General features: G+C 40.4%; 8 protein-coding genes and 1 pseudogene across 11 annotated transcripts; 7 read left to right on the top strand and 2 right to left on the bottom strand.

Moving 5' to 3' along the window:
- Positions 1-11,604: 11,604 nt before the first annotated feature.
- Positions 11,605-77,532, bottom strand: LOC139477775 (protein split ends-like). Of its 4 annotated transcripts, none has more exons than XM_071260190.1 (18): positions 77,362-77,532; positions 61,387-61,656; positions 40,078-40,224; positions 36,132-36,398; positions 35,769-35,944; positions 35,242-35,442; positions 34,241-34,389; positions 33,665-33,790; positions 33,167-33,394; positions 32,604-32,749; positions 32,173-32,322; positions 21,699-31,636; positions 19,578-21,358; positions 19,133-19,253; positions 17,486-18,279; positions 16,977-17,180; positions 16,459-16,617; positions 11,605-16,057 (listed from the first exon to the last, which is right to left on the bottom strand). In XM_071260190.1, exons 1-18 carry the CDS (start codon positions 77,442-77,444, stop codon positions 15,926-15,928), a joined length of 15,072 nt encoding a protein of 5,023 aa, XP_071116291.1. In that variant the 5' UTR covers positions 77,445-77,532; the 3' UTR covers positions 11,605-15,925. The 4 variants fall into 4 exon arrangements, with proteins under 4 accessions (XP_071116291.1, XP_071116290.1, XP_071116289.1 ...); XM_071260189.1 differs by having other exon boundaries at positions 19,587-21,358; positions 34,241-34,425; XM_071260188.1 differs by having other exon boundaries at positions 34,241-34,425.
- Positions 77,533-81,657: 4,125 nt separating this feature from the next.
- Positions 81,658-97,384, top strand: LOC139477728 (deacetylase Atu3266-like). Its single transcript, XM_071260125.1, has 6 exons — positions 81,658-82,062; positions 89,475-89,591; positions 90,708-90,858; positions 93,319-93,404; positions 95,622-96,010; positions 97,090-97,384. The coding sequence occupies exons 1-6, from the start codon at positions 81,771-81,773 to the stop codon at positions 97,327-97,329; spliced, it is 1,275 nt and encodes a 424-aa protein (XP_071116226.1). The 5' UTR covers positions 81,658-81,770; the 3' UTR covers positions 97,330-97,384.
- Positions 97,385-109,543: 12,159 nt separating this feature from the next.
- Positions 109,544-166,752, bottom strand: LOC139477727 (uncharacterized). The gene is made up of 5 exons (XM_071260124.1): positions 166,502-166,752; positions 158,956-159,141; positions 147,047-147,202; positions 115,697-115,792; positions 109,544-112,351 (listed from the first exon to the last, which is right to left on the bottom strand). Exons 1-5 carry the CDS (start codon positions 166,671-166,673, stop codon positions 111,171-111,173), a joined length of 1,791 nt encoding a protein of 596 aa, XP_071116225.1. The 5' UTR covers positions 166,674-166,752; the 3' UTR covers positions 109,544-111,170.
- Positions 166,753-170,582: 3,830 nt separating this feature from the next.
- On the top strand, positions 170,583-207,787 carry LOC139477759 (CTD nuclear envelope phosphatase 1-like). The gene is made up of 7 exons (XM_071260168.1): positions 170,583-170,804; positions 195,902-195,968; positions 198,570-198,688; positions 199,779-199,850; positions 201,229-201,345; positions 206,313-206,424; positions 207,208-207,787. Exons 1-7 carry the CDS (start codon positions 170,706-170,708, stop codon positions 207,351-207,353), a joined length of 732 nt encoding a protein of 243 aa, XP_071116269.1. The 5' UTR covers positions 170,583-170,705; the 3' UTR covers positions 207,354-207,787.
- A 19,576-nt stretch (positions 207,788-227,363) lies between these two features.
- Positions 227,364-230,883, top strand: LOC139477722 (toll-like receptor 4). Its single transcript, XM_071260119.1, has 3 exons — positions 227,364-227,400; positions 229,177-230,316; positions 230,870-230,883. The coding sequence occupies exons 1-3, from the start codon at positions 227,364-227,366 to the stop codon at positions 230,881-230,883; spliced, it is 1,191 nt and encodes a 396-aa protein (XP_071116220.1).
- A 23-nt stretch (positions 230,884-230,906) lies between these two features.
- Positions 230,907-231,830, top strand: LOC139477754 (toll-like receptor 4). The gene has a single exon (XM_071260161.1). It carries the CDS (start codon positions 230,907-230,909, stop codon positions 231,828-231,830), a length of 924 nt encoding a protein of 307 aa, XP_071116262.1.
- Positions 231,831-238,142: 6,312 nt separating this feature from the next.
- LOC139477753 (toll-like receptor 4) lies at positions 238,143-251,034 on the top strand. Its single transcript, XM_071260160.1, has 2 exons — positions 238,143-238,196; positions 248,303-251,034. Exons 1-2 carry the CDS (start codon positions 238,184-238,186, stop codon positions 251,032-251,034), a joined length of 2,745 nt encoding a protein of 914 aa, XP_071116261.1. The 5' UTR covers positions 238,143-238,183.
- LOC139477773 (uncharacterized) lies at positions 245,712-247,271 on the top strand (annotated as a pseudogene).
- Positions 251,035-257,749: 6,715 nt separating the features above from the next.
- On the top strand, positions 257,750-261,877 carry LOC139477723 (toll-like receptor 4). Its single transcript, XM_071260120.1, has 2 exons — positions 257,750-258,182; positions 259,143-261,877. The coding sequence occupies exons 1-2, from the start codon at positions 257,750-257,752 to the stop codon at positions 261,875-261,877; spliced, it is 3,168 nt and encodes a 1,055-aa protein (XP_071116221.1).
- Positions 261,878-288,358: the final 26,481 nt, after the last annotated feature.

The following is a 288,358-nucleotide window of genomic DNA, read 5'->3' on the forward strand; positions in this document are numbered from 1 at the left end:
AGGAAGAATGTGAGGTGGTGGAGTTGATGGTGAGAGGAAGAATGTGAGGTGGTGGAGTTGATGGTTAGAGGAAGAATGTGAGGTGGTGGAGTTGATGGTGAGAGGAAGAATGTGAGGTGGTCCAGTTGATGGTGACAGGAAGAATGTGAAGTGGTGGAGTTGATGGTGAGAGGAAGAATGTGAGGTGGTGGAGTTGATGGTTAGAGGAAGAACATTGAGTACGTGTAAAAGATGTTTCACGTCTTTCCTCTGACTCGAAACCCTATAACAATCATAAATTATGAATAAGAGAAAGAAAAAAGGAATGTTCAAGAGTTAATTATCAGAATCTTGGTTGGAAGATATAGATTCAGGAAACAGAGTAAGGCCTTTCGTGTATTCATGGCCTCAAGCACTTCTCCCAAAGGTCTTGTCAAACAGACTCCTTACAACAAAATTATAATACACCCTACAAAGGCAAGGTAACGAATCTCATTAAATCTTTTCAACCCACCAGGTTATGGTATTAACTTATAGTTTGTACCAAAGAGGACATTGTTATTACAAGGCATTGGGGTTTGAAGTCATGTTTAAGATTATTGAACTTATATTTGCATGTGTGGTGACTTGTAATGGTCCAGACAAAAGCCGATTTTATAGTGCTAGCCCACTGAGATACCGTGCTGCAGTTTAACATGAATACCCCACTCAGACACAGTATACGGACATCGCCTGCTTGTTTATCCACTTAAAGCATAGTGTCAGGCAGGGTAACAACAAGTACCATATTTTAACATCTTTTGGTACGACACAGACAGGGTTCTAATCATTGACCTTCGGCCCTCTTGTACTTTGTGTCTCCTGGACTTTGTTGTTTTGGTAGTCCCCTTGTTGTGTTATCAGTCCCCCAGTGAACATTCGAGTTAGAATTGGTCTTCAGCAACCCATGCTTGTCGTAAGAGGCGACTAACAGGATCGGGTGGTCAGGCTCGCTGACTTGGTCAATGTATGTCATTATATCCCAATTGCGTTGATCGATGCTCATGATGTCAACCCTGGATTGTATTGTCCAGGCTCGATCGTCTACAAGCATGGACTGCCTCTACATCTTCTAACCTTGCAATGTATCTGCTTGGGCTTAAATGATGCACTGGGTCACTACATGAAGCAATATATGAATCATCAATGGAAATAACTGATGGCCAAAGCACACTATGTACCTGAGTGTCAAACTATTCAGTAGCTGGGCATATATCATCCATATTGTGTTTTGCAGTTCACTGACATATCTATAATGTGCTGTGTATGTATATATACTACTCAAAAGAAGTTAAGGATCACCTGATTCTTTCATATTACTATAGTTAATCTCTCATGTCATGACAGATTAACTTTACCATTATGAAAGAATCGGTTGATCCTTAACTTCTTTTGAGTAGTATATGTTTAATTATTGTTGGTACTTCACTGTTTGATTTATCATCTATGTGGCGTTTTGGTGAGAGTGGAGTTGCCTCCCTTGTCTATTAGTCTCACAAACTCCTTCCCAGCACGTGACACCTTCGTTACACTCTCGGTAACGTTGCTGCCACCAGTGTGAGCGCGGCCATTACAAGAATCTTAAAATTTGCCCTCTAACCCCAAATGTTGTAACATTTATACTTTTATTTTTGTCTTTTGGAATGCCAATACAGTTATTTTTGAAAAGGTTTACGACTGACCATATTTCCCAGATGAATTTAACATTCTTACTATACCAATAACATGATAGTTGAAATGAAATAGGAATTCAAATAGTCGAAGAAAGGAAATAATTTAGTAAGGCCAAGAGTATTCGGCGTCTTGGCTGTCATCGCTTGTTTGTAAGCATAACGGTCTGTCTGTTGTGTGTTCAACTCTAAACATGGCTGCGACCACATATGACAGTGGGGAGTTTTGACTGGTGGCAGCGATAGTATAGAGAGCTCCGCGAATGAGCCATCGCTGTGAGGAATTTGTTAGTCTCTCAGGGCAGGAAACGTTGACGCTGCCTTCAGTCTTGCTTTGATGCGAGTCCTCTAACGTCCTTTGACATGTGTGGACCTGAAAGCCACTTCCAGCTCATATCACTTTTACACAAATCCAGGTTGGGCGGCATCTACTCAATGTCAAATCCGTCTGCTCAATAAGTTGTAATGTAGATAATGGTGGCAGATGAAACTTGATGTGTGATAATGATGTGTGATAATGATGTGTGATAATGATGTGAGATAATGATGTGTGATAATGATCTGTGATAATGATGTGTGATAATGATGTGAGATAATGATGTGAGATAATGATGTGATAATGATGTGAGATAATGATGTGAGATAATGATGTGTGATAATGATGTGAGATAATGATGTGTGATAATGATGTGTGATAATGATGTGAGATAATGATCTGTGATAATGATGTGTGAAAATGATGTGTGATAATGATGTGAGATAATGATGTGTGATAATGATGTGAGATAATGATGTGTGATAATGATGTGAGATAATGATGTGTGATAATGATGTGTGATAATGATGTGAGATAATGATGTGTGATAATGATGTGAGATAATGATGTCTGATAATGATGAAAAGTACTCAAAAATAAATGTAACTGTGATCATATATATAAGCTGACAACTGAAAAGTAATCATAATTTTGATGAAACTGAGACTTAGATATTCAAAGAAACAGAAGATAGACTTTAAAATAATGATGAATAATGATGTGATCATAGTTACCATGGTTACGTTTGTATTTGACTTTTAAGCTAAAGCCATGTCTGTGCAGGGTCTGCTTGTATGCTCTGATACGTGAATGTAAATAAAGCCAGAGACTCACGTGTGTTGTAGCAAATGAATACAACAATTTTCTTTCATTGTTGTTTCGTCCGACAGACCCATAGAACAAATGTACTTATATAATGTACACATATATATTTTTGTTTTATATTTCCATGGATATTTACACACCCATATTACAAGCATAATATTGTTTTCTTATTATTTATTAAACAAATAGATTTTGTCAATCTCATTTAAATCAGATCTAAGTCCTCGTTGCCGCTAAACAAAGATCTGAGGACATCCCATTATGGGTCACGTCAGAACGACTTTTCGCGAACTTTGACCGACCACTGAAACGACTAACACAAAGTCGACATCAGTCAATTAGAAAGCAGCTTTCTCGAGCTTTACGGTACTCGTTTCAACCTGACGACTTCCATTTTGACTATGCTTAAAAAATATGTTGACACAGTACTCATTTAAAATTTTGAAAACTGAACAAACGAACATTCCGGAATGTCTAAAATATGGTGGCAATTGTATGGCAGTGCTTCCCACGTTCTGTGCAACGTCTCCTCCGTTCAAATGTTTATCCCACGGGAGCGAGAGATAGACGATAATTTTGACGGAATCAGTCGTACAGGCCGTAACTGTCATTCGGAATACCCCGTTTTAACGTTTTCGAGATTGCATGATTAGAAAACACATTCCGACTGTCACTTTCATGACCTGGTAAGTGACGCTTTGATTGGTCGGACGTAAGGTCGTTCTGACGACAGCGAGAACTAAGATCTGATTTTAATGAGATTGAGATTTTGTTGACAAAGGTACTGCTTTCATGTTGGAATGTTGATGTTTACTGATATTATTTTAATATGTCCCTGTTTTGTTTCTACTTGATGTGGTTATTGCTACACCTGATGAATGGAAACAAGTGTATTATTCCAAAAGGACCTCCTTAAATAGTTATTTTTTATTCTGTTGCAGTGGGTCTTCCGTTATATATTTTTTATTATCATGCATGTTACGAATTGAGATATGTTTGTTTTCAATCATTCTGGGTATTTTGTTTTTTTGTTTTCTACTTTGGATCTGAAGAAATCACTGAGGATTGGGATCTACAAACCTGATTTTCAATGTGAAATAAAGTAGCACACAAGTCTGATGCATTAACAGCTGATTGATTAGTAAAATGTGTTATAGGTGTTCGGGCAACTAGACCCATTTACACCTTGCCCATAATAAAGGTTTGCTAAGTACCTAGATATTTTATAAAGTATCAAAACTGCCACACGCTTTAATATAAGCGAGAATGACATTCTGAACATCATGGTGAACAATATTCCTAGAAGATAGCTGTAAACACTGGTGGAGTTACCTCCCTTGTATCACTGGTGGAGTTACCTCCCTTGTATCACTGATGAAGTTACCTCCCTTCTATCACTCATCAGTTTGTGGTTAGAATTTTGACAGGTTGTACGTTCATTTTTCATGTAAAAAATTAATCACTTTCCCGTTGTCTGCACTATTTCCTTTCATGTAAGTCAGGATGTATGGATGTTTCAGGCACAATGTACAGCCTCCAAGCTGACCAGTCCTTGTTTTATCCCATTTATGCCTAAACACCCCAATGTGTCCCTGGTAGTCGCTAAACTTTCAATCTCATTAAAATCAGATCTTAGTTCTCGCTACCGCTAAACAAAGATCTGAGGATCCCATTATGGGATGTCTTTAGCTCTTTGTTTAGCGGTAGCGAGAACTAAGATCTGATTTTAATGAGATTGCTAAACTTTCAACATAAAGTATTCCTCATTCAAAGAGTGAAACTTACTGTGAACGTATTAATAGCATCCATCATGTTAATAGCAAATAACAAATTAATTTAGTGGATTTGTGTGGGAGGGCCATTATCTTTGTGTTTCCAAAGCTCTGGCTCATACAAATTATATGTTATTGTTGTCATTGTAACCAGACATTTCACATGGTGGTAACGACTAACATCTTCTATTTTACCTGTGAATATCTGGGTTAGAATAGGTCTTCAGGAACCCATGCAAGCTGTAAAAAGTGACAGTGCTTGTCAAAAGAGGCGACTAACGGGATCGGGTGGTCATCATGGCCCAGTTGATGTAGATCGATGATAATGATGCCAATCACTGGATTGTCTGGTCCAAATTTGATGATTTACAGACAGCTGTCACATAGCTGCAATAATGTTGAGTGCAGCATTAAACAACAAGCAAACAAACTTTTTTCTACTTAAATGAGTCAACAAGGTCAATGGCATATTTTCATCCCCTGCAATGTATGTTTTTGCCATGTTATTAGTTTTACGTGAGTGAGTGAGTGTGTGAATGAGTTGGGTTTAACACCGCTTTTAACAGTATTCCAGTCATATCACGGCGTGTCAGCTTAATGTGGGAGGAAAGCCCGAAGTGATGCAGGTCTCAGATGTTTACCAGTTCAGTTAAAACCCACGAGCATGGGTATGATGCTGACAAACCTAGAAACATAATCGGGGCAAACCGGGATTCGAACCCACAATCATAGGTTTCTGGCATGCCCAAGGGACGCAACTCTGCACAGCGAATCGCAGTGCCCTAGACGACTGGGCCACCCGTGCCCCCAGTTTTACGTGACATATGATGGTTTATTTGCTACTTACATGATCCTTGCTCAATATTTTCATGAAAGGATAGCCGTGTTGTGTTCAACAAAATGACTTGGATTATCTCCCTTTGATCAGTAGTGAGTGTAAAACTAACCTGTCCCAGTGTCATCTCATGTGAAAAAGGATTAATTGTTTGTAAAGATCGCTAAGATCTTCAAGTTAGTCTACTTTGAACCTGCTGTAACACATCTTCCCGAGGCAAGAGAGTTAACTGACTATCAAAGTCCAGTTTCTACCCTTGCCGAACTAGGCTGGTATTATGGAGTTACATTTTGGCTGGACTAACGAGTCTATGCATAGTCCAATCAAAATCGTGCAATGAAATCAAAATCTGGTTCATAAACAGTCGTGCAGATTTCGGTCGATAGCAGGATTTGCAAAGCATATGTACCGCCAACTCGTTGTCAACAGATATTTTACAAATCTTTTCATGTTTATAATCAAGGTGCTCAAGTGATTTGATGCACTTCGATGTAAGACCCGTTTTATCACAAAATAGATCTTGAGCAAATGCAAGTGAGACGAGAGGTGGAATTTGAATGGTCCATAGGAGAGGCTTAAAAGGGACATAACTCGTAATAACCACTGGTGGCACTACAATTGAGCCCAGGAATACCAGCCTTGTTCGGCAAGGGTGGGAACTGGACTTTGATAGTCAGTTAACTCTCTTGCCTCGGGAAGATGGCTGTAACATTACCAAACAATTTTTTGTTATAATATTGATGAATCAAATACTTCTACATACCTCATTTCAAATGTTATTTATCTATTTCTTTTAATAAATTGTTCTGAATATCTTTGGCTTGTTTGTCGTATTTGGACAAAGAAGAACAACCACATTTTAACAGCAATTCTTTCAGCTGCGTTTCTTATACCCATATGACAAGAACACCCATCTTCCTGTGTGTCTGTATACTTATGTGGCCTAGATGTATGTGAACATGTAATCTCATTCAAATTAGGTCTTTCACTCTGGACACGTGAAGATTCCGGTGTAGAATAGGTCTTCAGCAACCCATGCTTGCTGTAAAAGGTGACTATGCTTGTCAGTAAAGGCGACTAACGGGATCGGGTGGTCAGGCTCGCTGACTTGGTTGATGCTTGTCATCGATCCCAATTGCGTGGATCGATTCTCATGATATTAATCACTGGATTGTCTGGTCCAGACTCGATTATTTTACAGACCGCCGTCATATAGCTGGAATATTGCTGAGTGCGGCGCTAGACAACAAACCAACCAACCAATCTTTCACTCTGATACAATGCCTCTCTGTATGAAGATGTGACACCTCCACAGATCGCAATCAGGAGCAAACTTTGACCTCCCAATCTGAAATTGATGAACAAAGGCTGAAATCTGATGCCAGCATTTTGGCTTCATTTCTTCACAACCTCGATTCATAAATTGTTCACAATAGAAAACCAACACTGAACACAAGAATTCCTCCAATGGAACTCCCGTTTGGGTGCTCAGAAATAACAAGGTGTATAAAATATCAACAGCAGTATAATCGTGGTCTTAATTATTTACATTCGGAACTGGTTGGTTTTTTTCAAGTTACAGAAATTAGATATGCTGGGCTGACTTGTACCAAGAATTTAGTAGCCTTGATGCTGATTGGATGACTAATAAGTTCACCTGATGGGAGTTACGACTGAGGTGTCATCCGATTTTAACGATGTGTACACATGTACCCTTCTACTCTACATGCCCTGTTATGTTGTTGTACGGTTTTGTCACTGCCCACACAATGGCGGATTCATGCTTAATAATAATAATTCTACCATCAGGACTGTGTAATGGTAAATACTCGATTCTGATTGACTGATCAGAGGTTTCAAATCACAATAACAGCCAATATTATGAGAAAAGTATTTCTTTCTCCATTGGTGTCTGTGCATATCATGAAAATAATGATATTTTGCATGTACAATAATAGGTTTTATAGAAATCAAGTAAAAGGATATACCATAATCAACGCCCAGGGCGCTCTCAAAATTAGAAATAGGGGGCTCTTATTAGAATATTATTTTGTTGAAAAATTTATCTTTTTTCGAGAATTTAATTGCCCATAATTAAGGGTGCATATAACACATGAGTGCATATTATACGCAAATAAATAAGTATTGTGTACATTGATCAGTCGGAAAGGGTGCTATGGGATTGTTCACGAGCCAATATATTAGCAAATATTGCTGTGGGCGCATATTAGAGCGGGGCGCTTATTACATCTGGCAAACTGGCATATCGATTTCTTAAATCACCGAGGACAAACAAAATTTTAAATTGGTTTATTAATCTGCCATTCCTAAAAAAATAAGGAAAACAATGATAATGGAAAGGTTTTTTTATTCCGCCGACCAGAAATGTTAAAAAAACCAACTTATTTACAGTCGCCTTCCATAAATATAAATCATTGAAAATACTATACTCACCCCCAAAAGAAACGTGAACTACAGAAGCATATAGGGAAGGATGTAAGTAAAGAGTGAGTAAGTGAGTTTTACGCCGCTTTTAGCAATATTCCAGCAACATCACGACGGGGGGGGACACCAGAAATGAGCTGTTGTAAAGAAGAGATGTTTCAATGTGTACCAATGAATGACAAAACTAACAATCAGGTAAGTTTACCACAGTGTGTCTTTATTCTTATCATATGCTGCATGTGATTTCCAAACATTACACGCTAATCCGGAGTCATGGATCTATGACGTCACATCTGATGCGTTCATGAGCTTTGGTTCACACAACATACCAGTTCGTTTGTTTTAGCACCGAACCAATTTAATATATCTTGAATAGGATTAATTCAACATATACTAACCAACGCGTATGATATTCGCGATTCTTTTGTCGGTGAGTATATAATTAAAACCTGTTGAAAATGTATCTTAAAAACTTCAAAGCACAAAGACTTATGATAATTTGCAAGAGGAAATAAATAATTTATTATATACATATGAATGAAATACTGGAATTTATCAGTGAATCAAAACATTAGAGAGTTATCCATTTTAAACAGGAATGTTTAATTATGACAAACAAGAATACCCACAGAACTTAATACTCGATATGAAATAATATATTTCACATAACATATATTAACAGGGCTAGTTTTATTCACGAACTATATTCTTTACACAAACCCTCTTTATACGGCGGTGGTAAAGGGGCGACAGGGAGAACTTAGTAATTTATCAGACACTGTTTTCGAAAAAATATATAAATGCAAGTTATAAAAATAACACATGTATATAATAAATAGAAAATTCAAAGTGTTTTCTGAAATACCACTTTTATTTCAACTCGTGAATAGGAGAGAGTCTAATATTATTAGACTCTTGAGAAAATATTAGACTCTCCCCACTTCACTCGATGAGATAAAAGTGGTATTTGAGAAAACACATTATATATCCTCTATATATTAGATATTGTATTTGTTATCATGGTGTGTTTTTTCTAGGTTTTTTTCTGACATACCCACCTGCATTTTGGGTCAAAGCTCTGTAAACCCCCCAAAAAGAAAAAAAAAGGTGTGGCCTGATGATCTCGAGTAAAAGATGATGAATAAGATGCCAGAGATCCTGAGTAATTTGCATTACAAAAGCAGAGAGTGTGATCATGAACCTTGCACACGACATTTGAAGATAACCATGACACGTCTTTGTGACAGGTTGTGTTCCTGTTCCAGATTCCCATCACAGATTAAAGAAAATGACCTCAAACTTGTTCCACGCTCTGAAATGAAAGCATTTGCATTGGTCATGTAGAACATTTTAGAATAATAATATTAATTTTATTAATAATAATGATAAAAAAATAATAATAATCAGATGGCAAATATTCAACAGCAGCAAGCCTGACTGTTGCCAGTCAAGATCTATGTAGTTTTAAGTGTTCTATCAATAAAATCAGCATACAATGGTCGGTTGCAATGGACGTCATGACTGAGACAAGCCCCTGATATTAACTCATATCCTGCAACCCAGTGAAACAACACCTTGAGTGGACTGGGTGTTACCATGGTTACACTGCAATACAACAGTATTTCAGTCAACTGATGTGAGAGGAAGGCCCAAGGTGACAATTTTGTGGACATACTGTTGACGTACTGGTAAACCAGTCTTAAGGATGCAAATCTTGCAAACCTAGGATTCAAACCCCAGACCACTGGTACCTGGTTTGACTGTTCCAGGTATAGCCCAGTAAATCAACATTGTGGGGTGAACCTCCACACCAGTAGATGTTCAAGAATGTCTTCTTGTGCCAATTATTGGCCATGAACACAGTATGACACTCCATTCAGGGGATTACTAGAAGGAGTTCCAGAATGTCTTCTTGTGCCAATTATTGGCTAAAAACACAGCATGAAACTCCATTTAGGGGATTACTAGAAGGAGTTCAAGAATGTCTTCTTGTGCCAATTATTGGCTAAAATCATTGCATGACACTCCATTCAGGGGACTACCAGAAGGAGTTCAAGAATGTCTTCTTGTGCCAATTATTGGCTAAAAACACAGCATGAAACTCCATGCAGGGGATTACTAGAAGGAGTTCAAGAATGTCTTCTTGTGCCAATTATTGGCTAAAAACCGACATGAAACTCCATTCAGGGGATTACTAGAAGGAGTTCAAGAATGTCTTCTTGTGCCAATTATTGGCTAAAAACACAGCATGAAACTCCATTCAGGGGATTACTAGAAGGAGTTCAAGAATGTCTTCTTGTGCCAATTATTGGCTAAAAACACAGCATGAAACTCCATTCAGGGGACTACCAGAAGGAGTTCAAGAATGTCTTCTTGTGCCAATTATTGGCTAAAATCATTGCATGACACTCCATTCAGGGGACTACCAGAAGGAGTTCAAGAATGTCTTCTTGTGCCAATTATTGGCTAAAAACACAGCATGAAACTCCATGCAGGGGATTACTAGAAGGAGTTCAAGAATGTCTTCTTGTGCCAATTATTGGCTAAAAACCGACATGAAACTCCATTCAGGGGATTACTAGAAGGAGTTCAAGAATGTCTTCTTGTGCCAATTATTGGCTAAAAACACAGCATGAAACTCCATTTAGGGGATTACTAGAAGGAGTTCAAGAATGTCTTCTTGTGCCAATTATTGGCTAAAAACACAGCATGAAACTCCATTCAGGGGACTACCAGAAGGAGTTCAAGAATGTCTTCTTGTGCCAATTATTGGCTAAAAACATAGCATGAAACTCCATTCAGGGGACTACCAGAAGGAGTTCAAGAATGTCTTCTTGTGCCAATTATTGGCTAAAAACACATCATGAAACTCCATTCAGTGAGTGAGTGAGATGGGTTTAACGCCGCTTTTAACATTATTCCAGTTATATCACGGCGTGTCAGCTTAATGTGGGAGGAAAGCCCCAAGTGATGCAGGTCTCAGACGTTTACCACTTTGGTGAAACCCACGAGCACGGGTATGGTGCTGACAAACCTAGAAACATAATCGGGGTGAACCGGGATTCGAACCCACAATCATAGGTTTCTGGCGTGTCCAGGGGACGCAACTCTGCACAGCGAATCGTGGCGCCTTAGACGACTGGGCCACCCATGCCCCCCAAACTCCATTCAAGGGACTACCAGGAGGAGTTCAAGAATGTCTTCTTGTGCCAATTATTGGCTAAAAACACATCATGAAACTCCATTCAGGGGACTACCAGGAGGAGTTGAAGAATGTCTTCTTGTGCCAATTATTGGCCTTGAACATTGCAAAAAACTCCATTCAGGTGAAATGAGTCATTTTTAAATCATTATGATTCAATTGTTCTTGCCAATGATTCTAAACTCTAGCTTTTCTGAACCTACATTTTGTGCCTGTAAAACAGAAGCAACTATTGGTCATTATGCACCATGAGAGAAATATATCAACCAAAACATGATTTAAGTTGTAGAAATCATTCCCATCAGATTCCAGAATCAACAGAATCTCATGATTTCTCCATCATGTATGGCAGTTCATTGTTCAAAGGCCTTGTTCCACAAAGCAATTGTACCGCTAACTTAAACTCCATACTTTACCATAGACCTATGAACAGTCAAAGCACTATGATTGCTGCTTGCATGTAATGCATGTCAAGGTGCTTGTTTTGTTACCATACAGAAAAAGATAACAGTAAACATTGCTACAGTTCTGTACATTTATTCCATAGAGTTTATCACATCATGCATGGTCAACAGCTATATACAACTTAACACTCTACACCTGAAAATATACAACTAATCGTCTTTTCAAAAATAAATGGTACATTTGTCACGTAAAATGCTGCCAGCTAAATTTGAGAGAAATTCATCATGATCTGTGTCAACACATCCCATGGCTACCACTCAGAAGCTCCTTAATAACAAAAATAGGATTGGCAGACTGTAACCAATTTCACATAAATGAACATGCTGAGTCATCACAAGTTAAATCCACCCCTCCCTTCATCAAATCTATCTTTATCACATCTACATCTACAGCAACCGTATTAGTAAAATATTAGTATCATTTTTATTCCTATGTGACTGTTAACATCCATCCACCCTTTGACTAAAAGGAAACTTACCAACCCATAATGAAAATGAATTGCCCTGTATTTAGTATTAAGTGAAATTGATGACAGTCTCAGCCAATCCCTTAACACAGTGCAATTGAAACAAACGATGATGTACGAGAAAAAAGTGGGATATTTCAAAACCACAGCAGTTTTGAAGAGAAAGTCATGATCCAAACCAAGAAATACACACAATGAAAACCTTATTTCCTTCAAATAAAAATAGCTACCAAGTCCAAAAAAAGCTACAAAATTCAATTCAGGCGAATTTCAAGAGAATCCATTGAGAAGAAATAACAAATACATGTAAGCCAAACAATGACACATCAGAATCAGAATTCCAATATAATTAAGAATATCGTTATTGAAATGCATGTTTCAGCATGTAAAGAAATCTTAGGAAAAAACAACTACACAAAACGCTCTTACATCCCTCTTGAATCCAGCATGTTTCCTATTGTGTGTAACATCTTGCTTTGATAGGCAAAGGAAAGATCTCTTAGAGAAACACGAGAGGGGAAATCAGAAATCTAGTAATCTAGAAAAGGTTTAGAAAGGAAGGAATATCACTTCAAATTTCTCAGGAAATTAAACCGTATTGACAGCGATACTGGCAACTTACTTATGAATGTGATCCACATGAGATACTAGAATTAACTTAGATTGATATTTACACCATTCATATGACAAGGAGCACATGGCTTGCCACAACTACAATCTGTACACACTCATGACAACATTATCAGTAACTCACATAAACATGGTGGAATTCTATCGCGTAGTCATAAGAAACAAAGCAGTGCCAGTCAAGTCCTTTTGAAACATTTCATTAAATATTAAATAGCAAGAGAAATCCAAGCATACATGGTTGCAGTTGTAAAAATAATTTATAGTTGTACCATTACTTGTCTTGCAAACGCAACAGTACATAATTCTTTATTCCTTATGAATAAATCAATTATGCCAGGTAGCAAAAAATAAATTAATTCTACATTTGTCTCATGAGAATATAAATAAATCAACACTGATCTACATCTTTAATATTTTACCTGTCTCAAACATTCCCGACGATAAACACTCAACTCATTTCGCAAGTGCAATGATATGTACTGATTCAGCTATTATTACAATCAGCATATTCGAAAAGGACTTGACAAGCTTCATGGCAGTGGATGGCGGACTTTTGGCAACCATAAACCCAATTCTGTCAATAGTCAACTGTGAAGTGCTACCCAGCAGCCTATTTTCACAAGACAAGTTTTAAACTCTCCTCGCTCTTCACGTCATGATAAATTTCTCACTATACTCTCACAACTGACAGTTATCACTTTGTTTGTACTTCAACAATAGCACTACAAACTATGGCTAAACAATCATGTGCCATTTTCATAAAGTTTCCATCTAACAGCTAATCAGCTGGCGAGAAACTAGTATTAATATATTTCTGTGTTCTTTTCGTCACAAAATCACCCATACAATTTCAAATCAATGTAGCCTAGCCCAACGATGAAATATTGCACACTACTGGGTGGAATGGTATGTCACTTTTCTCTCCATATACACGTTATTATTAAATAGCACAAAGACATAAATACCTTCCAAAATTTTCAAGCCTCAGAACCTAAAATCACAAAGTTATTTCGGCATAATATGCTGCATTCCAATAAATTTCACAGCATATTTGATACAGGTGTTAGCTTACAATTCAAAATCATTGTGAGGAGAAACTCTCCGAGTTATTCTGTTGCGAGCTTAGCTTAAGTACAAGACACAGGTTCTAGGAACCGTAACATAACAAAGACGGACAAACGGATGCAGAAGAGGACGCATTACATGACAGAATGGTATCCCTGATCTGGTGAGAGTAGCCTCCCATTACACGTACATCTACGCGCTGACGACATGAAATGACAACATTTCCATGAGCCAATGACATTATGACATGGGGTGACGTGACTTATAAACATAATGGCTAATGATCAACATGATGATGAAGATGGTGTTAAATACATGAAAATGTGGAAACGAATGACAGCAAATAAGTTCCCAATAGGTGAAAATTGCTGATTTCATACTCAGGGCTGCACACAAGAAACTGAGTTCATCAGATATATTTTGCGCTAAAATAAATACATTGCATCTCAGGTCAAAAAGGTGTTAGATTTCAATTCCAATTAACATTGTAATCAATCACATTTCTATTTCATCTGCAGTTTATGTTACAAATGGCTTGCCAGAGCACACATTGTGATGATCAAAATGAATCTATGAATGAAGTGACTTACAACTGTACACGACAATTTCCTGTACATATATACACGGGGCGCTAAGCCCTCTTGAGCATTCATAGTTAGTGCCATTTTTCCCGACATCAAGCCCACCACAGAACATCTTACAGTCCAATATTCTGTCTTTGGCTTACGTGTTTTGATCTGTGTGTGCGTACGCAAGCTCTATAAAAACAACTGTCTGAATACTATACTGATAGGACAACATAAAATGTACCTTCAAGCCAGCCATGCAAATAGAAGCAAGTCTAAAGAACACAATCTGAGACAGCTAAAATTATCAACTTAAAAAGGAAATTTGGTAAAATTAACCCAGTTGATGGCTCCATATTTAAGGAGTGCTCTGTCTACTGCACACTAGCAATTCCATGAGAAGATATCCTGAGGTCGGCCAGGTGCCGGCGACACTGAAATGAGGTCCTGAGATCGCAATGTACATCCTTAGAAGCACACGGTACCACTGACAGCTCGACAGACGTGACGGACAGACAGACCGATCTGCGCCCTCCTGCACTCTGCCGGCTTGTTTTGTGGTCGTTGCATGCATCATTAAAGCTCTATGATCACCCACCCTCAATGGTGGTCCCCTGTACAATCCGTACAGTAATCCATACAGTGGCTGTACAGTCAGTACATACACTAAACACAAACGAGCAAAACAATTCAAACTCAAAATAGCTGCCTTTTCACATCCAGAACTGAACAGACCCAGTCTTTTTTAGCAGGTCCATGCAATTCCAGACAAATCAGAATAATAATAATAATAATAATCATGATAGTCATATCCGTGTTATGAATAAGCACATAAGCTTGCCACCAGCCACACAGGTGTCCCTGCCTGCAGACAGACAAGCAAAAACCACTACATACGCTACCTCCCTGGCATATTGTTCCCATTAGTAAAGTAAAGTCACAAAATCTAATGATTTTGGCTTGCAAAGAACAACTTTGTTCAGTTTTTAATCCAACACACATGTACACCTGTTTTTTCATAAATAAGCCTTGGGAAATATCAGTGTGACGTTCAAGAAGTCTATTGTCTTCAAAATTCGGTAAAGGTGATAAACCACATTGGACATGGTTCACAGATTACATATCCAGGTTCAATGTATATTCCAGTGTTTGTCGCAATCGGGTTAAACTCTATTCCGGGTATATTCCTATTCCGGGTATATTCCGTAATCGGGTATCTTCAGGCTTGTTACATACCTCATGGCTGTGCTGCCAGAGATAGTCAGAAGATCTGGCTGTATATCAGGTAACGCTTATCGAAGTATATCCATAGGTGAAGCTGCACCCTGGGTATCTATCCACTGGGTATCAGGATACCTAAAGTATCGGCTCATGATACACCTCGCATCCTTGGGTATCCTTGCCATAATCTCCAAATGGTACTCCAAGTAATAGCTTGCTCCAAATAAATACATGTAGTACTCCATTCTTCCTCCAGATATTTGAATGTATTCCTCATAACATAATCTACTCCTGGTGTAGTTCCTGTATTCTGCAAGCATATTCCCAGTAAGCTAATCCAGTCTGTCAATGTTCTCCCAAGCATATTGCAAGCATATTCAAGCTTCCTCCTCCGCGGGGCACTCCAGACTCTTCTGTACGATGCCCTCCTCAGCCCACGGTAGTGATGATGATGAGTGCATGAGCCAAATCCTGAATATGTTCCACCAGACCTGTTGTGTTCCGGGCTACCGAGTCATGCGAGAACTCACAAGGTGGGAAGATGTGCACCACATAGGCAGGCTGGAAATACAAGCAGATCACATCACAATTTGTTGTGTACAAGTAAAACCAAGACATCAAAATGAGCCACACCAACATGAAAACAGCACCATAAAACTTTTTTAAAGCTTACTGACATCAGAAAATTAATGGCTTCATTGTATCAAATTGGGGAATTAAACCGAGCAGTATTACACCGTTATCATGGCAGTCTATAAACATTTGACCAGACAACATCCCTCATTGTCAGTACCAAGTCACCGAGCCTGGCCACCCATTACGAACAAGTTGCCTCTTACAAGTTATAGTGTGCTGGGGATCTATCATAACCAGGGTTCCCATGGGACAGGGTGTCAGATAAACGCTGTCGACTACCACACTGCCCCTCCCATATGAAGGATGTAAGACGAGGGTCTACACACCTGAGTTGACCCTGGCATCGGGATGTTGACGATGCCAGCTGCCTGTTTCAGCAGCAAGTACTCTATGACACCTTTAGACAAGGCCTTGGTCTGCTCCTCCAGGTCCTGGTGGTCCCGGCCAAAGGGGATAGCCATGAGGATGCAGAAATCCTTCTGCAGCTGAAACAGGATATGGAGCAATGCTTACAAGAACAGGATAAACAGGATACAATCACTTAGTGTCAAAGTCACACTCGACAGCACTATAACACAAGGAAGCTAAAGGGTTTCAGAAAGGAAAGTCAATTGAGTTCTCGTGAACCATTTTATCTCACAAGACAAACACTGAACTGAGCACTTCTATAAACATTGTGATATTCAGTGACTTGAATATTGATTGCAAAAACAGGTATGATAGTCATGGATGTAAACATCTATGGAGTATGGAACAATAACCAATAATTTGAGGTCACAGGCTCGATCCATACCTTCATACATATATTTCACATGGACATGAAAACATCAATACTAATGCTAACCTGCATCCTCTTGGAGACACCATCCAGCTGTGAGTGTTCCATCCTCATCCTCTGGGCTATCCTCAGCGGCTGTAGGGCACCCCCTGGGATCTGGGGAGGCAGGGTGACCTTGGGCAGGGTACTGTTACCAGCAACATAGTGCATCTGTACCAGGCTGTTGTCATTCTTCAGCGCCACAGCACCTTGCCACACAACTGGGTATTGCTGGAAGAAAACATTGTACATGTAAAGATGGGAACTCCTAAAATCGTCTGAATGCCTTGGTCCATCTACACAAAATGATCTTCGCATTCCACCCCATACCTTAACATGGTCTAATGATAAGTACATTCACTGTCATTCGGCACTATAACATCCTGATCAGAAATACTTGGTCTCCTAAGTTTTGAGTGTATGAAACCTTCATGGCAGGAACTACACCTTATCTGCCTTCGCAAATTTCCTCACAAAATAGCTGATCTCATTTTACACAATTATTCAAGACGGGTCATATTCCGTGTCAAACTTACTTCCAGTTTTCTCATGTGTTTGTCTCTGGGCATGTCGTACAAGGGACTGCGGGTCTGCATGAGGGACTGCTGGATCAACTCTGGCACCCCAGGACCCGGCATGTGGGCACTCTGGGGCTGGGTAGGGTTCCCAGGCATCATCACCTGGGGTCCACCTTGCTCCTGGCGGGAGGCAGAACGATGAGCCTCCACCTGCTGCTGCTGCTCCATCCTCATCTTGTCTAAAATCTGAGGTGGGAAATGACCTGGTGGTACAACAAGGGACACGTCGCGACCAGGGATGAAGCCTGGCTGGTCGATACCCGGATACATCCGTGGGTCAATGGGCAGTCTGATTCCCTGTGGGAAGAGGTCTGGTCTGTAGAGATGGGGAGGGACTCCTGGAGGCATTTCCGGTCTCTGTCCAACCATCCCTCCTGGTGGAACAAACGCACTGGGTGTCGAGGATGGGATCCGCCCGTCGGCTTGAGACATCATCATCTTGTGATCGTAAGGCAAAGGATAGGCTGGCTGAGGTCCCTTGCTGCTGCGACCCTCCTGTCGGAGTTCAGGGTCGGCCAGGTTGAGGATTGTGGGGGACTGGGAGGGATGAGGATGTTCGGGCATCTTCCTCTCACGTGCAGCTGCTTCCTGGAGCATCATCTGGCGGTGCTGTTGCTGTTGCTGTTGCTGCTGCTGCTGTTGTTGTTGCTGATGTTGTTGCTGCTGCTGCATGAAGTAGATCATCTCTCTGGATGGAGGCCTCATCTCTGGTTGTGATGATGGAGTAGGGGCATTACGAGGACTGTCTGCATCTAAAGCAAACAAGAAACATTGATGTACATTCAAGACATCTATCCATTCTGTGGCTATCTATCCAACAGTGTATGACCCTAAGGGTTCGGGCTCACATATTCACTCAATGTCAAACTGAACTTAAAATAGAAGGGCACCAAGGTTAACTGAGTGACTACACATTGTTTTACACTACACTCAGCAAAGCTCCAATTATATCTCAGGAGGTTTATAGGATAAGCAATAGTCCTTATCATTGGAATATGACCCCTCATTAAGTACTGAGAAACGACCCTCAGACCTTTCCACAAAGTTACTGCCATAATTCTATGCTAAAGTGTCAAAGTAATCATCGTCTAAGATGGCGGCATAAAAAAAGCGTCAAGGACTCTTTGCAGGGGTACTAGTTAATAGGTGAGGTCAAATGGGGTTTAACTTCACATTCAAGATTATTATATAGCGATGTGTGCGAGCGTGCAAGCTTGTACTAGTCCGGACTAATTTCGGACGATTTCATACTCATAGTGCTAGCCCACTGAGATACCATCCTGCAGTTTAGCAGTATACGGCCGACCAGTCTTTCTTTTAGCCCCTTAACAGCGGAATGCTAGACAGGGTAACAAGTACCATCTTATGGTATGGATCGAACCCTGACCTTCCATTCTCCAAGTGGACACCATACCACTAGACCACGGAGTCGGATCTACTAGCTAATAAGACATAGGGATCTAGCAGGCTCTAATGGCAAGCTGAAGTGGCTCCCTATTCTGACCCAGGGAAACAATCATGGGGTACTGTGAAAACACCCTGGGGTGGCAGCTAAAAAGACTGATGTTATCTGGATGTGGATGTCCTTCGGATGAGCCTCCTCACCTTTGTTCTGCCGAAGCTGCTGCTGCTGTTGCTGCTGCTGCTGCATCTGGGCCTCCTGATAGATCATGCGCCCTGGCTGACCCGACACAGGCACATGTGGGTTAGGCAGACGCTCAATCACCTGCAACAGCAGCAAATATTCAGATTGACATACTGATGTCTAGTTTTACCTTCTGGTTTACTGGGCATGCTCCATATCTACTGGATGTTCATTTGGTCATAGGGACAGAATTTGACCTGAATTTATACTGAGGAGCATTAACCAGTCTGGATTATTACAAAAACTGCTGACTTGAACTGTAACATTTATTTGTCTTAATCTGTCATGCATACTGTCCACTTTTAAAGTATATTTGAAATATTATATTTATAATTTTAGAATAAACTGATCTAGTTAAACCATAAATTGAGTTACGCATCAACAACAAAGTAAGCATTGCCCAACCTTGCTCACCTGGCCTACAGGGCTGGCGGTCTTGGGAGAGAGAGAACTCGGGTGGCCGACGACAACTCCAGCGATGAAGGCATTGGCTGCTGATGTTGCAGGTGGAGTTTTGACACAGATGGCAACGTCGGGAGATGGTGCATGCATCCTGGGCTGTGGTCCTGACTGGGGATGACGCCCCTGACGAACCTCGGATTCTATCTTCTGATTCACTATCCTCTGAATGTCTGTTGTCCTTTCCATCCCTCCGTGACGCATGTCAGCAAACCTTTGTTCTGCTCTATGTATCTGTTCCCTTCTCACCAGGTTCTGAGGATCGTCTGTAGATCTGATAATGTGAGGTAAGACTTCACCTTCCCTCTGTCTCTCTCCACTACGGCCCTGATGGATTGCCTCCTGCAGTTGCAGATGCTCTTGCATGTGGTGGATCTCTGGACGATGTCGGATCTGCTCCTCTCGCCTCATCTGTTCTTCCCGCCTCATCTGTTCCTCTAGATGACGTTTCTGCTGCTCAGCAGGTATGATTTGTTCCCCAGCTGCCAGCTGCTGACGGATATGATCAGCTTGGGCCCTCTGTCTCAACTGGTCAGCGGCAACATCAGATACAGAGTGTCGTTTCAGTTCAGCAATTTGTCTCATCTGTTCCACAGGTCCTGGTTGACGGTTCTGATCCCTCTGATGGTGGGCTTGTCGCAAGGCTTCAGATGTTGGCTGTCTGGGCATGTCCCCAACAAAGTGAGGTTGCATCTGTCCCTGACTTGGAGGACGGGACATGTCTCTTGGGTTAATGGCATGAGGGTTTGTCATTGGCTTTCTGAGACCCTCCTTGCTGTGATTCGGGGATTCTCTGGGACTCACTGGTGACATAAGTCTTGGGTCTACATGAGGAATAAAGGGAAAGCCAGGAGGTCCCGGCATCCTCTGACCTGCCTGGATCCCAGGGATCATGAATGGAGGTGCACCCATGTGAGGAGGTGGATATGGTTTTCCCTTGACTTCAGGGCCGGGTTTACCTGGTTCAAGTTTAGGTTCAAGAAGCTGAGACTTGGGAGGCTGGTCTCTTGGCGTTCCTGGCATCACCTGGAACTGGACATGACTGTGTGCACTTGGCGGCCTCTGAATGTTCACAACATCTGCACTGCTGGCTGGTACATGGGTCACAGGTAGCTGCACACTCTGTGGTCTCTGTGGCTGAATCCCAGAGCTTGACATCTGTGGAGGTGGAGGTGTTGTCATTTGTGGAGGAATGCTTTTTGGTTTGGGCTGAGCTGGAGCTGACACAGGAGAAGCCAAAGCTTTGCTAATCAATGCTACAGGGTTCTGCATGATGGTACTGGTTGGTACACTAACCATTGGCTGTGTTACAGGCCCTGCTGTTGATTTACCCACATGATGGCCATGTCTCTGCACATTGTCACTGAACTGAGAAATGTTAGATGGTGAGGAAAGTTTGTTGATCTGATTGTCTTCATGCTTAATAGGTGCCGGCAATGGCATGGTTGTGTTCGGCATCTTTGCTGTAGGCATAGGGCTTGGGGCTTGAAGCATTGGATTTTCGGGCACTGGATGGTGCTTGGAAGAAGTTGGAGACATCCCAGGGTCATTGCGGATCTGTGAAGCTATTGTGACAAGAGCAGGACTAGGCATGCTGACAAATGTTGAGAGTAAACTTCCAGGTTCAGATTGTCGACTGAGTTGGGAATGTTCAGATTTAATTGCATGCTCTTGTTTCAGATTCTGAGTAAGGATGTCATAGATTTTGGAGTTGACACACTTTTCTTCTGAAAAAATAAATGGTTAATGTGGATTAGATTCAACACAAACTCCATACAAAAGGCTTACTTTTATGCGACCCCCAAAGTGTTTAGTAATAATGACCAGTTGCACACATAGCATGTGGTCTTCTGTCATGTCATCATCAGAATAATAACTAAATCTTTCTATTATTGATGTATAATATATATATTGGAATATAGCAGATTCTCAACTTGGAAACATTATCAGAAACAGTTAAAGGGAGCGATAGACATGTTTATTGGGAGTCACAGGTTGGTATTGATAAAAACCTGATTGAAACTAAGAAATAGACGACATGAACTCTACTAAATCCAAATGTCTAACCTGAAGTGGCTGCAACTGGTGGGGTTGGCACTGGCATGGACACAGGCACTGATGTCTCTGGTGGCTTCTCATGCTTCAGAGGTTCTTGCTTCTCTCCACCATCAGTCATACCAAAGATTCCCTTGGACACATCATCAATGATCTTGTCAACATGGCTCATGAAGGAAGAGGAATCATTGGACACAGGATGAGTAGCTAGGGACTGCTCTGCTGCATGTTCTGCTGCAACACTCTGCATGATGTTCTTGATGGCCTGAGCTTGAACTTCAGCTGGTGTCAGATAAGTTGCGCCTGGTGCAGTTGGAGTAGAGAGTGAAGCTGGTGATGAGTAAGGAGGAACAGAGGTTGGCTGAGGTGGAGGAATAGCTGATCTGGTCTGTGGTGCTTGATGCAGTGGTCCAGTCTCAATTTCAGTTTTGACTGGTTCCACATCAGCCGATTTCTTCTTCCTACTTCTGAGTGTGCGGTAGTGTTCAGTCTTCTCCTCTTGATCTTGCTCACTGGTCTCAAAATTGTAGATATTCTCCTTGGAGGTTGGTGGTTTATCTTCTGGAAATGCTGGAAACTTGGGGGATTTCCACTCATCTGATCTACGACCAGACTCTTTCTTTCCACCATCCATCTCCAATTTTTCAAGTTTGACAATAGGAGACCCCAATTCGGCAGCTTTTGGAGAAGCTCTGCCCCTTGGGGATGTTGAATTCTTTGGAGACTGAGCATCGCCTCTCTGAGCACGGGGAGAGGTAGAAGATCTGGTTGGACGTGGGGAGGTTCCCGATACCATTGCCTTGTAATTTGGCAGTTTTCGTTTACGAGTAGATCTTTGAGGAGTACATGGGCTGACATCTTGAGATGGTTTGTCATCTTCTTCAGAAGCAATAACCAAATTGCCCTCTTCTGGCTCTGGAAAACTGTAATTAGTAGAATCCTCTTCCTCCTGGTCATCTGTCTTTGCCATGGCACTCTCACACATCTCCAGGCGTGAACTGAATGGGTATGTTTTACCTGAAAAGCTCTCATCCGAAGTTGAAGACCTTCTTGTTGTCTCCTCACCCCAGACTGGTTTCACTGGCTCAGGATCTGAAATCTCTGCAGCATTTTCTTTGTTGATGTTACACGCTCTGGGTTTCCTCCCAGGCCTTGAGGCTCCTCGTCCACGAGACCTATCTGCCCTTGGAGATCTTAATCTTCTTGGCTGGTCTATCACTGGGGTAACATGCTGAGGAATGTCTTCACTTTCAGATTTATCAAAGTCCCATTTATCACTGTCAGAACTCAAGCCAGATTTATTGAGTGGCTCTGAAGAGGACTGATCCTCTGGATGAATTGGTTCAACAGGTGCCTCAACTTCATCTCGAGATCCCTTGTTCCTGGTCGATCGCCTACCTCTCCTTGGAACTCTCTTGTTGGGAGTTTTGCGAGCAGGTTCAGGTTTGGGTTCAGCAATGACCAATCTGTCATCAAAGAGACTAGAATCCATATCTGGAGAACTAAATATGCTTGTTTCAGGAATAGGCTTATCAGCAATAGTGACAGGAGTTTCAGGTTGAACTTTCTCTGAGGGTTTAGGAATAGGATCAACCTGTTTATCAATTTGTATTCCAGGTACCCCTTCTTTTTCTTCTTCAAGTTGCTGGGGGCCTTCCTGTTTATCAGTTGGAGTAGGTTCAAGATCAACTTTCCCAACATGGTGTGGAGACATATCACTACCTTGGATATGAGCAATTGCTGCTTCTGCCTCTTTCAAATCAGACAATCTGTCCTTCTCATCCAAGACTGGTTCTTCCAGATGTTCATCAGCAGGTTGTAATGAAATGTCAGGGACATCACTCTTGAAAGCATTTGTTGGATCCAGGTCTTCAAACAAGATAGATGCTACTGCTAGAGCTGCTTCATCAGATGCAGCTTGAGCAGCCTTTTCATCATTAGTTATGTCCGTATAAGAGGGATAGGTATCTTCAGGTTCTGGATGTTCTGGGGACACCATTGAAATGGATGATATACTTTGGGAATTTTGCAAGGAGGGAAAGCTTGGAGCATCTGTTGATGCAGTCCTTTCTGCCATTGAGCTTGGAATCTTGGGCAAGGATGCTGTGTTTGGGATTCCAAGGTGGATTGTTAGGTCCTCTTGTGTTTCTGTATCATCCTTTTCTTCTGGGAAATGTATAACAAGTTTCTTTGGATCCATTTCTTCCAGTGATCGTGGAGAGTCATCAGCAGATTTAGCTTCTTCAAATGTTGGTTTGAATCTCTTTGTCCAATCCGGATCCAAACTCTTCTTAGGGAAGGGTTCTGGTGCATCATTACTGTCCTCAAAAGTAAATTCATCATGTTCAACAATGGCCTCCTTCTTTGGAGATTGGAATGAAAAAGGTGATTTCTTCACTTCCACGGGAGGTGATACAGTATCTTCAGATTCCCTTGGAGGGCTTGCTAAGATGTCAAATACTTTCATCATATCTGGAGAAGAATCAATAGCCCTGGGAGACTGGTGTTTAACTATTTCCTTAGTCTTAAGTTCCACTACATCAGGTTTATTTTCAGCTGCAATTTTAGGTTTCAGCTCATCCTCCTTCTTTTCTACGGTCTCAGGAATAGGTTTCTCTATCAGTTTCTCTATCAGATTTTCAGATACATGTTTCTCCTTATCCTTTTTCTTGGTCTTCTTTGGTTTGTCAGTCTTTGGACCTTTGTCCTTTTTGGTTCCCTTTTTGCTTTTCTTCGTTTCAGCCTTGTTGTTAAAACCAATATCAGCTTCTTTACTCTCAGTCTCTGTTGTCACTTGGATTTCAACTGGGACAGGAGTTTCATTGATATCAGGTAAGGGTTCTGGTGACAAAATGACATCAAATTCATGAAACTTAGAATCCATTGATGCATGATCTACTGCAGGCTCTTTGACAGTTGCAGTGACTAAATCTACAACACTTTCTTTAGAACTAATGTCTTTATGAATGTCTTTGGAAACATCTTTGTTGAAATCTTTCAGAATGTCTTTTGACTTGTTATTATCATTATTAGGACTTTTCAGTTTGTTTTTGCTAAACAAGGGACCATCCTTCTTCTTTGATTCTCCAAAAGACTTGCATTCAAACTTCTCAAGGATTGAATCTTGTGAGGCATCAAAGTTATACGTCTTTTTGGCCAACTCTGAAATGTCTGGGCCATCAAGTTTTGAAGATTTCTGTCCAAAGCTTGAACAGAGGGGTTCTCGTTTCTCAGTGTTATTTACTGTTGGATGGTCATCTATTTCCATCTTGCTATCCTTGCCTTTCCCATCCTTCTTTTTCTTCTTCTTCTTTGCTTTCTTTGCTTTTGGAGGTTCAAGGTCTTTATCGGAATCCTCCTCTTGACTAGAGTGTCGATCAAAGGAGGGGAAAGTCTCTGACTGCACTGGTGGCTCAACTTTGGTCTCTTTGTTTCCAAATTCAGATAATTTATGCATTTCAGAAAATATGTTCTTTTCAGGGTCTCTAACAATTGATGTGAATAAGACAGGTGATGGCTTGTTAATTTCAGGTTCAATATCTGAGGGTTCTTTGCTAGGTTTCTTTGTCTTTGCCTTGGACTTCTTCTCCTTTGCATCAATCTTTGGAGGTTTCACTTTAGATTCTTCATCTGAATCAAATTTGAGAGCAGATGTTTTAGGTTCTTCTTCAGCAGATTCACTCTTGGGTTTTTGCTTGTCTTCTTGCTTGGTATCAGGTTTGCTTTTAGTTGCTTTTTCTTCAACCTTTGACTCCGATTTACTCTTTGAACTAGAAGTGTCTGGCTTTAGTTCACACTTGTCTACTTTAACCGTCTTCAGTTCCTCAGGTTTGACTTCAACCTTGTTTTCAGATTTCTTATGTTTTGATGACTTATCCTCAGATTTATTCTTTGACTTCTTCTCTTCTTTACCCTCTGAAATATGGCTATCAGATTTTTCTTCTATCTTCAAGGTCTTGTGCTCTTTAGGAGTCTTCTGTTTTTCAAGCTTACTTTTCTTCTTCTCTTTATCCTCCAATTTCTTTTCCCGTATTTCTTCCAACTTCTTTTCCCGTATTTCTTCCGATTTCTTTTCCCGTGTTTCTTCCAACTTCTTTTCCCGTGCTTCTTCCAATTTCTTTTCCCGTGCTTCTTCCAATTTCTTTTCCCGTGCTTCTTCTAATTTCTTTTCACGTGCTTCTTCCAATTTCTTTTCACGTGCTTCTTCTAATTTCTTTTCCCGTGCTTCTTCCAATTTCTTTTCCCGTGCTTCTTCCAATTTCTTTTCCCGTGCTTCTTCCAATTTCTTTCCCCTTGTTTCTTCCAATTTCTTTTCCCGAATTTCTTCCAATTTCTTTTCCCGCATTTCTTCCAATTTCTTTTCCCGCATTTCTTCCAATTTCTGTTCCCGCATTTCTTCAGTCTTCTTTTCCTTCACCTCATCAACCTTCTCCTCCCTTACTTCCTTCAGTTCATCCATCTTTCTCTCCTTAATCTCCTCTGCCCGCTTTTCCTTCACTTCTTCTGCTTTCTTTGCGTAAGCCTCCATCTGACGAAGTTCTGCCTCTCCTTTCCTTATCAAATCCTCCAGCTGAAATACCTCTTCTTCTTCCTCAATGGTTGGTTTATCAGCATCTTTTTTCTTTGATTTGGATGCAGAGCATGGTTCTTTGTCCTTTGGCTTCTTCTTCTTTGGTTTCTTGGACTTATCATTTTTTCCCAGGTCTATGTTTTTCTTTTCTCCTTCATCCATTGTCTCTGGTTCAGTTATGCTCATTTCAGTTGGGAAAGCATCAACAAAAGATCTGTCCTCTAACCTCTTCTCAACTTTGACTTCTTCAAAGTCATCATTATCATCATCACTCCAATTCTCCCTTGACTTCCTTTTCTTAGAAGGCTTCTTGCTTTCAGATTTAATGATAGGCTCATCATCATTTAGAATATCCATATCATCATCAGAATCCGAGGATGATTCCAGAAACTTTCTTGCCTTTTTCTGCATGACTGTCTTAGATTTCTTCTTCCGTTTCTGTTTGATATATTCTTCAAGTTCATCAGAGGAAGAACTTTCAATAACCTGAGTCTTTTTCTTCCGCACTTTCTCTTTTGGAGGTTCAGGTTCTTCTTCTTCAGAGTTCTGTGTACCTGACATTCCACTCTCATCATCTGAGTTAAAGGAGCTGCAATCACTGTCATCCCCACGGTTTGACTTAGATTTCTTCTTCCGTCTTTTCTGAAACCGGTCAAAGTATTTACGGACATCTTCTGTTTCATTTTCCTTGCTTTTCTCAATAGACCGTCTCTTGACTTTATCATACATTGATACATATGGTTCAAAGTCATTGGCAAGAAACTCAGCTAGCATCTTCCTCTCTGCTATGGCTGCTGCTTTTTTCTCTGCTGCCTTCCTCTCCCTCTCTTTCCTGTCTTCTTTCCTATCTTCTTTTTTCTCTTCCTTTTTCTCTTCCTTCTTCTCCTCTTTCTTCTCAGATTTCTCTTTCGTGCTTCTAGACTCTGATTTGTCTCTGCTTCCTTCAGTCTTTTTTTCACTTTTTGATGAAGTCTTTGAATTTTTTTCCACCTTTTCTCCTTCCTTGGCTTTCTTCTTCTGGTCCTTCTGATCTTTTGAATCTTTAGGCGCCTTGTCTTTGGATGAAGAGGAAGAGGAAGAAGAGGACTTCTTTGACTCCTTGTGATCCTTGTTCCCTTTATCTTGAGATTTGGATGCCGACTTATTTTCACTTTGAGAAGAGGAGCTTTTTGCTTTGTCAGGTTTTGTTTCCTTGCTCTTTACCTTATCTTTCTTCTCTGGTTTCTTCTCGTCAGTCTTCTTTCCTTCATTTTTCTCTTCAATCTTTTTGTCATCCTTCTTTTCTTCTGCCTTCCTCTCTTCTGATTTTTTCTCTTCCTTCTTTTCCTCAGATTTCTTTTCCTCAGCCTTCTTTTCTTCAGCTTTTTTGTCCTTTTCATGCTTCTTGTCCTCGTGACCTTTGTCTTTTGATTTGAATTTCTCAGAAGTGTGATCTTTGTTTTCCTTCTTGCTCTCACTCTCTTTATGTTTGGGTTTGGTCTTCTCCCTACTGGTATTATCAACTTCTTTGTGACTTTTGAGCTTGGCTCCCGAGTCATGGCGTATCTTGTCCTTGTGAGATGAGGATTCATGTTTCTTTTCTTCCCTGTGTTCCTTCTCTTGACTATGGGACTTGGAAACCTTCTTATCTGTTGAAGATGCCTTGTGGTGGTGTTTGTCCTCACCATCTTTCTTTGCATCGGATTTCTCCTTGTGGCTAGAATGCTGGGAGTGACTGTCATGACTTTTATGAACATTTTCCTTCTTCTTATCACTGGATGCTTCAGGCCTCTTCTCTGTCATCTCAAAAGACTTGCTTTGGGATGACAGTTTAGTTGACTTTGATGCTCTCTCATCACTTGACTTTGAACGCATCAAAACAGGTGGGAGTGAATGTTTTGTTTCTTTTTCTTCCTTTGGCTGTAAAGCTTCTTTCTTCAGTGAAGTTGACTGTTGATCAGGATTGAACTTGGCAACACCAGGAGCTTCCTTCTTACTTTCCAGAGGAATTACAACAGGACTAGTAATGGACTGACTACTGGTAGATGAAGATGTAGAGTCCGTTCTGGATGTAGTGGGAGTTCTGGAAGGTGAGGACTGGGTGTCCATGGGTTCTGTGTTATGGTTGGAGGACATGACTGGTGTTTGTAATGAATCAGAGGGTCGTCTTTTCTGCACTGGAGCAACAAGGTGATGCATTTCTTTATTTGCTGTTGGGATTGCTGTTGCTGTTGGAGATACTGACATGGTTCCAGTTGAGCTTGAGACAGGTTCGCTTACACTGTTTGGAGTACTGACAACAACTAAAGGGTGACTTGACTTTTGTTGAGGTTCCACTACAATGCTACCTGCAATAGAAGCAGCACTGGTAGGGATTTGCTTCTGTTGCTGCTTTGGAGTTTCTGGAGGAAAAACACTTGGATGTTTGGGTGACTGGAACCCAGACATGAACCCTGAATGAGACGAGGCCAACATTTGAGATGATGCAGACATTTGGGCATTGATTGGTGGTGACAATTGTTGGGTACTGACAGCTGATGGAGAAAGATGAGGGTGAACTGTTGAGGTAGATACTATCTGCTGCTGTTGCTGATGAGGTGGCTGCACTGGTAATGACGGTACTGTGAAAGATGGTGTAGAATGGTGACTAGTAGATTCTTTTAACTGTGCTGGTGTTTGAGGATGAGGTGCTGGTGACGATGATCCTGGGAACTGCTGCAATGGAGGAGCATGCACTACCTGCTGATGAAGTGAATGGGACATAGAAGAAGGGGGTTGGAATGAACTACTTGAACCATCAAAACTAAAGGAACCCATTATTCCTTGAAGAGCACTCATTGATGTTACTGGCATCTGTTTCACAGCAGCTTTTGTTTGGACCTGATTATAAGTTTTGGGTGGGGAATTGGCAAGTGTCACTGTCACATCTTTTGGTTCATATTTCTCGTTAATCTGCTCAAGACGTTTAGAATCTTGATCAAGAATACTTTTACTCCGTCGGGACATCAACTGCTTCACAATGTCTGAGGGCTCAGGTTTCTTATCCTCTGAACCTTGGCTAAAACCAAGACCAGGGGTAGCATCCTGCTTCTTTCTGATCCTGAATTTAGAATACAGTCCAGTCAGGGGTGAGGTCAGTGAGGAAGCGGACGTACTTGGAGTGAGAAGTGATGTTTCCAGAGGTTTGTTCATTACTGGCATACTCATCTTCTCATCCAGGATTCGTATTCTCTCCTCCAGACTTAACTCTCCAGGAGTCTTGGGTTCCTCTGAACTACTATCCGAGAAAGAATCATCTATTTCAATAGCAGTTTCAATAGCAGCAGAGGAAGGACTTGTTTCCTCCTTAGCTGATATCATCACAGATGTAGAGTCAACAACACCTTCCACTTCTGACAGGCCTTTCTCTTGGATAGATTCCTTAGCAGAAGTCTCTGGCATTTCATAAGGAAATGGTCTAGTCCAGATTTTTGTTGAAAGATTAATATCCTTAGGGCTAAGTTCAGACACATCATCAGCATGGTGACTCACAGATATATCCTCAAAAGCCTTGGGACTTTTCTGGTACTCCGGACTATTACGAATCACAAAAGTCAATTGCTCTTCTTTTGGAGAGTTTGTAGAGCTATCAGCAGGCACAACATGAGGAGAGATCTCCTTGCCAACAGCAGATGATGATATCCTGTCGTCAAAAGCATGTTGATGTCTCTTAATCCGAGGATCTTCTAAAGTGGTATCCGACTCCTCTTTAATAATAATGGGCAGGCTGAGAGACTTCTTTTCATGTCTCTCCACTGGCTCCAGAGGAGTATGAATGTCATGTCGGGGAGATTTGGACAAAGGGAAGTACCCTGAATAACCAACATCCAATTTTGTAAGTCCATCATGTAATTTCACATTCTTACTGTAGGAATCTATTGTTAAATCCTTCTTTTTCAAACCTTTCTCAGTCATTTCATCGTCACTACTGATATATTTATCGTTCCGTCGATATGTACGCACTTTTGAATTTATATCACCATCTTTCACATCAAATTTCCGGCGCTTAGCCTGTTGCCGGAAACTTGAGCCAGTGTCTGTTGGAGAATCAGTATGGTGGTCCTCACCTTCACTCTCATCCAACTTTGTCACTATCACAGGAAGGGCTGACGAAGGTGACTTTTTCCTTCGTGCAATATCATCAGCAGTCACTTTTGTCTCAAGTATCCGTAATTTCTCCATCTGTTTGCGATAACTTTTAGTACTGTCAATTTTCTTAATTTCTTCAGCAAGTTCAAGTTTCTTTTCCTCTAGCTTACCACTCTGAAGACTCTTAATTAGCTGTCCTTTAGTTCCATCGAATCTTCTTGCCACAACATTACGCACATCCTCACTGAGGTTAGGATCAGCATCAGAGGTGTCCTCTAACTGCTGAATCTTTTGCAGTAGTAAAGCCTTTTTACTATGCAGTTCTAATAAGTCAGATTCACCTAATGAACCATTTTCTGATTCTGGGTGGCTGTTGGTTGAACCTGGACTCCCATGAATCTGTCCTTCAATGAATGCTTTTGGTATCAAACGTGTCTTATCACCTTTTTCAAGTCTCATCTTTTCCGCAAGGAAAGCTTTTGTCACACTGATTTTTGAGGCTGTTGATTTTAAAGTCGCACTATGACTTTCACTTCGTTCCAATTTCTTGGAATTTTTGGCGAGGTCTTTGCTTAGCATGGCTTCCTCATAAGAACGTTTCCGAGAAGACATTTTCTCGGGCGGTTTCACAATTTCTGACTGGGGTTTCCCTGTAGTCACTGACACAACACTCCACGGCTGACTTTTAGTAGATACAGAATCATCCATAGACACATGCCGATGAATTGAATTACTCCGTTCTAAACGGGTTTTCCGTGAATAGTCATCAGGATAATATCGGTACATAGGTGGTTCTTCCTCAGTTGGTGTAGGAGGAGTATACGACCGATTTGATAATTCATCATCTTTTCTCCGTGTCGGACTTCTGGTGGGGCTGTGGAATGATACTGGAGACTGACTCCTACTTGGGTCACTATGAAGATCAAAGTCTCTGTGTTTTTCGAGATCAAACCGATCTCTGGAATAACTTTTATCGTCGGACCTACTTCGGTACCGACTTTCTGAGCGGTAAGAGTTCCGATCACTGCCTGGGCTATCACTCCGCCCATAAAGGTCCAATCTATCCTTACTCCTATCATCATAAGAGTCCAGTGATAAGTCCCGAGATGACCGCCGTGACGGTCTCTCATCATAACGTTCATCCGTACGTCTAGGGCTACTGTGGCCACGTTCTCTCTGTCTCTGACTATGGCCATATTCCCTGAGTTCTTGTTCATAGGAATCTTCTGTCTTGAAGTATTCACCACTGCCTTGGGAAAACCCATCAGCTGACCTGAAACAATGGAAATGCATTAGAGACAAGGAAGAAGGTGTTGGACAATAATGGGTATATATGGGTATTTATGAAGGTACAAGTAAGGTTACCATAGCAAGCAATCAACACAACAGCTTTGAGACTGCACATCCATGAGGGTGTATGTAGTGTATTTGAACACTTTAAGTAATGACTTTAGTTACTGAAAATAGAACGGGAATTAAAAGGAAATGGTACGCCAAACAGACCTCTCCATTTGTTGGAACGTTTTTGTAGCTAACACGTGTTTAATCTGCGAGTCTTTTTATAAAAAAATATAAACAAAAATGGACCAAAACAGGCAATGGTGACCAAGGACAAAGTCTGAGGTGAATATTCCTTTTTTTCAGGTCAATAAATACATGCATTAACCTCATTTAGAGACAATATTTGTATCAAATCAGTCCTGCAAACAGCAAATAGGGACACCCAATCACCTAGTTTTTAAAAAGTAAACAATGAAGGACGAAAAAACATATCCAATTTTTCACACACACACACACACACACACACACCTCTGTCTGCGAGAGGCAAACTCTTCCTGGAAGCCCTCAGTGGAGCCTCTCCCTCTATCTCTGTAGGTCGAGGTACTGCCCCTGCTGTTTCTGGCTCCCCGGAAAAAGCCTTTCTTGAACTGTGTAGTGGGGGTGAAAGTTCGAGTCGGCCTGGAGATCAAATTCAAAACCTTTTAGATTGCATGTCTTCAATTTGTTTGCCTCCGTTGCGCCTTCTAGATTATTACATAAAACTCAGACACAACATGAGGAGAGATCTTGACATGATATTCTGCTGTCACAAACACATTTGTGTCTAATAAACACAAACCAAACAAGGCCTTGAAAAAGCTCCAATTCTAAGTACTTTTTTATTTACAAGTAATGATAATAAGCAAAATATTCTAACATCATGCTGAAATTCCAGAGAGAAAAAACAGATATTGACTTACTCTTCCTGGAAAGTTTCAGGGAATTCAAAGTTTCTCCTGAATCGAGTTCCCCCTCGTTCATCTGGCCACTCTCCAGGACGCAGCTGCCCCGTCTTCTCCATCTTGTCAAAGAATTTGTTTTGACACTCACGGCTAGCAAAGTCAATCTGAAAAATATGTCATTTCAAATTGGACTACTTTTTCAAAAAGCTAATTCATGTAGTGAGTGAGTGAGCAAGTAGGGTTTTACGCCGCTTTTAGCAATATTCCAGCAATATCACAGCGGGGAACACCAGAAATGGGCTTCACACATTGCACCTATGTCGGGAATCGAACCCGGGTCTTCGGCGTGACGAGCGAACGCTTTAACCACTAGGCTACCCTACCGCCCCCAATTCATGTATGATCATACAATAAAACTGCACAGGAAACATCAAACATAAAATCAAAACATAAGGCAGGACATCTTCAACTAAAGTATCATCAAATTAAAATTTGAATTTTCTTCATTCAGTTTTTTTCTGTTTCTTTCCATTTTGAGACAACAGCAAAATAACATTTCAAATGTGTATTGATGATCTTACCTGTATTTTCTTGCCTCCCAAACTCCGATTCCTCATCTCATTGACAGCGTACTGGGCATCATCAAGATTGGAGAAATAGATCAAAGCTCTTCCTTTAGTTCTGTCTATCACATCGTGACTAACTTCTCCATAGCGACCGAACACTCGACAGAGATACTTGTCACCAACATTGTCACCTACATTGTCAAGCCATACGCAGTTTGTAGGCATGCTTTTGCCAAAGCCAAGCTGAAAACGAATGAAACTGTGAAAAACACCTAGCAGTTTTAAAAATAGGAATGTGTAAACAGTAAACAGATATCATAACTAACTTCTCAGGGCATTTGAAATGTTCTTTTTTACAAATTAACCTTTCAGTGCTGCTGTTCTTTGAAGATGCTAACATATGATGAATACCATGATAAACACTATCCAGTTTTGTATCAAAATCGAAATCTAAGTATCATTCTAAAAGATTCACAAATCACTTAAATCACACCACATTACACCAACAGATACCTTAATTTTATTGGCTCCTATGTGCTCCCCTTCCATCTGTCGCAACGCCTTCACAACACTGACGATGTCAGCATACTGGACAAACGCATACGCAGAGGCTGCGCCTTGACGCTTGATATCAACATCCTGGGTCAAAACGTACAAAATATAGTAACATATGTCATTGTCTGAGCTCATTGTTTCAAATGATAATCGGACAGAATTGAGAAATACAATTTTTCTGCTGGAGCAATTGGAGCAGAATAGGCCCCCAGCCCCCAATGATTGTCAAAATGGACGATTAAATGAGGTCTGTGTGGTCACATTGAAACCACCCAATTCTCATTTTAGTTGACTCTTCTGACAATCATCGGCAACTGGAAGTGTATTTTGCTCCTTTATTCTCCATGGGGTGAAGCTTCTAAAAGCAAATATAAGACATCAACATGGTGGATCAAGAACACTACTTATATAATAAGAATCTAGATCAAACTATTTTAATATTAAAATTACATACGGTTTGACAGAAAATACTAAATTGACAGTTAGCTTGAGAAGAGTTTTGAATATCAATATCCAATTTTATGTAAAACTCACTATAACTTCTCCATATTCCTTGAATATCTCGACGAGATCCGATACTGTTGTATCCTTTTCCAGATTTCCTACAAATAATGTCCGCGTAGCTTTTGGATGGTACTCATCCAGCTCGGACTCGGAAGGACGGAATTCCGTATCATCTACTTCTGCAAAAAGACGACAGTCCATACTTGTTTGAGAGGCTACAGAGAACAAAGGAAAGCTCTTGGATCCCAATGGACTGGTCACATATGCATGGAAATATACAAAAACATTGGTGAGAAGGTAACGTTTTGTACTGCTTTCTAGCATTTTTGCAGCCATGTCACAGTTGGGACAAATAGTTTCACACACTGAACCCATAAGGGGGAATAGAACCCAGGCTTTGCTTATGACTGGCTAACACACTAACCACTGGGTTCCCCCAACTGTCCCTTAAGAAACAAAAGGCAATGTCAATATTAACATTTTACATTTTAACCAAGATACATGCACATTATCTTGAAAACTTCATTGATATTTATAGTGAAAAGGTCAATATAATTACACTGAATATTTAAGTCAATTTAATAAATGCTATAATTACTGATTGATCTTCCCACTACACCAGCACAAAATATAGTCAACAAATGATAGCGTATTTCAGCTAAAGAGCCAAGTTCAAGGGGTCCAGGGCAGTTTTTGATGATAGTGAAAGATGCGCGTCACAATGACCCGATGCTACACCTGGTGGTTGCATGAGTGAGACACCCATTCCACAGATCGGAATACCCTGTGCCATCTTCGTCACTGGTCACCCTTTCAAGGGTCACTTCCAAGCCATGATGATATGTATTATTTCCTTGCAGTCACGCATCCAATGGTTCACCAAACCCATATGCCCAAGCCTTTTACAACAAAAATGACCACTAACAGCAAAAACTGCGCCTGGACACCTTACAATAGGATAATAACCAAACCATACCAATTCCATATCAAATAATTGGATTTCAAATCAAGCTGAATTTCTGCATACTAACCTACACCCTCGTGCTGGGTAACTTTGATGCGAGTTCCAAAGAACATCTTATCCTGAGATGCTTCTAGAGCCTTGGACGCATCCTCTGGCCTGCGGAAACTGACGACGGCATAGCGCTCGCCTGCATCGCCCACGACCTGCACTGATGTTACCTTGCCGTGCTTCTTATACTCATGGAACAACCCATCACGTAAACTTGTATCTGTAAGGAAAACCAAGTTTCAATGCAACAATAACAACAAAGAAACCCTCACCTCAAACTGACATCACCATAATGGCATTATCACAGGAGAAAACAAAAACTTGACAAAAGCAAACATCATCTGCAATACTAAATAAGCAGCAAATTAGCCAACAAACACTACCTTGAAACATGAAGCTGAATTTACACAAAGAAATAATTCCACCCAAACAAAATGTCATCTTTCAGTTGTCAAACACGGGTAGGAATACATGTGAAATGACCTGAATTGAAAGCTATTTCTGTAATTTCAAAGCAAGTACTCAAATATACGTGCGCACACATACCACTAGAGCGAAGTGGTAACCCTGTCACACAGATGCCAAGAGGTTTCCTCTCAGCATTACTCGACTGGTCATCACTCTTCTGTTTATCGTGTTGAGAGTCCTTGCCATCCAACGATGGAAGCTTGGACCCTGCTGTGACCGACCCTTGTAACCGACTGCCATGACTGCTTCCCTGACTGATAAAAACATGAGAAACTATTTAGACATCCCCACATTTGAACTACATCTTAAAATGTGTTGCTGTTCACTTAATGATGTCCCAACAAAGAACAAAAATTATGTTGAATCGGACAAGTTGAGCATTTCATATTTTGTTCCTGTGTCATCAACTCAACCTCACTTCTCCATTGACGGTGCCCTTACCTCCGTGACCTTGATCTTGACCTGCTGCTGGGAGAAGACCAGCTTCCACTACTGCTTGATCGAGACCTTGACCTTGGTGAGCGGGACCGACTCTGGCTAGGAGACCGGGATATGGAAACAGATTTTATACGTGCTGGCAACTCTGCTGGGCGAGCGATGACTGGTGGATGGGGTGGCGACACTGCTCGTGTTCTGTCATACCCTTCTTTCTCCGGACCATACCCATCAATCGGCGGTCTTCCTGGTCTCCCGGGATAGGTTCCAGTTCTAGAAAGAAAAATGAAAAAGGTAAAGAAGCAATTCAGATGAGCAACCCAATAAATACGAAAGATATGGAAAAATGTGTCACATGCCCCTATTAGCAAGATACAGTCTTTGTCCAACCTTGGAAATGGTAAGTTTAGACATAACCAACCTATCAAGACAGCAGCAGAAATCAATATGCCATGTCTAGGAAGCCTCTCACTCCGTCCATTCAAGACTTAAAAAAAACCCTCTGATTAGGCTCTTTAGGCATTACACACATGTAATGTGCTGTTAGGTACCAATAACCCGAGATGTGGCTTTCTGCTACTTAAACATTCAAGTTAATATATTCCAACCAACTTGCAATATTGCTGATCGGATGGAAAATGTCAACCTCAGCACAAATCAAGTCACATGACCAGTTGAAAGTAGATTCAGTTCCTTTCACAGACAAAACTTTCCTTGTTGCATCATAACATAAAATCTTTGCACTTAGTCAATGGTCACAATTCGGTTCCTACAAGAGCGTTTCTGGCCAATGAGTTTATCATGATGATACCTCTGTCGTCCCATTCATGACTATTTCCCAGCAGGTGTCAGCACAGAAAACAAGTGAGGTAACGTCCAAAACAAAACCTAATACACCTTGTATTTTTTTATACAGTAACACAAGGACTGAAACGAAACTAAGGGTTTCATCTGGGAAGCATGTCTTATTCATGACTGTTGTAACACAAAAATATCCCTCAACAACCCTACTGGCAACGGGATTGACACAAAGCCAAATGAGTTCCTGGGGCATATCTAAAACACCTGGCAGTAGTTCACTTTGACAAAATATCTCCTAATCAATACACCAGCTAGACAAATGTAATACCCTGACACCACAACTACGTATATCTGCAACTGTCACCAAAGTAAAGATATCAGGCAAAGTCAGGAAAACAAAACTATTTACCTCTTCACTTCCACGAGAAACTTCACCTCGCAATAACGTCAATAGAAATGAATAAAACTTGTCAAAGCACCAGCCATTCAGCCGACAAATACCTCATGTGATACGAGGCATGAATGTCCCTCTTTAAATGGGCATAAGTTCACGGGATGATAATGCATCTAGGTCACCAAATGTCACACATTATTTGTCCTTAAAACATCGCCCTGAGTCTGTGTTCTGCACACTAGTCAAACAAACCAGCCTTTAATACAATATTGAGAAGCATGAAGTCGTACAGTACAGCGCAGATATGTTAACCTATAAGGGAGACATAATAACAACTCGAGTACCTGCATCCGGAACACTCCGCCATTATCTATGACACAAGCACATGCAGTGTATCATAATAACAGATTACACTGCATACTCACAAACAGTAAATACCACTGTAAATTTAACACTGTTACAGGATATGATTGATAATGAACGAGCAATAGTTCGAAAGAGGAAGCGAAGTCGAAAATAGCTAACTACCAGGGTCATATCATACTGACCTGCCAACTGACTTTTAACAGTTGAAGCAACACCGGCCGAAGTTCTCATCAAGAGTTTCTAACACACTGCCAACTAATATGATCAGCCGGTAAGGGAGCAAAACGGGCATGTAATGTCGAAAACATATTGATAACGAGCTACAGGAACAATCTCCTCATCACACTAGCAGCCAACAAAGCTGATACAGTGGTTACTGTGTAATTAGTGGTGAAGTTGAGAAGAGCCACTCATCAACCATTCCACACACAGCATCATAAAATTATATGTCACATGACAACAAAAATGAGCCTGGCAACGTGGGCATGTCTATTATTCTCATCTCATGACCTGTGATGACTCAGGCTTTTTACATGTAGCGAAAAAAAATTAAAAAATGGCTGGAATGAGTAAAGATTTATTAACTGGAGTCAGTGTAGCTCAGGATGGTAATTTCCCTCGAGGGTTCATCTATCTGTTTAAATTAAGATCAGATGAGAAATTTCAAAATGGCAGTGTGGTCTACAAATTTCAAATGCCACTGACTATGGCCATACAGCCAGATGTTGAATACCGAATCAACAGGAATTGGATAGAGAATGGTATGTTAAAAGTTGATTTGGCAAAACTGGTTTGTGTGTGCGGAGAAGAGTCATGCAATTTCTGTCTGTCCATAAATGGATTTAAGAGAGTAATTTAACAGCAATATCTTAATACCACAGAATGGTCATTTGAAGAAATCTATTAAATGTGCAATTTTCTGTGTGGTGTGGTGTGGTGTGGTGTGGTGTGGTGGGTGGGGTGTGGTGGGTGGGGTGTGGTGGGTGGGTGGGTGGGTTTGTGCGAGAGAGAGAGAGAGAGAGAGACTGCTTCTTCTCATCTATACTAATGCTGGTTTAGTCTCAACCCACTGAGATACCATGCCGCAGTTTAACACAGTACCCCACTCCACCTGCCCTTACTTCAGCACCTTAGTGCCAAGCGCCAGGCAGGGTAACAGCAAGTATCATCTTTAAACATATTTTGGTATGACATGGCCGGAAATCGAACCATGGACAGACGCTCTATCTATCAGGTCTTATTGAAAATAGAATTTTGGTCCTTTGTATGTTCATCTGTGTTCTGGATCAACACTGTGACAGATGACTTAGAAGACCTATAAGATAACTAGGGCTGTTAACCAAGAATGTGTGGTGTTTGTACAGTGAAGAGGTGGGTATTTATTAATATGTACAGGCTGTGTTTGAGAGAGATTATTGTGTCTGAAGTCAGATTTATAAGCGTCACTCTTTAAGTGCAACAAAATGAACTCCACTGGCATCTGTCCCCGGCAACCTATGCTTGTCTCCATGTGGGGATTCCGGGTTAGAATAGGTCCCCGGCAACCTATGCTTGTATCCATGTGGGGATTCCGGGTTAGAATAGGTCCCCAGCAACCCATGCTTGTCTCCATGTGGGGATTCCGGGTTAGAATAGGTCCCCGGCAACCCGTGCTTGGCATAAGAGTCAACTGAATGAATCAGTTGGTAAAGCTTGGTGACTTGGTTGATGCATGTCATCGTATCTCAATTGCATGAATCGATGCTCATGATGTCAATCGCTGGATTGTCTGGTCTAGGATTAATTATTTACAGGCCTTCATTGATGAAGGCGGTATTTAAAAAATACACACAGTTCCAACACACTCATTGATACCTGTATGAAAGATCCAACATAGTACGAGAACAGCTTAGTAGAGCTAAAACTGCCTTTTAAGTATTCACTTGATCAGCATTTAGTCATAATACACTCAGCATCTTAGTCGTTAGTATCTTATGGTCGTTAAAAACTTAGTACCCTAAATACATGATAACCCACCACACGTACCAGATGATACCACTTGTACATGACCCTGCTTGAAAATTGTGCTAACACAGCACACTCAAAACTGCATGCATTTGGACTAAACATGCTAAATAGGTATTGAGGTACAGTGACTAAGTCAAAATCTTATTTTTGCTATATAAAAAAATCACTGCAGATTATTGAAGCTGCACAACACAAATATTTCCACCTTTCCACATTTTTTGTAAACAAAAAGCTGCCTGAAAACTGACTGAATTTTTTTTCTTCAGCCTAATAGTTTAAGCATACTGTTCTAATTGTGTACTAAGTTCAAGGTGGAATGACCCAAATACATCAGTGAGAAACACGGACAAACAAGCATGCTAAATAGACAGAAAACAAGTTCACCTATCAGTGTGTTTTCCATGGGTGAATTTGCCCACCCCAAATATCCTCTCCCTTGGGCGTCCTCGATACTGTTGATCATTATTAAATACACTAGTTGGCTTTTCAAATGCAGTTGTGTCACTTGGAGGCAGGGTTTCATCTTCAGTTCTGGAAAACATAACATATTCATACAAACTGGTTCATAATGCCAAAATAGAAAGCATGCTGTTAATATCCAAATGTTCATGCACATGTTTAGTACAGGGCTTCGGGCATTGGCTAAAATGATAACAGTGGAATCTGTCAAAACCGGACAATGTCAAATTCAGACGTCAGTGAACAACATACTTTGTCTCCAGTCCCCTCAGTTCCTATATAAATTATCATTACTCAAACAGACCTACAACTCTCTAATTCTGACTTTATACACTTCGGACTTCAGACTACAATTACGTTACCCACGACATCGAACTGGACCAGACCGGAAGTCCTCTCACTTTGAAGATCCTGCATGTAGTCCTGATTTTAACGCTTTGTTGTCCGCTTAGGTACCCAGAATTTACTCACCCGTAATGACAAACTCAGCTTCATTAAATTAACTCAGCATCATGGGTGTGTCAATAAATAACGGTATCCACAGCTTGTCGTTATCAATCGCAATGGCTAAGGGAGCAGCAAGGAAAAAGCTCATTGAACTTACACTTACTGAGAGAGTTGCTTTAATTGAGGAATTTAAGTCAGTGCAGTTCAAAATTTGGCCACTTATTTCACCTCAAAACTGTGACTGAGGACACGATTTTGAAAAAACAATCTTCAGAAACATGAGCAGCCCGTTCTCAATGACTTTTTCAAGCAAAGAATGTTTTAATGTATATTTGACAGATTCCACCGTGTTTCAATTGCAATATTATCAATATCAACATAAGGTAATATCCTTGTCATTCCTTCTTTCAGAGATATTATCTATGTACTGCAATACATGAAAGCCTCAGGAGCATTCACTGGAGTGGAATTAAGCACATTATAACTTCTTGGTTATTATAATACTCATATTGCCTAATGTCCAATTTGGGTAGGAAGGCGTAAATATGGGTTAAACATCAATAACATTAAAATCTAGGCTATGCAATAGCACAGGCCGTAGTTCTTTCAGTCTGTGTTATTGTGTTTTCACTAAAAAGGAAAACCTTCAATTAAACAAAAATTGCATAAGAGGCAGTCGTGCATAAACAACAATAGCACAAAAGCATCTTTCTTGATCCTTCCACGGCATTGAAGTGTAAGCTAGGCCTTGCAACTGACATGAACAATAGGTTATATTGTGGCATTCTGTGGTGTCATGGGGTATGTTGAGCAACATTTCAACACATGCAATTCATTCCCTTCAACAGCAATCCAACTTTCCTGGGGCAGTTTCACTGACGATAATACCAGGGCATCCTCACACTATAATACCAGGGCAATCAGTTCCACTGACGAGAATACCAGGGCATCCTCACACTAAAATACCAGGGCATCCTCACACTATAATACCAGGGCAATCAGTTCCACTGACGAGAATACCAGGGCATCCTCACACTAAAATACCAGGGCATCCTCGCACTATAATACCAGGGCAATCAATTCCACTGACGATAATACCAGGGCATCCTCATACTATAATACCAGGGCAATCAGTTCCACTGACGATAATACCAGGGCGTTCCACTGACGATAATACCAGGGCGTTCCACTGACGATAATACCAGGGCATCCTCACACTATAATACCAGGGCAACAATCAGTTCCACTGACGAGAATACCAGGGCAATCAGTTCCACTGACAAGAATACCAGGGCATCCTCATACTATAATACCAGGGCAACAATCAGTTCCACTGACGAGAATACCAGGGCGTTCCACTGACGATAATACCAGGGCATCCTCATACTATAATACCAGGGCAACAATCAGTTCCACTGACGAGAATACCAGGGCAAACAGTTCCAAAGACAATATTGTGCGAGTAATCAGTTCCACTAACTATTACAACAGCAATCATTTCCACTGAATATATATGGTTGCTAAGAATTCTGGGTTAGAAAAGGGGTGAGGTAAGAGGTCACTAATTGGAATGGAGGCCATTCATTTATTTACAGACTGCTGCAGTGATTTTGCTGTGGAAAATGTCTTCAGGACATTTTGGATGACAATATATTAGAAAATGAACCGATCTGAAACCCTGCACTGTGATAGAGCAGGATTGCAGACGTAGAACAGACAATCCACAGAGCATAATACCAGGGGAATTCGACACAGTACCTCCATCACAAGCTCCACCAACCATAAAACCAGGGTAATCAGTTCCATATAATTCAGCACATATGCACCAGGTTCCACTGACTACAGTACCTATGAACTTGAGAACAGAATAAATGGTTCCTTTGCACTGTAACTACATCCTATTGAAAAAGGTTGTCAATACAGTTTTCTAAAACACTGTGTAAGTATGGATTTGTGAAACACCCATGCATATGTACTGCCTGTTATATAAAGAAACTCACAGATCCATCTCATTTATTGACCACAAAAACTGTGTACATAGGTAGCGTGAACAATATCGTGAGGACAATGGGCCTGACCATTTGATATTGTGGATGAGCCTGGGACAGTTCTGACAATAAGTAATTTATTACGGGGGAATAATAAAAGACATTTTTACACACACAAATAATAGTAACGTTTGGCTCCTCCTATTATTTTCCCTTCTGCTCAGCCCTTATGATAATGCTGTAGTCCTAAATGAAGCAGGATTTTTCTCAGGTTCAGATTCTGAAACAGCCATTTCACTGGGTTTCCTTTTCAATTTAAATGTAGTTGCTTCTTTCTAACAAAATCATATATTTTCAGAGACAACGCCTGAATTCTTGGGTGGCCATGGGACCCATCCATATTACTGGAACAAAAATGTTTTTCTTCCTCACATAAACATGTCATTCCTTAAACAAACTTCTTATGAAACCCAAAATCAACATTTGATATAATACCATAAATGTCATTTGTGTTCCTCCAACCCAAAATGTCTGGTCAAGTCATTAACAGCTGAAAACCAAACAGAGGAGGAGCTTTCAACACCTAAATGTTTGAACAACAACTTCACTGGATGTCTTTCATTCCAACCATATCTGATCAATCTTGAGACATTAAACAAGCCCTTTCCACACCCTTTACTATCTAGCCATGAAGTAAATCTCTCTCTCTCTCTCTCTCTCTCCCTCCCAAGGAACCTCCATGCACTTATGTGTACTTTAAAGCACAAGAAGCCAAAGACTTTTTATTGGGCCATAATCAGGCCTGCGAGTGTGATCTGGATGTCTGTGCCCCTCCCCCCTCCCCAGGGGAAGGATGATGGTGTGGGCAACTGATGGGGGGTCCCCTGATGACCAGGACTTACACAAGGGATTTAGCACAAGGGTCACAGTGTGAATGATGGGAATTCTTCTCTATAGGGGATCTAATAAAGGGCTGTGATATCAACACCAGACTGAACACAGGGTCCATTGGGTGGTATTATTGTCGAATGCTTCAAAAGGTTTGGTGATCAATTGCATTGCCTTGGTGAAGTATCGGAGCAGAAGCAATGCCGACGTCACTAGGCACATAATATGCACTGGATTTGAAGTCGTGATCAAAGCTTCACTATGGATTTACTTTTCAGTTCAGCTGCAGTATTGACATTTTTGAGTCAGCCAAAATAGCAACTTTAATCAAGATGGTTCAGTCATTATTCTGCCATTGGGGGAGATCAAGGGAGTATCACACACCAGGGAGCTTACACAACCACAGTCATTAATCTTTGGAAAGTATTTCTGGAAAACAAGAAGGCAATGACTCTTCTCTGAGGAGGGGGATGGTCTCATGCTATGCTGAACAGTTCCTGGACTGTCTACACTTATTAGCAGGAATAACACTCTCAACTGAACCCTTAAAGTACAGCTCACAAAGGAATGCACAACACAGGATGCTGATGGGCTTTCCATCCTAATCAAACAGGAATGTTGAACAGATCTACATTTTAGAGCTTGATCAGTTTGAGATTGATTGGTGAAGGGTCTTATTTCTCATGCAGTGTTGAGTGTATTGCAGGGTCTTTCGGTCTTCTTCCACCATTGTACTGGTATTCAAATCTAGGGACCTTAAATCTGTCATCTTAAACATTAGGGTCATGATAAGGACTCTTCAAAATTCATGAATCATTTCAAACTCTTCTGTTTAATGCGACCAACAAGTGGCTTGAGAATCAGTTCAACACGACCCCATATTAGAAGTTTCACAAAACAAGATGAGAAGAACAATTCTACTTAATTAGATGACACTACTGACTGCATCTTTGTGTTGCCTGTATGTGTGATGTGCTAATTTTATGTTTTTCTCCAATGTGTAGACTCCTTGGGTGGTCAACAGTTTATACATTGAAAATGCACATATCAAATAGAATTCAAAGGGCACAGAACCTTCATAAATCAAGGCATTGTATTACATCTTTGTCTCGTAATAAACTTCCATCAGCTGGACATGGCAATTTCTCCTTGTGCCAAGATGAAGTGATTAATGTATTTCTGACCAGTTGAAACAGGCCAGGTGCTGTTCCCTCCTGACAATGGCTGCCTCTTAATATGTTTATATGAAAACCAGATTATTGTGTTGAACAGTCAGGCTTAGTCAGACACAAATTTATTATTTATTTTAACTTGCATGTGGTGAAGACAAACATAAGGTTGCATTTTTTAATTACAGATTGCACTGATGCAAGTTGTATATGGTCAAATTGAGCCCTGCTGACCAGACATTACTTGAACCAGAACAATAATAAAGCCGCACAATTCAGTCTTATGTGATGTGCTGTTGTTTACTTCAGATGACAACACCGTGGCCAACATAATTCCACTCCAACATTTATGTGCGCAAAAATGAATAAAACTGACCAGACAATTATTCACTGATAAATTTCAAAAGAACTCATTCAAAAGGACTAACATCAAATATTTTCCTCGACCTATTTCCTATTCGGAAGTGGCCCTTCTGAGCATGTATCCTGATCGGACATGTTTGCCTACTAAACTCAGTTAGACTATCACCCTTGGACAGCAAGGTCAACCGTTGGTCATCTTTCCAATTCGATGTTTAAGTTAAAGCCAATAGCTACTTCAAACAGTTATTCGACCATCTTGATTTGAAGGTTTCATAAGCAAGTTTCTCGTCCGCACCTTCCCTCCGTATCTAAACATGAAGAGTGAAAAGATCCATTAGCCTTTCTGCTTGTCTCATTGTGATCCCAACAGCCAGCAGATGTGGACTGGATCATTACATCATAAGTATTTCATTAAGTTACCTCATCAGACAGACAACCTTCGGGCTGCGGCCTGCAGGCCTTGCTGACCAAAGGTCAAGGCCATGTAACGAGGAATTACAGTACTTCATTGGAGTTATTACCCTTCAGAAGTACTATAAACAGATATTGTCCAGTTGGGGAGTACTGACCAGACAGAAGATGCAGATCAAGTATGCCCCTGGGAAAGATTGTTATTACACACCAACAGCTTAATCCACCGACAACATCTATGTATTTCATGGTCAACCAGACCCACAGGCTTGGATTATTCATTGTCTCAAGTGGTAGACCCACACCAATTCAGCTGCATACCACCGCACATATCAGATATTCAAACCTGCTTTGCTATTTCAGAGTCTGGGGCACCCCAACTCCAGATGTTTTATCTGTCCCTGGAATGGTCATTTGCACCACTCACTCTAAACAATTCTGTCAAGATAATATTTCAGCCAATGCCCCTTTAAAATTTATGGCCAATTAAGGCAAAGCCTTGATGGTATCCTGAACTCTGAACAGCCTCCTTCAACCCAATGGCTGTTGAGGCCAGGTGCGAGTAGCTGGTTTGCAGGACCAGTTTAACCTCATTGGTCAGGTACAATGGGCAATTGCTCCCAGATGGTCTCTGCAGGAGCATTTGATGAAGCCCCTGCAATTGTCTAAGCCTACTGGAATGAGAAGCATGTTTTTAGTTAGTCTTGGTTGTTTAATGGCATGCAGAGCTGTGTGTCTGGCAAAGGCTTCCTCATTCATTATTTGTAACCTCACTCTGCAGTCACAGGGAGGTTGATCAGACCATCACGCAATGTCCATTCCCATTCCACTATTATTAGTTCCAGAGATCGTTCGAAAAGAAGGCAGAATCGTATAGGATCCATTAAGCAGAAAGCCATGGACTCAATGTATTTTTACTCAAGTGCTTGAAAAGAAAATCACCATATGGAACACCAGTTAGCATTCTGAAATGTCAGCATAATGAAGTACAAGAACAAAGGACCTTCTGTAGTACCTCAATACAGCAGTCTACATTATCAACCAATCAGGCAATTTGCACTAAACCAACTAACCACAAGCATTTCAGCTCACAGACTTTGATGTAAATATTCTCCCAACTTTTGTGGGCATTGGCTCTTGGTATCCTCCATGGCATATTGACAATCTTGTTTGGCAGCTGATTCAGTTCTTACTGTGATTGAAATTTACAATTAGTACTCATTAATGATTGATACCAGGGATTTATAAAGTTGGCTGAATAGCCATTCCCATTTTCCTTGAGACTTGCACCAGTTGGTGAAGAAAATATGTCATAGGCACAGTTTTAGTCAGTTCGAATTAATTCAACCTAATCCATGAACTGAATAGATATTTCACTGAAGCAATGTTAGTGCTTAATGCTGTTTGTTCCAACAACCCGTCTCTAGAAAGCTTCTCATTATAGACATGATGATCAAAACCATCCAGGCTCTCAATAGTTGGATCGTGCAGTGTACAGAGAGAATTGATCCAAGGTAGTTACCATGGCAACAGGCCATTAGAGTAATTGAGGATCAAACATACTGGAAGGTGGTTGTCAATAATGTCTGACACTGCCCATGGGGTTGCTATCTGTATTCAGAGTGAAATGAGATTTTTGCCTCCGATAGCTGGGCTATTGACCCCCAACCGTAGGACTGAGGGATATTTGATTCTGTATTCTCTTTCAACTCACCTGTTACTTGATGGAATTTTATTATCACTGTTCTTCATCTACATCTTGATCAGTAACTACAAAGTAGTATTATGCCGATTTCTTTTTCTCTCGACAGGGAATTCCGCTGAATATTAGATGAACATTGATTTGCCGAGAGTAATGGCAATGTCTCCCATGTGACATTAAAGACAATGTTTTCAATATGAAAGAGAAATGTCAAGCCACTGTTGTCATGGAAACACTGCATGTGACATTTCGTCTAATGAAATTAAGCTCATCTAAGATGATTCCTTCTTGTCACAGAAGGATGAGAAGGATGAGAAAAATACACGTCAGTGGTCCATTATTTTTCACGATTCCATTACATAAAGACTTATTTCCAGAGTTTGAACAGCCCTTCTAATGTTGATCATCATTTCAGTTAAACTGTACTTATTTCAAGTTTCTATCATGTTTTCTTTGTGATGCCAATTATTTGCTGGGATCAAAAACAGCATTGTGCCATTTGTGTCAAGCCATCTCCGAGGATTTCATACATAATGCTGGATGTCAGAACCAGCCACCACTCTTCAATTATGAACAACTCACACTAACATTATTAGTGATCCAGAAAGGTCAGCCCTATATTTTACCCTGTTCAAAATCTGCTGGGAACAAAGAGGTCTGCCACTCGGCCAGCTAAGTACAACAGTTGTGAAAGCCTCATATCTCAGAAGCTCAGCGTCCACACCCCTTCAGCAGTCCCTTTGTGCTCCTTGCTTTTGTCTTGTGAAAGGGCTGTCAACCCTGGCCAGTCTCCATTAATATTTGAACTGGGAAACTGAAGACTCCAACAAAACCTGGCGGCCATCTTACCCCCGTCAATTCTGGTGAAGGCTGACATCAGTAAAACTTGACAAAGTTCTCCAACTTTTTCCGATACTGATCATTCAGATATTGTGCAAGAATCATAAACAGATACTTTGTTTTTAAAGGTTTTCCAGCATTTCTGTTGCTATTTTCAGAGGAACAAGAAATCTCTTATTGAATATCATAAAATGGTGATTAATGGTTTGAAATTCAAGAGGATGTCACAATGTCTTGAAACCAAATGTTTTTCTTGACTGCTTCAAAACAAAGTATCAGATATTGAAAAAGACATCATAACCAGTGTCAGAACTCTCTCTATTTTGACAAAATACCTTTCAAAAAACTATTTCCTAGTAAACCATGAATGTCTGTCTGTTAGCCACGTCAAATATCAGCTGGCCACCAATGATATTTTGTCCTCTCTGTATAAGATAATCAATTTGACAAAATGGCTTGCTGTGATCAGGATTATCAATAAATAAGGAGTTATTTACAGACATGTAATGGAATACCGTGAGGCGAAAACAGAGCATTGTGTAATATCCATCAGAACATATAAGGAACAGAAGAAAGAAAGCACAATGTTCGAAACTTAAGACCCAAAATGGTTGTAGACGGGAGAAAACCAAGTCTGCATAAAATGAGTGTATGGACCTTCAATCTACAAAAGGCAGTCTGGGAAATTTCACATTGTTTACATCAGGAATATTCAGTTTGCAAACCATATTATTATTTTGTTCTTTTCGTCAAAAGCATCCATCTAAATTTTGAAATTTTGGTTCAGACAGAGGCCACTGAAATAAGAATGTCAGGGATCTGTGGGGACTTCTATCACAACATAGAAACGGAACCACTTATGATACAGATGGACATGAGAAAAAGCAATGGCATTTGATTCTTTAGTCCTCTCATGTGTATTTTTCTTTATGTAGTTTTCCATCTGCAGCTATTATAGACAAAGCTGATCACGTTCCTTGGAGCTCAATACATTAAATATGCTTTCTCCTCTGCTTTGTCTGCCTCAAAATCAGCTTTCATTAGAGTTGTACACTGGGAGTCAGTGCCAATAACCACAAATCGGTGCCTGATATCGTAACCTTGTGCACATGGCATGTTGGTTGAAAAATGACTGGAAAAGTGCCACACTCAGCAATATTCCAGCCACATGACAGCAGTCTGTAAATAATCGAGACTTGAGTAGACAATCCTGTGATCATGAGCATTGATCTACGTGCCACCTTTAAATCAGTTTAAAATATGTTTAAGTTAATCAATACACTTCATTTCAATGCAATACACAACTCCATAAAGTCATGATACAATACACGATACAATATGCAGTACAATAATTACAAACTGCACTTCACATGTAAAGGGTTCTTTTTATATTTGACCTACCGTTGTGATGGTGATTGCATTGCAAATTGATGCACACCAAATGTCTTGCAACAACAATGCAACATAATAAAAAATTTAAAAAATTTGAACAGGAGTGAAGTCCCTTCAGATGCCACAGTGAAACTAGTTCTGTAGCTTGAGTATAAATTTCATGGAAAAGCTAGCCAGCCATTCAAAATGGTGTGATTACTGGAGGATAAATCACAATGATACTCCATCAGTCATTGTCAGTGTGCATCCTGAAATGAGATCTCGTGCCTCATGTAACCAAATCAGGGTTAGGTCAATCTGACCTGGCCACAGATAATTGTAACCAAATGGAGACAAGCTACTTGTGACCTATGTAACGCTTAACACATCATGTTGACACAACAACCCAATTTGGCTTATTCAATATTCCCTTCACATGAATGAAAGTCAGTTCCATCATAAATCCCAACTGTTTTATACACATAAGTAATCAAGATGGAGAAATCAAACCACATGATATCTCATTACATCTATTTCTGATTACAATCTGATCATGTGTGCCATAATCACCATTACCTGGTTTCATGTTAAAAGGAAAAAACAAAAAACTGGAAGATCGCATTAAAAGTTATTGAAGTGATTACTTCAAGTTTGGGCAATATCTTAAATTCCACAGCTTATCTTTTGACATTAAACAGGTTTCCATGACTAACTCTCAAGAACTGTTTTTATTTCTATCTGAATCAAAGCTGCAAGCTGCTGTGAGGTCTGTGATATCTTCAACTTGAATGTCCTGGGGACAGCAGCACATTCTTCACTTGTGAGCAACTGCCTCAAGTTGCCCTTATCAGAAACGGCACATCTGAAAGGCTGGTTTCTTCAGTTGGCACCAGCTTCAACAACCTCTTTCAAATATGCTCCAACAGATTTCCTCCCCTGTGCCTGTTTGAAATTCAAACCTACAGGCAGAGAACCCACTTGTAGAATCTGCAAATGGGTTTAGGTAGCCAAAGCTGGCAATGGAAGGTCATTCTCGCTTCAACAAGTACGTTGGGAAAAGGAAACTTCCTGGTTCACAGATCAACACTGATGTCATGCTTTTCTCACAGAAGATAGACAATTCCAAATGTCTCTTATACTGCTAGTTCATACTGACATAATGGGAAAATGCAAATTTCCAAAGATTGAGAATGCTTCAAGTGAGTGTTTGCTTGCTATTTGTTCTCTTGGTGTCACATTAAAGTTCTGAAGATACTTGGTGTTCGTAACATAATTCTTCTTCCCATTCCAACAAATTTTGCCATAGTTATGAAATAATTCTGGCTGCACATTATTTGTGATCAACATAAAATGTACTTTTACTCTTGTCCCAGATATTAGAACTTGACTGACTCCAAACCCTGCTTCACACTGTCACTGATAAATGCCTTTAAAATGTCATCAAATGTCTTCATGACATATTCACACAATAATCAACATTCATTTTTCCCAAACAAGTCAAAGATTTACAAAGACAATAAACTATTCCCAACATGTCCAATAAGTAAATGTCCACACATTCACATAAACATAAAAAAACAGATCTAAGACACAAGTTGCTTATCACTGACGATGTGTTTCCCTCACATCATAAATAAACTAGCTGCAAACAAAAGTCATCGCAATATTTAATGATGTAGGACATGTCCAGGTTATCCTAAACGAGATATTCATATTCCTTGCAGCCACAAAGGTCACATTTTAACTCCATAATGATCCAAAATAGCCTATTTGTTCATACAATACTCAACAAAGGTGAACTGGCAACTCTCCAACATTTTGAGTAAAAACAGGCCACCTTTTCCTTCTAAATATATCCTGTTCACTGGCAGATGAAAATCCAGATAAACACAGGGCTAGCAACATTACAATGGCCGATGATTGTAGATACAGTAGAAGTCTGCCCCAATCAAATCGCTGGAATCAAGGGCTGGCCTCAACACCTGTGGCACTTAATGGAAATACACAGGTATCTGCTATGTGAATGTTACACGTTTTCAACTGCTGACGCGGCAGGGCCCTGCCGGGTCCAGATAGCTTCAGCTCTCTCCTTGGTCGACTGTGTACAAGCTGGTGCTCAGTTACACTGGAAAACTAGCCCTGAATAAACAGCATGTGCAACTGAAAGGCAATTTTTGTTTAGGTTATAGTGTGAGAATGTTGATATTTTTGTTTAACATCATCTATTTTCATCATGTTTCTTCCGATACTTCCCTCTTGAAAGTCAGCTACTTCAAATATGAATTTTCAGATGGTCAACTATAAAAACTCATTTTTTATGGCAATCCTCAATATTTCATATTTATGTTAAAAAAATATGAAAAGAGTTTTTCAGAAAAAAACAGCTGTCCTGTCAAACAACAAGTATTTGTGGAAGTAAAAAATGAAAGCATGAATTATTCAACAAAAACTTCAAAAGCCTTACTTAGTCTACTTTAGAATGCTGAAGCGATTACACAGGGGATGTGTAGGCCAGTGAATATGCAGAGAGGCTGTATTCATGTCCTGTTGATCCACATGGGCCTCACCTTCAGCCACACAACTGCTCAGTGATTGCATCCTGTTTTCCTTATGACAAACTGACAGGGAAGCAGATGCCATGGAGATATGTAGAGGCTGTTTCCTGTAGACAGCCTTGAGGTTCAGACTGCTGAGTTGTCACAGCAGATGGCAAGGGGTCATATTTTAAGTGTGGCAATGTGAAATTATTGACCATGATGAGATTACGTTAACATCAAATTCCTCATCGCAAAAATAACCATGATGTTTGCCATCAGTTTTCTATGTCATAATCAAATATTGTTTATTTGACTTTTTATACCCCAGGAAACAGCATTACTCAGTGGAAATAGAAACTAAGATAAAGTACTGGTATTGCAGTGATTTGATAACCTAACGCATAAATGTATCACTTTCCTGTTGTCATTACAAATGAGAAAACCTGGCACATGTTTATTCAAAATGTGTTGGAGGCAGAAGTAACAATGACGCAAGTATGAGAGGAGAGCCACAGCAGTGCTTGAGGGCAACCACAGACTAGTGTTCACTCGTCAGTTTCTGCACAAATTTGAAAATGTCATCACAAAAATACTCCTTCCTTTCACTTCTATGAGTTGGACAACATGACATTTCAATTCTATAATCCAAACTTCATCTCCTTTTGTTCCATCCAGTCTCATTTTCTTTTGTCTACACATTCAATTCTGTCAAGCCCCTCCTCTAAGCATGTGCAAAGGCTGAGCTAGACTCTTGGAGATCCTCATTATGGCACATACATCAAGTCAAGATGGCAAGTGCACGATGTGAGCGCCATCTAAGACTGGCCGCACATGCTGAAGAACTCTGTTTGGTGAGACAACAAAGTCCAGGAGGGAGCCGAGGAAGCCCCAGTTGCAGCTGCCGACTTTGATGACATTCTGTCATTGTCAGATTGGAGGAGCTTCCATATCCGACTGTCTGGTGTAAGAGCTCCTTCAGGATATATATGACACTCCCATGCTTCTAACAGTGACTGTTTGACTAACTTTGAGAATCAGACCTTTGAAATGGATAAGGACCATGTCTAATTAGGTCAATCTTCAAAGTATCCAAGAGCGAAGGCCTTAATTTTCACCTCTGCTCAGACGTCAAGACTAGCATGTGCGTTTGAAGACAACGAATAGTTCCAATCAGTAGCATGTACCTGTACGAGGTCTAACGACCATAGCATGTATTTACAACACAAAAATATCCCCCAAAACTCTTGCTGAAAGTTGAAAACAGTTTTCAGTAAAGTACACTGCCTATAATGTTAGCAACATTATTTATGCAAATGTCAATCCTGGATCTGACATGTTATGCACAAACTCTTACATCTGTCATCCATGATGTCCTGTTTATTCAAGACAAAACAAATCAATAAGGGCAACCCAACACCCAATCCAACACAAAGGGTGAACAGACAAGGTGCAGCAGAAAGCATACAGACTCAACCATGTTTTCCCCCCAAGTTGAATGACATCTGCTCGACACAGCAGACTGTATGACCTTATGAGTCATCTAGCTGACAGCAAATTTTGCATGTTAGACAAATCCCAGTCATTGTTATTTCTGATGTCAACAATGTTTGATGTAACACCAGCCTGGTATCATGTGTGAAGGACGACTGAGAATAACAGTAACCTTTGAACCAAACCCATGACTGTGTACTGCATTTGCAAGATTGGCCCATTTTTAACTCATTACTATGTAAACTAAATTTCAAAACAAATCTTTAATTCCCCACTGCACTGAAGTCAATTATAACATCTCTTTTTTTAAACTCATTTCAGTGCGTCTGGAAATCTAGAATTGACTTTTTGTCTTCAAAAATTTTGCAGCCTTTACAACACTAACCTAGCACAGGAGAACATTCTATAGCTTATGCAATGATATTCCCTTTTTTGAAAATACATCCAAATCACTGGAAAAAATCCAGACCTCTTCCATTTCCCTGAAAATTAAATTCACTGGAGCAGATTCCAATCAACAAGGGAATGATATTGGTAAATCTGAACATGGTCCAAAATCAAAGCCATATAAAATGGAGGCTATTGCATCAGTTGCCGGTTCTCCTTGCCAGCAAATCATCAACAGCTACCTTCATCCAACCAATAAGCACAAAAACAGGCAAAAAGATGGCAGGCAAACTTGATAAAGTAGAAGCCATGCCTGACTGGGGGCCATTCACTGCATCGCCTGATCAATCTGCTCGCTCTATTTTCGTTTGATGTTAGTACTGCCCACACACTTTGGAAGTTTCCTTGGCTTCTAATCGAAGAATAAAAAACTCGCAAATTAGATTTATTCCCCGTAGAACCTAGTCAGTGAAAGAAAATCAATTATTAATCCTGCTCCCTGAGTGGTTGCCATGGCAACCAGACACTGAGCGAAGGCAATCAAATTACCTTGTGGAAAGTCTCGCCTCAAGACATTCTTCATGATTAGTGGCTATGTCGATTCTGAATTTGTTCCTTCCACAATAGTCTCAGTCACACCAAACGGAAACCTCACCACTAGTGAAACAAGGGAGGACCTTTTCAAGTCTCGGATTGTCATCTAACTTCAAAAAGATTGAGAGCAATAAGAGAAACATCTATTTACATATAATAGTTTCAGAATTGGCCATCAACACCACTGGTTGCATATTCATTGATCAAGGATGCCCTCACACCACCTAGTATCATTTACACAAGATTACGGTCAAACTTGGACACGACCAGGTAGGGCTGTAGCAATACACGTCATGTCGATACAATTCATATCGACAGTAAGGTTGCATGTGTAGACTCATAGTCTCTGAAAATATATAATTTTGATAGAATCAATTAAATTGAAAAGGAGCCCCAGGAGGATGGGAGATTCAGACACTATTAACATCTGCATTGGGACGACATGTGCTGGGATCATTATCAATAAAAACAATCCCATTCTACAACCATCAAATGAAGGTCCCCAGGTTTTACAGTATGCCCATATATTGGCCCTCTTGCTGAGGTCTGTCCTCTCCCCATTGAGTGCTGCTGTCATCCCCTCATGTGGCCTAGTCTATTCCGTTATCGTATCTTCTTACAGAGGAAACCTTTTCAATGAAAGTAAAAAGGCCAACAACTGTCTCATACTTTGAAGATGCCCTACACTGAGACAGCACTATACAAACATTGTCTGTACAAAATGAATCGGTTTTGGGACAAAGAGTACCGGTAAGTGAAAAAGTCAATCAGCTGAGATCGTCCTCTAAAGTGAGTGAGTTTGGTTTTACGCCGCTCTTAGCAATGTTCCAGCAATATCACGGCAGGGGACACCAGAAATGGGCTACTGATACACCTTGACTTGCCTGTTGGATACTAACTGGACTGCATACAAGGCATACATATTTCACACACATGGAGCAGGACTCACCCTGTGCTTGTTAATTAAGATGCAAATGTTAGAAAAGATTTCTGACCTCTAGTGATGATGTTGGTTAAGCGAGTGATGATAGTTTCATGTTTACTCTGTATACGGACCTCTGAAGGAGTTCTTGCAGATGATAACAGACTCTGAACCTGAGGGAAATCTACACTTGCTTCATTTGGGGGTTTTGCATTACAGAAAGAGCAAGGCAGAAGAGAAAATAATGGTTGAGGAACTGTGAAACTGTGTGATAGATAGACAACATGACACGTGTTCTGAAAACAAAATGACTGAAACTGTGGCTTGAGCCTCTCTCTATACTTGTATCATCTTGTATTGATACATGACTTTCCAATACAATACTCATATCATTGCACAAGATATTGTATTGTACAAAACACCCTAAAGGGGCAGGTTACAAAATCTATAGTACAAATATAACTATATATAACTCAACATAGCAGGACTTACACATTGCACGCAGTAGACAATATTGGACTAATAACAGCATTTACAAGAGTTGATGTATGAATGGAGACAGATCTTCTGGAGAATGTATCATTAATAATTTTGACGGTGACATTGCTTGGATTTATTATCTGAGCTGGAGAATTGACTTCATCACAGTGTCACAATGCGCTGAGCATTCCGCGATTCTTTACTACCCTAACACCAAGCTAAATGTAGTGGTAAAATTGCAAAATGTGAGTCCTTTGTCATGAAATATCAATCCCCAAATACAACCATGGCAACAAAGCGTAAATATTCCACAGACCATTTCATCAATGGTCATTTCCTCAAGGCCTACACCATAATCAATTTTGAAATGAGTAATAACAAAGGATGCATTAACCACTCTTTCAACCCCTCCAACCAAAACGGCCAAAACTAATAGTGGTATTACCAGAGCTTACCAACCACAAAACAGTCTACATTCATCGAGATTAATCCAAAAGCTGAACCCTTTTAATCGTATAGTAATAGACTTCACAATGTCCACTTATTGTTCTCATGGGCAGACTTCAACGTGTGATTAGGGTCTAACAATGACGTTTTCCACCCTGTGGGGATGAACAGTAAAAGTTTCAGCATCAACAAAGAAGTGAGGTAACACTTGTTACCTAATAGGCTGGATAAGTCCTAGCACTGTGTAATCATGCCAGCTTTGGCACAATGCCAAGTCTATACTTCGCGTGGTAAATAATTAATCAGCCCAGTCATGCTGTCAACGGAACGACATGATCATCATAACCAACCACACCTGCCGTCTCATATTCACATAATCCATTTCAAAGCCGCTTGTACTCCAACTGGTGTGTTATGAAAGAGCAGTATGTGGACTTTCATGACACAAGGTGTTTTGACGAATTGAATTCATGACAACATTTACGAACATTCACTGGATGCATTTTCATTGATGCTCTTAAGCAACAAAATAAATAGCTGATGATGACAAAATAACAGATTTTGTAAGCCTTCCCTTTGCACTTTTAACCTGTGTGCAAGAAAAGAACCAAGAATTTTTGTCAAGTCTAAATGACAATTAAAGGTTGAAACAGTTCCCACAATATACATATGGTATCAATGTCCACTGCTCTGTACAAACAGTTCTCTCTTTTCTAACCTATTCTGCAAGATTCTCATGACAATTTACATCTGACAGGGTTTTACCCTGACTTACAAAACTGTGGCTTCATGGGACCTGCTATAATTAGTTTCATTATTTAAAGGAAATATGAGGTCCTGCAAAGTATTGAAACGGTATACTGTACTTCGAAAGTTGATAATTATTTTAATAACAAGACGTTTAATTTTCTTGTCCAGAATTTGTTACAATGATTATTATTATGTGTCCCTCAAAACGCAACATTAATATTTTCCTGTATCCATTCTATTTGTGCAACACTGAAGGCACATTTCGACGTCGCTGTTGTTGGAAACATTTCAACACTGTGCCTGAGCTCGCAATGCAAAAGCTGACTGACAAGCCTATAAAACAGGTTTTCTTCAACAGCAAAAAAAAAAAGGCACACCTTCCCAGAAACGCTGTGTAGACAACAGGATCTTCTATGAACATCTTATACTACACTGAACACAGAAGATCTAATCGTCACAAGACATATCCAACATGTAAGCAAACCTAATGTGAGGTGGAGCAATATGCAGCACTCTTTTTTCCATTGTGAAGAGTGCAGACAAGACGGGGGCTGTTAAGCAAACATCTTCAGATGTATATCCTCGAGATGGGTGTGTTCCATGTTGAAACGAATGACTGTATAATCTCAAGTTGGAAGGACAGTTGGTTACAAGCTCAACTGTCCATGAACCAACAATTCACTAACCACAGAACCACAAGTCTGCAAGGGATGTTATGATACTGTAACATAATGCATGGAAGCGTCACTCACCAGATACACAAATACTGGGCGCAGTGTCTTATACAGGAAAACCTTTATTTATGCAAGTAAGACGAATATGGCTGTTGGTGGGACGCATAATGTGGTCTGTTTGATGAGAGTGGGTATTATGGCATTGATCAATGTAATATTCTATAAATTTAACAAGAAAACTGGTTTGAAAACATTTGTGGTAAGTGTTATCACATTTGATCTTCAACCCTAGTTCAGTGAAGAGAAAGGTGCCTGTCACAAAAAACGACATCTTGTTACTCTACAGTACACACCATTCACTGTTTTAGATATTTCAGACGTTTACATGTTCCTTTGTAATTTTTTTCCCATTCAAAGAAAATAAAGAATTGTGATTTTAATGCCAGGGTGACGTCCTTGTGCCAAGCACTCAGTTCATATCATAGTGATTGGGGACGAAGTAGATGAGGCTGGACAAAATGCCATGGCATACCGGAAAGCTAAGGTGGGTAAAAAATCACTGATAAAAATCCAAAGAAAATTAATTCCACAAAGGCTTTTGACAAAAGCAAGTCAGAAACAAACAAGTGAGGATTGACAGACAGACAGACCATAGTACTGTCAGATTTACTTAAATGTAAACCCAGCATTACAACAGACAACATAAAACTGTGAAACAAATCTATTTAAATTATCATTTTAGTCACAGAAGGTGAATTTGGCCAAATTACACTGAACAAAATACTTCAATCCATGAGGACTGTGTTCACACTTTTCAAGCCAACCCAATAAGTCCTCAGCCATCACTGTTCCACCTTCAGCGTATGAAAACTTCCATGTGTGTACTGTTGTGTGTGAAAGTGTACAAGGACTATGCACGTGACATATATATATACAGCTGTTTCAGTGAATCTTGCCTGTTTGTACTGATAGAAATGACCTTGACACTCCAGCAAGGTCACCATCTCTCTGCTGCCACCATTCTTCCATTTCCACGGCTCAAACAACAAAACCTTTGTCAATTCATATTTGAAAATGTTTATTTCATAAAATCTCAAACATGTAAATAGTCAAAACATTTCTAAATAGAGCATTAAAAAGCCCTGTAAAAAAGTAACAATCAATAAATTCAACAAATGATTAGTTAGCAATTTTGTGAGGAAAAAATAAACTTCCTGACATTTGCACCTTGAAGTCAATTCTGATTTACAGAAAAGAAAGAAAAACTCACTTCACAGATGAGAACAAGGCCAAACAGAGAGCATTTCCTGTTAGTAGAGCGAAGCCAGGGAAAGCACTTGTGGTTATTTCCAACACATTTTGTGCTTGGTATTCAGAATTCTTGGCCAAAGTCCAGGAGAACCCAGAGGAATCCTGGGCAAGGCGCATCATTTCCTAAATGTCATAGCACAAGGACAGGCACGTAGCAAACTTGCATAAATAACTCGTACAAACAAAGCTGCATTTTCAAAATGGTTGCTAAGCACATCTGAAATTTATTCAAGCTAGTCATCTCGACAAAGCAGTCCATTAAGATCTAAAGGTTGGCTGTTTGAGTGTCAGCCCTGGAACCTCTTTGTGGCGAAGCAACAAGCCAACAGGCTTCACACGTCAAAGAAGCACTTGCAATGCTGGTAATTTCAGAAACATGACTTCATATTTGAACTCCTACATGAAACCAACATAATGAGATTTTTTCTCTCCCTCCCATGGTTCTTTTCCTTGCAATATCCATTTAGTTTTTGGATTATTTTTGGAGTTGAAGTTTTTGTCTCCATCAAACTCTCAAATGAGATTTCTAAAAACGGTTTGATAATTCTATTTTCGTATGATGTAAGAATGTACTTTGAAATGGAACTATTTACTATCAAGAGAAGTTCTCATCCAAATATTCCTTTCTACAATTTCATGCAATTTGTCAACAAAGCTAAGTAGCTGATATCGGATCTTAAAATTGTAACTGTCAAATGGTAAATACTGAAACCAAATCTTTACCAGGAAAGGGCTTTTGTGCTTCTGGACTGAATTAAAGTCTTCAGTCAAAAATAAATACTTGATCTGCAATGTAAGTGTCAAGGCCTGAAAGTTCTGTAAACATATCAGTTCTTAAGTCACATTGCCTCAAGCTTCAAATAAAACATAAAATTGAACAAAATTGCAAAACCAAAAGCACTTTTTCCTTCTTGATGGTGATCTGTGTTGTTCATGATCTGAAGAGGAAGACCTGGCAAACTGCAACCAGCAGACAACAGTTGCCAGAAAAGGAAGCAGACGTCTTTCAGCCAGCTGCTGACATGGGCTACAGCTACATGTCTGGTCGCATCTGTGGACGAAGTGGCTGCAACCATATCCAGTCTTGACCATGGTCATCAGGTATCCATTGGCATCACATACATAGTATCCATCAAAGAACACACAGACAGTACAATCCATTTGGGTATTTAATCCAAGGGGTGGTATCCACAGCAAGTACTCCATCAGTGAGCTTTCCATGCCTACCAAGCATACCTGGCTTTCACCAGGCTACATCAGGCAAACACGGTGTCTGTAGGAAAGTACTCCAAGTAATCCACGTCTGCTAGTATGTCCGTTTGCCTGTCCATCCATGTGTGCATTAATGCAACTGTTGACTGCATAGCAATCCATGAGGTATGTAAAATCCATGTTGAGATCTCCAATAGTGTACTCCACGTAAACAAATCCAAGCGATGGGTAAATATCCGTTTTCCGCTGCTAAACAACGTCAAATGTGTAAATCCAAAATAAAAGAGCGAGAAAAAAGTACAGTTTCAACAACCGCGCACGCAAATATCAATACTCCATACACGACAGTTAACTGCATGGTATTTCTGAAAGTGTGTAAAGACAGTAAAGAGTGATAATCTTAGAGAACGTGATATATCCATCGTTATGATCCAGTGAGCTGTATACTCCAGGGTAGCAACTCCAATTGAGAGCAGGGACTAAAACAAAAATCCATGATGGGCAAGTACACCGGAGGTACTCCAATAGAATATCCAAAAGAGTACAATGTTCCACATAAGAGGGGAGCAAAATAAAAGCTGGTCACGATGTGAAATAGCAACTAAACCACACAATTGAAGTTTTACTTTACACGCACAGCACAAAACAAAACCGACCAAGGCAAAGGCTTATGTAGGTGTAGTGTTCCAAAACAAAATCCAAAATGGCAGTTTGTATTATTAGTCCCAAGTTGACAGGCAATGCTCCAAAGATGGTCAGGGGTTGTGTCCCTGTCTAGCAACGGAAAAGTAACTAAATGCTGAATTGAACTCAAAGTCAAGAAAACAGTCTCAATTTTGTTGCACCTGGAAGTCAGCTCATACTTCTACGGTTTAATTTCTACAACTGCGTGATCACCCAGTTGTATAGATGCAGGTATGAAAGGCATCTAGTTTGGTCACGTGACAATCCCAAAAGACGTGCAGCTACAGTGTCTAGTACTATGTGAACGACTGTTAATGCTTTCTGTGAACACTGCAGAAGATACGCAAGGGGTAAGTCTTGTACTAAGTCATTGTTCTACGTATGGCATTTGGTTTAGTGATGTGTTGGATGTTTGGCAGAAAGAGATAGACTACTACAGTACATGTCAGACGAGCGGACCTGTCACCCGGATTTCTCCCACCGGGAGCTGGACGACAGATTGACGCCATCCCAACGATAGAAACACCACCATCAACCAACATCGGCAGGCAGAAATGTCAACTTACCCCTTTGGCCAAGGGAATGATCCTGATCCACGGGCAGCACTTCCGGTTGGGACATGAAATGTTCCGCGGTCGGGTTCATGAGTCCGAGTGACAATGCTTCCAGTTGTAGATCCCTCGCAGTATTCCGTTCTCAGGGAACAGTTCTCCAGTAAGTTCTCTGCTCCATGGGCCTTGGACGCTGACTTGATGTCCATAAACGCCACTGTGGCCGCTGGGCCGCCATCACTCTCCTTATTCAGGTGGAGTTTTACACTCTGGATTTTACCATATCTGAAATGGGAACAAGGTCAAGGTGAAAAAGACAGAACAAGGAAAACTAAATAAATAAATTATGTTCTATTTGTCTGAAATTCAACAATTGTGGATCTGTAATATTTGATTTACTGGAGGATCTGTATTATTTGTTCCATTCCTGAAACCAGATGTAGAACTTATAAAGGACACACTTGATAAAAACTGGGCTATTACAGCTGAGCTCATCTATTAGTGCTTTCAAATAGTTAAAGTACCAAGAAGGAACTGATTTCAAGGTCTACCCAAGGGGCAGACAATTTGATTTTATGGATGCTGGGATTTTTTGGAAATAAATATTGTTCCTGAAATCAACCCATAAAATAATTTCTCCCCAGGTTTAAACAACATTGAACAACAACATTGTCCTGATACAAATATTGGCTTGGCTCCTCCTTTCACAGATTTTTTTTTTTTAAAGCAGTGACCGAAAACCTTCAATCCAAATCAAATATTAAATGGTTGGTCCTCAACAGAATACATTCCTGGCCTATATTCTTTATAGCACAATGGATTTCCATGAACAAACCATGAACATTTTAGCCAAGTATTACCAACATACTTCCATTGATTTTCTCTAGTTTTAGGACAAATCTATTGATCCTGTACTTCAGCATCCTCCCATAACATGGTGGTATGCATTCAGGCTGTAATATCAATTTCAGAACATGTTGAATGTCAACAGACCTAATGTGTCCGGTGAGTGGTACTGGATTTCAACTTTTGCAGTGCACTACTGAATAAGGTTAGTAATGTATTCCCAAGCACTGCCATGTCTGAAAATCTGTGTGTCAATTTGGCTATGGGAGGTTCAAATAGACAGAGAATACTATCTAATAATTTCCATGTTTCTGTGGGGTCTTAGTTTAACTGTCCCTAGTGATGTGCCACCAGACACACTGTCGGAAACTGAGGCTGCATGAAACACTGACAAGGCTAGACTGGCCAGATATACATGTTATTTTATTGCTCAGGAGAGTAAGGAAGGGCCTTTACAGACAGACTGGTTGTGAGAAATAACATCATGCTATTAACAAGAAAATCTTTTACATCGAACAGGGAGTTATGAACATTTATTATGACCCTGGAACAAAACTTAAATATTTCAAAACTAATCAGTGAGTGAATGAGTATGGTTTTACGCCACTTTTAGCAATATTCCAGCAATATCACAGCGGGGACAAAACCAATCAACTGACATATTAGTCACATTAAGAATAATGACATGAAATTCCATTTTTTGGAACTTGTAAAGATAAAGTCAAGGCAAAACAGTACCAAGAGTCAATTCTATTACACCATATCCACAAATAAACAAGACCTTGTGCAGAAATACATAACTCATAGAGCCAGTGTCTTGTGACTTCCAAATTCAATGAAGGACACAAGCAAGAATGTACTTGCTAACACTCTTATCAGGAAAGATTGTTGCCAATCATATCACCCTAGTGATTACCTCCGGTTGGAGTCTGGGTCTCAATGCCAAAGTCACAGTTAGAAAAAACAAATTCCATTCAGATGAATACTTTCATGAAATGCTGATTCATTTCATACTAGATACTAGATGTTTATACATTACGAGCATCTAAATTACTTCAAAAGTATGGTTTGCTAAAAAATCTGAGATACAAAGTGATATGGCTCTCATCCAACTCTGTTTCATTACAAGAGTGTGTGAAAAGAAAATTGACCCAAAGTATAAGTTCATATTTTTGGCCTTTCCTAATTGATTGCCCACGCATTAATTCAATATGACTTGTAAACAAGCTGGCACTTGGGTACAAGGTCTAATGCCCAGCAAACATCTGTGCCATTGACTCAAACATGCCTATATTGAAATTTGGGTCTGACTGTTGGTTTATCAGCTATGCATATGCTGAGTGACTACATTATACATGTCCTTGATGGGAGGCAAGATACCAACAGCTGCTGCTTGCAACGACCCAACTATCAGAGCATGAAGCTGTCATTGGAAACTGATAACGAACTAGGGAACATTTATCATTAATGTTGCACAACACCTGACATTGTAATGTATGTCTGTCTTCTCTCTTGTACCATGAACTCGGCACCTAAATTGTTTTGCAAATGGCCCTGTTACAAATTCAAGCACTCTGAAACCACATCTGCCTTGAGACAAGCATACAGGAATTTATGCATTTATTCGAGCATGCACATTCTACGAACTCTAATCATGAAGGACATTTCCAAATTCCACGCAATAGTCACACAAAACATGTTTGATGCAATTCCTTATTTCGACTTTTATCATATATGTTTTATCAAGTGAACCACTGACTTCACTTTAACTAAGTATACATAATCCGAGTTCAGACATACTCACAAAAAGAACAAATATGTGTCGGAAAATGAAAATTATGTGTTGCTATTCGTCAAATTTGCACACAAAAGACCAAACAGCTATAAAAACATATTGAGTTTGTACACAAAAGTATTTGCTGTGTCAGTGATGAAACATGCTTTTTCAATATGAAAAAGTGAGTGCTCGTCCATTTCCTGTCTGCTTGATTGTCTCATAACAGACCCAGCAAGTAGTTTTGTGTGTGAACAGGGTGTATGTTTCAGCTGGTCAACAAAACACATTTCTATCTAATTGGACAGATGTTATTTTCCCTCTTTGGGATTCCTGAGCGTTCAGTAATTCGTGTTGCCACATTATGCATTTAGTGTTGTTTATTTTGTGCGTTTTTTGGTCAACTATGGAATCATTTCTCTCACTATCCTCACCCCTTCAAAATCGCTTTTTGGGGGGGGTAACATACTAGTTACTTCTCTCAATTTTTTTCATAGCATTATAGTTAATCTGTCACGCCATGACTTGAAAGACTGGAGTGGTCCTTAACTTCTTTTGAGCAGTATATTATTAATGTCTCCAAAATCCAAAGACTGTTTCTTTTGTATCCTGTCCAGCCATTAACATAATCACTGATAATAACCTCTGTTCACTTCCAATGCAGGGCATGATCATGTGATCAAACCATAGTGCAATTGGTTCAGCCTTCTAGACCTTTCTGCTATCAGCTACACCCCGATCCACCATGACAGCTTGAATTCACATGTGAGATCTCTGCTAACCCACCAGCCTTGCTAGCTGTTCAGCTCAACAACACAACACAGCCAATAGAAGATAGACAGGCTTGACTCGGCAGGAACAGTGAACCTGGCCTAGGTGCACACCTGCTTGTAATTCCCATCTAGATAGTACTCTGAGAAGATACTAGTGCACTTTGCGTGTATCTGTGGCATGCTACTTGCTGGTGAATACCAGCAATATAAACATGTTTACACCAGATATCTACCCTTTGGCTGTGGAAACATGTATATATCTTGTTATGTCTGATTTAGGCTTTCTTAGTTTTCTCTTCTGCGTATTATGTGTCTTGAAGGGGAATGGACTTCTAAATAATAAACTGTTGTGGAAGGAAATGCTGAAGTCATAGCAGATGACTGTTGATTCTTTCTGTAAAGTTGACCAATTTATTTCAAACCAAATTCTTCATCTTCAAATGCCAAACTGTTCCTTTGCAACCTACCACTTTTAACAATTACTTAATTTCAGCTTTTATCACATCCATTAAACTGTATTTTCACTTGAAAGAGGAATATATTCACACAACAATGATTTATTAACATTCAACTATTTAATCGCAAGTAGCTTTATTTGATCCAACAGGACCTATTTACCTCCACCCATATTACATATGAACACAGCCAGGCAATCTCTGTACAAGCACCATTACCCAGTCACCAAACAAGTTGGGTCATAAAAATGTCAATCGTTGACTTTTGAAATCTATCCAAGGACTGTGGACTTTGCCATGATAGATTTGCCTGTACGGGTCACAGCAAACCCCAAACCTGCTCAGCTGGCAAACAGCCAAGCTTTGAGTCACAATTGTCACTTTCCTTGGTGGTAAACACCCCGAGGGGAAGCGACCTGTTTACAGGATACTACCCTGCCCCCCACTGCCCCCCCCCCTCCCCCCACCGTTCTACTTCTACTGCGGCTTCATTAGAGACACCATCAGAATCTCCGCCCAGTGTTATCACTGGGATAGGGCAAAGGTCAACTGGCAGCTAGCCAAGTTTCAAATGACACTCAAGTTCCCAGGGTGTGGGTCTATATCATCAAGCTGAACAACAGTCTACATGCTCTGGTCGCTGTGGAGAGACAGATAATGGACTGAGACTTGTAAAGGGCTGGAGATGGGCCAATTACTGTGCACAGTATTGCTTGCAGTTGAGGCAAACATCCTTAGCCCCAAGTCACATTAAAAATATAGCTTTCAGCATCAAGATAAGATTTTGTTATTTTGGGTGATATTTCATGTTTCTTGAACATGTTGAAAGGAATGTGGTGTCAAATATTTAGACTATTTCCATTTTATCTTGAGAAGCCACAACCAAGGGCTGAGTACATCAGAAATGTACCAAATAGTAGTTTCTGACCAGCCAGTAGTCCAAAGCCTGTGTCAAGAAGTGTTTTGTCTCCTACACTTAGCTGATAACAGTCCACATGTTACAAATCCCCTGAAATGACTCAAAAAGACAAGACTGGGAAAGTGTTTGGCACAGACAAATGCCATAAAATGTTGTGCAATCTTCATGTGAATCATATTAATTTCTCACATGCAAGGATGGGAATAAGCAGTTGCCTCCAAGTCAGGCTGGATTGGATTTTGAAGCAATTTGAGTGAGTGAGTGAGTTAAATCACGTCACATCAGCAATATTTCAGCCATATCGTGACGAGAAGCAATTTGAGAGAACATAGTGTATATACTCATGATTCTGCCTGACTTGATTTTATTGAGTGAGTGAGTTGGGTTTTATGCCATTTTTAGCAATATTCCGTAAATATATCATGGCAGGGACGCCAGAAATGGACAAGACACACTGTACCCATTGTTCCCTACTATCGCTATCGGTTTGTTCCAAGTGGCAGTACAAAGTTGATGTGACAGTATGAAATGTACTCTATGTAAACCCAAAAGCTCCTTTCAAATTCCACAGATAAGCCCGTTAATATCAAATTCCTCATCCACAAACATCAAAACACTTATATTTAGATACAACCCCCAAAATACTGAGGCTAGATGCAGCCAGGCAGGATATCAAAATTCCAAACGTACACTGTAGAACCTAATTTTCAGATCAGCAGCAGAAAATGTTCAGCTCTCACACAAACTACTGAAAAACAAGCGAGTCTAGGAAAGTGACACGAAAATCAATAATGTTTTGTAAGAGAAGCTCTATAGCTTATTTTTATCTTGTTCATAGCAAGACTACTTGTTTCAGTTCTGTCTGGATATACATTTCCCAAGCTTGACCTTTTCCTAGTTGTAGAATCACCTGATCTCTCCACCAGGCACATCTGCCACGTTGCTCACTGACTCTCAACACTGCTATGACTCATCACACTATTATGGGCTATTTGTCATAAGCAACACTCGCTGAGGTCATGCGATCTGTATCTATCTCACAGCTGGTTTCCGAGAAACACTGATTAGATAGCACTGAGAATATGGCATTTGCTACACTTCAGTAATGAAATGTATAGATCCCTATCCTTAATATTCCTTCCAAATTAAAATCTGTCTATGCCACAGTTACGAAATGCAAACACAACCCAAATGATAAGCCAGTAATTAAATGGAGTCGCACTACCTACCAAGGTGTATTGGATTGAGTCTATTGGTGGGTTTCACTACTGTTCAAACAGCTGTTGGGCAATTTCACAGGGTTAGAAATTGGCACTAGTCCTGAAGTCCTTTCCAAACTGCCCAATAGTAAAGGTATCCGGACTAGTAGAAATTGGCCCATTTTAAGTGTTTTTGTATATGTTATCATTATAAGGATTAGTGGACAAAAGCTGTTAGTTTCTAACCCTGTAATTCATCAGCTTGTTAATAACATTTCAATTGTAATTTATTTAATGTCTGCCACAATGTAAAACACCCAAGCTCATATTTTCAAAATATGCTTCTCTCCTTGCCAAAATTAGTCCATCGAGTATATATCCTTCCACTGTACAATGGTCGGTTTCCCAGAAAGACAAGCTTGCCAGTCTGATATTAGAACTTCAGAGTAAGTAAAATTATATCTAGAAAATATTTCTTTGTGACAGAATTCCTTTTCAAACCATGAATTGCGACTTTTCAAAAACAACACTTACAAACTGGAATATATTCTCTGTAAATATTAACCTGAGCAAGTCATCTTTTAAGATTCAATACTTTATGAAATATTTCAGAAATATACTTCTAGTTACAATTCACAACCTAAAGAGTGAAATTTAGATTATTTCAAAAGCCCCCAGAAAATATGTATAACAGCAACATGACAATGCGCTGCACTTCAACGTCAGCTTGTTCGAGTTATAACTCTGTCTTATGCTAAGTCACCATGCTTCCATCACAACACGACATGCTAATGTCAAACTCACAAAGGAAATATCCTGATAAAATCTCTCCTACATTCACTCAGCATGCTTGAGCATTGGTATTCATGTGATTTAAGTTTATTATGGGACTAAAAAAATATGGAAATGCGGAAGAAAGATTGTCAGCATGTCTGACACGAACTTCCAGTGCTATAATGACGATGAATACTATTGTCACCCCAATGTCAATTGAAGGTTGTTACTGAAAGGTGCACACCCAAAACCTAATTTGCTGCCATGGCCTCCTGTTCTGACATGATCTGCTTGCTGGTGGGACATGGGTTCAACGGTCACATTTTCTGAAGAGCTGTAAATTTCGAGGCATTACACAAGGACAGCGTCTTTTAAATTCACAAATATAACATTATGATATTATTTATCAATGAAATATATGAAGCTTGAGAGATGGTGTGAAATAAGAACAATTTGAATGAATTCTGAAAAAACAAAGGTACTTAAATTTAATTTAGTAGGGTACATAAGTACACCTTTTCAACAGATTACGAAAATCATGATTCATTATGACGCTGTTCTTATTTCTGACAGGAAAGAAACTTGGTTCCAACAGTATGGCGACATTTTGAAATTAACATAATTCATTGACAAGAAGTGACATCTAAATCAGAACACATGTATCTGAGACCCACACATTAACATAAATCCATCTCCATGGCACATCAAAACCTCTCCCATATTACAATTAATCCCAAATAAGCCCTGCTCCAAGCTCCCCACAATAGCAAATCAATGTGGCAGGCAGGACCAACCATAGCACAACTCGCCTTGCAATAATAAACTGCGCATATTAGCCGTTCATCCGACACATTTCTGGGCCAAAGGGATATTCAATTTATTGAAATAAACTAGCTTTATATCGGCATATCGATTGTAGCAGAGTCAAAACTGCTGAAAACACACCCAGATTGAGATGTGTTTATTGCATTTTCCCATTCCACAACGGTAGCATAAAAAGAACTCAGGACACAACTGAAAATTGCTGGCTGGCTGCGTGGTTGACTTTCAAAACAGCCTGCGCACTGACCTAGCCATGGAAACTTAGCATGTCTCAACTAGATCCAATGATTTGCTGGGGCAAACACGAGCTGGCCCTCTGCCAACAAAACCCCTGGCAAGATGCCAAAACACTCAAGGCTAGAGATAAAAGCAAGCAAAGATTAATCATGTTGTCATGGCAACCAGCACATAACAGGCTCAAACAGCCCAGTGTTTGTGCGAGCAGGTATCTGGGCTATTTTGGGACCACTATCTCAGCCCTCGCCCGGGCCTGGCTGCAAGCTGAATTTTCAAACCAGACCCACAACGATTTTCCAGCCATTTTTCTGCCCATCAAAGTCTCTCACCAGTGAATATTGTGTGAAAAGGAATATATCAAACCTTTGTGAAATATATGGAATTAATACTGTGCGTGAAAATTCCAACAAATATGAATTAGAGCGGATATATATGCGCTGCCCGGGACCAGGAATAACACAAAGGATTCTAGCTTTCCGCCATACGCTACTTGCTTTAGCAAACTGTTTCAATTAAACTGTATCTTTAATATTACTTTCCAGAATATGAGCTTTCATGAACATATATCAAATTTTAAAGGTTTCATGTCTGTCGGAAAGGCTGCTGTTGATTTTTTATGGTTTGTCAGCACAGCAAGGCCTCATTATGTAAATTTATGTAGGCCATGATATATAGCTGAAAGCATGCTTAGTCAAAGGCTGAAAGCAGAGGCCATTTTGAATGCTTTGATTTACTATTGCATGACAATAAAAAAATGTTCATGTTGTTCTGCTTCGCACAATTAAGTTTGTGTACAGTGAAAGTTATCTCAATGTCGGTTATATTTTGGGTTCCTGATTTGATTGAACTTGTATTAACTCATATCCTAGTCTGTCTTTTTCATGTGGAATCATTTATGTTGGTGGTGTTCACTGAACCCTCTCGGTTGCCTTTACCATGTCTGTTCAGTGTTTACAGCAGAAGCATGGCCATGTATAAGTTAACTGGATTTTGCTTCAGCATTTGATGTCTGGAAACAGTTGACCTACTTAATATATTTTCAATATGGCTTTCTTTCTTTGCAGGAAATGTTCCACATCAGTTTATGATTCATATACTATTGATACAAGATGTTCTGGAAATTAACATTTTAAAAAAAATCCTTTTTGATGTCTAAGATTTTCTTTAAATAATGCTGATTGTAAAATTAACAGTTCTGGTGGTGGCATTCAAGTAGGATTCAACAAGTCAGTTTACTTGAATGAATGTGTTTATCGATATCCCTCAAGATTGAAAAATCATTTCTCTTTTTCACTTTGGAAAATGTTCATGTACTATCAGTGTGTATAACAGAAACATTCTTTTCCATGTAAAATGACATGGAGAAATATATTTACCACTGTCTTCGCCTTTTTCCCCTCAAACATTTTGTAACTGACTGATAAATTATATCTTCTCAACTTCAGCATAATAAGCTTGAATGGGGGGTATTTATCAAGTTATGTAACACTTATGTAATGGCGTACATATGCCATACTCAAAACACCTTTGGTCAACTGTCAAAACCAGTTTTTATGAACAGCTTTAGAAAACAAAATCATTAATTCACTCCCAATCTTCTTATGTTCATTTGATTCAAATTTCATACAAGGAAGATATTCTTCAAAGTGCCATGTCTAGAATTTCATTTTATGGCTGATTTCTTTTATTTAAATCAGATGCTGATGTATCCAGTCCATGTTACCCATGGCTGTTTTGATACATTAGGAGGAAGGAGTCTTAAAAACGTTTGCTTCATGATATTCCTGGCAAATTTCTTTTTACGTCATATCTGTCCTTCATGGTTCAACAGGACTTATCAATGACCTAGATCTATTAAAACCATTTTCTTGATTGCCAAAATCGTGTTCACCATGTCCAAAAACACACACAGCATAAGAAAATCAGGTTCAAAGGAAAATGACAACGCAAATTCCGGTTGACCTTCGGTATCTTCTGCTTGCATTCATTTCAATGCCCTGAACGGAACAAGTGGCTTTCTGAATACATTTTACTGAACATCAAGTGTTACTGGACTTGTGATACCACTTTCACAGCTTATTTCAACAGCCCAACAAATATTTTTCTCACATTGCATCTATGAAAAATATGATTGCAAATGAAGGCTGGAATGCAGAAAAAGAAATCAATCATAACTTGCAAAATATAATTTCAGTGCTGTCCATCTGGATTCGTACTTCATTTGATTGATGATCCCAAGCTGCAGCCTCCAGGCATGTTCTGTGTCAAATGTTGTGGACATTTAAGATGTAAAACGCACTACTTCACAGGATGTTTTAATTGACAGACGAGGAATATAATACCAAATGCCACCTTGCAAAACTCAAACATCATATTGAAAATTCAGTCCAATGATGGCCATGACCTTTCCTATGGCTCACTGGCAACTGCGATATTGGGAATATATGCAAATTTGGTATGAATAATACTGTTCTGGATACAAATATATAGCATATTTAACACCAGAAACATTTACACTACCTTGGAAAATGACATTAATGGCCTACTGATGACTTTGGGATTTGTGTGGTCCATAAACATATGACCATGACCTTTACTGTGCCACGGCTACTGAGTTGCTGACCTGTGAGCATGGTGCGAAGGATTGGAGGGCTACAGGAGACACCAAGGGCATTTACTAACTTCACTGCCACAGGCAACTTCTTCCCTGTCCACAACGTAGCTGCCAAATGTGAAGTAAACAACATACCAAATGATATTACTGAAGCAATCACTGAAAATTTATGATTTTGACATGGCAGCAATAATCCATCTCTGAGGACAAGGGTCATTTAATGTGATTCTAACTTTGTGCTGGAGCTGATAAATCAACTGCGGGACTGGATTTATCAATACCACACACATGACTCAGTTGTTTGGAATGCGCTGTGAACTGGGAACTAGTATACAGTGTATATACAAGCTAATTAGCATTCTGGCTTCTTGCCAAATGTAACAGCTGTCACGAGTCAGAGCAGTTGGAAATGCCACATTCTACAGACAGAGTTGGACACAATACAACTAATTAGTGCATGAGAGGTCTGTGTTTCCAGATCTAAAGCTATTATTTATATCTGGCCTTTGCACCGAATATTATAAAGGTAATTTGTGCAGTAAATCCCTCCTGCTAAACAAATACGTCTATTTCAGCAATGAATAATCAAGATGGAAAGTCCAATTAATTCTGAAATTGCTCTCAAAGGATTAATATTGTGAAACAGGAAACCTTTACAAAACTGCCATCTTGCATCCGTGAGCCAATCAAAATGACTACAAGCAACGTGTGCCATGGCATTTAAAATTAGGGCAGCATTAGCAGCTACTAGTCCTTCAGTTCCAAAGTTAAAATATTCAAAGGATCATTAGAAAAATATAGAATTTCTATCACGAGTGACTATACAGAGAAGATGTGTGTGGCCGAGTTTCAACAGGTACACAATATTTAATATCTGATGTGAACTAATAATATTTCAATATTTATTACACATTATCATATGTTCAACATCTTGGCAATTTGCAACAGAAGCAAAATTTGTATACTAGAATACAACTACCAAATTGAATATAAATAAGATAGTCGGATGTGGTGACTTCTAGATTCATTCTCAACTGTGCCAGAACAGCTATATTAATGTCTGCATTCCCCTTGTATTCCCCTCAGACAAATAATCCTAATGAGGAATATCTTCATTCCTTTAAGAATAAATAACATTTTGCATCAGTGCACCATGTATGCTGTTAACAGTTCAGCAGAAATGTTTTTGTGTTCAATATCCCTTTTGAGACAATATTCATCAGGATGTTTACAAAGCTAGATTGATAATGACAGCATCTGGCACATCACGGAACTGGAAATGTTGAATCAATGGGATCTTTAACAACTTTAGCCCCCGTAAAATGGCAATCAGTGTTTCAATGAAGTGGGGCTTTGAGGCTTGCTTATATATAGTATCTGAACGTACGAACCCCCATAAAACAAACATTTAACATGATGGTGATGACTTTGGTGTTTATATTTTAACAGTCAGCACAAAATGAAAAGTATTGTGATGCTGTTCAAGAGTGTGCCCACTCATCAGGTGTAAAGTATCATGTCTTTCAATCAGGCACGTTCAGTTCAGAATACTTCATATAATAACAATGAAATCTACTGAAAATGCCACAATATTTTTGACAGTGGGCTCAAAAGCTCTTGGCAAAGACTGTACAAAACAATACTGGGATTCTATGGTAACACAAGATACTGTGATACACAGCAAAGACATAGAGTATCTGGTATCTCAGTATCTACTTGTTCAGTACTACTCATTGTATCAAAAAGAAATAGGTGTACATACATTTTGGTCTCTGACAAAAGCATTGGAGTCAACTAGTCCGAACTTGTCTCAAAATCCTTTTCAGTTGAGTTTAGTGTTTGTGCATATGAACTATTATTAGCTGAGCATACCGGACCAAACAGAATTGTAATAGATTCAGACAAGTGGCTCAAGTTGCAGACTCTGTATATATTATGATCATGTTTGACAAAAGTTGAACAGGAGAGACTTGGGTACAGTGTTTGAAGGATGGAAGACAACGGCCCTTTTCACAACACTAATGGTAATGCCTCAATATTTAGCCAGGCTGATGGACTCCCTTCAATTTCTAAAACTGCAGAAGTTAATATAGACATGACAAGTTCATGCCAACAAGCTACACTGCCACCACTGCTAACTTCAGTACAAACAAACAGTTAACCTTACTCAGAAACGAATGACCAGAAGTAGGTGATTTTCCTGATACTAAACATCTAGCTTTGGGACATAAGAAGTACAAAAACAATGCATAATACCAGACCAAATATTCTTCATACACTGGTTTTAGATTCTGGCACAATCAGATATTATATTCATGACTTCTTGTCAAGTCCTACACATCAAGCATAAATGGAATGCCATCTTTGATGATTAATGTTATTCATGCTTAACAGCATTCAAAATATGTTTAACAGCGCATGGAATGGCAGTATTGCTCATGCATACCCAAGTAGTGTTCGTTTTGGATCACTGAAGAGTATATAATGAATTCTGTTCTCCAATGTGTCCAAAGCTTTATCTATCTAGAGCTCTGAACGTACTTGTTCAAACCTGCCAGTTACGCCCATAATTGATATGGTTCGGTTTTTATATTTAAACAAACTGGAAACAGTTACAAAACCAAACAGGTATATGGATTGTTGAATGATGTGATCACATGATACAAAGAAGGAACATGTAGCTGCACAAGGACATTCTCAAACATACCACTTTGTGCAATTTTTACTTACATATTCTGACAAAAAATCAAACAGAATAAGCTATCAAGAGTAAGGCTGCCATTTGATGGCAAGGACAGCCAGAATGCCTGGACAATAGCCTATGAAAACTTGGATTCATCTAGATATGAGCACAATTTAGAGTCATTTCTTGTCTACAGGACATTGATAACGAAATAAAACACAAAATATGTTGATACAAATATGGCTTATAAACATGATAAATAAATATGATTATTTCGGATACAAATTGTATCAAATACACAGGATTTCTGCGTTGTGTGAACCCTGAGAATTGCCTTCACATTTGTCCCCATTGTTGGAAATTAGACCAAGGCCATGAGAAAAGCAAGTGATTGCATGGAACAGAGCTCAATCCAATCAGCAGTTTGCCGAAGACATACAGATCTAAGGCTGATGGTGTCCTTGACTGGCGAAATTTGAACACAGCAGAAGAAACCCATCTCATTTGGTTACTAGCCCTCACAACAATATGATGAGGAGAACCTTCGAGATTATTATAAGTACCATGGCTACTTGAACAACTGAGAACTGACTGAAGGTGCAGTGCCAGTTTCTTACAGACGTTGGAAACTGTCAGATAAACATTGTCACAAGGTTAACACATGAATACAATCCTATATTGAAATGAAGAATTGCAATTAAAAAACGTCGGGCTACCATAACATAAGCTGGAGGTATTGGTTATTGAACAATAATGACTGCTTTAGAAACAACTTCTGATTTGGTTGGTTGGTTGTTTAACGCTGCACTCAGCAATATTCCAGCTATATGACGGCGGTCTGTAACATTTAAAGGTATGGATGGACAAACTAATTTCCCCAAAACAACTTTTAATGCATGCAGTGATTGCTTCTACAGTTTTTGTTAGTTTGTTGTTTAATGAAACTCAGAAATATGATGGAAGCATTAATCAAACCAGGGCCACAAAAACCAGTGATTGATATCATGAGAAACATTTCATGCCACTATTGTATTATGACAAAGAATCATGCAGGTCTCTGAGCCTGTTATTGCTTGGGACCAATTCTAACCTGGACTGGAGCTTTTACACAAATTCTCTGAATTCCCTCCACCAATACCATAATCTCAGATAAATAACATGAACCTGATTAATAACATACTACTGTACATAATGACATACATTATGGTTATAATAATACAATGAAACTCAGTTGATAACACATATTAGTCTGCAATACAGTATCGTGACAAAAATTATCGATATTTCCAGTTTTACGAGAAATGCTCAAGATCTTGCTCATACCATATCAGAACACAATCAATAAGTAATATAAAATATATCCAAGACTGATTCAACAACCACTGCACAATATTCACAATTTCCAAGCAGTGAATCATGAGAGGCACAACCCTTGTATTATGATATGCATTGCAATTTGTATGCATTATATCACCCTTGTATATTGTTATCTTCACACAGCCCTCATGATACATATCTCATCACAATCCTTGTTTTGTTCATACTTCTATTTCATAACACACACGCATTTAATAAAGGATGTGTCTATCTTTTTTGTGTAATTCTACATCAAATAGCATTGCTGATATTTCAAGCATTACCAATGAATACTATGGCTACTGATAACAATAAATGAAACCTAATAAATGTCATTAAATATATATAATATAGTCACATGATAAATTTAACAAAGTTATCCTGTCAAAAACAAATCAACAAAACGGTGAAAATGTCAGTAAAAATACATATATTTCACTACCAAACACAATGAATGTTGAATATGAAGGAGCATATGTTTCACTGGAAACACTGACTTCATACAACAGTTTTTCGTAAGCAAAGCATTTTCTGTCAATCAATATTCAACATTCATATTATCCAGACCAACAGTGAAACTGAGAAATCATCTGGAAGTTAGTGAGAGTTAAATAGGGACAGTCAGTTTTACAGGTCTGTCCATCCAACAATCAAAAGGTCACCAACACAATTATTTCACCAATATACATAGTTACAAACATTGATCACAGAGTAGCACAGATTATCCAAATCAGCACAGACGTAGGTTTTTCATTCAGACGAAGAATGTTAACATGGTTAATGCTTGTCTTACTCTTTTCACAAGTCATGAGTACAACAGCTTGGAGAAGAAATGAGTTGTTGGCTGTTAATATTTTAAAACGAAAAATACTCAAAAACTGACTAACAGGGAGTATTGTTTAGCACAAATTCACGTCAATTTCTGTTAGCTGGGGGAGTGAGAACCGACTGCCCTGCATAATCGATAACATTATGTAATCAATGTTTTGGGCCATATTTCAGAGTAAATATCACTATTTCCGACACTTCACACGATCCACGAGAAATTATAGAAATGACTTTATTCGTTGACAAACCAACCAAAGTTATTCTGTCTTCAACCAACACCATTAACAAATGAACACGTGCTTTGCACATTTTAATACACCTACATCTCTGTCACGGCCACAACATTATTAACGCAAGAAACCACAAAATGTACGCTTGTGCGACTAAGGGAAATCAAATTTGACCCATATTGATAAAGCGAAGCGAGCACATGTCAAGCAACGGTAGGGCTTCGATCACAGACGAACCTTGAATACGCCATGTTTATTGCAAACAGGAGCAGTATGGTCTGTCATAGCCGCCGAACTAAACATTGATCAAAACACCAAAATACTGCAGATATAACATAAAACCATGCATAGTACATGTCAACTGTATGTATCGTTTCTTTTGCGCCAAATGTCAATCATTTCTTATACCCAGACTAGCTCAAAATGGCCGAGGGTACAACCGAACGGCCACAGCCACAAAAATAGTATGAGGTGACTTACCGTTGAAAATGGTTATTCACTGAATCTTCCGTACACTTTTCGGGTAGGTTTCTAACCAACAAATACCGTGTTTCTCGAACCATTTCTTCTTTAACTACATGGTTTAATGAAACAAACGCGTTCCATAAACCTATCCGCCAGCGTGAGTATACATCGTTTCGACGCGCTAGGAATAGCACACAGAGAGAAGTGACGTCATAGCTTTCAGATTCTGTGCCGACCTTTCATCCAGCTATAGCCTGTTTCAATAAATACTCCCCCGAGGCGGCGGCGTTGTATTTGTTCATTGAGCTCTGAAAGAGACGTGCCAGAATATATTATCCTGTTTACCACAGGTTCTCGGTGTTTAAAATACTGTATCTGTTTCTTTCTGCAATATATAATTTGGTAGTGTGCCTTTCTTTCTGTATGTGTTCAGGCTTAGACTACACTTGTACGAAATATGTAATAGATTACAAGAACTCCGCCGACACGAACAATATCCAATACCGTAGATAATCTAATATACGTCAAAATTATCAACTTGAACAAATAATGACAAAATCTTTATTAACGAACCTATTGATTGATGGTACTACTAGTGTACTACTATAAATCAACACGAAACGTTATGATGATAATAATTATGAAAATATTCATTATTAATAATTGAGATTAGCCGATAATACCAACACCCATTGAACTGACAATTCTCAAAATGTGTTGGTGATTATATTTTTCATATGTCAGTTCATTTCTTTAAATGCGACTAGACTCAGGGCTATTGGAAAAACTAGAAAATGAATATTCAAGGCCATGAAACACCACTTTCCGTGTGTGCTTACTCAAAGTTAAACGTGCAATTACCAATCTACAGTTTCATGATTACCCTAATGAAACAGGACAGCATGTCTGTTCCACACATGGTCCTAATAACAGTGTTACACCTTGGCAGAACATGGGCTGAAAAACAATGGAGTGGGCCATGACTACTGACTACTGGTTATCCTACTTCCTGTATGACACAGTGATTATGATTATGGCTGAAAAATATATGATATATGCCTACATTGTGATTGACGTGAAACCCGCTCTCCCCACATCCCGTCTGGTACCACTCACCTCCGACGTGATATTGATGGAATATTTAATTTATGAAAGTTGTAAAAACCTTATTCACTCTTTGATGTACCATTTTAGAATTTACATCAAACGTTTGGATATATGGGGATATGAACGTAAAAAACAGGTGTGCACACAACATGAATCTACGTTCAGTTAGCAAATAACAATAATTACTTCAATCATTGAATAATTAAAACACAGAAATTTAAACAAAACAACGAAATACGTGACAATTGAGGACATTAAGACCCATCCATCCTATTATCAGACAACCAGGAAACCGTGCTTTCTGGAAGCCTAAAGGCTAAACCTTTGCTTGGTTTGCCAATAAAATGTCACGGAATCACTCGCAATTGAGTCATTGTCATCTACATAATGAATATTTTTATGAGTATACACTGGTCACACCACATGAGATTTGAAGCGCACACGCGCACGTGTACTGAATGGTTTAGGGCTGGTGTGGGTAACTCGGGTACCTGGGTCGGGTGGGTACTGAGTAGGACCCGGGTACCCACAGGACAACCGGACCTGTGGTTAGTCACGTGATATATTGTTTAATGGCTAAAATTATCTGGAACTCTATGGTTACACTACAAGTCACGAATGTTCGTTTTTCTTTCTGACTATGCACCCATTTCTTCTGACTTGTCATATGGTTGAATAAAGATATAACTTAAGTCAACTTCAGTGTATGCATGACCAGATTGTTTAATACATGTATCTATATACGTTTTGCCAGGGCTATGCTAAAAAAGTTCCCAATTGGACATTTTGAGACATCTCCTGAGACCTTCAGTGGGTACCCGGGTTGGGTCGGGTAAGAGGGCGGTGGGTTCCCGGGTAGTAAATTTGGACTCGTCCCAGCCCCAGAATGGTTGCTAACCATGTTTAACATATGCTCGAAAAACTGCTGACGCAAAGACGTATAAATCCTCTTGTGTTATCCCTGTTGTTTCCTTTAATTCCGTTCCATGTAACACCTATACAGTTCGTATGTGGCTCTTCGTAGAAATCGAGGATAAAGAATAAAGCGATTAGCTCATTCAAAGACACGTTCAGAAATTACACCCAATCCCGGGGTCTATGATAAAAGTACGTTACGTGTTGGCACGCCTGTTGCGTGGTTAGTCAATGAGACACATGATCTGCGATTTCCCCGTGCCACCATGCACGCATGCGCACATCCGTTCAGTTATTACCGATCACGCATTGAGAAGAAACACATCCCAACGTATTAACCTACATACCAATATGTAATAGTTCTCGACAGCAACTGTGCATGGTCTCCAGCTTCATGTGGGAGGATGGGTGGCACGGCTGTATAAAGCACTCAATTCGTTGTGCAGAATTGTGTCCCTTAGTCAACCCACAATCCGATGACTGTGAGTTCAATCCTAGTGATTCATGGTTCGAACCAGATACCGTCCTCGAAGGTCTTGAGCCTGCTCTTTGTGTGTGTGTGTGTGCATTGGGCTCTTGTGCTTCTTAAACTGACACGTCGTGATGTAACTGAAACATCGTAGACAGCGGCGTTTAACCCGAGTAAGAACACGTCCCCAGTTACCAATGCTGGTCGTAAGAGCGAGTGAATGGAGTGCAAGGTCAGGTTTGATTGCGCGTCACGGTGTGCATTGTTGCTTATGATATCAATCACTTATTGTCAAGACCAGACTCGATAATTGACAGGCCGCAGTCATGATAAAACTGAAATATTGCTAAATGCGGAGTTAAACAACAAACAAACGTTAAAGCGAACCCACTCGACTACCCTGTTTCGATGTTGTGTGTTTGGATAAGAATATTTGTTGCCCTAATAGTTTATGGAGGAAGTAGGAAACACTCCCCCACCCTCCCGCCCCACCCCACCCCACCACCCCCCTGCAGATCTGTCTTCACAAAGAAGACACGTACAACAACGAAAGGGTTCATGTTCATTTTTTTAAATCGCTGAGGTTGTACATTGTGGTTTTTTATCATGCTCTGGCTGTGTACTCACTGTCTTTTATTTAACTTGACATAGATATCCATGTTTTGGGCGGTGGATTTCTTTGGCAATGAAAATTCCCAAAATGGAACCGAGCCCTCTTAATCGTAATCATACATGCCTTAAACTAACGGTTATGGGTATTGGAACATCATAACAGCATTAATATGTCGCATATTAGCGTAAATGAATATTGTTTTACGACACTGCCATCTACACCAAGGCGGCTTGTTAATAATTGAGTCTGGGGCAAGACAAACCAGTGTCTCAAAACAAGAACAACCATTCGGACACGATGACATGCAGTAAGCCAGGTCACAGATCTGACCTTCAGATCCCTTACGACCAACCCAGTTCCGCAAAGCGACCTTAGCGCTAAAACGATCGTGACTCCCATACTTGGACCAAAAGCATGCTGTGACCCTGAATCGCCACAATGTTTGGCTAATAAAGATGACATAAAAATGGATCGGTTTCCGCAATATTCACGATGAGGCAATGTGTGTCGCCGGATCGTGGATTTTGGTTTGGGTCAATTTATTGGTTTGGATATTATTTTGACACATGCAATTTTGTGACGTAAGTAACACAAATCTTGTTTTTCATCACAATACATTAGCTGCTTAATATTTGCTCCTTTTTCTTCTCGGTCGAATGATATTTATTTAAAAAGCCCAATTTTACAGAAAAGATATTTGTAAAATCGTACCTATTATTTTCCGAGATAAAAAATATTATTTACCTTTGTGCATTTTACAATGAGTGTTACGGTAAATTGCGTGTCTGTTCACCGGGTCTCCGTATCAGTCTCAGAACCTCAGCAGGACGCTGTGACCCATTCAAACAACACGGTGTGTCAATGATACTAACTAGACACTCAAAATCTCTTCATAAGGGAAACATACCATTTTAAAATATATATTCCAGCAAACAGCATGGGCAGGGAAGCACGCAGGTAAATTATGATAAAATGATCCACAGAATATGCGTCAGAAACTGACTGTGTTGGAGATGTGTGATAAATACAACATTTTAGTGTAAAAAGACAATTGGAATACGGCAATGAAGTTGCAATAACTGTGACCAATACTTTGTTTGTAGACGAGGAAATGAAAATACGAGCGAGGGAGGTTTTACCTGGCCCATCTCCGATATAATTTGAAACAGGCTATACACCTCGTGATTTCGGACGAGACTGGCCTACTTTCTGTGTCCAACAAACAATACTGCTAAATTAGCTCCCGAGGTTTGGATTATAGCTTTGATTGTGTACAGTAGCTGTTTTATACACAGGTGTACACATAAACTGCTCGAAACAATGGAACAAGTGGATTTCGCCATATGCGGCGGCCGAATCGTTAATCCTGCTACTGGCCTTGATGGAAGGGGGAGTGTAGGTGTACGAAATGGGAAAATTGCAGTGATCGACATGGACTCGTCCGTAACCTTTGACCCTCAGCATGTGGTCTCCGCTGACGGGTATATTGTGATTCCAGGGATGATCGATTGTCACGTGCACGCCTATCAACATGCAACTCCGTTAGGCATAAATATCGATGAGAGTTGTCTTGCACGTGGCGTAACGACTGCTGTCGACGCTGGCTCGGCAGGTGGGTGTGGCCCTTCTCTCACGCTTGTCGATTGCGAGAGATAATTACTTATCTTTGGGGAAGCCTACTTATGTCAAAGAGAATGATGCAAGTTGGAAGAATTATGTGATTTGGGTATTACATTTGTATCGGATATTCGTACAAGACAGGAGATCAATCCAGTGTTCTAACATGCAATAATATTCTCAATGAAAGCAGCTCAAACCAGGTGCTGACAAATGTACCATCATTTCGTAAGCACGTTGGTACATATCACATTTCCGATATTATAAGGTATTATTAGGTGTGATAAGGTATTATTCTTTTATTTAAGCAAAGCAATTTCAGGAGAATACACTATTTCAACACCGCAGAATGTTCCCACCAGTGCTAACTATCACTAACGCGACAACTACGGCTACATCTACTACTACGGTGACTACTTGTACTACCACTGCTACTGCCGCTGACGATGCTAGGTTACACGTGAGCCCAACTGTTGCTTGCTGCAAGTAAATGGCACACTAGCCTTGCTCCAAGTCACGAAGACCATGGATGTGTACTTATTGTGTACTTGTAATGGGCAAGTCTTGATAAGCGGACAGTACACAGCCTTTTTGGTGGACAACTTGTTCTTAATATTTATATTATCTAGGAATTATGATTTAAACTAAGAATCATTTCCTTAGAGACCCCCCCCCCCCCCCCCCACACACACACACACACATACGTACTATTATGTACGTTACGGGCAACAGGCTATGAAATAACTGTTTATCCGTCTTGAGTGATTAAATGTTCAGAATTTCGATTATGCAAGTTGGTTTATATAGTTGAATACTTACCAAGGGAATTTAGTTCAGTTACTAAAGGAAGTCTCACGTCTAAAGGTCAAGATCCTGTAAATAAATTGCAAGTGATTCAGCGACACTTCATTCATTGACGTATTTACATTAATTGAATTCAAAACTCGTGCATGACGCATGAAGGTAAAAAAGGTGTGAACATTGTAATTCCGGTGTCTGCGTCAAAAACCCATAAACGATAAACGCAATTCTTTAAAAGGCCATTGTTTCGCTGATGTTACGCACTATGACGTTATATATTGTGACGTCACACTTTTAACAGAATCCACAGATTATGACGTAACAATTGCTTTTAATATCCTGCCGACAAGGCTGTAAACGAACCAATGAAAGGCCTCAAATTCTGCAATAACCTATCAAACGCGAGTTAAATCGGTCATGTTTATTAGAGTTACAATGGTCCTTTATCATCGTCGCTCTCACCTCGATCTACATTCTTTGTCGGGTTTCCGATTTATATGTGGATTGGGTGGTTAGATTTTATGACACTGCTGATCTCGGGTGATCGCGCCCCGATTCCCTGCATTGCTGTTCCCGTTGTAAATTTCACTTGACCCATTAATACAACACATCGATCATATTAACACCAACTGTTGCGTAGCCAATTTATCAAATGGGTACAGTGTGTGTCATCTGTTGTGCTTTTTTTTTATTTACAGGCATGAATGCGTCGTAAATTACATACTCACTCACTGCCACTAATGTGACAATCTGTTGCTCAAAGCACTCGCTTATCCCGATCCAGACCAAGGTTCAATCACTAACGTAGGTACAGAAACCCCCAAAGCGGCGTAAAGCCTGACTTACTCACGAAAACTAAAATATGTTTGTTAACTAACCCACAATCCTCACGTTTCATGCAAATGATAGAATCTCGTATCTTATTTATGTCATTTCATATCCCAAACCACACTCGGGGTTGCGTTCCATTCGCGACAACAAGTTACAGCGCTTGACGTGGCAGTTTACATGACTAGGAAGATAATGGTCATTATTTGCATTTACCGCACCGCGTGGCTGGAACGGACTACTTACAATACTGCAGCTGTGCCTGCGTGTACAGCATCTGTTGGTGCACCGTGCTCAACCTACATTGCCACATCATCTAATACGTTCGACAAACCGCTTGGCCTGTATCACCAGAGGCGGATCTGTGTGTGTGTGTGCGTGTGTGTGTGCGCGCGCGCGCGCGTGCGTGCGTGCGTGCGTGCGTGCGATATGAATGAATAAATTCACCTATTTTAATTAACTAATTCATCAAATATACATATATATTTTAAAATACAAAATTTAACATTTTAAAGTAATAAAATAAAGTTGTGCGGGTGACATACTTGCCACGAGATGTCCACGTTTGAGAAATAATTGAATAAATAAATACATTTTGAATAAATAATTACGCAAAGACTTTTAAAACAAATAATTACAGACTTATTTTGTTTTAATAATTTCAGTAAAATTGAAGTGGCGAACTAGGATCGTTAATACCTTATAGTAAATGCTCTTTTCAAGAATATAACTATATCAAATGGCCTTACGTGTAGATTTAGAAGCTACAGCAGGCACCATTAAAGCGGCGTCTCCAATTTCTGTCCAATATTTTAAGAAGATAAAGAATAACCGTGCAAGGTTAAAGAAGGTCATGTCATACTACCAGGCATGCCAGCACAGTCTATTTAAGTCATGTTTATATTTAGAGCTTATTCACTTCCCTGACGAAATCCTTTGGTGTATATATATACATCTATCTGAACCATATTTTCCGCAGGATTGTGTACATACTGACTTCGTCAACCAGCTTTTGATCACATATTTTGACATGCACACACTCCTTTTCAAGAAACGGATAGTCACAGTCCATTATGTAAAGTTGACAAAGACAGAAGCTGCGAAGCGCCAGTAAAATACAACCATTATTGCTGACGTGGCTTTGTTTCGCGTTATTTGCTGTTTTGATCGTGTTTGTAGATCGAGGTTTGTAGAATACTAGTATATGTATGGAAAAAATAACTGCTGCTGCTGCTACTACTACTACTACTACTACCACTACTGCTGCTGCTACTACTACTACTACTACTACCACTACTGCTGCTGCTACGCCTACTACTTGTGTTTGTGCTGCCGCGATTAGCAGCAACATTGCTGATGCGGCCTAAAGTAATATTTACTCATTCACCCACAACAACTACTACTACTCTCACAATTACAACTACTACTGATGCTGCTACTACTACTACTACTACTATACCTACGCTCACAATTACAACAACTACTGATGCTGCAACTACTACCGCTACTACCGCTGTTATTATTACTACTACTACAACTACTACTATTAATAATAATAATCATATTGCTGCTCCACAAGTACGAAATCATAAAGTCCATTTATTATCATTATTATTATTATTATTATTATTATTATTACTACCCCGGTCACTGGATCAGTGAGCACTCAACAATCATGAGGCACAAGCTGTCTTGCTGATGAAGTTCAATCACACAAGTCCTAATCCATAGTGAGTTTATCATTATTTCCTTTTGCAGAAACAAGAAAAAAATAATTAACAGCTTCAGTCAAAACGAACAACAAAAATATAACATATCGTTTCAAAATCTCATAAAAACTTTAAACACGCCTCTAAACCACAATTAACAGTCTTACTGTCCGAAATGTGTGATCAGTGTATAGACTGTCTCAAAATACCTTTTGGCGACGTGCGACGATTGCGTAACATGCAGGCAACGTCGCCAGTGACGACTGTCTACGTGCATCAATGGTGACATTATACGCGGGGAATGCGTCCGTGGAAACTGAGCTAAAGCTAAATGTTACACAATATTCTCTGGAGACCGTCATACAATACTCGATGTAAGCACGTGTCGCCACATCCGCAATTACCTGATGTCGACAAAGGTTACGCGGCACCGCGAATGGAGACCGTGTCTGCTTTTCGGGAGTATTTTTCTCGAGGATGTTTGCGATATTTCCTGCCGGGCAACCAACGTGGCAGGGTCTACCACCGAAACTGATAACATATTGTGGAGACAATGTGTTGTTTCATGTTCATATGCTTGACAATATTTTCATAACCACAATCGATCTGTCAAATGTTTCAGAATCGTGTTATGGTGAGTGTAGCGGTGGTCTGGTGGTAGAGCGTCTGCCCGGAGAGCGGAAGGTCGGGGGTTCGAGTTCAATCGTCAAACCAAAAGACGTTAAAAGATGGTACTTGTTGTTACCCTGCCTGGCGCTCGTCATTAAGGGGATAAACAAGAAGTGGTCTGCTCGAAGTCAGTGGACGAGTGAAGATCCGGGTAGAGAATAGGTCTTTACAACCCATGCTTGCCGAAAGAGACCGCCGTCATATAGCTGGAATATTCCTGAGCGCGGCGTTAAACAACAAACAAACAAACAGTATACTGTGTCTGAGTGGGATATTCATGGTATCTCAGTGCATAGGCTAACACACACACACACACACACACACACACACACACACACATGCAGTAATCTTTACGCGACGCTAAACCCCATTTCACCTCTCGGGTGGTCGCTGACGTGGTTGTCTACGTGGCATCGTGACCCAGGCGTGGATCGTTGCTCATGCTTTCACTCACTGATTTGTCTGCTCCCGACTCCATTATTTACAGACGGCAGTGATATAGATGGAATATTACTGAGTGCGGCTTTTAGTGATTTTCACACACCCACAATATGCCCGTGTACAATAGCGTGTACATTTACATACGCAGAATAACACACGGGCGTAGACCGCGTGCTCGCAACTCCGAAAACCTTCTTTTTCTGCAGTCTTTTTCAGGCGTTTTGTTGCCGACGATATATTTAGAGGAGCCTCGTGCTCAAGGTTCTGTGTTCTCTATCATCAGAAAAATAGGTCGTGTTCATATGCTGCACGTGTGACTTGCACGCATGCAAACCCAAATATATGGTCGTGAAGTAACTGCTGATGCTAGATAGCGTTTTTATATATATATATATATATATATATATATATATATATATATATAGGTGGCTGTGAATTGACGTCTGCTGCAATATTACAAGTTGTGCTAGCAATGTGGATGGATGTCACGCAAAGACAAGAGCCTCGAGCGTTTGTCTTATCGCTGGTGTAAACATAATAAGTCCAAGCTAAACTGGAATATTATTCAACGAAATACCTGTATTTTGTAAATTGCCTCCATATTACTGCAACAATGCCATGCTACCCACACTGTCAGTTTCCAGACTGCCGTGAATGAGTGAACGTGTGTGTGTGTGTGTGTGTGTGTGTGAGTGAGTGAGTATGGTTTTACGCCGCTTTTAGCAATATTCCAGCAATATCACGGCGGGGGACACCCGGAATGGGCTTCACACATTGTACCCATGTCGGGAATCGAACCCGGGTCTTCGGCGTGGCGAGCGAACGCTTTAACCACTAGGCTACCCGACCGCCCCTGTGTGTGTGTGTGAGAGAGAGAGAGAGAGAGAGAGAGAGAGAGAGAGAGAGAGAGAGAGAGAGAGAGAGAGAGAGAGACCGTTTATGTGAATGTGTGCGTGTGTCTGTGTGTCTGTGTTTTACAACGCAAATAATCGAGCCAAACTAGTGCTTGATATTATGAATAATGTCGGGGTAAGATGACTCAACTTCAGCCAAGCCATCGAGTCAGAAGACCCATCAATATGCTTGTCGCAAAAGGCGACTAACGGGATCGGGTGGTCAGACTCGCTGACTTGGTTGATGCATGTCATCGATCCCTATTGCGAGGATCGATGCTCATGATGTCAATCACTGGATTGTCTGGTCCAGATTCGATTATTTACAGACCGCCGTCATATAGTTGGAATATTGCTGAGTGCGGCGTTAAACAACAAACCAACCAACCAACAAACCATTTATATTAATCGCCTCTTACGGAATGAAATAATACTTGAGGCTTATTCTAACCCGGACTACCGCGGGTTCTATTGCATGAATTGGGGTGGGTACCCTTCAAAGACCCATATGTGAGAACAGCGTGTGAAGTATATATGATATTGAAATTACTAATTGGTGTAACCCGTGAAGATCAGGGGTAGAACAGGTCTTCAGTTTGCTTGTCGTAAGAAGCGACTAACGGGGTCGGGTGGTCAGCCTTGCTGACTTGGTTGATACGTATCCCGGTTGCGTGGACTGATGCTCATGATATCAATCACTGCAATGTCTGATCCAGACTCGATTATATACAGACCGCCGTCATATAGCTGAAACCTTGCTGTGTGCGGCGTTAAACAACAACAACAAAATAAAATTGGACGTCGTGAATCTGTCATGGCAAAACTATTTCAATGAAATAAAAGGAAACTTCGTTTGTGTAGCACCGTTGTTACAACGAACATAGAGGGGTGGGCGGTTAGCCTAGTGGTTAAAGCGTTCGCTCGTCACGCCGAAGATCCGGGTTCGATTCCCACATGGGTACAATGTATGAAGCCCATTTCTGGTGTCCCCCGCCGTGATATTGCTGGAATATTGCTAAAAGCGGCGTAAAAACATACTCACTCACTCACTTACAAAGGATACACGCTACTGGAGTTGTGGTCGATTCAGTTCATCGATTCGGTTGCTCATGAACAATAAGGAACTGACTTAGACATAGCATCTTGTTTAATACATTATATGGGACTCTGACGCTGCATGATTTCCCAATAAGCATTCCGTTGCCTGGCATGTATGCACTTCGCATTCTGTTGAAATGACTGCGCATGTGTGAAAAAGGGCTTCCCTTTCATCACAGCTGTACGTGCAGAATGATCACGTGGTACGCAACTGCACGTTCAGTGCAAGATTAAAGAGGCAGAGAACTTGATCCACCTCGGCTGATTTGAGCCTGCGTGTACTTGAACAGGTCGCTGCCTGATTGGAGTTCACTGTTTGATATTCTTATGAGATTCGTAGATTTAATTTTCGTACATCACGGATGGCCCAGTCGTCTTACCCAACGTAATTTGCTTTGCAGAGTTGTGTCCCTTGGACACGCCAGAAAGCTATGATCGTGGGTTCGAATCCCGGTTCGCCCCGATTATATTTTTAGGTCTGTCAGCACCATACCCGTGCTCATGGAAAACTTGAAAACTGTTGAAATCGGCGTTAAAACCAACTCACTCACTCTCTAATAAAGTGAATGACATCTAAACGTAATGTAGACGGAATTATACACTTCATATGTAGATGTCATATATACCCATATGATCTAAACAAGGACAGTATTCACATGCAGTTAAGTGCGCTGTCATGGTGGCAGTCAATATGTGGTTGTTCTTAAAGAAAATACGGTTGGCAGATTAATAGACAGGGTTGCGAGGGTGTTTTCAATGAGTGAGTGAGTGAGTATGGTTTTACGCTGCTTTTAGCAATAATCCAGCAATATCACGGCGGGGTACACCAGAAATGGGCTTCACACAGTTTACCCATGTCGGGAATCGAACCCGGGTCTTCGGCGTGACGAGCGAACGCTTTAACCACTAGGCTACCCGACCGCCCCTGTTTTAAATGAAAGGATATCAACTCTACTAATATCCCACAGGTGCGTCTACATTTCCTGGATTAAGGAAGTTCATCGCGGAGAGAAGCGATACCCGGCTTCTCGCGTTCCTTCACATCGCATCCCATGGACTGGCGTCGGCGGGCTGTTCGGCCGGGGGTAGGCCATATTCATTCAAGTAGATGAATAAAAAGACCATTAAAAAGTCTGTTTTGATATATACTCCTGACCTATTCTCAAAAGTAACCTTGATACAAATATATCAAATACAGCCCATGCAAGTCTACAATGTTTGGCAAGTCTTGATTTCTGCAGTATCTCTGGGCTCCTTTTTATTATTTTTTTATTAGGATAAACTAAAGAAATTCTGTGCTGAGTTGAAGATAGGAGCGAGGGAGCTGGTGATGTCACTTCCGAAAGGAAGCTATGGAAGGAATGGGTCAAGGGTATATAGAAATACAACACCCTGGATAATCCTGGAGTCGCATTAATTTCAGTTTACTTTTAGAATCCACCCATTTATATCAGAGGCTGGACCTCCATTCTTTTGGTTTTGGGGCAGTGGGATTGCTTCGTGGTTAAAGCGCTCGCTCGTCACGCAGAAGGGATGTGTTCGAAGCCAGTTAAATTACTTACGATGTAAACGATACTAAATCACGCCTTTGGTGTATATATGTATTGTGGAATTACATTTTAAAGAAGCCATGGTGCCAAACTCTGTATACGTTTGGGGAAAGTTGCCCTATTCCCTTAACAAACCAGGTGAGATGTTAACGGTGGCTGGATCACTGGATTGTCTGGTTCTAACTCGATGATTTACAGACCGCCGTCATATAGCTGGAATTTTGCTGAGTGCGGCTTCAAACAACAAACAAACACACACAATTTAGTTTATGTTGCCATGCCCCCCTCGAGATTGGTGGACAACCTTTTATGCATAATACTATGTAAGACAAAGCCAATTAACGCAACCACGTACACAAGTGTTGGTGGGAACAGAGTTTGTCTTATCTTCTTCGAGCGTGATGGATCAGTTACCTCAGCCAAATATAGAATACGTCAAGCCATTAGAAATGTCCCGATTTCATTTGTGTTCATTATCTTCCCCAAGATGAATTACTGTTCATTCGAAAAATACCAGGACATGATGAAGTATCGAATTCAGCTTTTAACGAACTGGATCTTCGGACTTGAAAGTTCCCGTTGTACCCGAGTATACACCTGTTACGCTTGTTTTGGTGTACCTGTAATTAAGATTTCTCTCCTGTGTGACAGCCTCGGGTGGCGAGTGCGACCATCTGAACCAGGTGGATGTGACCAAGTGTGTTCAGTGTGTCACACAGAACACAGACATGATTGTCGGGGTCAAGGTCAGAGTGTCACAGAGTTGCACAGACAATGGCAGGGCGGAGGAAGAGGTGTACAGGTAGGGGATGTGGTGGGTGTTTGTGGAAGAGGGACACAGGTAGCCTAGGGATAAGTAGGGGTGGTAGAGGCACACAGGTGGTGGTGGTATATGGAAGATGGACACAGGTGGTGGTGGTATATGGAAGATGGACACAGGTAGTGGTGGTATATGGAAGAGGTACACAGGTGGTGGTGGTATATGGAAGAGGGACACAGGTAGTGGTGGTATATGGAAGAGGGACACAGGTAAGGGTGGTATATGGAAGAGGGACACAGGTAGTGGTGGTATATGGAAGAGGGACACAGGTAGTGGTGGTATATGGAAGAGGTACACAGGTGGTGGTGGTATATGGAAGAGGGACACAGGTAGTGGTGGTATATGGAAGAGGTACACAGGTGGTGGTGGTATATGGAAGAGGGACACAGGTAGGGGTGGTATATGGAAGAGGTACAGAGGTAGGGGTGGTATATGGAAGAGGGACACAGGTAGTGGTATGTGGAAGAGGGACACAGGTAGGGGTAGTATATGGAAGAGGGACACAGGTAGTGGTGGTATATGGAAGAGGTACACAGGTAGGGGTGGTATATGGAAGAGGGACACAGGTAGGGGTGGTATATGGAAGAGGGACACAGGTGGTGGTGGTATATGGAAGAGGGACACAGGTAGTGGTATATGGAAAAGGTACACAGGTAGGGGTGGTATATGAAAGAGGGACACAGGTAGTGGTATATGGAAGAGGTAAACAGGTAGTGGTGGTATGTGGAAGAGGGACACAGGTAGGGGTGGTATATGGAAGAGGTACACAGGTAGTGGTGGTATATGGAAGAGGTACACAGGTAGGGGTGGTATATGGAAGAGGGACACAGTTGGTGGTGGTATATGGAAGAGGTACACAGGTGGTGGTGGTATATGGAAGAGGGACACAGTTGGTGGTGGTATATGGAAGAGGTACACAGGTAGGGGTGGTATATGGAAGAGGGACACAGGTAGGGGTGGTATATGGAAGAGGGACACAGGTAGTGGTGGTATATGGAAGAGGGACACAGTTGGTGGTGGTATATGGAAGAGGTACACAGGTAGGGGTGGTATATGGAAGAGGTACACAGGTAGGGGTGGTATATGGAAGAGGGACACAGGTAGTGGTATGTGGAAGAGGGACACAGGTAGGGGTGGTATATGGAAGAGGGACACAGGTGGTGGTGGTATATGGAAGAGGTACACAGGTAGTGGTGGTAAAGGGAAGAGGGACACAGGTAGGGGTGGTATATGGAAGAGGGACACAGGTGGTGGTGGTATATGGAAGAAGAACAGGTAGTGATGGTATATGGAAGAGGGACACAGGTAAGGGTGGTATATGGAAGAGGGACACAGGTAGTGGTGGTATATGGAAGAGGGACACAGGTAGTGGTGGTATATGGAAGAGGGACACAGGTGGTGGTGGTATATGGAAGAGGGACACAGGTGGTGGTATATGGAAGAGGCACACAGGTGGTGTGGTATATGGAAGAGGGACACAGGTAAGGGTGGTATATGGAAGATGGACACAGGTGGTGGTGGTATATGGAAGAGGGACACAGGTAAGGGTGGTATATGTAAGAGGTACACAGGTGGTGGTGGTATATGGAAGAGGAACACAGGTTGGGGTGGTATATGGAAGAGGGACACAGGTAGTGGTGGTATATGGAAGAGGGACACGGGTAGTGGTGGTATATGGAAGAGGGACACAGGTGGTGGTGGTATATGGAAGAGGGACACAGGTGGTGGTGGTATATGGAAGAGGGACACAGGTAGTGGTGGTATATGGAAGAGGGACACAGGTAGTGGTGGTATGTAGAAGAGGGACACAGGTAGTGGTGGTATATGGAAGAGGTACCCAGGTAGGGGTGGTATATGGAAGAGGTACACAGGTAGTGGTGGTATATGGAAGAGGGACACAGGTGGTGGTATATGGAAGAGGCACACAGGTGGTGTGGTATATGGAAGAGGAACACAGGTTTTGGTGGTATATGTAAGAGGTACACAGGTGGTGGTGGTATATGGAAGAGGTACACTGGTAGGGGGGTATATGTAAAAGGTACACAGGTAGTGCTGGTATATGGAAGAGGAACACAGGCTGGGGTTGGTATATGGAAGAGGTTGGGACAGGTCGCGGTGATATATGGAAGAGGGTGACAGGTAAGTGATGGTATATGGAACATTTCTGAACCTTTTCCTGAAGTCTATTCTCTCCTCTCATATCCCATACCTCAACCTTTTGTTGGCTTCACAAACATTTTATGCCTTCAAGACCTTTTATGCGAACTGCAATAAAGAATGAAGCGCAGTAAAATCCTTCGCTACTTATAGGGCTTCAAGAGTTGCTGCCCTTTGATCATTCTGTCACTTTGAACGTGACCACTGAAATAATTTGTATCATGAAAACGCACTGAAACAACCCACTGGAAAGGTTTTTAACTGACAATGATTATGTTTCTCCAGAAGGGCCCTGGCTGCCTCTACCGAGAGTGGTGTTCCACTCATGGTCCACCACTCTATGTCCACAGTCCCAGTCGCTAAGCAAGAAGGTGGGTGGGTTCGATAGTGAGTAAGTGAGTGAGTACGGTTTTACACCGCTTTTAGCAATATTCCAGCAATATCACGGCGGGGACACCAGAAATGGGCTTCACACATTGTACCCATGTCGGGAATCGAACCTGGGTCTTCGGCGTGACGAGCGAACGCTTTAACCACAAGGTTACCCGACCGCCCCTCCATGGGCTCGATAGACAAACCAGTGCTTGACAGCATGAGCATTGATCCACATTGTTGGGTACGATGATACACAGTACTCTCGGGAATGCAAAAGGGAGCAACCATTTGAATTTAAGGTGGTGCGGCGTAGCGGGGATGGATTTTGGCTTCAGAACAGCCTTCTTTTAATGTTTAGGAGCTTAATTATATTTTCATGTAAACATTTGCTCCATTTGTTTTTTAAGATTAACAAAAAATAAACAGTATTCGTTGGACAATTGTCTGTTAGAAGAGGGCACACTATTTATTTTCCTACATTGTGATACATACATACAGTATGTTTAATTAAAACAGGGGCTTGATTAATTTAGACCCCGAAAAACAAATATAATGGTTGCTCCCTTATGAACACCTGACACCCTTGTAAGCTGGTTTGGATACAAGGAACCGTTCACAAGGGGACAGGCAATTTGAGTGTGGAGTAGAAAAACTGATGGAAGAACAATGATGGTGATTTTGATGTCAATTAAGATTAAAATCATTTTAAATAACACAAATTTGGATTCAAGGAACCCGTTCACAAAGGGACAGGCAATTTGAGTATGGTGGAGAAAAACTGATGGAAGAACAATGATGGTGATTTTGATGTCAATTAAGATTAAAATCATTTAAATAATACAAGTAATGCCTCTAACTGCCACAGTACCAGGTAGGGCTGAGACGGGTAACTCGGGCACTCGGGTCGTGTTGGTCCTGAGTAGGACCCGGGTACCCACAAGACTACCCGTACCCGTGGTTAGTCACGTGACACACTGTTTTAAAATAATGACATCAACAATAAAACTCAATGGTTACACTACAAGTATAGCTCATGTTCACATTTCTCTCACTATGCAAGCATTCGTTCTGACCTTTATATGTTCGAGTAAGGATAAAGCGTCTATCAACTGCAGTGTACACATGACCAGATCGTTTTATACATGTATCTAAATAGCGGTAAAAATCAAATATAAAATCAAAATTGCGGTAAAACAATTCCCATTCGGACATTTTGTACCCAACTCTTGGGGCCTATAGCGTATGCCTGGGTAGGGTCGGGTAATGGGGTGTCGGGTACCCGGATAGTAAATTTGGAATCATCCCAGCCCTTGTACCAGGGCCATATAATCTCTGCCTCCATTGGTGCAGTGAATAGACCGTCTGCCTGGTGAGTGGAAGGTCGGTGGTTCAATCCTCCAGTGGCGTCAAACAGTAAAATGTGGTACTTACTGTTACCTTGTCAGGCACTTTGCATAAAAGGGATAAAACAAGGATTTGCCGTCTTGGGTATACTGCGTCTGAGTGGGGCTTGTACAAGCAATTAACCACAAACTTCGCTTTCGGAATGAAATAATCTTGGATCACATTATTAAAACCCCTTTCACCACCACCTTAACACTTATCACCTTTGCATTTCTAAGTAATATCAGACCCTCATGTTCTAAATATGTCCCGTCACTCTTCGATCTCATTCAAATCAGACCTCAGTTCTCGCTACCGCTTAACAAAGATCTGAGGACATCCCATTAGGGGTCACGTCAGAACGACCTTTCATCCGACCAATCAGAGCATCGCTTACCAGAGTATGAAAGTGACAGTTGGAATGTGATTTCTGATCATGCAGCCTCGAAAACTTTAACTCTGAACGATAGTTACGGGTTTAACGACTGTATTCATACAATCTAGACCATCTGTTAGCCATTCCAGAATGTTCTTTTGTTCAGGTTTCAAATTTGTAATCGATAATTTGTCAAAATATGTTTCGAAGCGTAGTCACCAATTCGAAATTAGTGCCGTAAACCACGAGAAAGCTGCCTTCTGATTGGTCATTCCATTGGTCGGTCAAAGTTCGTGCAAGGTCGGTCTGATGTGACCTGTAATGGGATGTCCTCAGATCTTTGTTTAGCGGTAGTGAGAACTAAGATCTGATTTTAATGAGATTGATCACTCTTAATCTCTGTGATCTTTTGTTTAAGATTCACATTTATCATATTCATTTGTTTTTTCTATAGGCAAACTGTGCTGTCCTTCAGACATGAAGCCCGGTGATATCTACACACACGCCTTCATGCCCCATTTGTCACACATCCTTGACCAGGACAAAAAAGCTGTTCACCCAGATGTATGGGAAGCCAAAAATAGAGGGATCTATTTCGACATTGGACATGGTGCTGGTTCTTTCGGCTGGACAGTGGCTGAAATATGTACCAAAGAAGGGTTTTGGCCAGACATTATCAGCACTGACCTCCATTGTGAAAGCGTGGACGGTCCGGCATATGACCTAGCAACGGTCATGACCAAGATGTACGCACTTGGCATGCCTCTCAATGATGTCATTGCCTCTGTGACGTCACAACCTGCAGCCGCCATCAAACGATCTAATTGTCTTGGGTCTCTCCAGGTTTGTTTCAAGAAACGGGCTCGATCCGTCCGTCCGTCCGTAGGGTTCGTTTCCGGAGCATAACTCAGAAACCGTTCAATATTTTTTCCTGAAACTTTGCAGGCCTGTCAGGTACATGCTGAACTGGTGCCTTTTGCTATTTAGAAATTTTAGAAATTTTTATTTTTTACGTTTCCATGGCAACAAGATGGACTTAGGTTCCAAACTCTTCTTTTTTTTACAATTTCTATGACAAGTTCCACCTCGGTTAAAAAAAGTTAGGGTTTGTTTAGATTTAATTATGTCATAGATTCTGCAACAGGTGCGGGGATATAGCCACGTTAGTGGCAAACTCTTGTTTACTTTCAATAGGATTGGGAAAAAGCTCCAGGAGCCTACTTGATCCTTTCTTTTTCAAAAGTACAGAATGGTTAAGTATTATTTACAACAAGCATAATTGGAGACAAAAGCATGGATTAGTTTAAATTTAAAGAAAATATGTACAGCTTTAAAGAGAAATTCACTGACATTGTCATCTGAGTTTGGGTCGCCTTATAGAAAACTATTAATGTCAAATTTTATGCTAAATTTGGAAAACTTATGTAATGGTGACCTAGACCTCACAAGAAGATCTAATCTAATGATGACATTCAAAAAAAATGTGGAGAACACTGTTTAGAGACTCAACAACAATTACATGTATCATTTTCAATAAGATTTACCTTGTCGGCTTAGAGATTACTGCATGTATGCCAAAGTCTTGTATGTAAAATGCTGGCTTACTTGTTACCCTTCAGGGGCGGTTGGGTAGCCTAGAGGTTAAAGCGTTCCCTCGTCACGCCGAAGACCCGAGTTCGATTCCCAGCATGGGTACAATGTGTGAAGCCCATTTCTGGTGTCCCCCGCCGTGATATTGCTGGAATATTGCTAAAAGCGGCGTAAAACCATACTCACTCACTCACTGTTGCCCGTCAAGCAAAAACAAGGCAGAGTGTATTGTTTCGGACATATTTTCTGTTGAAGTACTTATATTGAACTTGATCCTGCTGGTACTGATTGACGTTCATTCCATATATAGCTGCCACCCCTCTTCTCTCCAGGTAGGAAGAGAGGCCGATATCTCCATGTTGAAGATTGAGGAATGTGACATCGATTTGGAGGACTGCTATGGTCAATTTCGGAAGGTGAAGAAACGGTTTATCCCGGTTGGGGTCTGGCGAAATGGCAAGCGATTCGATGTGTCACCTCACCCAAACAATCCAAACATTGACAGTATCAAACGTGGTATAAATGCGTGGGATAGCACCGATGTTCGGGACGCCACTAAACCCTCACTATAGTAGAATAACTGAAATACTGAAACCGACTCATTAAAATCAGATCTTAGTTCTCGCTACCGCTAAACAAAGATCTGAGGACATCCCATTACGGGTCATGTCAGACCGACCTTGCGCGAACGTTGACCGACCAATGGAATGACCAATCAGAAGGCAGCTTTCTCGTGCTTTACGGCATTTTTCAAATTGGCGACTATGCTACGAAACATATTTTGACAAATTCTCGATTACAAATTTGAAACCTGAACAAAAGAACATTCTGGAATGGCTAATAGATGGTGGTCTGGATTGTATGGATAAAGTCGTTAAACCTGTAACTATCGTTCGGATTTAAAGTTTTTGAGGCTGCATGATCAGAAATCACATTCCGACTGTCACTTTCATATTCTGGTAAGCGATGCTCTGATTGGTCGGATGAAAGGTCGTTCTGACGTGACCCGTAATGGGATGTCCTCAGATCTCTGTTTAGCGGTAGCGAAAACTGAGGTCTGATTTTAATGAGATTGAAACCGACTGTATCTACTTGACAGCTTTCCTGTTCATGCCATCTTTACACATGGTTGTGTCTTTCACAATAAAAAAAAAATATTTTGTTGATAATGTTATTAGTTGGAGAGTACTACTGATGGGAATTTCAAATTTTTTTTTGCAAAGTGATTTAATCAGGAAATAAACATCTGTGTTATCTTTGAATATAAGGTTATCTGTAGAATTTACTTAAGTTTTTGTGCAGACAGAAGATTGATTGTTGGGGTGTCCCTGAATATCATGATGTCAATGTAGCAATAATTAATACAAATGTATTAATATCAACACTAAATTAATAATTCATTGCAAAATAAATGTTGACATTTGTTAAGATAGACAGGTGAGTTCATATTTAGCAAGTTGTTTCTTTGCAAGTCTTGATAGTAAATTGTTATTTTACACATACAGAATATCTTATTTTGTGATTAATCAATGTAATGTGATACTTTGATTCGATATATACCTATGCAAAATTTCCAGAAAATGACATCCCTAATGATTATTATTACATATATAGTCAAGAAAGAATGTGCATTACTTGATCTCAGGCAATTACTGCCAAATTTCCAGTCAGTGACATCCCTAATGATTATTATTACATATATAGTCAAGAAAGAATGTGCCATACTTGATCTCAGGCAATTACTGCCAAATTTCCAGTCAGTGACATCCCTAATGATTATTATTACATATATAGTCAAGAAAGAATGTGCATTACTTGGATCTCAGGCAATTACTGCCGAATAGTTGATTTATTTTATGATACAACCGTATTTATATTTTATCAAAGGGAAATAAATTTTTTGCCCAGTTTATATTGTTTTGTGATATTTATAAAAGTGTTAAAGCCAACGTTTAGACATTGCCCCTAATAGATGCAATATTGCTGGTGTGGCATAAAAGTAAAAAACAGTCATTGGTCACATTTTATTGTTGGGGTTCTGTTTTAGCCTTGGTCCTAATTCTGTGTTCACCTTTGACTTTAGAGGTGACCTTATGTAACGGATGGTCAGACTTGGTTGATTGTGTGTCCTCGTACTCCAACAGTGTGGATCATTGCTCATTATATCTTACTATGCTGTCGAATCCAGACACAATATAACTGGAATGTTTTGTTGTGACGTGGTGTCTGAAATATCAGTCAGTGAGTGAGTGAGTTGGGTTTAATGCCGCTTTAACATAACAGTATTCCAGTTATATCGCAGCGAGTCAGCTTAATGTGGGAGTAAAGCCTGAAGTGATGCAGGTCTCAGACGTTTACCCCTTATATGTTATCATCATAAGGACAGGACTAAAACTGTTAGTTTCTACCGCTGGTCAATGCCACGGAAACAAAGAACATCATGCTTATCAACTTTTAAAAGGAAGTCACATTCATGAAGCACTTCCTCTCAGTAGATAAACTCGTGCATTTGTGGGTCCTTGCTGCTTAAAGATGCACTCAGCAATATTCCAACTGCAGCCTGTAAATAATCGAGTATGGACCAGATAATCCAGTGATTGATATTGTAAGCAACGTTCCAGTCTGCAGGGGTACAATGACACGCAATCAGCCAAGTCAACAAACATGTCCGCCTGATCCATTAGTTGCCTCTTCCGACCAGCATAGGTTGTTGGGGAATAATATTAACATGATTAACCAACAATCTCCATGAGGGAAGATGAATAGTGAATGAAACCCACGAGCACGGGTATGGTGTTGACAAACCTTGAAACATAATAGGGGCAAACCAGGATTCGAACCCAAAATCATAGGTTTCTGACGTGCCCAAAGGGACGCAACTCTGCACAGCGAATCGCGGTGCCTTAGACGACTGGGCCACCCATGCCCCCGAAATATCAGTAAAAGTGGTGAATGATTAACATGCAAGTTGATGATGTTTGTGCTCATGCATGTTTTTTGTTATTGGGTTTGGTATTTGAAAATTCAACAATAATTATGACAAAGGTTTTGAGAAGAATTTTTACATGGGTGTTATTGAGATGGCGATAATGCATAAGCCTGGAAAAAGTTGACTTTCTTCAAAGAAAAGTCAGTGCAGGGTTTGTGTAGAGGATTGGGTTTGATGTTTCAAATCAGCTAACACTTAACATGATCATTTGTAGGTTGCTTCATATTGTTTTCATTCACACTTCTGTGAAAATTATGTATAATTGAACCAACACAGACTGACATCTAGTCTTTAAAATGAACAAAAAACAGTTGTTAAATTATCCTAATAAAAATAGAAAAAAAAGGAGCCCAGATACTCTCTTCATTTTCATTACTGCAGTAACCTGGACTTGCGAAACATTATAGACTTGCATGGGCTGTATTGAATATATTTTTATCAGGTCTGTTTGACAGACTAGTGGCACTTTCTGTTGATAATAACCCTGACAATATTGCCTGAAGCTCCTATAAAATACCTTCAGTCAGTCCGCAGGAAGGCATTTGGAATCTATTGGTAAATTATTGATTTCAGTTTAAAGATATTAGCAAATTGTCGAGTACATTGTATATTTTCAGGAAAATAAGGGGTGAAAGTATTTAGACAATATGACAAACTATATTTATAACCATGATTAGATACGACTCAATGTTGTGCTTACACATCCAACCTAAATAACTCTTTTTAAGAATTGACCTTCACTTTGTGCGAGTTCATTGGAGTATGAACCTTCAAAGAGTGAGAGCCAAACTGTATGAACGTCGGAGCTTGCGGGGACAACTTGGCTGTGACAACTTCCTTGTTGTCACAAACTCATTTGGGAGTCCCAAGTATCCAAATTACCGTGTTTGACATAATAAGCGCCCTGGGCGATCTCAAAATTAGAAATAGGGGGCTCTTATTAGAATATTATTTTGGTGAAAAGAATTGAAAGATAAATTTCGTGGTTTATGCTGACAGGTTGAAATATTTATATACGACAGATCTATCTTTCCATAATTTAATTGCCTACAATTAAGGGTGCATATAACACACAAGTGTGTATCATACGCGAATAAATAAATCTTGTGTACATTGATCAATCGGAAGGGGTGCTAATTGGGACTGTTCACTAGCCAATATATTAGCAAATAGCCGTGGGCCATATTAGAGCGGAATGCTTATTACGTCGAATACGGTTAGCATAAAATTCCCCTGATGACTCGAACAGTTCAAAGTAAAATATAACATCCCCACACTCGCCACACCACCCACTTCTCACACAATTGACTACTGTATTAGCAGTAGGGTACCACACATGCATGCAATAATAGTCACAATGAAAATCCAACACAGGAGCAATATGTGATGATTTATTTACGGTAAGTAACATAGTGATCCTAGGAAGAAATTCCATTGTCTTCAGTAGAAAACTATTCAGCAAGAACCTGCTTGCTTATAAGAGTATCTATAACAGCATATATGTAACCATAAACATACTGAACTGTACACTATTAACATTTATACACTTTAAACCATAAGGACTTGTCTCAAGGACTTCTAATGAAATCCAATCAAATGCATAGAGCATGTTAGCAAGGTTTAAATACAAAAATAGATGTATGAAACTCAACATGTTCTTAAGATTTGATTAGGATTGTGTACAAGAGAAATTCACATCTATTTCCAATGAAACATAATATTCTTTCGAATAATTGATACAAAATTCATAAAGCGAGAAGGTTCTGGTACATTTAACTTTGGTGGATCGGCAATATTTCAATGACTGTAAAATGATGGTGTAGAAATATGATTACCATATTCGACGTAATAAGCGCCCATGGCGATATTTGCCAATATATTTGCGAGTGAACAATCCCAATTAGCTCCCCTTTCTATAGATCAATGCACACAAGACATTTATTCGTGTATAATACGCACTCGTATGTATCATTTCAGGCTGTCGGCATAAACCATAAAATTTACGATCTTTCAACTGTTTTTTTCCACCAAAATTATATTCTAATAAGAGCCCCCTATTTCTATTTTTGAGAGTGCCCTTGGTACTTATTACGTCAAATACGGTATACATACGGTACTGCAAACTTTGCTGGGATTTTGCAGGACACAAAAATTAATGGCAAAAGGACATTTTCATAATTTTATCAAACTGTAATTACCTCCCTGTCTATCTGGCCTTTGAAGGGACATTATGCTGCTGTCCTTGTCATTTGACTAGTAGTGCAGAAGACAGTAATCTTTGTTAGATAAATAATCTTATCCGTTGCACTTGTTTTTACACTTATCCATACCATATTTAACAGAGAAATACATATGTCTTGTGACAGTTTAAGTCTGGATTCCTATGAGTAGCTATTAATGACCACCTTTAATGCCAAAGTTTAAAATATGGCCAAAGCTACTTCACCATACACCTTTAAAGGTCATTATTGAGTGCTGTGTTCGCCAGACAATAACTTGCTAAGATGAGTGATCAGGGTTTAACATCAGGAAATTATGTTTCAGCAATAGTCTGTCCTGTGGTCCAAAAGCTGGTTGCAATCATCGAGGAGGATGGAGCACAATCAGCCTGTGACATCTGTGAGTTGGGTTTTCCCTGGTGATCACTCTTGTAACTACATGTACTATTGGATAATCCACAATCAGTAGCCATTGTGGACAACAGATTCTCTGTTAATAAACAGCAAGAATTTAGGAACTGACAAGTATTTCTGGAAATCTGTGAGGACATATTTTTTTTAAATTATCGGAGATTGCATACAGGTATTTCAGGTTCAAAGATGTTAAAATTATCAATTTCCTAGCCTAAAACTAACTCACAGTAACAACTAGTTATCAGGTTATATAAAACTATCATTGGTAACAAATACACATTTACTAGTACATATGTACAAATTAGATAATTAAACATCTTTGTAAATGCAGTAAAGATATTGGAAACCCTTTTCCCCAAATACAACTCTCAATTCTTTCTTATCAAGCAATACTGAGAAACAAATCAATAAAATGGTATCCAAGAAACAATTCCAACCAGTTGACACAGTGATGTAAGTCATGAAATCCCGGGAATGCTATCAGTTGCAGAATCCGATCACCAACAGATCTTTCTGGTTACACGCTAATTTGTCCAGCATCCAAATACAAATGAACAATCAGCTTCCAACACATGTTTGTTTTCTCGGGCTTCATGGCAGAATGTCAAAGTACCACAGTGCCGGAATTTAGCAGGAATCCAGTTACTGGAAAGAAGCATCAGCAGGGATTACAAATCCATTTGAGGATTTTGTCTTGAAATTGATAACATGAAGAGTGATGGATAACAATGCTGAAGGATTTGCCAGTAATTGGTTTTGGTGTTATGCCAAATAAAGACGGCTTTTACTTTCTTCAGGTATCAAATCGGGGTGGGAAAATACCTAACCTTACTTTACTGGTCTGCAGCAGTGCCAAGAAACTGTGTTTCATTGGAATATTCTTAAGAAACCTTTTAGAATGAATATGCATGTTCTGGTATATAAAGTTTCTTTTTAAGTTTTTACTAAAAAGCTGCCCATTTCTTGACGCCGACACACCTGTTTTTCTGGAAAAAGCACTTTTTAAATATTTATTATATATAACAAAAACATGATAATTTTTTGTGTGTGAATGGGTTATCTCCCCTAGTTCAGATCAGCCCAGCTGCCTTGTATAAATGACTGGGCCATAACCCTTCATGCAAGCCATTGTTGACCTGATTTAGTACAGTACATATGAAACATGTATGAGATTCTTACAACAGAACGTAATACACCTCTGTATTTCACTGAATTGTACGATTTCCTTGGGTTGTAAATAGTTGCCATGCAAGTTTCTTAATATAGATAGCACACAACCCCTGTTACAAAAGATGTATGTTTAGAAGTTATGTGTTTGAAACCGTCATGCTTTCATTCATATGATTCACCTATTACAAGATCTATAAAAACATAAAATTGAATTTCAGAAGTGTACGCAGCATTCTGGGTGTGATCTTTCTATACACAATACAGCATGACAATGAACCAAGGTTTAGTTAAACTGGAAATATATATTCCTGACAAATTAAAGGGGACTCAAAATGCAGTTTTTCAGATGGGTTTTGAGATTCCAGCAGGATAGTGTATGAAATAATGGAGTACAACATCTTAATTTTCAGAGAAATTGCTAAATAACGTATACACTGTAAACAATCATAACGATGAGAAACAGAAAATCCTTTGCATTGTCGTTGGATTTATTGATCAGGGCAATGTCCCGTTATTTTCGTTCAATCATTTCAATAGATTCACAGTATTCTGTGGACGTGCTATGTTTACCAAGGTAAACGACAAAGCGTTAAATGTTTTAATGACATTTTCTAGATAACACCATATCAAGCCATTTCTGGTTTTAAATGTGGCAATATGTGAAAAGGTCAACAATATACAGCATGTTTATTTGAATGTCAGTTTACTGGGGGATTTAAAGTCAGGCCAGAACAATTTAATTACTTTTAAGCCTCCCAAATCTGTAATGGGAAATATTCATATTTCATTGAAATTTTGACTTTTGTGTTCTCTTCCCTGCTTCGGCCAAGACTTCACCTTGATACTGTATTTCCCTAATTTAACCCAAACTTCAAAAGAGAGTGGGGGCGGTCAGGTAGCCTAGTGGTTAAGGCGTTTGCTCATCACGCCAAGGACCCGGGTTCGATTCCCGACATGGGTACAATGTGTGAAGCCCATTTCTGGTTTCCCCCGCCTTGATATTGCTGGAATATTGCTAAAAGCAGCGTAAAACTAACTTCACTCACTCATTCACTTAAAAGTCTTATTCTTATATTCATTCTCACCTCTACTACCCTTAAATATTTTTGGGGGACAAATCTGTAAAACTGATCTGGCCGAAATAAGAAATAAATATATCTGGAATATGAGAACATGTTGTCGGTGATTGTGAGTTCATTTCAAGATTTATTAAATACAGTGAAATATCCGGCAAAGAACATATACTCAAAAAGCCATAATACAAATTTCACTTTCGATAGATGAATTACCGTATTCGTCGTAATAAGCGCCCAGGGTGCTCTCAAAATTAGAAATGGGAGGGGGGGGGGGGGAAACAAGCCTTGAAAGATAAATTTCGTGGTTTATGCTGACAGCCTGAAATGTTTATATACGACAGATAGATGTTTCCAGACTTTAATTGCGTATTATACGCAAATAAATAAGTCTTTTGTACATTGATCAATCGGAAGGGGTGCTAATAATTGGGATTGTTCACCGGCAAATATATTAGTAAATATCGCCATGGGCGCTTATTAGAGCAGGGCGCTTATTATGTCGTATACGGTAATTAAAACATCTCACACAAGAGGTTAGCCTTCCGGCATCCGTTGTAACGACATGTTCACTGCTTGTGTGAGACCTGTTTGTCAGGTTATATTTTATCAAACGCCACTGCCACTATCTTTCATCTTTCCTACCTGATATTAGCATTACAAATACATGACTCTCCTCTGTGAGATTATACATCGCCTTTGAGGTATGACCTGAGAGATTCGGTTTCATGTTGGTGGTTGGCCAGCAAGGCTAGGGAGTCGACCTGGATTCTTGCTCCCTTCTATTGGGAGATTAGTTTCTTTCACAGAATGACCTGCCCCATATTGTTCTAACACCCCAACAAAATATTGTGTTTGAAACTATTCTTATTTCCAAACACCTTCATGTTGATAGTATTGTTTAATTTCAATTCAAACAGGCTCTTTCATGAGTGAGTGAGTGAGTGAGTATGGTTTTCACCGCTTTTAGCAATATTCCAGCAATATTACGGCGGGGACACCAGAAATGGGCTTCACACATTGTACCCATGTCGGGAATCGAACCTGGGTTTTCGGCGTGTAGGGTGAATGCTTTAACCACTAGGCTACCTGACCGCCCTTCTCTTTCATGAAAACACCTAGCCTTTATGTAAACTGAGGGTGTGGGGTATTACCGGTACATCGGTATATTGTGGTGCAAATCTTCAGCAATACGTATTGTGATATGTTTGTAAATGTAGCAATTTATATTTTCCCCAATCAATATGGAGATGGAAAATAGTATCTTTCTGATACAACTTGCCTCTGACAATATTTTTATCAATTAGCGTGTACACATCGTGACTATCACCAAAATTTTATTCTAATGAGAGTCCCCTATATCTAATTTTGAGAGCACCCTGGGCGCTAATTACGTCGAATACGGTATATTGCAATACGTATCGCAATACAGGTTTAAGTATGGCAATATATTGCAATACAAAATCCAGGTCAATACACAGGCCTTATGTAAATTGACATTCCTAAAACCACATCCTGAATTCCTTAAATTATTCACTTAAAAGTCAACCTATTTCTGTGTTTCAGACCTTAAGTCAACAATGACTACCACATCCACCGTAAAAAGTACCCTGGGTGCTTAGAAAATTGATAAATGGGGATTGTCATTCAAATAATTTACAACAAGTTAATTTCTTTTTAAGATGATTTTATCAAACTTGGTTCCACAGTCAATGAAACTGAAACATTTTTTATAATAGTAGCTGGGCAATAATATACCACTTCTGCTTTGCTGTTTTCTGTAAAATAGATCTATAAGATACACAAGAGAATATATAAATGTTTTAGCTGCATCTAACAGTTTGTGAGGGGTTAGAGTAGGAAGACCTTCAGATCTGTTCAATTTCTAGAACATTGACTTATTATCATGCAAAACCTCCTGAAGATATGTTTCAAATTTGGTAATCATATAAAAGAATGTGCTGTCAAATGTTGATAAAATATTACCATTTGTCTCTGGCAAAATAATTGGCAGGGTGCTTACTTCAGCAAATTCGGTAATTGTTTAAGTCACAAGTAGAAAAGCTGTACAATGAAGCAGTTTTAGTCTGTAAAAGCCATATTACATCAGGGGGCACCTAGTATGAACCTCACAAGTTGTACCTCTGTGGCAAATCGAACCAGAGTCGATTGCAGTACCCAGTAACATTAGTAGGATCAGGAACTGACAGTTTCTCTATGCTTCCATACTAACTTGATCGAAAGCAAACACATGGTTTGAAACACTGTATCTGGTGATGATGAAGACATAAAGGAATGCATTTTTATATATTAATAATATCAATTTGGTCAAACAAAATATGAATGCTTAATCAAGATCATCTCTTCACCAAAAAAAACATTTATCAAGGTCATATCATCAGAACTGTAGACGTATCAACACGTTGTTGAGGGTGCTTCCATACAATTCAACATTAGTATCAGTAGGAAGAGTAGGAAGTGATCAAAGATGTATACAATACAATAAATTTGAGATAAAGACGTATAAACTCTTCATTCATATATAAATATAGTACTTAACATATATACAACCATCTTCCCGTGGCATTGGCAAGGGCGTTAACTGTAAAAAAGTCCAGTTTCTACCCTTGCCGAACTAGGCTGAAATTTCTGGGCTTGATCGTAGCGCCACCAGTGGCTATTATGAGTTATGTCCCTTCTATGTCCCTCCTATTGACCAATCAGATTCCACCTCTCGTATCACTTACATTTGCTTCAAACAAAATGGCAGCACCCAGCCAAGATGATCCGATAGAAAATCAAAATGTATATTGTAATAAAACGGGTCTTACTTCACGAAATGCATCAAATCACGTGAGCATTTTGATGTAAAACATGAAATGATTTTGAAAATATCTTTTGACGGCGAGCTGGCGGTAGAAGTGCTTTGCAAATCCTGCACCCAACCGAAATCTGTATGACAGTTTACGAACAGGATGTCGATTTAGTAACGCAATCTTGATTGGACTATGCATAGATTCGTTAGTCCGGCCAAAATATAACTCCATAATGCCAGCCTAGTTCAGCAAGGGTGGAAACTGGACTTTTATGGTCAGTTAACTCCTTTGCCTCGGGAAGATGATATACAACTAAAAAGAAGTTAAAGAACACCCGATTCCTTCATATTACTATAGTTAATCTGTCTTTTGGGTAGTATACATTGGATTATGGAGGATGCTTAAATGAGGAAATCCATGAAAAAAGGATAATGAAGGAGAGGCTCCTTATAATGTGTCAGTGCCCACTCAATCAGGTGAACTTAGGGTCGCAGACACTTTGAACAACAGGTCAACTGCTCTACAAGTTCTCCAGTAGTAAGGGTGTGAAGTATTACCGGTATATCGGTAAATTGAGGTTTATTTTCACCATGATACGTATCACAATATTTTGTTCGGTTTTTGCAGGTGATTTCAAATAGTGATTTTTATCATGAGTCTAATGTTATACACTTGCCAAATACCTTTGAAATGTTTCCATAATTACATAATGTAAGTTCGCTTCTTGGAGTTCTTCTGTGGCAGTGATTAACATCAAGTCATCACTGTCCGAGAGCGTGCATCTTTGCGTATTTATTTATTCTTCGTTTGTTTGTTTGTTGTTTTTTGCCGCACTCAGCAATATTCCAGCTATATGACGGCGGTCTGTAAATAATCGAGTCTGGACCAGACAATCCAGTGATTGATATCATGAGCATCGATCCATGCAACTGGATTCGATGGCATGCATCAACCAAGTCAGCGAGCCTGACCACCCGATCCGATTAGTTGCCTTTTACGACAAGCATAGTTACCTTTTACAGCAAGCATGGGTTGCTGAATACCTAATCTTCCCCGGAATCTTCACGCGTATTTATTGAATGAGTAAACATTATGCTGTTCTAGCAACTTGTTTTGTTCTATTTGTGAACTTCAATTCCTGCACTGACGTTTCAAATTGCTTCTGAATTCAAAATGTTGAATTATACAATATATTGTGATACGTATTGCAATATGGTCTTGTGCATTGTAAAAAAATGTGAAACACTTTACACATCCAATACCCTTCCCCATCCAGAAGCAATCTGAAGGGTGATGGTCTTTGCCTGAAAACAATTTACCGGCAGGGATTTCAATCAGGTGGTTAAGTTCCAAGGTATCTGATCCTTGTAAACCAGTGTAAAACAGGCACACAATCATGAGACTGGCACATTGTACACATATACATGACAACGTGTTGTGAAAGACCAGCTGGCTCCGGCATTAATTTGTTAAACATTCAGTCTCCACATAAATATTCATAAGCATTCATAAAATGTAAGATTAACTTTCAACGGCATGTCTTCCTGCTACTATTTTCGTAACAACTTTAAACACATTGGATCAGTTGACTAACTGCATTATACTGTATTAAAAGCCATTTAACAACAAGGCCCTAACACAACAACTTCTTTAACCAACAATATGTAACGCCGAACCTCTTCACTGTAACCATAGGAACAAGTCCTTGTTATACACCAGATATAACTCTGCACTGTCATTTGCCACACAGGACAATAGTACTCAAAGGAGGTATCCATTCAGGCATATTCTAATAACACTTGGTCATCCTTGGCCGTTTAAAGCTCTCGGTGAAAAGATGTATAGGTGTTTATTCTAAACAGGTGTTTATCCTGTACAAAATCCATTTTGGTATCTATTTACTGCATTACTGGAATGGAGTTACCTTACAACGTCACAATCTCGAAATCGAAACCCAAGTCGGATGATATAAGTCTGGATAAGGCACTGAACATGTTTTAGTGTATGTCCTGATTTACAGTGTCCAAATGCTGTGGCTACTGATAGATCACCCTTTTTTTTTTATTTGTTTAAACGAATTTCAAAAGATGTACTACTTTTTATTAGGTTATTTACTTGAGATTGGTGATGAAAATTCTATGCCATTACAAGTTAAATATACTATAACACTCTGCCCAACACAAATGTTTCATTTCTAAACAGGTAAGTCACAGTTTTATCAAAAAGCCTGAAAAATCATCAGTGTTCCCAATGTATTCCTTGAGGCTTTGACAACAGAACAACTCCTCAATATCCAAGTTTTAAATTCAGGATGCTGACCTGGGAACTGTTCCGTGAAGCAATCTTCATGCAAAGATCATTGTAACTCCCATACTTTAACATAAAATTTAACTCAATACTATTGATATCTTCACTAAGTATTCACCTGATGAAGGTGTACCCAAAAACGCCATTTCAAAGAATAAAGAAGTTGTTATCCATAACAGTGTCATGTATTCATGATACTCCAACTTCTACACCTTCTAAGACTTCAGCTCTACATCAGTCGCAGCACTAAGATCGCTTTGTGGAACAGGGTGCCGTTGTACAAAGCAATCTTAGCGCTAAGGTGATCGTAACTCCCATACCTTAACATAGACTTACGACAGTTGTAGCGCTAAGGTTGTTTTGTACAATGGCACCCAGGGCTATGGTCAGAACCCCTTTGACTTAATACCATAAGTTTGAACACGATAATTAGGGTTTCGTTGTAGAACAGCCAAGAGTAAAAAATGTAACTACCGTATTCGACTTAATAAGCGCCCCGCTCTACTAAGCGCCCACGGCAACATTTGCTAAGATATTGGCTAGTGAACAATCCCAATTAGCACCCGTTCCATGTGATCAATGTACACAAGACTTATTTATTCGCGTATAATACTCACTCATGTGTTATATGCACCCTTAATTATGGGCAGTTAATTCTGGAAAAATATATCTGCCGTACATAAACATTTCAGGCTGTCAGCATAAACCACGAAATTTATCTTTCAACTCTTTTTTTTTCACCAAAATACCATTCTAATAAGAGCCCCCTATTTGAATTTTGAGAGCGCCCTGGGTGCTTATTATGTCGAATACGGTATATTCACTCTTCGATGCAATTTGCACACAAAATGAGATTGCATCCAATTGAATCCACAAGAAGACAGGCAGCATCATACATCCAACCAGCCAGCCTGGACACTTTGAGATTCCCACATCCAGGACAGTGGACAAAGACTGACACTTGGTGGCCAGTTCCTGGAAGCTAGCCATTCATTGGATAAGGACAGAGACAATGGTCTCTGCTAAGGCACAACACTTGCTTGTAGACTTTCTATAAGTGCACTTCCTGTAGCTGTTGTATATATGGGTTGGAAGATAACACTACCACATAAATATCTATATCCATAGGAGCTGGTAAATATAGCTGTATATATAGATCCACATCCATACTATATGCACAGGTAACTTGAAAATATCAGTAGCCGTGTCTTCTTCGTGGCTGGCACTGAACGGAAATTCTTGTGTTACTCCCAAAGAATATTTAGTAATATATCCACAAAAAGAATAAGCTGGCACTAGAATATCCACAAACGAACTGAGCTCGTACTAAGCTATCACAGAACCTCGTTGCATATCCACTAAAATGCAACATATCATATCCACATATATTTCACGATGATAAACATATATTCCATGAGGCATCACCTACAATCGAATCATTTCTTCATTCTCAATATCATCCACAACTATTGTCGGAATATATGACCTTGGTTGGTTGACGTCCTTGACCTTTGAGGTTGATTTTCCTTGCATGGCTGCAACGGCCGACTGACTGAGATTAACACCTTTGTAATCCATTTTAGCATCACCGCCATTTTCTGTGTTACTCTCAACGTCATTTGCAATTGGTTCCATTCCGAGCTCAAAATCATCAAAGTCGTAGTAATCCCAGACTGGAGTTTCTGGCCGTGATGGACCTGGAGAAGCAGCAGCTTCCTCTAAATTGACAGGACTGGGGACAGACTTCGGTACATTTTCCATCTCAATCTCCATGTCACCATTGAATTTTGGTGGCTTGATTCTCTTGAGTTTGTGATTTGAGTTTGAACTCTGATCCCCCGAACCCACGTTCACCACACAATCCTTTCCATTCTTTTTCTGACCTTGAACTTTGACCACCTCCAATTGACCTGGCAACACCTGGTCACTGGCAGGAATGTCTATACTACTGAAATCAGGTACAATTTTTCGCTTGACCTTGACCTCATCTAGCTCTGGTTCAAAGTCAAAATCATGTGACCCGTTTTGCATATTAATGGACGTTGAAGGCACTTTCTCTTCATGAATGGTAATTCCATGAAGTTCAATATCACTGGCGGATCTTGGTGTCTGAGGCACAGACAGGGAATCTCCCTTACCAAAGTCTTGCAACATAGGCGAACTATAAAACACTCCAAGACTACTCTCCAATTGCAGTTCACTGGCACTGTAAACTTTCATATTGTTGGGGATTGTATAGTTCATGCATGGAATTAATGGGAACTTTTCTCGTATAAGCTTCTTCACAGCAATCTTGAGCGGCATGTTGATCATCGCAACCAAGAAAATCCTCTTTGTGTACCTTTGTGTCATACAGACTTCGATTTGAACACTTCTCTCGTTGATGATTTCCTTTGTCACGCCGGTGTATTGCAGCGGCATTGCGAAATGAAAATTGGATGGCATGAAGACGTACTGGATTCCTGGATTCTCTGCAGAACGGTTGGTTGCTACGTGGGCCTCACTAGGAGCGACCTTTACCTCTTCGGTCCTCCTGTTGGTCTTCTTGGGCTTGTCTGGGATGAGGTAACTCCGAACAAAGATAGTGTTGATCATTGATGTATGAGCTGAAAAATATACAAACAAATATCAAACTACTATAACTAGGGATGTTATCACATACCGTATTCGACGTAATAAGCGCCCAGGGCGCTCTCAAAATTAGAAATAGGGGTCTCTTCTTAGAATATTATTTTGGTGAAAAAAACAGAGTTGAAAGATGAATTTCGTGGTTTATGCTGACAGCCTGAAATGTTTATGTTTATGCTTTTCTGGCTTCATTACATAACTTTTTCCAGCCAATAGCAGCACCTTAGACCACTGGACTACCCACTTCTGGTAAAAGTCAGTCACTTGCTTTGTAAAAACTGTCTAATTTCTTCATATTGACAGGTGATTGAAAATTCAGGTTTTACAGAGCCTAGGGATAAATATGTGACACGGTATTTACATACAATCTACAGAGCCATCGGCCAGCCTTTACTGACAGCACTGAACATATAGGACATGAGTTCACTGAGGCCTTACAATTGTTTGCTTGGTTCATACATCTGACCTTACTAATTAAAAATACAGAAAAAATAAACCCGAATGACAAGGTTTTTTAATTCAGCCGATGGTAACGATTGCCTTGACAATAAAAATAATCCAAAGCATTTTTATGGGACTAATACAATGTTTTTCCAGCATTTTTTAATACTCAGGAGAACCAAGCCTGGGCCAAGATTATTCTATTTTATCACCAACCAAGCAAAATCAAACTTTAAGATGATTAAAAATATGCTGTACAATGCATCTCATTTTTACTTTTTCAAGACATCCCGACAAAATGTTTCACTTTCAAAACTGTAAACCCCCAAAATGAAGTCTGGCTTAACTGGTTTCAATCAGGCAGTGCTGGAGAAATGTCAGCCATTATAGAGCACTGATTATGCTGAGAATGTCAGCAAGCTCATTAACTGACCGATTACTGCAGGATGATTCATGGTACCGCTTATTAACATTCTTGGACATTATCAGGCTTCTGTTTGCAAGTTTCATCAAGAATACATACCGACATGAATTTTGGATCGAACAGCTTCAGTTATGACTAAATCTCATGAACACATTCGCAAAATTTCATCAGGCTTAAAAATTAACATGCTTGAAGAAATTAAATGTTGGTATTCATTTTCTTCTCACTCAAACTTTTGGCATCTTCTGATAGCATTTCTGAGAGTGATATAGACAAATTATTGTTATGAGGTCTGCGTTTGGATTGTGTTTCTATTTCCGTTTTCTAAACCAATCAGCAATGCAGTTACATTCAGGCATGGAAGAGAAATATGATTGGATACACGCTTGTCACATGGCTTTTCGGACTGTGTTCGTGAGTGACACACAAAACAAACAAAATAAGTTATGCTTGAAGTTAACATTATTTAGATTGAAATAGAATTTCTAGGCATTTCAGGGACGCCATGTAGATTTGATTTTTGCGTCCTGGTATTTTACCTTTGCATATTTTTGTATATGGGACGGCATAAAAGCAAAAACTGTACATAATTAGAGACTGGTCGCTAAACTGTGTTTCCAGTTCTACCACTTTATAACAGATGCATATTGGTTGAACACTGTTCTATGATACTAATCATGTGTCAAGCATCACACAACTCCAGCTTCATGTGAGAGGAAGTCTAAAGTAACTTCGTAGAAATCCACATGTAAAGGTATGATGCTGATTAACCTAGCATCACCTTCCGCAGTTTACCCGTCACTTGTACACAAGACGTTACAAAAGCTTTTGTAAGAAAGTAAATATTAAAAAAATGTACATTCAAAAATTTCGCTGTAAAAAACCCAGCTAATTTTGTCCAAAGGAGGCAAAAAACAAATTTTGTCCAAAATTAGCACAGTTTTCTTCAAAATCTGACCATTTAATATATTTGTTTTACAATTATTTTAATGTCAGGATACTATTAAGTATATTATTGTCAATATAAACTGTAGATAATATTGTATTATTTCTTTGACAAATAAACTTGAGGTGGGGGCCCGTCTCACGTCCATGTTACGTCCATGTAACGTCCATGTTACGTCCATGTAACGTCCATGTTACGTCCATGTTACGTCCATATAACGTCGTCGACTGTTCAGGACAAGCCTAGAATTCAAAGCCTGACCAAGAATTTCATACAGCTAAGGGACACAGCTCTGCAAAGTATCTTCTCCTCCATCAGACTACCAATGTCCTTCATCTCAAAAGATTGAAACTTTACACCCATTAGTCAACAATGGATTGTTTGTTTGTTGTTTAACGCTGCTCTCATCAATCTTCCAGGTGTATGACGGTGGTCTGTACATAATAGAGTCTGGACCTACAATCCAGTGATTGATGTCATGAGCATCGGTCCATGCATTTGGGATCGATGACATGCATCAACCAAGTCAGAAGCCTGACCACCCATTCCCGTAAGTCGCCTCTTGCGACAATCATAGTCGCTTTTACGGCAAGCCAACAATGGGTCAGGTTCATTGACATCAAAGAAATGTCTTGGCCCCTGTTCCATTAAGCAATCTATAACTGTTGAAACTTCCATTGAAACAGAGGCTTTCAAATATCATTTTGCTAAGATTATATTTTGGAAACAGGGCCCTCTTCCTTGAAGTTCTGCAACCACATCAATCAGATCTGATGACGCTCCAGTCCTGACTGGACACAAGTGTGGACAGACTGACCGACAAACTACTTATCTGGTCAGAGGATGTAAAACCACAGCGGACACGACACTAGACAGGACCTAGCAGTCACGCCTTGGGTGGTCCTGTAACTCATACAGACGTACTGCTTGTGTTGGGAGTAGGCAGCGTGACCAGATAATGCAGTGTTGGAAATTAAGCATGAAAGTCAAGGGGTCAAAGTGGTTCAAAGTCAAAATTTGGATGCTCCCAAGATTAACATGCTATAGCAGCACTAAACAGGATCGTAACAATCTCTCATTGTCTGCTATAGTAACTTTCTTTCCTAGCTGATTTTAAAGACAGATGTTTACGTATTGGACACATTTAATGTATCCTTAAACACCTTTAACATTTTTAGGCCACTTGTCCTTATAATGATAACAAATAGCAAAACACTTGAAAATGGCATATTTCTACTTGTCCTTATGATACCTTAACTATTGGGCAGTTTGGCAAGGACTACAGGACTAGTGCCAATTTCTAACCCAGATTAAAGATTGCATTCAATGATCATTACACAATAGAAAACATATAAGTTTGTATGTGTGTACAATTTATCCCCGTTAAAATAATAATTTTATGATAATGTGCAGTGACATTCAGCAAATGATAGCTATTCTCATTATGGATTTCTACTAAAATATGGGCCACAATTGCTATTTGTAAGAGTATGTTATTTCACATGTACTTACGTGGGGGGAGGAGCAGGTCGGAGATTTGCCACACCCTGATCTTGAGTGAGCCCTTGTGGATGTGGTACTCAAACGACAGGTGGAGGTGCCCCATGGCTGCAATGGACAAAAGACAGTCAGTAGTAGAACACCTGTAACATTCCTAGTTACATCTAACATGAAGGAAAACTGGGAAATGAAGAGAATGAAATCTTGAGCAGCTTTTCAGATGTCAATATCATTAGAGCAAGCGAGCGAGTGAGCGTGGGTGCGTGCGTGCGTGAGTGAGTGATGTTTTATGCCACTTTTTGCAATATTCCAGCAATATCACGGCACAGGACATTGGAAAATGTGGGGAATCGAACCCGGGTCTTGGGTGTGACGAGGCAACACTTTAACCACTAGGCTCCCCCATTGCCCCGAAAGAGAGAGAAGATAGATTCCCCAGCATGTCAGCTTCAGATGCAAGGAAAGCGCCACACTCAGCACTATTCAATGATATACCACGCCTGTAATAATAGAGTCTGCGAGAGATAAACCGGTTGTTGATGTTATGAACAATGCACATCGCTGTCAGGCTACAATAACATGCATCAACTATGTCACCGGACCACCCCACGTACCCCCTCTCACAACAGACGAGAGACAATTTCTAACACACTTCAAAACAACGGGTTTTTTTGGCTTTGGTTTGGTTTGTTGTTGAACGCCACACTCAGCAATATTCCAGCTATATGACGGCGGTCTGTAAATAATCAAGTCTGAACCAGACAATCCAGTGATTAATATCATGAGCATCGATCTACGCAATTGGGATCGATCACATGCATCAACCAAGTCAGCGAGCCTGACCACCCGATCCAGTTAGTCGCCTTTTACGACAAGCATAGTCACCTTTTACGGCAACATGGGTTGCTGAAGACCTATTCTACCCCGGAATCTTCACGGGTCTAAAACAATGGTACATTGCTAACTCTTTGTGCCTAGTCTTTCTGGCCCAGTTTTAGTAAAATCTAAATATTTTTACATTTGTAAACTTATCCTGCATTTACAGTTGCCATGACATGAACTATTAAACTCTACTCAGACAAATACAAGCATTTGGTCACGAGTCCATATGACAAATTTTATAGGAAAACATAAATTTGTTCAATACCTAAACCATTATCAATCTGGGTTTGATCATAAGACTACAGCAGTATTTAATTCAAACACAACACATAACGTCCTTCTGTTATAAAGAGCCCTCTTTCAACACAGATTTGTCACAGCTTTGATCATGTTAGCTATAAAATGCCAGTCTGCCCTGTGGGTCACCTAGCCATGTTGTGTACTATCAATTATCACTGGCCTGGAGCCAGTCATTTGTCTTTTCTTACAAGTAAGGGTTAGCCTAGCCTTTCATTGAAGGTAAAATATGCTGTGTGTTGTCTTGTCTGCAGGCTAGTACAAGAGTGCAGAGCCATTTGAACACACACAAAACAAAGTTTATGCCGGAGTTTATTTAAATTGAAATTGTGAAGTATTGGATGGGGTTTGTTTTGTTGGTTGGTTGTTTAACGCCGCACTCAGCAATATTCCAGCTATATGACGGCGGTCTGTAAAATAATCGAGTCTGGACAGACAATCCAGTGATTGACATCATGAGCATCGATACACTCATTTGGGATCGATGACATGTATCAACCAAGTCAGCAAGCCCGACCACCCAATCCCGTTAGTCGCCTTTTACGACAAGCATAGTCGCCTTTTACGGCAAGTATGGGTTGCTGAAGACCTATTCTACCCCGGAATCTTCCCGGGTCTTGGATGAGGGACATACACCATATGAAGCTTAAATCATTTAACATTATTAATATCACAATCTTTCATGGATGTCAGGTTTTCAAGAATGACTACCCTCAAAGCTCATCTTCCAAATACATGGACAAATGCTAAGGGATTCCAGGGGAGATAGGTCCCCAGGACAACATGCTTGGAGTAAAAAGTGACTACAAAGGGATTGGATGGTCACAATCTCACCATGCTGAATGTGTGCCACTGTTCTCTGACACCAGGGTGGTTATCAATGCAGAGTACAAAATTACTCACATAATGTCAAGGAGCCCTTGTCATAACCCTAATGTTTTAGTCTAGAGTAAGGGGTCCCTAGATTGAAATAACACAGAAGACCTCAAGAACCATCCCTTAATTACACATGCTGCTGTGAGACCCTTGAAGATTCTGGGATAGAATAGGTCTTCAGCAACCCATACATTTACCGTAAAAGGTGACTATGCTTGTCGTAAAAGGCGAATAACGGGATCGGGTGGTCAGGCTTGCTGACTTGGTTGATACATGTCATCGATCCCAATTGTATGGATCGGTGCTCATGATGTCAATCACTTGAATGTCTGGTCCAGACTCGATTATTTTACAGACCGCCGTCATATAGCTGGAATATTGCTGAGTGCTGCGTTTAACAACAAACAAACAAACAAACATGCTGCTGTGCCATAAACCACTTCTGTGCTTGGCCCAGATGAATTTGTACAGGCCACAGTTATTTGGCTTTAATTTTGACAACTGTGACATAAAACATCATTCCCTCACTCAGACTATCAACCATGACCATCTCAAGTTTAAAAGAAGGTTCTGTTACAACATATGTGGTTAATGATACCTAGATTGAGAGAGTACACACTGGACTGGATGCTGTGTTCAGGAAGTGAAATAGACACCCCTCTTGACATCTTCAACATTTCTGACAGGTCATGTAGCACAGAAAGCCCTATCTGGGTTAAGGATGACCACAGCAGAGCAAGATGTAATAGCCATTAGGCAGAGCACTAAGTGGGTTCAGTGGCACCTACATGTTGTAAAGGTTTAAAGGTGAAATGGACACCTAAGTACTGAAATTGACATCAGTAAATGTCAAGCATGTGACACATTCTTGACATGTGACATTATGGAAAGATCTTAGGTAAAATAACTTCTAAGAATAACTGGTACAAAAGAGGAAAGGCATTTGACTTCAGCCTGTACAGAAAATGAAACTCATATTCCATGACAGTGTGTGTTGTATTGTGTTGTGTGATGGTGTGGTGTGGTGTGTGGCGTGGCGTGGCGTGGCGTATGGTGTGGTGTGGTGTGGTGTGGTGTGGTGTGGTGTGGTGGTGTGTGGCGTGGCGTGGCGTGGCGTGGCGTGGCGTATGGTGTGGTGTGTGGCGTGGCGTGGCGTGGCGTGGCATGGCGTGGTGTATGGTGTGGATGCCTGTAAATATTCGAGTTTGAACTAAACAATCCAGTGACATTATTAGCAACAATCCACACTGTCAGTGTACGATGGCTAACGTCATCCAGGACCCAAAGTGGCCTGACCACGTGATCCATCATTGCCTCTACCGACCATCACAGGTTGCAAGGAACCTCATTTAACTAGGGATCCATCCACACAGGGTTTCCATGCCAGCCATACAAGGTCAAGAACAGGATCCGATTGTAAATATCACGTTATATCCAATCATCAAATTGTACCAGTCATCCAAATCAACGACCCACATCATATTAATCAGGTGTTCTGGAAACATTCTCCAAATCACAGAGAACATCAAGCCAGTAATCGCATGTGACCAACAGGCTGTGTCACACAGAACAAAGGAAATTAACAATCATGAAATACCTCACAATGTTCATTGACTACAGACATTGCAAGCTGCTATCTGTCCATCACTTCCATGCTCTGTTCATGACTTGCCCATTAGTTTATGAATGTCATTGGTCAGTCATGACCACTGACCATGAAAATACTAACATGAATATACATGTATCATCAATCACCTGTTGGTCATTAGTAACGTACACTGATATTTTGACAGGCTACACCTTGGAATAATTTGTTCTAAATCATTCTTGAATCTCAAATGTCTTCGCTGTGACTTCGACAGAATGTTAACATGCAGTATGGAATGGTGGTTAACAAGCATTTCTTAGTTGGTGCAAAATTGTTGCATTTATCATCTTTCCAAAAAGTTGTGTTTGTCCATTACACAAAATTCTAAATTAACTAAAATTAATTTATATATGATACTTTTTTATGCACAGCAAGTTCTTTTATTCTTTGTATGTTTCAGAGCTACCTCTTGCTTCTTCATCAGGTGAATGCTTAGTAAGTGCATATAGAGTACAATAAAAAGTATATATATATATCATGATGTTTAAACAACACAAGGTGGGATGACATTTTGACAAGACCAGTAATATTTTGACAAGACTAGTAACATTTTGACAAGACCAATAACATTTTGACAAGACTAGTAACATTTTGACAAGACCAGTAACATTTTGACAAGACTAGTATCATTTTGACAAGATTAGTAACATTTTGACAAGACTAGTAACATTTTGACAAGACGGTAACATTTTGACAAGACTAGTAACATTTTGACAAGACCAGTAACATTTTGACAAGACCTAGTAACATTTTGACAAGACAGTAACATTTTGACAAGACCAGAAAACATTTTGACAAGACCAGTAACGTTTTGACAAGACCAGTAACGTTTTGACAAGACCAGTAACATTTTGACAAGACCAGTAACATTTTGACAAGACTAGTAACATTTTGACAAGACCAGTAACATTTTGACAAGACTAGTAACATTTTGACAAGACCAGTAACATTTTGACAAGACCTATTAACATTTTGACAAGACAGTAACATTTTGACAAGATTAGTAACATTTTGACAAGACCAGAAAACATTTTGACAAGACCAGTAACGTTTTGACAAGACCAGTAACATCTTATAGTGACAAGTAACATTTCAATTAAATTAGTAATGTATGAACAATTAACGCCTGGTAACATTTCAACAGGACTAGTAACATTTTATCCAAACACTTCAACAACACTGGTAGTATAGCCTGAATCTCTGAAGAGTTAAACACTTCCATCAAGCATGAAATAACATGTAAAGAAACATCAAACGTGGCAGCCATTTGCAGGAATTATGACTATGATGTAATAGAGGTAGGGTATTCAAAGGTATTATGCACTTACATTAATACTAATCACATTCAATAGTCTTACAAAACATACTTACACCCGATCCTTCAACACAGAACATGAAACTTGTTAAGTACCATAGAAACACTGACACAAGGATATTACCATTAGATCTCCATTACGTATAACATTCTGTCTGAAACATTCATGAGTCAAATGTTTGTTGAGAGGTGGGAAAACTGATTATTCAAGTCTTTACCCCTACAGAACAAGACATGAGCAGGTAGCAGGTCTGCAGGAACACACGGTCTAACATTTACATTTGTTGAACACAACAACACTATGTCCTAATTAACACAAAAGAAAAAACACAAATATAAATCTAAAACGGATAATAAGATGACTTCATGCATGAAATGTGAGTTCTGACTTACATGGATGTTGAAATTGTCCCTTCATACGTGCAGCAAATCTAATCCATGTCCACTACAAGCCACATCTCCCATACAGGCCCAACTAAAGCTACACAGCCCCACTCAAAGACTTAGCATTGGCCTATGAAATCTACACCAACAGGTCATGGGTGACATCAAAGAGGTCGCGGCTATGTACATTTCCCCCTGTCAATTGCATGATGAAAATCTCGCTGTAGCCCGGTTACACAGTGTGTTGTTGATTTCATGATGAAATATACAGATTGATCAACGTTTTGCACATGATAACTTTGAAAGCCATTGTTAGTCATGTAATGTGATTACATCATCAGTGAGTGAGTTGGGTTTAACGCCGCTTTTAAAAGTATTCCAGTTATATCCATTGTGTCAGCTTAATGAGGGAGGAAAGCCCAAAGTGATGCAGGTCAATGGACGTTTACCACTTTGGTGAAACCCACGAGCACGGGTATGGTACTGACAAACCTAGAAACAAACAGGGCGAACGATTACATCATGAATGGAGTGTCTTTGAAAACTGCTGGATCAACATATTTTAATGAATGTGTCAATGTCAACATGATCTATCTAGGTGCTAAAAAGTTAAAGACAGCTCACATGCACAGCAGAAATCACAGTGATTTAGCTTAAGACAAACTGCATTCAGACCTCTTCATAATTTTATGAATTTTTTGTGGGACATTCTTCCATTTCATAACCAAACTTGAAAGTATCATTTTGATGACAAGCAGTCAGCAGCCTCCAAAATGACTTTATCTTAAACCCGATGAGTGAGTGAGTATGGTTTTACGCCGCTTCTAGCAATATTCCACGGCGGGGGACACCAGAAATGGGCTTCACACATTGTAACCATGTCGGGAATTGAACCCGGGTCTTCGGCGTGACGATCGAACGCTTTAACCACTAGGCTACCCGACCGCCCCCTTAAACCCAGAATTACACATGTGATGAAGTGCAGGGATGGAAATTAGCCTGAGTAATTCATCTAATGTTAAGGTTACTTGAGGGCAAGAGTAATTTCATTAAGGGACCGGTCATTTATAACAGGGGTGGGTGGGTCGGAGGGAATCAGGGAGGGTTACCAAAAATATAACATCTCTTGGGGAGGGTCTTGAAAACCATGGACATTATTTTACAGTAAAACATAAAGTGCCTCTACAAGGACTTGGTCCCTTTTTTTCCAGTACATAAGAGCATCCCCAACCCTTAATTAATGACTGGTCCCTCAGAGGGTGTACTCATATATATCACTATTCAGGATGGGAAATGTTTCAGAGCCATTTCTGTAGCCTTGCCCCAAGGCTGTACTGAATGATAAGTCCATGGGTGTAGTGAGTGCGTGAGTGAGTGAGTGAGTGAGTGAGTGAGTGAGTGAGTGAGTGAGTATGGTTTTACGCCGCTTTTAGCAATATTCCTGCAATATCATGGCAGGGGACACCAGAAATGGGCTTCACACAATGTACACATGTCGGGAATCGAACCCGGGCCTTCGGCATGATGAGCGAACGCTTTAACCACTAGGCTACCCGACCGCTCCTCCATGGGTGGATTGTAATTCTATCATAATAGAAAGTCGAGATAAGCGAACAAGGATGCCTAGTCATTTACAACTTTGGTGTAACCCACGATCATGGCAATCCTGAAAGATAAATGACCACATCTGTGTTACAAATCATCCTGAGGCCAAACACTGATGACTTGCACTGTAGAATATGCTATTCTCAGACATTCCTGGCTAAAAAACTTCTAGGGGGATCTTGTTTTGTAATAAAACTGTCAGCAGATCGTTGCCATGTGGTCAGCAGATTGTTGCCATGTGGTCAGTAGAGATTCCAGAGCTCTTCACCCACTGCCAAGCTGGACACACAGCAGTGTTATATAATCACATGTAACACCACAGGTGCCCGGCCAGTATAAGAGTAATTAACTGAGCGTACATCACAGATGTATTACATTCCCTTCACTAATCTCCAATCTTGCTGGCAATGGCTGTAAACAGAACCGAGCTATGTCATGGAAGCCTACTTGATGTATTTCAATGATTCCATTCATGCTCTGTTTTGCAAAATGGTTGATCATTTTTTGTCTCGCTAGAAAATAATCATGGTGTTCAAGGCCCAAGGTCAACCAGCACATTCTTTATAGTTTCAAATGGCCATGGTACACTGTGGATATCTTAGACTGCCATGGTAAATCATAAGGTGAGGTGAAATGGGGTTTAACGTCGCGTCCAAGATTATTGCACTTATATGGCGACGTGCATGTAAGTGTGTGTGTTTCTGTGGCTGCTTGTACTAGTCCGGATGGATGCCGATTTATAGTGCTAGCTCACTGAGATACCATGCTGCAGTTTAACATGAATACCCCACTCAGACACAGTATACTGACTCTGAGCCGACCAGTCCTGGTTTTAGCCCCTTAATGCCGAGCGCCAGACAGGGTAACAACAAGTACCATCTTTTAGCGTCTTTTGGTATGACGCGGTCGGAGATCGAACCCTGGACCTTCAGCTCTCCGGGCGGACGCTGTACCACTAGACCACGGAGGCGGTAAATCATAAGGCTCCCATAGTTCAGCATGGTAAACCACAGATATCTATGACTACCATGGTGTACCATGGAAAAAAATTAGGCTACCACAGCTTTGCATTGTAAATCATAGCGACCATTTCCCCTATGTCTAATTACAGTCAAACATTAGTCCAGCCATAAACTGTCTAAACACACTCACCTGTCCCTGCCTAACATACCCTGTGTCTGTGACTCAACCTCTCTTCCACAGCAAATGGCCCTCTATACATGAAATATCATATTTCTCACTGACCATAGAGAACCAGCTAATATCGCGGCTTGACCCAAGGAACATATAAAAGCCAGGAGACAACAATAATGGGCCCAGGATTTCCACGCTGCTGTGTTCCATGTTTACTTAGAAGACATTTGTTCAAGTGTGTTTATAAGCTATGAATATGATCCTAATGACACATGTATGTTGGTACCATATGGGTGAGTTGTCACTGACAAAATGGATTCATCACTGTCATGCATCTCTCGACACTGTGTAGGTACATTGGAATATTAATACAGATATACACACTGAATATATTTGCTAAACTTCTGCAAACTTTTTTTTACACTTGAAAATTGGATTGACCCCCAAAATACAAACATGCGATAGTTAAGTTCCCAAACAAAACCATGGTACCCATACCAAATACATCACCATCGAACATCGAAACCTCCCCACAGCTAAATACAGATTTTGAAATTAAACATTTCCTTACTGACCAATTGTAACCATATTGTTCTGATGGGAGGATTATTTTATTGTTTTAAACTGTTTTCAGCAATATTCAAGCAGAATCTTGGTTGGGGGACACCAGCAATGGCCTTCACACTTTGTACCGATATGGAGAATCAAACTCGGGCCTTCGTTGTGACAATTGAATACTTTTATCACTCGGCTACCCCTTCTTTTGTTACAAGTTTAAAATGCACACATTATCACTAAAATTATTTTCTGTAACTCATTTAAAACCTCATTCTGGCTGAGTGAGAGTGTGAAAGCTGTAAAATGCCACAGTCAGCAATGTTCCAGGTGTATCAAGCTTCTTGTGAACGATCAAGTCCAGACCAGGCAAACCAGTTCCTGAAAACATGAACAAAGGACCACTCCACTGGCTAAATGACTCAGCCTGATGTCCCGATCTTCATCTTAGTCTGCTCTTGCAACGTGACATACTTGGGACCAGACCCGTGAGGATTCGGATAGGTGAAAAATAGGTCTTCAGCAACCCATGCTTGGTGTAAAAGGCGACTATGCTAGTCGTAAGAGGCGACCAACGTAATCGGGTGGTCAGGCTCGCTGACTTGGTTGATGCATGTCATCGATCCCAATTTCTTGGATTGATGCTCATTATATTAATCATGGGATTTTCTTGTCAAGACTCGATTATTTACAGACCGCCGTCATATAGCAAACTTGTGATCAATACAATGAGCATGAATCCATCCATCTTGGAACAATGACAGTGAAGATGACACATTAAATTAGTCAAAGGAAGGCACCTTCCTTGTAGCCATCAATCATGTCTGATCAGATCTTGTACACGCCCTAAACCTTGCCTCCCCTAAACGAACACCAGTACAAGAGGGTCCTAACTCATTTGCATAAACACGATCATGAGTGTGAGATTTTCTAATTTTAAGACGATATTGTATTATGCAGTGCAAATTAATAATGTATTGTTTACTTTACAAGGAAGCTCAAAACGACAAGTGACCGAAAATCAATACAGTAAGAAATTTCTGATGGTTTCATGGCTGTAATAATATTACCAAATACAGATAATCCACACCTTAGCTACTTATCCAGATATTGATCAATTTAATTCAAAATGTTACTAGTTGGCAATGGCATGTCCATGACTTAGGCTCAGACGGCAATCGACAAACCTCAATCTACTTCTTCAATTTCCTGAGCAAATATTGTGGACATTGTCCAAAAAGGCTAAGGAACCTGAATTGCGTGAAGATACTTGTGCACATCGTACTACAGTGATCCCTCGCTATTGTGCTCTTTGATAAAGTGCTACCTTGGTTACTATGTGCGGTAACGCATGGCTCCCAACTTACTTACTTACTTACTTTGGAGATTTAACGTGCGCTTTCCGACTGATGCGTATTTCGCACACGGGCCCGGTCAGGCCATTTAATGTGTTTCCGAAAGGGGCGAGGGTGGACTGTGCAACCCAAGAGGGGGCTTTAGGGGTTGCTTATATAGAATTTGGGAATTTTGAGATTTGGAATAGATGCCGATGGGGTTGGGGAGGAGAACTAAGGGAGCTGGGTATGGTGGATGATTGTTTGTTTTTGTGATTTTGATTTGGTAGGTTATTATGGTTTTAGATGCGTTTTATTAGTTCCGTTTTTATTAAGAATACGCCTAAGGCCTTGAAGTTTTCTAGTTTATTTTGTGGGTTTAGTATTGCTTCTAGAGTGAGAGCCTTGTTTAGATTGAGGGTGGTTTGTAATGCGGTTCGATGTGTTAGGTAGTGTGTGCAGTGGATGAGTGCGTGTTCTGGGGTTTCTGGTTGTTTGCAGTGTGGGCAGTTACCTGTAGTGTGTTTTTTAAATTTTTTTAGGTGGTTATTTAGGTTGGTGTGTCCTGTTTGGAGTTTAGTGATTACTCTGTCGATTTTTTTGGATGGATGGAGAATTTTTGGTTTGGTTAGTGGTTTGCTGAGCACTCTTTTGATTTGGCTATTTGAGTTTAGATATAGGTTATGCCATTTTTTTGTGATTTTTTGTTTGTTTACACTTTTAATTTCTGATTTTGAGATGGGTAAGTTTAAGCTTATTTCTGGGATTTTGAGGGATAGTTTAGCTGCTTTATCAGCGTTTTCATTACCGTATATTCCTACGTGGGCGGGTATCCACAAGAAGGTTATTTGTTTGCCTGCTTTTGTTAGGTCGTTGGAGCTTTTAAGTATTTAAGTATTTGGCTCCCAAAATTTATGTACACTTTTAATACTGAGAGTTCGACAGACATAATTGTATTGTTGTTCGTTGTTCATTTGCACATAACGCTTCTCATTGCATAATCAACCGTTTATCGCTGAATGGAGTTCTAATAATCTGTTTGAAAACATCCGCGGCAAGTCCCGGAAATACAATTGTTCAACTAGTTAACTTTTCACACTATACTTCTTTGATCTTAGAAGCGCATGCATGCAATAAATGAGAACCACAAGCGAAGTTTATACTCTTAATTAGTGGGCAATCCAATTTGAGGCGACACTGTCACACACATGTAGTTGCTGTCACAACACGGCGGTCATTCCTTTTGATTCGGATCAAGTAACCGTATCAAACCAATTAATCTGGCTTGAATGTGTATCTATATTTGTATGAATGTGTATGAATGCGCATAGTGCTGGTCAAAACTATCACAAAAGTAAAATGCCATCAATCATTACCCGAATCAAGCAGGTCTGTTGTGGGATTATTCTGTACATGTGAAGTGGTCACCTTGCTTCCACAGCCACTTGCGTATATTGCAGTTGGTTATCATCAGGTCAATAAACAACATCCGTGTATTTCTGTGTAATCTCCCAAATGGTATCATGTAAAAAGTTATTTTTGAAAATAAACTGCATGACCTATTAAAACCCCAGCCAGAGTATGCACCGATACACTCATGTTTCACTTTCTGATTCCTTCAATAATCCCCAGTGTCCCACACTGAGTCATTCATTCATCTCTTTCCTCCTGATGGACACGACTTCCTCCTTCCTTCTTTCCATCCTCTCATCATTAATCATTCTTCCCCTCTTACAAACTACATTCTCTTTCACCCACTCTTCCTTCTTTCACTCTATTCCTTTCTACCTCATATCATTCAAAAATTGCAGCAAAACAAAAGAAAGAAAAAACGTCTTTTCCCATCCATAACTCAGACATTTTGCAACGTAATCAATGTCACTGTTTTTGTGTCAGTACTTGACATCTTGTAATGAGAACCAGTCATCCTTCCCATTTTACTGCACACTCTCCATCCTTCTCTTCTCTTCTTTCATTCTTCCAATCTTGTCTCTGCTTCCCCTCCAACACACAATATTTTCATTTTCATTTTCTTTCTCTCCATCCCTTTCCAGCACATCACACTTAATCCTGTTCTGTCCTCTCTTCGTCCCTCATGTACATATTCAAATCTTCCTCAACCACCAACATCCTATAAATAATCAGACTCATCTACAACTGATATGCACTGCTCACTTCATGATGATCAACACTTGATAATTGATCAATTCTTCAACTATCTAAACCCTCCATAATGAGGTAATGAGAATAATTGACACATGTTAAATGCATATGGTGACAGCTGCTATCAATCACCAGACAATGCTGACAGGTTGTTATAATCAATACTGCAACCTACGTGTTTCTCGAGAAGTCAACACAAAAACAAACCTTATTCAGACATGCTCGTTTCAATCAGCTATTCAGATAAAGACATCCAGAATGAAAATTGAAAGGAATTCCTCAAGACAGTCACTGTGAATTAACATCCCCGTAAGGGCCGAGAACTCAACCACATCACAGCAAATAATCCAGGTTGTAGAAATGTCTAAATTCCAATCAGAAAATGAACGAATCCTTCAAGTCTATACCCCATGTATAGACATCCCAAGACGCAACCCACTACTTTCTCCATGCAGATATTTAAACACCTGAGTCCAGCTAATCCCAGGATCTGGTCCAGAGCAACACACCGAGTCAAAGCTTAGACGTACATTCCTCAGTAAGTCGCTGATTTCACTACAGGTGGTCAGGTAAATACCATGTAATGGTATCAATATCACGAACAAAGGATGTTAATTTGAAACAGTTTTAGCTTATCCTAACTGTAAATCGGACCATGTCAGTGGACATATGACGTTTTTCTTGTTACATTTACAGAGCTCCAGATAAGCTTTTGGTGCATTTTACAATCAATGGGTATTAGTAAATCTATCTGGCTATTCAAATTTCTGTTACCCACTAGTTTTTATACATGTGGGTATTTAAGTTTGTAAATCAGGATGTAACTGTCATCGTGGAGTTTGGCAAGGTTGACGTAATGTCCGTTTATAATTTCAAATTAGGTTGCTGATTTGCTAATCGAAAACGCAGGGTTACTTCACAATATTTTGATGATACGCACAAGTTTTATTTTTGTAGCGAATCTGTAATGTTCGTTGCGTATTTGACACGCTTGGATTTTATTTTACCCCGTATTTCTGCATTTTTTATGCATATCATATGCAGATATGCATCTTATCTGGAGCTCTGATTTATATTCATATTATGGATGACTGATAAGCATAGTATGTTTTATCTGATGTCTGTGTCTTGTCGTGTAGATGATCTTGAAGTTACAGAGTGATAACATATCCAAATTTGTGCTGGACACCATAAAATGTGTTGATATATACTTCAGCACGCACAGGAAATAAGTCACGATTTCCAGCCTCATGCATGCACAGTTGCATAAGCCTGAGAATAGGGTTTACCTCAAACTAGTTTAGAGATAGTGGCAGTGAAGAGAACGTCTGTTGAAAATCTAAAAGATCTTATAATATGAGGACAGCCAATATGGGTTTTATGGCTATGATGTAATAGAGGGAGGGTAGCAGATGGAATCAAGGAATTAACATCGGGGTCAAGATTATTGTATTGATATAGTGACGTGTATGCACACGTGTGGTATTCTAGTATTCTAGCTGGCCCACTGAGATGCCATGCCGCAGTTTACATGAATACCCTACTCAGATCAAGTTTTCTGACTCCGAGCTGACCAGTCCTTGTTTTAGCCCCTAAATGCAGAGTGATAGGCATGGTAACAACAAGTACCATCTTTTTAACGTCTTTTGGTATGACGCAGTTGGGGATCGAATTACTGACCTTCCACTCTCCGGGCGGACGTTCTACCCACGAGACCACAGAGGCAGTGTATATTGATTAATAACAAAAGTAGTTATTTTGTATGTGTGTAGATAAACAACTATCTAGACCTGCAATTAATCAGTTTAATGCTAAATATGAGACACGACTGCTTTATTACATATGACAATGAATAATTAAGTTAGTAGCCATATTCATAAATTTGAATTGATACATTGACATCAACAATGGATTGCTACATATATGATGACACCCCTTCATTTATCATGGTTTCGGGGGCGGTCGGGTAGCCTAGTGGTTAAAGCGTTCGCTCATCACGCCGAAGATCCGGGTTCGAATCCCGACATGGTTACAATGTATGAAGCCCATTTCTGGTGTCCCCCGCAATGATATTGCTGGAATATTGCTAAAAGCAGCGTAAAACCAAACTCACTCACTCACTCACTCACTCTCTTGGTTTAGGTTTAGCTGTCAAATACTCAGGGAAAGGTGCATAGTTAACTGCTCAAAACAAGTAAAAGAACACTCTATTTTTTATATCGGCATGGCATGACAGATTAATGATAGTAATACGAAAGAATTGGTGTTCTTCGTTTGAGCAGTATATATATTTGGGATATGACAAGAACATGGATTAGCGAGGACATTGATATTCAGATATCTTTTTTTAATCAATTATAATTTTGTTTTACAGTTTACCATGTTTACAGTGGTAGGAAAGCCTGAAGTGACGCAGCTTTTAGACGTTTCACCCATGGAATATTTAATGTATTGGTCCACGCATTTATTTTGAGAAAAAATATGTGTATGCGTGAGTGTTTACAAACAGCAATACTATACATGGTACGTACACAACAGTTTACATGTAATGTTTACCAACAAACACAGGTATGGTTAACGACACAGCACAAGCAGCATTGTTTATAGAATAAAAGGAAGCAGTTATTTTTGTTGTGAAATTATTTGACGCAGGCGGAGGGTCAGTGGACTCGTCATACCAAAGTGAGTCAGTGAGTCGGGTTTTATGCCGCTTTTAACAGTATTCCAGTTATATCAGGGCGTGTCAGCTTAATGTGGGAGGAAAGCCTGAGGTGATGCAGGTCTCAGACGTTTACCACTTCAGTGAAACCCATGTGCACGGGTATAGTGCTGACAAACCTAGAAACATAATCGGGGCGAACCGGGATTGGAACCCATAGTTCCTGGCATACCAAAGGGACTCAGGGATTTAAACATAAATGAAAACTAAAGGCAACACTGATCACTGCCGGAGTTATCCTTAATGTTTATCTGGAAATAAATATGGATGCAGAGTGTATGAGGATTGACATGTTGTACGAAGTTATTAAATGTCATACATATTCACTGTAGAATAATCAATATGATATTGCAGTGACAGGTGCAGTTCTATAGAGCAACAGTTGAAATATGGCAATCAATTATATGCCAGTGTGCTGTGTCGTTGTAAATAATAGGTAATGATATACAAGAGAAGACTTGGCCACCACAATATGTTAAAAATTTCACGTATTCACATATTTCTGAAACATCAAAGACAAAACTTGGACATTTGGAGAATAAATTTGTGTGGTGTTGGTCATGTTAGCGATGATGATGATGATGATGATGATGATGATGATGATGGTGGTGGTGGTGGTGGTGGTGGTGGTGGTGTAGGTGGTGGTGATGATGATGATGATGATGATGATGATGATGGTGGCGGTGGTGGTGGTGATGATGATGATGATGATGATGATGATGATGATGATGATGATGATGATGAAAACAAGAACGATGATGATGATGATGAACATTATGTAATGACAATATTTGATGATGATGGTAGTCAAAAAGACAAAACTACAAACGTTTCAGGGAATACGGCTGAACCTTCACAACACATATATCAAATAGACAAATTCTACATCACAAAAAATTCTATGCACCTGAACTACTTTTATGAGGCACATTGCTTTGTGCTCAATATTTCGCATGCACTTAATATACATAAACAGATGGCGATGATGATGATGATGATGATGATGATAACGATGATGATGCTGATAGGCTAATGTTCCTTGTAACATTACGCCTACACATCTAACACGGTCAACTAGTGTGTTGTAATCACATTCTTGGCTGTTAACACCTTCCTGATCACATATTCAAGTTAACGTGATAATTTAAGTTTGAATAAGAGGTTGAAAAAAACAACAGACAGCTTTCCGGTTTAACAGCACTGAAACACATACCATCATCTTACAACCGATTCATGTAAAAACACAAACACTGGACCAACCTGTTGAAATGTGTAAATATCCCACAGACTGAAAAACCGCCAAGTTACATTGATGTGGAAGCCTCACATGTCCGCTGTGTACAAGCTGGCCCAGTGGGCCTGTGATTATGTGTATATGTAGTATGTATATCTCCTCCCCAGTGCAGAAGTAACACAACCCTACAGGCTGTCGATAGCCTTGTCGTTTCAAGATTCACACTGAACTGTGTCAAGCACAAAGCACTGCTTCAATAGCTTTAGAAACTTTCAACTTCTAAAGGGTATGCCATAGTGTCATGACATATCCTTACAAGGTTGGTTGGTTGGTTTGTTGCTTAACGCCGCACTCAGCAAAATTCCAGCTATACGACAGCGGTCTGTAAATAATCGAGTCTGGAGGAGACAATCCAGTGATCGATATCATGAGAATCAATCCACGCAATTGGGATCGATGACAGGAATAGATCATGGATTTCAACTCCATACAGTAAGAAAACACAAATCGCAAATGAATGAGTGAAATGCACCAGTGTCCAGCTGGCCACGCAGCAAGTGTATTACAGCTACTGTGTCAATAGTTTGTCATTACCGTAATTGTTTGGTTTTCAGATTATTTCCACAAGAGTAAAATATTATCTTGTTTCCTTGCTCAACATTGACACATGGTGGGATAGCTCAACAGCTATTCTCCATACTTGTACACGTTACTTGAAATTTGACAAGGGTGGAAGATTAAATAGTCTCCATACCAGGAATTAATAGCTGGTTTTTTTCTTCAGAACTTTGTATCTTAATCTTGCATTTTAGCAAACTGTGTAAGAGAAATCGAGACTTGCTTCAACACCTTTACATTTTAAGAAAGCTCACCGTCACTGATCTACTCTAGGGCTTTACAATAGATATGTTAATGGATGCATGTTAGGTGAGGTGAGGTGAAATGGGGTTTAACGTCGCGTCCAAGATTATTGCGTCCAAGCGACGTGCATGCACGTGTATGTGTGTGTGTGGCTGCTTGTACTAGACCGAACGGATGCCGATTTATAGTGCTAGCCCACTGAGATACCATGCCGCAGTTTAACATGAATACCCCACTCAGACACAGTATACTGACTCCGAGCCGACCAGTCCTTGTTTTAGCCCCTTAATGCCGAGCGCCAGACAGGGTAACAACAAGTACCATCTTTTAGCGTCTTTTGGTATGACGCGGTCGGAGATCGAACCCCGGACCTTCCGCTCTCCGGGCGGACGCTCTACCACTAGACCACGGAGGCGGTCGATGCAAGTTAGGTTTAGAAGCATGAAAATGCAAACTGGTGATTGATTTGAATGGACTTCAGTTAGTGGAGTTTTTATTTTAGGTCAACCTGACCTCATTATCTGACTGTCACAGGTTAGCAGTTTTTTAAACCATTATGGTGACATCTTGCTATTGTTGTAGTTGATTCGGAGCCAGAAATTCACTGACAATTCTGAATGTGCATTTCATCAAGAAAAACTGCTGCAACAAAAGGTCATTATGTAAAATTATAGAGAAATTATATATCAACCGGAACATGGTTAAAGTCGGACTAATCACTCAAACCTGTAGATTCTGGAAGTGGAATTATCTTTCCCCCCTCGTTCTACTACCAGGATCCACAGATTATCAGGATTTCTCATTGAATGGGATGGGATGCCTTGTCTTGACTGGCATTAGTCCTTGAAATGAAACTGTTTTATGACTTTGTTTCGTTGAATTGTCTTATATAATAGAGTCCAAGAAATCTGTTTATTTTCAGAAATTGAAGAAATCTGAGCCTGCCAAAATAGTATAGATTTCTTGGATGTTTTTCTTTCTGGGTCTGTATAAGGGACAAATACTTATATGGTCTGTAAATAATTGAGTCTGGACCAGCCAATCCAGTGATTGATTTCATGAGCACAGATCTATGCAATTGTGATACGATGACATGCATCAACCAAGTCAGCGAGCCTGACCACCCAATCCTGCAAGTCGCCTCTTACAACAAGCATGTGTTGCTGAAGACATATTCTACCCCCTGGATCTTCACGGGTCCCCAACAATATGGAGACGTGGAGCACACCACTGGCCTGCTGAGACCTGATTCATTACAGTGAGTGAGTGAGTGAGTGAGTGAGTGAGTATGGTTTTACGCCGCTTTAAGCAATATTCCAGCAAAATCACAGCGGGGGCACCAGAAATGGGCTTCACACATTGTACCCATGTCGGGAATCGAACACAGGTCTTCGGCATGACGAGCGAACGCTTTAACCACTAGGCTACCCGACCGCCCGAGTCATTACAGACTACAGAGATACAGCAGGCAACCCTTCATCACGACCACCGTATACTGTCACAGTTCAAAGTGGTCTTGCTCTAATTATCCAATAAGAATATAAACACTGAAGAAATATTTACTTTCAGTAAACACAACACACTCAGTACACAACACACACACACACTATCGGTCAAGTGACCCACATGTTCTGAAACCATCATTATGTGAAATTTACCAATGGTATATATTTGCTCCTTTTTCTATTTTCATTACCATGTGAAACTTACCAATCAAATACACTTTCCCTCTCTCACTTAGCAATAACCTATTCACCCTGCAATACAATGACAGTGTAGCAGTAACTGTGGATTCTATGCAGTGTGGCAGTTCACACCTGTACCTGGCTGGGGGATACAATGGGTTAGGGTTTATCTCAAGCGGGAGGCTAGGGTCGTGGGCTGGGTGGAACAATAGTCATCTGACGGGGTTAATGGGCCAGAAAGACAGCTCCGTATCTAAAGGAGGAATGAGGGAGAGGGGTTATAAGTACATGTATTTTGTACCATATTTCAGTTTTACCACTGTGTCAGCAGGCAGAAACGAAGGTCATAGATGTATACTATATTGGAGAAACTCTAGACTGACATTTAATCCCAGAAATAAAGTTATCATATTTTCAAAAAAAGTATTACAAAATCTAAAAAATCAAATCCAAATGGAGACCAGAAAAAGCCTTAATTTCAGGATGAGGCCATCTAGACTTGCCAAATCATTCTAGGTGAGGTGAGGTGAAATGGGGTTTAACGTCGCATCCAAGATTATTGCACTTATATAGCGACGTGCATGCACGTGTGTGTGGCTGCTTGTACTAGTCCGGACTGATGCCGATTTATAGTGCTAGCCCACTGAGATACCATGCCGCAGTTTAACATGAATACCCCACTCAGACACAGTATACTGACTCCGAGCCGACCAGTCCTTGTTTTAGCCTTAATGCCGAGCGCCAGACAGGGTAACAACAAGTGCAATCTTTTAACGTCTTTTGGTATGACGCGGTCGGGGATCGAACCCCGGACCTTCAGCTCTCCGGGCGGACGCTCTACCACTAGACCACGGAGGCGGTCCAAATCATTCTAGACTAGAGTTGGATCCATATAAAGTTCTTCTTGTTGGTCTAAGAGACAGATTAGTAAACTCATGAGTGTGGCACACAACCCATGGATAAAAGTGCTTGAATCTGGGATTTGAATCCAGGGTCCACTTGCGCAGAACAATCTTACTCTTAATTAATTACAATTACAATTAATGTAAATCCTTAAGATCGCGATCTCAGGCTTCGGCTACAATCACCATCCACTTGCACAAAGCTACAATCGAAACTTACAATTGGTCCGGACCAATCTTAAGTAGCTAAGCTGGTTGTAGTCCCTGGATAAACTTGACAAAATGGTATGCAAGACAGGGCTTGTTTCACATAATTAATCTGCTTTACGTTCAAACATTGCCTCTTTATTTTGTGAAACTTTATTATTTCAATCAACGCCTCAACAACACGAAGAATGCATCACAGATTTAACGTCAGAAAAACTGTTATTTGTCATAGTGGACAACATTACTATCGATCAGTAACGTCTGTGACCTTTTGGATAACTCAAGTGAAGCTAATCTTAGTTTTTACTCTGGATGGGATTGGTTACCCTTTGTAGAGTGAGTGAGTGAGTGAGTGAGTGAGTGAGTGAGTGAGTGAGTGAGTATGTTTTTTACGCCGCTTTTAGCAATATTCAAGCAATATCACAGCTTGGGTCACCAGAAATGGGCTTCACACATTGTACCCATGTCGGGAATCGAACCCGGGTCTTCGGCGTGACGAGCGAACGCCCCTTTGTATAGGTTTCCCTATTCTACCCCGGAACTTCACGGGTCAGAGAGCCGGTTAAGGAAACAACAAGTACCGTCTTTTAGCATCTTCTGGTATGCTGTAGCAGGGGAATGGAAACACCAGCCTTCCGCTCTCCGAGCAGAAACTCTATCTACTAGACTACAGAGGCGGTTGAGAAACCAAGGATTGTAGTTGGAGCAAATATGGGATTCGATCACAAAAGAGGGAGGTAACTCTTCACATGCTATGACTTATATGGTCTTCAATGAAATCACAAATCCAAGCTAAAAATAACTTTAACACAGTAAGCAGTGGAACTTATAAATCACACATTAAGTTTTGTACTAAACTTTATATAAAAATGTAAGAGGTGATCTTTCTATCCTCAAACCACCTAAGTTGTAACTGTATACGTAAATACCTCAACAACTTACAACGTACAAATAGATTTCAGTAATACAAACAAATCATTATCTGAACCATCACTTGAGTGTGTACATTTCAGAGAGTATGACAGGTGGTTAATCCTGTCTCATCAGCCGACACCCATCTTTCCAGGTGTGTTTGCCTCCGAGAGTCTCGATCTGATACCCCATGTTACTTTGTGTATGTGAAGGATGGCCAGCTGATGTCTTGTATCCTGTCAGATGGAAGTGTGGGTAACACTCGGGTGTGTCCGGAATGTGAGGAGGTTCCGAAATGTACGACAACGATGTCAGTTTCATTCAAACAGGATCTTGTTTAATTGCGTAGACAAGGTTGGTTTATGACCATGATGATAACAGAAGATTAATGTCAGTGTATTTCACAGCATTGAAATGCAGTGTCGACAATATTTTATTTTTGAAGTTACATTTTTATATACGTTTGTAGACTCTTCAATCGATTTTTTAACAAAATTAATAAAGTAATTTCCTCATTTCTTTAATAGATTGTGTGGTAGACATAATAAATGAAAAGAGTGAGTGAGTGAGTGAGTGAGTTGGGTTTAACGCCGCTTTTAACAGTATTCCAGTTATATCGCGGCGTGTCAGCTTAATGTGGGAGGAAAGCCTGAAGTGATGCAGGTCTCAGACGTTTACCACTTCGGTGAAACCCACGAGCACGGGTATGGTGCTGACAAACCTAGAAACATAATCGGGGTGAACCGGGATTCGAACCCACAATCATAGGTTTCTGGCGTGCCCAAGGGACGCAACTCTGCACAGCGAATCGAGGCGCCTTAGACGACTGGGCCACCCGTGCCCCCTATAAATGAAAAGAAACCCACAACTTATTACTGGAGGTTGGGGCTTGCATGTTTGTTAGAGGATATATTTCACTTCAAAACATGCAGTATTTTTCTCTGGAGGGGCCAAAAACTATATTTCTTTTTTTTCACAACAAATTTTTTTCAGGACATTTTTATTATTAATCCCAGATTCAAGGTGGATTATAAAATCGTTATTCCCAAAGCAGTCTGCAGTTCAACTACAATTCCAGTCTACTAAAAAGATGCCTTTGTTAAGAAGTCCAGTTCATATGTTCCTCTCAAACAACAGTTCTGCCTTGCAATATTTGTACTTTTTTTTTTTGTGGGGGGGGGATTTTGCAAGAGACATACAATGTTTTTGGTTCCTGCTTCAAAACATACAAAATCATTGTATGAAGAGGAGGAAGGAGCTGAAGAATTATACACATTATGATAGTTTTCCACTACTTATTTGAACAAACTTTGAAGCGAATATCATGTTCATCTTCATTTCATGAAATCAGATGCAAACCTGTCACCATATCTCAACTGTCATGAAAAGTTGTGAACTTCATGCATTGTAACATGTCCTCATGCCATGACAATCTCATGCACTGGCTGACATACAAGGTTGTGTTTGGGCAAATGTTTCTTGGCTTTGGCAAGTACAAGTTCTCTTATCATGAGTGAGTGACTGAACTTTGTTTTGTACCGCATCAGCAATATCTAAGCTACCTAACAACAGTCTGTAAATAAATGAGTCTGAGCAAGAGTGAGTGAGTGAGTGAGTGAGTGAATGAGTGAGTTGAGTTTAATGCCACTTGGAACCCAAGGTTGATAGTACAAGTAACGATCCATGCCAATGCGTATACATCATAATCATCCTTAGACACTTTGATAACTATAATGCGCACCCAAGTGTAATGCGCTGCCCCCTCTGGAGGATTCAGTATCTTGGAAAAGTCTTTTTTCGAATATTATGAGCAGAAAAAATTACACTGTACCCCTTCAGCGAATTCCAGTAAACGAGCGGGTAATAAGAAACTTGGTCAGTACAAATTTCAAATTTGAGATAAAAAAATCACCAAACATGATGATTTACCATTTCAATTGTATTTTTTGTTCTGCAGGGCATTGTTTTACATCCTTGTTTATTTTCTCGTAAACTAAGCCGGAAACAGCGATCAGCTGTACACACTTTTTCTTGGAATCTATCAGTGATTCGGTTAAAACTTACCCAATGATATAACTTTAAAGGATTTTGATGCAAGGTTGGGAAAAATTGTATCAGAAACTATTTTTTTATCAGGAATAATATGTTCCAGTATCATGTTATTTTAGTTGCAGCTTTTAGTAAATATATTTAAAATAATAATAATAACCCTAAGCATTGCACTTCAGTGCAGCTGATCGCTATTGCCAGTTGTTTTTTTTCACATGGAACAATTTGACCGTACATGTGATCCCAAGAACTACATGTTGACATAGAATCGTCAAACTACAACAAATATGACTTTTAACGAGTCAAAGTCAATAATATATGTATAGTATCCATTCTCTGTCAACTGAAGTTCGCTACAAGGCGTCAATAGCGGTTATCTGACCATTGTTGCTGTTAATAAAGGTGAGTTGTGCGATCTTCTGATAGCTTCACACATGATTTCGCTGAAATTAATTATAACAATATCAAAAGGAATTTGAATAAAATTAATGAAATAAGTTACAAACGTAAGTCCAGGTATACAATGAACACTTTTTATAACCAAACAGTGTAATTACAAGATTATATTGTGTACTCCAGTACGGATTTGTTGACATGGTATTTCTGGTGTTATGTGCTCACGACCATGTCTTTGCGTTGGGGGAAAAAACATCAAAACTTATTATGGCATGAATAATGCACACCCCCTTCTACACAGCTGTGTATTTGAGGAAAAAAGTGTGCACGATGCTCAAGAAAATATGGTACTTACGTATTCAGTTTCTCAAGTAATTGTTTGCAATATTTCAACTGAATTAAGACACAATCCGTCTGTATTTTTCCCCAACTTTTCAATATATTTATGTCGGAAACTCTGAATGCGAGCAGGTAACTTTGAAGATGGGCAGGCAACATTTATGGATCACCTGCCCTACTGTCTTGTTGGGTTATAAAATTATTTCAAACACTTGTCCTCAAGGTTTTTTGCTATACAATTTTATATATAGGGACTCCTAATTCTAAATTTTTAACAGCAAGGGATATTAACTTTCCTTTTCAATTTTGTAAACTGATCATCCAAGATATCCTCGAGTAAATATGCAAGTTCTAGTAAAAAGATGTTCAGACCTCGAGGTAAGGTGTGTAACATTCTATTGTCTGTAGAGTCAAAATATCTATCACAATCTGTTGAAGATTTTGACTCTACTCAGCATTTAACACACAGTGAGAAGAATATTAGCTTAAAATTGGATGACGGGCAAACAGGCCATGACATAAGCTCATTTGACTTTCAGTCAGGTGAGCTAAAAACTCCTAATCCTACCAATACTTAATCCATTTCAACAGTGAACTCACTTTTTGATCAAACCAGTATTCCCTTTTAGCATTTCCAAGGGGCATAACTCACACACTCCCTAATTGGCAACCAGGCAATAACCCAGATTAACATCCCTTGTGAGAGTAATGAACTGAACGACAACTCCTCAGCCCCTGCTAAGGCCCAGCCAATTACCACGTACCACAATGACGTAAGAAAACACTGGCCGCACATGCCATCATTGTTAGGCAGAACGTGTCACATTCTTTCTCGCCCGCTAGCTGATAACAGTAATTGGTAAACAGCAAATTAAATGGCTTAGCAGTTGCCTCTAGCTTAAAGAGCGTTTACTGCTTGGTCTGTTTGATGATAGTAACTCAGTTATGTCCATCACGCTTGAAATGAGCTGTCAAAGTATGAAACATCAATATGTTAGAGTGGCTTGGGCTCAACAGGTCTGCAGGCTCTGTATACAGTTGAGGATTTGAGGAGATGAAGTTGGATAGGGAACTAAAAGTGGGTGAAATAGAAATTGGAGGAATTTCAACCTAGGCCCCCTTCCACAAATGGATCTTAGCACTAAGGTGATCGTAACTCCTATTTTCAAAACAGACCTACTACAATCGTAGCGCAAAGATCACTTTGTGGAATGAAACATGTTACATGTACTGATAACCTGATTTTCCAGTGGCGGAACATTAAACGGCTTGAAACTTCAGGTTGACTTCACAGAAAATGATGTACTTCCCCAAATACTCGACCAAACAAAGATAACATCGCAAACCACTTGATTATTCAGTGTTTGTTTGCTTGTTGTTTAACAGCTATATGATGGCGGTCTTTACATTATCGACTCTGAACAAGACAATCCAATGGGAGCCATCACGCTACAATGACATACCATCAACAATGTCAGAGCTTGACCACCTAATCCATTAAGTTGCCTCTTTTGACCAGCATAGGTGACCAATTCTCACCAAGAATCCCCATGGGGACGATTAGTTACAGGTTGCTGTGACAGACATATTACTGATTGCAGTCAACAGTATTCACTCACTCACTCACTCACTCACTCAATGACATTAAACTTTCTAAAGTTTCTCTGAATAATAAACACCTCACCCTGCACTACATGCCCCCAAGGTTGCATTCTCAGTGAAAATAAACAATCCCTTTCTTGTGAAGAAATATGAGGGACAGCCTAAAATAGCCTTCATTACCCTGTGCCTTATCTGACCTCTTCCTTGAGCCGACCAGTCTTTCCTATATATAATTTATTATCACTTCAAAGATAAGGATTAATGAGTCATTGCCATATAGACTATTAAGTTCTTGAAACCTTTACACTTAAAGCTAAGTGGTCAAACGGTCAAACTGGACACATACTTGAGCTTCCAGGTCACAAATTAGGTCCAGCATGGTTATTTACCTGTCAGGTGTTCGTCTAATGAATTGCAGGTGTCAAACGCACAGGTGTACATTTTGTAACATATCTGACATTCCTGGGTCACACTTCGGTGACATTTGAAGAAAAAAGACCCCTATGATTGCACATATACATATACTTCAGTAGGGATTTGTTGACATGGTGTTTCCAGGGTTACATGCTCACAGCAATGTCTTTGTGTTGGGAAAAGAAACAACATCAAAACCCTCCAAATTCAAGGTACAAAAAAAAAATATACCTGATACACAGATATATATATGGTAATTACCGTATTCGATGTAATATGCGCCCACGACAATATTTGCTAATATATTGGCTTGTGAACAATCCCAATTAGCACCCCTTCCGATTGATCAATGTACACAAGACTTATTTATTCGCGTATAATACGCACTCGTGTGTTATATGCAACCTTAATTATGGGCAATTAAATTCTGGAAAAATATATCTATCGTACATGAACATTTCAGCAGGGGTCCGGAAACCGTCATATGCGCCGGACATGTCCGATTGGGAATCTCAAATGTCCGGTCTAAAATATAGCTTACCGGACATTTAAATTTTTCTGTCCGGACATTCTTATATTTTGACCGGACATGATCAACAGTTAGGACTGAGCAATTTCTGTCTGCAGTTGTAACACAATGAAGATTATCTACACTGACAAGCTTTGTTTGTTTTGATTGCTGTAAATACATCGTACCTAGAATGATAGTCCAATCGGTCAATCACTGTAATAGGCAATAAACTGGGTTGACACTGATTAATCGAGGATTTATTACTGAGAACTTCTTGTTGATTTGAGTAAAATGTGTTTACAACTGTACATAAATACCTTGCATCATCGATGTACCTCATTATCTTCACAATGCTACGATACGTAACCTCAGTCAAGAAGCGAAAGCGTGACGACAGCCAGTCGACCGATGCTGATCAGTCGAGCGGATCTGCCAAACCCTCAAAGTCTGAATGATCATTTTGTAAGTCGTGGCTAACGACTTTCACTTGGTTGACATACAACGAGGATTTGCAGATTTTATTGTTTTCAGTAGCTAGTCGTATATTGAATCTTGATTGACCGCCATTTTGCTTTCTCGGACGATCGATATCAAATTTCTTTATGGTCAATAATTAAGTACAGATGAAAAAGTATTCAAATAACTACTGCTATCAACGATAGTTTAGGATTTATGATTATATTATCTGTCTTGTTTTTAAATAATCTTTAGTTTAAAAAAAACACTTTTCCCATGAGGTCACGTGATAACCAAATATGGGATAATAGTCTCGATCCAAATGTTACAACGCGTACACTTGAGCAGACTCATGAATATTAATTAGACCGTTCACAACGTTGACAGATCAATTATTATAACAGAAACAAACGTATGTTTTCCATATATATCTAAAATGATATTATTTGTTATTAATTGTCCGGTGAATTAAACAATTTAAATTGAAACAATTCATAATTCATCATATTATGCATACGTAACAACTTGTAATTTGTGTGTAAAAAGTCGTACTAAAACACGCTGTTTGAAGGGGGCGTGGCATAAATGTAAATGTCCGATTGGGATTTTAAATTTTCCGGACCCCTGCATTTCAGGCTGTCAGCATTAACCACGAAATTTATCTTTCAACTCTGTTTTTTTTCTCACCAAAATAATATTCTAATAAGAGCCCCCTATTTTTAATTTTTAGAGCACCCTGTGCGCTTATTACGTCGAATACGGTAAGTTCAATGTGTACATATCTAGTTGAGTATGATATTATCGTGCACCAGTTCCATCGTCACGCCTGAGGTGATTCTGGGTTTGAATTGGATCCCTGCAACATTGATCATATAATCACCGAATTAGAGGTCCAGATTTAAATAACAACAGCCTGCTTACGTTATCAATAACCAATCAAAATCTCAGTGTTTTTAAAAATGATTTTCATTGAGAAAACAAGACTTGATATTGATAACTTGATAAACTGGCCTCAACAACAATACACAATTGGAAGTGAAATTGACCAGCTGAAACAAAACAAATGTGAAACCTCCAAATTTACCTATCATACATTTGACAAACAATGCATTGTCATAGAAACCCACACAGGGTGTTCATGGTCTTAGAGCAAAGCTGGAGATGAAAATGTCACATGACATTATTTGTTCAGGAACCCCAACAATTTCCTTCTCCTCTCACACAAAAGCATGTGGCGCTAATGAAATCCATGAGACAACCTTGTCAATATCACCTAGCTGTCATCAATGATGAGGAATGTGAGAAACAATACCCGATATTGACAAGCGTCTTTGTGGACCTCACATAATGGAAGATAAAACAGCGTGGATTCCACTGCTTCAGGGCAAATATAATGAGGCAAATGCATTGATGGTGTCCTAGGGGTGCTGGAGATTAACATCAAGGCAAATATGCTAAGTGAATGAAAGAATGCAGCTATGTTGATAGCTAGCATCATCACTGCTATTTGAAGTATTTCACTGTAACTGCAACATGTAATCAGTGTTGAATAGCAAACCAGTGGTTGATAATGCGAGCATCATCACTGCTATTTGAAGTATTTCACTGTAACTGCAACATGTAATCAGTGTTGAATAGCAAACAAGTGGTTGATGATGCGAGCATCATCACTGCTATTTGAAGTATTTCACTGTAACTGCAACATGTAATCAGTGTTGAATAGCAAACCAGTGGTTGATAATGCGAGCATCATCACTGCTATTTCACTGTAACTACAACATGTAATCAGTGTTGAATAGCAAACCAGTGGTTGATAATGCGAGCATCATCACTGCTATTTGAAGTATTTCACTGTAACTGCAACATGTAATCAGTGTTGAATAGCAAACCAGTGGTTGATAATGCGAGCATCATCACTGCTATTTCACTGTAACTACAACATGTAATCAGTGTTGAATAGCAAACCAGTGGTTGATAATGCGAGCATCATCACTGCTATTTCACTGTAACTACACGTGTAATCAGTGTTGAATAGCAAACCAGTGGTTGATAATGCGAGCATCATCACTGCTATTTGAAGTATTTCACAGTAACTGCAACATGTAATCAGTGTTGAATAGCAAACCAGTGGTTGATAATGCGAGTATCATCACTGCTATTTGAAGTATTTCACAGTAACTGCAACATGTAATCAGTGTTGAATAGCAAACCAGTGGTTGATAATGCGAGCATCATCACTGCTAATCACTGTAACTGCTAAGTGTAATCAGTCTTCAACCAGGTCAACCATTCAATTCACAATAATGTGATTTAAAAACATACAATTTCAGACATTAAAGGGAATAACCAAATAGCAACAATTGTTTGCCATAGAATCTACATCATCAGTTATCGAAATCAATGGGGATCCTCGAGCTTTGTTGACCTGGTAAATCTTTTCCTGTTCTGCATCAGGGGAATAACAATGACCCCTTGATTTTCATGCTTAATTTCACAAAGGGCATAATCATCCATCTTTATTTACATGTAAATAAATTGATATGATCAGTTACTTTCACTCTTCAGTATATAATTCAGAGCCATTTCTTTTCCTCCACCCCTTTAATCACATCCTCTGTACTATATCAAGCTCAACAATCTTCTTCGCTCCAACGATTTTAATACCTCACCCATGAGACCGCTCACCCTGTCTAGCCACACAGTCATTAAGTCATTACAGACATACCCACTTTATAAAAGCCAAACGCTATGACTCAACAGTCCAATCAACCACAAAGATTTCATAGCATTGAACCCAACATAATCCAAAGATGAACTCTCCAGATTACATACACTTCTTAAATGTAGAAACCAGTTCTGATATTGAAATTCTATTTTCTTAAAAGATTACATCTCCACTTAGTGTTCTCACTTGTCTCTGTCTAATTTACATTCCCGAGCTCGCTAGAAGCTCGATGCCTGTGATAGAGTCAGTGATGTTTGATGGCAGTGATACGATCCTGGGCGATGTAATACTAGACCTGATGTGGCAAAAGAAAGATGCAATCATCAGGACCAGACAATGGCTTCAGTTAGTCAAGGTACAGAGTGAGTAAGTGAGTGAGTGAGTATGGTTTTACACCGCTATTAGAAATATTCCAGCACATATCACGGCGACCTCTTCATAATTTTATGAATTTTTTATGGGACATTCTTCCATTTCATAACCATACTTGAAAGTATCATTTGGATGACAAGCAGTCAGCAGCCTCCAAACTGACTTTATCTTAAACCCGGTGAGTGAGTGAGTATGGTTTTACGCCGCTTCTAGCAATATTCCACGGCGGGGGACACCAGAAATGGGCTTCACACATTGTACCCATGTCGGGAATCAAACCCGGGTCTACGGCATGAAACAATATATCTGTGACTAAGCACGGGTCTGGGTAGTCCTGTGGGTATCCGGGTAGCACTCAGTACCAAACCGACCCGAGTACCTGAGTTACCTGTCCCAGCCCTAATCCTTACCTGGAATGTCCACGGATGTCTTGTTAGTGCAGTATTTAAATAATTACTGAATATTATGACAAAACCCAATATGTCCCCATCAAGGGTGAAAACACATTCTGGGCTTACTTGCTTACAAGTAATGATTCAACATTCTATTGTAAATCAACTGGACATTAAACAACATGAGCATGGATATTTATTCATTAATATGCAACTAGGCCATTTTATATTGCAGTACATGATGAGAATCAGATTAATACACACGGGCTTATGTCACCAACACTTTCATTGCTTGTAGCTTTGATTATGCAGATAATCCCAACTGTAAACATGGTAATCACATGGTGTACAGGAGGATACAGGAGGATAGAGGGGGATGGATGGAAATAAAGGCAGATGGAGGAGGACAGAGGGGGATAGAGGGGGATGGATGGAAATAAAGGCAGATGGAGGAGGACAGAGGGGGATTGAGGGGGATGGAGGAGGATAGAGGGGTATAGATGATAGACAGGATTAGAGAAGGGATAGAGAAAGATAGAGGGGGATAGAGGGGGATTGAGGCAGATGGAGGAGGATAGAGGGGGATTGAGGGGGATGGAGGAGGATAGAGGGGGATGGAGGAGGATAGAGGGGGATAGATGAGGATACAGGATTAGAGAAGGGATAGAGAAAGATAGAGGGGGATAGAGGGGGATTGAGGCAGATGGAGGAGGATAGAGGGGGATTGAGGGGGATGGAGGAGGATAGAGGGGGATTGAGGGGGGTGGAGGAGGATAGAGGGGGGTAGATGAGGATAGACAGGATTAGAGAAGGTTTAGAGAAAGACAGAGGGGGATGGAGGAGGATAGAGGATTATAGAGGGGGATAGATGGATAGAGGACAGAGGACAGAGGACAGAGGAGAACAGAGGCAACATAGGTTGGAATAAGGCAGTTTTGCTAGTCTGAGCCTTGGACACATATTTCCAAACAAGGAAATGGCCTCCACAGTCTCATTAGCACTTTATTGCACAACAAATACTACACTACTTTGCATATTCTTCATGTGTAACCAGTGTTAGAAGTGAACGGGAGTCTTTAGATCCTTGATGTTTGCTGCACGAGAACTTGAACCAGGTACTTTTAACACAAGGGTTTTGTGAGGACTCCTTAATGTTGAACCTTACCATGAAAACATTGTGGAGTAAGTGGGTGCGGCATGGGGGTGACAAGAATCTGAACATTAGAATAGCTGAATTAACAACATACGTGATCTATTAATTTTAAATAACAACAACAACAAAAAGAATGAAGTAATAACTCAAGACCTCACAGAACACGACAAACACAACCAAATCTCCTGGCAAACATGAGGAAATCTCCCCCCATCAGACGAAACCCTCCCCTTAGCCTACCTGGGAATTCCTCTTGACTCTCACACCTGAGCACACCTGTTGACGAATTTCTCCTCCTCCCTTCTTTCTCTTCTTCATCGGTATCCATGTTATTGTTCAGATCATCCTTCCCCTCTCCTGGCTTCATCTTGCCCGGATCATTTACCGTCTCCATTTCTAAAAGGAAAATTTCATATGGTACAAACACAGTGACAGATCACACCAGATCATAGCCAACAATCCCACATGCCAAGTCTGGCCCAGCTCACTACCTCCACCCCCTTCATAAACAAAATGGATTGGTCTTCCAGGCAGACAGGCACGAACTACAATGAGTGGGAGGGGTTAGAGGTCACACCTATGTCCGTTCACCTGAAGCATGGTGACCTACAAGCTGTATCTACCCACACAAAGAGTCTCTGTGGAGGCGGCTCTCATTCATCCATATTTGTTTGTTTTGGACTTGGTCATAAAATCGAAGGGCTGGTGTTACGGTGTTTACCTGGCCCTGCTGTATAAATTTGAAGCTTTCCATGTGACATGGGTTATGTGTTATTAAAGGAGTGTTGGCATTGTTTATATGATGATGAATATCTCACTAACAGTTCAGGCCATTACAGCTCAGTTGATTAAGTGTTTGTCCCGATAATAAACTGATTCCACTGTGTGTTCGCAAAAGTACCTTACAGTTTTAGCCACTCAGATAATGAGGTACAAATCTGTACCATGTCCGATTATTGGTGCGCATCCTTTTTTACAAATGTAAATACATTTGGAGACATGTATACACCTCAAAAAGTTTACTTTGGGCGATAACATTTTTAACGAACTGCCACGCTGATTTTAGTTCTGACAAGAGCAATACTTCTCTCACAACTTGCACGTAGTCGTCGTCTGCTTGTTTTCATGTTACCAATGATCAATGAATGCACTGTTTAATGGCGTGCTATTGCAGACTAGGTGAAACTGGCCACCGCCTGTCTGCTTGTTTAAGCAGATGGGATCCCAGTCATTCCAGATAATAGCAGCATATTGGCAAAATATCAAAAATATGAATTATCCTATCTCCCCACCTGTCAACAGCGAGACATTTAACAAGTTTAGCCTCTGAAATTGAAATCTTTGAAGATGTGTTTCCCTTACATTGTATATGACAGAAAGGAATCTTGAGAAAACTGAAGCAATAGGCCAGCCAAACTATTATTGTGATTATTGACGTGCATGTCATATTTTTAAAAAAAAAATTTCAGTAGAACCAGTGTTCAAAATTATGGATGAAAAAAATGGCTCTTGTCATTAAAATACAGATAAAAATAAATGATACAGATCCTTGATTATATACTTCAACAGTCGATCTTAAATATGCACTCACTCACACACGCACACACGCACACACTCACACACGCACTCACGCCAAGGAGCCACCTTTTCCCTGAAGTTCATTGTTATTTGAAATTACAAAACTAAAAGGACTGATTAATATTTATTAAGCCAATATACTTTCTGCATATTTCCTGGTCAAATATTAATTGTCTATTCAGCTTTCTGATGTCTTTAGGCAACCACAAACAATATGTAACTTTGTTTGTTTGTTTGTTTGTTTGTTGTTTAACGCCGCACTCAGCAATATTCCAGCTATATGATGGCGGTCTGTCACTAATCGAGTCTGACAATCCAGTGATTGACATCATGAGCATCGATCCACGCAATGGGTATTGATGACATGTATCAACTAAATCAGCGAGCTTGACCACCCGATCCCGTCAATCGCCTCTTACAACAAGCATAGTCATCTTTTACGGCAAGTATGGGTTGCTGAAGACCCATTCCACCCCGGATCTTCACGGGTCCAATATGTAACTTATAGTTTGGTTGGTAATGAAGTGCAACCCCTAAGTTGTATGTTGGCTCCAAAATAAGCAGCGATACTGTACAGAATTTGGCACAGAAACTTTTAGTTCCTCATTCTACTGAGGTCAAGCAGATGGGACAAGGATCGGGACATGGCTAATGGCCATCAGACAAGGTCTGTGCTAAAGCTGTGGATTTTTGGTAACTGCACAAATGGTTCTCGGAATATATTTCACAGAGAGACAATGGAAGACTGTGCAGCAGGTATCTGGAGAAAAATAAACTATGATGCTCAACACAACCCTTATTCTTTGATGTGTGCCACTGCTCATGACATCACTGGTTTGTGTGTACACCATCATTAAGTGTGCCACCGCTCATGACATCACTGGTTTGTGTGTACACCATCATTAAGTGTGCCACCGCTCATGACATCACTGGTTTGTGTGTACACCATCATTAAGTGTGCCACATACATGACATCACTGGTTTGTGTGTACACCATCATTACGTGTGTCACATTTTTGACATCACTGGTTTGTAGGTACACCATCATTAAGTGTGCCACATATATGACATCACTGGTTTGTGTGTTTATGTGGTCATGACATCATTGGTTTATGTGTACACCATCACAATGAGAGCATCTGATCATGACATCACTGCTGTGTGTGTACACCATCATGAAGTGTGCCACATATCACTGGTTTGTGTGTACACATCATTAAGTGTGTCACATATATTACATCATTCAGATGTGTCCCACTGGTCATGCCATCACTGATTTGTGTGTCCATCGTTATGATGTGGGCCATTGGTCATGCCATCACTGATTTGTGTGTCCATCATTGTAATGTGGGCCACTGGTCATGCCATCACTGATTTGTGTGTACATCATTATAAAGTGTTCCACTGGTCATGACATCACTGATTTGTGTGTCCATCATTATAATGTGTGCCACTGATCATGACATCACTGATTTGTGTGTCCATTGTTAAGATGTGTCCCACTGATCATGACATCACTGATTTGTGTGTACATCATTATGATGTGTCCCACTGGTCATGACATCACTGATTTGTGTGTACATCATTATGATGTGTGCCACTGGTGATGACATCACTGATTTGTGTGTCCATCATTGTAATGTGTCCCACTGGTCATGACATCACTGATTTGTGTGTCCATCATTATAATGTGTGCCACTGGTCATGACATCACTGGTTTGTGTGTACACCATCATTACGTGTGTCACATTTTTGACATCACTGGTTTGTAGGTACACCATCATTAAGTGTGCCACATATATGACATCACTGGTTTGTGTGTTTATGTGGTCATGACATCATTGGTTTATGTGTACACCATCACAATGAGAGCATCTGATCATGACATCACTGCTGTGTGTGTACACCATCATGAAGTGTGCCACATATCACTGGTTTGTGTGTACACATCATTAAGTGTGTCACATATATTACATCATTAAGATGTGTCCCACTGGTCATGCCATCACTGATTTGTGTGTCCATCGTTATGATGTGTGCCATTGGTCATGACATCACCGATTTGTGTGTCCATCATTGTAATGTGGGCCACTGGTCATGCCATCACTGATTTGTGTGTCCATCATTATAATGTGTTCCACTGGTCATGACATCACTGATTTGTGTGTACATCATTATGATGTGTGCCACTGGTCATGACATCACTGATTTGTGTGTACATCATTATAATGTGTCCCACTGATCATGACATCACTGATTTGTGTGTCCATTGTTAAGATGTGGGCCACTGGTCATGACATCACTGATTTGTGTGTCCATCATTGTAATGTGTCCCACTGGTCATGACATCACTGATTTGTGTGTACATCATTATAATGTGTGCCACTGGTCATGACCATGATGACATCACTTATTTGTGTGTACATCATTATAATGTGTCCCACTGGTCATGACATCACTGATTTGTGTGTCCATCATTATGATGTGTGCCACTGGTCATGACCATGATGACATCACTGATTTGTGTGTACATCATTATAATGTGTCCCACTGGTTATGACATCACTGATTTGTGTGTACATCATTATAATGTGTCCCACCGGTCATGACCATGATGACATCACTTATTTGTGTGTACATCATTATAATGTGTCCCACTGGTCATGACATCACTGATTTGTGTGTCCATTGTTAAGATGTGGGCCACTGGCCATGACATCACTGATTTGTGTGTACATCATTATAATGTGTGCCACTGGTCATGACATCACTGATTTGTGTGTACATCATTATAACGTGTGCCACTGGTCATGACATCACTGATTTGTGTGTACATCATTATAATGTGTGCCACTGGTGATGACATCACTGATTTGTGTGTACATCATTATAATGCGTCCCACACAAATGTCATGACATCACTGATTTGTGTGTACATCATTATAATGTGTCCCACACAAATGTCATGACATCACTGATTTGTTTGTACATCATTATGATGTGGGCCACTTGTCATGACATCACTGATTTGTGGGTACATCATTATAATGTGTCCCACTGGTCATGACATCACTGATTTGTGTGTACATCATTATGATGTGTGCCACTGGCCATGACATCACTGATTTGTGGGTACATCAATATAATGTGTCCCACTGGTCATGACATCACTGATTTGTGTGTACATCATTATGATGTGTGCCACTGGCCATGAACATCACTGATTTGTGTGTACATCATTATAATGTGTGCCACTGGTCATGACATCACTGATTTGTGTGTACATCATTATAATGTGTGCCACTGGTGATGACATCACTGATTTGTGTGTACATCATTATAATGCGTCCCACACAAATGTCATGACATCACTGATTTGTGTGTACATCATTATAATGTGTCCCACACAAATGTCATGACATCACTGATTTGTTTGTACATCATTATGATGTGGGCCACTTGTCATGACATCACTGATTTGTGGGTACATCATTATAATGTGTCCCACTGGTCATGACATCACTGATTTGTGTGTACATCATTATGATGTGTGCCACTGGCCATGACATCACTGATTTGTGGGTACATCAATATAATGTGTCCCACTGGTCATGACATCACTGATTTGTGTGTACATCATTATGATGTGTGCCACTGGCCATGAACATCACTGATTTGTGTGTCCATCATTATAATGTGTGCCACTGGTGATGACATCACTGATTTGTGTGTACATCATTATAATGTGTGCCACTGGTCATGACATCACTGATTTGTGTGTACATCATTATAATGTGTGCCACTGGTCATGACATCACTGATTTGTGTGTACATCAATATAATGTGTGCCACTGGTCATGACATCACTGATTTGTGTGTACATCATTATAATGTGTGCCACTGGCCATGACATCACTGATTTGTGTGTACATCATTATAATGTGTGCCACTGGCCATGACATCACTGATTTGTGTGTACATCATTATAATGTGTGCCACTGGCCATGACATCACTGATTTGTGTGTACATCAATATAATGTGTGCCACTGGTCATGACATCACTGATTTGTGTGTACATCAATATAATGTGTGCCACTGGTCATGACATCACTGATTTGTGTGTACATCATTATAATGTGTGCCACTGGCCATGACATCACTGATTTGTGTGTACATCATTATAATGTGTGCCACTGGCCATGACATCACTGATTTGTGTGTACATCATTATAATGTGTGCCACTGGCCATGACATCACTGATTTGTGTGTACATCATTATAATGTGTGCCACTGGTGATGACATCACTGATTTGTGTGTCCATCATTATAATGTGTGCCACTGGTTATGACATCACTAATTTGTGTGTACATCATTATAATGTGTGCCACTGGTGATGACATCACTGATTTGTGTGTACATCATTATAATGTGTCCCACACAAATGTCATGACATCACTGATTTGTGTGTCCATCATTATAATGTGTGCCACTGGTCATGACATCACTGATTTGTGTGTACATCATTATAATGTGTGCCACTGGTCATGACATCACTGATTTGTGTGTACATCATTATAATGTGTGCCACTGGCCATGACATCACTGATTTGTGTGTCCATCATTATAATGTGTGCCACTGGTGATGACATCACTGATTTGTGTGTACATCATTATAATGTGTGCCACTGGCCATGACATCACTGATTTGTGTGTACATCATTATAATGTGTGCCACTGGTGATGACATCACTGATTTGTGTGTACATCATTATAATGTGTGCCACTGGCCATGACATCACTGATTTGTGTGTCCATCATTATAATGTGTGCCACTGGTGATGACATCACTGATTTGTGTGTACATCATTATAATGTGTCCCACACAAATGTCATGACATCACTGATTTGTGTGTCCATCATTATAATGTGTGCCACTGGTCATGACATCACTGATTTGTGTGTACATCATTATAATGTGTGCCACTGGTCATGACATCACTGATTTGTGTGTACATCATTATAATGTGTGCCACTGGCCATGACATCACTGATTTGTGTGTCCATCATTATAATGTGTGCCACTGGTGATGACATCATTGATTTGTGTGTACATCATTATAATGTGTGCCACTGGTGATGACATCACTGATTTGTGTGTACATCATTATAATGTGTGCCACTGGTCATGACATCACTGATTTGTGTGTACATCATTATAATGTGTGCCACTGGTCATGACATCACTGATTTGTGTGTACATCATTATAATGTGTCCCACTGGTCATGACATCACTGATCGTGAAAGAAAGATCCCCATCATGATCTAACTCAATGAATCCATTTTCGACTGAGGACGTGCTGGGTTTTTCCTCTTCAATAATGTTTACATTTCAAGTTTTAGTAGAACCAACCCCCACCCCACCCTCATGTAAGAATTATGATTTAACAAAAACATGGCGACAGATCTTCCTTTATTTAACATCCCTGCATCATAGATTGATGCTCAAGATGTCAATCACTGGATTGTCTGGTCCAGACTCATTATTCACAGACTGCCATCATATGACTGGAATATTGCTGATTGTGGCATTAAACAACAAACAAACATGAATTGTGCATCAATAATTTTAACTATAATTTCCTTGCAACCAGATACTTATTGGATTATTACATGATGACAATAATTCACATGAATAACAGCAAGTTGTGTCATCAACATATGCTTTCTCATTAACTTCAATAATCACCTTTGTAAACATTTCCCTCAACCCGAGACCATGCAGAGTGCACATGACAGGATGGGGCACATGTTATGTTAATCACACATGTCATGTTCTGTCAACAAAACAAACGAAGCCGACAATTTTGAATCACGACATGTACAGGATTGCCCCCACTAACCACAACAACCAAGTGTGTCCGCAAGCGGGACCCAAATAACTCTTTCAAGAGATCAACATACTTTCTCAAAGTCCCTTTGTTCAAATAATACTTTGTGTTTCGAAATTGAAGATGAGGATTAGGGTTGAATGATATCACTTCTGGTTTGGGAAAAAACATGCAGTGGGGCTCAGAGCAAAAAGTGCATGTTTGTGAGAACGCATGTCGAAAGCAAGACAGCTTTACATCAAAGTCCCATGTATGTTTTGATCTACTTACTAAAAAAGAAAGTAATATGCCCTTCCACTTCTCATGAGTTACACCGAAGTGATAAACGTCTGAGACCTGCATCACTTTGGGCTTTCCTCCCACATCAAGCTGACACACCGAGACATAACTGGAATACTGTTAAAAGCGACGTTAAAACCAACTCACTCACTCACTCCCTCCCGATTAATGGCCTTGATCTCATCTGTCTTACAGACCCTGATACAAATACATATCAAATACAGCCCATGCAAGTCTATTATGTTTGGCAAGTCTAGATTTCTGCAGTTTCTGAAAATGAAGCGAGTCACTGGGCTCCCTTTTACTATATTTATGTAAAGATAACTGAACAACTGATTTTTCTGTACGGTATGTTCATTTCAGAGACTAGATGTTAGTCTAGCCTTGATCCTCAATTTCTGCAATCACATGCTTGATTATTTCTAGTTGAAAAGATTAATGCAAACATCTTCAAAACATGTCATACAAACACATTGTACCAACATTGGTTCAGTATACAATAAAACAAAACTACCTTACGGACAGCAGTTCCAGTGACCTTGACCTTCAATGTAGTTGCTGAATGCCTTACCAAATTACCTACCATGAGTATGACCAACCCACCACAAGGAACACTTCTAGTGTTGTCATGAACATAACATATGTTTAGTGTGACCTTACAAGCCTAGGACCTAAAACTATCTGTAAAAAGAGGTGAATGAATGACCTTCACAGTAACCTTGACCTTTGACAAAGGTCACTCAAAACCTAATTTGATCTGAACTCTGCCTTTAGAATGTTTCATTGACCTACAGTAGGACACGGATATAAGGAACACAGATATAGCAAACAAACGGATACAACGAACTGTTAAAAAATCCCCGATTGATCTCCTATATAATATCATATAAAATTTATGTATATAATTAACTCTCTACAGCGAACTAACGGATACAGCGAACTGATATCTGATCACCGACAAGCCCATCTATCACTAATTAGTGTCGTGTATAGCGAACTGCGAAATCCCACTCAGTGTCAAGTGTCACTGACAATTGGCTGTACGTAATCAGCGGCGAATCAACACAATGGCGCCAAATCAATACAATCAGCGGTGACGGATCAACCTTGTTAAATATGCATTGTGTTAATCTTACCTGTACATGTAATATTGTCTGTAAAATATTATGTCTGTCATTGGAAAATCTGTGTTTTGTCTTATCCAAGATAGCGGACGTTTCCGAGCGAAAACGTGTATAACGAACAACGGATATAAGGAACTGATTTCTCTGGTCCCTTGCAGTTCGTTATATCCGTGTTCTACTGTACACTAAATCCTTTTGAACTGAATGGTGAAAACAAACATTTTCAGGCTGTGGTTGGGAGGATGACCTTGACCATAATGGATAACAACAACTTGTTTATTGCATTTAGCAACGTTTACTCACCAACTAGAATACCAATCAAACAGTTGGTATGACATTAACAATAAACAAATATTCTGGGGCCATAAAAGAGATTTACATGATATCCCTCAGATCTCCAAGAACATCATGGTTTCTCACAAAATAGCAAATGCTATTCATTTAAAGTAGGTCACAATGATGTGTCATCACTTGTCACATGTAAGTGTTCAAACATTATAACGAGTATATGCATAAGAAAAAAGAACAAAGTCTTCGGAAAAGCCATTTAAGTGAAATTGGCAAACATACTTTACGAATGACCTCCACTGTGTCCTTAACCTTATACATTGGTCAGTCACAACATTTTCATTGGACCTTAAGGATGACCTTGACCCATGACAGCATGTCAAAAATAATTTCTGAGTGAGTGAATGAGTTGTGTTTAACGCCGCTTTTAACAGTATTCCAGTTATATCACGGCGTGTCAGCTTAATGTGGGAGGAAAGCCCGAAGTGATGCAGGTCTCCTCGTCATCTCATCATGGTTTCTGATGGCCATAATGGAGACATGCATGATATTGTCAAAGCCCAGCATGGTTTCCAAAACAAAGTGTGGCTGTGGAGGCAGTCGTCAAAGTTAGACAAACCCTTAAAGCATCCCTATTTACACTGGGCTGGTTCAGACTCGCTGACTTAGTTGATGCATGTCCTAACTGCATTGATCGATGCTCATGATTTCGATCACTGGATTGTCTGGATCCAGACTCAATTATTTACAATCTAGTGTCAGAATAGCTGGAATATTGGTGAGTGTGGCAACGAAGAAACAAATTAACAGCTGATTATAAAGAACTATCAAATGCTGTAAACACTATCTCTTTTGTCTAATAGCAATTCTCAGAGCCAGCCACTGAGTTTCTTGTTCAAATAACAACTCTCATCAGGAATAGGAGTTTGGCTGGTCCAGACAACAGGCCACCAGTCAAGTAGCAAAGGAATATTGCTGACTAAGGATAACTCAAACTTTTTTCCAGGTTCACATGATGATGATGCAAGGTTCGACTTTGTTTATAATATACTTCCTGTATTCAGACTCTGGGATATGTCCACAACTGAGACAAAGTCTAGTTTCACATGCTTATGAAAGGTCAATATTTGAAGATTATTGTTCTTATTTAAACAGGCAGGGTAACAACAAGTACCATTCTTATTATAATGTCATTTGGTATGATACGGCAGATCTTGAGCCACCGACCTTACACCACTCTCCGTGCAGAAGCACTATCAACTAGACCGTGAAGGCAGTCCAATACATGTGGAAACCAGACAGCATGTCTGACTGTTCCCATCGCTCACTGAACCAGCCATGTCACCAAGTCATGCAGTAATTGGCAGTCTAATCAATAGCACTCGGTGAAATCAATGGTCCCTAAACCATGTACATCTATCTGGCGGCAATCAATCTTGTCAATGTACCCCATGTTGATAACATAAACAAACAAAATTAATAACAGTCAGGACATTCTCATGTGTGTTGAGGGTAGTCCAGAGAATAGTGGAATTCTGGACAGACCAGTTGTTGTCTTGTTACCTGGGTGGACAAATAAACCAGCGGTGTCCATTCAAGCCCTGTTTGCCATCTTTATATCAGTATCACTATCAGAACAGTTCTCAGTACGCCGATCGATTTATTACTGTTTCGGTCCCATTACAATTTGGTTGGTACTTCGTAACCAAAAAAATAAATTCTTTAAAAAAAAAGTGCCAAGATGTTCTGCTCATATTTTTTTTTAGTGTGCCACATAATATTTCAGTGTCAATGGGGCAAATGTTCTGTCTTGCATGAACTCAGTGAGTTTTTAACAGTATTCCAGTCATATCACGGCGTGTTAGCTTAATGTGGGAGGAGGGCCCGAAGTGATGCAGGTCTCAGACGTTAACCACTTCGGTGAAACCCACTAGCACGGGTATGGTGCTGACAAACCTAGAAACCTAATCGGGGCGAACCGGGATTCAAACCCACAATCATATGTTTCTGGCGTGCCCAAGGGACGCAACTCTGCACAGCGAATCGCGGGGCCTTAGACGACTTGGCCACCCGTGCCCCCTGAACTCAGTGTAACTCATGATGTATAAAGATGGAGATGGAGATGGAGTGAACATTACACTCATATCATGGCAATATCTGTGTGTGAGTAGGTGTCCCTTGACGCCTCACACAAAATATTCCAGTTTTATGACAGCAGCCTGTAAATAATCGAATATGTACCATACAATCCAATGGTTGATATTGTGAGCAACAATCCACACCATTGGGGTAAGATGGCACACAATTAACCAAGTCACCGAGCATGCTCACTGATCAAGGGAGTGAGTAAATATTGCTTTAAGCCGCATCAGCAGTATCGCAATGATCCATTAAGTCCTCTCTTATACCAGCAACAATTGCAATTCTAATCCGGAATCCCCACAAAATAAAATAATATCATCTGGTCAGGGCAAACCAGGGAATGATAGCATGAGCTTTGGTCACTGTGTATGCAGTCAGGCTGACATTGTGACCACCTGATTCACATTTAAGTTGGTTCTCTGGAGTGTAGGGGCCTTGGGGAGGGAGGGGGGGGGGGGGGGGCAGTCTATCCCACAATCAAAATTTTGTATGACTGCTTGTTGGAGGTTTAACGCTGCAATCTGGAATACTCCAGCTGTGTGACGGTGGTCTGAAAATAATCAGTCTGGACCAGACAATCCAGTGATTGATGTCATGAGCACTGATCCAAGCAATTGCGATGCGATGACATGCATCAAACCAAGTCAGCAAGCCTGACCACTCGAAGCGCTGCATTATTATAACCCGCGTCAATGGAATTGTGGGCACTCGATATTTATTCTCAGCTTATTTTTACACCAAGCAAGGAATACTCTCTGCCCAATTCCAGGCAATTCTTATCCTGTATTTCGCCAGCTGTTTCCTGGAGTCTTGTGTTGTTACAAAGGATATCAGGAAGTCACCTACCAAACTGCTCCAAGAAATCTCTGCATTCACCCGTGGCAACATCAAATACTGTCAGGTTATCGCTGTTGCAAATCTCAGGTTGACCTCCGACCTCTAGCAGGAGTCTGAGACAGTCCAGATGGTCCTCTTCAGCAGCATAGTGCAGCCCTGTGTTGCCACGGAGATTGTCGCAGACATTGGCATCACCTGAAATACAGCCATATAACACTTATCTCTGTGAAAAGACGAATCCATAAACGACGGCACTGAAATTACACCAAATATTGTCATGAATACATATATTGAGCAAATATATCCAGATGCATGTATCTTCATAACCCCCCTTCAAACAACGATTGAGTTGAAAATTCAATTTGGATTAAATAGGCAGGAGATACTATGGACAGAGCGTTAGAAATTGGCACTAGTCCTATAGTCCTTGCCAATCTGCCCAATAGTAAAGGTATCATAAGGACGAGTAAACATTTGCCAATTTATAAGGGTTTTGCTTTATGTTATCATTATTAGGACTAGTGGACCAAACATGTTAGTTTCTACCGCTGGGACAGCGATCTGTTAGGGTACAATGGTACAAATATGCCAGGTCACAACATACAACCACTCAATCCTAACTTTAATTATCCCTTATGATTAGTATGGGGTTCTTAGGACTTATTCTGCATAGAACAGGTAGGAAGCTACAAGTTAAACAGGGCACGGCTGACCCCGTCATCTGAGGTGTCACACTTCGCATCCAGACTAGGCCAACGGGCTTGCGCTAATTTCCATCCCTGGTGTGTTCAGTGTATTTTCACTGCCTTGGGCCAAGTCTAATTGGTATTTTAAAATCCATGAAAATCAAAGAAAGTATATTCCGCTGAACATGCTGTTTAGGGGACTTTTTCTTCTGTTCATGGGCTGGCCCAAGTGTGTCCCATCAGCTCAACAGCAATACATCGGGTGTTCTTTAACTTGTTTTGAGTAGTATATTTAACATATAAACGACAAGTGGAAGTTGTTTATTAGGGGTGACTATTGAGGCATTATTTACTATTGCGATACTATTTCGATAGTTAAAACAACTATTGCGATACTATTGCGATAGTGGCCCTACTATTGCAGTACTATTGCGATAGTTTTCACTTGCAATTATAGCAGGCTTTAGCAACATATATTTCAGCATTTTGACTGACACCATCACAATAATTATAACTCTCTGATACTATTTGTAAAGAAAACAAGAAATGAAAAGAAAACAAGTTCAAATTGACCTCTCAAAAACATTTTAATACAAAATTTCACTTCATGTAATTGGTAAAGTCTTAGGTTACTGCAGTGTTTTAGCACCAATGTGAATGAATGTGATTGACAACTGATTCCTGGACCAGTCGTGCTACTGAATCATATGTGACTATTACAAGCTCTCATATTGATACATCTGGGTGCCCTCTTGTCAAGTGGTCGGTCAGATTAGTAGACTAGTATTTCCTGAATACTTTAGAATTATCAGACACATTATACAACCTACGTTTTGCTTGTCTGTCTCGTTTTGCGTTTTGACAAAGCCAAATGGTCCAATACCCACGATTTACCTGCCTTACTGGCGACAATTTCAAACTGACATGTGGCGTCCGCCATCTTGTCAATGTGGCTAGCGACGAGTAGCTAAGGGACGTAACTCTAAATTAAGCAGACAAAGTAGTGCAATCGAAACGAAAGCACGACAGCGGTTAGGTGATCATAGGCGTTGCTTCTATGTTTTTTAAGAAAGTAAATGTACCAAACAAATAAACTATCGAAACTATCGATAGTTAGACAAACTATCGCCAATAGTATTGATTGCTCACAGTTGGGCATAGAGTTCCTGAATATCTTTCAAAACACCTTTAACAAAACAATGTTTTTAAAGCATTTTAGGTGCCATAAATGTTGGACATGGTTTAAGTATGTTAGACCACTCAGACCTCAGTGACTAATCATTGACATGGTTGATTAAACCACTCTGCGCAGCACGCCTCGTGGTTTAATTAACCATTTCACAATTAGACACTGGGTCCATGTGGTCTAACCTATATATAAACAACGACCACAAGTCGTTTATTTCTTATATGAGATATCAACGTATTGTACCACCTCTTAAGTATGTTGATAAATTTTACAAGCTTTAAAAAAATTTACCTCTTGTCTTATCTATTTCATGGAATATGCAAACAAATTATGAGCTCTTCTGTCATTTTCGTGACAAGTTTAACACAACATTCTAAACAGTATCACAGCATGTCCACAGCCATCTTGTTACTACAGTGTTCCCTCGTTATTGCACCCTTCAATATAGCGCTAACTCGGTAAAAGCGCATGGTAAGGCATGGCTCCCAAAATTTACTAACATTTTCAATAAACTCAACTTTTCAAATGACACAATGTTTTCCTCCCTTCTCAGAAAACATTATCAGATGATCACCGCGATCAGGTACCGGAAATATCAGTCAACATATCCGAAATGAAGTACGCAATTAAATCCTATTATTATAATATCTGGTAATAAATAAAAATGTTCCTTGTTTATCTGGACTAATGTTTGCATCAAAATTCTTTGAAGTTGTATCACTGGGTACGTTTTAACTGAATCACCGGTAGATTGGGAGGAAATGTGTGCACAGCTGGTTGCTATTTCCGGCTCAATTTACGAGTAAATACACACGGTAATCTTAATTTCTACACATAAAACAATGCCTTGGAGAGCAGGAAATACATTTTAAATGGTAAATCACCATGACTAGTGATGTTTTAAATCAAATTTCATACTTTTATTGACCAAGTTTGTTACAGATCTACCTGCTTATTCACCCAAAGGGATACGATGTGGTGTTTTTTTTAAAGCGCATATTAATACTTGATAAATCTTTTTTTACACTATGAATCATAAATAACTTCTATAATAATCTTTTTGGAAACTCTGAAACGTGAGTGAGTTGGGTTTAATGCCGCTTTTAACAGTATTCCAGTTATATCATGGCGTGTCAGCTTAATGTGGGAGGAAAGCCCGAAGTGATGCAGATCTCGGACGTTTACCACTTCGATGAAACCCACGAGCACGGGTATGGTGCTGACAAACCTAGAAACATAATCGGGGCGAACCGGGATTCGAACCCACAATCGTAGGAATCGTGGCGCCTTAGACAAATGGGCCACCCGTGCCACCAACTCTGAAACGTGCAACATAGATCGTGTTAGGTTGGCAGAGCATGTATACTGTTTTGTTGGTCATCTACCACCTACGACTCGACCTTCGTTAAACCGCTGATCATCTATAACGCTCATCAATTATTTGGACCCCGAAGGTAGCGTTATAGCGAGGGATCACTGTACTACTACAGGACAACCAGTGATGCTTATTGAAACCACAACTGAAAGCAGGGTTAGGTGTAATAATGGTTATCATGGTCATAGAGCTCCGCTGATTGACAGACATTGACAACAGACCTGTCTATTAGCTAGCAGGAAGGAAAGGTGTATTTACAAGCTGTTTATGTAATTAACGCGAGACACTCAACATGCTCAATAGATAGATAGCAGAAGCTGTCACACAAATACCCTTCTATACTGTTTGCCAACTCCTCTACTGAAACAAAGAAACAAAGAAAGGGCTATTTAAGCTTTAATTTCTTAATATCAATACCAATTCTTTACCTTACATTACAGATTAGCTTTCCTGAAATTTTGCTAATAAAACAAAAATGGTGTTTTTTAATGAGAGCATGTATTTGTTAACATATTTAATGTATATTATTTGTTTTCAGGAAATTCACCAATTTACACAAACATTTTTTATTATGGCTCCTGTCTCTAGTGAGTGAGTATGGTTTTACGCCGCTTTTAGCAATATTCCAGCAATATCTTGGCGGGGGGACACCAGAAATGGGCTTCACACATTGTACCCATGTCAGGATTCAAACCCGGATCTTCGTCGTGACGAGCGAACGCTTTAACCACTAGGCTACCCGACCGCCCCTCTCCTGTCTCTAAGATTGTTGACCTATAGAGGGAGTTAATGCAGGTTTGAAGTTTAAACAGTATTTCCCAGATATCTGGCATGATAGTTCGAAGTAGGAAAGACGTATTAAGCGATGCAGGTCTCAAACGTCAACCACTTTGGTGAAACCCATGAGCACAGAAATGGTGCTCACAAACCAAGAATCACAATTAGCAAATCTGGGATTTGAACCCATGATCAGAGGATCCTGGCATGCCACTCTGCACAGTGAAAACTGTGGTGCCTTAGATGACTTGGCCCTTCTTATCCAGCCATATTTGAGATTAGTAACCAACCTAACTCACTTGATCCAGGGTAGAATAGGTCTCCAGCAACTCATGCTTGCCGTAAAAGGTGACTATGCTTGTCGTTAGAGGTGACTAATGGGATCGGGTGATCAGGCTGGCTGACCTGGTTGATGCATGTTATCGTATCCCAATTGCGTGGATTGATGCTCATGATATTAATCACTGGATTGTCTGGTCCAGAATCGATTATTCACAGACTGCCGTCATATAGCTGGAATATTGCTGAGTGCAACGTTTAACAACAAACCAACCAACCAACCACTTGTCTGAAGCTTGGGAGTCTTGAAAAAATAAAATTGGTCCAGTGATCTCAGCAAAACTGTATCCATACAATAACACAAAAATTTGTTTTAAAAAAATGCCTAAAAGACCAGTTCAGGTTTGCAGGCTCAAAAGTGTTTGGCACATAGAATGATTCAGTTTGTTGCTACAAAAGACAAGTAGTTCAGTTGGGCTTGTCAGAAACCAGATTTTCAATTCTAGTACTCACAGGGCAGTTCAGTTAAAAGAACTCTAAAAAGAGGACATCCTGTTGAGGGCTAATACAGAACTTTTTTGAACTTTTGTGTTTATATACATTAATCTGTTGTGTATTTTCTGTGATTTTACGAGAGACATGATTATATTAATGTTTGAAAGGACATTCTTATGTATGTGCTGTATCATTAACACATTTGAATAAAATCTCAGGACATTTTGCAATATAATTAGTCAATGTTCCAGAAAATGAACCGATCTGAAACCCTGAGTTTCAGCCTGATGCTGTTTGTAAAGTTAGTTACACTTTCCCTGATACACAATAGGTACTAATCTACACATTTAATTAACAACAGGGAACTTGGTAACAATGTAATGTCGCAGACAACTGACCTTGATAAGGCATTTACTGATTAGTGTTTATTTCATTCAGAGCCCAGGCATGTGGAACAGTTGAAGCTGTGGACATGGCTAATTATGCTAATCTACAGATTAAGAGATTATCTATAAACCTCCAGATCGTGGTCGATATTTAACAGCTGTTGAGTGTTTGGAATTATTAGCTTCATAAAAATATATATACATTAACATGATAAATAGAGCATATATACAGTTTAGTGGACGGATATGAGCTTGCATAAATTATCCTGGTGATACTCATTTGGAGAACTCATAAATGTCCTTGTAGATACTTATCAAAAATATCAAATTACTTCTGCCAATTGTACTTATAAGCACTGTGTGACTTTGCCACTAGAGTGAAGGTAAAGTCTAGTAAAACTATGTTCAGTCTCGTAAACTCAGCTAATACAATCCATTTGAGAACACTTAAATGTACATAAAATGTATTATAATGCTAAGAGACAAGATTGTGCATGAGGTTTTTGCCACAGAGTGTGAGAGGGTAACACCAAAACAGCTATTATTTGTTCTGTTGATTCTTTTCTCAAAAAGTGATTGTAGTTTTCTCCCAAAACACTGTCATGTAGAAATGTTGCATAAACCAGAATTGGATTTTGACTTACACCATCCAATATTGAATTATTTTGGTGCAATCATTTGGCAAGCCATTTAGGTGTCATATAATTTTTAACTAATCTCAATACATGTTTTAAAGATCTGCCTGTCACTTTTTAGACATTTTAAAAAATATTTTTCAAAAATTATGAAACAAAAATGTGGAGAGTCACCTCTTACATGTATCTCGTAATTTACAGTTACATTGACATTTTGTACTCTCCGGCTCATTCCTGCAAATACGTCACCTGAAGTGACTGGACAGCATGTTTGCAACAAAACAAACTCCAGAGGTTGGTGTGTATTATTCACAAGAAAGAATGGTAATACACACAGCACAGAAATCAATTTAGTCTTTGAGTTTTTATTTGAAAAAGAGGTATTGATTATATTTTCAGATATTTCATGATACTTTGGTATAAAAATATGCAAGACAAGTACTTAATTGATCTGGTCAAAAAACAAAATGAAATTGCTGCTATTTTCACTTGCTCCACTCTTTTTAAGAACAAATTAAGATTAGTCATTTCAATAACCAAGCAAACAATATTGAGGCAACTTCTACACAAAGCTGCTTTGAAACTGATTAAACATATGAAAAACGAACCATATGATGAAGAATTCACTACTGTGCACGGTATATAAAGTAGACAGTCCAGTTGTTTCCCTTCTCCCAGGTCAGAACAGGTACTCAGCACTCTATTTCTTGTCACAAGAGGTGACTTAATTTGGTTTGAGTTGTCAGACTGTTTACTTGGTTGATTATGTGCTGTTATTCAAATGTACAGTGTATAAAAGGCCACAAACCTGAAGTGCATACCACATAGTGCAGAATCATTTCACAGATTCACACATTTCGTATGAGACATTTCTTCCCTGGAAGGCATACTTGAAAAATAACATGACAGATTTTAAATCTTTATAATTTGAGGTTGCCATAAGGTAAATCTATTGATGGACTGAAGGTTGAGTTAAATATTTTTTATTTGGAATGTATTGCTTTTGAGTGTCTCCTAAGGATGAGCATATAAAGGTGAAACGATACAGATCTTCGAGATAGTTTAGGTTACACTATATGCACATAATATTGCAGATTTTGGTATTTTGTGGTGTCTACATGGTCTATGGTACAGTGTGTTGCTAATAATAATAATAATAATAATAATAATAATAATAATAATAAATTAATAATAATTGATTTCGATGCTGCCGTCTGTGTGCTTAAGTACATGTCTAGCATGAAACAACAAACAAAACTTGTCACTGGGTTGTTAAATATATGCTCACAATCAAACATGAATTTGCTTTAAATATTGTCAATTGCAATCACACTTTATGTGATGGAATAATAACTACAGTGCTAAACAATCAACACAGGATGGAAAAAAAAAGAATTAACAGTGCCACCAAAAAATGGTACCTGAGAGAAAATGACAAGTGTATTGGGTAGAAAACACATGACACCTATTTGCACAGTGTTATCAAGCGAAAGAGAGTATATGTTTCACCTAGCTACGCACAAAACAATTCATGTTTACATACCGATATTTACCACACTCAAAGCAGCAGCGAACTAACGCAGTTCTCATTCAAACTTTTGAGACAGATTATGATAAACATGGATTGGGAAACAAGATTAACTTCACACCCCAACATTTAGGAAAAAAATATAATAAAACAATTTATACATCTCTTGATTCGAAAAATGTAAAATGACAGTGGTTAACTTCACCTTTGTTTTTCAACAGCAATGAAAGTATTTTAGTTTCACCGTTGTGTGCAGCTTCGTGGACAGGGCTCCAATCGTAAAGGCCTATTAAATTCGGATCATATCCTTGTCCGAGAGCTTTCCTGACGTCATTCACACTTCCATAGCGAACTGCTTCGTGCAGTTTTGTATCCATTGGTTTATGACATCTAATAACGGCTGTGAAATGTTCCTGTAAAGTTCACAAAGTTATGAATCCTCAGGTCTCAGATTTCGTTTCTACAGACGCCATTAGCAGGTGGTTGATGCTATTTTCGATACAACTGGTTTCTACAAATGACTAACCATATAAGACTCCAAGTGACCAGCAGTTTACATGTTGTTTTATGTTACAAAAATCTGTACATTACGGGGCATTATCAAAATTGGTCCTTTTTATGGTCAGTTGAGTATTTCTAAGAAAATGACGGAAATCAAAAATATGTTTGATGACTAAATACACTCCTTTACATAAGTAAACAAGATTTAATCATCATAGACGTAATTTAATCATATTTTTATAAAAAAAAATCAAATAATTCCAAATACAGTAAATTGTCTTGTCAGTGGACTGTGACACCACTTTGAGCTTGCATTTTTTCCTGTTAAATGAAACGTTTAGACCAATGTCATTATTCACATGGTTCTTTTATGATCTTTTCCTTATACCTCGTGAATAACCTAGTATTGCAGTCTATATAAGGCATACATATACACATTTATATGCTTGTGAAAAAACCACACTGTCAATAAATTCCATTTTTATGATAATTTAGTAATGGGTCTTGTGGCTATATATCATTCCAGGTTTATGAGAAAATGTATTACTTTATTTGTAGAACTGTCAAATGTGGAGAAATGTAGGGTAACGACAAGGGTCATTGGACCCGTGAAGATCCAGGGTAGAATAGGTCTCCAGCAACCCATGCTTGACGTAAAAGGCGACTATGCTTGTCGTAAGAGGCGACCAACAGGATCGGGTGGTCAGGCTCGCTGAATTGGTTGATGCATGTCATCGATCCCAATTGCGTGATGTCAATCATTGGATTGTTTGGTCCAGACTCGATTGTTTACAGAGCGCTGCCATATAGCTGGAATATTGATGAGTGCGGCGTTAAACAACAAACCAAGTGTCAATGGTGCAACACAAACATAAAAAGAACCGTTTAAAAAGGTTTTGAGACTTTAGTTTGCATTTATATCAAGCAATTCCATTTTCATTGCATGAAAATGACACTAAAATATGATGTGTGATTGTAATTAAGGCGATTGTGTGTAATAAGAAGTGAAAAGTGGCATATATTTCTTGTTATTTGACTAATGGGGTAACAATGATATCATTGATATCATTGGTGTAACTAATACTGAATTACAAATTCTATATTTAAATATTGTCCTTTTTAGACAACCATACCTAGCATGACCTATTAAAGTATAATAATCTGAAAAAATGAATTTAAACAATACGGACTACAAAACTTTGATCTTTGAAATATAGCATCAAGCAGAAACATACATTTTCTCAAAACCAAATTTAATTTCACAAACAAATTGCTGTAGTAGACAAGACAACCAAAAACTGTTCTCCTGTGCATAACAGCTTTAATTAACCTTATCATCCAACATAGAAACAGCAGTTTCATTGCGGATATTTTATTAAATAACAGTATCAAAATTGTTACACCACTGACGGCTTTTGCTCCATTTAAATACAAAAATGTAGATTTGAAAAAAAATCATTGGTTTCCTGTTTGATTAATTTGTGCGCTGGATTCACAAGGGTTTTAAGTCATGTGTGAAGTTGGTTAACTTTTACATTTGGCTATTTTATTTTGGTCAAATGACGTCACGAAAGACAGGAACAAATTTTGATATTGAGCCATAAAGGTTAAAAGAAATTCCGATGGATGTATTGAATGATATAATTCCTAAGAATTGCGAGTTCAGTATGTCGTTTGTTGAGAGAACCATCAAAGTAAGGAACATTTCACCCAAGGAATATTTAAAGTATCGGTCCACGTATTTATATTGCGAAAAAATACGTGCGTGAGTGTTTACAAACAGCAATACTATACATGGTACATACGCAACAGTTTACATATAATATTTACCAAACAAATACAGGTATGGTTAACGAGACAGCACAAGCAGCATTGTTTATATAATAAAAGGTAGCAGTTATTTTTGTTGTGAAATTATTTGACGCGGGCGGAGGGTCAGTGGACTTTTCATGCCAAAGTGAGGGAGTGAGTTGGATTTAAGGCTGCTTTAAACAGTATTCCAGACATATCACGCCGTGTCAGCTTGATGTGGGAGGAAAGCCCGAAGTGATGCAGGTCTCACACGTTTACCACTTTGATGAACCCAAGAGCATGTTTATGGTGCTGACAAACCTAGAAACATAATCGGGGCGACCCGGGATTCGAAATAATGATCATAGGTTTCTGGCGTGCCCAAGGGACGCAACTCTGCACAGCGAATTGTTCGTATTCACCCTGATAATGTTTCTAGGTTCGTCAGCACCATGCACATGCTTGTGGGTTTCGTCGATGTGATAACGTCCGATATCTGCATCACTGTCCTCCCACATCAAGCTACGCCGTGAAAAATATGTCCAAAATACTCACTCAGTCTTGAAAAACATAAGAATGCTGCGTCTTTACACTGAACAATGAGTGTTTATTTGTTGTTAACGTCACACTCAGCAGAATCGAAGCAAAATGACGGTTTGTAAATTATCGAGACTGGAGTGAGTGAGTGGGTGTGTTTTTACGCCGCTTTTAGCAATATTCCAGCAATGTCACGGCGGGGGACATTAGACATGAGCTTCGTGTGCCACTCGACCATTCGCCCGTTAGTAACTTCTTACGACAGGCACGTGTTGCTGTAGATCAATTCTAACCGGGGTATTCACGGGTAGATCAATCAGTGAGTGAGTGAGTTTGATAAACGTCGCTTTGAACAAGAACTCCAGGTACGACGCATGTCGACGTTTACCACACTGGTAAAACAAGGAAGTAAGGGTATATTTATAGAGAAAAGAAAAGAGGCATATCCAGGGCTAATAATGGATTCGAACTGTCGACATGCAGGTTCTGGTGCGGCTGTGGGGCACAACTGAGCATCCCGTGTCCTCCTTAAGATTAAACCAATGCCAACACCAAGGGTCATAAGTGGGACGATGCTTGGGTTCGAACTAAATAAAAACCCAGCGAATCCTTGACAGCGAAGAGAAACAACTCTACATTAGACAACGGGCATCTATCCGTGGTGATGCGGATAGAATGCCTGTCCGGAGAGCGGAAGGTCGGGGGTCGATCCCATGGCGGTATCATAGACATCACAAAAAAAACCCTTAAAATATGGTACTTGTTGTTACCCTGTCTGCAGTTCGGCATTAAGGGGATAAAACAAGGACTGGTCGGTTTGGAGTCCATGAACAGTGTCTGAGTTGGGTATCCATGTTAAACTGCAGCATGGTATGTCAGTGGGCTGGCACTGAAATGCTGGCATACGTCCGGACAAATACAAGCAGCCACACACGCACGCACGCATGCACGTCGCAAGTACTCGCTACATAACTGAAATAATCTTGAACGCCAGGTTAAACTCCATTTCACGTCACCTCACATCTCTTCCGTTGATTTTTTAATATTGCATTCTCAGGGAATGATAGTACTGTTCAATTAAAATACTTAGCCATTAGTATTAACAATGTCGTCATATCACATTACAATAAGGTGTGAATAGCAATGAGTATATTTCGACCTTTTCCGAAAATAGTTTCATAACAATTTCGCAGTAATTAATCATCAAAGACGTATATGTATATCATAATGGCATTTCAATGTTATTTTTTAACGTCGGCAAAGTTATTCGTCAAGATCTCGTGAAATGGGTATATATTTGCATTCCTGAAATATTGATAGCCCAGTGCCAACAGAGTACCAGTGAGTATGAAAATGAAAGAACATCTGTTGCAAGGAAAATTATATGGTAAACACTTCCGGAATCAATTGAAAGGTTATTTCCTGTTGACCGGTGCGCACTGACCTATGGGAATTAATGGCGGTGTAGATGTGAAACTAGGCACTACATCGAGGAGCCAGTAGGCCCATATCTTGTTTATTTTCTGCTCTTTCTTACATCTTTTTCATCGAGAGTCAGGGGGTGAAATCATTCAACACTAATGTTCAAGTACCTTGTAATGGGTTTGCGCGGATTCTTCGTATTGGCAGCTAAAATATGGAGTTTTGTGTGTTACTGTTTCCGACGACAGGTTCGCGCAGTGAGTGTTTCTACATTTTTTCGATTTTATCCTTTAAAAACCAGTGTAAGGCCTTACTGCAGTAAGGTGTCGGAAGGTATATTGATGGGAGAACATGTCCTTGCTTCTATGCTAACACAATTCCACCAGTTGACAAATATTGTGCAACAAGCATGTGTTGACATAGTTTGAAACCGATGGCATAATTTTGAAAACTACACATGACCTCTTTTGACATACGTTTGCCGAACACTTGTTGTCTCATCTTGCCGGTTGGGGAAGAATTTGAATATGTTTTACGGTTAGGCGTTCATGTATCACTATATACTATTGTTTCTTCAGAAAAGACGACAGATTTATGGTTGAACGGGAAATATAATCGTATGGCGTGATATCATTGTAAATGGTGTTGAACACAGATTTTACCGCTGTGTAATCTGATAATCTTATATTATCACAAGGCTGTCATGTTATAATATAAGAGTAACCTGCAGTATTTGACTTCGACTAGTATTGCACAATTGATGTGCTTTCTGTTTGTTTTCAGGTTTGAAATAATCAAACACCAGATCTAATTATTACTATCCTAATAATTATCATGATTATATGTAACCATTGCCGAACATACTGAATGTGAAGGGAAAAAAACCTTTTATGCATTGTTGATCAGGAGAAAAGCCTTTAAGTGCCATTATCAATAAATTATGGCGGTGTGTTCAAAATGAGGAATATTATGGGTCAACCTGGATGTTAAAAAAACCAAGTTTATGTGGTTAATGATAACAAACCTCAAGCATCCCTCTAATATCTGACACATCACCAACAGGAGACCTCCCCATCATCTTGTCATTCCAACTTGTGACCACTAGCAGTTTGTTTATTATGCAGACAAGTTTCACAACAAAATCTCATTCAAAGCTTCAAATTCCATCATACTTCTGTTTACATAGACAGCTTTAAATGTGATTGTAGGTCAAGTGACATTGATCACAAGCTGCGATAGTTGTAAACATCAGCTGACAACTGCTAAAGTGACATCTTTTTGGTGTATCTCGTAGGTTAATCTATACTTGTATTAAAGTATGACGACATTCAAATGTCCTTTCCTGATTATTATAAAAGAGACATTTTTTGTGATGGTCAGTGGGGGCATTTTGAATTGTTTTTCACATTGCAAGCATTTGCCCGAACCATCTACAGCAAATGACAGTATATTTGTTGATAACAGTTAATTCCCATTGACAAAACATGATAATTCTGTTTGAATAAGTTGTTTTTAATTTAGATGAATCAACAGGAATAAATCTGGAGTTGACTCAGTAATCTGTGACAATGCTGCAAATATGTTTTCTTACAATCATAGTCCAAACTTGGAAAACCAGTAATAGTGTCACTATAATTGAAAGTGTTTGACAAAGGGTGTTAATGTAATCACGCAGCCGTGTACAGCTGCACATGTGCCGATACTCATATCTGTACAATTGCAGACATGTCAGTGTTGTACATGTTATAAGGGGAAGGTGTGTAAAACGTCTTAACCTTGCTTGACCCATAACAACTGAATCACAGCTTGCAGTAACACAACCAAATTGAACCAATCAATGCTTTAGGGCAAGCTAAGAGTGAGCATTCCAAACTCTGGTAATATTACCTTATCAGATGACTCATGGTTGAAGCTAGATATACGCAGTTGTGTCACTTAGCATTACCGACCTGTGAAGATCCGGGGTAGAACAGATCTTCAGCAACCCATGCTTGCCTTAAAAGGTGACTATGCTTGTCTTAAGAGGCGACTAACGGGATTGGGTGGTCAGGCTCGCTGACTTGGTTGATGCATGTCATCGATCCGAATTGTGTGGATCGATGCCCATTATGTCAATCACTGGATTGTCTGGTCGAGACTAGATTATTTATAGACCACTGTCATATAGCTAGAATATTGCTGAGTGCGGCGTTAAACAACAAACCAACCAACCAACTTAGCATTACCAGGTAGGAATGATTTCTGCCTGTAACCCCTGTTTCTAATTGTGCCTATGTGAGGGTGGGGGCACGAATGGTCCAGTCCTCTAAGACCCCGTGATTCGCTGTGCAGAGTTGCGTCCCTTGGGCACGCCAGAAACCAATGATTGTGGGTTAAAATCCTGATTCACCCCGATTATGTTTCTAGGTTTGTCAGCACCATACCCGTGCTCGTGGGTTTCATCGAAATGGTAAACATCTGAGACCTGCATCACTGGGGGCTTTCCTCCCACATTAAGCTGACATGCCGCGATATAACTGGAATACTGTTAAAAGCTGCGTTAAACCTAACTTACTCAGTCACTGTGTGAGGGCAACTTCTTTCTGTGGTTATTACTTTTAAACAGTCTGAGGCAGGGGTTTGACCTTAGGATTTGCTGGACATCAGTTCTGATCCAAGAACTGTCCTTGTAATGATTTTTTATCTGTCAGCAACACACATCAGTTCCCAGGTATCACCAAAGTGTTGAAAACTGTGACGTGCGGACCACATCCGTGATGTAGTGGATAGAGCGGCTGCCTAGAGGGCATATAAAATCACTTCCCATGGGTAGACACCATTGGTCAAATGGTTAGATCTTGGTCGAAAGCAGCTGGTCCCTCTATATTTTTACCACTCTTGGATTGACAAAATATTGGCCATGTCTATACTCTGCTTCCTGAAAATCTCTGAAATTTGCCTATTTTTTGCCATTTCTCTGTATTTAGTGTAATTAGTTCCAAACATGTGGTAGCTGAAATACTCAAAACCCAATTCTCATTCATTGTTCATACGAACACGGGGGCACGGGTGGCCCAGTCGTCTAAGGCGCCGCGATTCACTGTGCAGAGTTGCGTCCCCTGGACACGCCAGAAACCTATGATTGTGGGTTCGAATCCCGGTTCGCCCCAATTATGTTTCTAGGTTTGTCAGCACCATACCCGTGCTCGTGGGTTTCACCGAAGTGGTAAACGTCTGAGACCTGCATCACTTCGGGCTTTCCTCCCACATTAAGCCCACACGCCATGATATAACTGGAATAATGTTAAAAGTGGCGTTAAACCCAACTCACTCACTCACTCACTCACTCATACGAACACATATGGTAACATTGATACCGGCTTGTAAAGGTTTTCCTCATTTCCTAATGTAAGCATATATGGTGGCCCTAACAGGGCTGTTATCATCCTTATGTTGTTGTATGTCTTACAACATTACTAACTCATGGCGACCCTGAAATCTTTGCGATATCTGTGTCACTAGCTGTTAAGCACTCACATCAAAACCTACTTGAAAAACTCTTTACCTACTTCTCTTCAATGAGAGATTGTGGGGTGGTATTTGATTTAAAATTGTTCCAGTAAATACTGGAGGGAAATTAAATTATCCTCATGATTTACCCACAAATAAGGCGTTGGTTGAATGAACAAGGATGACCTCACATAAAAAGTGTTGTAAAAATCAAAATCTTCCGACTCCTCAGTTAATCATGTTAATAGAGAACAAATATGTATGAAGCAGCGACCTTAAAATTATCTACCCTCCCCCCCCCCCCAAAAAAAAAAAACAACATAAAAAAACAACTAAGTAAACAAAATGTAAGCATGACTAGTTCACGGGGTTAAACAAGTTAAAAAGCCAACATGTTAAATAGTTAAATGATTTCGGGACCTAGATTCAGATACTATAGGACCCCATTAAAAAGCTGGACAACACACCTTTTGTATATGTTGTGTATTGTTCAAAACTGGAGTCTCTTCGTGACTGGCAACTTCTGGCAAAGAATGATAACTCTCTTTCTGTGTGATTTGCCTGCTGTAAATGATGGCCTGTGGATGGTAAATATTGGCACATGGGCTGCAGTTTCACTTTGCTGTCCTGATTATCTCATTGAAAGCAGGCTGTGATGCCTCGGCGATGTAACTTACTGCATCATGATCCTACTCTGCCAGGTTAAACTTCATCTGAAGCAGGTGATTTGTGAAGCTGTCAGTATGTCAAGGTTAATGAAATAAACATATTGGAGGCTAATAACAAACATGCATTGGTAGGGGCTGCAGCTCGTTGTGGAATCGGTTAAGACTTCATACTTAAAACTCCATTGATGATGGATATTTTGAGAAATAATTTTCAGATTAAATACTGATGGATTATGAATGACAATAGAACATTTGCCATTTAGAGAATTTATTTTGTATCTTTCATGTAAATAGATACCACTCTTTAGATAATATAATACGTGACGTGAAATCTTATCCCTTTTTATACATATCATGCTCAATTTTCCATGTGATTCATTAAAATGAAATAATGAAAATGTAAAGTGATCATTCACAGATTTCATGACAAGGTCCTTGGTTGGAAGCTATAAGCATGATAAGCAATCAGTCATCTATAAGATTAATTAGTGGGAAGTTATGGGAACAGCAACAGCTGCTGCAGATATATCTGGGAAGGAAGGCTCTCCATCACTCTCTGGATGATAGGACGGATGAATACTGATATGTCACAATGATATACAACCTTTGCCAAACGCTTTTAGACCACTAGCCCAAATTCTCAATATCATTGTCAGTTAATTTTAGTGATCTTATGGTCTAATATTTCCGAGCTTATAAGACTAACACAATTTTACAAGATTCAAGCTTTAGACCAGTTGCTGAAGTCACAGACTGGATACATCTTCATAGAAAGGCTTGTATGGATGTGCCAGATCAGATAACGTGGTTAGAACTAAACTGAGATTTACAACCTGGGGAGATTTACAACCTGGGTGAATATAAAATGCCCTTGTAATGTTAAAACAATGGGGAAATTTGAAAATTTTATACTTGTCTGCAGGAATTTATTTTTGTCTCTTGTTCATGTGTAAGGATGAGATACAATTACATATCTTGATAATAAGGATTTAAGATGATACATGGCACTTAAAGTAAGGATGTGAAACATTACATGTCTTTTAATCACAGGGCATTGGGGTAGCCTAGGTAGAGTTCGCTTGTCATGTTGAAGGCACGGGTTCGATTCCTGACATGGGTACAATGTGTGAAGCCCATTTCTGGTGCCCCCCGTCATGATATTGCTGTAATATTGCTAAAAGCGGCATAAAATCCGACTCACTCGCATTGTCATAATGAAAGATGGGATACATTTAAAGTGTAATAAGATGACCAGAGGAGAAAGCAGAATTTGGATAAATTGAACTAACAATGGCCATATTATAAAAATATTTTGCAATTCATTTTTATGCAATATGACCATGGTATATCATTAATGGTATATACAATCTAAGTACTCTTGGTTGATGCATATCATCGTATCCCAATTGCGTGGATCGATGCTCATGATGTCAATCACTGGATTGTCAGGTCCAGACTCGGTTGTTTACAGACCGCTGTCATATAGCTGGGATATTGCTGAGTGCGACGTTAAAAAACAAAAAACCCAAACCAATCATCAATTTCACGGAAAAAACAGACAGTCTCAGTCGGGTAAAATTTCTTTCTCTGTTGTAGTAAGCTCAGCTGATAAAAGTCAATATTTGTAACACTAAGATTCACTTACAGGATGCTGAAAGACAAGTTGGGGTTGGGGGATGGGGGGGTGGTAGAATAACATGTTAACTTTCGTGGTCTTATGGTCCAGGGCCCCGTTCCACAAAGCGATCTTAGTGCTACGTTGATCGTAAGCCTATGATTAAGTATGGGAGTTACGACCAACTTAGCGCTAAGATCACTGTGTGGAACAGGTTCCTGGAGACATTTGTTTGTTTTTAACTTAAGTGTCTGCTAATAAATCTTCACCCTGTTTGCATTGCTAATGTTTAGACCATGTCGACAGACTGATTGACATTTCACTGCTATTAATGAATGTTGAGACACATCAGGCAAAATATTCCTGGCCAGACATGCTGGCAGGCTAGTTCTTGTTTTAGCATGTTTATCCCTCTTTGATAATAAGGATAACCTCTCGATATCAGACAGAAATACCACAGGAGCTTCTTCAGAAACGCAGGCAAGACATCAGAAATATTACATGGTAATTTTGATCTAATACTTATCATGAAACATTTTATCTATAACCACATGATAACAGCTTCTCTATCATGAAATTGATGATTCAATTTGTATATTTTAAAAATTATTTTTGAATATAATTCCATTCGTTTGGCTGACTGCATATCCTGAAATAATTGTTTTTTAGAAAATTAAATAAGTTGATTTAGCATGTTGGGACAAGTAGATAAAGTCAGACAGTTTTCAATTACCATATTTGACGTAATAAGCGCCCAGGGCGCTCTCAAAATTAGGAATAGGGGGCTGTTATTAGAATGTTATTTTGGTTGAAAGATTAATTTCGTGGTTTATGCTGACAGCCTGAAATGTTTATGTACGACAGATATATTTTTCCAGAATTAAATTGCCCATAATTAAGGGTGCATATAACACACAAGTGTGTATTATAGGCGAATAAATAAGTCTTGTGTACATTGATCAGTTGGAAGGGGTTCTAATGGGGATTGTTCACTTGCCAATATATTAGCAAATATCGCCGTGGGCGCTTATTTGAGCGGGGCGCTTATTACGTCGAAAACGGTAGTCTTTTCAGTCTTGATTTTATCGACAGACTTTGAAGCAATAGCTTCCAAGTTATTTTAAAGCATGACTACATGGAATTTTGTACTGAGTGAACTTGGCCAGGGAGTGTCTTTCAAATCAATATGCCTTAGGTAATCTGGTGAACTCTGTGGTGTTATTTGAAGCGTGTGTTACATCTTTCAAATAGATCCACATTGATTATTTTCCTACGACACATTACATACATTTTTAACTTGGTTTGAAAATAATGATCCAACTCCTGGCTTTATTTGTTCTTTCTTCCCGAGAGGACTCTCGTTTCAATAAGTGTATCAGCCTGACAACAACATAAAAGAATTTTGTGAGGGCTGTCTGTCTGTATCTGTAAATAAATTGATGTTCCCATTCGGTTAGTGTGAAAAGATGGATTAAACTATTGATGTATTGCAGTTGTCTTTTACCCCATGGCACTACATTCGTGGCAGGTTAAACGGTTGAAGTCGAAATTGATGTCATGCTATCCATCAACTATTGACAGTTTTGATAGATATGATAGATATAATATAATTAGAAGATAAACATACTGTATTTTCAATTTTGAATTAGATTTAAGCACAATAAATTGAATTTGGAACCAAACGCGCAGCTTCCTCATTGATGCAGGTGTCAAATCATATGTTTCAACCAGAGGTGGTTAATGTGACTTGATACCTCTAATTGACCAATCAGAATTGAGTAGTTTCCAAATTCATGGTAGAATAAAAATTCTGAAAATCAACCCTTCACAGCCATGTACTTAATTGTTTTCTTGACATCGGATGTTTTTCAGTTTGTAGAAAGTAACTCTCCTTATCTCTCTTGTAAGATACTGAACAACTTACTTAATCCAAATGTATAGCCCCTTTACTGACCCTAGGAAACGATCGACATGTCAGGCTTTGGCATATAATATATAACCAAATCACACTAGAACAGAGCAGTGGGGTTATGTAGTATTTAAAGTGTTTGCTCATCATACCGAAGATATATGGTAGCAGGCTGGTGTGAAATTCTAGACATCTTAAAAGGTTTTGACAGGCTAATGCATAGACGCTGGTATGTTGTCTCAATAATCATTTGTAATCATCGCAAGGAAGCACCTTATCGAAGGATACATGATTAATATGCAAATGGTTTATAGATCCGGTATCTGTTGTTATGCCATTACAAGGCGGGACACAATCAGTGAAGCGTGAGAGCTCCTTTTCAAAGTATGTTAGGCTATATTTGATAGAAGTGACAGCTGTCAGTTGTGATTGCCTTGACCTGATCAGCACAGCACTGGTGATGCACTGATGTGTTTTTGAGCTAATGGGATTTTACGCCATGGGCTGCTAGATCCCAGAACTACCTCACGCCGACAGTGTTAGTGTTGATGTTTACTACTGAAAAGAAGTTAACGGATACTGGATTATTTCATATCACTATTGTTTATGTGTCATGACAGATAAGTCATATGAAACAATTGTGCATTATTAACGTCATGTTGTTTACTTTGACCATATATTCCTGTGTTTGATGTTAACCTTGACTTGCCTTTGCATGTGTTTGTCATGGGTGCCACCGGTAGAGCTGGACATGCTCACATTTTCATGAACACCTGGTGTCATTACTATTGAATAGTGATTCATAGTCAACGGTTGACTGTTTTTAGTGGATACTGCATTCGACGGAATAAGCGCCCAGGGCGCTCTCAAAATTAGAAATAGGGGGTTGGAATATTATTTTGGTGAAAAAAAACAGAGATGAAAGCTCGTAAATTTCGTGGTTTATGCTGACAATTGGTAAATCAACATGTCTCATATTTGTACTGACCAAGTTTCTTATCACCCGTTCATTTACCGGAATTCGCTGATGGGGTACAGTGTAATTTTTTTTGCGCATATTACTCAAAATTTATTTTAAAAAAAATACTGAATCCGCAAGAGGAGGTGCTCATTATACATGGGTGCGCATTATACTTGGGTGTGCATTATATTTGGGTGTGCATTATATTTGGGTGCGCATTGTATTTGGGTGCCCATTGTATTTGGGTGCGCATTGTATTTGTGTGTGCATTATATTTGGGTGTGCATTATATTTGGGTGTGCATTATATTTGGGTGCGCATTGTATTTGTGTGTGCATTATACTTGGGTGTGCATTATATTTGGGTGTGCATTATACTTGGGTGTGCATTATATTTGGGTGTGCATTATACTTGGGTGTGCATTATACTTGGGTGTGCATTATATTTGGGTGTGCATTATATTTGGGTGTGCATTATATTTGGGTGCGCACTGTACTCAAGAAAATATGGTATGTATATGAAAAGTTTGTACTGGTACTGACGATGTACCGGATGTTGCAGCAAGGAAATATATGGATAAGAGGATAGGTGTTACGTACACTTGAATATGGGTCAGGAATAGGTTGATGAGGTAGGACCTCTTCTTTCATAATGTGCACAGTGTTGAGAACTCATTCATCACTAGTTTTAATGTTGATGCGAGGGGCCTGTCTGGGCCATCTGGCATTGGCTCATATGAAGTGTAATTAACTCTCTTAATTCCTGACTCTCATGGCTTGTGTTCAATTTGATTTTACATGTTTGTTGTCGAGGTTTGTTTGGTAGAAGGAGGTGGGAAGGGTAACATTTGTTGGGGGTGCGATGTGCCATAATTAAGGTGGGAGATAGCATTAGGCAGGGTGGGGCTGGGCTAGCAATAGGTAGGGTGGGGGATAGCACCAGGTGGGATTGGATTTGGTTGGGGAGGGGGGTGGTTGTGTATGCAAAAGATGGAGTTGGGGGATGGAAATGGGGGGTTGCAGAAGTTGATACCCAAGTAAGCTGGCATTTTCTGAAGGATAGCTATTTTAAGCCAACACATTTACAGTGTTTCATGCAAGTACAGTTTCATTGTATAGAAAACTTAATCATTTGATCATCAATGAATGAGGTCTGATTGTTACCATTGAACAGATTGTTACCTGTTATGACTATTGAGCTAGTATTTCACTTTTGTGATGTCTGAATATTATTTTGTCGTGCTGTCATCAATATTCTAGCTGTGTCACAGAGGCCTGTAATTTATTCCACTTGGCCCAGGCAAACCAGGGGCTGACAGCATGAGCAGTGGCTGATGTTATGGAAGAACACCAGTGATTTTGCTGGTCATTTTCATAGTTTGATTGGACATTATTCTACATAATGACCACATTTGGAAAAAAAAAAATTGTTCAGGACATATTGGATAACACAGCGTTAGAAATTGGCACTAGTCCTATAGTCCTTGCCAAACTGGCCAATAGTTAAGGTATCATAAAGACTAGTAGAAATTTGTCATTTTTAAGGGTTTTGCTATATGTTATCATTATAAGGACTAGTGGAAGAAATATGTTAGTTTCTATCCCTGTAACAATGAATCATTATTCAAGAAAATGAATGTGTCTGGAAACCCTTGGTTATAGGGACACACATCGTGACCATGAACCCTCACATTGGTCACCTCTTACAGGCAGGGCTCCTTGGGGACTTACCACATTCGACGTAATGGGCGCCCCACTCTAGCGCCCACGGCGATATTTGCTAATATCTTGGCAAGTGAACAATCCCAATTAGCACCCCTTCTGATTGATCAATGTACATAAGACTTATTTATTCGCGTATGATACGCACTCGATCATGTGTTACATGCACCCTAAATTATGGGCAAATGAATTCTGGAAAAATATATTGTATATAAACATTTCAGCTTGTCAGCATAAACCACAAAATTAACGATCTTTCAGCTCTGATTTTTTTCCACCAAAATAATATCCTAATAATTCTAATAATATTTCTAATTTTGAGAGTGCCCTAGCGTTTATTATGCAGAATATGGTACTCTCTTCTAGATCCGAGTCTACTAAATTGTGCTGAGTAAAAATCAACTGATGGCACTTTCCAATAACGAGTAGTATTTGAGGGCTATGATTCTGAACCAGCTCTCAATGCCTTAATTCTGGTGCAAATTGGAACTGAATTAAACTGACAGAAAACATGAACCTAGTGAATGTAGTTGTCTTGTTCAAGGATTAACAACAAACTTACAGGAGTAGTGAAATATATTTTACACAAGTCCTCTGGACTGGTCTTTCCAAAAACGAATTTCTAAGGCTTAACCCACATACTCAGTTATCGATCAATTATTGAATATTGATCAGAAATGGTACTATGACAGAACAATGTTAAACAATGTTGTTTCTGAGTACGACCAGATCCAACATGTCCAACTTCCATCATGATGACTAGATTCATTGGAAAGTAGGTGGACAGCTGTTTGTCCAACCGGAGTTTCACCTATTGATCAAGGTAGCCCAAAGTAAACACAGTTAGAAAGCCTTGCGGCAACCTGCATCTCAAGAAGGTCACGATGAAGCTGGTCACTGGTGAAATATCTCTGTAAAATTTAATGGTATTTAAGTGGTTGTCTTTTGGCACAAGTTGATTTTTGGTGTACATCTCCGGAAAATAATGTCAGAGGCAAGTTGATGTTACTTAAAGTTTTTTGATAAAAGTGTTGTGTACCTTGCAGTGTTGTGTACCTTGGTAAGGCCAGGATCTGCTGGTCCTGGGTTTGAATTCCAAAATCTTCCTGATTATGAACCTTCGTTTGCAAGTACCACTTCTTCATGGTACACATCTATGACCAACCTCACTTGGGCAGTTTTTCTCACGTTATACTGGTAACTTAAATAGTTTCATATGCTGAAATCACGCTAACGTGGCCAAGTAAATTCAGACCGGAATAAAAACTTGACAAACACAGTAATCCCACCACAAAGTGAGACATTTTAATATGTTTACTGAATATGAAAATTTCTATGAATATTTTTTGTGGAAGATGTATATTTTTTAAAAATCTGTGACCAAAGTATGGCTGGCAAGATGTTGCATACATGAGACGAACAAGGCACATACTGATCTAAGTGGCCGTCCAGTGTATTGAAATGTGCTGGTTTCTTGCCAGCGCTTGATTACAAGCATGGCCGACAGACCCATCATGTGAAGTACACAACTTTCGATGAAGGTCACTGCTTATGCCCAGATCCAGGTTATCAGTGCTCTCGTTATCACTAATCAACTCCTCACGCAGCCAAGCCAGTATGTTGTCAGATTTAGATGAGGAATTTGCTGTTGTTGTGGGATTCCAATTGATCTTGGGTACATACACAGTGGACCAAAACAAAAAAAATAGGCCAAATAATCAAGTTCACTATTTTATAACATGAAAATATGAGTTCACTTTAACAGGTTTAAGTTAAAGAAAATTTAAAATTTAAAATGTTATTATTTTGTTTATAAAACCATGGTCAGTGCTGGAATGTATTTTATTCAATGGATACTTGATTCTTTCTGGGATAAAGTGTTGGTTGTTCACCCTGAAGACCCTTAGATCTTTAATTTTTAACATGGTTACGCTAAAGACTAGTTAGGGGCGGTCGGGTAGCCTAGTGGTTAAAGCGTTCGCTCGTCACGCCGAAGACCCGGGTTTGATTCCCGACATGGGTACAATGTGTGTCCCCCACCGTGATATTGCTGGAATATTGCTAAAAGCGGCGTAAAACCATACTCACTCACTCACTCACTAAAGACTAGTTAACCTTTGTTCTTAATTTTGATCACGGTATTGATGACATCGTCTATCATTCAGGCACAAGCAATCTAACAGGACAGTAAAAATGACTAGTGGTGAATGAAGGTCACTGTTGTTAATGATGTCTAGAGACCGCCTCCATGGTCTCGTGGTAGAGCGTCCGCCCGGAGAGCGGAAGGTCCGGGGTTCGATCCCCAGCCGCATCATACCAAAAGACGTTAAAAGATGGTACTTGTTGTTACCGTGTCTGGTGCTCGGCATTAAGGAGCTAAAACAAGGACTGGTCGACTCGGAGTCAGTATACTGTGTCTGAGTGGGGTATTCATGTTAAACTGCGGCATTGTATCTCAGTGTGCTAGCACTATAAATCGGCATCAGTCCGGACTAGTACAAGCAGCCACACAAACACACACATGTACATGCACGTCGCTCTAGAAGTGCAATAATCTTGGATGCGACGTTAAACCCCATTTCACCTTACCTCACCTAATGATGTCTAGTGAGGCTGACAGAGAAGTGAAGAGAGAAACTCATGCAACTCATTCATTATAGCCTGCAGCAGCTCAATAAAACTGTCAGGTTTGCCACAAATTATGTTTGGTTTGATAATGATGATAATAGTTAAATTATTTAATCATGTTCATCATTGTTCGATGTTTGAAATTAATTTTGAAAGTCAGTGGGATCTTGTCATTGCCTTGATGCTAAATGTAAAAGCATTCAAAATTAATGAGGGTTCTCAGGTCCTTGAAGTTTGTTACTTTAATATTTAAATCAACGCCCCCCTAAATTATTTGACTTTTAACAATAGGGACATGACAGGGACTAATTTAATTTCATGCTTAATTACGAACACTGGAAATGACAAGACCCCTTGGCCTAATTTCAAATGTTGTTCAAGATTCAGGGGTCCCAAGATTTAGATGCTTTAGACACACACACACCCCCCCATGAAGATCTGGGGTAGAATAAGTCTTAAGCAACTGATGCTTGCCGTAAAAGGCAACTATGCTTGACGTATGAGGCGAGAAACGGGATCGGGTGGATCGGGTGGTCATGCTCACTGACTTGGTTGATGCATGTCATCATCCGAACTGTGTGGATTGATGCTCATGGATCAATCACTGGATTGTCTGGTCCAGACTCGATTATTTTACACCTGGAATATTGCTGGGTTTGGTGTTAAAAAACAAACAAACAAACAAACAAAAGATGCTTTAGCAGCAAACTTAGAACCCCTCTTAATTTCAAACTGATTTTGCTGCTGTCATGACTGGAATGAACAAGATTTCAGACCTGTGGGTCAAGTAACCCATCAATCTGTGTGCAGAGTTGCGTCCCTTGGGCACGCCAGAATCCTATGATTGTAGGCTCGAATCCCGGTTCGCCCCGATAATGTTTCTAGGTATGTCAGCACCATACCCGTGCTCGTGGGTTTCACCGAAGTGGTAAACGTGTGAGACCTGCATCACTTGGGGCTTTCCTCCCACATTAAGCTGACACACCATGATATAACTGCAATTATAAAGATGGAATATTGCTGAGTGCGTCTTTAAGCAAGGACCCACAAATGCACGAGTTTATCTACTGAGAGGAAGTGCTTCATGAATGTGACTTCCTTTCAAAAGTTGATAAGCATGATGTTCCATGTTTGTTTCCGTGGCATTGACCTGGAGTAGAAACTTACAGTTTTAGTCCTCTAGTCCTTATGATGAAAACATATAAGTGGTAAACGTCTGAGACCTGCATCACTTCAGGCTATCCTCCCACATTAAGATGACATACCGTGATATAACTGGAATAGTGTTAAAAGTGGCGTTAAACCCAACTCACTCACTGACATAAAAGGGCACATTTAACTTGTCCTTATACCTTAACCATTGGGCAGTTTGGCAAAGATGACTAGTGCAGCATATTGACTAATAATGTGATGGGCACCCATATAATATGAGATGTCTCAAGATTGTGCAATTGTTGACCAGAAATAGTTTTAAAGGTTTGTTTGTGGATGTTATGGTAAACTACATTTTGATCCAGATTGTTCAACAAATATTCTGGTCCAAAAGATAAGTACCAGTAAAAGGTCAAGTGATTTTGGAAATGGTTGAGAGACTGGCAAGTGGAAAATATGAAAGGCAGTCTCCATGAGATTGTGCAAATTGGATGATATGTGATTGTCAATTTTTGTGGGAACAGTGGTCTTGTTGGGGCAGGGCTTAATTGACATAATGAGCATCGATCCACGCATTTGGGATATGATGACATGCATCAACCAAGTCAGCGAGCCTGACCACCTGATCCTGTTAGTCGCCTCTTTAAGACAAGCATGGGTTGCTGAAGACCTATTCTACCCCGAATCTTCTGGAGTCTGTTTGCTATTTGAAACATTTGTTTAGGTCTAAGTATAAAGATGATAAGAACAACAGCGTTATCCCCGCGCAGCTGATCGCTGTGCACAGCAGGTGCAGTGAGATGGGGACAGTGAGTGTGGCAGAGAGTTTATGTCGATCGTTGTAAAGGATGAATGATTTAAGTACCTATGCAGAGAACACAATGCGTAAAACAGTCCCGAGGTAAGACAATCATTGTCATTCTGTGGAGGAAAGATAGTTGGCTTTCAGAATCCTTTCGGCCTTGATACAGTTTCTGACATATTTACTCTTCTCAGTCGGAGGAGGCAAAATGGCAAAGAGTGTTTGCTTTGTACATTTGTACCGTTTGATATTTAGACAATGGGGGTTGAAATATCATCACACTTCTGTAGAGTAATTAGGACGGTATTGCGAGAATGTAACAATTTATATCCAGTGCAGCTCTTTCTTACACTCTGTGCATATTTAGCAATTTATTTTATTTGATAGTGTTGTACAAATATCACCTACAGTCCTTTGTGTTGAGTCCTTAACCCATGCTTGCAGTAGAAGGCGACTTTGCTTGTTGTAAGAGGCGACTAACAGGATCAGGTGGTCAGGCTCACTGACTTGGTTGATGCATGTCCTCAATCCCAATTGCATGGATCGATGCTCATGATGTCAATCACTGGATTGTCTGGTCCAGAATCAGTTAGACCGCCATCATATAGCTGGAATATTGCTGTGTGCGGCGTAAACAACAAACCAACCAACCAACTTTGCATTGAAAGTGAAATAGTGCAGAGTAACTACGAAGTGAATAGTAAAAACTAATATTGTTGAAACAGTGATGATAATCAAGACTTGGGTAGGCTGTAAAAATACGACTAGATATATCAGCCCTACTTCTAATATTGCTTATTACAGTGAGTTTATACAGGACCAGATTTCAAGTACCTTTTGTATCTTATGCTTGTCGTAAGAGGCGACTATGCTTGTCGTAAGAGGCGACTAACGGGATTGGGTGGTCGGGGGACTCGTTGACTTGGTTGATGCATGTCATCAAATCTCAATTGTGTGATTGATGCTCATGATATTAATCACTTGATGGTCTGGTCCAGGCTCGATTATTTACAGATCACCGTCATATAGCCTGAATATTGCTGAGTGCGGCGTCAAACAACAAACCAAGCTTGTGTATCTGTGAGTGGCTGCTTGTACCAGTCTGGACTTACGCCAGTTTTAGAGTGCCAGTTTAAGAGTGCTAGGCCACTGACATAGTATGCCACAGTTCAACACTGATACGCCTCTCCAGATGCTGTGTACACTAGACAAAGGAGATGGTTCTGTTAAACATGATTGAGGTGATGTAACTTGAATAATCTGACTGTGGCATTAAACAACATTCACGCACTCATTGCTAACTTTTCATTTTACAGTTTTTTTTTATTGAACATGTTGTTGCTGTACATTGAGAAAAGAGTAAATGACAGCTTGACCAGTACTAGTTGAAATATCAAAAATAATGTTTTCATTTCCAATATGTTTGTTAGAAAGTAGTACTGAGCATGCTGAGTGAGCTCCCATTGGGATTCCTGGAATGTTGTCATTTTGTGTTGAAATCTGTAGTTAAATGTGATTTTTTTCTGCCCCATTGTTATAGATTTCACAGGATTGTTGTTTTGTAAGGTATAATGTTTTCTTTTGAAATATGAATGTTCTGTTTTCCTGCATCTGCATCGATCCACACAATTGGGATCGATGACATGCATCAACTAAGTCAGGGAGCCTGACCGCCTGATCCCGTTAGTCGCCTCTTACGACAAGCATAGTTCTTGGTAATTTGTATTTTATAGAAATATTGAGAACCTGTCCAGGGCCCCATTCCTCAAAGCCATCTTTGCGCTAAGGTGATCGTAAGTCCCATACTTTAACATAGGCTTACGATCATCGTAGTGCTAAGATCGCTTTGAGGAACGGGGCCAAGGGCCAACTTGCAAAAAAGCGATCATAGCGGTAAGATTATTGTATATCCTATACTTTAACATAGGCTTACAATAGTCTCAGCGTTAAAATCGCTTTGTGCAAGTGGGCCCTGGTATTAAATGAAATTTAATAAATGGTAAAATTAGGTTACCAAGTTTCATCCGGTTCTGAGTGTTTTAATGTTGCATTTCTCCATGAATTGAACAAATGAGAGAACGTGTCCCATGTCTGATGCCAGTCTGATGTTGATTGGTGTTTTAAGAACAATGTTTCAAACTTTCAAATGATTTTTAGAAAATCCTCTTCAAATTTTGAAAAAAGAATATACCCCTGCCCAGTTATATGTTTCCAAATGTTCTCTCATGTTTTTGGTCAGAATGAACAGGAATCAAATATTTTTTATTCTCAAGTCCTAATGGCGGCGTTTGGGTAGCCAAGTGGTTGAAGCGTTCGCTCTTCACGCCGAAGATCTGGGTTCGATTCCCGACATGGGTACAATGTGTGAAGCCTGTTTCTGGTGTCCCCCGCCATGATATTGCTGGAATATTGCTAAAAGCGGCGTAAAACCATACTCACCTTGTCCTAATCTTTCTTCAATAAAACCTACTTTAGAGATTCTTGTATTTTGGAGTCGAGGAATCAAAAGAAGTTTAAGAACACCCAATTCATATTACAACCGTATACATGGTATAGTTCATATTGTATAGTTCATATATGTATGTATAGGAATATAAAAGAATATGGTGTTATTAATGTCTTTTTGATACTGGTATGTGACAAGCAATCTTGATAAATCTGTTTCAAACAGTCCTACTTTCTTGCATCAAAAAGGAGCCTCAGTTTAAATTATTTGCGTCCGTTCACAATATGTATGGATAAAAGGCAAACACAGTTTGTGTCTGGTAAAACGCTGCTCGAAACAGTCCCACTATACTTGTCACTCCTCGTCAAAGTGTGTTTTCGCAGTTAGAATACTTTGCCGGTGCAGTGCCTGCCTTATGAATGATTTATCGTGTCGTCAGTTCTGACATTGATTATACCGACAAGTCAAACAATGCCTCTTCTGCTAATGGGTATCTGCCATTCTGTCGTTCATTACAAATAGAAGAAAGCCTGTTAATACACGTCTGTCAGACTGGATCAGCCGAACTGCTGCTCTGTGACCTTGCCTTGTGACCTTGCCAAGAGGATGTGTGTGTCCTTGTGGTTGTGGGATGGTGTGTCAATATTTTGGTTCTTAGGATTATGTGTTGATGTTTGGGATAGCAATGGGAGAGTATTGGACACTCGCCCACTGGGCATAAGCTGCTGTTGCTAGAAACAAGCAGAGCCCCTCATTGCAGTGTCATTCTGTTTGTTAAATATTTTGTAACAATTTCTGGCAATGAATGTCATTGATGTTTTTTGTATTACGCCAAGCTCAGCAATATTCCAGCTTATGATGGCGATCTGTGTAAATAATCGAGTCTAGACCAGACAGTCCTGTGATTGGAATCATGCTCATCTATCCATGCAATTGGGTCGATGACATGCATCAAGCAAATCAGCGAGCCTGACCATCCGATCCCGTTAGTCGCCGCTTATGACAAGCATAGTTGCCTTTTACGGCAAGCATTGGTTGTTGAAGACCTATTTTACCCCGGATCTTCACGGGTATACGAAGGAAGTATCAATCACAGGATTATCTTGTCCAGATTAGTAGATCGGGTGGTCTGGTTTGGCGATGAGATTGATGCATGTTTCAATCACAGGATTATCTTGTCCAGATTCAGAAGATCTGGTGGTCTGGTTTGGCAACTAGGTTGATGCATGTGTCAATCACAGGATTATCTTGTCCTGATTCGATTATTTACAGACTGCTATCATATACCTTGAATATTGCTGAGTGCGACATTAAACAACAAACAATGCAGATTTCGGAGAATGCGTGGCACAAACCGTTGTACTCAGTAACCTGACCACAAGTTTAAATCTCGTATTTGCCCTGATTATGTTTCTAGATTTGTCTGCACCATACCCGTGCTGTTGGGTTTCACCAAAGTGGTAAACGTCTTGAGTTTGGCATCCTTCAACATCAAACTGACGCTGTAATGTAACTGAAATTCTGTTCAAAGTGGTGTTAAAAACAAAACTCACGCACTCAATGCAGATGTGGGTCCTGACTCACCGGTCTCTGTAGATGCTCTGAGTAATGGCCGGGAAATGGAACATCTTGAAGTAGTTTGTTGTGCAATTCCTCTCAAGCAGGAGAGCACCTTTCTGGAACCCTGGTGCATCTCAGCAGATATAAACAGAAATTAATCCCACTTTTATTTTTGTGTGACTTCAAGACATTCTTAATTTGTGATGTTTTTTGCAATCCCTAAAGTTGAATTGAATAAACTGATGATGTCACTATTTTCTTTGGCATTCTTAAAGTATTATAAATTCTATAAATTATAGAAAATACCATTGCTTTGTTATTTATTGTTGACGTTACCATCTTGATACAACTATCCATTGTAAACATCCCCACCTAAACATGACCTAAACATGAGTTGCTTGTGGCTCGTGATGTGTTGCAGCCGTTACTCTTCGATCTCTGTATTTGTTGTTTCATGCAATACTCAGCAATATTCCAGCTCTATGATGGTGATCTGTAAATAATCAAGACTGGACCAGCCAATCTAGTGATTGACATCATGAGCATCGATCCACGCAATTTGGATACAATCACATGCAATCAACCAAGTCAGAGACCTTGACTACCCGATCAATTAAGTCGCCTCTTATGACAAGCATTGTTTGCTGGAGATCTTTTCTAACCCAGAATCACACTGAGGATATGACTGATTGAGGAAATTTGTCATCTGATCCAGATTATAAAATAATGTGTGATTTATGGTGCTGTTAGATCGTAATCTTGGAAGTCAATTCTCATGACCTTAATCTTGGTATGAGCAGTCGCAGACGTAACGTGTACGCGTGACGGCTCTGTCGTCTCTTGTACGCGAGATGGTGCGGTCCACAGTACTCAGTGAAGCGCTTGATACTAATTAATTCAATCACCGTGGCTGTGCTGTCACCCGCGACCTCTGCGAAAGTAATTAAAGCGCTATGTAAAATCAGCCACTGCCGAGAGGGACCACAACAATCCACCCAATGTCGTGACTGGCGGGTCGCGTGTGCATCGGGGCATCCGCCTTCCTATTTTCACATACACTATTTTCGAACAGTTAAAACATGTCAACATGTCATTCTGGACTGGATACACTTGAAAGTGTACACGTCGAAGCTAGCGACCAGTTATCGCCATTTTTCATGTTATTTCTGGAATATTCCGTGTATACTCTGACCTCGTGGTACCGCGGCATTCATCGTATCGCGGCATTTGTGATTTCCGGTCGCTCACGCGGGACACGCCTTTTAGCGGGTGTCTGTTAATGACAATCAGTAACCAGGATGAGTAAACAAATTGTACATAGAGACATTTCCCATAGTTGTAGATATATGTCTCAGGAATATTTGTAGAATTGTCTTTACACTGATGAAAAATCCCATTCAGTCAGCAACATGTGGGATTAACCCCAGTTTAAACTATTTTCCGGTTATTTTGTTCCAGAAATAAAGTTATTGAATTGAAAAGTATTTTATGTCTAGAAAATATAAACTAAAATTCAGATGGAGCCCGGATCAATGCTTCATTCCAAGAACTGAGGCATTCTAGACTTGAGTTGCATTCTTTTTCAGTTTATTCTCTGTTGTCTGCTGATGGAAGCCTCGTTGAGTGTGACCTTGAGATTAGAAAGTCATCGACACACTTTTGGCATGAGTAGAGCTTGCGATTCCTCAGAAATAGTGCTGAGGATGCTGAGAAAGTCAAACCATCCACTCATGGAAAAAGTCTAAAGCAGCCAGGCTTTAGATGTTAAATGTTCTCCCGAATCAAAACTTGCAGACAACTGGTCACAAGAACAACCATTCTGTAAATAGTTACCATGGTTACTGTCCCATAAGTCCTGATCAGAACCCAAAAAATCCAACATTTTTTCAGTAAGCAACCCACCCAACACGCAGAACACAGTCGTCCAACATACCAGCTTAATTTGTTCCTCAATCTCCCATCTCACACAGATCTTGTGGCCCTATGTGTAATGTAATCCCCAAGAGACAACAGTGAGCACTCTCAAATTATCTTGTGACATCAGACCCATGGAAACGCTATGCTGTCGCAAGAGGCAAATAAATGGATCGGGTGGGCAGACTTGGTGTCCTATTAGTGCAAGGACTAATGCCCATCGGAAAACGGGGCAAGGTCAGACTCGCTGACTTGGTTGATGCATGTCATCGATCTCAATTGCGTGAGGGGGCACGGGTGGCCCAGTCGTCTAAGGCGCCGCTATTCTCTGTGCAGTGTTGTGTCCCTTGGGCACGCCAGAAACCTATGATTGTGAGTTCGAATCCCGATTCGTCCCGATTATGTTTCTAGGTTTGTCAGCACCGTACCCGTGCTCGTGGGTTTTCACCGAAGTGGTAAACGTGTGAGACCTGCATCACTCAGGGCTTTCCTCCCACATTAAGCTGACAAGCTGCGATATAACTGGAATACTGTTAAAAGCGGCGTTAAACCCAACTCACTCACTCACTCACTCACAGTCCAGTTCCAGTCAAATGACACCCGATTTTCATCAGAAAGAAACTGACTAAAACATACTGAAGTGACCTGTCTGCCTGAGCGCAGCTTGGTTCGAATCACCATGGTTGTGAAATTACACCACCTATATGATCAGATACAACATAATGAATTATTATTGTTTTCATTTAATGTTTCAAATATGCTACATTTCCTCATTCAATTATTCTTGTCAAATTGAACTATAATATTTCAACAAATTTGATGTATTTATTAAATGGGAAACACTTTGTGGTGGAAATGTTAGATAGAATTCTCCATGTGATTTTATAATATGGGAAATATCAATGTCCTGTTAATCGGCAGTTTAATTAAAACTTGGTTGTTATGTCCCATATTATACGGTACTTGTGATTTATCCTCTACTTAAATGTGTAGCTACCCAATCCATTTAGTTTCCTATTACAACACAAATATATTGCTGGTGACCTATATACTTATTCAGCATCCCCACAAGGCAACCGATCCATTTAGTTGCCTGTTACAACTCAAATATATTGCTGGTGACCTATGTACTTATCCAGCATCCCCACAAGGCAACCGATCCATTTAGTTGCCTATTACAACACAAATATATTGCTGGTGACCTATGTACTTATCCAGCATCCCCACAAGGCAACCGATCCATTTAGTTGCCTATTACAACTCAAATATATTGCTGGTGACCTATGTACTTATCCAGCATCCCCACAAGGCAACCGATCCATTTAGTTGCCTATTACAACACAAATATATTGCTGGTGACCTATGTACTTATCCAGCATCCCCACAAGGCAACCGATCCATTTAGTTGCCTATTACAACACAAATATATTGCTGGTGACCTATGTACTTATCCAGCATCCCCACAAGGCAACCGATCCATTTAGTTGCCTATTACAACTCAAATATATTGCTGGTGACCTATGTACTTATTCAGCATCCCCACAAGGCAACCGATCCATTTAGTTGCCTATTACAACACAAATATATTGCTGGTGACCTATGTACTTATCCAGCATCCCCACAAGGCAACCGATCCATTTAGTTGCCTATTACAACACAAATATATTGCTGGTGACCTATGTACTTATTCAGCATCCCCACAAGGCCACCGATCCATTTAGTTGCCTATTACAACACAAATATATTGCTGGTGACCTATGTACTTATCCAGCATCCCCACAAGGCAACCGATCCATTTAGTTGCCTATTACAACTCAAATATATTGCTGGTGACCTATGTACTTATCCAGCATCCCCACAAGGCAACCGATCCATTTAGTTGCCTATTACAACACAAATATATTGCTGGTGACCTATGTACTTATCCAGCATCCCCACAAGGCAACCGATCCATTTAGTTGCCTATTACAACACAAATATATTGCTGGTGACCTATGTACTTATTCAGCATCCCCACAAGGCCACCGATCCATTTAGTTGCCTATTACAACACAAATATATTGCTGGTGACCTATGTACTTATCCAGCATCCCCACAAGGCAACCGATCCATTTAGTTGCCGATTACAACACAAATATATTGCTGGTGAGCCACTCTCACACTGTTGATCTATGTTGATCTATGTTTATCTCCGTTCCTCGGTATACTGTCTGACTCAGTTATGTTTACAGATGTCATATGTAATGTTAGATGTAATGTTAGATGTAATGTTAGATGTCATAAGGTTATTGATCCAGTGTAAGTTTTATTTATCAGTGTACTTTCAGTTGTGGTCATGTGAATTATGTTTTAGTCTGTTTTCAGTCGTACAAATGGGTATCTCTCATACCGTCACATCTAGTCGCACGTTTAAGAGGAAGCCAGAAGCTGGAATGTAAACATTAAACTTGTTTCCGTCCAGTTGCGCACGCACCTCCCTATGACATGTCACAAATCTCGAAGAATAAGCCATCAAGCATCCGGAGGCATCATATATTGCTGTTTGTTTGTTTGTTGTTTAACGCCTCACTCAGCAATCTTCCAGCTATATGACGGCGGTCTGTAAAATAATCGAGTCTGGACCAGACAATCCAGTGATTGACATCATGAGCATTGAACCCAAACTGTTTAGTCTTTGTCACCAAAGTGAACCTAATTTTTGTTTTCGTCGACATAGCAGGCTAATTGAACCTTAATGGAAATTTGTAAACTTCACACATTTTTATTGCCATGATATAGAAATAAGTTTGGTGTTCAACCAAATTCCTCATTCATGGAAAACACTCGTACTTGCAGTTTATTAAACCATACTAAATAAGGAAAGTACTCGAGTCCAGGAGGTAACTTAACCATTGAGCTTTATCTTGGGCTTCTGTTTAAATACTGTTTCTTACTCTGTATTGCTGTGAGCACGTGAGAGATCGTTGTGCTCTTCAAGAGCGTAATGATTGTGTGGGTTGTAGCTGGGGTGAACCTTATCAGGTGTTGTGACATGGGTTGATATGTGTGACATCAACACGTGTCGATAGCAGGGATTTTACCTGATTTTACCTGATTTTACCTGATTTTATCTGCATTAGGTAGGACGTTGTTATGACTGGTATTTCATTTCCAAGTTTGAGAAATATTCAAAACATATCGGATGAAAATTGGTCAATGTACTAGCAATTGAAATGATCTGAAAACAATGTAGGTCAAACTGAAATCATGTAAACATCAAACATGCAAACATGCAAACATCAAACATGTAGCATGAATGCAAGGTCGCTTAGCAATAACTGAAATAAATATGGAATAGATTAATGAAGGAATTAAATAATGATCTGTATAATGAAGAAGTAAACTGTAAAACATAGAGAAAAAATAATCTACATTTTTTTATTGAATCAAAATCAACTTTCTTTAACATGTTTAACCAATATCAATTCTTAAGCAAATCCATACGTGTGAAAAAGCTGTCTCCACCTGAACAGTCTCATGAGATTTTTATTTTAAAAATAAACTGACATGACTGTCAATTTTTTCCTTCACCATTGGAACATAAATAATACCTATGCGCTGATGACAAGCAAACAATGAAATGAATTTCAACGGTTGGGTCTAACAAACAGTCTTGAATATACCAACACACAAATTCTGTGTAGACTCCATGTTAGAATTGGTCCCCAGCAACCTATCCTGTTGGTATCAAATGACTTCATGAATGAGCGGGGTCAGGCTTGGAGACATGGTTGATGGCGTGTGTCATTGTACCCGATAGCTTGGGTCAGGCAGTTATTTTCAGCCTGTCTTAATTCAGCTTGAATATTGAGTGCCCATGCACAAAGACACATGCATGCATTTTTTGTTTCATGGATAAACCAGGCTTATATCTTTGTGTTCCTATAAGTTGTCCTTATTTCAAACATGCTGCTATTTGTTGTCTTTAATTAGGCAAATATGTTTACCATGGGGAATGTCATGGGGGATATCATTACATGTACACTATTTGTGGAAGATACTGCCATCACAACAAGGTGACCCAGTGGCTGCATTGCTCACTTTTCAAGTCTACTATGTCTACCTAGACATATCTCTGTGAATATCCAGGTTAAAATTGTTTTTCAGAACCCATTCTTGTCGTAAGACGCGACTGATGGAATCAGGTGGTAGTTGCAGGTCATCGTATCCCAATTGCATAGATCAATGTTCATGATATCAATCACTGGTTTTCCTTGTCAGACTCATTATTTACAGACTGCCGTCATATAGCTGGAATATTTCTGAGTGTGGCGTTAAACAACAAACACACAAACAACACAACGAGGTGACCTAGTTGCCATCTTGTTCACTTTGCAAGTCTACTTTGACATACTGTGGAGATTGCTGTATTGGTGTAACATTGTACCCATGTTAGCATCATCTGTGGTATATATGTACATATGAACTGATTCTAAATTTCTGTTTTCAGGTGATACAACATCAGACGGTGAAGTACGAGATGATACCATTGTCACCTCTGTCCAAACACAGATTAAGTGAGTTGTCCTTCTTATCAGCCGTTGACCTCAACCCAATATGCCAAATTGTTCTCCTAGATGTATGTCATTGTGTTGAGGAAGGGCAATCACAAGCCCGTATAGCCTGTCTCCAGTCTGTAAACCATTATAATTATTTTCCCTTGCGTCCAGCCCTAACTGTAGTATAATGATATAGCTCGAAATGAAGCAACTTTTGATTTGTTCTGAATCTCTCATCTCTGTCAGGCTCCATTTCAATGTAGCTGTAGTTCCTTGTTTCTATAAAAATTTATATCATTTCAGAGACTAATATTAGTCATTAGCCAGCGCGACATGTTGTCTTGCATGTCCTGTAGATATTCTGGGGCAGACCATGCTGTACAGAGTTGTGTCCCTTAGTTGTGCCAAGCTCCAATGCAATATTTGAAGTTAAGGAGAGCTGGGATGGGTAACTCGGGTACTCGGTTCTTGTGGGTACTGAGTAGGACCTGGGTACCCACAGTACTACCTGGACCTGTGGTTAGTCACGTGATATATTGTTTAATAACAAAAATGATCTCAAACTCCATGGTAACACTACTAGTCACTAATGTTCGCATTTCTTTCTGACTATGCACCCTTCCTTCTCACGTTTATGTGTTTGAATGAAGATAAAACTTCAGTCAACTTCAGTCTATTCATGACCAGATCAATTTATTATGTATCTAAACACATTTTGCCGGGGCTATGGTCAAACTATTCCCAATCGGACATTTTGGAACCTGTCTCTTGAGACCTACAGAGGGTACCTTGGTTGGGTCGGGTAATAGGGGGATGGGTACCCGGGTAGTAAATTTGGACTCGTTCCAGCCCTAAAGTTTAGTATATTGAAATCAGGGGGTCCTTGTCATTCCCCTCTTGTAAAAATTCAAAAGTTGAAATATGTTTATGTGACCATGCTGTGCTGAGTTGGGACCTTGTCTTTACCCCAGTGATAAAAGTTAAAAGATTCAGAGAATCACAGAATTCAAAAGCAAACCTGAAGGACCTCAGAACCCCATACATTTTGAACACTCGTAGCTCCTTGTCTGTGAAAGAAACAGGTGCTAGTCCGTGTCTTAAACGTTTGAATGGTTTAGGAATGTTTGAATTTAGATCCAGGGATTCTTGTCTTTACCTGTGTTAAAATTAAGTAAGAAATCAATTGAAAAAAAGTTTGAGGGGGTCCCAAGATTCAAATGCCTCAAGGATCCCAGCCCCCCTTTATTGTTAACACTTGGGGTGGTCGGGTAGCCTAGTTGTTAAAGCGTTCACTCGTCACGCCGAAGACCTTGGTTTGATTCCTGACATGGGTACAATGTGTGAAGCCCATTTGTGGTGTCCCCCCGCTGTGATATTGCTGGAATATTGCTAAAAGCGGCGTAAAACCAAACTCACTCACTCACTCACTCACTCACTCACTGTTGTTAACACTGCTTTACATTGTGTTACTATGATTACCCTAATGTTAAAAGTTAAGGTAGTCACACGATTCCACTCCAAGAGCAAACATCCAAGATCTTCCTTAATGTGGCTCTACAGGCCTAACACAGTCTGATGTATACTGGGAGTGGGTTAGGCCAGTGGTTAAGGTGTTGGCTTGTCACACTGAAGACTCGGGTTTAATTCCGGACACGGATACTATTCTTGAAGCCTGTGTTTGGTTTCCCCTAGCTGGAACATTGTTGGAAGTCGCATAAATTTAAGCATACTGTTATTGGTGTATTTCTTAGCTTTTGATTGTTTTGAGATGTTGTCATAGGAACTGTGAAGATTTTCTGCAAATTCAAGTTGAAATAAATATGATTCTGTACGACCTCGGAAAATCTATTTTGATTTGCCAGTCAGAGGTTTCACACTATCAAGCTCTGATTTGGCAACTGCATCACCAGTATTTAGGAATAAGTCCCTCCTTTTGCTGTCAATGTTAGACAGCCTTTTGAAATGAAATGAAACATAAAATTGCAGGTTACAAGATGCAGAGTTGCGGTTCCTGCAATAGTGAAAGTATGTATGGCAATTCAATATGTGCGGAAATATGAACTATTTAACAAATTTTAGGGTCAGCACAGAAATTCTTGTGTCTCCTCTGTCATATGGCTGGAATATTGCTGAGAGAGGTGTTAAAATCTACGACTGGTTGTGTTGTGGTGTTATGTGTGATTATTTATGTGTTGAGTGATATTAGGTGTGATGTGCGATGTTTCAGATGTGTTGAGCCATGTTTCAGGTGTATTGAGCCATGTTTCAGGTGTGTTGAGCCATGTTTCAGGTGTGTTGAGCCATGTTTCAGGTGTGTTGAGCCATGTTTCAGGTGTGTTGAGCCATGTTTCAGGGTGTGTTGAGGCATGTTTCATGTGTGTTGAGCAATGTTTCAGGTTTGTTGTGCCATGTTTCAGGTGTGTTGTGCCATGTTTCAGGTGCGATGTGTGATGTTTCAGATGTGCATTAGGTGTGTTGTGCTATGTTTCGGGTTTGTTGTGTGATGTTTCAGGTTTGTTGTGTGATGTTTCAGGTGTGTTGTGCCCTGATTCAGGTGTTTTTTTTGTCATGTTTCAGGTGTGTTGAGCCGTGTTTCATGTTTGTTGTGTCATGTTTCAGGTATGTTAAAAAGGAAGGTTTTAGTGTTGGATCTTGATGAAACACTTATACATTCACATCACGACGGTGTTCTACGACAGACGGTGAAACCTGGGACACCTCCAGACTTTGTTCTAAAAGTGAGTATACTCCACACATTTTAGATATACTTGTATGTATTATTATGTTGTTATGTTGATGCGTGTATGTCTTGCAGCCATTTTGCTGGTCATACAGAAGACCCGGGTTCAATTCCGCACATGGTGTGGAGCCCTTTTCAGGATATCATTTAGGCCTGGTGATAGTTAAATAATAAATCCAAATATCAAAAAACATTTAAATTTGGAACTTATTTCTTGTTACCTCCAAGCAAAAAAAATCTGTTTGTTTGTTTGTTTGTTTATTTGTTGTTTAAAGCCGCACACAGCAATATTTCAGCTATATAACGGCGGTGTGTAAATAATCAAGCCTGGACCAGACAATCCAGTGATTGACAACATGAGCATCGATCCACGCAATTGGGATCGATGACACGGATCAACCAAGTCAGCGAGCCTGACCACCTGATCCCGTTAGTCGCCTCTTACAGCAAGCATAGTTGCCTTTTACGGCAAGCATGGGTTGCTGGAGACCTGTTTTACCCCGGATCTTCACGGGCCAAGCAAAGATCTGAGGACATCCCATTACGGGTCACGTCAGAATGACCTTTCAGCTGACCAATCTGAACGTTGCTTTCCAGATTGGTAATTTGCAGTCCAAATTTGTTTTCTAATCATGCAACCTAGAAATGGTTAACATTTACGACCTGTAAGACTGATGCTGTCCAAATCATCATCTATCTCTAGCTTCATGGGGATGAACATTTGAACGGAATAGACATTCCATTCCAGAATCTTCCCTTCAGTTTTCAAAATTTGAATTGAAGTTTTCAAAGCATGGGCTGGAATGGAAGTTGCCAGTTTGAAACTAGAGCTGTTTAGTGCGAGAAGCTAATGTCGACTTGTTGTTGGTCGATTCATTGGTTAATCAAAGTTTGTGAAAGGTTGTTCTGATGTGACCTGTAATGGGATGTCCTCAGTTCTTTGTTTCATGGTAGTGAGCGCTAAGATTGGAATTTAATGAGATTGGTAGGAATTGTGTTTTGAGCTGAGGTGCTTCTGCAGATAGATAGATATTAGTATCTACATCTCTTGTGTGGATAATATCACATTTATGTCATCTTGTTTTCAGGTTACGATAGACCGACATCCAGTCAGATTCTTCGTGCATAAAAGGCCACATGTTGATTATTTTTTGGAAGTTGTAAGTATATTTAATTATTCTCCTATTCCTTTTGGAAAACACTACACTACATGATATTGGAACATGCTTTATGTTAGTTCAAACTATTTTCTTAGATCTTGGTTTTAATCGACCACCCAGTGATCTAGTGGATAGATCATCTGCCGGGAGAGCGGAAGGTTGGTGGTTCAGTCTCCTGGCTGCTTCATTCCAAAAGCGGGCGGTCGGGTAGCCTTGTGGTTAAAGCGTTCGCTCGTCACGCTGAAGACCTGGGTTCGATTCCCGACATGGGTACAATGTGTGAAGCCAATTTCTGGTGTACCCTGTCGTGATATTGCTGGAATATTGCTTAAAGAGGCGTAAAACCATACTCACTCAATCATTCCAAAAGAATTTTAAAAATTATAGTTCTTGAAGGGATAAAACAAGGACTGGTCTGCTCGAAGTCAGTTTAATGTGTCTGAGTGGGGTATGTTAAACTGCAGCATGGTATCTTGGTGGGCTAGCACTATAAAACAGCATTAGTCTGGACTGGTACAAGCACTGTCAAGCAGCCACACAAATGTGCATCCAAATTGCTATTGAAATGCAATAATCTTGAACATGTTGAAAACAACGTAAAAAATCATTTCACCTCACCTCTTGGTTTATTCAACAATTGAGGGCGAAGCTAAATGTGATAACGTGATTTTGAGCACTGGCTTCATTTTTTGGCCCATAAGGGTCATGAATTGTTTATTCATATTGGAGATTTTCCATGCACTGATTATAATAACAGCTTTAAAGGTGGAATAAACATGAATATAGCAGAGCATATTTATTCGATGTCAGAAAGTGTTGTTTGATCTGTTTTTCTAAGTGTTTCCGGTGATGAACTTATTGGTGATGGAAACACAAGACAAACTTGTCAACGACTGCCATATGTTTTGAACTTCATTACTTGCACAGGATTGTGATTTTAGGATTAAAGCATAAATGTATTTCACACAGTCAAATACAATGGCCGTGATGGCAGCCATATTGAAAATGTCACTCTGGCCCATTGATGGATTAAAGCCAGTATTTTATTAATTAATTATTTTGTAGCTTTTATAATGGATTCAGATCATTTAGAAAGAGCGAGATGTAAGAGGCAGTTGTCAGATTTGTTGAATTGGTTAATTTTTGTCATCATATTCCAATTGTCATGATAGTGTGGGACTATCTCTGAATATCAATCACTGATTTGTCTGGTCAGTGGTCACAAGATTGATTATTTAAAGGCCTTTGTCGTTTTGCTGCAATATTGCTGAGTCTGGCTTGAGCTAACAAGCAAAGATGAAGTTCTCTCTCTCTCTGATGCAGCATTGATCATTGTTTCAAAAATTGCTGATGTGGCAGTATGATGCTTGTGTTTCAGGTCAGCCAGTGGTACGACCTTGTGGTCTTCACAGCCAGTATGGAGATTTACGGTGCGGCAGTCGCCGACAAGCTCGACAATAACAGGGGGGTTTTACGTAGGAGATACTATAGACAAGTGAGTACATTGCTACCTCTCGCATGAAGACCTGGCAATAGGTCATGTCAAATGATCTTTGTCGAATAAAAAGTTCATTTCTTTACCATGTTTACGACCTTGATTATGAAAATTCATTCTTTACAAAAGGAAACCAACACAGAAAACAAATAGTCCTTCTTGGATATAGTAGACATAGTGGTAAACAAAATATCCACAATATTTTAAGTGTGGCCTTTTATGTTTTCCATTTGGAACTTCCCATGTATGTTCAATTTCGAGAACAGTAATCAGAATTTCTGTCTTTCTGTTTGGGGATATGAAACACTAAGATGCCTGTATTGTGTATTGTTCTTCATTGTTTAATGTGCTTCAGATTCTGATTAAGAAGCTTCTGAACTAAATTATGATTTGGATTCATCTGATCATTGGAGAATGAAGAACAACTAGTTCATTGTGATCACCATATGCACTGTACATCAGTTAGGGTAACAGAGCAGTCTTACTGTTTTCTGTATAAATCCGGACAAGCAGCCACATGCTTGCATGCTTGCATGTTGATGCAGCTGCAATAATCTTGAACACTAATGTGTAACAACTTTCAAAGATTTTTTTTTCTCTTCTCATGACTAATATTTCCAATCTGACATGCGTATGTGAATATCACACACTTTAGTCGTGGGAAGATTCTTTGTCTCATGTATTGATTCTTGTTATGTGCCACACTTGCAACATTAATCATGAGTCTTACATGCAAACAATAGCTGTTTATATTTGAAGGATGCATGTTGCGATATGTATGTTTCATCCCAACAAAGATGCAAATTGCCATACAGTGTTCCCTTGGTATTGTGCCTTTCAATATAGCGCTAACTCGGTTATAGTGCGCGGAAAAGCATGGCTACCAAAATTTACTACCATAAACTCAAGGTTTCCAATGACAAGATGTTTTCCCCCATCTCAGAAATCTTTATCAGCTGATCTCCGCGATCACGTAACACGGGAAATACCAGTCAACAAATCCAAACAGAAGTACGCAATTTAGTCCTATTGTTATAATATCTGGTTTAAGCAAATTGTTCATTGTTTATCTGGACTAATGTTTGCAATATATTTTATTTATTATATTCAAAATTTAATTCAATAATTATAATAATGTTTACAATAATTTCGGCGAAATCGTATGCAAAGTGATTGGTAGATCGCACAACTGACTGTTATTTACAGCAACCACGGTCAGATTATCGCTATTGACGCCTTGAAACGAAATTAGTTGCAAAGGAATGGATACATATATCATAAATGTTATGCCATGTATAGTAATGTTTTATGTCAAATTTCATACTTTTATTGACCAAGTTTGTTATACCTGGTTTTTTTCATCTGAATTCGCTGAAGGGATATGATGTGTTTTTTGGAAAGCGCACATTAATACTTGATAAATCTTTTTTTTTACACAATGAATTTCTATTCTAATCTTTTTTTATCTCTGAAACGTGCAACATAGATCTTGTTAGGTAGGCAGAGCATGTATACTGTTTTGTTGGTCATCTACCACCCACGACTCGACCTTCGTTAAACCACTTATCATTTATAACGCTCATCAATTATTTGGACCCCGAAGATAGCATTATAGCGAGGGATCACTGTATGTATATTTCATCTCAACAAAGATGCATATTGCCAAATGTATATTTCATCCCAACAACAAGGGGGCACAGGTGTCCCAGTCATCTAAGGCGCTGCGATTCGCTGTGCAGAGTTGCATTGACGCATTGCATTGTTGCATTGAGGGGCTAAAACAAGGACTGGTCGGCTCGGAGTCAGTATATTGTGTCTGCGTGGGGTATTTATGTTAAACTGCAGCATGGTATCTCAGTGGGATAGCAGGATGAATCAGCATCAGTCCAGACTAGTACAAGCAGCCACACACACACGTGCAAGCACGTCGCTATATAAGTGCAATAATCTTGGACGTGACGTAAAACCCAATTTCACCTCACCTCACCCAACTCATTGGAATACTGTTAAACCCAACTCACTCACTTCATCCCATCAATGATGCATGTTGCTTTTGTTTAGTGTTGTCAGTGTTTAACTGAGCTAGCGGGAATCAGAATCAGAGATAATTCTGTCAGAAACAGGCCAGGTGTTAATGTGATCAGCCTTGAATATCTTTCTCTGTGATTGGCACTTAATACAGGGCACTACGTTGCAACTGATTTGGTAGCATTTGTTTGGGCTTCACTGTGGTGAAAGAAATATGGCTAGCAGTTGCCACACGCCTCCTGGGGCCAGGTGTGCTGACCTGCAATAGTGGTCAAACCTGGTTTGAACTTGATTAACTTCTGACATAATACAATCATATAATGCTGCAGATTGTAGAGATTTGTCTTGGATTCTAAACTAAATGCCCTTGTCAGGCAAATTAGAATTTTGAAAAAAATATATTATAATTGGGATTTGTTCTATTTGTGTTAATTCAGACGTATTTCTCCAATGTACAACAGCATCCAAAGCAGTTATGTAAATCTAAGCCTTGAAAGCCTCTACCCTGTTCATTGGTCTTATCTTCATGGGTTTAAATCATTGAAATACAATCACTAGTTACACTGTATTAGCATGAACTGGGAAATGGTTAATTCCAATGTGGGAGGGGCTAGGGCCCTGAGATGGAAAGCAAAATCCTCTGTGTTATCTTGTTTTCAAAACATGGTCAATTTTGTATGTTAGAGTGTTTGAGGACATGTAACTTAGATCCACTGCGATGTTCATTTGGTGGAGGAAGACAAACAACGGAGTGTGCACTTTGTCTTTGTTTATCAGCCTGTAGCGTACTCATTAATGCTTGCAGCTTATTCATGATGAACTGGGTAGACAAGCCTGTTGCAAATAGCGTTCTGAAACATGGCTGAGTAACTTTGAACAATGGACCCATTTTGAATTATATGGTTATAGGTTAAAGAGTATAATACCTTCAAGCATTGTGACTTCTTGAATGTGATATGGTGTATCCTGTTCTCCCCATTTATGGCTATGGGGTAAAATAGGCCCTTTGCACTTTGCCTTTGGGGCGTTCAATTGGCTGTGCAAAATTCCGTCCCTTTGGTGTGCCCTGGTTTCGAATCACAGATTAGCTTTGGTTATGTTTCTGGGTTTGTCAGCACCATACCTGTGCTTTTGGGTTTCCCCAAAACTAACATGCCATGTCATGATATAACTGAAATACCGTTCAAAATGCCATGAAAGCAAAACTCCCTTAAGAAATCCTGCAAAGATGTGGATGGTATGATCACAATCATTGCAGGTTTGTAGCATGACTGCATGTTTGTCAGAGTAACCCAAAGGTCTTCTGAGACATGAAACGCTCATGTTATTGAAGTAGGTCTCTGTATAATGAGGGTATGGGTTGCTCAGTTGTCTAAGGCGCTGCGATTCGCTGTGCAGAGTTGCGTCCCTTGGGCACGCCAGAAACCTATGATTGTGGGTTTGAATCCCGGTTCGCCCTGATTATGTTTCTAGGTTTGTCAGCACCATACCCATGCTCGTAGGTTTCACCGAAGTGGTAAACGTCTGAGACCTGCATCACTTGGGGCTTTCCTCCCACATTAAGCTGACACGCTGTGATATGACTGTAATACTGTTAAAAGCGGCGTTAAACACAACTCACTGTATAATGAACAGAGGTGATGTCATAGACGACTTCAGGTAAATCAGGTATTGATTTTCATAGCTCCATGGTAGGATGTTTATTGCTAGTTACAAAGATTAAGATTACCAAACAAATTGCACTCTGTATTAAAGTTGGAAGGTAATACTTTCATGTTTAGGGATGAAACCAGAATTTCAAAGGTCATGTGTTCAATCAGCTTGCTTTTGGAAGAATAAAACTTCCGATATATAGTCGGTAGCTGTTCTTAAGATTACAAATATTATGTTGATGAAATCATGGAAATGTAATAGTGTTCAGAATTAAGGGGGACATTGGGTCCTTGAGACATTGAAGGTAATGATCCTGTTAATCATCAGATTCAGATTAGGGTTTTCAGAAGGAACTCTTTACTTTAATGCTTAATTTCTAACACTGCCTTATAATGATATTGCTTTATATGGTTAAATATTGTTAAAGGTGCAGTGGTGTAGCCTAGTAGTTTAAGCATTTGCGTATTACAACGAGGACTGAAGGTCCAGGTTTGGTTCCCCAAATGAATGTAGTGGGTGAAGTCCCTTCTGGTGTCCATCGGGGCGGTCGGGTAGCCTAGTGGTTAAAGCGTTTGCTCGTCACGCCGAAGACCCGGATTCGATTCCCGACATGGGTACAATGTGTGAAGTCCATTTCTGGTGTTCCCCATTGTAATATTGCTTGAATATTGCTAAAAGCGGCGTAAAACCATACTCACTCACTCACTCACTCACTCTGGTGTTCATCACTGTTATCTCTGTGGAATGTTGCTAAAAGCGACATTGAAACTTACTCCTTCATTTATGTGTAGGGTAAATTATGTTTGAGTGTTTATGATATTTAAAACCCGCATATCATAAAAACCTGAGGTTCATGGAGGTTCAAAAGGAAAAACTAGCTGTGGACACATGTTCGTAGTGGCTAATTACAACACATTTTACAATATTTGACTGTCAAAAATGCTGGGTGCATTTAGGAGTAGGAAGTATTGTCTTGTATCGGTACCTAAAAAAAATGTATGGCATATCGTATCGTCGCATGAGAAATCATGATGCACCGTGCACTGATGTTTCGTTTCACTCCTAATTGTAGTAGGCCAAGTATGCTGTTTTTAGTGACGAGAAGGCTGCTGAGCTCTGTTTGTCCTGTCAACTTTCTGTGATGAAATACTTTTGTCTCAATGGACATGATTGATAATCTCACACGATATGACATCTTGTTTCTTCGTGGCACTTATTGAGACCCTTTGAATTATTTGATGACAACACTGCATGGAATAGTAATTGTGTCACTTTCTTTCTTTCAGCATTGTAATTTAGACTGTGGTAGCTACACAAAAGATCTGTCCAATATATGCCCCGACCTGTCAAGTATCTTCATTCTAGACAACTCTCCAGTAGCCTACAGATCCTATCCAAGTAAGTAACAGATAATCATATCCAAGTAAGTAACAGATAATCATATCCAAGTAAGTAACAGATAATCATATCCAAGTAAGTAACAGATAATCATATCCAAGTAAGTAACAGATAATAATATCCAAGTAACAGATAATCATATCCAAGTAAGTAACAGATAATAATATCCAAGTAAGTAACAGATAATCATATCCAAGTAACAGATAATGATATCCAAGTAAGTAACAGATAATGATATCCAAGTAACAGATAATGATATCCAAGTAACAGATAATGATATCCAAGTAAGTAACAGATAATCATATCCAAGTAAGTAACAGATAATAATATCCAAGTAAGTAACAGATAATCATATCCAAGTAACAGATAATGATATCCAAGTAAGTAACAGATAATGATATCCAAGTAACAGATAATGATATCCAAGTAACAGATAATGATATCCAAGTAACAGATAATGATATCCAAGTAACAGATAATGATATCCAAGTAAGTAACAGATAATCATATCCAAGTAAGTAACATATAATAATATCCAAGTAAGTAACAGATAATCATATCCAAGTAAGGAGCCTACAGATCCTCTCCAAAGTGAAACTAGTTCATTTCAGAAACTAGATGTTAGTCTAATATTGGGTAAAGCCTTAACAAACGATGCATGCCATATTTTAACCTCTTAATTGGAATGCCATTTAGGCCCCCATAATCCCATATTGGGCCAAATATACTTCTGTAACTATTTTCATCAACGTTCTCTTTGAGATTCCTCCTATGATGTTGCAGATAACGCCATCCCCATCAAGTCCTGGTTCAGCGATGCCACAGACACAGCACTTCTCTGCCTCCTGCCTATGTTAGATGCTCTCAGGTTTTGCAGCGACGTGCGCAGCGTCCTCAGTCGGAATTTACATCTACAGCGGGCGTGGTAGCAACGTCCATTTCATGCCCATCCTTGTACATAGCCACTGTTAGCACTGTCATTGATGTCGTTATCATCTAGGTCACCCACCATCCTGCAGGAGAGTCGGTGTTGATTCTAGGAACTGTTTTACCCCAGAGTGAATCCCCTCCTGATCTTCTCCATACAAACTCAACCTGCTGTCCTGTGCTGGGTGAAGCCATCTTCTGTTGTAGGAAGGTGATAAGTCATGTTTATTCCGGACAAGACAGTAGTATACAAACTCGTATACAGTCCTTTGTCATTGAACCATTAGTAGAAATTCTTTGGATACTTCAGACATTCAGCAAGATTGGAATAAAAATTATTGGCAAGTTTTAACAAAAAAAATTATATATACCGTATTCAATGTAATAAGCGCCCCGCTCGAATAAGCGCCCATGGCGATATTTGCTAATATATTGGCTAGTGAACAAACCCAATTAGCACCCCTTCCGATTGACCAATGCACACAAGACTCATTTATTCGCGTATAATACGCACTCATGTGTTATATGCATTCTTAGTTATGGGCAATTAAATTCTGGAAAAATATCTGTCGTATATAAATATTTCAAGCTGTCAGCATAACCCAAGAAATTTACGATCTTTCACCAAAGTAATATTCTAATAAGATCCCCCCCTATTTCTAATTTTGAGAGCGCCCTGGGGGCTTATTACGGCGAATATGGTATTATGATTAAACTTAGTGGGTTAAGTTCTAAACACTCTCAAGAATTTGTTGATTTCATTCAAAGTTATTTGCATAATAGTATTTTTCAAAACAAATAATTTGAACTTTGCTCCATTGTCTGGAGCCAGTCTTCAGTTTGTGTCAAGACTATGTTATTAGTTGTATGTGTAACATTTACCATTGTCTCTGAGTTATCTGGTAGTCTTGAATCAGACTTGCCAGGAATGTTAAAACCTAGGACATTTTAATGAATGGTAAATTGTAAAGTTCTCTCATTTCATGGCACTTAGGTCATTTCCTATTCCGAATCCAGAGATGATTGTGCGATTATTTCTCAAACTGTTGTAATCACCTTCTTCCAGTTAATACGCAACACCTTGTGGATGTTCAGTAGATGATTGATGACAATCAGGTGCGGAGACAATCCCATGCATCATGATGTGTAATCACCAATCAAAACTCACTTGTTGAGGATTGATGAGCCAAACTCATTGTTTTGTATTTGAATGCAGTAATGTGCAGGGGTACAAGGTGGAAAGCCCATTTCTGGTGTCTGGATTTTGCTGGCGGCGTAAAACCAAACTCACTCACTCACCCCAGTAATGTGCAGTGTTTCTTCTGAATAGATTTTCCGTTAGATTGTTGGACGCTGTTCAGAGTTGTATCCCTTTTGGCAGGCAAGAATCCTGATTTCCTGGCTTCATGTCAGGATTTCTGACATGCAGTTCAATGTACATGAACAGAGCATAAGTTATTACTTGGAAAAATGTTTCATACGATTCAAGGTTCAAATGTTTTTTGAATAGTATTTTTTTATGCCAAGGTCAGTCATTAGTATACAAAATTGTATTTTTCAAGTTATTACTCAATTCCATTGTTACTACTTCTGTCAGGAATAACCATGATTTGTCACTAAGAGAGGTTTGAGATTCCTCCAGAGACTCATCCTCGGTTATCCAGGGTATTATATGTCCATTCTATTATAATAAATACCTTGGATCCATCCACCACCTCTTCATTTGGATTCCAGTTTGAATGACACAACGCGTGAAGTAGCTCCCTCCTAAATTACTGTACACTGTCATAATTGACAGAACCAGTGCCATGGGCAAAGTTCCATTGTTGCATACCGTCTCCAATACAATATTGGATGTCTTGGAGCAGGAGCACTTCCCTTCTTAAACCTAAAGTCTTGTAGAGTGAGTAATTATATCATGGTATAGCTCGAACAAGGCAGCAGTTTTCATCGCAGATCTATGCCAAGCTCTTGTTAGAAGATCCTGGAAGAGATGGTGAAGGTGACTTTTGAAACAAATTTGAAACTATAATGCAAATAGGTCCAGAGAATTTTGTCTGATAGAATGGCTGTATAATACAATGGATACAGGAGGGTGACAAGACACTGGAGGAACTGATACACATCCTGCGTGTGCCATGTTTACCTCACAGCACCAGGACGTTTCTCTGTGGTGTTATTGCCATGGGACTTTGTCACAATATTTGAGACTTTGTACTTGGATTCTTTGAGGAGAAGGCTTGGGATGTTCAGGATTCAAACATCAGGAAGCATGGGCGACTGCGTCTGTGTGACGAAGCATCCGAGTTCAGAAGTGGTGCAAGTTTTACAGGCTGTTGGTACAAAGAAGGTGAATGCAGCTCAATATTTGAACTGCTTAAACATGTATCTACGTTTATGATTATTCTGAAGACAAAGGAGAAATATGATTGCCATGTAAGCTTTGTGTGAGGTTGGAGAAAACTATTGCCATAAACTGAGAAGCCATCTTGATTAAATGAGATTACAAATCTATGTTGAAATACCTCTTGGGTATGTAAGGGGAGGCAACTCTGTTTCATGATTCACAAAGAACCATGATAGTCGAGGCTTTCCACAAACACTTAAATATCAATTCATATGTAAATATTGCTGTAATTTATGAGTATTGCACTAAATTGTTTCAGCTGCTTGAATATTTCTATCAAATCAGAATTATGTAACAATTAAAGATCAAAATTTGGAAACTCAGGGTTTAACATGTTAACGTTTAGGTTGTTAACTATTAACTGAATTGTTATGACGTAAATTATTTGTGGTGGATTGTAGTGGTGAAGTGAACGATTTTGAATCCGAATCATGAAAGTCAATTTTTACTTTTGGGACTAGTTGTTTTACAGGTGTATATAGCATATGTATGTACCGAGAGACGAGACGTATGTCAGGTTGATGGTGGATATCACTTAGATCACCAGAATATTCCGTTCTAAAATTAGTATGATCGCTTCTCTGGCAGAGATTTTAAAACAGATTCTGCAGGTGAGTTGCCTCTTTCTGTTTTAAAGTAAACAAGTGCATTGCCTAGCATCAGAGGTTTTGTTTGTGTTTAAAAGCAGAAATAACATGTTGTCGAGAAGAACATTTGGGCTGATTTATCAGAGAACAAACACGACTTTTGTTTACCCAAGAAACTAGGACATTTTGGCTTTTTGTTAAAAAGTGAAAAACAACATTCCCCATGTAGAAGATTCCATTTTATGAAGAACATTTGTTCTCATACCAGCCTAGCTTTATACATTAACACTGAGAGCCTGAATTAACCTTATTTTTGAAGAAGTGTGTGTTGAACTAATCCTGGTCCTTCTGGATCTCCAGTGCTATGCGTGTGATGTTCAGGCGTAGATGATGCTGTTCGTGATGATGATGACTCGGAGTGTTCATTTGTGATTGTTTGGCTTAGGTTAGGATTACACAAAGGCCAATCTCATTGAAAACAGATGTGAGGACACTTCCATGGAAGGTCTTGCTCAGGTGAACCCTGAAAATGTACTGGATGTTCGGGTTCTTGAGCCAATCAGATGCCAGCTTTCTAAATTGATTTGACTTCATTTCTCAACCATCTCGATTTGCAAATTTTGATCTCAACAAAAGAAAATGCCACAGATAGTCTTTCCCTTGATAGTCCACCATTTTTGCATGGCACTCAAAAATGACAGGACGTGAAATATCCACAACACTATAATAACACAACTTTAATTATTGGTATCCGGAACTCCCTGATAACATGTGTTTTGAAGAAATCATACACCTTGATATACTTTTCTGAGTGCTTTGTTCACTTGTTCTGAGATTTTAAGGTCTTGCTTGGCTGATTGGCTGATTGGCTGAAGTTCACGTGATGCGACATCTTGAGGTATCGCAGTGGAGTATAAGGTCTGATAATAAGGAGATTGAAGAAACGGCTTGAAAGAATGTTGATTGAATGCATGGTTTCTGAAATGTGGGCAGTCCTGCTTCAGATATTAACTCAAGAGAATAAATATTTCTTCCAAAACATATTTCATCAGTCTCTTACACTTTTTCAACTAGGCAACAATTTCTTTAATTGGAATTTTCAAAACTGCTATGAGAATGGAGACCGTGTTCACTTATGAATTTCAAGTCATCTAGATTTTTCAGTGCAGTGTTTCAGTACATATGATGGTACCTTTGTCAAGCAGTGCTTAATTTACTTCGATCTAACATTGAAATCCCCATCAATACCAGGCTAAGTCGTCTGAGCATGTGCAGAAGGAGGACATCGGTATTTCTCAGTCTGCTCGTCCCTTGATGTTCAATGTCTTGGAACCTCCAAACTGAGAGTCCCGTGGTGCTGAAAATAGATAGACCCAGGTGAATCCCTGTTGCTTAGGGACCGACGCTGTAATTTCATGTTGTCATGCATTAAAACTACATTTTGTAACCCAGATTTGTTGAGGTGTCAAATATTGCTGAAAATGTGGCCATTGATTGTAGAGAAAGGACGATGATGACCAGTGCACTTATAATCAGGATATTTGCTTTTTTATTGCGTTGACATAATTACCACATCATCATGACATGTTACATAGACGCTGAGTTGGCCCGAGCCACCACATTTTCTAAATACAGTGAAACACCATTACCTCCGAAAACTGCTTTTCGATGACTTTTGAGGCTTAACTGATCGGGTTTTCTGTGGGTGATTGTGAAAGCAAACCAACAGTCACTGACTGATTAAAAAGGAGGAAAGTTGAGGGATGAGCTTTTCACTTTAATGACATATACTGAACAAAAAAGTTAGAGATGAATTTTTGTTGATATTTATTTGTAGTGAAGATTGACTTACAATTTCATGAAAATATCATCAAAATATTCATGATCCCCAACCTTTTTGTTCAGTATGGAATAAACACATCTGGACCTATGCAGGTTATTGTTTTTGCAGGTGAGATTTATGAACATTGAGCACCTCTCTTGTCCATCCAACATATTTCCACAAATTGACCTTGTTTTACTGACTACCATAGAACATGATAGGGATATTCATCACCCCACCACTGTGTATTTAAAAGCAGTTGTGATTTATTTTGTAAAAGATATTAATAAATATTGAGAAAGGTTTTTTTTGTATGAAAAGGGTTGCCATAGCTACTGAAGGAAATCATTAGTTGTCTGTTACGGCTGACAATGTCATGTGTTTTGTTTTCTCCATGTCCATAAATTATATTTTACTACCATGTTGAGAAATAATGATATTCCTTAGCGTACTTAAGTTCTCGGACAACAGATGTACGGAGTTGACAGTTGGGAGATTTTGTATCTGAATGAGTGTATCAGTGGTTTGACGAAACTGCTTTGAGTCGTCATGTTTTTGTTTTAGGGGTATGATATGAAATTTTGTGAAACTGTTCTTGTCAAAAATGCAACTCAGTTAATTAGGCCTTTTTTATATTTAGTTTAAAGATCCTCCAACGCAAAGGACTGAGAAAATGAAACAAAACCATTTAGGATAAAAAGAACTTGCACTGCTGATCCGAAAACCTTTTATATATGTATTAAAGAAAAATCCATTTTTAATAGAATCTTGCAGCGCAGTATAAGATGACTTTGCAGGCAAAAGTCGGTAATTGCTATAAATCGCTTTGGCAGTGATTTTAATGACAGTGCAGTGCTGACAGTTTCACACCTAGGTACCTCCTTACCTTTCAATGTCAGTAATAAAAAAAAAATCCCAACCAAAAAGAAAAAAGGCCTTAGGACTGTTTGCAAATTTATTTTGCATTTTTTGTAAACTAGTCAGTGGAAAGATTCACAGTGTCCAATGTTACCTGTGTCATATTGACATAGACTCAGTTGATCACAATTAGCAGTCTTTGATTTAGGCAGAGTTACCTGCCCCTGAGAAAGACATTTTGAACTGACCATAATTTTTAATGTGCAAAGGATTTAAGTTAATTTCAATGATTTTATGAAAGGATTTCCGCCTTTGTCTGGCAGCAAACTTCAGTATAGTCTCAATGGCGAGTGTGTAGTGGTTGTAAGCAAATATTGTCGTAGTTAGTTACCATGGCGTTTGATGTTACTTATTTCAAAGTCTTTCAGAGGTATCTTCAGTGTATAACCACACATTAAGATCGAAATGTGAACTTTTTACTTAAAGAAAGACTGTCAGTAGTGCTTAAACTTACTCCCCAAAGTATTATGTTTCTGGTTATTTCGTTTGGCCTCATATGATGTGACACAGCTTTCATCCTTTTGGCAACCACATTTGCATGCCATTAAGTTTACATTCTGGAGATAAATGCTTTTTTTGCAGCAATTGATAAGACTTGAGTGAAGTCTGAGCTGCACTTGACAGTTGTGATCACACAACCTGCACACACAGGAGTGGTATTTGCAGTTTGGGGGAAGTGGGCAGAGTTACTTGCCCTTGGTTTAAAATCTTGAAAATAAGAAAGGCTGATGCTGGTGGATGAAAATGGTGCATGGGTTGAAACATGTGCATGCCAGAAACACAATACTTGTTTTCTTTTGCCTTAGTTTATGAAAGAAAAATGAATTTGGCAATTATGGTGATTTGTTTTACTTGGTGAGATGGGAAATATTCTGTTATAGTATATCAGCATTTGGTTGGGGAAGTATGATGTATGCTTTCAGGAAAGAATATTGGTTGCTGCTTCTTTAGAAATATGAAGAAATTAGTAAGCTGATTTATGAAACATTGGGAGTTGTATTCCAACAGTACCATGACAAAAACTAGTTGTTAGGAAAGTTATACCGTTACCCATCTACACTTGAACTTGTCTTATGATTATCCAGCTGAGTGAAATGAGTATTTAAGTCCGAAACTGTCTTGTTATGTTAGAAATGACTATTATCAGTGCCACAAGAAAGAATAGATGTCTATTTATTGGTGGATGTGGGATGTTGGTCTCAGAGTTCAGAGATTCCAACTATACTTCTGACCAAAAGACGACTTGATCAAAGAGCATAATCCTGACATGCTGTCTGACCCCATGACGTTCATTTCAAAACTGAGCTACAACATAAAACAACATTCTACCAGCTTCTTCATTCAGTACATATCAAGGAACTGAATTTGTGACGTATATTGGCCATCTCTTTTCCCCTTTGATCATGAACAGTAAAGGAGAATTGCCCAAAAGTTCAGGGTAATGAGTGTGTATGTGTCTACAGTGGTCTAAGGCATCACAATTCCCTCTGCTTACTTCTAATAACACTTGGGGTGGTCGGGTAGCCTAGTGGTTAAAGCGTTTGCTCGTCACGCCGAAGACCCCGAAGATTCCCGACATGGGTACAATGTGTGAAGCCCATTTATGGTGTCCCCCGCCATGATATTGCTGGAATATTGCTAAAAGCGGCGTAAAACCATACTCACTCACTCCCTACTACTGTCCCTTAGTCCTGCCAGGATCTGCTCTTGTTCCTTCTTCTGTCTGCATCTTGGCCATAATCATGGCTTCCACCAAAATGGTAAGTGGCCTTGACCTCCTTCGCTATTGGTCATAAATGTAGGTCGATATTTTCATGACTCAAACTCAAATTGTGAGGTGGTCACGTTTATTGGTGGCCCTTCCAAAGAACTCTGGCACAGCCACCTAATGGTAAATGTGAGGTTACTGACAATGATAGCAGCTCACCCAATGGATAATCATGGGAACAGGTTTCATCAGTAGATATCTATATATATATACTGACCAAAGAATATATAAAGAAATAGTAATCCACATTACCATAATGTATCTCTCTGTTACAACTATTTATACATGCATGCAATGCATTTGATACGATTGGATGGAATGTTTGAAGACAGTTTTTAATACCAGTGTGAAGAATAGTGGAGACATATGCTGGATATATCTAAAGATTTTTTGATAAAGGTTGCTCTGTACTCTGAAATATTATATATGTTTGCAAGTTCTGTATTTCTGAGATTGTAATAGATTGATATGATTTCTTTGTAAAATCAAGTTTAACTTTGATTTGCTGTAATTTTGTTGATGGTTTTGTGCATAGCATTTGTCTGCAGATTGGAAGTTAGAGTATCGTGAAGTATGTGCATGAAATATCAGTCGATGATGACCTGTAAACTTCCAGCTCGTGTCCAAGTTTGATATTGTACGTAGTTGCTACATGTATGAAAGAGAGAAATATATTTTATAGTTTGATTTCAAGAACTGTGATTCTTTGTCTCATTGAACATGATCGAAAGGTGATCGAAATATTAACATGTTTTTCCTTAGTTAAACTTGGTAATATGGATGCTGGGGACAAGGGGCAGATAACTGCTTTTAAGAGTGACATGTTCTTTCACTTTGTATGTTATAGAAACTGTGATGGAATTTTGTGATTGTAAACTGATCGTTTTTGTGTAAATGCACACAGGAGTGTCGGTATCTTTGACAGAAGAACATTAGATGCTTCTGATTCTTGTGACACCAGGCACATGGTCATCTCAGTGTTCACATTTCTTCCCATGGAGACGTTTTGTGAAGTACATTTGTTTTTTATACATTATAAAGGTCATTGACTGACTCATCATACCAGGAATAGACATGCCAATAGTCCAAGAAAAGTATAATTCCAGGACAAGTTTTCAACTGAAATCTTACTATGTTACATAAACAGAATCGGTCTGCAGACCAGTTTGATTCGACAATGGTGTCTACTCCTGATCATACACTTCCTACATATTTTCTAAGTGCTAGGTTGCTTTGCCGTGTGATTTTCTGTGAAAGGTGATGTGAATATTGTTAAAGGAAATGTAATTGATATTGATAATGGAGACAAATCCTTGGAAACTTTATGATTTGCATAATCCAAAATGGCTGCCCTAGTTGCCTCTTTCTGGACGTGCTTATTCTGGTGGAACAGTTCCCTTCATGCATATTACCAACTGTGTGAAAACTTCCTGTTGTTTTGTAGAAAGTATGTTTCTCGAGTGGGTGACTCTGGTCGCCTCCTGTTGATTGTTGGCTCCTGACTCACTATGTGTGGTGTGGAATATATCATGTAGTGAGGCAGAGATGACCTTTTGTAAATAAAAGATATTATCCTGTGAACTGTTTGTCTTTGTGGTTCATTTGTTTGGTAGAAGTTGTACTTCATATTGAATGATGTTTAGTTTTCCTGGATTGAAGGTTAGGTGGGCCTTATAGTCTGGCATGGTGCTGACAGACTAAGAGACATAATCAGGATTCGAACCCAGATCATAGGAATTGTGGCACCTCAGACTGGATTTAAATTTTATAGAAGCTGTACATCACTGTTTATCCTTTGGGGTTGACGTTTTATGTTATACCTGCTCACTCATCTGATTGAGCTAATAAAAGGAGCTGGAGACTTCATAATGATATACCTCCTATATTGCCTGGGGAAGTTTGACAGGAGTAGAGACCAATGAAGATCCGGGTAGAACATGTCTTTCGCAACCCATGCTTGTGGTAAGAGGCAACGGGATAGGGTTGTCAGGCTGTTGACTTGGTTGATGCATGTCGTATCCCAATTGCGTGGATCGATGCTCATGATGTCAATCACTGGATTGTCAGGCCCAGACTCGATTATTTACAGACCGCCGTCATATTGCGGAGTGCGGCGTTGAACAACATAGGAAAGGACAGGATTGGATGTTCTTGAAGTTCACCAGGCAAGTCAGGCATCACTTTCCCCATTTCGTTGTTTGTTAATCTCTCTATGTGCATTTCGTCGCTATTTTACCATATCCTTCTCACTGGCTGATTGCAACACACAACTCAACCTCAAATCCACAGGATGAATGGACGACAAACAAGCAACGACGACGTTATGTAATATACCGTGCTTGATTTTCACGTGCATTCTTCACGTTCAGGTCGAACACTTGGTGACGTGGTCAGTCGGAGAGCAACAATGGCGGAGTCGACAGCCAAATGATTTGAACGAAGTTAAAGGTATGTTGCATGCATTGTTTAAAATATAGCGTAGGAAAATTGACTGCTCTCTGTGTGGACCCCGGGAAAATGTCCACGACACTCAATTGCAAAAGGCGACTCAATTTGATCGGGCGTTCATGCTCTGTGGGATCCGTGAAGATTCCAGGGTAGAATAGGTCTTCAGCAACCCATGTTTGCCGTAAAAGGTGACTAACGGGATCGGTTGGTCAGGCTCGCTGACTTGGTTGATGCCTGTCATCGATCCCAATTGACATTAATCACTGGATTGCCTGGTCCAGACTCGATTATGTACAGACCGCCGTCATATAGCTGGAATATTGCTGAGTGCGGCGTTAAACAAACAAACAACCAACCAACCAACCAACAGGCTGTTGCTTGGCCGCTTGTGTTTCATTTTGCCCAGATGGCGTGGATCGTTGTTCACTGGATTGCCTGGTTTAGGCTCTTTTAACTTTTGGTGTTAATTGCGCATATCGACGTAGACATTTAATCAGTCCATTCGTTATTCTATATTAGACGAAGACCAGTGGTAAGCCTCAAAGAATACTTTTCGCCATTGCCGGTCTTGTTATTCGCGTAAAGACTGGGAAGTAGGAGCGTTTGAGGCCCAAAATCAACTTCCGGTTGTTGGTGTAGACCCGTGAAGATCCCTGGTAGAATTTGTCTTAAGCAACCCATGGTTGCCGTAAATGAACGACTATGCTCGTCGTAAAAGGCGACAAACGGTATCGGGTGGTTGATGATGCATGTCATCGTATCCCAACTACGAGATCGATGCTCAAGATGTCAATCACTGGATTATCTGGTCAAGATACGATTATTTACACCGACCGCCGATATTTTGATTTTGCCGAAATATTGCTGATTGCGGCGTTAAACAACAAATAAACAACCATGATAGGGTATCCTCATTAATACACACCCACAACGATTATAGAAATGTACGTTATCGTCTATGGTGACATCAGTAAATCATCCAGTCACGGCTACGATCTTTGGCGTCCTGGGCCTCATTCCACAGAGCGATCTTAGTGCTACGTTGGTCGTAAGCCTATAAATAAAGTATGGGAGTTACGGCCAACTTAGCACCAAGATAGCTTTGTGGAACGGGGCCCTGTTTGCTACTTTTCTCCGTCAAATCCAACATTGGTACTATTGTTCATTACTGTCTGTTGTTTGTGTTTCTATTGAAATATATATAAAAGGAGGCACGGGTGGCCCAGTCGTCTAAGGCGCCGCGATTCGCTGTGCACAGTTGCGTCCCAGGACACGCATGAAACCTATGATTGTGGGTTGGAATCCCGGTTTGCCCCGATTATGTTTCTAGGTTTGTCAGCACCATACCCGTGCTCGTGGGTTTCACCGAAGTGGTAAACGTCTGAGACCTGCATCACTTGGGGCTTTCCTCCCACATTAAGCTGACACGCTGCGATAAAACTGGAATACTGTTAAAAGCGGCGTTAAACCCAACTCACTCACTCTCTTGTAGATCATGTGAATTTAAATCATCCAATTTTATCTGTTCTTCCGCATAATTTCAAAACTATAGAAACGTTTAGATCAGGAAATCATGCAGTGATCTATCGCATTTACAAAAGTAGCTTCGTAGCATCACAAATTGCAGTTGTTTCCCTTACATTGATCATGTCTGGTATCCAAGCATGTGTTGGCTTTGATTCGGAATCAATACTGTGTTTTTGCGAAAATATAAAAAAACCATGAGCGCGTCGCACTGAGCAATGTTCCAAATACACGACTCTGGACCACTCATTCCCGTAAGTGGGGAGGCCCATTCTAACCCGACATTCATAGCAGGAATATTGCCGAGTTTGTTGTGTGATGAAAGCCCGCAAAAGCAATTTCAAGCTAGCAATCAGTTGTTCACCTGAATTGTACTGTTTTGTGATTCTTCCAGATAATACGAGGGAGCAGTCGTGTGCGGACGAACCTGGATCACTTATTGGGCGATGATGTCATCGGATTGTCTCGACCATCTGTTTCATCCCAGATGTAATACTGTGTGAAAATAAAGAACGGAAATGTCCTTCATTTTGAATGTTGTTATTGACATTGCCTGGTCCAGACCCGTCATATTTAAACATGCACATAAATCTGATCGAACCCAAAGAGCTCCGTGCTTCAAAAGTTGACCACACAGCTCAGTGCTTCAGAAACAGGGATGAGCAGGCATATGCCTGAAGTTGACCACACAGAGCTCTGAAAATATTCTGCCGGTCATATCTGATTGCTAGCTTGAAATTGCTTTTGCAGTGTCTATTTCTTCATCAAAGATGAAATTCCGTGACATCACTTTCACGTGGCACAGCTTCATTTTCTACTTGAGACCCGTGAAGATCTGGGGTAGAATAGATCTTCAGCAACCCCTGTTTGTCGTAAAAGGTGACTAACGGGATCGGATGGTCAGGCTCGCTGACTTGGTTGATGCATGTCATCAATCACAATTGCGTTGATCGATGTTTATGATGTAAATCACTGGATTTATTAAGTACTTCTGGTAGGAACAAAATGAGTATGACAATGAAAAGAGGAATCATGACTTTATTAATAATCACAAAATCAACATTGAAATTGATCATAACAAGCAAACAGGATTATTCCAGGAAGATCCACTTCAGAAAACACAATACGACATAATCTTTTGAATTTAAATTCAAAATAAACCAGGATTTGATAAATAATATACAAAATGGACATCAATCAAATCTTTTTACAAATGACAAGGAGCTATTCCCGAGTTGGCGTTAAACAACAATCAATCCACCCGCACTATATTTTCAAAAGTCATTCCCTGAGAACCAATTCATTTATTTTTGTAAGGTGTCCAAAATATCACGACAGCACACTTACAGATAACAGGCGAGGTATCGGATCAGCTGTCAAGATTGGCACACTCCAGTTAGCAGATCACTTTAGTTCTCACTAAAATGTTTACTTGATCTTATTCTATATTGAATAAAAACAAATACAGCGGATGTTCAGGAAGAGACATTCTTGTACCCTCATGGTACCTAATGTACCTTCTTGGCAAACACAGCAGACATCCTCCGAAGAGTTGGCGTGGTGTCCAGAGCGACTGGATCCATGGTTGTCTCGACTGTATAATAAATATAACATTAACTTAGTAGTGGATCCATTATTCAATTGTGAAAAAGTCAGGGAATGGACGTCTTCACTAGGGCTGGGATGGGTAACAAAAATGATCTGGAACTCCATGGTTACACCACAAGTCACGCATTTCTTTCGACCTTCACACGCATTTCTTTCGACCTTCACACGCATTTCTTTCGACCTTCACACGCATTTCTTTCGACCTTCACACGCATTCCTTCTGACTTTTATATGTTTAATAAAGATAAAGCTTCAAGCAACTTCAGCCTATGCATCACCAGATCGTTTTATCTAAATACATTTTGCCAGGGCTACGGTCAAACTATTCCCAATCAGACTCGTCCCAGCCCTTGTCTTTGGACAATTATTTCACTATGTTTACTATCTATTTTAGCATCATAATCAGCATCTACAACATTCTGAAAAGACGTGTGATGGAAATATTTGGCCATGGATGTGACCACGGTGATAAGGGAGCATTCATTATTTATTATTTATTACTTAAGGGTATGGGTACAGATGAGGGGTGTCGGTGATGATTTACAGGAGGGCACTTGCTTGTTGTCATTTTGTACAAACATCCATAGGACAACCTCTTTCTTCATCATGTCGTACCTTTCAACTTCCAGTAAAACAACGGATTGACTGGACCTTCTGTTTAACCAGCCAAAACAGAAGTTGCCACAAGGTAACAAATTAATACTGAAACCAACAGCTCTGGCCAATCGTTCATCACCCTGGAGAATGGAAGGTTCGATCCCAAGCCGAGTAATACCAAAATACAATAGATGGTACTTCTTGTTTCCCTGCCTGACACTCGACATTAACTTTCCGGACATAATAAGGACAGGTAGGATCATTCAGTGTACAGCGTTTGAGTGGGGTATTCAAATTAAACTGTAGGATAGTATCTCAGTGGGCTAGCACTGTTAAGCTGGCATTAGTACAGACAGAAACACACACATACAGACAGACACACACAGAGATACAGACACACACAGACACACACATAGACACACACAGAGACACAGACACCCACCATTTAAGGTGAAATCGCGTATCCTGAGACCAACAGGGATACGAATATGAAAATACAAAAAAGGTAAGACTTCCGCCCGTATCCTTCTAAAAAAATATAAAGAATTAAAAGGATTGAGTGAGTGAGTAAGTAAGGTTTCACGCCGCTTTTAGCAATATTCCAACAATATCACGGCGGGGGACACCAAAAATGGGCTTCACACATTGTACCCATGTCGGGATTCGTCTTCGGCGTGACGAGCGAACGCTTGAACCACTAGACTACCCGACCCTTAAAAAGATTGAGCGTCAATGCACATATATAACTTTTGGAGGGGGTTGCAGGCGGAAGTCTTTCCCATGATGGACATCACAGCGTTCAGGGCAACGATTGGATTATTTTAAAATAGATGTACGCCAACTCACCTTAAGCTTCAAGTGTTAGTCAGCAAAGTAGATATCCATTGCTCAATGCCGTTCACAATGTACATATTACACTCTCGTCTTAATATATGGCGTGTGTCTTAACCTGAAACATGTTTCTTTCCTTCTCTGCTCGTTGCAGGTGATATTCCTCCAAATCCCAGTCCAGAAGAATCTAACGCGACTAATGATGTAAGCATATTCCACTTGAATATCAGAAGTATCAGAAACAAATTGTCTCAAATCTACGATGATATTTGCGATTTCGATGTGTTCTGCTTCTCTGACACCTCGACGCCAGCGTTCATTCAGCCGATCTTCTCCTTGACCTCTTCCATGAACCACACAGGGGGGACAGAGAATGTTTCGGGGTGGCATAATTGTATATTTCTCGAAACTACTTCGTGTCAAGCATATAACAGACTTGGAAGTATTTAATTCTGAATCTGTGTGGATTCAAGTTAATTAACCTCAGAAATGTTTTCAATTTTGTGTCACCTACCGCGCACCCAACACCCCTATTGCATATTGGACTGTTCTTGAGCGCATGATTGAACTGCACTTGATATTTCTCGTGACATCCTCCGACTTGGTGACCTGAAAGAAGATCTTTTCAAAACGAATATTCTTAACGTACTTTATGTTATAACACGAAGAAATGTACGCATTATTATAACCCAATTTAGTAAGTTGTGATTATAATTGTTCCTTATCCAGGGTACTAACTTGAGTTCCGATGTATCGCACCACAGAGGAGTTCTCTTTTCTGTTAATGTTTCACTATAAAGTCATATAATTGAGTGATTGAGTGAGTTGGGTTTAACGCCGCTTTTAACATTATTCCAGTCATATAAAAGACAAGTGTGGCTCTACAAACAACCTGCAAAATGAATATGCAAACTATGCCTAACAATAGAAATAATTATTTAATGAATGTAGGGCATTAATGGAATGTGTGAAAATGTCCAATTTCAGATAAAAGATCACGCGTATGAGTGCACACCCTCAAAGAATATAACCCCAGAAGCAAGGGTCGTTCTTGAGACATTTTTCGAATCAAGCAATACGACCTGGTAAAATAAGCGATTTCGTCACTCACAAAAGGCACATGTATTAGAATATGCTTTAGAGGTAACTGTCGTCAAGAAAACTCCGAAACACTTGAAAAGCAGCTCGCATAGTAGCAGGTCTTCCTTAATTTTAAGAGCGAGTTTATATTTTGAGACAGGATGGCGATAGGGGTCTGTCAATATTCGAGCCTGGACCAGACAATCCTGTGATCGACATCATGATCATCGATCCACGCAACTGGGAAACGATGACATGCATCAACCAAGTCAGCGAGCCTGAGCACCCGATCCCGTTAGTCGTCTCTTACGACGAGCACAGTCGCCTTTTACGGCAAGCATAGGTTGCTGAAGATCTATTCTGACCCGGATCTTCACGGGTCTATTTTAATGTTGACTAAACACTATGGCTAGAGCTGGGTGGTGACATCATATATCGACCCCCGATCGAAATCTGCATTATATGTTATATGCTTTAGCAAAGTGTATGCGTTGTAGTCTAACGACAAATGCTAGATTATTCACTGCCAAAGACAAGTACTTATATTGCAAATGTATTTCCAATATCGATTTGGAAACCGGGCCGATAAGGATTTTGTGCCCGCCATTGCGCTCAGCAATGATTGCTTTGTTTGTTTGTTTGTTTGTTGTTTAACGCCGCACTCAGCTATATATTAATCGAGTCTGGACCAGACTATCCAGTGATTAATATGATGAACATCGATCCACCCAATTGGGATCGATGACATGTATCAAGCAAGTCAGCGAGCCTGACCACCCGATCCCGTTAGTCGCCTTTTATGGCCAGTATGGGTTGCTGAAGACCTGCTTATTCTACCCCGGAATCCAGCAATGATTGCGACTTGAGTATCTATATAAATCCATGAAAAGTTGATCGACATTATGTTTGTGCCGAATGTTCCGAATCGGGGCTTTTTTACGAAAACACTATGGAACAGCCATTTGCTGTGTGTGGCAACAATACAAATACCAAACTCGTTTAAAGTGAGCAGCATAGAGATACCGTTTCCGCAGCTATGAACAAACCTGGGAATATGACAAAAATGTTATTTGGGTTATTTGACATGTGGTAGGCCAGTACAGTCTGTAGTTGATAGGGTTTGAAAAAGAGTATTGTCATGTGACCTGCCTCTTCAGTAATTGCAGGGACTGCACGTGCAACAGACCAGGATGTACCAGCATGGCCGCAGGTAAGGTGAGCTGTGCAAGCCAACATCAAATGCTTGCAAGAATTGTATGGTGAAACGTTAGTGACATAAATCATGATTACTGTAAACTATATTTATAAATGTCTGTGAACTGTATATTAGCACAAGGTACAAGACTGGTGCCCTGTATGAACTCCGGGTTAGACTCAGTGGGTCCCCAACAACCTAACGCTGTAAGCTGGTGGACGGAAACACCCGAGTTTTCCTTGTAGTTGTGTACCAAAACCACGACAACCCGAGTTTTCCTTCCACGACCCCCCCCCCCCCCCCCCACCCCCACCCCCTCCACACACACACACACCCATAATCACGCGATTTATTGATCCTACATCACAACAAAGCCATCCTGGTCTAACGTAATTGCCATCCTGGTCCAAAGCTTCTTAAATACTGAAGTCTCTACCTTTCCTGCTCAGTATGGCACAGACAACCTTAAGATAGTGTCTAGTCATATAAGAGATAACTTTGACTTGGAGTGAAGTCTTGTTTCGCGAATTTTCCAGTGGAAGGACACTGTCGCCAAACAAGGGACCCCAGAATGATTCTGTCGGGTAAGCATCTGTTCTCTTGATGTCTCAAAGCACAGCGATTGTTGTGAAGCAGCTGTGTATCATCAGTCACGTGGTACGTCATGGGGAGTGAGTATGGTTTTACGCCGCTTTTAGCAATATTCCAGCAATATCACGGCGGGGGCCAACAGAAATGGGCTTTACACATTGTACCCATGTCGGGAATCGAACCCGGGTCTTCAGCATGACGGGCGAACGCTTTAACCACTAGGCTATCCGACCGCTCTCGTCATGGAGAAATCCTGAGAATATTTTGATTCTATTTCTAGATTCAACAGATTTGATCGACTTCTACGACTTAAACCATGTTACGGGTGATATAACATTTCTCTATAATTTTGCATTATGACCTATAATTGCGTCAGTCTTACTTGCACAAAATGCACGTTCAGGATGGCCAGTGACTTCCTGGCTCAGAATCAACTGCAACCACAATAATGTGACGTCGAAATGATTTACCCCGCGCTTCTACATCTCCGATTGGTTACAAATAATGTGATATTTGAACAACCCACAGACCAATCTCTTCCTTAGCCCCTGGACCCGTCTTCAGCAACCCATGCTTGCCGTAAGACGCGACTTACGGGATCGGGTGGGCAGGCTCGCTGACTTTGTTAATGCATGTCATCGATCCCAATTGCGTGGATCGATGCTCTTGATATTAATCACTGGATTGTCTGGTCCAGACTCGATTACTTACAGATGGCCGCCATTTAGCTGTAATATTGCCGATTGCGGCGTTAAAAACAAAGCAACCAACCAACTGACCACAAAGGAACTATGCTTTTTTTCATCGGAGGCGAACAATGACTCAGGATTCCTGATCGAAAACAAAATAACGTTTGTCAAATCATCACCCCTTACACTGTGACAGTTGTTTACCATCACATACAGCTGATCTGACTTCGCTCTTGATATATGAAAGTCTTTCAACTGTTTAGTTCTTGTAGGGGGGTAGATTAATAAAATCTGAGCCTCACATTGAAGAGGGCGATCAGGTGGCCTGGTGGTTAAAGCGTTCGCTCGTCACGCCGAAGACCCGGGGTCGATTCATGACATTGGTACAATGTGTGAAGCCCATTTCTGGTGTGATATTGCTGGAATATTGCCAAAAGCGTGCGTAAAACCATACCCACTCACTCACGTTGAAGACATTGCGTAATAGTGAAACATTTTCTTGTGGATGTATATTTGGCTCAGAACATTTGAATCAACACTGCAAAGGCTATATAGGCAGTAGCATTCCTCAAACTATCACTTCACAATTACATATATGAAACTGGACACAACAAGGAACATATTCGATCAAAGGGTCATACTAAAAGAGTGAGTGAGTGAGTTGGGTTTAACGTCGCTATTAACAGTATTCCAGTTATATCGCGGCGTGTCAGCTTAATGTGTGAGGACAGCCCGAAGTAATGCAGGTCTCAGACGTTTACCACTTCGGTGAAACCTACGAGCATGGGTATGGTGCTGAAAAATTTAGAAACATAATCGGGGCGAACCGAGATTCGAACCGACAATCATAGGTTTCTGGCGTGCCCAAGGGACGTAACTCTGCACAGCGAATCGCGGCGCCTTAGACGACTGGGCCATCCGTGCCCCCACGGTGTCTCGAACACGTCCAGAATGTCCCCGTAGAATAACTAGTCAGTAAGCCTGTGGTTTTGGCAACGATAGGTTTTACTCTGAGTGTAGGCCTGACAAGTAATATTGTGAAAATATAACAAAGGATTGTAGTCAAACAAGTTGTTGGTCCTTCATGACATTGTTGATAAACATATCAGAAATCCCACATGTTGCTATTTTCTTTATGTCCTGGAAACAAAAACCTTAAGTGAAAGAGCCTTTGACCAAGGAAAAGGGCATCCGCTCGTTTTTCCTCATACACGATTAATATCACAACAAGGACCATCCTTTCCTTGACAGGTGACTGATTACTTGCAGAATAATCTTAAACAGTGATAAACTATTGGCGAATAACACCTTCCACAATACCAGGAAACAAAAGAGAGTTGGTTAGTTGGTTTGTTGTTTAACGCCGCACTCAGCAATATGCCAGCTGTATGGCGGCGGTCTGTAAATAATCGAGTCTGGACCAGACAATCCAGTGATTAATATCATGAGCATCGATCCACGCAATTGGGATCGATGACATGCATTAACCAAGTCAGCGAGCCTGACCACCCGATCCCGTTAGTCACCTTTTACGACAAGCATAGTCACCTTTTACGGCAAGCAGAAGACCTATTCTACCCCAGAATCTTCACGGGTCCAGGGGCTAAGGAAGAGATCGGTCTGTGGGTGGTTCAAATATCACATTATCGGAGATGTAGAAGTGCACGGGAAAACATCCCGACGTCACATTATTGTGGTTGCAGTTGATTCTGAGCCAGGAAGTCGCTGGCCATCCTGAACGTGGCCATCCTGAAAAGCATCGATCCACGCAATTGGGATCGATGACATGCATCAACCTAGTCAGCGAGCCTGACCACCCGATCCCGTTAGTCGCCTTTTACGACAAGCATAGTCGCCTTTTACGGCAAGCATTGGTTGTTGAAGACCTATTCTACCCCGGATCTTCACGGGTCAGGAAACAAAAGAGAGGTTTGGAGAAGTAGCACCATGGTTTGGACACTAGAGCAGACTTACGTGTACGATTGTGAGTGAGTGAGTTGGGTTTAACATCGCTTTGAACAGTATTCCAGTTATATCACGGTGTGTCAGCTTAATGTGGGAGGAAAGCCCGAAGGGATGCAGGTCTCAGACGTTTACCGCTTTGGTGAAACACGGGTATGATGCTGTCAAACCTAGAAATATAATTTGGGTGAAACGGGATTCGAATCAAGGGACGCAACTCTTAACATCGCCTATCATGGTTGGGACAACTGAAACAGCCTTTCATGTAATAGTGAGTGAGTGAGTGAGTTGGGTTTAACGCCGTTTTTAACAGTATTCCAGTTATATCGCGGCGTGTCAGCTTAATGTGGGAGGAAACCCCGAAGTGATGCAGGTCTCACACGTTTACCACTTCGGTGAAACCTACGAGCACGGGTATGGTGCTGAGAAACCTAGAAACATAATCGGGGCGAACCGGGATTCGAACCACCAATCATAGGTTTCTGGCTTGCCCAAGGGACGCAACTCTGCACAGCGAATCGCGGCGCCTTAGACGACTGGGCCACCCATGCCCCCCTTTCATGTGATGACCTACATTGGTGGTTGACTCCTTGACAGTATTGGATACTCAGTTTGTTTGTTGTTTAACGCCGCACTTGGCAATATTCCAGTTGTATGACGGCAAACTGCCCTCAAACCTGTTTGGACCAGACAGACACACTGACTTCTTTTTGGATCGTCTAGTTTAGTGTTCTCCTTGGACCACACATTCAAATCGCTGTACCAGTCTTCTGTTGAAACTAAAGATTCGATTTTGTAGCAAACAGGAAACGAGCAAATTTCACTGCTGAAATTGATGGAAGAAATATATGTCGTTTTGCGCCATTAAATCTAAATATATCTTGAAACTAGGCTATGCTATCAACCCTGATAACATATTTCAATGTATACTGATTTTGTGTCTCACTTTCCAGTCCATTTTGAAACAATGCATTTTACACAAAATGTTAGAAGCAAACATATTCAATAGAACCAAATGCCTTCAGGACTGAACGTTCATCGGGTTTACACTGTTACAATTTCCTCAGGCAGTAATCTCATTAAATCTCTTACTCTGAGTGAGTATTGTTTTACGCCGCCTTTAGCAATATTCCAGCAATATCACGGCGTCCCCCCCACAAGAAATGGGCTTCACACATTGTACCCATGTCGGGAATCGAACCCGGGTCTTTGGCGTGACGAGCGCCCTCTCTTACTCTGATACGACACCAGTCTGAGAGAAAATCTGATGACATCTCGATTACTTGCGTCAGGTGAACCCAGAGCGAACTATGACAGCCAAATCTAAACGAGAGAACGCCGTGATATAACTGGAATACTGTTCAAAGTGGCGTTAAATCCAACAAACTCACTCTATCTAAACGAGAGGTGCGTGGGCTCTTGAATCACTCCGATCTCAGAGCCACACAAAACACTAACATTCCTTCCATGGACCTCCCGGTTGGTTGTAGATGCCACGGTCCTCAGAAAGGATGGTGTAAAAATATCAACAACGTATCATGAAGCGACGATAATTACTTATATGCGGAACTCGTCGTTTAAGTTCGTTTTTGATATCCAGACATCAGCTCCAAATGTTTTGTTTAGTAGTACAGATCATTTAGAAGATGCTGATTGGCTGATTAGAAAGTTCACCCGACGTGACCTTCAAGAGAGGTGTTGTTCGATCTTCACGCATAGCAGTATCGTATCGGAAAAAAAGTATTTGAGATTGCTCATGAAGAAAGAATTATGTATTATAATGTTTGTTTATTTGCAGTAATATTCCCCGTTCTGATGTTTGGGAAGAGCACAGATCAGCTACATACAGAAGCACTTCCACAGGAGATAGCGTGCGCACCATGCAACTGCACCAAGACAGCCGATGAGGACATCCACGCTGATTGTTCAAAGAAACATCTAGATACCATACCACCCTCAATACCATCAGGTGTCACACATTTGATTATGGCCAATAACGAGTTGACCAATCTCTCTGCCGATGACCTGCATCAATTCTCACAATTAAGATATCTGGATTTGTCCAAAAACAAGATAAACATTTTGCATGCTGATGACTTCAAAGGGGCTGTTGCACTGCTGGGGCTAAATCTCCACGGTAACCAACTTACTCTGAACAAGACCACATATCCGAAAGGATTGTTTCAAGATCAGACAAAGCTTGCAGTCCTCGACCTAAGTGGAAATACATTGGTCAAGAAGTCATCTTATCCTGATGAGAGCTTTGGCGATCTGGTCTCTCTTCATACGTTGGTGGTTGATGGAATCGAGAACTTCACCTTTGGGGAAGGATTTGCCAGATTAAAGAATCTTACTACTCTAATCATATCAGGCAGGAGCGGATATTGTTCCATATATCGTTTGTTGAATGAGTCTTTTATCCATACACCTCACCTCAGATTTCTAGATATCAGTAAATGTAAAATCACAGATATTGACGTTGGTTCATTTTGTCCTTTGACACATCTTGATACACTAGACATTTCAGAGAATGAATATCTTGGCTTCGCCAAGTTGGGCGAATCTTTATATGGACTTAAGTGCTCATGCCTCAGAGTTTTGAAGATCAACAGAATAATGCTTTGGTATGATATCGGCGTTCAACTTACAGCACACCAAATGCGCTACCTAACCTGCATGCATTTAAAAGAGATCTATGCTGATCTCAACAGAATTGAAGTCGTGGAAGAAAAAGCGTATCAACAATTCAGTTCCGTTGAAGTGGTATCCTTGAATGGGAACAGACTTGCTTCTGGAGCTTATCTATTTGCTACAAATCTCTTAGTGAACCTTCGAACATTGTTTGTCAGTGATCTGTATGAGTCAGTTCTGCCTATACACTCAAGTGCGAAAACAGTTGACAGTGAAATGTTTGATTTTCCGAAAAAACATGTTTCAGGTAGGCCAGAAGGTTGTCTTCCATGTCCTATGAGCTGTTTAGATGATTCACTGACACGTCAAACTTTGGACACTGTACTGCCATCTAATTCAAACGTTTTACTGAATGGAATTGAATGGAACATCACCTCTGTTGATGGAAGAGACAGAACTAATGGCCAACGTGTAATAACAATCCTTCTGCCGCCCAACATGACTTTCGCAAATTCTAGCAATAGCCAATTTAACTACGACGTTTTTGAAGTATATTTTGGAAAGAATCGTATACAAACACTTGACCTGTCAAGAAACATGCTTACGAAATGGGTAGGCCCAATTCATGAAACACAAAATCTAGAATTTGTTGATCTGTCAAACAACTTTTGTAGGTCCATTAAACCAACCTTTCTGAAATATGCGTCTGGACTGAAAATTTTGAATATCAGCCAGAATTACCTCGCTGAGTCCCTTGAAAACGATACAACAGGGGAGATATTTATCAATCAAAAAAATTTAGAAATATTCAGAATCTCTAATAATGTCATTCATCATTTGCCCCCTCATATTTTTGCAAGCTTGGAAAAACTGAAAGTCCTTGATTTGAGCTGGAATATGATGAACTCGTGGGTAGTTCAGATAAGTCAGATGACATCATTGTATTTGCTAGATTTGTCCAACAACAGATTTGAGTCTGTTCCAAAAGGCCTGAGGGATGAAATTGATAGGATTATGATGGTCAGAAAAGACACATTTCACATCAGACTGAAAGGCAACAGCCTTAAATGTACGTGTGATAGTCTGGAGGACATGTGGTGGATGTTGGAGCGGTATGTCGTCGTGGAGGAAGAATCTGATACCCAATGTACCTTGTCAGATGGAACCATGGTGTCTTTGGTCAATCTCAACAACCTTGTACTAGAGCTCCACGAGAGGTGTAAGACTGTCATTCCACTGATATTTGGAGCAACCACAGGGCTCATTTTATTTGTTTCAGTGTTAGTAGGTGGCATCATCTATCGCTATCGGTGGAAACTGAGGTATTTGTACTACACAACTAGGAGGAAGTACAGAGGTTACCAGAGGCAGCTGGGTGAAGAAGACAACTTCAGATATGATGCTTTTGTGTCCTATGAATACGATGACAGAGAGTTTGTTGTGCAGGACATGAGGAACATTCTGGAGCAGAGGTTTGGATTGAGACTTTGTATACATCAGAGGGACTTCATGGTTGGTGAGCCAATCACTGCCAACATAGTAAATGCAATACAATCAAGCCGGAAGACCATAATCCTTCTCACTCCGAGCTTCCTGGCAAGTTCCTGGTGTGACTATGAGGTCCACATGGCCAAACTGGAGAGTATCCACACTGGAAGAGATATCCTTTGTGTTGTGTGGCTGATTGATATTCCTGACACCAGCAAGATCAGCAGGGATGTATTGGATGAAATTGAGCATGGTACTTACATCCAATACCCAGCAGACGAAATAGACAAAGAAGAGTTCTGGCAGAAGATGAAGGCAGCCATAAGCTTTTGAGCTGACTGTGGCCCTCCAAACACAACACGTCACCCAAATATGAGGAAAAGTGCTTGTGTGTATTGATCTGAAATGACAGTAGTGTTTTCTGTAAGGTTCAAAAAGTTTTATCAATATAAAAAGGAAAATGTACAGATAGTTTTCACGGAGATATTTGTTGTAGTTGTATTGTGTAATTGTCGTTTAAAACAATTGTAAATATGCTTATATCTGTCATATCGATGTCACGTTGTCTTGAGTGTACAGTGAGAGAGTGAGTTTCACGCCACTTTGAACATTATTCCAAAGACTGGTTATACCACAGAGTGTCAGCTTAATGTGGGAGGAGTGATGCATGTCTCAGATCCTGTGTACAATGCACAGGTCACAAATCAAGTGAAGTGAAGCAACGTTGGTTGGATGAGTTGGATGAGTGACAGTGTGACAGCTCAACTCCTGAGAGTTTCGAGGGCTTCGGTCCTGCCCCACACTAAAGCACATGTATACTCCCCAAGAAGCTGAGAAAGAAAATGGAATGCACACAGATTCATTAACCAGGGTAATAATAATGGTGTTCGCGCCACAGCGCATTATTAATACCTTTTAATATATGGTGATTGTTATAACTAAAACTATTTGTATAAACCATTAAACCATTTCTTTGTTATGCCTTATGATTATTCAGAGGCCATCAGTTGAGTGAGTGATTATGGTTTTACGCCGCTTTTAGCAATATTCCAGCAATATCAGGGCGGGGGACACCATAAATGGGCTTCACACATTGTACCCATGTCGGTAATGGAACCCCGGTCTTTGGCGTGACGAGCGAACACTTTAACCACTAGGCCACCCGACCACCCCTGCCATCGGTGGAGCTCAATTTGTTTACAAGAGAAGGCGTATAACACTTTGTGAAATTTACAAACACTGGAAAATGATGACCAAGGATGGTAATCAGGGTGGATCTGGGAATCGAACTTATGACCAGCAGATCCTTGCAGGTAAGGGACCCAATTCGTTCAAGTGTAATCCAAGAGATTGAGACTGATTGCTTCAGGTGGATAGTGAATTGGTGGTCTTACTATTAGAAAATACACCATCACAATGTGGTGGAAGAATGAATATATCTGGAGCAGGGCAAACAATATTGGCGAAGAGGAAGATCCCCGATATATTTGGAATATTCCAGTCAAACGATTTGACCTTCCCCTTGGTCTAGTTGACTGAGCGTCTGCCCGGAGAGCGGAAGGTCGGGGTTTCGATCCCACCAAAAGACGTTCAAAGATGGTTCTTGTTACCCTGCCTGACGCTCGGGATTAAGGGGTTAAAACAAGGACTGGTTGCTCGGAGTCAGTGTACTATGTCTGGGTGGATTATTTCTGTTTAACGGCCTCGTTGTATCTCAGTAGGTTAACAATGTACAACCGGCATAAGTCTGAGCTGGTACACGCCAGCAAGGAAGCATGCACGCACGCACGAACGCACGCACGCACGCACGAACACGTGCATGGATATCGCTATGAAAGTGCAATAATCTTGAACGCGCTGTTAAAGCCAATATCCCCTCACCGCACCTTCTACATCGTAACTTTGGATGGAAGTCCAGATACCCCGATGTTTTTTTGAGGGAAGGAGTAATTGACGTTACGTTGTATCCGTCAAACATTTCATTGACGCATCTGAAACTGTTACTGGTGCCATGATTATACGTGTGCTTCAAACGACCACATCCTTTACTGTCATGACGTGCACTCTCTTTGGATGGCAGATATTGCTTCATGACGATAGCGTGTTTAATGAGGAAGTAGCTTTGGTGTTATGCCCACAACGAGTTCTTATCATTATTGGTTAATATCATATCTCGATATTTTAGCCACAGTTCTTTTCCACAGGGTCGGCCGGGTAGCATAGAGGTTAAAGCGTTCGCTCGTCACGCTGAAGACCCGGGGTCGATTCCCGACATGGGTTCAATATGTGAACACGCGGTGATATTAGTGGAATATTGCTAAAAGATTGCGTAAAACCATACTCACTCACACTGTTCCACAACCTAACACTGTAGCTAAAGACACTATAGACAGCGCACTGTGACATTTTTTCACTGAAAGTTTCTGGGGTTAAGGCCCAACTCCACACTGTAACACTTATCTACTGAGAGTCTCGTGGACTAAGGGCCTACTCCACACTGTAACACTTGTCTACTGAGAGTCTCGTGGACTAAGGGCCTACTCCCCACTGTAACACTTGTCTACTGAGAGTCTCTGGGGCTAAGGCCCTACTCTACACTGTAACACTTGTCTACTGAGAGTCTCTGGGGCTAAGGCCCTACTCCACATTGTAACACTTGTCTAGTGAGAGTCTCTGGGGGTAGGGCCTACTCTACACTGTAACACTTGTCTACTGAGAGTCTCTGGGGGTAGGGCCTACTCTACACTGCAACACTTGTCTACTGAGAGTCTCTGGGGCTAAGGCCCTACTCCACACTGTAACACTTGTGTACTGAGTGTCTTTGGGGCTAAGGCCCTACTCCACACTGTAACACTTGTCTACTGAGAGTCTCTGGGCTAAGGTCCTACTCCACACTGTAATACTTGTCTACTGACAGTCTCTGGGACTAAGGCCCTACTCCACACTGTAACACTTGTCTACTGACAGATTCTTGGGATAAGGCCCTACTCCACACTGTACCACCAGTCTACTGAGGGTGTCTGGGACTGAGGGCCATCTCAACACTGTGTAACACCAGTCTACTAAGAGTGTCTGGACTAAGTGCCAACTCAAAACTGTGTACCACCAGTCTACTGAGAGTGTCTGGGACTAAGAGCCAACTCAACACTGTGTACCACCAGTCTACTGAGAGTGTCTGGACTAAGGGCCAACTCAATACTGTGTACCACCAGTCTATTGAGAGTGTCTTGACAAAGGGCCATCTCAACACTGTGTACCACCAGTCTACTGAGAGTGTCTGGACTAAGTGGCAACTCAACACTGTGTACCACCAGTCTGTTGATCTCAGTCTGGGTCAATACTGTGTACCACCAGTCTACTGAGAGTGTCTTGACTAAGGGCCAACTCAACACTGTGTACCACCTGTCTACTGAGAGTGTCTTGACTAAGGGCCAACTCAACACTGTGTACCACCAGTCTACTGAGAGTGTCTTGACTAAGGGCCAACTCAACGCTGTGTACCACCAGTCTGCTGATCTCAGTCTGGACTAATGGCCAACTCAACACTGTGTACCACCAGTCTATTGAGAGTGTCTTGACTAAGGGCTAACTCAACACTGTGTACCACCAGTCTATTGAGAGTGTCTGGACTAAGGGCCAACTCAACACTGTGTTCCACCAGTCTACTGAGATTGTTTGGGCTAAGGGCCAACTCAACACTGTGTACCACCAGTCTACTGAGAGTTTCTGGGCTAAGGGCCAACTAGACACGGTGTACCACCCGTCTACTGAGAGTTTCTGGGCTAAGGGCCAACTCAACACTGTGTACCACTAGTCTACTGAGATTGTCTGGACTAAGGGCCAACTCAACACTGTGTACCACCAGTCTACTGAGAGTGTCTGGACTAAGGGCCAACTCAACACTGTGTACCACCAGTCTACTGAGAGTGTCTGGACTAAGGGCCAACTCAATACTGTGTACCACCAGTCTATTGAGAGTGTCTTGACTAAGGGCCACCTCAACACTGTGTACCACCAGTCTACTGAGAGTGTCTGGACTAAGTGCCAACTCAACACTGTGTACCACCAGTCTACTGAGATTTTCTGGACTAAGGGCCAACTCAACACTGTGTACCACCAGTCTGTTGATCTCAGTCTGGGTCAATACTGTGTTCCAACTGTCTACTGAGAGTGTCTTGACTAAGGGCCAACTCAACGCTGTGTACCACCAGTCTACTGAGAGTGTCTTGACTAAGGGCCAACTCAACACTGTGTACCACCTGTCTACTGAGAGTGTCTGGGACTAAGGGCCAACTCAACGCTGTGTACCACCTGTCTACTGAGAGTGTCTTGACTAAGGGCCAACTCAAAACTGTGTACCGCCAGTCTACTGAGAGTGTCTTGACTAAGGGCCAACTCAACACTGTGTACCACAAGTCTACTGAGATTGTTTGGGCTAAGGGCCAACTCAACACTGTGTACCACCAGTCTGCTGATCTCAGTCTGGACTAATGGCCAACTCAACACTGTGTACCACCAGTCTATTGAGAGTGTCTTGACAAAGGGCCATCTCAACACTGTGTACCACCAGTCTGTTGATCTCAGTCTGGGTCAATACTGTGTACCACCAGTCTACTGAGAGTGTCTTGACTAAGGGCCAACTCAACACTGTGTACCACCTGTCTACTGAGAGTGTCTTGACTAAGGGCCAACTCAACACTGTGTACCACCAGTCTACTGAGAGTGTCTTGACTAAGGGCCAACTCAACACTGTGTACCACCAGTCTGCTGATCTCAGTCTGGACTAATGGCCAACTCAACACTGTGTACCACCAGTCTATTGAGAGTGTCTTGACTAAGGGCTAACTCAACACTGTGTACCACCAGTCTATTGAGAGTGTCTGGACTAAGGGCCAACTCAACACTGTGTTCCACCAGTCTACTGAGATTGTTTGGGCTAAGGGCCAACTCAACACTGTGTACCACCAGTCTACTGAGAGTTTCTGGGCTAAGGGCCAACTAAACACGGTGTACCACCCGTCTACTGAGAGTTTCTGGGCTAAGGGCCAACTCAACACTGTGTACCACTAGTCTACTGAGATTGTCTGGACTAAGGGCCAACTCAACACTGTGTACCACCAGTCTACTGAGAGTGTCTGGACTAAGGGCCAACTCAACACTGTGTACCACCAGTCTACTGAGAGTGTCTGGACTAAGGGCCAACTCAATACTGTGTACCACCAGTCTATTGAGAGTGTCTTGACTAAGGGCCACCTCAACACTGTGTACCACCAGTCTACTGAGAGTGTCTGGACTAAGTGCCAACTCAACACTGTGTACCACCAGTCTACTGAGATTTTCTGGACTAAGGGCCAACTCAACACTGTGTACCACCAGTCTGTTGATCTCAGTCTGGGTCAATACTGTGTTCCAACTGTCTACTGAGAGTGTCTTGACTAAGGGCCAACTCAACGCTGTGTACCACCAGTCTACTGAGAGTGTCTTGACTAAGGGCCAACTCAACGCTGTGTACCACCTGTCTACTGAGAGTGTCTGGGACTAAGGGCCAACTCAACGCTGTGTACCACCTGTCTACTGAGAGTGTCTTGACTAAGGGCCAACTCAAAACTGTGTACCGCCAGTCTACTGAGAGTGTCTTGACTAAGGGCCAACTCAACACTGTGTACCACAAGTCTACTGAGATTGTTTGGGCTAAGGGCCAACTCAACACTGTGTACCACCAGTCTGCTGATCTCAGTCTGGACTAATGGCCAACTCAACACTGTGTACCACCAGTCTATTGAGAGTGTCTTGACTAAGGGCCAACTCAACACTGTGTACCACCAGTCTATTGAGAGTGTCTGGACTAAGGGCCAACTCAACACTGTGTACCACAAGTCTACTGAGATTGTTTGGGCTAAGGGCCAACTCAACACTGTGTACCACCAGTCTACTGAGAGTTTCTGGGCTAAGGGCCAACTCAACACTGTGTACCACAAGTCTACTGAGATTGTTTGGGCTAAGGGCCAACTCAACACTGTGTACCACCCGTCTACTGAGAGTTTCTGGGCTAAGGGGCCAACTCAACACTGTGTACCACCAGTCTACTGAGATTGTCTGGACTAAGGGCCAACTCAACACTGTGTACCACCAGTCTGCTGATCTCAGTCTGGACTAAGGGCCAACTCAACACTGTGTACCACCAGTCTACTGAGAGTGTCTGGACTAAGGGCCTACTTTACATTATAACGCTTGTCTACTGAGAGTGTCTGGACTAAGGGCCTGCTTTACATTATAACACTTGTCTACTGAGAGTGTCTGGACTAAGGGCCTACCCACAATGTTATATTTCTGGTTTAAATAAATGAATTGATGGTGCCAAACGCCCAGGAGAATGTGTACCCTTGCACTGACCCTCCTCCCACCACCACCCCTTACCTCCATGTTCCGATCATACAGCGTGTCATTTACGACATTCAATTACGATTACAAATACAAATACTGCTATCTTGGCTGAAACACAGTCACGCGATTAATTGATCCCATATAAGGAGATGGCCATGTACATCCTATTGTTACTTGATTGCCTTCCTGGTCGTGAACGTCTCACAACAGTGTAGCCCCATCTATTCTGCTCAGTGCGACAGCTTCATCAGCCAGTCAATCACGTCATCTTAGCGTCATTAGTCAGATAGTGTCTCATCACCATGATTCTGTGGGGTAAGCATTTCTTCTCTTGAGTAAGTGAGTATCGTTTTACGCCGCCGTAGACATATTCCAGCAATATCACGGCGGGGGACACCAGAAATGGGCTTCACACATTGTACCCATGTCGGGAATCGAACCCGGGTCTTTGGCGTGACGAATGCTTTAACCACAAGTCTACCTGGCCGCCCCTCTCTTCTTTTAAAGTCTCAAAGCACAGCGATTGTTGTGAAGTAGCTGTAAATCCCCAGTCACGTGGTACGTCATGGAGAAATCCTGAGAATATTTTGATTCTATTTCCTGAATCAACAGATTGGAGTGACTTCTCCGACTTAAACCATATTACGAGTAATATATATTTTTCTATAATTTTGCATAATGACCTACATTTGCGAAAGTTTTACTTACACACAATGCACGTTCAGAATAATCAGTGAAAACCTGGCTCTCTAACAAACGCAAAAGTAATAGCATGAAGTTATCTGAAGGTTTAATTTCGAAATATGATCTCTTCGCTAACTGATCAGCGGCTGTGTGCTGATTATTTTCGTCATATAAAATTTCTTGACATATCTTCATTGTACATTAGTTTCAGAAGTCGTTTATTGTACTTTTCGCCCAAAATAATTGTAAATGAAACCACATGAGAGCTATTTTTCCCAAGAACCCAACATTATGAGTGAGTGAGTTTGATTCAACGCCGCTTTTGACAGTATTCCAGTTATTATCAAGGCGTGTCAGCTTAATGTGGGAGGAAAGCCCGAAGTGATGCATGTCTTAGACGTTTACCTCTTCGGTGAAACCCACAAGCAGGGGTATGGTGCTGACAAACCGAGTAACATAATTGGGACGAACCGGGATTCGAACCATCAATCACAGGTTTCTTGCGTGCCCAAGGGACGCAACTCTGCACAGCGAATCGCGGCGCCTTAGACGACTGGGCCACCTTAATCTCATGTCGGCATTCAGTGAACAGTCACATAGTCTGCCGTTACAAATAATACTGTGAAAAGTTAATCTATATTTTGGATTAAAAATGGCCGATATTTTCGGCCATATTTAGTCAATGTGCATAAAAATGGATGGAGTGTTGATTGAAACATAAAAATGCGTTTTGTAAGAAGTAAAACACTCTCTTATGATAATACAAGAATTTAACATTTATTATCGTCTGTTTCAAATTACTTCATTAATTCATACCAGTGTAGTTAGATTTTCACTTAAGTGTTAAGGGGCGAACCATTTGCTATTTAGGGGAGAGTGTGGATGTAGGTCATTTTAAAACAGAACATTGAAAATAGCAGTATAATAAAACTTCGATATAGTAAAAGACCATTTTTAACAACACCAGCGTGGAGGAACAGTCCAGTATGAAGTTTTCTTCAGATTGGCAGAAAAATGGTCAACTTCACATGTTTGTACTCACAACTGCTCCAGATGATGGACATAAATAGCGTAACTGTTGATGTAAACTGACGAAGAAACGATCCCAAACTGAAATTTGGTTGAGAATCACAACCAAAACAATTTGCTGAGTCATGAACGTGCTTCAGTTCCCAGATCAATGGAATTTAGGATTGAAGTGAATCTTTGGCTGCACTTACAGCATGCCAACCTGCAAAGATATGGGTATGAAATGAACGACTTGATATTCATGCACACCCATACAGTAGGATGCTAAGAGTAACCCTGCAAAAGAAAGAACAAGATGTTCTAATGATACATCAAGGAGCTAGGCATGGCCACGCCGCAAGGAGTTGTGTCTGTAGACGAATGATAGCCACCAGGCGTATGGCCTGATTCAGGCAGACTGGGGGGGAGACAGGCCTAGGTGTGCAACACCTCCTGTCACCACCACCCAGGAAACCTTACATGCGACTTTTTGCATTATTTGGCCATTACTGATTTCAAAGCATGGTTTATATAAGTATCATCACTCAGGAATTCTTATGTATACTCATACGCAAAAGAAACGCAAGTGCTTTTTAAGCAAATAGGTAACAAACACGGAACCATAACTTGATACGAGTTTTAGCATGTAGTGAAGCCCGATGGTGTTATCAATATTTTTGGTTGCATTTTGGAAGCCCCGAGTAAAACGCAACATAAAAAACGATTCTCCAAAACGCACCATTTCAATGAATATGTGGGTATCATACACCCATTTCTCGCGAAATCGAAAATGCAAGAACTGTCACGAACTGTAGTGGGTATAAAACTGTGGCCGATTCTTGGACCTACCACTCCTTGGTCAACAATGCCTAACTCAAATTCAGAGAAACCAGGCTATCGGATGTTTGGAAGCTGGAGAGTTTGTCCAAGATGTTTACCGTCTCCTGCATCGATACAATGCTACAAGGACCACAGATGACCTACTCGGAGCGGTCATCCTATGGTCACCACACCTCGACAAGATCGGCAGATTACCCGTCAACACCAGCGACATATTTTCCTAACTGCAAGTGAAAGTGCTCGACAGACCATAGGAATACATAATCGACACATTAGGTGGGACACTGTGATCCGACGTCTCCCTTCCAACATCCACAGATGTCGCCGACCAGCACGTCGTCCTGTTCTCCAACCACGGCATCGACAAGCACGACTTCAGTGGGCACAGGGTCATCACAATTGGCGTCATCGTGAGTGGAGGCGTGTCATCTTCTCTGATGAAAGTCGCTTTTGTGTCTCCCACGCAGACGGAAGAGTCAGAATTTGGCGGCGTTGAGGTGATCGTTTCGCTGACAGAAACGTTGTGGAAAAGGATCCATGGGGTGGACCTAGCGTCATGATATGGGCAGGGATTGAACTTAATGGGAGACTTGGACACATGTGCTTTCTGAATGTTGGTCAAGGTCGGGTACACGGCGTCACTGCTGAGCGGTATATCGACCAAGTGATCAGACCCCACGTTGTTCCATTTTTTGCACAACATCAACAACACATTTTCCAGCAGGACAACGCTCGTCCCCTTGTTGCCAGAGCTACCATGGCCTTTCTGCAACAACACAACATCTGTGTTCTACCGTGGGCAACCCTCAGCCCTGATCTGAACCCCATCGAACACTTGTGGGATGAGGTTCAAAGGCGTCTGCACAATGTTCGCCCATTCCCTACAACTGCCGATGAACTACGCACAGCTGCTCTTGATGTGTGCAGGAGGATCCCTAGGGCCTTCACAAATCGTCTGATCCACTCAATGTACAGGAGATGTGTGGCAGTAATCAATGCTAATGGTGGTCACACCAGGTATTGACTGACATTTTGGGTATTGACCCGAAACTGTGGAAGCCCTTAATATTTGAAAAAAAACCCAATTATGTCATCTGCCTTTTAATCCATTAAACTGTCTTCAGTCATTTTCTTTGTCAAACTTGCCCTATTAGTATTTCTTGTCTTTACTGTTGAAAATAAATACCATGTATACTGAATACTCGACTTGCGTTTCTTTTGCGTGTGAGTATATTAATCCCACCCACATTAAGCTGACACGCCGTGATATAACAGGAATACTGTTAAAAGCGGCGTTAAACCTAACTCACTCACTCACTATTCAGAAAGCGCAGTCAAGACCCGGGTTAGAATTGGCATTCAGCAACCAAGGCGACTAACGGTGGTCAGTTATCCCAGATACGTCGATCGATGCTCATGATGACGATCAATGGATTGTCTGGTCCAGATTCGTTTATTTATAAACTACCGCCATATTGCGGTAGTTTATAGGTGAGTGCGTTTTACAAACAAAGACAATATTCAGTTAGCCTGTGGTTTTGGCAACACTAGGGTTTACTTCAAGGGTGGGTCTGACACGTTACAGTATGCTAATTTAATTCAGCTTTTGTTGGTAGTGCTGGGAATTGCTAATAAAGATATCTCATATCTGCATTTTACACTATTTTCCTTATGACCTGGAAACAGTTACTGAAAGTGAAAATCCTTCCGTGAAGGAAAAGGGTATCCGCTCGTCTTTCCTCATTTATGATTAATATCGTAACAGTGATAACTATACTGAATGGCAAAAGAAACGTCACTTCTGAAAATACTGATAAAACTTAACAGACACTGGTAGTTACATGTTCTATAAATAAAGTCATTTATCGTTCTACTGCTTCTTCTTGTTGCCTTAAATTCCATTTGACAATTGAGTTTAAAATGGAGCCCTTTGCCCCAAAGCAGCTTACAAAAGAGCAATGTGACTCAGGTGCGGACAAGTCTTGAAATAAACATGTTTCACGTGCATATCGTGGATGGTATGGGTATAAAAGACACCCAAAACTGTAAAGCTGGCTTTCCTTATTTCGATTCATCAGCCATGCCAAGACAACAAGCGATCGGAAGACTGCAAGCAGGCCAGAGTGCACAGGTCGTTGCAAATGCATTCAATGTCAACGTCAGAACGATATATCGTTTGCAATATCGCCACAACACAACCAACACCACCGACGACCGACCGCGTAGTGGTCGTCCTAGAGTCACTACTCCCAGACAAGATCGGTTCATGATACGCCAACATCTGCAGAACCGATTCCGAATGACCACTGAAACACCTCGGCAAACCATTGGCAACCACCAGCGTGCCATCAGTGATCGTACAGTCCGACGTCGCCTAACTGCCAACAACATCTCGTGCCACCGTCCTGCTCGTGTACCCATCCTGAGAGATCGTCACCGACAGGCCCGACTGCAATGGGCCAGGCAGCATCAAAATTGGCGTCAACAGCAATGGAGAAGAATCATCTTCAATGATGAAAGTCTCAACGGTGAATGGCAGAGTCAAGGTTTGGCGAAGGAGGGGCGAAAGTTATGTGTTATGGAACGAGACCCGTGGGGCGGCCCAAGCATCATGGTTTGGGGTGGAATCGGACTGAACCAGAGAGTGGGACCTGTGATCTTTCAGAATATTGGTCCAGGCAGGGGTAATGGCATCACAGCTCTCCGCCAAGTCCTCAGATCCTATATCGTGCCTTTTTCTGCCCGTCATCAAAACCAAGCCTTTCAGCAAGACAACGCCCGTCCCCACACTGCCAGAGTCACCGGGGACCGGGTTCATACACTAATGAACGTCAGTTTCGCGGTCATGTGACCGACCTGTCGTCCAATGGAAAAGCCGTTTACCGTGTAAACTTCAAATTAAAAAAATATTCAAAACATGACTTCCCGATCCAATGAGTTGCCAAGGATAAGTTTCTAGGGACCTACTCTAACCCGGCATCCCAAAGTCGGTGGCCACAACCTCAATAGATGGTATGGTACAATGTCCTTGTTACTTTGTGGTCCCTGCGAAGATCCAGGATAGAATTGATCTTCAGCAACCAATGCTTGTGGTAAGAGGCGACTAACCGGATCGGATGGCTGGTCTCGCTAACGTTGTAAATGCATGTCAGTGTATCCCAATGGCGTAGATCGATGCACGTGATGTCTGTCACTGGGTTGTCTGGACCAGAGTCGATAATTTATCGTTATTTAGCTGGAATATTGAGTCGTTGAACAACAAACAAACAAACTTTGTGGTTATTCGTCCCATGGGTACCAGCGGCGTATGGTTTGTGAAACCCGGATCGTAGCAGGACAAGTGTTAACAGATTAGTTAGGTGAGGTGAAATGGGTTTTGACATTGTTTTAGTGAGTGAGTTGGGTTTAACGCCGCTTTAACAGTATTTCAGTTATATCACGGCGTGTCAGCTTAATGTGGGAGGAAAGCCCGAAGTTATGCAGGTGAAACCCACGAGAATGGGTATGGTGCTGACAAAACTAGAAACATAATTAGGGCGAACCGGGATTCGAACCCACAATCATAGGTTTCTGGCGTGCCCAAGGGACGCAACTCTGCACAGCGAATCGCGGCGCCTTAGACGCCTGGGCCATCCTAATCTCATGTCGGCCTTCAGTGAACAGTCACATAGTCTGCCGTTACAAACAACACTGTGAAAAGTTAACCTGGAGACAACTGGGCCACCCGTTCCCCTTGACATTGTTTTAAAGATTATTTCCCTCACATAGCGACACGCTGGATGCAGTGGTCCCCTCAAACCTATACACACATGCACGCACACAAGCGCGCGTTATGTAAGTGAAATGATCAGGAACGCGACGTTAAACCCCATTTATTATCCCAAACTGGCTTTCACAGGAGGTGTTGCTTGGGTCACCCAGAAGATAGATGCATAGAAATTGCATCACAATGCTTTGCAGATTATTGTGATGTCATCGGTTACCATGACGTCACTAATCCCTCTGCAGCTGAAAGTGGGTAGCTCACCCCTGTGTCTTTTTATATCAAATATATATATCAACACTCGTCAGGCCTCGGAGGTTTGAACTTTTATCGACTCATGGTGATATATTTGATATTCTTAGACACAAGGGTTACATTCTCTATTTCCCCTTACACATGACGTTAGACCTTACATATGACGTTAGACCTTACATATGATGTTAGACTTTTTAACGTCGCACACATTCTGGAAACACGAAAACGCCGCACTGAAAAATAATCGATCTGGACCAGACAATACAGTGATTAACATCATGAGCATCGATCCACGCAATTGGGATACGATGACATGCATCAACCAAGTCAGCGAGCCTGACCACCCGATCAGGTTAGTCGCCTCTTACGTCAAGCATGGTCGCCTTTTACGGCAAGCATGGGTATCTTCTCCTGAAGACAAAGTATTCACGCTGGCCACGCTTGTTCTTGGGTCACAGCTACACTTATCTTATCTTAAAAGGTCTCCAAGGACTACACATTCAAATAGCTGTAACAGTCTTCTGCTGAAACTAAAGATTAGATTTTGTAGCAAACAGGAAACGAGAAAATGTCCCTGCTCAAATTGATGGAAGACACTGTTTGTCGTTTTGCGCCATTAAATCTAAATATATACAGAACCGTTACCTAAATTCGTTGATAACCTTGATTCGTGGATCGCTGTCATTATCGTGATATCTCGTTAATTAAGTCTCGTATGACGTTACACAGCGGTACTTTTGATGTACACACACTGCCCCGCCTTGACATTGCCGAATCGCTGCATCAAGTACAGAAAAACCAAATGTCCAACACTGAGATAAATAGCCCTAGATCACTAATACCAAATTTCATATTTACAAAACATCAAATAAAATATATACCGTAAGCACCACCCTTCATATCTCTCGTCGTCTGCTTGTCTATATGTCAATAAACATAAGTCACGTGACTTGAGGTACTGCCGTCTGTTAAAATTATAAATCTATGGAAACATTTTCGGGCCATCTCGTATAGCTTTTTTTTCATTTTCATACGGTTCACCGACGCCTTCGCGACAGGGATACAAAAGTTATTCGCCGACAGCTTTGACTAATGCTTACTTGGAAGTCAAAAACAATAAAGTTGCAGTTCATAGAGCGGCATTAAACTTCTCTGTACCCGAGCAAACACTGAGAGACAGGTTAAAGGGCAAGATCAATGTTGACACTGTCAAGTCAGGTGCAACTCCAATTTTTGATGCGGAGCAGGAAACTTCTTGACTTGTTGACCATGTAACATACATGGCATCCATCGGATACGGATATACCAGGAAAGAGGTTGTCCAATTAGGGTCTAACTTTGCTTGTCAGTTAGGAAAACGTGACCTGTCCCATCCATTATCTGTCAAGTGGTTATATGGTCTGTTGGAGCGATGGCCAGAGTTGAAAATTAGAAGTGCCAAGTCTCTCACGGAACTTCGTGCCAAAGCAAGTTCAGAGGAATGCATCAACAAATATTTTGATGAACTTACCATGATTATGGACAAATACGGTTTCCAATCAAGACCAGAAGCAATTTATAACGTAGACGAGAAAGGAATCAACCAGTCCCATGTCGCACCGAAAATTGTTGGCTCAAGAAATTCCGTGGCCTACGAGATTTCTTCGGAGAGATCGTCTGTCGTCACACTTTTGGGATGTGGAAATGCTCTGGGCACATTTATTCCACCTTTCTTAGCATTTCCGGGTGCTAGAATGTGCAGTGAATTGCTTGAAGGCTGTACAGCGGGAAGTGACGGAACTGTTTCTGAATCGGGATGGTCAAATGGTGTTATATTCCAAGATTACTTGGACAGGCATTTCCTTCAATATGCATCTCCAGCAACGCCGAATAGACCTTTGCTTCTTCTGTACGATGGCCACAAGTCGCACATTTCTCCGTCTCTGATAGACTGGGCAAAAGATCACAATATTGTGTTGTTTGTCCTCCCGGCTCACACAAGTCATATTTTGCAGCCAATGGACGTGGGATGTTTCGGTCCGTTTACAAAAATCTACAATGCCGAATGTCACAAGCTGTTGAAGTCTGATGTTACCACAGTCAACAGATATAACATCGCCTCCGTAGCCTGCAGAGCATATTCTGCTGCTTTAACGCCTGGTCACTTGCAGTCGGCATTCAGAAAGTCTGGAATCTATCCCTTTTCGCCAGGTATGATTGATAAATCTGCATTCCAACCAGCTGCTTTTATACACGCATCACACGTTGAAGACAAGTCGCAGCAAGTACGCTCGTCACTAACTTTGACCAAACCCAATTCTTTGTTGACCAGCTTCCCGTCATTCAGAAGAAGCAAAGAAAACCACGTAGATCTATCCACAAGATCGTTAGCGGCAAAGCCATAACTGAACCAGAGATAGAAATTCAAGTTAAAAACTATGTTAAAAGTTCAACTTCTAAACAGCCAGTACCAACCAAGAAACGACCAGCAAGGTCACATACATCAGCTAAACAATCTCAAAAGAAACATAAAAGTACCATCAAGCCAGCAGCGGGACCATCCGGTGCGATTAATCTACTATACAGCAGTGACAGTGAGGATTCGCCAATATCCGATGACAAAACATGTTGCGTGTGTCATCACTTTCAGCCCGCTGAACTGGCCCAATGCACATCACTGTTTTTCGTGCAATGGGGGCAGTGCATGTATCATGACTGTAACCACTGGGTGCACTTACAGTATTGTTGTCCAGTGCGCGTGCTTCGGACGCATGACACGTTTTATTGCCCTTGCGATGGTCTGCCATGCAAACCATCGGAAGAGTAGGACTGAAAGAGGACACAAACTTACCTGTAAATAGTGTACATAACTTAATTGACAAGATTCGTTTTGGAGTTGTGTGTTAAATAACTGTGCTCTTCAACTGTTATCGGCCGACACAGAAATGCTGGTATGTATAGATTCGAATTCATAAAAAATATTACACAGTAACGGTACTGGGCTTTCGTACATAGCGATACAATAATCTACTACGTAATCCACGAATCAAGGTGACGTCACATTTTGTGTGCACATGAATGGCTGATGAATGCAAATGGCTTCGGTAAACAAACTTTTCAGTCACGAGTGGAATCTTCGTCATTTTCTTAGAGTTTAATAGATGAATTAAATGATCAGTGAGTATACAAAACAAAATCGGACATTTAAACCACGAATTTGGGTGTACTTTCCTTATATCCACGAATCAAGGTTACGCGAGGGTATTGAAAAAAGGCTATGCTATCAATACTGTAGATAGATTTATTTCAATGCGTAGTGATTTTTTAATCTCACTTTCCAGACAAAACCATTTTTAATCCATACGTTTTATTAATGATGTACGCTGTGCAGAAGGTCCGGGTTCGATCCCCGCCGCGTCATACCAAAAGACGTTAAAAGATGGTACTTGTTGTTACCCTGTCTGGCGCTCGGCATTGAGGGGCCAAAACAAGGACTGGTCGGCTCGGAGTCAGTACACTGTGTCTGAGTGGGGTATTCATGTTAAACTTCGGCAAGGTATGTCAGTGGGCTAGCAGGATGAATCGGCATCAGTCCGGACTAGTACAAGCAGCAACACACACACACACACGCACGCACGCACGCACGCACGCACACACGCACAATCACACACACACACACGTGCAAGCACGTCGCTACATAAGTGCAATTATCTTGGACGTGACGTAAAACCGAATTTCACTTCAACTCACCCAACTCACTCACTCAGTACTTCAGATGTAAGTAAAAACAAACTCGTGTATATATTCAAAACAACCAAACGTCTTCAGGCTTGAACAAATCGAGTCAGATGAACCCAAATAAAAATGTATTATAATGTTTGTTTATTTACAGTAATATTCGCCATTCTGATGTTTGGGGAGAGCACAGATCAGCTACATACAGAAGCACTTCCACAGGAGATAGCGTGCGCACCATGCAACTGCACCAAGACAGCCGATGAGGACATCCACGCTGATTGTTCAAAGAAACATCTAGATACCATACCATCCTCAATACCTTCAGGTGTCACACATTTGATAATGGCCAATAACGTGGTGACCAATCTCTCTGCCGATGACCTGCATCAATTCTCACAATTAAGATATCTGGACTTGTCCAAAAACAAGATAAACATTTTGCATGCTGATGGCTTCAAAGGGGCTGTTGCACTGCTGTGGCTAAATCTCCACGGTAACCAACTTACTCTGAACAAGACCACATATCCGAAAGGATTGTTTCAAGATCAGACAAAGCTTGCAGTCCTCGACCTAAGTGGAAATACATTGGTCAAGAAGTCATCTTATCCTGATGAGAGTCTTGGAGATCTGGTCTCTCTTCATACGTTGGTCGTTGATGGAATCGAGAACTGCACCTTTGGGGAAGGATTTGCCAGATTAACGAATCTTACAACTCTGACCATATCAGGCAGGAGAGGATATTGTTCCATATTTGGTTTGTTGAATGAGTCTTTTATCCATACACCTCACCTGAGAATTCTAGATATCAGCAAATGTAAAATCACACTTATTGATGTAGGTTCATTTCTTCCCTTGAGAAATATTGACACATTGGACGTGTCAGAGAATGAACTTGGGTTTAAAACATTTGGTGACTCTATGTTTGGCCTTATCAATTCGTCCTTGAGAGTGATTAAGCTGAATAGAATCACAAGCACTTACGCCATCGGCATTCAAATACAATTGACACATGTCCGTTTCTTCAATGAGATGCAGGTAAAGGAGATCTACCTTGACTGCAATAGTATTGAGAACATAGAAAACATTGCTCTACATGCTTTTACTTCAGTTGAAGTCATCTCCATGAAGGGTAACGAGTTTCGGCCTGGGTCTTACATGTTAGCTACAGACCAATTGGTTAACCTTCGGAAACTATTCATCAATAATCCTTATGCAATCAGTGGACCTTTACCTGAATTTGCAACTAACTCTGATTCATGCATCAGCACAGAGCATGATAACGACAAAGTCTTCAATTTTTACCCCGAGAAAAAAATATATATGGACACTGTTCAAAGACTTCAAAGACGTCAAACAAGATCTTCAGTGCATAGAAAAGATCACACACGTAAACGTATGCTTGTACAGAGAAACTTCAATGGCATTCCCACAAACATGGTCATATCACGACCAAAGGTGAAACGATTATCCTCGCATCAAAATCGAACCAGCAGGCCTACCTTAAAAGAAAAGGAAGAATTTATTCAGTATTCCATTAATATTAAAATACCCATTGCTCCGAATGCAACATTTGTCAATGCCAGTAACAGGTATATTCGATCTAAAATTGGGAAAATGTCCTTTTTGCGAAATCAGATACAAACGATTGATTTATCAAATAACATTTTAACAAAATGGGAAGGTCCAGTTCTTCAGGCCCAAAATATTAAATTTCTGGATCTATCAAACAATTTTTGCAAATTTATTGCGCCAACGTTTCTGAAACATGCTAGTGGTCTACAAATTTTGAATATCAGCCAGAATTACCTCGCTGAGTCCCTTGAAAACGATACAATGGGGGAGATATTTATCAATCAAATTTTTTTAGAAATATTCAGAATCTCTAATAATTTCATTTATCATTTGCCCCCTTTAATTTTTGCAAGCTTGGAAAAACTGAAAGTCCTTGATTTGAGCTGGAATATGATGAGTTCGTGGGTTGTCAACATACGTCAAATGACACATTTGTATTTATTAGATTTGTCCAACAACAGATTTGAGTCTGTTCCAAAAAGTCTCCGGAAACAGATTGATGAAATTATGATAGTCAGGATTGACACATTTCACGTCAGTATGAAAGGCAACAGCCTTAAATGTACATGTGATACTCTGGAGGACATGTGGTGGATGTTGGAGCCGTATGTCGTCGTGGAGGAAGAATCTGATACCCAATGTACCTTGTCAGATGGAACCATGGTGTCTTTGGACAATCTCAACAACCTTGTACTAGAGCTCCACGAGAGGTGTAAGACTGTCATTCCACTGATATTTGGAGCAACCACAGGGCTCATTTTATTTGTTTCAGTGTTAGTAGGTGGCATCATCTATCGCTATCGGTGGAAGCTGAGGTATTTGTACTACACAACTAGGAGGAAGTACAGAGGTTACCAGAGGCAGCTGGGTGAAGAAGACAACTTCAGATATGATGCTTTTGTGTCCTATGAATACGATGACAGAGAGTTTGTTGTGCAGGACATGAGGAACATTCTGGAGCAGAGGTTTGGATTGAGACTTTGTATACATCAGAGGGACTTCATGGTTGGTGAGCCAATCACTGCCAACATAGTAAACGCAATACAATCAAGCCGGAAGACCATAATCCTTCTCACTCCGAGCTTCCTGGCAAGTTCCTGGTGTGACTATGAGGTCCACATGGCCAAACTGGAGAGTATCCACACTGGAAGAGATATCCTTTGTGTTGTGTGGCTGATTGATATTCCTGACACCAGCAAGATCAGCAGGGATGTATTGGATGAAATTGAGCATGGTACTTACATCCAATACCCAGCAGACGAAATAGACAAAGAAGAGTTCTGGCAGAAGATGAAGGCAGCCATAAGCTTTTGAGCTGACTGTGGCCCTCCAAACACAACAAGTCACCTAACTATGAGGAAAGCTGCTTGTGTATTGATCTGAAATGACAATGTCGTTTTCTGTAAGGTTCAAAAAGTTTTATCAATATAAAAAGGAAAATGTACAGATAGTTTTCACGGAGACATTAGTTGTAGTTGTATTGTGTAATTGTCGTTTAAAACAATTGTAAATATGCTTATATCTGTCATATCGATGTCACGTTGTCTTGAGTGTACAGTGAGTGAGTGAGTGAGTGAGTTTCACGCCGCTTTGAACATTATTCCAAAGAATCACGGAGTATCAGCTTAATGTGGGAGGAGTGATGCATGTCTCAGATCCACGGGCACGAATGTGGTCCTGTGTACAATGCACAGGTCACAAATCAAGTGAAGTGAAGCAACGTTGGTTGGATGAGTTGGATGAGTGACAGTGTGACAGCTTAGCTCCTGAGAGTTTCGAGGGCTTCGGTCCTGCCCCACACTAAAGCACATGTATACTCCCCAAGAAGCTGAGAAAGAAAATGGAATGCGCCCAGATTCATTAACCAGGGTAATAATGGTGTTCGCGCCACAGCGCATTACTAATACCTTTTAATATATGGTGATTGTTACACTTATAACTATTTGTATAAACCATTACACCATTTCTTTGTTATGCCTTATGATTATTCAGAGGCCATCAGTTGAGTGAGTGATTATGGTTTTACGCCGCTTTTAGCAATATTCCAGCAATATCAGGGCGGGAGACACCATAAATGGGCTTCACACATTGTACCCATGTCGGTAATGGAACCCCGGTCTTTGGCGTGACGAGCGAACGCTTTAACCACTAGGCCACCCGACCACCCCTGCCATCGGTGGAGCTCAATATGTTTACAAGAGAAGGCGTATAACACTTTGTGAAATTTACAAACACTGGAAAATAATGACCAAGGATGGTATTCAGGGTGGATCTGGGAATCGAACTTATGACCAGCAGATCCTTGCAGGTAAGGGACCCAATTCGTTCAAGTGTAAATGCAAGAGATTGAGACTGATTGCTTCAGGTGGATAGTGAATTGGTGGTCTTACTGTTAGAAAATACACGATCACGATGTGGTGGGAGAATGAATATATCTCGAGCAGGGCAAACAATATTGGCGAAGTGATCACTGATATATTTGGAATATTCCAGTCAAACGATTTGACCTTCCCCTTGGTCTAGTTGACAGAGCGTCTTCCCGGAGAGCGGAAGGTCGGGGGTTCGATCCCACCAAAAGACGTTCAAAGATGGTTCTTGTTGTTACCTTGCCTGACGCTCGGGATTAAGGGATTAAAACAAGGACAGGTTGCTCGGAGTCAGTGTACTATGTCTGGGTGGATTATTTCTGTTTAACGGCCTCGTTGTATCTCAGTAGGTTAACAATGTGTAACCAGCATTAGTCTGAGCTAGTACACGCCAGCAAGGAAGCACGCACGCACGCACGCACGCACGCACGTACGCACGTACGTACGCACGCACGCACGCACACACGCACGCACGCACGCACGCACGAACACGTGCATGGTTATCGCTAAGAAAGTGCAATAATCTTGAACGCGACATTAAAGCCAATATCCCCTCACCGCACCTTCTACATCGTAACTTTGGATGGAAGTCCAGATACCCCGATGTTTTTTTGGAGGGAACGAGTAATTGACGTTACGTAGTACCCGTCAAACATTTCTGAAACTGTTACTGGCACCATGATTGTACGTGTGCTTCAAATGTCACCACAGAGAAAAGTATCAACGAGCACATCCTTTACTGTCATGACGTGCACGGTCTTTGGATGGCAGATATTCCTTCATGACGAGAGCGTGTTTAATGAGGAAGTAGCTTTGGTGTTATGCCCACAACGAGTTTAGCCACAGTTCTTCTCCCTTTTCCACAGGGGGGGGGGGGGGGGGGGGGGGGGGGGGTGGCGGGGGCGGTTAGCATAGAGGTTAAAGCGTTCGCTCGTCACGGGGTCGATTCCCGACATGGGTACATTGTGTGAACACGGGGTTATATTAGTGGAATATTGCCAAAAGATGCGTAAAACCATACTCACTCACACTGTTACACAACCCAACACTGTAGCAGCGCACTGTGACACTTTTTCACTGAAAGTTTCTTGGGCTAAGGTCCTACTCCACACCACAACGTATATCTGCTGACAGTCTTGGGCTAAGGGCCTGCTCCACGCTGTAACACTAAGCAACTGACAAGTTCTGGGGCTAATTGCCTACTCCACACTGTAACACTTGTCTACTGAGAGTCTCTGGGGTTAGGGCCTACTCCACATCGTAACACTTGTCGACTGAGCGTCTATGGGGCTTAGGGCTTACTCCACACTGTAACACTTGTCTACTGAGAGTCTATAGGGCTTAGGGCTTACTCCACACTGTAACACTTGTCTACTGAGAGTCTATAGGGCTAAGGCCCAACTCCTCACTGTAACACTTGTCTACTGAGAGTCTATAGGGCTTAGGGCTTACTCCACACTGTAACACTTGTCTACTGAGAGTCTCTGAGGCTAAGGCCCTACTCCACACTGTAACACTTGTCTACTGAGAGTCTCTGGGGCTAAGGCCCTACTCTACACTGTGGGGGGGTGGGGGGGTGGCGGGGGCGGTTAGCATAGAGGTTAAAGCGTTCGCTCGTCACGGGGTCGATTCCCGACATGGGTACATTGTGTGAACACGGGGTTATATTAGTGGAATATTGCCAAAAGATGCGTAAAACCATACTCACTCACACTGTTACACAACCCAACACTGTAGCAGCGCACTGTGACACTTTTTCACTGAAAGTTTCTTGGGCTAAGGTCCTACTCCACACCACAACGTATATCTGCTGACAGTCTTGGGCTAAGGGCCTGCTCCACGCTGTAACACTAAGCAACTGACAAGTTCTGGGGCTAATTGCCTACTCCACACTGTAACACTTGTCTACTGAGAGTCTCTGGGGTTAGGGCCTACTCCACATCGTAACACTTGTCGACTGAGCGTCTATGGGGCTAAGGCCCTACTCCACACTGTCACAATTGTCTACTTTGAGTCTCTGGGGCTAAGGCCCTACTCCACACTGTAACACTTGTCTACTGAGAGTCTATGGGGCTAAGGCCCTACTCTACACTGTAATACTTGTCTACTGAGAGACTATAGGGCTTAGGGTTTACTCCACACTGTAACACTTGTCTACTGAGAGTCTCTGAGGCTAAGGCCCTACACCTCACTGTAACACTTGTCTACTGAGAGTCTCTGAGGCTAAGGCCCTACTCCACACTGTAACACTTGTCTACTGAGAGTCTATAGGGCTTAGGGCTTACTCCACACTGTAACACTTGTCTACTGAGAGTCTATAGGGCTTAGGGCTTACTCCACACTGTAACACTTGTCTACTGAGAGTCTATAGGGCTAAGGCCCAACTCCTCACTGTAACACTTGTCTACTGAGAGTCTATAGGGCTTAGGGCTTACTCCACACTGTAACACTTGTCTACTGAGAGTCTCTGAGGCTAAGGCCCTACTCTACACTGTGTACCACCAGTCTACTGATCTCAGTCTGGACTAAGGGCCAACTCAACACTGTGTACCACCAGTCTACTGAGTGTGTCTGGGGCTAAGGGCCTACCCACAATGTTACACTTCTGGTTTAAATAAATGAATTGATGGTGGCAAACGCCCAGGAGAATGTGTACCCTTGCACTGACACTCCTCCCACCACCACCCCTTACCTCCAGGTTCTGATCATACAGCCTGTCATTTACGACATTCAATTATAATTACAAATACAAATACTGTTATCTTGGCTGAAACACAATCACGCGATTAATTGATCCCATATCACGAGATGGCCATGTACATCCTACTGTTACTTGATTGCCATCCTGGTCGTGAACGTCTCAAAACAGTGTAGCCCCATCTATTCTGCTCAGTGCGACAGCTTCATCAGCCAGTCAATCACGTCATCTTAGCGTCATCAGTCAGATATTGTCTCATCACCATGATTCTGTTGGGTAAGCATCTCTTCTCTTGATGTCTCAAAGCACAGCGATTGTTGTGAAGTAGCTGTGAATCCCCAGTCACGTGGTACGTCATGGAGAAATCCTGAGAATATTTTGATTCTATTTCCTGAATCAACAGATTCGAGTGACTTCTCCGACTTAAACCATATTACGGGTAATATATATTTTTCTATAATTTTGCATTATGACCTACATTTACGAAAGTTTTACTTACACAAAATGCACGTTCAGAATAGTAAGTGAAAATCTGGCTCTCTATCAAATGCAAAAATAATAGCATGAAGTTATCTTATGGTTTAATTAATTTCGAAATACGATCTCTTCGCTAACTGATCAGCGGCTGTGTGCTGATTATTTTCGTCATATAAAATTTCTTGGAGACGTATATATCGATGCTAAAGTCAAAACTGACAATTAGTTGCAGGGTTACCTGCTAACTCTTCATAGGTCATTATTGAGTGTTGACATTTTAATAACGAAAAGCAGACGTTACCGACGTAAGTCAGAGTCGCCATTTTTGTTTACAAATTGACTTGTAAATATCACGTGATTTTGACACACGTTTTCGTACAGTTCACGTCCAGCAATTTGCATTCGTCAAAAGATGGCCCGACTTGCAGGTTCACTCGATGCAGTGTGTTTCATGCAACAAATTGTTAACAATTAGCTGTACAGTGTGAATGCCCTTTTAAATGTATGTCTGCGTGTCCTAGCTCTGACATGACAACGTGGAACAGGGTCTTTTAGTTCTGGCGCATTTTCTACTTTTGCTGGCCTTTTGGGCTCATTCAACATCGCTTTACGAAAAGGTCAACGCTATTAATGGGGCTCAAATTTCTTCGGCCATTTTGGATTAAAAATGGCCGATATTTTCGGCCATATTTAGTCAGTGTGCATCAAAATGGATGAAGTGTTGATTCAAACATAAAAATGTAAACTAAATCACTCTCTTATGATAATACAAGAAGTCTAACATTAATTATTGTCTGTTTCAAATTACTTCATTAATTCATAACAGTGTATATACGTAGTTAGATTTTCACCAAAGTGTTAAGGGGCGAACCATTTGCTATTTAGGGGAGGGTGGGGATGTAGGTGATTTTAAAACAAAACATTGAAAATAGCAGTGGAATAAAGCTTCGATATAGTAAAAGACCATTTTTAACAACACCAGCGTGGAGGAACAGTCCAGTGTGCAGTTTTCTTCAGATTGGCAGAAAAATGGTCAACTTCACATGTTTGTACTCACAACTGCTCCAGGAATAGATTGTCGATGATGGACAGAAATAGCATAACTGTTGATGTAAACTGACGAAGAAACGTTCCCAAACTGAAATTTTGGATGCTTTATATAAGTATCATCACTCAGGGAATTCTTATGTATTAATCCAACCCACATTAAGCTGACACGCCGTGATATAACTGGACTACTTTTAAAAGCGGCGTTAAACCCAACTCACTCACTCAGTATTCAGAAAGCGTATTAAAGACCCGGGTTAGAATTGGCCTTCAGCAACCAAGGCGACTAACGGTGGTCAGGTATCCCAGATGCGTCGATCGATGCTCATGATGACGATAACTGGATTGTCTTGTCCAGATTCGTTTATCTATAAACTACCGCCATATTGAGTTAGTTTATAGATGGGTGCGTTTAACAAACAAAGACAATATTCAGTTAGCCTGTGATTCTGGCAACAATAGGGTTTACACCAAGTGTGGGTCTGACATGTAACAGTATGCTAATTTAATTCAGGTTTTGTTAGTCCTGCTGGGCATTGCTGATAAAGATATCTCATATCTGCATTTTCCACTATTTTCCTTATGACCTGGAAACAGTTACTGAAAGTGAAAAGCCTTCCGTCAAGGAAAAGGGTATCCGCTCGTCTTTCCTCATTTATGATTAATATCGTAACAGTGATAACTACACTGAATGGTAAAAGAAACATCACTTCTGAAAATACTGATAAAACTTAACAGACACTGGCAGTTACATGTTCTGTGGTCAATAAACTCATTTATCGTTCAACTGCTTCTTTTTGTTGCCTTAAATTCCATTTTAGAATTTATAATTGAGTGCTTTGCCCAAATGCAGCCTACAAAAGTGCAATGGGACTCAGTTGCGGAAAAGTCTTGTCAAAAAAATGATGCACGTGCATATCGTGGATGGAATAGTTATTAAAGACACCCAAAACTGTAAAGCTGGCTTTCGTTATTTCGATTCATCAGCCATGCCAACATTATCAGGAAATGAGAGACAACAAGCAACATGGCCACAACACCACCAACGCCACCGACGACCGACCGCGAAGTGGTCGTTCTAGAGTCACTACTCCCAGACAAGATCAGTTCATGATACGCCAACATCTGCAGTATCTTTCCGAATAGCCACTGAAACAGCTCGGCAAACCATTTGCAACCACCAGCGTGCCATCAGGGATCGTACAGTCCGACGTAGCTCACTGCCATCAACATCTCGTGCCACCATCCTGCTCGTGTACCCATCCTGAGAGATTGTCACCGACAGGCCCGACTGCAATGGGCCAGGCAGCATCAAAATTGGCGTCAACAGCAATGGAGAAGAATCATCTTCACTGATGAAAGTCGCTACTGTGTTTTAACGGTGCATGGAAGAGTCAGGGTCTTGCGATGGAGGGGCGAACGAAATGCTGATGCTAGTATTATGGAACAAGACCCGTGGGGCGGCCCAAGCATCATGGTTTGGGTCGGAATCGGACTGAACCAGAGAGTGGGACCTGTGGTCTTTCAGAATATTGGTCCAGGCAGGGGTAATAGCATCACAGCTCTCCGCTACATTGAACAAGTCCTCAGACCCCATATTGTGCCTTCTTTTGCCCGTCATCAAAACCACACCTTTCAGCAAGACAACGCCCGTCCCCACACTGCCAGAGTCACCAGGGACTTCCTCCAGCAGCACAACATCCAAATCATGCCTTGGCCTGCCCTCAGTCCGGATTTGCATCCCACTGAACGACGTGCGCCAAAGGCCGAAAACTGCAGCAGAACTGCGTGTAGCGTTCCTGATGACATGGGCCCATATCCCAATGGCCTTCATCAACAGGCTTGTCCACTCCATGTACAGGAGATGTGTGGCTGTAGTCAACGCCTGTGGTGGCCACACCAGGTACTGATTTTGAATCCCCCAGCTGTGATGTCTTCTGGTGCCTCCCCGAATTCACAATTCGCAAAAAACATTCCCCAGACTGTTAATTTCATGTGGGTCAAACACTGACCTTCTCCGATGTCTTTACTTACATATATAAGCATTTGAAAATAAAGATATTTATATGATACATGCACATGACGTTTCTTTTGCCTTTAAGTGTACCCAGAAGATGGCTTGTTTTTAAAAGAAAGTTGTCTTTTATAAGTGAATGAGATATTTTACAGTTGTTCATGTGATCAGAAAGAAAACCACGAATGTTACTTCAGCGTCCGAAAACCCACGGGGATGGTTTCAGTAAGGAAGCGCTACCGACATTGTTGTGAGATTGTAGTGGTTTCTGTTGGGGGTTGATGATTATATTCGATTATATTTTGTATGGTTCTGCTATATTAGCATGTGCAAGGGAGGTGTTTGTAGAGTAAATCTTTATTACGACCCTCGAACCGGAGGAGCCTGCTTGAGGGATATAATTACTGAATCTGTATTGAGGGGCTAAAACAAGGACTGGTCGACTCGGAGTCAGTATACTGTGTCTAAGTGGGGTATTCGTGTTAAACTGTGGCATGGTATCTCAGTAGGCGAGCAGGATGAATCGGCATCAGTCCGGTCTAGTACAAGCAGCCACACACACACACATGTGCAAGCACGTCGCTATATAAGTGCAAGTATCTTGGACGTGACGTAAAACCCAATTTCACCTCACCTCACCCAACTCACTCACTCAGTACTTCAGGTGTAAGCAAAAACAAACTTGTGTATATATTCAATACAACCAAAGGTCTTCAGGCTTGAACAATGCCACTATGAGTGCAGATCTGACGACGTCTCGATACAAATCGAGTCAGATGAACCCAAATAAAAATGTATTATAATGTTTGTTTATTTACAGTAATATTCGCCATTCTGATGTTTGGGGAGAGCACAGATCAGCTACATACAGAAGCACTTCCACAGGAGATAGCGTGCGCACCATGCAACTGCACCAAGACAGCCGATGAGGACATCCACGCTGATTGTTCAAACAGACATCTAGATACCATACCATCCTCAATACCTTCAGGTGTCACACATTTGATGATGGCCAATAACGTGTTGACCAATCTCTCTGCCGATGACCTGCATCAATTCTCACAATTAAATTATCTGGATTTGTCCCAAAACAAGATAAACATTTTGCATGCTGATGGCTTCAAAGGGGCTGTTGCATTGTTGAGGCTAAATCTCCACGGTAACCAACTTACTCTGAACAAGACCACATATCCGAAAGGATTGTTCCAAGATCAGACAAAGCTTGCAGTCCTCGACCTAAGTGGAAATACATTGGTCAAGAAGTCATCTTATCCTGATGAGAGCCTTGGCGATCTGGTCTCTCTTCATACGTTGGTCGTTGATGGAATCGAGAACTTCACCTTTGGGGAAGGATTTGCCAGATTAACGAATCTTACAACTCTGACCATATCAGGCAGGAGAGGATATTGTTCCATATATCGTTTGTTGAATGAGTCTTTTATCCATACACCTCACCTGAGAATTCTAGATATCAGCAAATGTAAAATCACACTTATTGATGTAGGTTCATTTCTTCCCTTGAGAAATATTGACACATTGGACGTGTCAGAGAATGATGAACTTGGGTTTAAAACATTTGGTGACTCTATGTTTGGCCTTATCAATTCGTCCTTGAGAGTGATTAAGCTGAATAGAATCACAAGCATTTACGCCATCGGCGTTCAAATACAATTGACACATGTCCGTTTCTTCAATGAGATGCAGGTAAAGGAGATCTACCTTGACTGCAATAGCATTGAGAACATAGAAAATATTGCTCTACATGCTTTTACTTCAGTTGAAGTCATCTCCATGAAGGGTAACGACTTTCAGCCTGGGTCTTACATGTTTGCTACAGACCAATTGGTTAACCTTCGGAAACTATTCATCAATAATCCTTATGCAATCAGTGGACCTTTACCTGAATTTGCAACTAACTCTGATTCATGCATCAGCACAGAGCATGATAACGACAAAGTCTTCAATTTTTACCCCGAGAAAAAAATATATATGGACACTGTTCAAAGACTTCAAAGACGTCAAACAAGATCTTCAGTGCATAGAAAAGATCACACACGTAAACGTATGCTTGTACAGAGAAACTTCAATGGCATTCCCACAAACATGGTCATATCACGACCAAAGGCGAAACGATTATCCTCGCATCAAAATCGAACCAGCAGGCCTACCTTAAAAGAAAAGGAAGAATTTATTCAGTATTCCATTAATATTAAAATACCCATTGCCCCGAATGCAACATTTGTCAATGCCAGTAACAGGTATTTTCGATCTAAAATTGGGAAAATGTCCTTTTTGCCAAATCAGATACAAACGCTTGATTTATCAAATAACATTTTAACAAAATGGGAAGGTCCAGTTCTTCAGACCCAAAATATTAAATTTCTGGATCTATCAAACAATTTTTGCAAATTTATTGCGCCAACGTTTCTGAAACATGCTTGTGGTCTACAAATTTTGAATATCAGCCAGAATTACCTCGCTGAGTCCCTTGAAAACGATACAACAGGGGAGATATTTATCAATCAAACGAATTTAGAAATATTCAGAATCTCTAATAATGTCATTTATCATTTGCCCCCTTTAATTTTTGCAAGCTTGGAAAAACTGAAAGTCCTTGATTTGAGCTGGAATATGATGAGTTCGTGGGTTGTCAACATACGTCAAATGACACATTTGTATTTATTAGATTTGTCCAACAACAGATTTGAGTCTGTTCCAAAAAGTCTCCGGAATCAGATTGATAGGATTATGATAGTCAGGATTGACACATTTCACATCAGACTGAAAGGCAACAGCCTTAAATGTACGTGTGATACTCTGGAGGACATGTGGTGGATGTTGGAGCCGTATGTTGTCGTGGAGGAAGTATCTGATACCCAATGTACCTTGTCAGACGGAACCATGGTGTCTTTGGACAATCTCAACAACCTTGTACTAGAGCTCCACGAGAGGTGTAAGACTGTCATTCCACTGATATTTGGAGCAACCACAGGGCTCATTTTATTTGTTTCAGTGTTAGTAGGTGGCATCATCTATCGCTATCGGTGGAAGCTGAGGTATTTGTACTACACAACTAGGAGGAAGTACAGAGGTTACCAGAGGCAGCTGGGTGAAGAAGACAACTTCAGATATGATGCTTTTGTGTCCTATGAATACGATGACAGAGAGTTTGTTGTGCAGGACATGAGGAACAATCTGGAGCAGAGGTTTGGATTGAGACTTTGTATACATCAGAGGGACTTCATGGTTGGTGAGCCAATCACTGCCAACATAGTAAACGCAATACAATCAAGCCGGAAGACCATAATCCTTCTCACTCCGAGCTTCCTGGCAAGTTCCTGGTGTGACTATGAGGTCCACATGGCCAAACTGGAGAGTATCCACACTGGAAGAGATATCCTTTGTGTTGTGTGGCTGATTGATATTCCTGACACCAGCAAGATCAGCAGGGATGTATTGGATGAAATTGAGCATGGTACTTACATCCAATACCCAGCAGACGAAATAGACAAAGAAGAGTTCTGGCAGAAGATGAAGGCAGCCATAAGCTTTTGAGCTGACTGTGGCCCTCCAAACACAACAAGTGACCTAACTATGAGGAAAAGTGCTTGTGTGTATTGATCTGAAATGACAGTAGTGTTTTCTGTAAGGTTCAACAAGTTTTATCAATATAAAAAGGAAAATGTACAGATAGTTTTCTCGGAGACATTAGTTGTAGTTGTAGTTGTGTTATGTAATAGTCGTTTAAAACAATTGTAAATATGCTTATATCTGTCATATCGATGTCACGTTGTCTTTTGTGTACACTCAAGGATCTTTTTTATCAGGCAAGTTCTCATTTAATTCTTGCTTTTTTCAAAGAAATTGATGTAAATCATTAATTTTGATTGTTATGTTTTGTAAATAAATAACTTTTATGATCGGTTGGTTAAATCAATAACTGAGATTGTTAGTGGCTATATCCTCAAAGGGGGTTAAAGTAGTGTAAAATAATTGTCCCCCTGGGAGGGTATGTAAGACCACGTCATTCAAAGTATATTTATTTCTTACACTTTTGAAGCGTAGCATATATGTTTTTTTAATGTTTGGCTAAATTATGTCAGTCGTCGCTAACAACTGGAGGGATGATGTAAATCCGACTGAGGTCCATGTAGGTAGCAAAAGTACTGTAAGTCCCCATGGTCCCCAGCGTGGTGATCAACCTTCAGTTGGTGGCGATCTATAGCCCGTTTTTATAATGTGTTGTCCAATGATTAAGTTAGTTATCTATTTTAACATATTCTCAAACTAGTTTTACGAAAATCTGTGATATGCTAGTTTTTATACTGCCCTTCGTCGGCAGCATTTTATACTGCTTACTATATATTGTTAAAGTCAGATTTTGTTTCGTCACGATATGGCTGAAATATTGCCGATGTGACGTTAAATCTTAACTCACTCACTCTTGTGTGTACAGTGAGTGAGTTTCACGCCGCTTTTAACAGTATTCCACTTTTATTATTATATCACAGAGTGTCAGCATAATGTGGGAGGACAGCCGAAGTGATGCATGTCTCAGATCCACGGGCATGGGTATGGTCCTGTGTACAACAGGTCACAAATAAGGTAAACTAAGGCAACGTCGGTTGGATGGGTTTGATGAGTGACAGTGTTCGTCAGCTTGACTCCTGAGTTTCTAGGGCTTCGGTCCTGCCCCACATTAAAGCACAGATAGCTCATGTGGTGTTTCTTCAGACAAGTGACTTTGTTCGAAATGTGCCTCTGTTCACCCAGCAGTGAGTGGGTACCCGGTAGGATGAGATGTTAAAGTGAATGTTAACCTTCTGGCGCCACACGGCCAGCTTCGGTCGTATATTCGAGTGCACACTGAACCACTGACTGGGTAAATAATGGTGCTTCAACGGATCGACCACAGCGCATTACAAATATTCAATGACATTTGTTATTATCACGACCGTTTAATACATGGTTATTGTTGTACTAATATTTGTATAAGCGAATACATTATTGCTTGTTGTGACTGATGATTATTCATGGTCTATCCGTGGAGCTGAATATGTTTACAAGTGAAAGCATTTTGCGACAAATACGAACACTGGGAAATGATGACCAAGGATGGTAATCAGGGTGGATCTGGGATTCGAACTTATGACCAGCAGATCCTTGCAGGTAAGGGACGCAACTCGTTTGTTTTAAATAAAAAAGGCGAATACTGATTGCTTTGTGTGGATAGTGAGTGAGTGAGTATGGTTTTACGCCGCTTTCAGCAATATTCCAGCAATATCACGGCGGGGGACACCAGAAATGAGCTTCACACATTGTACCCATGTCGGGAAATCGAACCCGGGTCTTCGGCATGACGAGCGAACGTTTTAACCACTAGGCTACCCGACCGTCCCTTATTTGGATAGTGAATTGATGGTATAACTATAAGAAAACACACAACGTTCATGCACATTGCTAAGGAAGTTTAATAATTTTGAACGCGACGTCAGAGCCCATTTCACCTCACGTTCAGTTACAGGGTCTTTGGGGCTAAGAGCCTGCTCCACCCACACTGTCACATTTGTCTACTGAGAGTTTCTATGGCCAAGGGTCTGTTCTACACTGTAACGCTTGCCTACTGAGCGTTCTGGACCTATGGGTGTGCTCCAAACTGAATCAATTATCTATTGACAATTTCTGAGGCCAAGGACCTGTTCCACACTGTAACACCTATCTGCTGAGACCTTCTTGCCGTTATCTGACCATACTAGGAGCTAAGGGCCAACCCACACTGTTACACTTGACTCTGAGAATTTGTCGGGCTTTGGGCCTGCCCCACACACAGCATCCCTAACACACACAATACAATGAGTCAATACAATGAGGGTTTAAAGAGAGCCATTACGGAGTTCCCAGACCAATACGTGTTTAAAGAGAATCAATACGATAAGGGTTTAAAGAGAGTCATTACGGAGTTGCCAGACCAATACGGGTTTAAAGAGAGTCAATGCGATAAGGGTTTAAAGAGAGTCATAACGGAGTTGCCAGACCAATACGGGTTTAAAGAGAGTCAATGCGATAAGGGTTTAAAGAGAGTCATAACGGAGTTGCCAGACCAATACGGGTTTAAAGAGAGTCAATACTAGAGGGTTTAAAGAGAGTTATTACGGTGTTACCAGGCCAATACGGGTTTAAAGAGTCATTGTGGATTTGCTGGGCCAATACAGATTTAAATAAGATCAATACGGATTTACCGGGCCAATACGGGTTAAAAGAGAATCAATACGATAAGGGTTTAAAGAGAGTATATTTACGGATTTGCCGGGCCAATACGGGTTTAAAGAGAGTCATTACGAATTTGCCGAGCCCATACGGGTTTAAAGAGAGTCATTGCGAATTTGCCGAGCCAATACGGGTTTAAAGAGAATCGTTACGAATTTGCCGAGCCCATACAGGTTTAAAGAGAGTCATTACGAATTTGCCAAGCCAATACAGGTTTAAAGAGTCATTAGGAATTTGCTGAGCCAATATGGGTTTAAAGAGAGTCATTACGGATTTGCCGAGCCAATACAGGTTTAAAGAGAGTCATTACGAATTTGCCAAGCCAATACGGGTTTAAAGAGAGTCATTACAAATTTGCCGAGCCAATACGGGTTTAATGAGAGTCATTACGAATTTGCCAAGCCAATACGGGTTTAAAGAGAGTCATTACAAATTTGCCGAGCCAATACAGGTTTAAAGAGAGTCATTGAGAATTTGCCGAGCCCATACGGGTTTAATGAGAGTCATTACAAATTTGTCGAGCCAATACAGGTTTAAAGAGAGTCATTACGAATTTGCCGAACCCATACGGGTTTAAAGAGCGTCATTGAGAATTTGCCGAGCCCATACGGGTTTAATGAGAGTCATTACGAATTTGCCGAGCCAATACGGGTTTAATGAGAGTCATTACGGATTTGCCGGCCAAAAAGTCCTTATCGCATGCCTTGTCGAGAACTCTTTAAGGCGCCTAAGAATGAAAGGCATGGTATAAGAGGTGAGGTGAAATTGGGTTTAACGTCGCGTCCAAGATTATTGCACTTATATAGCGACGTGCATGTACGTGTTATGTTTGTGTGGCTCATTGTACTAGTCCGGACTGATGCCGATTTATAGTGCTGGTTCACTGAGATACAATGCCGCAGTTTAACATGAATGCCCCACTCAGACACAGTATACTGACTCCGAGCCGACCAGTCCTTGTTTTAGCCCCTTAATGCCGAGCGCCAGACAGGGTAACAACAAGTACCATCTTTTAACGTCTTTTGGTATGACGCGGCCGGAGATCGAACCCGGACCTTTCGCTCTCCGGGCGGACGCTCTACCATTAGACCACCATGGTATAAGAAGTTGGTACAATTGCCATAACTGAGGCATCTCTTGTTTTGACTCTTAAACCAGAAGACCTGACCATTCCTCTTTTATACGGGTTTACAAAACCTTCAAAATTCCGTAAAAAGAGAAATATATGTATGTGTCCTGAAAATGTACCACCAATCCCTGTGTCAAAGATCAGTCATCTTCCTTAACTTCTGGAAAGTATTATACAAACTGCTAGAATACAGTAGTGTACAAAATGATCTGTCAATTCTATGAATCAAGTGTGATTTTTTTCCATGTCATATTACACCAAACCATTCACTGGTAGGGTTTATTGGATTAAAGGCTTGTGAAAACATAAATATGTTGAAAGTAAGAAATTCATCATCCCTTTTGAAATTATCTTTGTATTGATCTCTCATGTTATTAATTTATCATTGTATTACTACGAACATTTCTGGTGAATTCAACAACAATGTACCAAATTTTGGTGTACAGAAAGTGTACATTTATTTTGCTTTTCCCTCTCATGATTAAATAAAATCGCTCACTGGGAACATTTATTTGATAAATGGCTTGTGTAAATACAAATATGTTACTGTGCTTGGGTGCTTCATGCGTATTGTACAAACATAAGAAATTCACCATTTCCTGGACACCAGAAATGGGCTTCACAAATTGTACCCATGTCGGGAAATCGAACCCGGGTCTTCGGCGTGACGAGCGAACGCTTTAACCACCAGGCTACCCGACCGTCCCTTATTTGGATAGTGAATTGATGGTATAATTATAAGAAAACACACACGTTCATGCACATTGCTAAGGAAGTTTAATAATCTTGAACGCGACGTCAGAGCCCATTTCACCTCACGTTCAGTTAAAGGGTCTTTGGGGCTAAGAGACTGCTCCACCCACACTGTCACATTTGTCTACTGAGAGTTTCTAGGGCCAAGGGTCTGTTCTACACTGTAACGTTTGCCTACTGAGCGTCCTGGACCTATGGGTGTGCTCCAAACTGAATCAATTATCTATTGACAATTTCTGAGGCCAAGGACCTGTTCCACACTGTAACACCTATCTGCTGAGACCTTCTTGCTGTTATCTGACCATACTAGGAGCTAAGGGCCAACCCACACTGTTACACTTGACTCTGAGAATTTGTCGGGCTTTGGGCCTGCCCCACACACAGCATCCCTAACACACACACTTACTACTGAGAGAGAGAGAGAGAGAGAGAGAGAGAGAGAGAGAGAGAGAGAGAGAGAGAGAGAGAGAGAGAGAGAGAGAGAGAGAGAGAGAGAGAGAGAGAGAGAGAGAGAGAGAGAGAGTCAATACAATGAGGGTTTAAAGAGAGCCATTACGGAGTTCCCAGACCAATACGTGTTTAAAGAGAATCAATACGATAAGGGTGTAAAGAGAGTCATTACGGAGTTGCCAGACCAATACGGGTTTAGAGAGAGTCAATGCGATAAGGGTTTAAAGAGAGTCATAACGGAGTTGCCAGACCAATACGGGTTTAAAGAGAGTCAATACTAGAGGGTTTAAAGAGAGTTATTACGGTGTTACCAGGCCAATACGGGTTTAAAGAGTCATTGCGGATTTGCTGGGCCAATACAGATTTAAATAAGATCAATACGGATTTACCGGGCCAATACGGGTTAAAAGAGAATCAATACGATAAGGGTTTAAAGAGAGTATATTTACGGATTTGCCGGGCCAATACGGATTTAAAGAGAGTCGTTACGAATTTGCCGAGCCAATACAGGTTTAAAAAGAGTCATTACGAATTTGCCGAGCCCATACGGGTTTAAAGAGAGTCATTACGAATTTGCCGAGCCCATACGGGTTTAAAGAGAGTCATTACGAATTTGCCGAGCCAATACGGGTTTAAAGAGAATCGTTACGAATTTGCCGAGCCCATACAGGTTTAAAGAGAGTCATTAGGAATTTGCCAAGCCAATACAGGTTTAAAGAGTCATTAGGAATTTGCTGAGCCAATATGGGTTTAAAGAGAGTCATTACGGATTTGCCGAGCCAATACAGGTTTAAAGAGAGTCATTACGAATTTGCCAAGCCAATACGGGTTTAAAGAGAGTCATTACAAATTTGCCGAGCCGATACGGGTTTAATGAGAGTCATTACGAATTTGCCAAGCCAATACGGGTTTAAAGAGAGTCATTACAAATTTGCCGAGCCAATACAGGTTTAAAGAGAGTCATTGAGAATTTGCCGAGCCCATACGGGTTTAATGAGAGTCATTACAAATTTGTCGAGCCAATACAGGTTTAAAGAGAGTCATTACGAATTTGCCGAACCCATACGGGTTTAAAGAGCGTCATTGAGAATTTGCCGAGCCCATACGGGTTTAATGAGAGTCATTACGAATTTGCCGAGCCAATACGGGTTTAATGAGAGTCATTACGGATTTGCCGGCCAAAAAGTCCTTATCGCATGCCTTGTCGAGAACTCTTTAAGGCGCCTAAGAATGAAAGGCATGGTATAAGAGGTGAGGTGAAATTGGGTTTAACGTCGCGTCCAAGATTATTGCACTTATATAGCGACGTGCATGTACGTGTTATGTTTGTGTGGCTCATTGTACTAGTCCGGACTGATGCCGATTTATAGTGCTGGTTCACTGAGATACAATGCCGCAGTTTAACATGAATGCCCCACTCAGACACAGTATACTGACTCCGAGCCGACCAGTCCTTTTATGCCGACCAGCCCCTTTATGCCGAGCGCCAGACAGGGTAACAACAAGTACCATCTTTTAACGTCTTTTGGTATGACGCGGCCGGAGATCGAACCCGGACCTTTCGCTCTCCGGGCGGACGCTCTACCATTAGACCACCATGGTATAAGAAGTTGGTACAATTGCCATAACTGAGGCATCTCTTGTTTTGACTCTTAAACCAGAAGACCTGACCATTCCTCTTTTATACGGGTTTACAAAACCTTCAAAATTCCGTAAAAAGAGAAATATATGTATGTGTCCTGAAAATGTACCACCAATCCCTGTGTCAAAGATCAGTCATCTTCCTTAACTTCTGGAAAGTATTATACAAACTGCTAGAATACAGTAGTGTACAAAATGATCTGTCAATTCTATGAATCAAGTGTGATTTTTTTCCATGTCATATTACACCAAACCATTCACTGGTAGGGTTTATTGGATTAAAGGCTTGTGAAAACATAAATATGTTGAAAGTAAGAAATTCATCATCCCTTTTGAAATTATCTTTGTATTGATCTCTCATGTTATTAATTTATCATTGTATTACTACGAACATTTCTGGTGAATTCAACAACAATGTACCAAATTTTGGTGTACAGAAAGTGTACATTTATTTTGCTTTTCCCTCTCATGATTAAATAAAATCGCTCACTGGGAACATTTATTTGATAAATGGCTTGTGTAAATACAAATATGTTACTGTGCTTGGGTGCTTCATGCGTATTGTACAAACATAAGAAATTCACCATTCATTTTGAAACTATTTTTCTACTGATCTTCAGAATTATTACTTTAATAGTGTATTAATGTGAAAATTATTGCGGAACTTCTGGAAAATGTTGTTCCAACAACTAAAACAGCACCGTGCTCGTGAATACCAATAAACCTGTTGATATTTATTATGGGCCTGTGCCCTACATTACTGAAATAAACATGGTCTGGCTGACTTATATATGCAAGGAAGCAACTTCTTTATATTCTCAGAAAATATTTGAAAAAAGGGGAAATAATACCATGTGGACTCTCAAACTCAAACAATGTTCAATTACTAGTATTCTAAAACATTTCATATTTCAACATCGTAAAACCTTGATCCATGGGGCTTTTGTTACGTTTTTTAGTTACAAAACGTGGTTGCACAAATGTTGTTACATTCAAGTGATGACTATTGTGCCCAATTGTGCTGATCTGGGTGTTGGGGTGACAGTGGGTAGTAACTATGGGGGATTGGTTATTGCCTCAGAGAGCATAAACAGCTACATGTACAACTGTATACTTCCAGCCTGCTCACAAAGTCAGAGGCGAAATACACATTTCATCGACTTTGTGCCACTTGCTGTCACTGTGTCCACCTATCTCCATATTGTCTCCCTGCGTGAGAGGGCACGGGGCCCAGTCGTCAAGGGCGAAGTTGCAGAGTTGCGTCCCTTGGGCATGCCAGAAACCTATGATTGTGGGTTCGAATCCCGGTTCGCCCTGATTATGTTTCTAGGTTTGTCAGCACCATACCCATGCTCGTGTGTTTCACCGAAGTGGTAAACGTCTGAGACCTGCATCACTTCGGGCTTTCCTCCCACATTAAGCTGACACGCCGTGATATAACTGGAATACTGTTAAAAGTGGCATAAAACCCAACTCACACGAAGCTGACACGCCGCGATATAACTGGAATACTGTTAAAAGCGGCGTTAAACCCAACTCACTCACTCCCTTCGTGAATTGCAGGTAAACTAGATCCCATGTACAGTAAACTACGGTTATAACGAACTCAAAGCGACTACTAATTTTAGTTCGTTGTAACCGTAGTTCGTTATATGTACATATACAGCATGACTACAGCAAGTAGTCGGGACCAAAAGGTAAGTTCGTCGTTATATCCGTCAGTTCGTTATAAGCGTGTTCGTTATAACCGTAGTTTACTGTATGTCCATTCGTGACCAACTCGTGTTATTCCGGGACAAGCCGAATAGCGACTCTTGCCCATCTCGTGGCCATTTTAGCAACCGGGTTCCGTCTTATAGCAAACGGGCATACCTAAAACTCGTTGCGTAATGGTTCACACATTTCCCCATATATTAAATATATTTCAGATGCAATTTAAAGCACATCGGGACGTGTAGAATAATGCAGTATGATTGAACACATTTAACTGCGTCTTTGGTTTATTTTAAAATCAAAAATTATTTCCGAGGGATTCTTTGACAAAGAACTTGAAATCAAACGCACATTCTGATTGGTTTGTCATATTTTCGCACATACATTCATCGATAGGGGGACGAGTCTTCTTGCAGGTAACGGAAAGGGGCGAGTGGCCCATGGTGACGAATGCATGTATGTCCTGCTCATCATTAGAGCCGACTGGAAGGTACGAATGGCGAGGTTCTGTGACGTGGGTGGCGTGGATCGTTGTTCATCCGTCCTGCCACTGATGTTCCTGGTCCAGACCCCATAACGTCACGGAGCTATGCTCCTGAGACCAGGGTGTCATTAAACAAGAATAAAGTAATAATTGAAAACTTGGTAAAAGTTCACAGCTTTATAACTGTCAGCTAATTGTATCAATGGGCGATAATATGAAGGATCAAAACCCAAAAACACTGACAGTCATCACTGATCAATTAAATCAGAGAAAATATACAAGTTGCTCGGCTAACAACTGCAGAACAGTAATATAGAAGAGTAGTTACTGTAGTTAAATCAACACTTTGACAAGATAATTGGCAAGATGCATAGACAGCCAGTTAAGTCGGCTGTGACCAACTAACACCAAAAACTCTAATGAGTGAATAACCTCAACGGGGTCAGATAGAGACAAATAAACACTTAGGGCCTCTAGTCTCTTGGTCAATAAAATAGCCGACATACGCCTGTTTAGCAAACTAGTCTTATAAACTAAAGCCTCAGACACATAGACAGGTCAAGGAAATACTAGACTACCTAAAATACAAGGTCCTCGACCTGCGGAGAATCTAGACTCACAATCATTGAGAAGCGAACGTCACCAAAAGACAAACTTTCCTCCCAGTCGTAATTATGTACTTGACCTAAACTAAGCAATCACGGGAAAGTTGGTTACTCACCGATTACTAGAAAAACGGAGTACGAAATATAAAAAGCCTATCTAATAAGAATTAGCTTACCACCAGTTTAAGTCAGTAACAGGGTAAAAACTACACCACCACCACTTAGTAACGAAACCTAAGTTTCGACCTGACCAAAGCAGAAACAAGATGATCCGTAAACTGTCCAACGATACCTGTGGGTGAAGACACATAATTTCCCCAAGAGTTTTAAACGAAACACGCGGACCTCGGAGAAAACAACCCTTCTGAGTCAGTAGGGGGGATGCTTTGAACATAGGCTTATGGTACCGCAAATTATTTTCAACCAGAACTATTGAGGTGGCAAATATGACCATAAATACATGAGAAATATCTACAAGAACGAGATAATGTCGCTAATACGTTAAAAATCAGAATTACTCAAAATTTACAATTCCTGAATAAGTTTGCATAATTATACGAGGAGACAGATATCAAATCATACTTGATAAAAGTATGCGATAAACCGCTAGAGAATAAAGTGTTACTGTCACCAATTCTCTAACAATGAATGTAAAGACACCGAGTACCACGACCGCCGGAGTTTGCCGAACGGTGACGAAGCCTGACGATGGAGGGAGAGGGAAGCGGAACGGTCTCTTGGCCGTGTCTTGACTGCTTTTACAACCCGGTGACAATTAATTACAGGCAATCGTGATACTATTTGATGTTTCTGAGTGGCACCATACAAAAAACCCATTCACTCGTTCATTCAAAGTTTCACGTATTTACCAAGAAAGTACGACTGAGTAAGGTAACTGCTGGAGTCCTATATGTTGTGTTTTGCTGTTTGAATAGTGAGTGAGTTGGGTTTAACGCCGCTTTTAACATTATTCCAGTTATATCACGGCGTGTCAGCTTAATGTGGGAGTAAAGCCCGAAGTGATGCAGGTCTCAGACGTTTACCACTTCGGTGAAACCCACGAACACGGGTATGTTGCTGACAAACCTAGAAACATAATCGGGGCGAACGGAATTCGAACCCACAATCACAGGTTTCTGGCATGCCCAAGGGACGCAACTCTGCACAGCGAATCGCCGCGCCTTAGACGACTGGGCCACCCGTGCCCCCTGGGACCTTTTCTAACCCAGACTCCCCATGGCATATTTGAATAGTGATCAATGAAACTGTTACCGAACATAACTATAGATTTGCCTTGACACAGTTAAAAATACAGCGTTCAAAGCAATCTGGCGCGACTCAACATGACCATCTGGATAACAAATAGCAAGTGTTAAAAAAGCTCTGAACCTTCAAATCGATATATATATATATGTACATTCGAATCTCGCAAGTACATTAACAAAACACATGTGGCGTTTACAGCGTGCTGAAGGTTATCGCGCCATAGTCATGTGACAGGTGTGCACACATCATAATATTGTTGCCCAAACGCTGCATGTTTCTCAATCTGTCATCAGATACCAACAAACACATGACGTTGATGATCGACGCCGCGCTCTCGACAGCTCGATTTTGCAGTGAGTGGAACACTATGAGTCAAGAATTCGTGCATGTCTGGCTAACAGAGGTGGTTTTAACCGATATTAGTGACGTTGACTGCAAAATGTACATTTCGGATTTGACCCCGACCTCTTCAACGACCAAATGCGCCACCATCTCATCACCCCATACATTAGAACCCATTTGGTCTGATCGCCAACTCCCCTGCAGATATGATCATATCATTTCCATTTATCAAACCAAATAGATCAGAAGATCCCCACTACCCAGATTGAAGAGTGTCCGCAATATGTTCAATGTAATGTATATACATCACTTACGAACCCGTGAAGTTCCGGATTAGAAGAGGTCTTCAGCAACCTATGCTTGCAGTAAAAGGCGACTATGCTTGTCGTAAGAGGCGACTAAAAGGATCGGGTGGTCAGGCCCGCTGACTTGGTTGATGCATATCTTCGATCCGAATTGCGTGGATCGATGGTCATGATGTAAATCACTGGATTATCTGATCCAGACTCGATTATTTACAGACCGCCGTCATATTGCTGGAAAAGTGCGGCGACAAACAACAAACAAACAAACATCACTTATGATGTTCAAAGTTGGGTACACAGAGGCAGATATACGTTTAATTAATATTCATATCGTGAAAGGCTTGAATACAAATGAGAGGTTTATTGATTAATTACAGTTCGATAGATACAACTTCTATCTGACTGTTTATATGTATATTTTGAATATCTACAAATCTGGTAAATAAATCAGGATTTACTGAAACGTCAAATAGGAAAGTAACGATTACGTGACCAACAACAATCATAAACGTCCACCAGTGACCAACAATGACCATCGGTGACTAGCACTAATGACCACTGACTATCACTGACTACCTGTCACTGTGACCTGTTTCTGACCACCAGAGACTCTCAGTGATCACCAGTGACAACAAGTGACCACTGTATAATAATCTGTGACCAGCAGTGACTATCAGTGACCAGCAGAGATATCAGTGACAACCAGTGACCACAGTGTCATCATCAGTGACCATCAGTGACCAACAGAGATATCAGTGACAACCAGTGACCACAGTGTTATCATCAGTGACCATCAGTGACCAACAGAGATATCGGTAACAACCAGTGTCCACAGTGTAATCATCAGTGACTATCAGTGAACAACAGAGATATCGGTGACAACCAGTGACCACAGTGTAATCATCAGTGATCATCAGTGACCAACAGAGATATCAGTGACAACCAGTGACCACAGAGTAATCATCAGTGACTATCAGTGACCAACAGAGATATCAGTGACAACCAGTGACCACAGAGTAATCATCAGTGACTATCTGTGACCAACAGAGATATCGGTGACAACCAGTGACCACAAGGTAATCATCAGTGACCATCAGTGACCAACAGAGATATCAGTGACAACCAGTGACCGCAGTGTCATCATCAGTGACTATCAGTGACCAACAGGGATATCAGTGACAACCAGTGACCACAGTGTCATCATCAGTAACTATCAGTGACCTCCAGTGATTATCAGTAACTATCAGTGACCTCCAGTGATTATCAGTAACTATCAGTGACCACCAGTGATTATCAGTAACTATCAGTGACCTCCAGTGAATATCAGTAACTATCAGTGACCTCCAGTGATTATCAGTAACTATCAGTGACCTCCAGTGATTATCAGTAACTATCAGTGACCTCCAGTGATTATCAGTAACTATCAGGGACCTCCAGTGATTATCAGTAACTATCAGTGACCTCCAGTGAATATCAGTGACCTCCAGTGATTATCAGTAACTATCAGTGACCTCCAGTGATTATCAGTAACTATCAGTGACCTCCAGTGATTATCAGTAACTATCAGTGACCTCCAGTGATTATCAGTAACTATCAGTGACCTCCAGTGAATATCAGTAACTATCAGTGACCACCAGTGATTATCAGTAACTATCAGTGACCTCCAGTGATTACCAGTAACTATCAGTGACCACCAATGATTATCAGTAACTATCAGTGACCACCAGTGATTATCAGTAACTATCAGTGACCACAAGTGATTACCAGTAACTATCAGTGACCTCCAGTGATTATCAGTAACTATCAGTGACCTCCAGTGATTATCAGTAACTATCAGTGACCTCCAGTGATTATCAGTAACTATCAGTGACCTCCAGTGATTATCAGTAACTATCAGTGACCTCCAGTGATTATCAGTGACCACCAGTGATTACCAGTAACTATCAGTGACCTCCAGTGATTATCAGTAACTATCAGTGACCTCCAGTGATTACCAGTAACTATCAGTGACCTCCAGTGATTACCAGTAACTATCAGGGACATCCAGTGATTATCAGTAACTATCAGTGACCTCCAGTGATTATCAGTAACTATCAGTGACCTCCAGTGATTATCAGTAACTATCAGTGACCACCAGTGATTACCAGTAACTATCAGGGACATCCAGTGATTATCAGTAACTATCAGTGACCTCCAGTGATTATCAGTAACTATCAGGGACATCCAGTGATTATCAGTAACTATCAGTGACCTCCAGCGATTATCAGTAACTATCAGGGACATCCAGTAATTACCAGTAACTATCAGTGACCACCAGTGATTATCAGTAACTATCAGTGACCTCCAGTGATTATCAGTAACTATCAGGGACATCCAGTGATTAGCAATGACTATCATTTATTCATGTAACCTGTGTCACGAATATGTTAAATCTTCGGCAAAATTTATTTAATTTTTTTCTTTAGGGTGAGGGTTAAGGTTATGTTTTGGGTTTGGGTTTGGGTTTGGGTTTGTGTTAAAAAGGTTTAGTTTTAAGGTAAGGTGTGACGTCAGTATTTGTTGGTGCTAGAAACCTCTGGACGTTTTATTAACCGTTGTTTAGGGACCCGACGATCACACATTTCACCAAAATTAGACCAAAATAAAAACACGTCAAAAACACGGGAAAATAGAGTACAAGTTATAATAGGGAATAGTAAACAAAAAAGAGCCTACGTATTATTTGCCCAATGAAAACAAATCACAAACTTTATTTACTTGAGCAAAATGCCTGCGCCTGTTTTTTTTATTGAAGATAGGGATACGACGCGCCATCAATCAACCTGTCAGGGTGTTCCACGTATACGATATAGAAAACACCTGTTGTCAGTTTAAATACGAACATATAGAAGCGAGACGACACTTGAGCAGCGCACACTTACTCGACACTCTCGCTCCAGACCGTCTTATAAAACTTCGCTATGATTTGCAAACATTTTCTACTCTTCACAGTGTTTGTTCTCCTCGCTGTTGTCGAGTTCAGTCACCCCGTGCATGCAAAGTTACCATGTAAGTATTTATAATTATGTTACGTCTATTTTGCACAGATAGTAAGACATTGGAATTCGCAATTTCAGAATACAGAGCATTTTAAACTATTTCCATAATAAATTGTATTCGAACTGCTATTTACAAAACTTATGAAGTGTAATTACGACAAAGCTAACCCCGAGAGAAGGAAGAGCTTTGTCCTCATAGCGAGATAAAGAAGTTGTAGATTCAAATGAGAAAAACTATAACACCTTTGAAATTTGCACATGTCGGTAGATTTCCCCGTTATACCATAACACTTTTAACACTTTTTTACAATGATAATTGATATCATATTTCAATTTCATAGACTTAATTTAACGCAACTTGCGCTCATTTGTACCTATGTTTATGTACATATGCAAAATGACTGTAAAAAGTGTTCCACACACAGTAAACTACGGTTATAACGAACACGCTTATAACGAGCTGACGGATATAACGAACTTACTTATTTGGTCCCGATCATTTGCTGTTGTCATGCTGTATATATGCTTCTAACGAACTACGGCTATAACGAACTAAAATTAGTGGTCCATTTGAGTTCGTTATAACCGTAGTTTAATGTGTCTGCTTACTCTGTCGGGTTTCAAGGCGAGAGTGGGTTAGCCTGGGATCCGATGATCAAGCTTGGTGACTTGGTTCATTGTATGTCATCGTATCCTGACGGCGTGGGACAATGCTCGTGATATCAACCACTAGTTCCTCGGGTCGATTATTAACATGCCGCCGTTATATAGCTAATATGATACCCTCGTGTATCTTCAAACAAGGCGAATTTTAATTTTTTAAAAATATGAAGTATCATTGTATTGATTGCCTGTCGTTTCATAACATTGATAGAAACAATCGATAGTCAAGCTCAGTATCCATATTGTTTCTGTATAGTTTCCCTTTGTTCGTTGATTGCCATCCTGGACATCGAAAATCGGTATATAGTAACACTCTTGTAACAGCTTGTATATGTGTATATTTGCAGACCCCTGTCAAAGATGGGGCGGAACCTGCATCTCGGTCAAGGAGGGTAGGCGTTGTGAGTACGTGATTGGTCCCGCATATGCTACGTGTCCTAAGGGCACTGTCTGTTGCAAAGGAGCAACCGGAAGTGGTGGTCCCAAGTAGACAAGGTGCAGTCGGATATCCGTGTATGACCGGGGCTTGTCTGTACCTTGGATCATCTGGCAAGCCTTTCTGGGTCACATGTCAAGCATATCCGGGTTATCCTTCAAGGCTACCATCAACACGGAACTTTCTGTCACTTGTAAAGCCCCTGTCATGACTGATTAAATAATATGACTGTTTTCCTTGTTGTGCTCAATCCATGTCACTGCGATAGTAACTCTTCTGTTCTTTTAGTTCTTGTTCGTTAATTGTAACACGAATGGAAGTGTGTGCCATAATCTGATTGTTGATATAATCATAACATGGATTCAACTCCATGCGTCTATGAATCACAATCAAATAGGTTTCGTCAGTCCGAATTGAGATATTCTCGATGTAAAACTATTATTGTCTTAATAAGTTTGAAGACACCTTGGCCCGCCTGCACAAAGCGATCTTAGCGCTAAGATAATCGTAACTCCCATACTTAAGCATAGGCTTACAATAGTCTTAGCGCTAAGATCGTTTTGTGCAAGTGGGCCCAGATGACTGAAAACAGCCTGGGGGATGTTGTTCCAAATCTCAACCAAAGATTGGCCCAACTGAGCAAGCGTTACCGGCTGATTCTGGTCCTGTGGTAGGCGACCACCCAACTAATCCCATACATATACTATGGGGGGTCTGGAGAAACGGCTGGCCATGGCAATGCATCACTGTTATTCTGTCTCAAAACGTCTGTTACATTATCCCACTGCAACGTGACGTTACGTCCCTTCCCTGCATTTGCACAAAGGGCGCAACATGATCCCTAACGATGTAGTCACGGTAGCATACGCAATTCCGACTGCCAATAACAATGATGAGTTATGTTCTCCCCATTACACTTCCGTCCCCGAAACTGACGTTGTTGAGTAACGCAAGTGTTCTAAGTGTTCTTGGGGCGGTCGGGTAACCTAGTGGTTAAAGCGTTCGCTCGTCACGCCTAAGACCAAGGTTCGATTCCCGACATGGGTACAATGCGTGAAGCCCATTTCTGGTGTCCCCCGCCGTGATATTGCTGGAATATTGCTTAAAGCGGCGTAAAACCATACTCACTCACTCGTCTGAACGCCTGTAGATCCTTGCACGACTATTATAGCTGTCCAGATGAAACCAGGACTCATCTGTTTACTGTCATAGTCTTCTGAATCTCAGAAGCTGTCTACACTAAGTTAGGCGTGCCTGACGAAGACGGTGACGTGGAAACGAAATTGGGCGTATCGCTGGACGTTGGGTCCGGATGCAGTGCTTCCTCAAAATGCCAAGACATTAAAACTTTAAAACGTAGACGTTGATTTCAGCAAGCCTTTGAGTTGTGTACACGTTTTGTAGGGTAAATCAACGTGTTTTTTTATGAGCACCTGACAGGTAAGGAGTTATTGTTTCCTGTTCACGTGTGTGAGTATCATGCCCTCAACAAACACGCAAACATCCAAATTGTGCGCCTTAAATAAACATGCACGTGAAAATTGTGAATCACCACTTGAAGGTCGAAGAAATGCCTCCCTGACCATGCTGTGAAAGACGCTTCATTTAATTTCTGAATAAACTTATTTTACTGAACTTTATATGAAGCTCAGTTACTTTTTTTCTTGAAGTATTTTACATATTAAGTATAAATATGCAGTGATATGAATAATGCTTGAAATATGACATCAATGACATAACAGGAATACAGCATAAGGCAAACATTGAATTACCATGTAACCAAGAAGGAGGATTCACCTCCCAAAAAACACGAAACACACGTAAAATGGTTATTGAAAAAGTAAAAAAACATGTTTGGTATGACAGACATCAATGTAAATATTAGATAAGATATTTAATGACGTCAGAATTTTTTATGAGGTCAAAGCCTATCACTGTCGCCGATGTTTCGACCCTGTTGACCACGACCCTGTTATCGATAAAAAGACACAACTAGTTATATAATCAGGGGATTTCGGAGAAAACTTCGTCGATGTGAGTGAGTGAGTGAGTTTGGTTTAACGCCGCTTTTAACAGTATTCCAGTTATATCGCGGCGTATCAGCTTAATGTGGGAGGAAATCCTGAAGTGATGCAAGTCTCACACGTGTACCACTTCGGTGAAACCCACGAGCACGGGAATGGTGCTGACAAACCTAGAAACATAATCGGGGCGAACCGGGATTCGAACCCACAATCATAGGTTTCTGGCGTGCCCAAGGGACGCAACTCTGCACAGCGAATCGCGGCGCCTTAGACGACGGGGCCACCCGTGCCCCCGTTTCCGATGTATATCATTAGGATGTGTTTAATAATCACAATCAAACACTGATTATAACAAGTGTTCGCTAAAAGTGAGCATATCCTGCCCCACCGGTGGCACTCGTCACAAACACATGCAAAGGCAAGTCAACAGTTCACTAGAAAAAAGAACACAGGAACATATGGTACAAGTCAAAATAGGGACACTTTTGAAAGTTTCACCGAGGCCTTGAATGTTGTAACTCTGATCAAACATGCCTCTCTCCCATATACCACGCGTCTATCAAGTTAACATATTGATTCTCAATATCCTACAAACAGATGCAGTAAATTCATATATGTGATAGCACATTAACTTACACAAAAATATACCACAAAAGCTGTTGCACAAACCATACATACATACCACAACGCTACAGAGGAAGACACGTGCGGCAACTATGATTCACGGTCTCCTGATAACCGTCGCCGTCTTCATCGTCTGCGTTGCAGATGTGTATGCGTTCAAATATGACCCCTCGCATTTACCATGTAAGTACAAGTCAGTAATGGTAAAACATGTTTTAATGGTTGAGATCATTTTGTTCATGGAGTGATGTGAACAGTATCCTGTAGTGTCGCTGTCATGCAATACCTATATTGTCTTGGAAAAATAGGAAAAGACCTAGTGGTTAAAGCGTTCGTTCGTCACGTCGACGGCCCGGGTTCGTTTCCAACATGGGTACAATTAGACTAGCGCTTAGTTATTGAAAATATATGTTTCATTGAAACAAATAACTCCATTTAAATTGAAAAGGAGCCCCAGTGAGATGGAATATTCAGAGGGAAATCTACACTTGCTTCAGGTAGGACTTTTGCATTACAGAAAGGGCTTTGCGGAAGGGAAAATAATATGGTTAGGACGAGGGTACAATTTATGCTTGAAGCCCAGTCCTGGTGTTCTCGCCTGATATTGCTTGAACATTGCTAAAAGCCCGGTAAAACAAACTAACTCACTCGCTCACTCACTCAATGTAATCGTGCATATAGTACAGAGGGAGAGAGAGAGAGAGAGAGAGAGAGAGAGAGAGAGAGAGAGTGAGTGAGAGAGAGAGAGTGAGAGAGAGAGTGAGAGAGAGCGAGAGAGAGTGAGAGAAAGAGTGAAAGAGAGACAAAGTGAGAAAGTGAGAGAGTGCGAGAGAGAGAGAGCGAGAGAGAGTAAGAGAAAGAGTGAAAAAGAGAAAGTGAGAAAAAGAGTGAGCGAGAGCAAAAGAGAGTGAGAGAGGGAGTGAGAGAAAGAGAGAGAGAGAGAGAGAGAGAGAGAGAGAGAGAGAGAGAGAGAGAGAGTGAGAGAAAGAGTGAAAAAGAGAAAGTGAGAAAGAGAGTGGAAGCAGTGTCATCTCATTGATGTCTGCAACACCGGTCCCTTTAAGGATGTCTATAAAAATGAATACATCCTCCGATATCTATTCATCTATTCATTACGTTTTTAATGGATTTTTTTAAATAACTCATACATGCAAGATTTATTGACACGTCTAAATGTGTATAAGCTCTGCTATTTTGTTTCTTAATGCCAGTGTCCAAACTTAGTATAAGTTGTTAGTTTTAGTATATTTTCAGGATATATAGTTGGTTCGATAAAAGGCCAAATAGCGGTTGCTGTTTCTTCGTGATGTGGAATTTCGTTACAAAACCTCTTCATGGCTAATTCATGTGCACATATACGATCCTAGCTATGTTTATTTTACCATAATACAGTATAACATGGTTTTCGCATTAAATATCTTTATGTATCTTCAAGCTTTAAGCTGTAAAAGACGGTTGCAAAAGACAACCATTGTCACCAGGTTGAAATTGTATCACAAACAACCAATGTCATGCAAAGCCAAATATAACAGGCATGTCACAATTTTTAACACATGGTTGAAAAATGAAGGTTGAGAAAGACAATGGTACTTTTGCTTGTGTTTTTTATGTAACGTGTGTGAGAGGCAGGTGTTACCTGTAGGACAAGATATGATTATTCTGTTCGCGAACACCTGGTGCCATTTCGGCGATTCATCCATATAATTTTCATCGCCATTTTGTCTTTACGCCTAATGGAGTTTGTTTCGGTGGATAATCGACACTGGTTATTCTCCCGCGTTGATGTTCTATATCAACAATATTTTATAACTGATTTTGTACGATAATATTTCTTTAGTAATTTACACAGAAAATATATTTGGCAATTTGGCAGCACGCATTCTTAATTTGATGACACAAGTAACTACTCAAACTAACAACAATGAGGACTAATCGGAATTGGAGTGCACTTCTTTCTATTTTTGGCAGTTTTATTTACACACACGGTGTGTGTGTGTGTGTGTGTGTGTGTGTGTGTGTGTGTGTGTGTGTGTGTGTGTGTGTGTGTGTGTGTGTGTGTGTGTGTAACCCCGCACTCGGCACTATTCCAGCTGTGTGAAGGCTGTTTGTAAAGTTTGGACCAGCCATTTCAGTGATTAACATCATGAGCATAGATCTACTCAATTGGGATACAATGACACGCATCAACCAAGTCAGTGAATCTGAAGACCGCCTCCGTGGTCTAGTGGCAGCGCGTCCGCCCGGAGAGCGGAAGGTGCGGGGTTCGATTCCCGGCCACGTTAAAAGATGGTACTTGTTGTTACCCTGTCTGGCGCTCGGCATTAAGGGGCTAAAACAAGGACTGATCGGCTCGGAGTCAGTATACTGTGTCTGAGTGGGGTATTCATGTTAAAACTGCGGCATGGTATCTCAGTGTGCTGGCACTATAAATAGGTATCAGTTCGGACTAGTACAAGCAGACACACACACACACACACACACACGCACGCACGCACGCACGTCGATATATTAGTGCAATAATCTTGCAGCACCATTTCTAACCCGTTCTTCAGAATTGCTACACTCCTTGTTTGTTTGTTTGTTTGTTTTTGTGGTTGTTTTATCAAATTGTTATTTACAGATCCTTGTGATCCGGACTACGGTGAACGCTGCATTCCAGAATCACAGAAACATAACTGTACCAACGTTCTTGACATCGAATGGGCGTTTTGTGAAGATCAAAATGAATTTTGTTGCAAGGACTTTCTAAACAGACCCCACAGAACACTGTAGCCGACCGGGATCCTTGTAGTAATGTTTTACCCATGCCGCAGCTCGGAGTTTCTATAAACCATATGATGTCAATGCCAGTTCCTTGGTGCTATCAGACTGTTTAAATGTTCCAAACTGTACACCCTAAGAAGAAAGAAATGTTATTGTAGAAACGGGTGGGCCTTCAACCTTTATTAAAGCAATTTCTCGCAATTGAAAAAAAGATTGACTTTGTATTTTCATATTGTTGTGTTCCGGGCGTATGCAAGCAAATCGATCAAAATAAAATGTGCATCGTATCTGATTTTTGTCTGATATATGTAAAATGTGATAAGTTGTGTCAGGAGGAGAGGATCAAAGTGAAATATATGTTTTATCCAAGTCATATGAGCTTCGTGGGAGTGAGTGAGTGAGATGGGTTTCACGCCGCTTTTAACAGTATTCCAGTTATATCACGGCGAGTCAGGTTAATGTGGGAGGAAAGCCCGAAGTGATCCAAGTCCCAACGTTTACCACTTCGGTGAAACCCATGAGCACGGGTATGGTGCTGACAAACCTAGAAACATAATCGGGGCGAACCGGGATTCGAACCCACAATCATAGGTTTCTGGCGTGCCCAAGGGACGCAACTCTGCACTGCGAATCGCGGCGCCTTAGACGGCTGGGCCACCCGTGCCCCCTATTATCATTAGAGGTGTATTTCAACATCTACCGTTGAAAACAGGCTCTATGCATCCCGTCTGAAAGCAAGGCGTACTTTGAAGGGTGTGACCCTAACAGCTTACCATAGGCGGCAAAGACTAAGGTGGGGTCGGCAACACCAGAGGCGGGCTCTGTGCTTAAAGCGTTACACCAGGCGTCTACAACCGTTTACAGGCGAATCAAGGTTTTGCCTCCCATTCACGGATGGAAGAAAACGTTGTTTGCGACGTAGCGGCGAGTGGTATGCCAGGGCAACAATTCTTGACAATGATCGGTTTGGGGGCGGTTAAAAGAAGAAAAATATGTGGCATGAAACGAAAGAAAATACACAGAGTTCTAAAGTTTGATCAAAGCCCTTGGATGGAGCCCTATATAAGGCTGAACACAGATTTAAGAAAGATGGCTACCAGCGATTTTGAAAAGAACCTATATAAGCTCATGAATAACTCAGTATTTGGTAAAACTATGGAGAATCTAAGGAAACGTGTTGATGTTAAATTAGTCAGGTCTAATGAGGATGAAAGACTCAGGAAACTTATAGCCAGTCCGGCTTTTAACAGAAGCAAGATATTTGATAACGACTTAATGTATGACTTTTATTACAACGAACTTAAGAAGCAGTACGGCGATAGATGCGAGGTGTTATATACCGACACAGATTCTTTGTTGATGGAAATACAAACCGAGGACGTATATAAAGATATGGCAGAAAAAAAGATATGTACGACACGAGCGATTACCCAAAAGATAATCCACTGCACAGCGCAGTAAATAAAAAGGTGTTAGGTAAGATGAAGGGTGAATGTGCTGGGACCCCTATTGCGGAGTATGTCGGATTAAGACCTAAGATGTATTCTATAAAAAAGTCTGATAATGGGGAGATAAGAAAAGCTAAGGGTGTTAAGAAGTATGTGGTACAAAAGCATATCAAACACGAACAGTTTAAAGAAGCATTATTCAATGGTAGAACATTCAAACACGAGATGAACAATCACAGGATATATGGTTTAAGCATGAACACGACATCATTATCCCCCTTAAACACAAAGAGATGGATTGATAAGGATGGTGTAACTACCTATGCTTATGGTTATGGTGGTAATACTGTATCTTTGGGAACTATGAACAACTCTTCTCGTACAAATGCCCTGCCCGGTCCATCTTTAAGATACTAAAGAATAGGCTCACCTTCTTCTTTCATAACCAACTGACTAATGTTTTATATCTTAAGGGACCAAATCGGATCGGTTGCGCGACGTAGGCCTCCTTCGAGTTCACCGGGCTGGTATAAATATCTTACGCTAACTCTATCCGGAAGTTTTTATTCTTTGCCTCTCCGCGGTGCTGAAGATTCGGAAGTCACAGATTTCATTTTAATCGCATTGGATGGTTTCTTCCCGATTAATCTCGTTACTTCATAATTCAGCGCTGATAATCGTGTCACCCATTCGGTTGATCTTAATCGATCCGATTTCATTTCAATCCCATACTGATAGCCAAACAAACGTTCCACTAATGTCCTGTTAAATCTTTCAACGACAGCTTGACTACGGTGGGCCTCTTTTTAACCACGCCTGATTTCGACATCGTGCTTTGTTAACAGTTTAGTTACTGATCCCATAAACTCGCGACCAGGATCTACTTGAAATAACTTAGGCCACTTTAGTGGTCCGCGTTTATATATGCGACACAGTGCATTAGCTACTTCTGTTGAATCTTTCTAGGTTAATGGCTCAGCCTCTTTGTATCGACTAGCCACATCCACTACGGTTAAAGCGTATTTATACGTTTTGCGTCTTACCTTATCGTTGGGAAGAAACAAGAGGTAAGCCTGATGAACTTCATTCGTTGTAAAAATACCAAACTTCTTCCTCGGGATATAACGCGTTGCCGGTAAGTATATTTGCCACATCGTTTGTTTCTTTAACCATCTTTAGATACCTTAGCCGCAGTGGATTTTTATCCTTGTGGTCTATGGTAAATTTTATCCATTATTAATTAACATTGATGTTTCTTTTAATACGAATCCTGACCGTTGAATTGCATCATCATTTTTGCATAAAAAAATCCCTCTGTAGTAGTGGTATAGGTATATAAATCTGGCTCCAGTGGAAGTGAGCCAGAATCACCATTACCTATACTACCAACCCATCATATTGAACCAAATTGACGAGGAGTTAGATGATTTAAATAGTATATAATACCAGCTAATGGTTAAAATGTCATTGAGTGAAAAAACATTTTTTTAATGGTATATGGAATGAAAAGCTTTTAAGACATACCCCCAGGGTTCTTTGAACTTTTTTTGCTGAAACAACACGACTCTGACTCCCATATTGCAAGGATAAACTCATCGGAACCTGCAGGTGGAATTAAAAAGTATTAATTATTACCGACAAATTATTATAAGCAGAGTATGCTGGATTTAACGCCGCTTTGTGTGTGATGTTGTGTGATGCCTATGTGTGTTGTGGTGTGGTGTGTGTGGTGTGGAATGGTGTGGTATGTATGTATGTATGTGTGTTGTGTGTGTGCTGTGGTGTGTGGTGTGGTATGTATATTTTGTGTGTATGTGTGGTGTGTGTGTGGTGTGTTTGTGTTTTGGGGTATGTGGTATGTTTGGTGTGTATGTGCTGTGCATGTGTGTTGTGTGATGTATGTATGTATGTATGTATGTATGTATGTATGTTGCGTTGTGTTGTGTTGTGGTGTGTATGCGTGAAATCTATGTTTGAAATGTGTTGTGTCGTGTATTTATGGTGTTGTATGTGTGTTTTGGTGTCCCGGGAGTTTCGTTAGAAATATTCTCGTCCTTGCTTATTCATGGCCTGGGATTTTATCGGAAAAAATAAATTATCCTTGGAAATTTCTGAAAAAAATAGTATTGCTTCAATATGTTAAAAAATAGATTTCCTGCACCCAAACATGCCCCAAAAACATTGTTGCAAGAGGCTGTTAGAAAATATATGTATTTAGGCTTATAATTAAATTTAATAATATCTGGGGTTGCAGCTGTAGCTTAAAACATATCTAAACTCCATACAACATCTCGAATATCAAATGCCCTTTCAGTTTCAGTTTCATCGAAGCTGTGTGGCGAGGTGAAATGGGGTTTAGAGAGTGAGTATGGTTATACGCCACTTTTAGCAATATTCCAGCAATATCACGGCTGGGGATACCAGAAATGGGCTTCACACATTATACGGATGATGGGAATCGAACCTCGGCCTACGGCTTGACGAGCGAACGCTTTAACCACTAGGCTACCAAAACGCCCCGAAATTGGGTTCAACCTGGCTTTAAAGATAATTGCACGTGAATGTGCATGGAAATAGTGCTAGCCAACTGAAATACCATGCCGCAGTTTAACATGGATACCCCTATAAACAAACGAAGTCAACATTCCCCGATTACCAGCTGAAAGCGAATGGAAGTCAAGCTGTCTGCTGCAGAATTGAGGCCATTGTGAAAACAGCCTTTCCCGTGACTTGCAGCAGTTAGAATCGCGGGAGATCTCGCGGACCGGAATTTTGACTGAAGTGATATGAGACTGGTGTTGTGAATATAAATGCCTTACAAAATGGTGAAGAGTTTTTGGGAATGTCGTTGCCAAGATAGGCGGAGGAATATGTGCAGGACAATATTGATATCCATAAAGTAACTTGACTCAATCTTGGATTCCTCGTTTGAGAGTTGCACGGTCACCTTGGGACCCGTGAAGATCCGGGGTAGAATAGGTCATCAGCAACCCATGCTTGAACTGAAAGGTGACTATGCTTGTTGTAAGAGGCGACTAAGGGGATCGGGTGGTTAGGCTCGCTGACTTGGTCGATGCATGTCATCATATTCCAATTGCGTGGATCGATGCTCGTGATATTAATCACTGGACTGTCTGGTCCAGACTCGATTTTATTCATACCGCCGCCATATGGCCGGATAATGCTGGGTGCGGCGTAAAATAACCAACCAACCAACCAAACAACGGTCACGTGGGAACAGTGCTGCACGTGACTACCAGGTGGGTATGTTCGGCACGTGCCCTGCGTGCAAAGCTAGCATCTGTTGAAACTATTGCCAGTTTTTCACAAATGCGCCCGTGTGTCGTCAATAAACCTTCCTGAACATCAGGTGGCTTATTGATTACATGGTGTTTGGACGGCTTTGAAACACAGTCAATGAAAGTCCATGTTATTTTCGCAATTTATGATATAGCTTACATACATTAACAATATATTATGTCAATTTTATGACGCCACAATTTCATTGTTTCGTGAAAACAATCGAGATATCGCATTGTAGAAGGGTCTTCAGCTGAATTATAAGACATTGTGCTCTTTAAATAATTATTATTATGTATATGGTTATGTATATGGTTACATAATTTAATATGAAATATTACTTACTCAGCAGATTTATAAAGTGTGTGTCACGACAACCTTCCTGGGAGATGTCAGTTGGTGCGAATGAACCCTCACGGAAATAGACAAACGTGCGGGAACGAACGTCAGTAAACAAACGTCAGGGACTGAACATTTGACAGCTGAAGCTGAAAAAATGTCAATCTGGATACATTGTAATCCAATGGACATAGCCAACTTATCTAGGCGATTAAACATTCATGCCATCGATGAGTGATTATTAAGTTGAGTTAGGTTCATAGAATAATCAAATAGCCCTGTTGATAAATAAATATATAAAATAAAATAAAAATGTACACACTTACGTACATCCTGCCAAAAAATGTGAATTGTTTAAAATGATTTGAGCATGTAAAAATCACTGTGTTTATTTCAGGAGAAATAATTAACGCCATTTTTACTGTCCATCAATATTTCTCATTTCT

Source organism: Haliotis cracherodii, unplaced genomic scaffold (assembly GCF_022045235.1).
Source record: "Haliotis cracherodii isolate W230 unplaced genomic scaffold, xgHalCrac1.p SCAF_35, whole genome shotgun sequence".
Lineage (NCBI taxonomy): Eukaryota > Metazoa > Mollusca > Gastropoda > Lepetellida > Haliotidae > Haliotis > Haliotis cracherodii.

Coding starts and splice junctions, on each gene's coding strand:
- LOC139477775 (XM_071260188.1), bottom strand. CDS start 77,444: ATGGTTCGAGAAACACGGTATTTGTTGGTTAGAAACCTACCCGAAAAG. Junction 36,399..40,077: donor CATGGAAAACACACTGATAG/GTGAACTTGTTT, acceptor TTTTCTTTCTAG/AACTGGAACCTATCCCGGGA. Junction 32,750..33,166: donor TGGGAGGCAAGAAAATACAG/GTAAGATCATCA, acceptor CATATTTTTCAG/ATTGACTTTGCTAGCCGTGA.
- LOC139477759 (XM_071260168.1), top strand. CDS start 170,706: ATGTTCAAGTACCTTGTAATGGGTTTGCGCGGATTCTTCGTATTGGCA. Junction 170,805..195,901: donor TCCGACGACAGGTTCGCGCA/GTGAGTGTTTCT, acceptor TTCTGTTTTCAG/GTGATACAACATCAGACGGT. Junction 198,689..199,778: donor CTCCAGACTTTGTTCTAAAA/GTGAGTATACTC, acceptor TCTTGTTTTCAG/GTTACGATAGACCGACATCC.
- LOC139477722 (XM_071260119.1), top strand. CDS start 227,364: ATGGTTTGGACACTAGAGCAGACTTACGTGTACGATT. Junction 227,401..229,176: donor GCAGACTTACGTGTACGATT/GTGAGTGAGTGA, acceptor GTTTATTTGCAG/TAATATTCCCCGTTCTGATG.
- LOC139477728 (XM_071260125.1), top strand. CDS start 81,771: ATGGAACAAGTGGATTTCGCCATATGCGGCGGCCGAATCGTTAATCCT. Junction 89,592..90,707: donor GGCGGGCTGTTCGGCCGGGG/GTAGGCCATATT, acceptor CCTGTGTGACAG/CCTCGGGTGGCGAGTGCGAC. Junction 90,859..93,318: donor GCGGAGGAAGAGGTGTACAG/GTAGGGGATGTG, acceptor ATGTTTCTCCAG/AAGGGCCCTGGCTGCCTCTA.
- LOC139477754 (XM_071260161.1), top strand. CDS start 230,907: ATGATGAACTCGTGGGTAGTTCAGATAAGTCAGATGACATCATTGTAT.
- LOC139477723 (XM_071260120.1), top strand. CDS start 257,750: ATGGAACAAGACCCGTGGGGCGGCCCAAGCATCATGGTTTGGGTCGGA. Junction 258,183..259,142: donor TGTACAGGAGATGTGTGGCT/GTAGTCAACGCC, acceptor GTTTATTTACAG/TAATATTCGCCATTCTGATG.
- LOC139477727 (XM_071260124.1), bottom strand. CDS start 166,673: ATGGATACAAAACTGCACGAAGCAGTTCGCTATGGAAGTGTGAATGAC. Junction 159,142..166,501: donor ATTGCTGTTGAAAAACAAAG/GTGAAGTTAACC, acceptor GCTGTATTTCAG/GTGATGCCAATGTCTGCGAC. Junction 112,352..115,696: donor CGACCTGCTCCTCCCCCCAC/GTAAGTACATGT, acceptor TATATTTTTCAG/CTCATACATCAATGATCAAC.